Consider the following 222,155-nt stretch of genomic DNA (forward strand, 5'->3'; position numbering starts at 1 on the left):
AAATGTCCTCAATTAAATTCTGAGTTACAGTGTAAAATGGGCATGAAGGTCGTATTCATAGGTACCTCAATTTGGTGCTACGTGTACTTCATTTAATGAGATACACGTAGCACCAAATTGAAATACCTATGAATATGACCTTCATGCCCATTTTACACTGTAACTCAGAATACAATTGAGGACATTTACGGCTCGTTCGTGCTGTACGGTCACATATGTGATGCGATCAAGCAAAATCAGTCGGAACTCGCAAATATTGATTTTGAGATATAGTCAAACAAAGGTAATATTTCCTTTTGTTTCCTATTGTTTTGGAAACTCTTAAATCGCTCATATCTTTGGAACTGGTTGTTCAATTTTATTGGGGTTTTCTGCCGAATGCAGTTTTGTGAATGTTTTTTACTATCCTATAAAAAACTGAAAATTTAATATTTCCGAGTTCCGACTGATTTTGCTTGATCGCATCACATATGACAATGTCAATTACGCAATATCCGCCGCATATGTCGTTATCTTGACCAAGACGCACGTCCGAGCATTGTTTCTCTCCCGTCTTGATTACAGCAATGCCCTCTTGTATGGCGCAAAATCACAAGATCTCATTCGCCTCCAGTCCCTTCAAAACCGAGCGGCAAAACTGATCTTCTCTGCCTCCAGACTCGATAGTCTATCAAACTGCACTAGTAACCGGTCACAAAACGTATTCAATTCATGTTTACAAATGTCTCAATGACTGTGGTCCTGAATATCTTGCCAACTTACTTGCTCACATACGTCGTCCTTCAACGGCTCCGGTTACACGGTCTGCAACAGACAAGACTCTTCTTGCAATACCATTAGTAAGAAATGTATGGGTGAAGAAGCTTTCTCTGCTACAGGCCCATCACTTTTTTAATCTGAATTTGTATTTTTGCTTTGTACTATATTTCTTGTGGTATTGTTTGTTGTATCATTGTATGGCGCAAACTGGATATTGCGCCTTATAAGAAATTGTTGTATGTTGTATGTATAATATGTATTGATATATTGCGTCGTGATCTACTTTTACACAGTTAAAGATCGGATTGTTTTCAAAGTTCTTCTCATCGCATACAAAGCTTTCAATAGCCTGTCTCCCTCATACATTACCGACCTTCTTACAGATTACAAGCTATTACCATGATTACACAGCGCGCCGTACACTTCGTTTTTCTTCGCAATGTCTCCTTTCTCCTCCATCGATTCGCGATGTATCAACCTGCTATTACAGCAATAGAGCTTTCAGCTCAGAGGCTCCCACATTGTGGAATAGCATTCCGATTGAAATTAGGAATGCCAACTCTCTTGCCGAGTTTATTGAATATCCCACTGTATAGTACAATATATTGTGTTGGGTATTGTATTATATTGCATGTCCTTTTATAACCTTGTTATTGATCTGAGCCATTTTATATGTTGTATTTTTATCATTGTACTCGACCGTGTATTATAAACTCTTGTGTCACCTGGTTTTTAACATGTAGTCTGTAATAGGTTATCATTTTAAGTAACGTACTTTTTAAGCTTGTGTATCATTCTGATACCAATTATGCTTGTTTATAATTTGTTATGTCGTATTTTGAATGTACAGCTCTTAGGGGCCTCTGGATATCAAGCGCTTATCAAATGCAGCTTTATTATTGTTATCTTTACTCAATGACAAACACGATTATGTCGGACATTAAGTCCATCAAAAAAAAAATCAAGAAATCTGAAGGCAGCCATAACCGGTGATACTTCAACGAATTTTATTACCAAGTTACATTTGATGGCTACTTTATTAATACATGGACACCCATTAAAGCATCTCGTGAAAATAATTCTTGATTACTCTCATGGTAGACTTCTCCGTAGTCCACTTGCCAATTGTGCACTACTCTGGCTATTACATATAAGCTTAAAACTCTGATTTAATTAATGAGTGCACAATTGATAGATTTTCACAACTGATCTTTTCAGTCACCGTACGCCCTCTGTTTGTTAGCTTCCCAAGTGGACTACTGACTTTGTTTTGAGAGTTAGGCCAATTTCTGGCCTAACTAAAATTGGTGATGATGTAATGCATCTTTAAAAATGAATCTGGCTTGTGATTGGTCGCCCAGATCTCGTTATTGTTTAAATCCTCCCGACGCGTACTGGTACCATTATAACTATACATGGTACACAACTATCTAGGGAATGCGGCGCTTTTGTGCTGGTGGATGAACGTATGCATCTAGCGCGTATTGTACCACCATGCTTAGTCTTGTGGTTAGATTTTATTGATAAACAAGTATGATTGACAGTGTGTGAGTCCCGGGGTAAAGTTCTGCTTTAAAGTGAAAGTCCATAGTCGGTTTTACGGATAATAAACTGACAGATTCTAAAATTAGAATTGTTCAGTATTGAAGTGTCATTATAATTATGCCATTATGATATGTTGCATTCAATAATATAAGCCTACGTAGGGCCTATACTTTACTTTTACTGTCACAAATATAATTATATAGCCTAAACTTTTTCATAACCATTTTATACTAGTATTTTGATGTAGGCCTACTAAATATCAGTATAATTTCGAGTTCAACTGAATGCGTTCATCATGATTAATAACATTTTTATTTATCAAAAATCGACTATGGCATAGTCTACTCTCATGGTGAAACTGAAATGATGTTTGATAATGGGATACGAATACGGTATGATCAATGATAATGGGAAAAACGTTTTGCTAATAATGAGTTACACATTACTTTGCTGGTGATATTATATATAGTTCGTACGCTGCACACAGTCTCAGTTTCAATAATGGGCTTTTAAAGCATTAGAAACAACATTTTACGCAATTAAATATGCATTACTGCGTAAATGGTACTTCCTTTCTGATGAAATCATGTTTCAATAAAATGTCACAATTGTCTGAATCATTGTATAGTTAGAAATTCATTGCACTGTTATCGTTATGGAATCACGGTATTTAACGGCAGTGAAATCTGGAGACACGGATTTAGTTGAGAAGATTTTATCAACCAATGTTCCCCTAGGATTGAATATCGACGCAACAGATGAGAGTGGAAGATCGCCATTGACGATCTCCATTGAAGATGGCAACACTGGTAAGAACTTACGAAGCTTCTTATAAATTCCATTTGTATCATTGATTTTATTTGTCAGAATTGCATAAGACAACTGAGGGTTTTGCTGGGTTCATCTGGAATATATGTGAGGAATAAATGTGTGCAGATATATGTCGTTCATGAAAACCACTATAACTACTCAAACCAAGTAGTCCTATTGTGGGCATTCTGGGTGGACCAACGTAATGAATAAAGCCTATCACTGCAGGCCTGTAATGATGGGCTTGGTATCAGTTTCTAAGTGTAAACTCTACCGTGACGTATCATCACTTTTTTTTATTAACTTGTTTGTTTTGTATCTTTTTGTTGTTTGTTTGCTTCATTGCTGTTTTATAAAGATGAAGGGGTATTATACTCAACAGCTACATCTGCCACAGTTTCTAAGTTAATAATAATAATTAAAAAAAAGGATCTTATCGAATTAATTAATAATTAAATGCTGTTGATATTGTTTTCCAGAAATGCTAAAATTGCTATTGAAACATGAAGTGGATTTTGGAGATGCTCTTCTGCACGCCGTTAACGTAGAATTTGTTGAAGGAGTCCGTATACTCTGTGAAACTGCGATCCTCGCCAAGGTAGTGAATAAATTCAGCCTTTATGTCAGGACATGGAATAAAAATTTCCAATTTCTGATTTCTCGACCCAATGGCTAAGAGCTAAATTGTTTACATGACTTTTGGGACTGACTTTCCTTTTCCTTGCTCCTTTTCTGCTTTTTATAAGCTTTAAAGCTCAACTTGAGCAATTTGCTTGCGTTTAGTCACATTAAGACGGTAGACCCATATCTGGCCGGCCAAATAGCTCACATGGAGAATATAATTATGTTGGTCAAAATGTATTCAACTAGGATAAACAGTCCTTATTTGAATCAGTGTTTCAAGGATAAATCTGATAGAATACTTGTGTTTGAAGATATGATGTTAGGATATGCTTTGAATTTAAAGGTAAGGATTAGGGATAGCGTAATTGCAAATGTTAATGATAGAGTGCAACGGCTACTTGGATGTAAACGCATTGAAAGATCATGCTGAAGTTGCTTGGAAATAACATGAAATGTTTCAAGTAAAATTGTACACATGTATGTTCGTTTTCATTACATTTTATGAACTTAGAGGACACATCTGTGTCTCAGCAATAAAATATCGACTGTAATTCATTCAACAAAATGTTAATTTTTCCAAAGGAATTTGGTACTGACAATGTCAACAAGTTTGCTTGCGAGTCTAATTTTCCTCCATCAAGTACGCCATTAATGCTTGCTGGAGAACGTAACAATCCGGAGATAATACAGGTAAGTTTGCATTACTTAATTTACAGTATTACACAATTCTCATTTTATTTGGCGGAACTTTTATTTGGGGAGGGCGAGTTAGCGCAGCGGTAGTTCCCTCGCTTTGCACTCATGTGCACTTGGTTTATCCCGATTCCATGCTCGCTCTCGCAGGTTTTCTCCGGGTTCTCCGGTTTCCTCCTGTATTGCAAAAATCGGTGATTAGTTGTTTGGTTATCAAAAACATCATTCACCCAATGGAATTTGGGGAGCTGCACAGATAATTGGTGGATGTTACAATCTAAATGCGGATAGGTGTGCGCCGTTCGGCAGCAACCTAGTTGATGCGATCTGATTGTGATGATTCACCATTGCAGCGAAATTACAGCGCTTTGAGTCCTCTAAGATCTGGAGAAAGGCGCTTTATAAATCCAAAATTTATTTTTATTTAACTATGTTCTACATTAGCGGCTGGATGCAGGTTAGTTAAATTGGTATGACTTCAGATGCCATGCTCCAGCAAACATGACAAATTTTTCTGAATGAAAGTTTTAACCAGAAACACCAGTTCAAATGGAACACCAAGATTATACTCTACGTCAACCAAAAACAGGCACCAAACGCATGAGTGTTTTCAAATGTGTGAAACGTTTCAAAAATAATGTCTAACTACCGTATATGTATTTAGATTGTTATTAAGGCCAGAGTAAGGGGAGACACATTCATCAACACCCGAATTTGAGATTTCTTGATATTTATCAACACTAAGATATATTCTTTCACTTGAAACTGATAAAAATACAACTTCCTAATATTTACTTGTATTTTTGCTTGATTTATGTCACTCTTTTTAACTCTAAAAAGTCACATGGCTCAAGACAGCTTAGTAAATTGGCGGGAAATAATGAGCGGCAATGAGCGAATGCGAAATATTGTGATTACGCGCGCGATTCGCGTCGCTTGACGCGGCGCAACTCTTCGCGTATGTCCAACGCAGTCAAGGCGCATTCGGTATGTTGTTAACGCCAGCAAATGTGATGTAAACAAAAGAAAAAATTGCAGTGAAAAAGCCACTTAGATTTTTTAATTATTTTGGATTTAGGCGCACTAAAAACAGAATTTATAGATTCATTGCTGCAAAAAGATGCATATTTAGACCATGCACCAGATACAGCTTTTACAAGCGTGAAAGTCTTGCCGTTTTAAAATATAAGGACGTTTTGTGCATAATTTTGACATTTTTTTACTAAAACGTCGATTTCTCAGAGTTCATTTTTAACAATATTGTACGATTTTTGTGACAAGATAACTCGAAAAATATGCAAGCAAAAGGTAAACCTTTTGCACTATCGTTTAGAGTACATCAAAGTCTAGGGAAGGTTTCCTCATTTTTTTAAAATATTTGTTTTGAACAGAAATATACACCATTATGTGCAATTTTTAGCTTAATAGAGTGACAAAATTGCTTTTTTCACATGTTTTTTGCAATATTTCGAAAAATAATACGAATTTCAAAAAAATAAAAAAACCTTCCCTAAGTTCATGTCTCTTCTCCATAAAAAACTAACTTTTTTTTTTTTACTCCGAACGGATTTTTTTTTAGTGTTGTCACAAAAAAATTGGGGTAAAAAAGTGCATTTTTGTGATTTTGTCAAAAACTCGAGATTTTTGAACAAATCTGACGTCACCATGGGTTTCCTTGACTCATTTCCTTTCCAAAAATGTATAGTTTTATATACTTTGGACATACAATTCAAAAATAATCATGCTCGAAAAGGTCAGTGTTCTCTCCCATTACGCTGCCCTTAACTTGCCATCGTCAAACATCACAGCGCTTTAAAATTAAGTTGGCCAATAAGATATAGTAATTAGCCTATTTGTTAGTTCGGTGTCCCCATATCAAACATAATTTGGTACACGCTAACGACAAGGCGTATATCTCGCGAGTCCATTATATATCTCCTCCCAACGCAAAAATAACTTGATTAATGAGTGCATTGCTAATGTTGAAGTAATGAATACCGCTGTGTAATTTGCAGCAATCCATATATTAATAATAACAATAAGTATTTCTCAGACAGTAGAGAGGCCGTGCGACCTAAAGTGCTCTATTTAAACCATTGGTTACAAAAATGTTGTGATTAACTTCTGTTATCCAACCATTCGCCTCAATAATTTGATATACTTAGACGCATAAATCATTTTTTTAAAAACATTCACAAGTAAAATATTAATAACTAGCGGGAGACCCGCGCTTCGCGCGTATGGGGTTATATCAGATGAGAAATTGTTTTTAGGTACCGCACCGCTCCCCGCAGCCCCGCACCGCTCCCCGCAGCCCCGCACCGCATTCCCGCACAGCAGAGGCTTGGCTATAATAGTCGTCCATTGGCTAATTTTGAAATTTGAAATTTGAAATTTTTTAAATTTAGAAGCCCATTGGGTTAATAGGGTTATGGTTAAAGTTAGTGTTTATTATGAATATTTATAAGTACAGGGTATCCCAAAAATTCCTTTACCATTAAAGTGATCTCTTCTACAAATCATCATGATATGGATGGATTCGTGCAAAGAGGAAACTTGAACAATTGCTTTGATACCTTTACTTGACCAGTTTCCTTGTGAATGTTGAAGCATATCAAATCACGTGTAATGTTTTACTGGTTCTCTCAAACATTTTGGCTTGGCTTCCTCTCCCTTACAATAATAGACTTTGTTTTAATTTAATAGACTGTGTTTTAACAGTGTTGATCACAAAACGATGCATAGGCCTACAATGTTTAAAAATGCGTTACGATATCGACACCTTTTCCTAATTTCATGTTGGTGTTTCTATCGCTGCTGAAGTTCAAGATTGTATAAATTAACAGAGCAGCTTTTCATTGCAGGGAAAAACACAACATAATATCATGAGTAAAATTAAATCATTTACTTTAATAAATTATTATATGCCTTTTCCTTGGTCTCAAATGAAATTGCTTTAAATATAAATGATAAACGCAGTACCTCAACTTTGAAGTGTATGCAGGATGAGGGTTTAACCATGGGGTGTTGTTTGTGGGATTTTTAAAAACCTCCTTTTTCCAACCCCCCCTTCCACACTCCCAGAATAATGAATACATTATGTAGTGTCAAAAATAGCTCTACGATGACCTTGACGGACGGTGTAGGCCTATATAACTTTTAGCGGTGCGGGGCTGCGGTGCGGGGCTGCGGGGAGCGGTGCGGGGCTGCGGTGCGGTACCTAAAAACAATTTCTCATCTGATATAACCCCATACGCGCGGGTCCCCGCTAGTTGAGTAAACGGGAGCGGTTAGTAAACGGGAGTGTTTAGTAAACGGGAGTAAACGGTGATGATAATCATGCTGTCTTGGTGTAGATTATTCATCCAGTAATAATCAGATGTTGATAATCATGTTAGCTCCTGTCAAGTAAGAAGCTAAACTTTTAAAAGTGAATATCCAGATCTGTGATAATGTTGTTATACTCACTCAATCCCTCAGATTTCTTTTGCAAATCTGTAACCCAATGACCCCTTTTTTCACCAGCTTACACCCAATGACCCCCTTTTTTTAAATAGAAATTTACACCAAATCTGCAAATACTTTAGGCGCTTCGCGCGCATTACATTGTGAACAAATTTAATATTTTTGTAGCAATTTCAGTTTCAAAAAGGCAAATTTTCACAAAACGTAGCACAGAAAGTTACATTTACGGTTAATGGCACTGAATTTTAGCGTTCTCACACATCCCCCCACTGAATGACTCCCTTTTGACCATAATCGCCTTCGATAGACCCCTAGTGTCATACTCTGGTAGGACAGGTACGTTACTTTCATATTCGAGTGCCCACCGCACCACCCCCCCGGCGCACCCTCCATCAGACACCCTCCCTCCGCGTATTGATAAGAAGCTTGTTTTGGACATCCGATAACAACTATTATAGTGTCAAAGTGGTCGCGAAATAGCTTCAATTGGGTCTTTATTCCCACATCCCCCCTGGGTATTAAGAAGTGTCCGTTTTTGCTTCTGCTTCGGACAGCTGTACACTTACGTTTTAAACGATGATAACAACATTAGTGTCAAAATGGTGCTTCAATTGGCCTTTATTTTGATTTTTTTTCAAATACTCAGCCCCCCCCCTTGATACCCCCTGCGTATAAAGAAGTGTCCGTTTTGGCTTCTGTTTTGGACACCTGTACACTTTAAAGCAATGACTCAAGTGTTCAATTCTGATTGGACACCACCCCCATCTTCAGACCATCAGACAACCCTCTGCGGCGCGCGACCTATAAACCCAGACGCAGTACGTGTCAGGGTGCGTGACTCGCCACTAATCGCGCGCGTGCATTTGACGCGTTTTTGGTCATGACCTGAGCCGTAAGGTTATTGACCTCAACGGCCTAGCAACCGACCATTTTTTTTGTTATTTCCATAGTGATTGAATAGTTTTGCAAAAATGAGCGTCAGATGGTTTAATGGCAATATGTACCCGATCAATGTACGAATAAATCAGAGCTGAAAGTGAAATCATCTCTGAGTCTATTCGCGAACAAGATTTAGCGACTTCCTTTTATTTATATAGATTTTGGTCAAAATTGGACAAACCTCACTAAAGAATTACATTTTTACCCCTAATTGAATATATTGGATGAACTGATGAGTTTGAGCATAGTTAAAATATCTATGTGTTATGTATTTTACACACCAAAGTATTTACTCCATTTAGTTTTTAAAGAAATAGCTAGTTTAGCATGTGAACTTTTGGGGAAAAAATAGAAATATCTTAAATAGCGTGACTGTTGCCATGGTAATGGAATAGAACACACGTGCTACAAAATTACCAACATAGGAGAAAAGATCCCTCAGACTCTTTTGAACATTTTGATATATAATTTGTTCATTTAAAAACTAAAAACGACACACAAATTTCCTGGCACTGGCCTCCTCTCTGCTGACATGCATTTTCAGTGTTTATTTACATTCGATCATTAGATTCTGCTACAGAATGGAGCCAAGATGCCAGCCCTTGATTACGTAATATCCCAATGCCAGGATACCTTCAGCGCATCATTAGCTCGTATCTCTTGGTACAAAGCCATACATGTGACTCTTATCTGTTACTAGCTTGTGATGATCCTATCAAGGAAGCTTTTGAAATGTCTCACCAAATTGCAAGGGCTTTAATGCAGGTTTGAAGTTCGTAAATACTGTGTTAATTATAATGATGCATATTCATACATAGCGGTAAACGTAAATAGAAGGACCAATCGTGACTTACAATGTTGATTAATCTTGACTAGATTCTGCTTCATCATGGCGCTAAGATGCCCAACCTGGAGGAAGTCACATCGCATTGCTCAGATAGTTTCAGTGCATCCTTAGGTCGTATCTGTTGGTATAAAGCCATTACATGTGACTCATATCTGATACTAGCTTGTGATGATCCTATCAAGAAAGCTTTTGAAATGTCTCACCAAATTACACATGCTTCAAGGTATGTTTTATGACACTTAAGATTCACTTGCCCATCTCATCTAGACAAAGGTTGTTTTAGGTATATATTTATTTTTCTATTAAAACCAACATGTTTTTGATTTCATTGATTAATTAGTTTGTTAATAGTAACAATTTACAAGGTTTCATAAATGCTATACACCGTATCCAATTTTTCTTATATTCTTGACAGTCGATCACCTCAGATGAAACCACAATATGATATCATGTATGAGAAACTTGTTTCCTTTGTGACAAAGATCCTAGATATTACCAGAAATAAAACCGAAATAAGAGCCGTTTTGGGTGAGAAGGAAAATATTCGAACGAAACAGGGATCACTAAACTCAGCGACGGTGGTCATTCCAGACAGACTTAGCTTAGCTTTGAGGATACACTTCAAGAAGGTAACGGGTGATGCAGGTATTTCGTACTTCGCAAAATCTGAACATCAACATCAGGACCAACGGAATAATGCGACGACCGATGACCGAAGAAATCTCATTTCAAATTTGCTATGATTTACGCAATGTCCAAGATTATGCCGGGAGATTATGTTCACGATTCGGTTCCGAATGTGGCAATACGGAGAATAATGGCTCTGTAGATCCTCACTTTGTATGACCTTGAGATGTTGACCAGATTTTGCTTTTTCGTGTCCCAAATGCACAGACTGCTAATCTGGTACACTGTTCGACATCCACCTCTACTTTGGGCACAATCATTTCGTGAATTACTAATACTACATAGAAAAACAGTTTTCCACTTTCTTACACCAACTACTTTTTCAAACCATTCGGTGATTTCCCATAAATGAGCAATTGTTTTGCTTGCATATACAAATAACATGCTTTCGATGAGGTCATGCAGAATCCTGTATACTAGATTGGTCGTATTCATTTTGTATCCATATAAACTCTGAATCAGAATAAAACCACTATGGTAACGATGTATGTTGTAATGACGAATAGCCATTGTTTCTTCATTAATTTGGTATACAAATTAATAATCATACGACATAAATGATTTTCCCACTTCACAGTTTGTCGCGCATCCCACTCTCCAAGAGTCCTTGCTCAGTGATTGGTATTATGGATTGAATAATTGGCATCAGCTTTCAAATACGGCGCTTGTTTTCGTGTCTTTGCTCATCATGGTTTGCTTTCCGTTTCTATCAGTGATGTACATCATAATCCCCAGCGCAACTGTTGTGAAGTTCATGCAAACACCGTAAGTACAAGCTGTATCAAAATGATTGGTACCAATCAGTTATAATGGTTATTGAATAGCACGGGGTCCTCTCGAAATTACCGTAATTTATTGTTATATGACATTAATGAACAAAATATGTGATCCTATGTTGCATTTTGATGTGGCAGTCGTCATGAAACTGATGGGTACCAATCATTTTGATACAGCCTGTATTACTCTGCCATTAATGGGCATGATCTAATTGGTGAGATGGTGTGCGGAGGTGGGACGAGTAGGATGTGTGTTAATAGGCATGATCTAATTGGTGAGATGGTGTGCGGAGGTGGGACGAGTAGGATGTGTGTTAATAGGCATGATCTAATTGGTGAGATGGTGTGCGGAGGTGGGACGAGTAGGATGTGTGTTAATAGGCATGATCTAATTCTCGCTATTCGCAATAAGGGCGCCGCCAGCGGATTTTGCGATGTAATCGTGATGTATCATGGGAAAGGTCGACATCAAGTCCGCGCAATACGAATATTACCATGCTATTACATAGGAACACGTGACAATATTTTATTAGTTTGTCAAAATAAAGGTGTTACACGCGAATCGATACTCAATAATACTTAATAATGTGATTTGAAATGTGCACAATTAATTTTTTCTCTATCGATTTGCGTGTAATACCGTTATATTGACAAACTAAAAATATTGTCACGTGTTCCTATGTAATAGCATGGTAATATTCGTATTGCGCGGACTTGATGTCGACCTTTTCCCATGATACATCACGATTTTCCCATGATACATCACGATTACATCGCAAACCGCTGGCGGCGCCCTTATTGCGAATAGCGAGAATTGGTGAGATGGTGTGCGGAGGTGGGACGAGAAGAATGTGTGTTAATAGGCATGATCTAATTGGTGAGATGGTGTGCGGAGGTGGGACGAGTAGGATGTGTGTTAATGGGCATGATATAATTGGTGAGATGGTGTGCGGAGGTGGGACGAGTAGGATGTGTGTTAATAGGCATGATCTAATTGGTGAGATGGTGTGCGGAGGTGGGACGAGTAGGATGTGTGTTAATAGGCATGATCTAATTGGTGAGATAGTGTGTGGAGGTGTGGCGTGTAGGATGTGTGTTCATGGGCATGATCTAATTGGTGAGATGGTGTGTGGAGGTAGGGCGTGTAGGATGTGTGTTAATGGGCATGATATAATTGGTGAGATGGTGTGTGGAGGTGTGGCGAGTAGGATGTGTGTTAATGGGCATGATCTAATTGGTGAGATTGTGTGTGGAGGTGTGGCGTGTAGGATGTGTGTTAATGGGCATGATATAATTGGTGAGATGGTGTGTGGAGGTAGGGCGTGTAGGATGTGTGTTAATGGGCATGATCTCAGATTTGATGTGAGTTACCAATACAATGCTGGTTTGTTACGACCAATAGGCCTGCTAATATATCTCAGCAACAAAAAATGAATCAGAATCAGTGAGAGTGGGGGAAATAACTGAAGTTTTCATTATTTTTTTTCATTCATTTTCAGTTACATACGATTCCTAATGAACACAGCGTCGAGGATCTTCTTTCTCGGTATCCTAATATGCTCCACAACGACTATCAGCGTTTTCTTGGGATCGGCAACCAGTCCAATTTCTTATGAAAATGACATGCTAGAATTTCTTGCTTACAAGGGACCCCCACCAGATTTGCTTATGCTTGTTGTATATTCGTGGATAGCTGGTAGGAACGACTACAAACTTAAGGTGGCACTACACCCCTTGATACATTTTTGACTATTTTTTCATTGTAAAAAAAAATAATAATACACTGGTAACAAAAGTTGTGTATATTATAGAGGCAAAGAATCCAGTTGCTACACTGGAATTTCAGTGACTCAAGACAAGCGGTACGTTATTTATGAAATGAAAAGAGGTACCGCTAGAATGTACCTCATTTCTTAACATTATATAATGAACCACTTGTCTTGAATCACTGACATTTCAGTGAAGTAATTGGATTCCTTGGCCCTATAATATACATAACTGTTATTGCCAGTGTGTTGTTATTTTTTGAGAAAAATAAAAAATTAGTCACAAAAACTTTTTCAGGGGGTGTAGTACCACCTTAAGATTATATTTGTATTTAAGCGTTATTCGTCAATTGCATTTGAATAGGGAGCCCGTTTAAGCAACTGCATACGTGTTGTCCCGTATTTCGGAAATATTTTTAACAGTGTTGACTAAAATATTCTGACATATGATATCAATTATTTACGCACATTTCATGCAGGAATAATTTGGCAACACGTAAAGCGAGTAAGGCGTCAGGGCTTTCCTTCATACTTGAAAAACAGATGGAATTGGATAGCTTTGGTGCAACTACTTCTCTATGTCATCTATATAGCGATGAATACAGTGGCTTTCTTTGAGGTAACATAAATAAAACACCAATAACATCGTGGAGGTGTATTTAAAGAAGTAGCAATATTTTTTGACAATATTGATATTAATCATAATACATTTGATAAATGTGAAAGTCTAAAAAGTTAACTATCATCGAAACGCGACTATAAGGCATCTGTAGTAACAATATATTAAAACTAATTATATTTGTGCGTAACTTTGGAACAGAACACTTGAGAACAATTTGAGAATTTGTGCTTAATTAAAAGGCTGGAAGCATTTCGTGTTAAAAGTGGTTAAACAAGTTTTTTAACATAATTTGGAGTCTTAGCCCTCAAAATTCAAAAAACAAAATGGCCGCCATTTTCAACATATTTATGATAATAACTTGAATTTTAAACAACATAGGAGGTTAAAAATGGGGCAATATCCATGTTTATGGTACAGAGGAGCCCAAATTGATTGTTACTAAAGTTTTAACTGGTATGGTTTTGCCGCCATGTTGAATTCCAAAATGGCCACCATTTTTATCAAGTTTCTGCATTTGCAGCGCTGCTATAACTTGGATAGTAGGCAACATAGAAGTTTAAAAATGATGGCAGTTCCCATGTTTTTAATACCAAGTATTCCAAATTATCTGTTACCTACTATCTGTTGTAACTAGTTAGGGTTGCCACCATCTAGAATTCCAAGATGGCCGCCATTCATTAGGTATTTTCTGGGGTGTGTTTCAAAAAACAAATTTTCATAAGGGTAGATCGTTGTCATAAGGGTAGATTACTTTCTCTGGCTAAATGCATTTTTTATTTCTTTACAACAAATACAGTGATATTGAATTTGTTTTCCAAGTGCATTTTAAAAGGTTAAAGATTTCAAAATGGCCGCCTTTTAGCTACTAGGCCTATACTTTACACCGTACAACTCATGAAACTGGTAACATTGCCACTTTATGTTACTTACGGCTAATTGTTCCCGTTAGGATCTTGCAACTATTTGATTCTTTCTATTTGACCTTTCACTTTGTAGTACAGTGATTCCTAACTCTGATTAATGTCTTTAGTCTCTTCTGTTTCTGAACTCTCGTTAGCTGTTCAATGTGCTTAGCTTTTCTGCAACTGCAATTGCCACTTATACATGCATGCAACTATCTCGCGACATGCTTTGGGAATTGGAGGTAGTGTCATCAGTTGTGGAACCAATATTCTATCTATGTAGGTCCATCCAATGTCTGTTATTTGTGGTAGAATTGGAGAAATGGTGACTGCTTGTTTCCAAATACAAGCCTGGTAATGTGCATACTTTGTGTGAAGCCTCACTGCATCAGATGTTTGTGGTATAGATTCTCCAGTGGAAAACCCCAGAGCACAGCGTGACGGTGTCTGGGATCACCACTTGTATGCCTTCAGAAGGATGCGATCTTTCTTTTTTTAGGTATATCATACCACTATGCCAGATGGGGTACCACTTATATGGCAGAAATGAACTGCCTTCCACCAGAAGTCATCCTTGAATTACAGGCAGGAAATTTCGTTGTAAAGGAGTCCGGTCGGAAATTCAACCAAGTATCCCCTGATGGTTGAATGGCACTGAGAAGAGGAGCTGTGGGATTGTGGGTATCGCAAGAAGTATCACTACATTAGGCAGATGGGTAAAAAAAAGTCAAGTAAAGGAGTCGATCCTGTATAAACAGTGATCGGAGTGCCCATCTCTCTTTCATTGGCGATTGGGCCAGACTCCTCCATGTAATGTTGCTATAGGGGATCGCTACACCTCCTCTACAGCGAGTCTGTTACCTTCCCAGCATTTAAGAATGCCGGTACCCATTTAAACACCTGGGTGGAGAGGAGTAATCGAGATAAAGTGCCTTACTCAAGGGCACAACACGATGGCGTCGCCGGGGCTCGAACCCGCAACCTTTCGATTATGAGTCAGTGCCCGTTCCGCTAGGCCACCGTGCTCCCTGAGGCAGATGGGTACTCTCTTATAAGTTGAGAACTTATATATCAAGTAAATTAGGCAAGTGCTGATGATGGAACACTCCCAGTTGGAAAGTGTGTATAACGAGATTACACCATCCAGGAAAGAACGTGACAACCTCGATGAGGAGAAAGTCGTGTCAGCTTTCGGACGATTCAATGTTTTCAGCAAGGGAGTACCATCTCCTGTACTGTAGAATATTGCAACCAAAGATTTTGCCAGTAATAGTGCCATAGGGTTTTTTTTGGAAGGGGGGGGGGGGTCGAAAAATATCTTGAAGTATATCTTTTGGCAACAGATTAAGATTATGGTACAATTTTTTCCATATTTAAGCTAAAGTGATGAAATATGGTGTAAAAGTGGAATACATACGCGCAAAAATTTGCACTTTTTAGGCTAAAACAGCCAAATATCATGTTAATTTGGTTGGAAACACACATATACAGGCGTCATCATTGGGAGGGGGATGATTGTATGGATCATCCCCCTGTCAAAATATTGGTGGAATTTATTCTCCTATCCCCCCCCCCATGGATGATTTATGGTCATCCAAGGTCAATTGATGAGGATGTTGCGTGATGACCATTTGACAGATTCACTCTAAAGCCCCGCTCCTGTTGAGGGACGGTTGTTCGGCTCGTACCCACACTGCTTCTTTGACTCCCTGCACTTTGTCAATGTCAAAGCTTAATCGTTGCCACTTGAACTAGCGCGTCTAAGTTGGGATATGCGACTCTGCTTGGATTGGTCGGTATTACCAAAGTAAAGTGCTTGGCACTCCTGGTCTTCAGAGCACTTTACACCGTAAACAACACCACTAATACGGTCCTTAAGGCAGCTAGAAACATTCTACAGCGATTTGTGACAGCCTCTAAAGACAGAACGTACAGATACCTTGGACCAGATTCTGCAGCATGAACGTATGCCTGTTCAAATTTCTCTTGCTGCCATGAATGGGAGTCTGCATATAAGCAGTGGCGGCTGAGTTTGAGAGGATTGACGTAACCTTTGGCAGATACCAGCATGATTCCATCAAGACTGGGCTTTCGACCAGTATGCCGGGTAATAGAAAACCACAACGTTCCACTACCGAATAACTGGACTAACTTTCTCTCACTTGGAGAGAATAAAGCAAATGCTGTATCAATTGCACCCACAACACTTATAGTGGCTGGAGGATTTGAACATATCACAGAAGTTAGATCTTCAGATTCAGGGATGGACACAACACCGGATACTCGCTTTGTACTTCATTGCATTAACACAAATGCTGAGTAGTGGTTTCAAGCCGTGACCCTGCTGCTCATTTTGACAAGATGCTATGCACTCAGCTGTGAGCTGTGGATGAAGGCAGGACTTGTAAGAAGCCCAAATAATCTCAATCCACAAAATCCATCAGGAACTGCTGCCTTGCCAAGTGGAAGCTTTGCTGCTATTTCATAACTGGTTGTGACAGTGTGTCACAGCTTGCTGGCTAAGGAAAAAGACAGCATTGAAGGTGTTTCAAGCAATTGTTGACAGCTCTTGGCACAGTTCATTTGCCGTCTGTATATAAGGTGCATGCCAGATGATGTGGACAGATGCGATAAGGCACGGGTGATACTATTCTCAAAGGGTTGTCCACAGGAGAATCTACCACCAACATGCAAATGTACCAATGGATGTATAAGTGGCAATTGCAGCTGCATGAAAGCTAAGCTAACATGCACAAATGGTTGTGCATGTGCATTTAACAGCCACAAGAGTGCAGAAACAGAAGAGACTTAAGGCATCTATTAAACTTAGGAATCACTGAACTACAAAGTGAAAGGTCAAATAGAAAGAATCAAATAGTTCCAAGATCCTAACGGGAACAATTAGCCGTAAGTAACATTAAGTGCCAATGTTAACAGTTTCATGAGTTGTATGGTGTAAAGTATAATAGCTAATTTGGAAATCTTTAACCTTTTTAAATGCACTTGGAAAACTAATTTAATATTAGGCCTACATTTAAATTAAAAGTGCATTTAGCCAGAGAAACTAATGAACCCTTATGAAAACGATGGCGATTTTGTTTTTTGAAATACACCCAGAAATTACCAAATGAATGGCGGCCATCTTGGAATTCTAAATGGTGGCAACTCTAACTAGTTACAGCAGGTAGTAGGTAACAGATAATTTGGCATCCTTTGTATTAAAAACATGGGTACTGCCATCATTTTAAAACTTCTATTTTGCCTACTATCTAAGTTACAGCAGAAAATGCAGAAACTTAAAGAAAATGGCGGCCATTTTGGAATTCAACATGGCGGCAAAACCATACAAGTTGAAACTTCAGTAACAGTCAAGTTGGGTTCCTCTGCATCATAAACATGAATATTACCACCATTTTTAACCTCCTATGCTGTTTACAATTCAAGTTATTATCAAAAATATGTTGAAAATGGTCGCCATTTTGTTTTTTGAATTTTGAGGGCTAAGACTCCGAAACTGAACCGGTTAAACAGCATTTTCACACTCAGCACCCTTGAATTATCTGAAAAAGCTTGTTTAACCACTTTTAACCTCCAGTAAGCACAAATTCTCAAATTTTGACCTGTCTATAAGTGAACACGTATGTCCATTCAAAGACCGAAGACTAGTTTGCGTCTGGCAGAGCGTCATACGCAAACTAGTCTTTTTAATTCGGTCTTAATATTGTAATGCACATTCGCGTACTGCATTCACGTTCGTTCACCTAGTGTTGATGGCTATTGATTTGTACAAACGAACACACGTATCCCGCATACAAACACACCCCTCCCACCGTGCCCACTCCCCACCCACTCAAAGCACTCATATACGCACATGTAAAAGTAACACAACTTTCCTACGAGGTATTGGTGGTCGAAGCAGCCAAAACAAAAAAATCTATTTTCATTATCTGAATCAATATATTATTGAAAAATAATACTTTGGTGTTTTGCAAAAGTTCATTCCCCAAATCATATACTTTGAAAACTTGCTTAATTTATTGTTGTTAATGAGTCATGTACGTTTTACAAAAGTGTTGTTGTTTCAGCCCTCTTTACAACATAACTCAAGAACCACAGGACCTTCAAAAATATATCTGTGATATTGATGATGACTGGTTTCACAACAAAAATGTTCACTTACGTGAGCTTTCGGCTTGCGGTCGTTAAGCCTTTTTCAAACTGATGTTATTGATCTTGATGAGTGTCACATGATGAGTGTCACATGACGAGTTGTTGTCAACAACGTCATGTGATAGGATGTTACGGTAGACGGGTGCCAGGTCGTGTCGTCCCTTGTCCTTAATTAGGTTGCTGGGGTGTCTGTGGATGTTGATGGCCTCCCTCACTACTCTGTTGTACCATTTGGAAATATATGTGATATTTGAATTCTTCTACACGCTCGCTATGAATTGAGCAATGCAATTTTTGCTAAAGCTCACTACCATTCGCAAGATTTTTTCTGCTGCTTCGACCGACAGTACATCGCATAACCTTAATTGCACGACACGACACTGTAGATATCATGAGATTACTAGGCCTACCCATGCCAACAATTGCAAAGTTTTGGTAAACGTTTTACTTGGTTATAACACAACTCTGGTTATAACAAAAGGACGTTTTATTGCACCATAACTTTGCCAATCTTTTTAATTCTGTAGGCCTGGGAAATGTCACCAGAATATTTGGCTGAAGCGCCCAACTCAACAGCAACTGAAACGTATGTACTATACACTATTGATAATTATTGATAACTCTACAAATTGTATGAGAATTTATAAACCACCTTTATTTCGTGATCATCATCATCATCATCATCATCATCAAAAGCATTTAATAAATTCGTATTCAACTATTTTGTTTACAATTATTGCATCAGCTCGGGTGGTAATGGCGAATCAGTGACAATTCCACGGTTACCCTCTGCTTTACCGATAACCACACCAGATTACCTGCCTGATTACGAGAGGGGACCAGGCAATTCCAAAAGCGATTCCAAATTTATTTTATTCAATCAAGGTCTCCCTGCATCGTACAAGGATGAAGATCGTCTGAGTTGGAGTTGCTGGGATCCTCTGCTCGTCGCAGAGGCATCGTTTGCATTGGCTAATGTGTTCTCTTTCTTGGGGTTAATGCACAATATGGTCTTTTTAGGTACGTCGTTATTTTACTTTTTTCAAACATTTAACGGATTGTACTATCATATCAAACGATCTTAGATGTCACCGGGGAAATAATGACAAATCGCACTCACTCTCTAGTTTTACTCTTATATTCACTGATTTAGCAGAAAATTCTCCTCAATGTACCAATTCGACACACCTTTGCTTTCAATTTAAGACAATTTGGCACACAATTTAGCTTTAGTTTTAAATCATTTACCACAAGTTTTCACTTTCCTCTGTGATTTACGGCAATTTAAAATCATTCATTTACTCCTCCAATAGGTTTTGTTGGCCCACTTCAAATATCTCTTGGCGGGATGCTGACAGACATCTTCAAATTTCTGCTTCTCTTCTCATTGGTGTGGATATCTTTTGCGATCGGATTCACGCAGCTTTATCGGACCTTTGAGGTCTTGGAAATTGAGCTATGTAAACAAAATCCAGAGTTTGAATGTGATGAACCTACATTTGACACGTAAGCCATGACTTACCCTATTCACTTACATAATTATAAGCCCAAAACTCAGCATTAATAATGTTGAAATGTTGATTTTCTACTGAAAGAATTACCTGTGTTTTATTATATTAATTAATTATTATATTAATTGCTCACAGCAAACTCATGTTATACTCATTTGGATACAACCACTCAATTTTGTAGCTGCACACGATTTCACTCCCCAAGATCCTATTAGATTGATTGGTAAGGCGCGATATTCAAATGCAAATAAAGTTACGTGGCAGTTGTGGTTTCGATCAAAAATTCCTAAATTGTTATTTTCAATATGAATTGTACCTCATTACACTACAATGACAAGGGCCAAATGACAACATGGCACCACAATTTATCGCACAGGAGCGCACGTTTCTGTCGACGAAGTATCATGAAACTAAGAATCCCACTGAAGTTCAGCGTCTTTTTCGTCTCCAATTTCCAACAGCTAATCGGTTTCCATGTAAGGGAGCAGTATATAAGAATGTGCATGAGACACTAAGGAACAGACAGTAGGAAGCTTCAGGCAGACCACGAACTGCTAGATCACAAGTGAACATTGTTAGAGTTTACATGCGTTACAGCAACAAGACCCAAAGATCGGCTCAAGACGCAATCCTTTACCCAACATTTCACAATCAACCTTCTGTCGGATCGTTTGTAAAGACTTGAATTGGTATCACTACCAACTACAGTACCGTCATGGACTCCATCCTCAGTTTATATGCATTGTTTGCTGAATATTAATTAAAAGCAAAAGTTGTCGTTTCAACAATATATCCTTGATAAATAAATTGTTGATTCGTCGAATTGAAATGGATGAAAATCAATCAGCCGTGTGCAGCTACAAATTAATGGGTGGTTTTATTCAAATGAATGTAACTACAGTGTGGGCCAAAAACAACTTTACCCAATTTCAGAGGGTGGTTGCTCGAATTGTAGAAGAGCTATTCATGACATTGTTACATATTCTAAATGTATATATTTCTAAAAGTATGTGAGGAAGAAATGAAAGTAAAAGAAGCTAAATTAAGAAAATGGTGCTAGTTTTACGTCCGAGGGTCAAAAATCACTTTGTCCACACGTAATTCAATGGTATGTGTCCGATTGCTAAGAGTACGGCATACATATGCGTTAGGCATACATGTAATTGGTAAACATGTTTGGCTTGTCTTTGAAAAGTGATGATTGTTTTACATGTATGAAAGAAATACAATAGATTTTAACCCCCATTTACTTGTCATGTACTCGAACTTCATTCCTGTCATTGACCAACAATTAGCATAAAAATTACACAATTACAAAGGATTTATCTGGCGCAATTTTTGAATTTTAAATAGGACTTCGTGCATTTCGTGACTGCGTGGCTTATTTCTAAATAGGTTTGCAAGGTGTCAAGATAAGGCAATTCACAACACAAGAGATGACTTTTTATGGCAGAGGTAGGGGCCTATACTTAATTAAGAACAGAAAGCTTTTTGTTAGTATCTGTAGCGTCAATTTCAGATTCGTTTCCCGAACGTAAGACCCCACCGAAACCTACCATAACTTTACATATGAACAACTTTCACAACCTCGGAAGTGTGATGAATAGATGCAAAGCACGGAGTGGACGTCCAAAAACTGGTCGTTCAGCTGCAAATATTGCAGCGGTTCAAAGAGACCTTGCAGCTGACCCCAGAGTCAGTTGTCGACGCAACAATTTGCCGAACATTACCACGAAGGCAATAAGTTTAATAACTTCAAACTTTCTTGTAGATAACATTTCGTAATGACAAAAAAATCAGGTCTGAGGTTACAATTGCTTTGCGCATATTTGAAGGGGATTGTGTTTCTCTTTGCAGCGTCAAAGCTGCGTATCATGACGAAATATCATAGCGTAACATTTATATTGTTCATGTTTGATTTATTTGATTGTGTTATATAAAATTGCTCAACAAATTTGTGCGTATACTTAGTGGTTCTCATTCTTTATCGAACTCACCATTGCAAGTGATGCGAAGCGACAGCTAGTTGGCCTTCGCGTGGACAAAGTTAATTTTGACTCTTTGATTTAAAACTAGCGTCACGTTTTTAATTTAATACATTTTTGGATAGTTTTTTCACCAAATACTCTAAAGAAGATGTTCTTTACGAATATGTGAAAACAATTTCCAGCAGACTTTTCAATTATGAGATATGAACCTTTTAAATTGGGTAGAGTTGTTTTTGGCCCACACTGTATAGTTTGTTGTGAGCAATTGCAACAATTCCTTTTTATATTTAGACGTGTAGAGTTTGCTCTTTGCAATGATATTTTCATTTATAGCAGAATCCTTACAACTCCTCAAACATGCATTTACTTCATTTTGACTCAACTTGTACACCCCCTATGGAAAACTTTAATCTTATACACAGGGAGTGTGAATTTAAATGGGGTTTTAAGATACCTGGGTACCTGGGTAACGCCATCTGAAATATACACCACCTGTGTGTTAAGATCATGTCTTCCATGGTGGATTTCAACTGGAATACGGTATGCCAATAACTCCTGGCCGATACTGATAAACCACACGAGATACAATTTTGTTTTAATCCCGTTGAAAAGGTACTTGTAAAATATCAAGTTTGCTAGACAATTGTATGCAACTTCGGGATTGATAATCTTGAAACGGATCTTTCCTCAGCAGTGGCGTAGCGATAGGGAGTACGAAAGGGCACGTGCCTTCGGCATCGTCTTAGAGGGGCGCCGAATTGATCAAATCACCGCCCCCCCTAGATCGGTTCTGCACCTCTCCCGTGCATTTTAACATAAAAGATCATTTGAAACACTTTTTTAAAACCGAAATTCAACTTGATTATAACCAAATTAGTATTTCTGCGAATTTGCGGGTACTTTGAGTAAGGGTGGGGCATTCTGTATACCGGGCGCCACAAACCTATAGCTACACTGCTACACCACTGCTTCCCTGCGATTTTCCGCTGCAAGGATTGCCATTGTTTTTTCGTCGAAAGCCCGTATGCACCAAATGTTATCAAGCATTCCAAACTTACTGTTTTTCTCAACAGATTTGTTCGTTCGCTAAGTACGCTGTTTTGGTCACTCTTTGGACAAATTCGATTGGATAACATTCGTATAGCACCCTATGTTAAACATCAATTAAGCCTAACAGAGTATGTGGGGTTTGGAATGTATACGGTATATCTAGTGTTGGCCGTTGTTGTTCTCTTGAATGCACTTATTGCCATGATGAGTACCACGTATAGTACGGTAGAGGTAGGTGACACAATTCAACTTTGTTCCTGGAACCATTTGCAAAGAAACCGTGAGTCAATGCGCAGATCGTCATTGCGTCGGGACAAGGCGAACGATAAACCACGCAATGAAGATTATGAGCATTAATGATGTCGAACTTGCGGTAATATTCGCAGAGGCTTTCGTGTATTACCTATTAATGGTATTATATCAAAATAGACACTCAAAATACACTCAGTCTTCCAGAATGATATTGATCAAAACGACATATTTCTCAAGATATTAATGTTAATGATTCATTTAGTTAAAAAGAGCATGCAGCATACCCAAGACGGGACCCAAGTGTCATTCTTTAAGAAGTGAAATGACTCCACATAGTTATTTCATGTAACTCATTGAAATTTGATCTCGTGCGCTAGTTTGTAATGTTTCCATGTTCCAGTGTATGATGCGTAAGCCTCTTCCTCTGTTTGTATGATTATATTCGGCTGGCAGGTATTAAGCGTCATTAATTGATCTCGTACATTGGTATGTAATGTTTGTACTGTTTACCCTGACTGCTCATATCCATAAGTACCAGACTTGAGTCCTGTTTATCAGGGACAGTCTGTGTAGCTCAGTGGTAGAGCCCTCGCTCGACAAGCGAGAGGTCTGGGGTTCAAGTCCCCGCACTGGCACTATGTCCGGAGTATATCTGCCTATGCATGTCATGTTTCCATTTGTAAATTCATGTTTAATTGTGCTAGTGTGCGATGCGTAATATTTCTTTCTCCTGTATAACTCATTGGCCCTTCTGGGTCAAGTACTGCCTCTTGCTATGCGACAACCTGTTTATGCGGTCACGACAGTGTCAAACAGACCCATGTTAATGGGGCTTGGAGAAATGTAAAAATTAATCTGCACATTACGGTACAGTATTTATATTGACTTGTTAATATTGCTTGTGAAACTGCTTTTATCATTTGCATCAAAATACAAATCAATTATCATACCCGAATCAATATGTTTACAGTATTTACCTACTTCCTGACCTACGGTATTGTGTTCATGTTTCGAAATAATCGTAAAATTCATCTTTTTCAGATGCAATAATAACGAAAGGATGTCAAATTGTTTATTTTGTACAGCAAAATTCCATAACTGAGTGGCTAGTCGCACGGACTTCACTAATGACGCTATATATGTGTGAAAGTGTGGGACCCCTTCAACCACCATTCAACCTTATACCATCCATCAATGATGTTGTCTGTCTACTGGTTTACTTTGCAGACTGTCTACAATCTGTAAGTAATTCAATACCATCCATCAATGATGTTGTCTGTTTACTGGTTTACTTTACAGACTGTCTACAATCTGTAAGTAATTCAATACCGTAGTATTCAATCTACAGGCATATATACCTCTAAACGAGCTGGGATTTTTTACGACGAAAGGCAGTCACCCTCCACAGAGGGCTGTACAAACATGTACAGCCTGTCTAAAAAAAACTGTGCAAGTAAAAAGCGCCCTCTTTGGCAATTGGAAAATACCGTTGTGACATGATGCTTACATCAACGTCAAGGGCGCAGTCTGTCTTAGCTCTCAAAGGCCATTTATTCTGTTCAATTTGCTTGTTTTAATCTCAAGATATGTTTAGTTAACAAGGAAAGGGTAAAATCACAATTGTGCCACTTTTACATGTGCAATTTGACAAAGGAGTGAGTACTGGCGCAAATACCTTTGAGTTGAAAGCGCCATTCAAATCTACAAAAACGAAAAACGAAAACGAACCAGTGGTTCAAATCAGCTTTGGAACAACAAGCTTTAAGGGGTTGTCTGGAATGACAGATGAGCATCCTTGTTGTTACTTGCACCAATCACTCATTTCTTCATCGGAAACAATATCCTCAGTTTGTTCCACTTACATTGACATACTTTCATAAATCAGATTTCAGTAAGTCGAAGAAAGATAAAACACAGTGTCTTCTTGCGAAAGATGCAGCACTTTGGAGTACTTCAAATCTCTTTTGTTCTGGCTGGAATAATAAATCTTTGTCTACGTAGAACAATTGACTAGTTTACAAGTGCTCTCAATATTAAGAACGCGTATATAGCTGCAATCTTTTACAGTGCATACTTGGATCACGCTGTCAACATTGTTGCTTTTCTGTCCTTTGTATATTATTGTTGTTTTTCTCTCCTTTAAGCAACAAGCCGGGAATTCCCATGCCTAATTATAGACATGGTTCTTCCATATGATGCAAAACAATGATCACATTGTGTTATCTGGCAATTCCCGAGATAATAATAGATCTGAATATGTTATTATGATTACACGAGAGGGAATTCCCATCTCTTATGAAATACGTTTAAATGTAAACAAAGTAAATGCTGAAATTAAATTTAAAAGAATGATTTGGTCAACCGGAGGGAAAGAATAATTTGAGATCTAACAAGCAACCTGTAGAATTAAACAATAGAAATATCATAAGCGTTTTTACCTTTTAACCAATGCTATATCGAGAAATGGCTTGAAGTATTCTTACATTATAATACTGTGGTATATAGGTAAATGTTTTAATATCATAGCCAGTTTACTGTAACGAGTGTAACTTCACTGATCATCAAATAATCTAACATTCGCATTTTCATGATTTTTATCTTTTGAATTTAAGACACCTCAGAAACAAGAAAAGGGGAAAGAGAAAACATACCAGGAAAAATATGAAGTTAGTATTTTATATAAATTTTACTGATATATGGGTTTATGAGTGCGAGTGTGGGATGGGTTGTGTGTGTGGGGAGGTGAGGGGTACGTGAGTCCGTCATGGGTTGTGCGTGTGGGGAGGTTAGGGGTACGTGAGTGTCCGTCATGGGTTGTGCGTGTGGGGAGGTGAGGGGTACGTGAGTGTCCGTTAATTAACTTTGCATGAAATGGTTTTAATGTTACCATGAATGAAATAGGCTTTATTGAAGATACTCTATAATCGATTCTTGTTTGTATGTTAAATATATACAAACATATCCAAGTCATCAGGATTCGCATATAAATGACCAATGACATTTTTATTTTTTAACCACCCAGACCATTATCAGAACTTTGACTGCGAGATACATGAGGACAAAACAAGCGGAAAATGCTCGAAGGAAATTAATGGATACAACGAGCGAAGAAATTAACAATTTGAAGAGAACCGTGGAGAAAATGAGCAATGGATTTGTTAATAAAGATCATTAACACACTATATAGGGAAACGTCCGTATCATAAAATATCATATTTTTGTGGGTAAGCTGTGAGTTTAGTACTTCTAAGTATTATCATTACTGCCTTTATAGACACTAATAGATTACAGTTTTCTTTGAAAGGACAGTTGGATTTTATTATTTGCACATGTACTTAGTTGATTATTTAAAAGGGAATCAAACACACTGGCGTGAATGTGTCGGGTGGGAGTGGGCATGTGAGTGTTGGTAGGGGGGATGTGGGTGTGTGGGGTGGTGTTTGTCGCCAGTTGCTGATAAAACTGCACTATTATCTATAGCAAGACTAGAATTTTATGTATGGCGCCAGTCAGTGGCAGCAATCACTATTGGCTATCTCAAAATCAGAATTGTGTGTGGGGGTGTGTGTGTCTAGACTCTACACTATTGTCTGTATCAAGACTAGGATTTTATGTGTGGCGCCAGTCACTGGTAACACTACCCTATTGTCTATATGTTGACTAGAATATTATGTGTGGCGCCAGTCGCTGGTAAAACTACACTATTATCTATTTCAAGACTAGCATTTTATGTGTGACGCCAGTCACTGGTAAAGCTACGCTATTATCTACACTGCAAATTTTCCCAAACACATGACGCTTCTCAGACGCGTCCGAGGTGTTCATAATTGTCTCTTTAGAACACTAGTGTTTTTGAAAATATGATAAGCCTTGCACATTAGTGTTCTTTTAGTATAATGTAGAACACACAATGTTGATCAGGCGTGTCACAAGTGTTCTGAATGATTATATTGAATACTGGTATTCAAAAATGGAACGCATGATACCAATGTGGATGAGCAGATAGAGGCGTCGGAGAGCTGCGACGTGTCAGCGAGAAATACACGGTGCTCCTTTGAAGGAGGGATATAAGTAACAACAACAACAATGGCGATGCAACGTGGTTATTCCAAACTGTCTTTTGCAAGACAAATGGGATGATAGTGAGAGTAAAATTCGAAGGATTTAGGGAAGAATGAAATTCAGGGCAACTTTGGGAGCGACTCGGAGCCCGTATATCTGTTGACAGCGATGAACAAGCATCGGAGAGACACAAGAGGGCGAGATGGCCGAGCAGTTTTAACTGCCGAGCAGTTTTAAAAGGCGTTGTGCTCAAGTGTCGGTCGGGAGATACGATCGGCGAGGGTTCGAGCCTTGGGCTTGCCTTAGGTGAAAACTCTAGGATTTCATCGGAGTTCTTCGGAACACTGCCATTATCTTGTTTATATTACCATGCATTTGTTTATTGTCGAGTAATGAGATTTTGAAAATGTATAAATAAAGGTTGAACACCAGCATTCTGAAAATCAATGTTTGAACACGTGTCATGTGTTAAAAAACCGTTACATTTCTTTCATGTGTCCGAGGTGTTCATAGATAGTAATTTTGAACACCAGTGTTTAAAGAATTAGAACACGTTACACTAGTGTTCTGAGGTAATGACACCTGTGTTCTCTACATTAACACTAGTGTTCTCTAAATAAGTTGAACACGTGTCATGTGACGTGTTAAAAAACCGTTACATTAATGAACGCGTTCCATGTGTTCTGGCCAATTTGCAGTGTATATAAAGACTAGAACTTTGTTTGTATCGCCAGTCACTGGTAAAACTACACTATTGTCTATATATGTTGACTAGAATATTATGTGTGGCGCCAGTCACTGGTAAAACTACACTATTGTCTATATCAAGACTCGAATTTTATGTGTGGCGCCAGTCACTGGTAAAACTACGCTATTATCTATATCAAGACTAGAATTTTATGTGTGGCGCCAGTCACTGGTAACACTACCCTATTGTCTATATGTTGACTAGAATAGTATGTGTGGCGCCAGTCGCTGGTAAAACTACACTATTATCTATATCAAGACTAGAATTTTATGTGTGGCGCCAGTCACTGGTAACACTACCCTATTGTCTATAATTATGTTGACTAGAATAGTATGTGTGGCGCCAGTCGCTGGTAAAACTACCCTATTGTCTAGAATAGAATATTATGTATGGCGCCAGTCACTGGTAAAACTACACTATTATCTATATCAAGACTAGAATATTATGTGTGGCGCCAGTCACTGGTAAAACTACCCTATTGTCTAGACTAGAATATTATGTGTGGCGACAGTCACTGGTAACACTACGCTATTGTTTAGAATAGAATATTATGTGTGGCGCCAGTCACTGGTAAAACTACCCTATTGTCTAGAATAGAATATTATGTGTGGCGCCAGTCACTGGTAAAACTACCCTATTGTCTAGAATAGAATATTATGTGTGGCGCCAGTCACTGGTAAACACCCTATTGTCTAGAATAGAATTTTATGTGTGGCGCCAGTCACTGGTAAAACTACACTATTGTCTAGAATAGAATATTGTGTGTGGCGCCAGTCACTGGTAAAACTACACTATTATCTATATCAAGACTAGAACTTTGTGTGTATCGCCAGTCACTGGTAAAACTAAACTATTGGCTATATCAAGACTAGAATCTTGTGTGTTTTAAAACTATAGTATTGTCTAAGTTAAATCGAAGAATGTATAATGTATCTAGTTATCGAATTGTGTGTGGGTGTGTGTCACTCTCCGTGGTCTTTGAAACTATAGATTAAGATTAAGATTTCAGATGTAGATTTATTTATAAAAGATCTCAAGACATGCTAAACCAACTCAACCGATATACGGTAAACATAGCTGATTGAATGATTGAAACCTTGTAAAATTTCTTTGAAGCTTGCCGAAACCATTTCAAAAGAGTGGCATCGATACCATTGGTATTATTCTAGATATATATAAGTGATTAATCGAAATACTTTAAATAAAACACATACAATAAGAATGTGTCTAAATAACATTTTATTTCGTTCTGTGTGAAACATTCATATCCACTGCTATGCCCGGGCTGCTATGCAAGATATTAAGTATATAGATGAACATTTACAAACAAGAGTTGGGATTTTTTTCTTACGGAAAGATCTCTCATCATTTGGAGAAAGCCAGATAAAACCTACCAAATAAGCAGTGATTGAAGCCATTTGGAGAAGCCTCCATCACAAGAATATGAGAACGCTAGTTGATATAGAGCACTGCTGTGTATAATAGATTTTTTCTGTTCCAAACCATTCTTCTGTATAAGTACATCCTCCATCGTCATAATGTCCTAATTTCAGATCGTTAAAAGACGCCTATTACTTGCTCACGTATATAACTAAGAATCATGCCCATTTATTCTACATTTTACAAACGCACTTCATACCTTTTCACAATTCTCAAAACTTGCTTATGCATGGATATAGATATATGACTATTCACGACTTGTTATGCAATTATTTTGTCATATCACTATACTACAAAGCAGAATATATATACAAGTATACAAAGCAATAGCAAAAGTTCAGTTCCCATTAATAAATACATTTTAACGTAGATCAATTTCACTTAGGCCTGGAAATAACATCGCATTGATATTCTTTCTCCTTTTTTTGTTAGAAAATTAAATTCTTTATACCTATGCGCCATGGTCACTTTACTATTACCGTTTTGATTTATCTCCAGTTTTAGTTTATAACCAACAAAAAATGTGTTTAATCAAATCGATACAAAATCAAATCTTTAAAATAGAAAATTAACATTTTCGAAAACAGTAATTGCCTGTATATGAATATTAGTTTGTCACCAGCAGGGTAAATGATTTGTCAAGACAAATTGATTTACAAAATGGATGGTCCACATTTTAATGGACAATGCACAGTTTACATAAAGTGGTGTAACGCGCAATAGGGGCAAACTTGTGAAAGTATCCCACTAACTGTGTGCAAAAATGAACCAAACTACTAAGTTTGGCCTAAAACGGTCCCAGTATTTCGAGTCAGGAGGCACCTTGCCCACCTTGCCCGGCGCGCCGAACTTTACGCTGATGTTCACTTAAAGTATAATGCGCACAAAAAGTATTTTTTAAATTAAAACGAAAGCCAAATCTTAAAGATATACCAAAATTAAATACGAAATAAAGCAGTCAATTAATACATGGAGACTTTTTTACCTAACTTATACCAATTTGAAAGAAAAAATGAGAACATTTCAGAAAATGACAAAATTTACATAGCATTTTCTGTCCGAACACAACACGCTAATTATGAGTACAACGACAGAGCGTTAATCTGTCCCGCTGTGAGCCCGTTACAAAAGGCGGCGGGAATCGTTCTGAAGGAGAAAATTGCAAAAGTTGCCACTTTTAAATGCTCTGTTGGGGTGTTGGGGTTTTTTTTTAAATATTAAAATTGGCATAACGTGAGGGGAATAATTCGTGCCGAATGAGGTATCAAAATATGCAGAACAACATTGCCATAATACTTACTTTACATGGTAATTTAGGTTTATAGTCTTCAAAAAATCATTTTTGTTTTACTTGTAAAATATACTTTTTGTGTGCAGTATACATGTATATTTATTTAAAAGTTGTTTTGAAATAGCTGATTGTTCCTTTGTAATGAAAAGATACACCTGTTACACCTCTATGTTACAGAACCATAATCTAGCTACCATCTTCTGTTTATACAAGAAAAATACATTCGCATTTACTTTTTCCACAGAAATTATTCCTGTGCAAAATTATATCTGATATTCAGCATGATTTTGCTCTGTATAAACATTTTGAAGGAAAACTTAACATATTTCTATTTTAAAAGGAGGCAAAAAACCCCACTAATTGGTGACACTAGTGTACTCGTAGATAGCGATGTGGTAAGATTCTGTTAACCCTTGAATAATAGTCTCTTCTTCCTATCACCAAGGAGAAGTCTGAAAATACAAAGGTAGCAAATAATTATTTTCAAACACACTACAAGTACGCGATGAAATTCGATGAACTGTTGACTACAGTATGTACGTGAATGTTAGATTTAAATTGATGAAATGTTATTTAACATTAAGATACAGCGTGTTACCTATTTCAGATTTACTACTTATAAACATTCCATATCTTCCACGCACATTACTCGAATTTACAAGGCGTACCCTTCAGTTCAACACGCCACTAGTCTGAATATAAAATAAACTGATTCAGTCTGACACGCCGCAATGATTTCCATTTCGGACTAACGCATATTTTTTCGGAGTAGCGCACCTTTTTCAGCCCAACGTACCCCTATTAAGTACATGTATAAGAAATGTTGTCGGGCTATCGTTGTGTCGGACTAGTTGTGCCATGTACCCGAATGTATGATACAATGCTCAGCTGGCACACCGACGTTGTATTAACGTTGAAACAACGTCGAAATTTCGATGTTGCTAAATAGGTTGCGGATTTGTAAGTTTAAATCAACGTTGATACAACATACAACGTCGAAATCATAACCTGTGCCCACTGGTTGGGTTGGTTCAAATCATTCGTAATGAATAACAATGGCTAATCCGAAACATCTCGTTAATGCCTAATGTCAGATTATGACAGCTATTGTTGAGTCACCATGTTTGATTGATGTGCTTATTAACGATTAATTAAACCAAAACAACTAGGTGTTTTGTATTATATCGAATCTTTTGTTTGGGTTACAGAAAACCAAATCAACATTTGAACTGACCCATTGGCTCAGTGCAAGTATTTGGTTTTCGTAAAATTAGTTTCTTCATTAATTGAATCTGTAATCTGCGCTAGCATTATATGATAAAACAATTTAAGGTTTTAAATTCGGGTTCCCAAAAATCTTGCATTTGTTAAGGGGGGGGGGGGGCAAAGATTTTTTGGCACGTCAAAAAAAAAGGGGGGGCAACAGTTTTGGTACGTCAAAAGGGGGGCTAAGCGTTTTTGGTACGGCCGGGGGAGGGCGATTTTTAGCAGACCATTTTCTGAATTTACCAGCCCGTGGATACACATACTTATTGCACAGCCCCTTACAACAACTTTGACCTGAGCAATTATGTTAAAATCGAATTGTTATCATACCTGTACAAAGCCGCTGATATGAGGGCACCAACAACAGGTCCTGCCCAATACACGTAATGATTTGGCCAATATCCAGATACAATTGCAGCACCAAAACTAACGGCTGGGTTGAAAGCACCACCAGAAACGTAATAACTAATAAATAAACAAATCACACGACAAATATTTAGTAGAAAAGGTATTAGACCATTCTAAAAGTAATCCCAAACTTTTAAAATCTAAGAAAAGCTATTTTACTTGTTACTGAAAAATTAATATAAATGCGATAAATTGACACCTTATTTGACGTTAGCTAACCAATCGTTTGGATGCATGTAATAAATCCAAAAGAGACATGGGTTCAGGATTATAACAGGAAATCCAAGCTTATCTAATATGATGGATCTCGAACTCAACATAGGTATAAACGTTACGAAAATCACGTTAAAATCGAATACCTAACTGATTTAGGATTATAACAGCAAATCCAGGTTAGTCCAATATGCTGGGTCTCGAACTCAACAAAACTGTTACCAAAAGCATTTTAAAATCGAATGTCCAGCCGATTGAGGTAAGTTGCATCGCCATTTGATTTATTGATTATAATAAATGTCAGGACTGGTCACCGCATACTGATGAATCCTAAATAACTATAAACCGTTCCCTTTGTATTTAATGACTTCTGACGGCGACGGCGACGACTTTTTGAGCTGCAGAGCCACTGAAGGCACTTCAAAGTTTATGCATTATATGGACGATTTATACCAATCTGGTAGTCAGCCGTATGCGTCAATTAGGCTATTCCAGTTGAAATCCATACACCCCCCAATGGGTACTACACCCCTGACCAATTTTGTGCCTATGTTTGCATTTTTGTCAAAAATTATAGTACATTGGTGACAAGTAAGATATGTATATTATATAGGGGCAAGGACTACAACTACTGTACTGAAAATTCAGCAACTCAAAGCAAGTAGTTATTGATTTATTGATCAAATATTGGTTTTCCCTCATTTTTGAATGTAACTCCACAACTGTTGTATGTGCTGAAATAAAATTTCCAGTGCAGTAGTTCTAGTCCTTGCTCCTATACTATACATATCTTACTTGTCCCCAATGCGCTATAACTTTTGAGAAAAATGCAAAAATAGGCACAAAATTGGGCAGGGGTATAGTACCCCCTTAATCTCCCACACAGTGAGTGTGAATTTCAAATGGGGTTATCTAAATGAGTGACTCCATTTAAATATCTACTATACTCCGCTTTCATGTCTTCCATAGCGGATGTATGGATTTCAACTGGCATAGCTCATTAGGACGAATACTTACGATGCGAGTACTCCAGCAGACACACCAAATCCATAATAGATGGGGTCCTTAACACCAGTTCGGGTGTCCACGTTACTCATGAGATAACTCAAATAGATGAGAGTACACACCAAGATTTCAATAATAATGGCTGATACCACGGAGAATTCCCAACGATTGACCTGAAAATGAAATCAATTGACAATTAAATTTGCAGTAACTTGAATCACGATCTGCTCCCCTATATCTTCATCAGGGGAGTAGATCGAGATGGACGTTATTGCGTTTAATTCACTATTAGGCAATATGGTCTCATTGTCAGTGGCATAGTTTAATAACCCCCATTCACTAATCATAGCTCAGAATTTGACCTCAAGTTGTAGAGTATGAGTTGTTGTACGCAACACATTACACGGTCATTTGGTGAATGTATGTGACATATTGAGGTATTACTGTGTCTTGGTACGTCAGAATGAATTAGATCTATTGATTCAAGTGACCTCGACGGAGATGATCAATGTTACAGTTTTCCTCAATAAGAAGAAAATTGCTTTAAATTCAAAAGTTTTTGAGGAGACATGTAATAAGAAACTTACTATAGCTAAGTAAGTATTATCTGTTTTACTCTTTTAGGCGAATTTCTTAAGAATTTGCACATTATTTCCGTTTGCACGTATTTATGAATGAGGCTTCCAGATTATTATTTTTATTTCAAAACTTTCCATACCATTTCAAAATTTAAAATACAGATTGCAGGTGTGCAAGAAGTTTACCTTATCATATTCATCAAATGGTGTAATACGACGGTTGCCTCGTAGCATGGGTGCACCTCCATCAAACTCATTGTAGGTATCTTCCTGCAGAACGGCCTAAAAATAACGATAAAAGCAATCAAGCCTACATATACTTAACTGTCTTACTTGTTGAACAAAGGAATTGTAACTGTAATTGTCTTCCTAACATAACCCTCGTCCTCGTCTTTCTGGTCTTTGCAGAACCCTTTTTAGTTCTTTGTATAACTATTTAAGGTTCCAGATACAGGATAGCTCACACGGGAACCTTTTTCTTAGAGTGTACAGATGAATTGCATCCATAACGGGCAAATCGTTAAAACATGGATGAGCTGCTTTACCTTCATACAAGAAATTATTTTAAAAAGACAGTTTAATGAAAGAAGCAACTAACATAAATACAAATTTATGAGGATATACTTTTATTATCATACGTCCCTGGGCATGCTGGGCAGGATAACCGCCCTAGCTTTTAACATATTTGGCAATAGGGGACAGTTAGAAAATGGCATGTCAAATTTTATGATATTTTCATTTTTCAGGGGAAATAATAAAAACTGTCTCTTTGAACAGTTGTAAAATGCCATCAAATTGTATTCCCTGTTTGCCAAATAGGATGTTTTTATCTGTCCAGGGACTATTATACACTGTTAGATCACTGGGTAAAAAACCTGTTGGGTAAAACATTTTAACCAACATTTTGCAACCAATGTTGGGTAAAATGTTACCCAACAGAGTACAATTGTACCAAACATTGGGTAAATTACAGAAAATAACCCAATATTAGGTCAAATTTACACAATGTTGGGTAAAATGTTTTAACCAACCGTTTATTTAGCCAATGTTCTAACACAGTGATCAGACATCGACATTATAGGTGTTAGTGTTACCTTGACAAAAGCTGATCCGACAAGTCCGGCAACGATTTGTATTGGTATGTAGATGAGTCCCACAATAGGATGGGTTCCACCAGCAAGAACAGAGGCAAGGGATACAGCAGGATTGAATTGACCACCGCTAAAGGGAGAATAATATTGCAGAAAATAAACTGGCATTTGGTTAAAAGGATATACATAAACAAATTAAACAGGCAAAATTATAGAAGCTGCTTGAAACATTCTGTCTTGGTTATAGACATAAATAAGACATACAGCGCAATTGAGACATGTCTTCAGCAAGTCATGCCAGATCCCTGGTCATAACAAGAAGACACAAAATGAAGGCACGTCTTACATGTTTTACAGTTTGGAGACAAGACTTTACTTTTCGGGGAATTGTCTCAAAAACGGTTACACATGACGTGTCTTAGATTAAACCAATAAGGCCTACTTTCTTATGTTTTCTATTGTTGTAGACATGTCTGATTGCATGACACTTTCGTAAGACCATGGCGTCGATCCGGAGAGATGCCCCCCCCCACATTTTGTCAAAATGAGCCATTTGTTTATTCTTTTCATCCACCGTTTGACAATTCAGGCCAAATGCCCCCAAACGGATTGACGCCATTGGCTAAGACACGGTTAGACACCCGCCCACGATTTCCCAAATACGTACATAGCATGCTGGCTCAGATGGCTAACAAACAAATGAACACAAACGTTGAGATTCTCAGATTATTGGCATGATTGGGTTGTATCAGAGGTTGTATTGACTAAACTTATGCGGCTACTTATACAAATTGAGGCATTTTGTTGCGAAAATTGTTAGGCTATTTTAAAAAGATTCATTAAGTCGTCGTAAAATGCAAACACATTATTTCGTTTTGTTTATCATGAAAAACGGGAACATGTCTCTTTCCACAAAATGGAAAATACTGTCTGTTAGGCCTGTATCAGAACTATATACCTTACGTAAATACTAATAGGAAACACGAAAGCGCGAGATCGCATAAATGGTTGGATAGCGTAGATCATTGTCTTGAAGTACTCAATTGTTGATATTTTCCCAATGTTAATTTTTATCACTTTTTAATTTTTTAATTCAAGTTGACACATACAGTCACAAAACAAATGTTCGTTTACAGTTAGATTTGCTCTGTATTTGAACTGCTCGTATAGCCACAATCACTAATGCGGCCATTGCAGAGTCCAAAGTTCAAAATGAGTAAAATACTACAATCGTTAGGCATTGAGCAAACACAAATTGTCAGGAATATATCCTCCTTTGGAACAGACTACATGTAATTATATTTCTTCAAACCTATTATCAAGTTAATTTATTAATGGACAGCGTCCCAAATATGTCGTTTAAAATAGATTTAGTGGTTTTAAAATGATGACCGTCAACTTGTGTTCATTAATCTTATCAGTGGCATCGTGGGACGGTTAGGCCCTACCTTTGTTTTTCTCTCACAAAATACAAAATATTGTCACCAGTAATCCAAAAAAAGCAAAAAGTGTATATTTGTACCTTATTTCAATAAAGCCAGTACATAGGGCTGCCATAGCAAATCCATGAGCGATACCAATACCAAAGATTCCTGATCCTGTCACAGCCATACATGCTAGAAATGTGTATAAAGCAGTCCCAATAAACTCAGCAAATATAGGTTTGCACAAATTTCTCCCAAGCATTTTGTTCGTCTTCTGATGAGTCCGAACCTCTTCTCCTTTCATCTGCCATTTTGTTGATTAAGTTTTATCCACCAAAGTTAAATTTTACAAACTCCGCCAAAGATCACAAAATGCTTCAGCATCGGTTGATGGAAAAGCAACTAACAGCGCGGCTTCATCCGAAAAGTTAGTCTTCTTTCCCAGTCAACTGATAATATACTTAATTACAATACACATAAGGATAGGCTTGATTGCTGTTATTAAAGAACGACTGATAATTTAGACTAGATTTGTACGAGTCCCTCTATGCGTCACCTAACAAACTTGTACAAACATTCACACCCGCACTGAAAGAAGTACTGGCGCGGTATGCTAGATATATTAATTATTAACTTCAATGTAAATGGTTTTGTTTATATTCGCAATTGCCCTCTAGAAAACACTTCATTTGAATGTTTTGTTGCCAATTATTATTAAATATTAAAAAGTCAATATCTAAAAATTGATCAAACTATTTGTAAGGCACTGAGGGCCTATTGGAAATAGATATACTAAAGCCAAAACTGTATTGTAACAAAATAGATTTGCAATAACAGTAATTTAATTATTATTATCATCTAAATCATTATAGTTTAATATGTCTACAGTGTTTTATCAGAGCGGGGGAATATTATGTGGGTTTGTAGAATTATTTCCAGAACTACAAAATAATTAAAACAAGTCATAAAGACATAACATTAACCATGAAACCAATTTTCATTCAAACTCCACTAACCTTTAGCTTTAGATTAACTATATACTTATAAACCAAAATTAGTTAATCTAGAGCTAAAGGTTAGTGGAGTTTAAATGAAAAATGGTTTCATGGTTATGTCTTTATGACTTCGAATTTGTTATAGTCACGGGATGGTCGCCAAAAAGGTCCACTGTGCGAGCGTAGCGAGCGAAAAAAACACCCAGGTTTTTTATGCTTTTTTGGCCAAAAAGTCAAAAATTTTGGGAAAAGGTACACCTTTGGGGAAAAAAAATCCAAAATCAGCCCCAGAAATCAATACTAGCTACGCCCCTGCCGAAATGCAATTGCTATGGCAAGTGCTGCCACCAATGAGCCATATGAACCTCCATCATTATGACCTGATGAATAACCCAATCATTTCAGAACAAAGTAAATTTTTTAAGTGTATAAAGCAACAAATTTTCTTTATAAGATATTATTAAATTTGAGAAAAGATATTCACACAAAATGTTGGAAAAATTGTATATGAATTATGTTATTAAATTGTAAAAGTTGAGGTGTACCGCAAGGGTAAATTCTTGGACCCCTATTTGGTAGAGCAACGGTCTGGTCGGATCCGAAGGTCCCAGGTTTAAATCCTGGATGGTCTATGAAATTTTTTCACCGGCTGTCATTTATGTTTATGGAGACTTGTGTTAAAAATCCCTTTCTCAAAATTGAGTTAATATTGTTGTGTAAGCAGAGAGAATAAATGGGAACATCGTTGATGTATTTATTACACGTACACCTCAACTTTTTTAAGCCTTAAATTTAATAACATAATTAATATTCATCTACATTTTTTCCAAATGTCGGCCTAATACAATGTATCATGGTATTGGTAAGGACAACTTGTTGAAAGTACACACGTCTGGTTCACTAATAAAATGTTAATCAGAAAACAAATTGGTTTGAGTTATTTGGGTAAACGTAAATTTATTTAATTGACTTGTCATTATTTTTAATTACCTACAGTTCGATGAAAGTACACACCAGGTTCACTAATGTCATGAAGTTTATTGTATGATGTTTAAACAAATTAGTGGAATCGGTAACATCGTGGCTAACAGAATAACTTAAAATTAGTTTCTTTACTAGGTCGGGCTCAAGCGCTAAGCTCAATGAAGTAAATCGTCCAGAAAACAAGTTGGGCCACTTTTGACATTTTTATTCTTGCATCGCGTTAAAAGGGCATTTCGTGATCCACAGCCTCATCCCCCACTTTTCTCAAAAAAAAGTTGAGATTTTTATACCACTGGAAACCTCTGACTACATAATATTCATGTACCAAAAAATTCTTGCAGATTAATTCGTTAAGCAAAAATATTGTCAAATTTGAATTTCGTTCTGGTATACCAGAACGAAATTACAACATTGGCCTATGGAGCAGTGTAATACACATAATCGTACATAACTCGCAAACGCAAAATCGGAATCAACTAAAATTTTGGGAATAAGCTTTTTTTCGTGGATATCTACTGAAAAATGTCATAAAAAGAGGATGCCAGGATCACGAAATACTACTTTAATGGAGCAGATAACAACGTTTGCACAATATTTTTTGTAGGACATGAGAGCAAATCAAACACATCGAATTGCATTCTGAAAACGAGGAATGTCCTGATGATATCAAGTTATTTAGATTTTTTGAAATTTGTGATATCATATAATGCCAATTTTATGGCAAATCATTAAAGGAAGTCTCCGGCAATCACAACATTATGCCTTATATGTAACAAAAATAATTATCAAGCACGAATCACGTGGTTTTATTTAAAACAAACTCATAGTGACCATAAAAACAAATGAAAACATCCGTCTCTCAACAAATAACCATTAAGTCATTACACTTAGACAATTTCGGCGCTGGAGTTTTGAATATCGCGTGGTGAGAGCCGACTGTTTTTTTTTTTTCGTTTTTATGGTCAATATGAGTTTGTTTTAGATAAAACCAAGTGATTTGTGCTTCATAATTATTTTTTAACATATAAGGCATAATGTTATGATTGCAGGAGACGCCCTTTAAAACTTGATATTTTTGATATTTAAAGGAGTATTTCGTGATCCTAGCATCCTCTTTTTATGACATTTTTCAGTACATATCCACGAAAAAAGCCTATTCCCAAAATTTCAGTTGATTCCGATTTTGCGTTTGCGAGTTATGCATGATTATGTGTATTACACTGCTCCATAGACAATGCGTTGTAATTTCGTTTTGGTATACCAGAACGAAATTCAAATTTCACGCTATCTTTGCTAAACGAATTAATCTGCAAGAAATATTTTGTACATAAACATTATGTAGCCAGAGGTTTCCAGTGATATAAAAATCTCAACTTTTTTTTGAGAAAAGTGGGGGATGAGGCTGTGGATCACGAAATGCCCTTTTAAAAGTCCTCAAAGTAAACATTTTTAATCTAATGATATGAACTTAAAAGTGTATGTAGCTGGGAGGAAAAGCCGACCATCGTTTGAAAATGTTGACATTTCGTATTGAAGATGTACATTTTGTTAGGTTTTTTATGCGTTTTTCATTTTCATGATTAACATTTTTAACATAATACCGTTTAACATTTAACTTGATATCAGTAAACCAGCTTTATACTTTCATTTAGTTGTAAAAAATGATCATTTTCATTAAATGGATTGACATTTTATATGAAAACCTACTCTTCTAAGTGAATCCAATCATTTTTTTTTCATGATTTATATTACAAACATTTTACAGATATTGGAATTTCATTAAATTGTATGCACCTGTGTGCATTTTATGTAATTTTGCAGATAGTTTATATTCGTTTTTGCATTCTGATTAACATTGTATTATAACATTACTGCCACGATCTCTTTATTTATTTTTTCAAAAAAGCGAAATTGCAATTGTATAATTTTTATTGTCAAGTCTGTAGAGGATTTTCCGACTCGATCAGTCTTACTCTGGAGAGGAACTACTTTAATGTCCTTGTCATTAGTATAGGAACTTGTATAGTAATATTTTAGCACGGGTTTTTAATTCTAACTGCACAGATTTTTATTTTCACTGCACGGACGTGCTAGGAGGCACGTTAAAATAGCCCTTGCTCATACCCCTGGAATATATAGTTCCTCTGATAACTTCATCAGTGGTAATCATAAGACAAGAATAAAATTGTTCATTGACGCATTTCCCCCTGACCGGGTGCACGTTCCCTCTGACCGGGTGCACTTCCCCCCACTGAATGACAACAGATTTATCACTTGCGTATGCTACTGAACTTCATACCAAACAAAAAGGATACAATAAATCCACTACATGTAAGCATTGTTTCTCCATATTTTATTTTTAATAAGTGCACTTTTCACATTAGAGCACAGAGTTGTAAAGGCCTAGACATTAGAACCAAACAATATCATTAGTTCACATAGATTGAAAATTTATATACAAGACAAACTTTGAAAATGATGTCCAATAATATGTGCAACAAATTGAACATTCTAAATAGCATTATATTTGAGCCGTCCAACCACACCAGACACAAAGTATGTGCTTTATGATGAGGTCATCATCAATAAATATAACATTAATATAGAAATGCTCACTTTATGCACATTATAGTTGGAATCATTTTCACAAATCTGTATGACACAAGATTATATATAACTGAAATAAGAAATTGGATTGATTACAAACCGAACCTTGAATTAGACTACACAGGCTCTTATAAATGCATTACTTGATAACCAACACAATATTCTGTGGGGGAGGCATTGAGGGGATGTTAATTCTGAGATGAGCAAAAAAGAAAAATTGCCACTGATTTGCAATTTGCAAAAAATAGTATTTACTTTCATTTAAAAAAAAAAATTTTATCTGGGAGGAAAAAGCAGAGTTTTGGAGGACCCCGGCCGGCCCTGATTTGGTAAAATGATCTAACTTGAAAATCGCTGTTTCGAGAAAAAGTGCTTTTAAGTTTGAACACTTGACGTTTTTCTTTTTGAATAAAATGAATTACTAAACACATCTAATATCTTAGAAAATATGAACATCTTTTTATTTGTAAAAAATTGGATAATTTGGTTGAGTAATTTTGAAATGGCAACCATTTTTAGGAAGTTAGATTGTTTTACATTGTTTTACCTCATAACAAAAATAAACATAGCGAGACTCATTAATTTGGTAAAATAATCTATCTTGAGATAGGTTGTTTTGCCGTGTTATCATCAATGCGTTAGGGTTTATCTGACGCTCTCTAGGGTCTTGGCTAATGTGGTAAAATGATCTAACTTTGAGATAGCTCATTTTACCACATTAAATACACGTAAAGTGACAAAAAATGTCAAGATAGGTTCTGCTATCTTCAAAATGAAGCACGGTGGTAATTTGAGGATATCACCAATGGAAAGAGCACCCTCACATTACCCAAGATATGAATTTATCTCAAAATGTCCAAATTTCAAGTTAGATCGTTTTACCAAATCAGGGCCGCCCCCTACAACCACTGCTAAATGTCATTTAGTATAATTATGATGAACTCATCTATAGTCACCAGGATAGATAAGCTCGGAATGTTACATCTGAAGTCTTGTCAATCATACCAAATATAATTATACTGTGCAGGTCAGCAACCAATCTCATTATCTGCCTTGAAGTCAGACGCAACATTCCGAGTTGATCTCTGCTGGTGTCTATAACAATGTTTGTTTTTTTATAAAGCTATAAAGAGCTGTTGGAAAACTGACAATGCATAATAAAAGCATGTGTAGTAGAATCCAAGCTGATTTGTGGCCTGAGCTTGCAATCCTATAAGAATATCAAAGGATAATAAAATTGACAGGATCAGAAATTCAAGCCACTCCTAAAACCTTCTGATAATAATGCTGATTCACTTATGCAAGATGAAGTCAAGATTACTCTTAAAATGTAGGCATATGTCAGAAATTTTTAATTACTTTCAGACCAAATAAGACTGAAAAGTTTATGTCACTGTGTAATAAGTCTGAGTATTAGACATGTTCTATGTACAATCTTTTTGAGTAATGAAATGGGTTCAAATGAGATTCGATTTTCAAAATTGATATAATTTAAGAGCAGCAGCAATTTTCAAAACTATGTAATAACTTGTTTTATTACTCAATACCCTAAACTATTCAGTTCTATTTGCTTTGACAATTTTCTGACAGAACAGCTCTTCAGCAACATACATAATATCATACATGATTTTAATGGGTATGAAAAGCTTGAAAGAGTATTGGAAGTTCATGATATCATATCACAAAATACTAACCATGATTTGTTTTTATCAAACACTCTCTAGGTTAAGTTAAGCCTTTGCATTTTATAATACAACCAAGTATGAAAGGAAGATCCACAAGAAATACAAGCTCTAATAAATTAAGTATCAAAAATAGATATTTCATACCTACCTTTGGATGTAAATACTGAACACTGAAAGCTGATGGATTACTATACAAGCTACATACACAATAGAAAAGTTAATATTTTTACCACCATAATTGATTCAAATGTCTTTTATGGCTCATATGAGGCAAGTTCTTGTTTCTGGAACTCAAAGCCGAGAGCAAATTACTTGTTTTGTCTAAGTTAGAATCCCACACCATGTGGGGCATGTGGTAGATTATCCTACACATTAAATTTGCTTGTTTGGTGGTTTTACCAGACCACACAAAAAAAAAACCCAAAACAACACCACATTTGTTCAAAGTCCATTCCAATAGTACAGTGCACATGTCACAACATTCTAAATAAATTTCACATATCCCATTACTTGAGGAACATACAACTGTAAATTCCAGTTGGAAAATTCCAATGTTGTTTGAATTCTAACAGGGAAAGTACCAACAATGCCAGATTTGTCTTTCCTAGAATTTGACTGAAATCTGCAAATAACAGCTGACTATTTGGTCATTATTTGCAATTTGGTCCAGTAGTTTTGGACACCAAATAGGCTATTACAGTTAAAATCCATACACCCCCTATGGACGAATGGCGATATGACCTTAATCTCCCACAAAGGGGGTATATATGTCAAATGGAGTCATCCATTCCGCTCACCCGATTTGAAATCCTTACTCCATATGTGGAAGATTAAGGTAAAGTCTTCCATGGGGGGCATATGGATTTCAACTGTCCAATCATGAATTGCAGAAGGTAAAATCTATGAATTTCAATGCCAATGTAAAGTCCAACTGCATCATACCTTACATTATTCCTGCAGTGGCTTCCAGAGGGAGCTGTGGAATGAATCTACATAGTACAATAATTATGGTTTCAAAATGAAAAACTAACACCAAATACATACTAGCAGATTTATCATGTACAAGGTGGAAGAGATACTAGGTGGGTTTGTCAATATACAAAATAATTACTAGGATTACATGATCCAAGTGTCTGTATAAATACTTGCAAGCATGTACGTGTTCATTATCACACCATTCATACATACTCATGATATAACAACGTTTCTGATTGGATTTGGGCCCTTTTTTGCTGGTCATAAATTCCGTTTATGACCAGTACGCAGGGCATAAACAAGCCGCGCCACGCAGCGTTGGAACCCAATTAACACGATCCACGATTTGCTAGTGTTGCGTACACGCGCATGTCACCACGCCCATCTCACGCGGAGCGCAAAAGATAACGCGTATCACGCGTTGACTCCCAGCCGTTGACCTCATGAGCCGAACTGCTTCCTGCAAGTAGGCCTACTCATTTTCTTCCAATTTATGAAGGAAAACGGTATGGAAATGTTATTTAAACTTGTAAACCCTTATTATTTTCATCTGTATTGAATTGCTAAGAATGTTGGGTATGTATGAACGGGTCACGCCTCGGGCATAAACAGCGATCATGCCCTCAATCCTATGAATGAACCCCTAATTATGTTCCTTTTTGAAGCTATTATAAACTATGTTGTTTGATACAAAGCAAAAACATGATATTTTAAGGTATTAACAGTGTCAGAGACAGTTATTAAGGTACTAATATTATTTTAACATAAGCGAAAGAATAACAGAAATCATATATACAGGCTTTAATTTAGTACATAAAACTGCAACACAAACTTGTATGGATGAAAACACATGATATCTTTTCAGCCTTAGTTATATATTTTAATCTAAGAGCATTTAAGTGAAAAACAATGTTAGTTTTGCCAGTTAAAACTTAAGAAGCACAAAAAATATCTGATACAACAGGATCCAACATGTGAAATGTTAAGTACAAACTCAATAAATATTCATATTTAAAAAAATTGCTCATTGTTATTGAAAATAAATAATCTTTTATAAAAGAGTTGACAATGATCTATTGCAGTCAAAATCCATACACCCTCTATGGAAGACATGATCTTAATCTCCCATACAGTGAGTATTGATTTCAACGGGAGTCACCAATTCAGGTAAACCCATTTGAAATTCACACCCCTTGTGTGGGAGATTACAGTCATGTGTTCCACAGGGGGTATAGATTTCAACTGGAATAGCCCAATATTATTGTCTCTTGACTGAAGAGGTTCATTGTCTCTTGTTCAAAGATGATGAGATGCATAAAATGGAATGACAATATACCATGTGATAGAAACTGTTCCAGAGACATCTGTTTCTATATTAACACTATGGAATATTTCTTCATGAAACACTTACAAATTACTTACATTTGGCAAGATATAATGGCAATTGATTTGAATTTTGGTTGTAAAAATAAATCTTCTAATACACAGGCAATAGCATCTATCCACTAAGAATCATCAACCATTATCCAAAATCAATGTTCTGATGACATTGATAAAGATGTGCAAAAACTTTTTCCTGTTATCTTGCATTCTATAAAAAAATATCAATCTGTGATGCGCAATTTGATCTTAAAGGAGTATTTCGTGATCCTAGCATACTCTTTTTATGACATTTTTAATTAGATATCCACGAAAAAAGCTTCTTCCCAAAATTTCAGTTGATTCCGATTTTGCGTTTCTGAGTTATGCATGATTATGTGCATTACACTACTCCATAGACAATGTGTTGTAATTTCATTCTGGTATACCAGAACAAAATTCAAGTTTCACGATATCTTTGCTAAACGAATTAATCTCCAAGAAATGTTTTGTACATAAACATTATGTAGCCAGAGGTTTCCAGTGATATCAAAATCTCAACTTTTTTTGAGAAAAGTGGGGGGATGATGCTGTGGATCACGAAATGCCCTTTTAAATGTTCCGTCACACATTCTATCAAAATTCATGGCGGACAAAGAAAGCATCTTTAATTTAACACAATGTTATCATTTTGTAATCATCAACATTTTATTGCTTTTATTTTTCAGTCAGAATCATTATATAGTACATTAGAGTGTCTCTAATGATCTTTCAAGTCAAGGGGTTCATATGGGCTAATCCATTTAAAGTATACACTCCCCCTGTGTAAGATTTGGGAAATATCTTCCACAGGTGGAGCATGAATTTCAAATGGAATTAGCACATGTACATTTACTCTACTTGAAACTCACCCTCCCTCTGTAGAAGATTCAGGTTGAATCTAACTCAGAAGGAGTATGAAATTCAAATGGAACTGCCTAATTTGTTCATTCCATTTGAAATTCATACCTGTGAAAGATATTTCCAAAATCCACAGGGGTGGTGTGGATTTTAAATGGAATAGCCCATAGCCCAATGCTATTACACAATGATCCAGCAAAATGCAACATATCGGTGATAGTCTGCCAATTCTCATCAAATTTGCTTATGGGAATGACATTTTACACCTGTGAGTCAGTGACATCACTACAGAATTCAGATTCACTTAAAAATGCATGGGACAGGGTGCATCTAAGTATTGATGTCATTGACTAAAGGAGTTGGAGTTATTACAAAAATGGAAGCACCATTTTTGACCACCTATGCACCTTGAGACGAGATCTGTGTTACTTCCTCTGCTTTAGATAAACCCATCTTGAGAAAATTAGCATAAGCTGTCGCCATTGGATCTTCGAAGATGCTGAAAAGAAAGTGAAAATATTTCAGTTAAACTTAGTTTTAGTAATATTCAAGTAAGCTCAAATTCACAACAATGTCCTAAACTGGCTGTATGTACAAGGCTAAAAGCTACAGGATATGAGGGAGTGAGGGAGAGAGGTAGAGCCTCCAGCAGTGACTTGCATCAGGGTTTACCATAGGATGTGAGGGAAGGAGGTAGCAGCCTCCTGCAGTGACTTGAAGAAGAGTTTACCATAGGATAGGAAGGAAGGAGGGGTAGGGAGGTGGCAGCCTTTCACAGTGACTTGCATCAGGGTTTACCATAGGATAGGAGGGAGGGAGAGGGTAGGGGGTAGCAGCCTCCCACAACGATTTGCATCAGGGTTTACCATAGGATAGGAGGGAGTGGGTAGGGAGGTAGCAGCCTCCCACAGTGATTTGCATCAGGGTTTACTATAGGATAGAAGATAGGGAGGGCATAGGGAGATAGCAGCCTCCTGCAGTGACTTGAATCAGGATTTACCATAGGATAGGAGGGGAGTGGGTAGAGAGGTAGCAGCCTCCCACAGTGATTTGCATCAGGGTTTACCATAGGATAGGAAGGAGTGGGTAGGGAGGTAGCAGCCTCCCACAGTGACTTGAATCAGGGTTTACTATAGGATAGGAGGGAGGGAGAGGGTAGGGAGGTGGCAGTCTTTCACAGTGACTTGCATCAGGGTTTACCATAGGATAGGAGGGAGGGAGAGGGTAGGGAGGTAGCAGCCTCCCACAACGATTTGCATCAGGGTTTACCATAGGATAGGAGGGAGTGGGTAGGGAGGTAGCAGCCTCCCACAGTGATTTGCATCAGGGTTTACTATAGGATAGGAGATAGGGAGGGCATAGGGAGATAGCAGCCTCCTGCAGTGACTTGAATCAGGGTTTACTATAGGATAGAAGATAGGGAGGGCATAGGGAGATAGCAGCCTCCTGCAGTGACTTGAATCAGGATTTACCATAGGATAGGAGGGAGGGAGGGGTAGAGAGGTAGCAGCCTCCCACAGTGATTTGCATCAGGGTTTACCATAGGATAGGAGGGAGTGGGTAGGGAGGTAGCAGCCTCCCACAGTGACTTGAATCAGGGTTTACTATAGGATGGGAGGGAGGGAGAGGGTAGGGAGGTGGCAGCCTTTCACAGTGACTTGCATCAGGGTTTACCATAGGATAGGAGGGAGGGAGAGGGTAGGGAGGTAGCAGCCTCTCACAACGATTTGCATCAGGGTTTACCATAGGATAGGAGGGAGTGGGTAGGGAGGTAGCAGCCTCCCACAGTGATTTGCATCAGGGTTTACTATAGGATAGGAGATAGGGAGGGCATAGGGAGATAGCAGCCTCCTGCAGTGACTTGAATCAGGATTTACCATAGGATAGGAGGGAGGGAGGGGTAGAGAGGTAGCAGCCTCCCACAGTGATTTGCATCAGGGTTTACCATAGGATAGGAAGGAGTGGGTAGGGAGGTAGCAGCCTCCCACAGTGACTTGAATCAGGGTTTACTATAGGATAGGAGGGAGGGAGAGGGTAGGGAGGTGGCAGCCTTTCACAGTGACTTGCATCAGGGTTTACCATAGGATAGGAGGGAGGGAGAGGGTAGAGAGGTAGCAGCCTCCCACAGTGATTTGCATCAGGGTTTACCATAGGATAGGAGGGAGTGGGTAGGGAGGTAGCAGCATCCCACAGTGATTTGCATCAGGGTTTACTATAGGATAGAAGATAGGGAGGGCATAGGGAGATAGCAGCCTCCTGCAGTGACTTGAATCAGGATTTACCATAGGATAGGAGGGAGGGAGGGGTAGAGAGGTAGCAGCCTCCCACAGTGATTTGCATCAGGGTTTACCATAGGATAGGAAGGAGGGGGTAGGGAGGTAGCAGCCTCCCACAGTGACTTGAATCAGGGTTTACTATAGGATAGGAGGGAGGGAGAGGGTAGGGAGGTGGCAGCCTTTCACAGTGACTTGCATCAGGGTTTACCATAGGATAGGAGGGAGGGAGAGGGTAGAGAGGTAGCAGCCTCCCACAGTGATTTGCATCAGGGTTTACCATAGGATAGGAGGGAGTGGGTAGGGAGGTAGCAGCCTCCCACAGTGATTTGCATCAGGGTTTACTATAGGATAGAAGATAGGGAGGGCATAGGGAGATAGCAGCCTCCTGCAGTGACTTGAATCAGGATTTACCATAGGATAGGAGGGAGGGAGGGTAGAGAGGTAGCAGCCTCCCACAGTGATTTGCATCAAAGTTTACCATAGGATAGGAAGGAGTGGGTAGGGAGGTAGCAGCCTCCCACAGTGACTTGAATCAGGGTTTACTATAGGATAGGAGATAGGGAGGGCATAGGGAGATAGCAGCCTCCTGCAGTGACTTGAATCAGGATTTACCATAGGATAGTACGGAGGGAGGGGGGTAGAGAGGTAGCAGCCTCCCACAGTGACTTGAATCAGGGTTTACTATAGGATAGGAGATAGGGAGGGCATAGGGAGATAGCAGCCTCCTGCAGTGACTTGCATCAGGGTTAATATAGGATAGGGGGAGGGAGTTACTGTTACATCAAACTGTTACCTGACTTTACACCAGCAAATAAGCCATGCAGGTATTACAAATGCACACAACCCACCCTCTCCCCCACACAAATCAGCATTAAAATTTACAACAATTTGAGACAGTTTTGGTACACATTGAACTCTGCTTATCAGGAAGTTTGTTTTTTGTGCATACAAAATGTTGTTTAAAATGTTTTACTAGAATAAAAAAATGAAAACACATGATTATCTCACAAATTAATTTCAAATATTTTAATGATAAAATTGTCACAATAATAAATGAATGAATAATAATATTATTAAATTTAATAATTTCCCTGATAGGTCAGAGTTCAATGTGTACCAAAACCGCACCACAATGCTTTTGGAGTTTGTAATGTCAATAGAGACATTGCGATTTTCAAACATAGACATCGGACGTATGTTGATCTATTCAAAACCACTCTCCTGTATCGAAGCGAGGTCACATATTTAGCTATTTGAAGATATTCCACGTGCGAAATAAAAATAAAAATAAATAAATGTAGATATTTATATAGCGCTTTATGCCATAAACAGCCTCAAAGCGCTTTACATTTATTCCGCTGTCATTAGAATATGTCGGAACCACGTTTGCAGCCTACAAGTGGCGCAGAGGGTCCATCAGTACAACGACTGTGACTACCCCTAACAGCTTCCCATTGCACCTGGGTGGGGTGAGGCAAGCGAGGCAAAGCGCCTTGCCCAAGGGCGCTAACATGGTGGTGGGACAGGAATCGAACCCACGCACGCCGAGCAAGCTCTCGGATTATGAGTCCAAGGCTGTAACCACTGAGCCACCGTGCCCTAAAAATCGACGTAGATACATCGACGTAGATACATCGTTGAAAATGTACAAAACATGTCCATTTAACAATATGTTAAAGACAGTCAAAGATAATGAACATACGAAGGAAAGTCTAATTATTATTATGATCCTTTTTGTTTGTAACAATTCATTATAATAAAGGTACAGCGATATGTTAAAAATGGACTAAATTTAAACGCAATATTCATACGCAGTGATTGCCCATTGAAATATGTGTGATACTTCGCATACAAAAAATGACATTGCGATTTCCCATTTTGGATTCCAACGTAGAATAAAACGCAAATGCTACGTTGAAATATGCTGATTTTACCTCATGTCTAAGTCCATACAACGCGCCCAATTTTCAGGATGAAAAAGTCTAATTTTGAAAGTAAAGTCATGATGTATGGATGTAGTGATCTTTAATCTAACAAAATATGTTTTTGGGGAGCACAAAAAAACAATTGAGTTTAATCAGCATGTAGGTCAAAATTTTAGTCAAAATAAAAAGCGGCCTGTTTGAATTAGGCAGAGACTCAGCTTACTGTTATTTTTTCAATCACTATGCCCTCTATCGACCTAGATTAGATTAGATCAAATATTATAGTCTTCATTCCAGCTGACTTGTTCTCCTTCGTGACAAATGAGCACAATCCAGTTTGGAACCGAGACTAGCAATATTTAACACCGTATTAACGTACGTAAAAACGTATGTGAAAACGTATGTTCCACATGCTGCGTTTGGAACATCGCAATCTCTCTAATGTCTCAGATATACTTACCCCATAAATTCTCCTGCAACACCTTCTTGGGAATCCAACAAATCATTAGCATTGACATGGTGCACAACTGTACCATCTGGTAAACTAACCATCATCTCAACTGGAAATCTAAAACAATGAAATGGAACAGGTGTCACTATCAGCTCACTGTATTCCCACAAACTGATAAAAAACTTTAACTTAATTAACATTAACTATGATCCGCCATTTCCACATCATCACAAACATCATAATCTTTTCAAATAATCAAACCTTTGTGTCTATGTGAATTAGACACATAATCTGCAACCAATGACATTTCATAAGGGTAGTGGTTAGTGGAGCACCTCAGGCACCTTACATAATATAAAGAGACTGACTCATGGTTTATACATTGCTTAAACAAAGCGCTGGCTTACACACACATGCGCTTAAAGATGCCGCATAGATATGTGCACAAAACAGCTGCCTTGGCGTGTTGATGTGACTGCCATATCAGGGTGAAAAATAATTTAGAAGAGATATTTAATACTTCCATAATGCATTTCTCCAATTTCAATTTTGTTTATACTGATTTTCTATCGAGTGCATTTTTCTATATAGTGACAAAAAGGATTCTGGGAAGGGTAAGATATTTTCTCTTCTCTGTCTACCACCTATGGGAGTTTAAATTTTATAGGTGAGTGGTCAGATTGTTGTATATTGTGGTTGTTTTTTTACATTAAATTAAGGCTTGTACCAACATAATCTGATTTGGAGTTATATGGCACTAGCAGTTTTGATATTAGAAGTAAAAAGGTGGGTGGTAACATCTAAAAGACATATTTCAGGCTTCATGAGATTATCAGGGATTATGAGAAAAATATGAGTTTTCTTCTGATGCCAAAATCTCTATTTTGATAGGATAAAGTGGGAGAATGAGGCTGTCCTTTAAAACAAGGGTAGCCACTGCACACATATGACTCTCATTCACTAACACTAAAATATATAAGTGCAAAAGCAGTAACTGACAATGAATACATTTGTGGCCATCCAACACAAACGGGCTGTCAATAGAGCTTGGTTTGAGATAAGGGCCATTCCCATAAATAATCGGAAAAAGAACGATTTCTCAACTCTTTATTGATTTTTTTCTACCTTGCAATCAAGCAACAAGGTCATGTAATACATCATTGTAAAGCTTATTTTGGGGAGTATTTGCCTGTCCAATATCTCAAAAATATCTGAAAAGGCCAACATTACAAACATATTTGTGGTGGACGTTCACATTTGTTTTCTACTTACGTATATGCATCTAATATCCTAGTAGCTATATCTTTATGTACAGAGTTAGATGAGTTGGCTTGTATCTCTTTGAGATCTGCCACTAGAGCCCAGCAACTGACAAAGTTTTCTGACAGAAGCTGGATGACGGGCGAACTCTCGAGAGATGTCTCCCGAAGAGTCCGCCCCGAACCTGGAGAGGAAACAGATGAGAAGAGAGATGTGTTACTGATAAGATATAACATACTATTGCTGTAAAGGTTTCCTAAGCCTGTAATAATACAGGAAGTATAAATTCCTAATCTCATTCAAAGCACACTTACCTCAGCATGATTGGTCATCCAGTGCACCCCAAAGTAAGATGTGATGCACCAGCTTGTTTTCTCTCTGAGCCTTGATTCTATATATAGGTAAGACTAAGGAGCCTGAATCTCTTTCCAAGCATACTTACCTCAGCATGATTGGTCATCCAGTGCACCCCAAAGTAAGATGTGATGCACTAGCTTGTTTTCTTTCTGAACCTTGATTCTATAGGTAAGACTAAGGAGCCTGAATCTCTTTCCAAGCATACTTACCTCAGCATGATTGGTCATCCAGTGCACCCCAAAGTAACATGTGAGGCACCAGCTTGTTTTCTTTCTGAGCCTTGATTCTATATATAGGTAAGACTAAGGAGCCTGATTCTCTTTCCAAGCATACTTACCTCAGCATGATTGGTCATCCAGTGCACCCCACAGTAAGATGTGATGCACCAGCTTGTTTTCTTTCTGAGCCTTGATTCTATATATAGGTAAGACTAAGGAGCCTGAATATCTTTCCAAGCATACTTACCTCAGCATGATTGGTCATCCAGTGCACCCCACAGTAATATGTGATGCACCAGCTTGTTTTCTTTCTGAGCCTTGATTCTATATATAGGTAAGACTAAGGAGCCTGAATCTCTTTCCAAGCATACTTACCTCAGCATGATTGGTCATCCAGTGCACCCCAAAGTAAGATGTGATGCACCAGCTTGTTTTCTTTCTCAGCCTTGATTCTATATATAGGTAAGACTAAGGAGCCTGAATATCTTTCCAAGCATACTTACCTCAGCATGATTGGTCATCCAGTGCACCCCAAAGTAAGATGTGATGCACCAGCTTGTTTTCATTCTGAGCCTTGATTCTATATATAGGTAAGACTAAGGAGCCTGAATCTTTTTCCAAGCATGCTTACCTCAGCATGATTGGTCATTCAGTGCACCCCAAAGGAAGATGTGATGCACCAGCTTGTTTTCTTTCTGAGCCTTGATTCTATATATATGCCCATCCACCACAAACTGGTTGTAACGTCGGCATTTTCCATTTTGAGATAAATCAAGAACAGTATATGGATTTCTATGTAAAATATATTAGGGATTTGACCTTTGATGAACCATAACTTCACTTCCAGATGTCCGATAAAGCTGGTTGAGGTGTCATTTTAAAGCTGAAAGTGCTTTCTTTCAACATCTGCAATAAACAGAAAATGACCTAGAGCCGACTTTACTACCTCTTCGTGGTGGACGGTCACATATAGGTACGACTAAGGAGCCTGAATCTCTTTCCAAGCATACTTACCTCAGCATGATTGGTCATCCAGTGCACCCCAAAGTAAGATGTGGTGCACCAGCTTGTTTTCTTTCTGAGCCTTGATTCTTTTAGGTAAGACTAAGGAACCTTAATTTATTTCCAAGCATACTTACCTCAGCATGATTGGTCATCCAGTGCACCCCAAAGTAAGATGTGATGCACCAGCTTGTTTTCTTTCTGAGCCTCTGAGAAAGCATCAGTAAATGATAAATAAGGCACCTGGGAATAAAATAATAGCCATTATTTGGTAAAACACAAATTGATATAATGAGAGCTGAGAATAATGTAGCTGAATACTATATCACCTTATAGGTGCTATTTCCATATTAATTTATTAAACACCTTTGAAATATAATCCCCTTCCCAAAATCCTACCCAACATGACACATCGACTCATTTTTATCAAATGTCACTTATATTCATGTGAATTTTGTTTAACTTTTCTTTCATTCATGACACTTATATTACTTTTTAAATGTTCCCTTTGTTTGTTTTCAAGTTGAGCATAGACTTGCTAATCATGGGTCGATAGTCATAAAATAAACATATTTTTTTTATGCGCTCTGTATAACGTACTATTGAGGCATCTTTCATCACTATCGACCCATGTTGAACTGGATTACAAATCAGTACAGGACATTTAAATGGAAGCAATGCATTGTGGGAATTGTAAGATATCTTCTGTGTTACAATCAGGGTGTAATCTCAGGCTCCCTTTTTCAGCCATTTTGGTTATTCTTAACTTTGTCTGCATAGTAACAAATACTCAGCATGAGCTGTCTTTCAATCACTACACAAATACTTCCAGGATTTTCCAAAATGGTTTTACAATTAACCTCATGGTTCCTGAGATATGACGATTTCCATTTTGCAAACACAAAAGCAGATTAATTTTTTTTATGTCAAGCAAATGTAGGCATTAACACTTGAAATTTAGCACAAAATGCTGACAAAATTTCTGCCAGGCACAAGTGACCTGGTAAAGGGGTCGCCGTAGATAGCCGGTCGGGGCATTTATACAAGACAGGCAAGTGCAGCCAACAATCGAGCTTATTACCATGATCGGAAACAACTTTAACAAGATCTTTTATCATGGTTCATGAGCCATGGGGAGAGCGGAATTTGATTATTTTGTCCTGCTGGGACGTGGAACCCGGAACCTCTCGCACTAAAGCAAAGACCTTAACCAGTGTGCTACACTGCTCCCTAAAGACTCCTTTCAGTCCTTGGCAGTCAAGTTAGCTCAATCGATAAGGCGTTCGACTATGGTGCGAGATTTTGCGGGTTCGAACCCTGGCGGTGCCTAGTATGATCTCGTGGGAAAATGGACAAGGAACTTACTGCTAATTTGTCTCATTGTAACCCGTACGAAACTCGGGGAGCTGATCCTGGTTGCGAAGGTTATTTGTGGAATGTCTAGGGTGTGCGCTCTTGAAGCAGCAAAGTCCCTGAATTGTTGTTTAATGGTTTGTGGAATGATGTGGGCCGTAGTGGTCAGCGACAACCTGTAAAGTGTGCTGAGGCTTGTGGATCAATGTCTAGGCGTTGTGCTGCCTGTGCGTAGCGCACTATAAATCACTGCGCTTTTTTTTTTTTTTCAGCCATAATTTCAAAATCAATATTATTAACAAAAGAATAATTTGGCATGATTATATCACAAATATGAAAAGAAAAGCTTACCTGTTTAAAAGGATACATTTTAGTTTCTAATCTATTTATAGCATCTTCCATTGTAATCTCTTGAGTCCACACAATAGTCCCCACCTCTTCTGTTGAAGGCGGTGGCTCATAGAGTAAATCACCATTTTCTCCATATATCGGTACCTGTGCTGAGGGCATGGTATGGCGTAACTCCATCTGTGGCATATAGCCAATGTCTACCTCCATGTTCTCACCCTCTACAGGTCCATTCATCCATTCCATGTCTGATGAAAAATGAGATGACAAATTGTTGACCTTAAGGGAAGACCCTCATCAAAAACACCCATTTATAGTCATATTTCATTGTCAGTCCAGGTAAAAGAGCAGACTTTTTTCTTTCACATACTTTTTATTCCACAAAAATCGCATTTACCGGTTCCCAAGAAATTGCAACATGAAGTGAAGCATCATTTGTCCAAAATTTTTTTTTAACTTAGGCCTTTTTTGTCCAAAAAAGTGGGGTTTTTTTAGTGTTTTGGGGCTTTTTGCTGTTTTTGGCCAAAATAAAGGTTTAAAAAAAAAACCCCGACTTCAATATTTTTTTTAATATGACTTTTCTTTTTCATCTAAAATAAAAATCAAGTTCCTAGATCATTTCCCTGGGTCCATACACTATTTTGAAATTTGACACCTTCAAATCCAAGATGGCAGCCAATTGAATATGCAAATTAAGTGAAAATCGTTATTTTACCTTTTAATGGCCCAAAGGTCCTACAGACCAAATTTGGTGATCATAGCACCTTTATTAAAGAAAAAGTGATTTTGATGAGGGTCTTCCCTTAACCTATCGCAATTCTCAAGTTTCGGTATCAAAAGAAAAAGAAACTTTTCTAAGAGAGTTTTACATGAAATTGACATTCTCATGACATTCCAATGTCCTGTAAATAGTTTCAAGTGAAGCCACATAAATTGGTTTGTATTATCATCTGAAAGCACCCTGTAAAAGTATTCTTTGATATTAGTACTACACACATTGTAGTATACCTCAAATTATTCTCAACTTCCAAGTCTGAACAAACAAATATCACATACATTCTGCTTAAGTTTTAAAATACATTAAAAGCATTTTGTTGTGACTTACCAACATTGAGAGTTTTATTGGTGGGTACATAGAGATGGAAATGTTCAATATGAGTACAGTCTTTGTTCACAATGAGATTGCCAGTAAACTGAGCTGGTGTGAACCAAAATGGATGTCTAGGTGGCTCATTGAGTTGATACTCTGCATGAATCCTGAAAGGAAAAAACACAATGTTGGCATTATTAAAGAGAATTGTAATATAGTGCAATGTTGATTACGAATTGTGCACACTGGTTTACATGCATTGCAATTATAAATGATGTTATGTGATGCTAGAATGCTGAATATTCTGAACATTCTGACCCCCCTAAAAAAAAAAAAAAAACAACTGCTTGTTTTTAACATCATATCTCTCAGTTCGCATATCTACAAATGTGCTGTATTTACTTTATTAAATGCCCTGGGGTATTGCCTTTTCCCAAAAGGGGGGAGGGGGCATTTTTTACAATGATTTTTTAAGTAAGCTTAAATAAAAAACCCTTTAAAAAGGGATGTACCGGGACAGGAATGATTTCATGTGAAGATTAAATAATCCTTCTGAAAGATGCTTGTAATGTGTAATATTTGACAGGCGAGACATGGTTTTAAAATGACAATTGTGATTCAAGGATGTACATCTAATTGATTGGCCTTGGTTGGATGCTTGCAATTAAACATATGGGGTAATCTCTGATAATTATGTGATATTGTTGGCTGGCAAAATAGGGAGATTTTGGATGGTGGGAAGTACTGGTTGATTGGTGGTAGGGCCTATTGGTGAAAAGGATTAGTTGACGCTAATTCACATGTCCTCCTACTCAAATATTATTATCACCAGGTTTGGATGGCATGAGTAGGAAGCAGACACTGTTAGGGTACAAACACCCCTACACATATACCCCACATACATGGAGTGCTTAATGGTCTTGTGGCCTAAAAAACAACCGACGTTCGCACCTTAGGGCCTATATTATAGATTAATTCATTCATAGCTCTTTTTGTTTTTGAGAATTTAAGCATACAAAGTAACAAGCAAAATTTCGAGAAATATTATTTTTCAAAACTTAACCCAAAAAATAGCACCTTTAAAGCCACACTGTGAATGTAAAAAGTGGTAGGGTATTCTAAAAGATAGCCAATATTCTAAGTAACAAAATTCAATCATTACTTAGGACCTATGCCCTAAGCTTCATTCTAGTTGTGACATATTTGTCATCATAAAAATAGACCCAAATATTTGAAGGTGATGTGTGCATCAATAGCTTTTGGTCATCATCGTGTTACCAGGAAATGTACATATTTCCAATATTCAGTGATCTTGCTTATTTATTAATAGGCCTACAGGTCTTCGATGTGAGGGATTCAACTTTTACCATGTTTACTGCATGTTGCATGGTCAAACATGTTACATGTAGTTGAAAATTATCCAACACATAGGCCTATTAAGATAACAGACCACCACAGACAGAGGAACATGAATAGAGTAAGATGTGTAAATTAAATATGTCATCATAACTCAGCAGGTAGCTCTCACCAGAGATATTGGATCACATACCATACAACACACTGAGATACTGAACTCACACAAAGCATGTATGGTACCCGTGTGTCTGCCCACATGATCCCATAGCCTGCCAAGATAAGTGTTCTAGTGAAGAGAACCAGCAAAACTTCCTAGTCTAGATTCAGAAAAATTATTTTCCTAAAACATATACCTATTTTGCCTTACCATGCAAAATCAACACAATATTTCTGATATCCGTTCAACCACAAGTTATATGTTTACACATTACAAGCATAAAACATCATAAAAACAACTTGATTCAGGTACGTGCTTTCTTTGTGAATTTCTGTTTCATACATAGAAACAGCAATTTTTTATATCCAACTAATAAGTACCGCGGCCAGCTTTGCTGGCCCCGGTACAAAAATGAACATAGGATCAATGGCAATGGTTCAATTCCGGGTTTTGCAATGTCATTTTTGTGTGTAGACTGTGGTAGACTTATTTACACAAGATAGTGATGGAAATTTCAGCATTTTAAAAAAATGGTGGGGCATTTATTGGAGAGGGGTGACTAATAGAGTAAATACCACATCCATTTTCCAATTCTTTTTAAAAATGCATTAACGAAGACTAAAAAAATGTGGCAAAATGCTGGCGAAAATTGTTTAGTTTCTTTGCACGAGCAACAAAACCTCCATAAATCATTAATTACATTTTTTTTAAACACAATCTTTAAAACTGATGCTGTGAAATAAAATATATCCTTTCAAAATATTCCTTTACCATCACAAATGGATATTTATTTATTTTTTCATTCATTTCAACTGATAATAAACATAGTTCCATTCTGAGGTGTGGGAATAAATCTTAGACATGTAAATGGTTATTTCCAATTTTAGGTTCTTTAAGATGTTTCAAATGACTCTAAATTACATGTGCTTAACCCTGATTTCTCTCCCAATGTGCTAATTGACCCACCCTGTATAATTTTGCCCCATAATGTGCCAGAAATGACATGTTATCAAAACCTGCTGGGAGTCAAATTCACTAACCTTTCAATATTTACTTGCCAATTTTATGTTAACTTTCTATATATACCATTACATAGAGATTAGGATTGCTGTCAATTGTAATTACTTCACACAGAGAAATTTTGATTTGAGGTGTGCTTTGGAAATTTGAAGTCTGATCCATCCAGGTCAAAGACGGCACTTTTGACAGGTTATTATCATCATCATCACCTTGCAAAGTTATTGCTGAAAACCTTGCATCCTGTACATACAATGTACTTGGTTGCAGAGTTTTGAGCTTTCATAATGTCAATTTATTATGTATTTTATTATTTTTTGCTACATAAATCATAATACCTATATTTCAATTTAACAATTGCCACCTTTGGACTGAATGGACCAGATAGAGCCTGCCTACATGAAGGCATGATGTAGGGCAGCAAACATTCTCCAGCCTCTAGGCTCAGCACTGCACATATATTCGCACATTCACTACCAGAAGACTGGATTGTGTAAAACCTTTGTATAATTGCATGGATCAGTGAGCTACAAAAGATTCACTGCTGAAGTTCAAACTAAAAATAAACCAAACTTAGGGAAAAGGAAGTGGAATAAGCTACAAAATAAAATTTGATACAAATGAAATATTACGCTTGAAATTAATTTGGACAAATTTCAATGCAAGCATAGATTATGTGCAGACTGAGTCCTACAAATGTAGTATTGAGTGAAAATATTTTCACATTGTATTCATTTAATATTTGGTTATAAAAAGACAAGGTGTATGCATGGAAGCACATTGCAGATGATCATCAATGGGACTTTTTAAAGAGGCATGGTCAGATTTTTAATGTTCTGTTTGCTATCTTAGATTGGGGCCTACCATCAATACAGTATGTTTCCAAATTTTGAATTATATATTGCTCCAATGGTTTTGATTTGAGAAGCTAAAATGTGTATAACAGTGCCCTATATAATTATTTTCACAAAAGAGTAACAACACATTACATACAATCTAGGAAGGAATATTCTACGTATACGTGGCACTTAAAAGTCACAGACACATTGTTAGTTCCAAACCCATTGTAACTCTCCATTATACTCCTTATAACATAAAAAAGGCAAACGATGCGTGGCATGATATAGGTCTACCATACAAATGATAGGCATATACCGTACGGAATAGATACTGTATTAATGGTCACTGGAGTGTGGAGACACAGTCTGCACCTGTGGGCTTGGTTGAGATGATTCCATTTGCCAATGCATGATACTTGAACTTGAAAAATTCAGATTTTTTTAGGCTGGGAGTTTATAATATGTTATTGTTAAGAGTTATGATAGTGGGTTTGGATTTATAATGATTTGAGTAACATCCTACTCACCTAAACACCACATCCAAATACTTGTCATTCTCTGCTCTGATCACTGCCATTGATCCTTGTGGTCCAAACCTTGAATGCACAAATGGTCTGGGATGAAACATACTCAGTAGTTTATGAATAAATACATCTGCTTTGCCATGGACTCTTGGTGGATAGTACCTATTGCTGGATAGTTGGTTGGCAAATTTGTCCAGATTTGTGTTGATTAGTGTGTAGACAGAACCCACTGGTATAGTGTCTTCTGGAAGTAGAGCTTGGAAGTGTCTCACATTATATGGTGCTGATTGCTGGAATATGTCTGTCCATTCTGTGAGTCCTTTTAGGGTTTCACTTGCCTTTATTAACAAAATCAAGAGGGGAATACACATGTTTAGTTGGTATGGGAGGGTCAAGTTACAAGTCGAGAGAAAAGCAACGACAATCTGTTTTAAAACCCATAAGTCAACAAATACATTACTACTTTTGGGCTCTGTTGCTTTAATACTATCCAGAGAAGCAGCAGATCTTGTGCAGGCTGGACTGCCATGTTTGCTCATGGACAGGGGAAATAGGGGAGGCCACTCACCTTGGATTCCTGTCCACTTGTTTGCTGCCAGTTGCATGTGAACACTTTCAATTAAACATGACAATTCAATTTTGAGCCTTCACCAAAAAATAAAAGGAAAATCAATTTGGTCCAAATGCATGATAATCCAATACACTGGCATAAAAAGTAGCATTAGATGTATGTATGTATGCTATCTCAGATCTCACTCTAATCTGTTTACCTCATATCCTATCTTTGTCTTGAGACATGATCTCCTGTCTTGGATCCGTATCTTACCTTATAGAATGTCATGTCCTTGTCTTGAGACATGGTGTGCAGTAGAAGTGGCTGGAAGTGAGCTTCAATGAGCATGATCTCCTGTCTTGGATCCATATCTTACCTTATAGAATGTCCTGTCCTTGTCTTGAGACATGGTGTGCAGTAGAAGTGGCTGGAAGTGAGCTTCAATGAGCATGATCTCCTGCCCTGGATCCATATCTTGTTCTTCAAGGTCAAACTTCACAGGCTGTGTGGAGAAGTTTGGAGAGGGTGTGAATATAGATTTTATATTAATTACATGTATGAGGAGTTGAAAACTAAATCTAAATCTCATTTACATACATGTACAAAGATCTTAAATAGAAATGGATTTGATCAAGTGTTAGTTGATTATTTCAGATTTTTGATCTTTATATAATTAGCAAATTGAAAATACACTGGGTGGGCGCTTATTGGAGCATGGCCGCTTATTGGAACAAATACGGTACAGGATCTGTTAACAATATGATCTTGAGCCGTTCTACAAGAAGCAACATCTACATGTAATACAAGAGGACACAACTCATGCCCTGGCACTAATCTTCCTTTTTGCCTAGAACCACTAGGGACTGGAACAACCTGGAGTTTAACAGTGCTGCGGTCCCATCTCTCGACACCTTCAAATGGGTGAAGGATGTCCTGCAACTAACCTTTCCAGGACCAGTGTTTACTTGCACTTTGTACTTAGAGCACTAGAAGAATGAGACAGAGGCTCGAGACTGAGATAGCAGACGAACAGGCCGGGTTTAGAGCAGGAAGAGGAACCAGGATCAAATTGTCAATATGCGTAATATCATTGAAAAATGAAGAGGACATTCCATTCCACTCTACCTTTGTTGCATCGATTACAGCAAGGCATTTGACTGTGTCAACCATCAAGACCTACACATGTATGGAACATCATGGGGGATATAGAGGCCGTCAGCGTGACGTCATATACCGCCATCTTGTGGGTACACGCTGCGACGGTCGTTCGATCTCCATGCGTGAAAAGCAAAATTACCGCATCGACGCGATATAACAGCTGCGTGGAAAGCTGCGCCCTGCGCGGAAAGCTGCGCCCTGCGCGTAGTGTCCGATGCATGAACACGCAGATCGTTTGTACCCACAAGATGGCGAAAGGCTGACGGCCTCTATTGGATTCCCGGTCACGTGGTGAAGCTCATCAGTACGCTATACCAGGATCAGGAATCTTCAGTCAGGACGAGTAGAGGTGACTCAGAGTGGTTTCAAATTGGCAGAGGTGTGAGACAAGGGTGCATTTTGTCTCCTCAGCTCTTCAACATCTTTGCTGAGAGCATCATGAGAGATGTTTTGGAAGACTTCCGAGGAGGTGTTAATTACCATAGAAGATCACAAGGTCAGCAGATCACAAATCTCAGATATGCAGACGACACAACCCTGGTTTGCAGTAGCAAAGAGGAATTGATGGATCTATTGAAAGCAATAAAATCAGCAAGTGAACAGAGGGGACTGATCTTGAACACAAAGAAGACGAAAGTCATGATTGTAGACGCAGGACGAAATGATACTGACGCAAACTTTTCCTTAGAGGGTGATTTCATTGAAGAGGTGGAAAGCTTTAAATTTCTGGGATCCATCATTAACACCAAAAGTGACTGCACCCAGGAGATAAAACGAAGATTGGCAATAGCTCGAGGTGTAGTCTCAAACCTGACCAAACTGTGGAAAAGTAAACTTCCTTCATCCCTCAAGTTTCGTATGCTAAATAAACAGCATTTGCTGTGGCATCATATGGATCTGAATCCTGGACGATGAAATTATCTGACAGGAAGAGACTGGATTCTTTTGAGCTGTGGTGCTATCGACGAATCCTGAGGATTCCATGGACTGCGAGGAAAACAAATGAGTGGGTTCTTCAAGAGCTTTGAGTTCAGAAGACCTTGCGAGCTGATATCATTTCTAGAAAGTTATCATACTTTGGCCACATCACCAGACATCACTGCCTTCAGAAAACAGTTGTCCAAGGAATGGTTGAGGGAAAACGCAAGAGAGGCAGACCTGCAGCAAGCTGGCTTGACAACATCAAAATTATCACTGGCCTGAGCATCACTGAGGCTACCAGGGCTGCCGCTGACCGCATTCGATGGCATACTCTCATACGAACCACACCTGCATACGTGTATGCAATGTGACCTTAGAGAGAGAGACATAAAAACACATCTATAAGTAGACCAAATTGAAGTTGCCATAAAATATGATTTTCAGATGATTTAAATTGAAGCTTACGTCAAAAAATATTCAAATTATTTTAATTGACAGAAAAGCTGCACCACTCCAACAAAAACCATTGCTTTTAGCAAAGAAAACAATAACAGCAGATTAGAACTGTTTACAATAAAATTTAATGTTTTTTTCATAAAAATGCCCAAAAGACATTTTCAGAAATTTTCTTGGAAAAAGGGTCTAAACTGGAAAGCACTTGGTAATTGAAAACCAAGGAAACTAATTTGAAATAGCTAGTGACAAAAAATGGTTGGGTGTCTTTTTAGTAACTTTCTGCTCTCAAAAGGGACTTACGTACATGTAAAATTCATTTTATACAGATGGTCCCAAGCAGATTCTCATTCTCTGAAAGACCATTATATATATTATAAATTGGATGCTGGGATAAGTTTTAAAAGATAAAACTACATTTTTATAACTGGTTATCTTGATGTTTAGTTTATGTATTTGATGTTGTTTTAGATATAATCTGTTAGCATACAAGTTCATATTAAACACTTGCATATCATGTTAAGAGGGATACACAATTACACACATATTTTCATTTAAATTAGTTACCGTTTCCAGTAACATCAAAAGATATATTGGTTGCTACATTGTATATAGTGGGTCAGCTACAAAATGTACATCAATATTTTTAAAGTGAAAATGAAAGATAAAGCTAAAATTGTACTTTGTTTTTAACAAAAATATAATACAGATGGAATCAAACAAATTAAATGTTTATCCTTCAAATGGCACTGTTCATCAAGTTTCAGAAAAAATGAGAAATACTGTCTATGACATGTAATTATGGTTTACCAGATTTTCTCTAAGTTTAGTGTGCATCACATTTATACACACTGAGCATATAAATTCAGTACCCATTTTTATTTGAGGTGCAAGCCAAAGTTTGTGGTAGTGCATATTGGTTAAAACTAATTCTAAGCAGTAAGCTTTTCTACATCAACAGGAATACTGGAACAGAACCCTCCAATAGGGTTGTACATGTACATTGTATGGTCCATGGTGCAAAGAAAAAGGGCAATATCGCCAGTTATCACATCGTAATGAATCGTGCAGACAATATAATACTTTGGTGTGCAGGATAAAACAACCAGAACAGCAGAAATAATGAGAAGATCACGATGGGCTGCTGCTGTTGACTGTTGAAAGTTATCAACAAGGCACAGGCTACTTATGAAGATAAACTGATGAAAGAATTCAAGGAGAAACCAAAGCAGTTTTACAATTATGTAAGGGCTAAACAGAAAGTTAAAACCGGCATATCAAGGTTGGAAAATGAAGAGGGAGAGTTGACTGAGACAGATGAAGAAGCGGCTAATGTCTTAAACAAATTTTTTGAGACAGTCTTCACACAGGAACCCGATGGTGATATCCCAGAGTTGAACTCCAGGCACAATGGAGTATTTCTGACTGAATGCACGTTCACAGAAGAAGATGTTAAAGAGCAGATGCAGAAACTCAAGCCGGATAAATCACCTGGGCTAGATGGTATTAACCCGCATGTATTGAACAGGTGTGCTGAGGAAATGGCCAAACCCTTGTATATTATATACAGGAAGTCGCTTGAGGAAGGGAAATTACCCGATGATTGGAAATCAGCCAGAGTAGTGCCGATATACAAAAAAGGATCCAAGAAAGCCCCTGGTAATTACAGACCGGTCAGTCTCACCTCCATACCATGCAAGATGATGGAAGCCTTAGAAAGGACCTTCTGCACCATGTAGAGGAGCTGAACCAAATCACAGAGGACCAGCATGGGTTTATCAAGGGCAAGTCATGCCTCACAGATCTTCTTGTAACCCTAGAGGACATCACAAGTATGTTGGATGAAGGAGGAGGAGTGGATATAATATATCTTGATTACTCCAAGGCCTTTGATTCAGTACCCCACCAGAGATTGTTATCTAAGCTGCGCGCCTATAATGGAGTGGGTAGTAAGGTGTTGTAATGGATCCAAGAGTTCCTGATTGGAAGGAAGCAGAAAGTAGCAGTAGGGGACAGCGAGTCAAGTTGGTTGGAAGTATGCAGCGGAGTACCGCAGGGCTCAGTATTAGGGCCAATATTATTTGTGCTCTACATAAATGACCTTCCGGAGAACGTGGAGTCCAGCGTGAAGATGTATGCTGACGATACAAAGTTATATAGGCATATTATGAAGGAAGAAGACAGGCGATATAAAGTGCAGAATGATCTAAATTCTCTCCAGAAGTGGTCAGAGACATGGCTTCTGTGGTTCAACGCAAGCAAATGTAAGAGGATGCATATGGGCAATACCAACAGTGGTTCAGAGTACCAACTTGGAAGCGAGAAGATACCCCATGATAGTGAGGAGAAAGACCTGGGAGTAGTGATCACAGAAGATGGGAAGGCAAGTAAGCAGTGTGCTGCAGCAACCAACAAAGCAATGACCAAGCTAAGAATAATCAAGAGGAGCTTTAAGTATTTCAACAAGGAGAGCTTTAGTCTGCTCTACAAGACGTACATCCGCCCCCACCTACATACATGTAGAGTATTGCGTTCAAGCCTGGTGCCCAAACTACAGGAAGGATATACATATGTAGACATGATTGAGAAAGTACAGCGCAGGGCAACAAAGCTGATTCCAAGTCTGAGATCCAAAGAGTACACCCAAAGGCTGAAAGAGTTGAAGTTGTGCACTGTACAGTCTAGAATGGAGACGACTGAGAGGTGACCTGATTGAGACCTTCAAAATCTTAAACGGTCTGGAAGGCATTCAGGAGCAGACTATGTTCACAAGAGACGAGAATCATCTGCGGGGACACATTGACAAGCTGTTTTAACCAGCACTGAAGAAAGGGCTGAACTGTAGGAGCAAGTTCTTCTCCATAAGAGTTGTCAACGACTGGAACAGTCTCCCAGGAAATGTTGTGATGGCAAAATCTGTAAATGAATTCAAGAATAAGATAGATACCTATTGTATAATATTATATTAAAGTGACCACAATGTGAATATTAATAATTATATGCTTACCTCAATATCCTCAGTACCAAGTTTGGCTGCAAGCGGCTCAAACTCTGCTAGGCTCAGGTACCCATCTCCATCTCGATCATACGTTGAGAATGTCGAATACACCTCAGGACCAAGATTCATTATCATCATTTCTTGTATGATTTTCTTGTGTGTCAAATATTGCAGATAAGCAGCAATACCAACAGCAACCATTGCTACTAAAATTGACAATAACACCACCTTTTTTATGGAGCATTTCCTCTTTGGCCTTGGCAGATCTGTAGGCGACACTTGTACTGCTTGCTCCCGGTGATTTCCGCTGGAGGAATTGCCTTGACTGCCGCGAGAAGTTTTATCGCGAGCTTCCCCACGATCATGGGGCTTTTTCTTGTCCTTTCCACCCGCCATTTTATCTAAATGGCATGTCAAGGGTGGGTTGCACCTATGGTGTCTTTTTCTATCAAACTCTGATGTGTACAACTGAGTTGTACGTGCAGTTCATCAAGGCAAATGCGGAAATGAAAATAACTTTGTTTATGGTTGTGTACTGGAATTTGATTGGCTGAACTTGGTGAACTCGATTGGAATTTTTGTTAAAAAATACTCTAAAAGTCATTTATATAAAAATGTTGAACTGAAATACCAAGAATACTAAAAAACTTAAGTATAATGTCCTATTAGTAGAGACTATGTTATATAAATACTGATTAAACATTTAATTTAAAATGCTAAATAAATTTGCATGTCAAAGGTCAAGTTATCACATGTATTTGTTGACATTTTCACAGGATGAGTTCCTGTGATTCTGCTGAACTGAGTGCTGTGATTGAATGTGTACTTGTCTAATCAACTCTAAAATTGATGAGATTTCAAGTATGCATGAGGGTTAGATTACCCAACTAATTGGAGATGAGTCTCAGGGCTGTGTGGGTTCAGCCTCTTCCTGGTAATGGGCCAGATTCTGTTTTATTTTCAAGGTAAGCTTACGCCTTTAAGTTAAAGTTCAACTTGACTAGTATTAAACATTCTTAAAATGACATGCAACTTTTTTGTCATGCATGTATGCATTCATCATTGCTTTAGCTCACCATGCTTACTAAAAAGTTTTGCCAAAACCTTTTTTATTTTAGTATGCGCGCGATGTTCAGGGTGTGCAAAATAATATACGCTAATTTGTAAAAAGGTTGTAATACTAATATGACTATATCTGTATCTGTATCTGTATCTGTAGCAATACTGCTCAACGCTTCAAGTGAAGCCAGACGAACAGGAATAGTTGTGCGCATGCGGATTGCTGTTTATTGGAGTTGCTTTAGGTAGTTGGTTGCTTGGTTCTTGAAATCTTTGGAGTCTTGTATCGTGGTGATGTGGTAGGGTAGCTTGTTCCAGTCCTGTACTGTCCTTGGCCAGAACAGTACTTATAACAGTCTTTGTTTGCGGTTATGATTTGATATGAGTTCTGGTGAGAGTGCCTAGAAGGACGTTGGACCGGCAGAAGGAGGTCGTCGACCGGCAGGGGCAGGAGACCCTCTCTAGCCTTGTGGAGGATGATTAACCTATTGGCTGTTCTACGATCTTTTAAAGAACACCAATCCAGCTCCTTTAGCATGTTAGTGACGCTACTAGTTCTTTTGTGGTCATTCATAACAAAGGCAAGCTGCTGGGCGCTGCACCATCTCAATTTTGTTACTTAGATCTTTTTGGTGGGGGTCCCACACTGAACTGGCATATTCAATGTGGGGACGCACAAGTGACATGTAGGCATTTTGTTTGATTTGCTTGGTGCAAGAGTACAAGTTTCTTCTAATAAATCCTAATTGTCTGTTTGCAGATGATGTGTTGCGGTGAATGTGATTTGACCATGAAAGATTGTTGGAAATCTCAACTCCTAGGTAGGGATGGCATTTTGTCTCTTCTAAAATGCTGTCTCCCAATTTGTAATCAAACATTTTAGTCGAACGTGCATGGGTGATCCTCATGACGAAACATTTTTGGATATTGAAATGTAGTTGCCAATCATTCTGCCATTTGACAAGTGTGTTTAAGTCATCCTGGAGTTGATCATGGTCATGATTGTGAACTATTTGCCTATAGATAACACAATCATCGGCAAAGAGCCGGACTTCAGATTGTATGTTTTGTGGCAAGTCATTGATATATATGAGGAATAGCAAAGGTCCTAGCACCGTGCCCTGGGGAACGCCAGATAACACATCTGTCCAAGCCAGTGTTCACCCCGACAACGACCCTCTGTTTACGGTGCATAAGGAAATTTGCTATCCATGTGTGGATGTTGTTGCGGATGCCATAGTGTTGTAATTTAAGGAGAAGGCGATTGTGTGGTACCGTATCAAATGCCTTGCTAAAATCCATGATTACAAGATCAGTTTGTTGTCTGTTATTTAGTGAAAGGGCCAGGTCATGTGTTGTTAATAAAAGTTGTGATTCGCATGAGTGGTTGCGTCTGAAGCCATGTTGTTTTGTGGTGAGAACAGAATGTTTATCAAAATGATGCATGATGTGTGAATGGATGACATGTTCTAAGACCTTGCAACATATGGCTGTGAGAGAGACGGGCCTATAGTTCGAGGCAGCTGTTCGGTCTCCTTTCTTGAAAATTGGGCTAATATTGGCACTAAGCCAATCTGATGGTAGTTCGCCAGACTCCAAGGATCTTTCGAAAATCATACATAATGCCGGGCTATCTCCTCGGCTGCAACCTTGAGTATATAGGCAGGAATACCATCAGGCCCTGGGGCTTTGTGAATCTTGATGTTCTGTAAGAGTTTAATGATGCCCTCTTGTGAAATTTGAATGTCTGGTATTGTGGGATAATTGCTAGGTCCTAATGTTGGTAATGTGTCATCTTCATTGGTAAAAACAGATTTGAATTGGTCATTGAGAATGTTAGCCTTAACATGGTTGTCAGATTCCAGAACACCTGAGTTTGATCTCAGGGTAGATATGCCAACAGAGTCGGTCTTCAAATTCTTCATGAAGGACCAGAACTTTTTGCTGGAATCTAGACAAACAGAGTTGATAAACTCTCTGTGAGCCTTCCTCGTAGCTTTCTGAGTGGCCTTGCGCAAATCATGGAAGCGATCAAGAGATTCCTGGTCCCCGACTTTCTGTTTATGGTTAAACGCACGCTGTTTCTTTTTTCAGCTGTCTCTTAATATTCCTCCCTATCCAAGGGGTCAGATTGCGCTTACTGACCATGCGAGTCGGAATGTGGGAATCCATGGAATTCTTGACCGCTTTCTCAAAGTCAACCCATAGGTCACTCACAGAGCACGATGAAGGATCACTAGAAATCAGAGTATCACTAAACTGCTTGAGATCATTTCTGATGGCACTGAGGTCAGCTTTCTGATATAGAAAGACCTTTCTAGGCTTGGTTTTAATCACCTTGGGCCTAGAGCTGACTATGATCATGGGGATACCGTCATGATCACTCAACCCTGGGATAAGTGAAAACCTTTCAACCAGGGTTGGATTGTTGGTGAAAAATAAATCAAGGATGTTTTTGCCTCGAGTAGGTTTAGTGACCATTTGCTCAAGGCCAAAGTCTGCAGCAATCTCAAGCATGTGTTTGGAAAGTCCAACATACTGGGAATTAGGGGTGACACTCTGAGAATCCCAGTCGACTCCGGGTAGATTAAAATCGCCAGCAAGCCAGATATGGCTACGATTAGATCTTTTGATCTTGCTGAGCGAATCCCTAAGTTGGTCCATGTACTCAGTGGTGTTACCAAATTGATGCGATCGATAGAAAGCACCAACAATGATCTGTTTCATCCCTTGGACTGAGATAGAAATCCAGACAACTTCACAGTTTGAATCGAGATCAATTCTGTGAGTGGCGATGAGGTCGTTCTTAACTGCAATCAGAACTCCCCTCTAACAGCAGAACCAAAGTCACGGTCTTTTCTGACTATTTGGTACTGTGGTGGGAACAATTCACTACTATTAATGGAGCAATCCACATGGGTTTCTGTCCCTATGATGACATCAGGGTTATTGGTGTCTATGCAACAAGCCAATTCAGAAATCTTGCCCGTATACCTTGAAAGTTGATGACTAACACTTTCAGGTTACTACGTTTTGGCCGGCCTGTTATTATTGCCAGGAGTAGTACGATTAATATGAACACCACTGGTCGCTCTAGGCGAGGATGCCGCCAGAGGAGGGCTTTTTGGCCCAGAGCTATTACAACTAGCGTGGCTAGTGTTAGTTTCTAAATCAAAATCAGTTGACAAAATTGAATATGAGTTGGACACGGTGACATTAGATGTACTAAAGAATGAGTCAGTAAAGTTTGGCAGTCCACACTTAATACAAATCCAGGAGACGCTGCAATTGGCAAGTGCTTCGTAAGTTGACAGGTCCATGTTCAGGCAATCCGAATGGCACCATTCCATGCACCCGTCGCACCCTAAGCGCATGCTGATTCCATTTAACCGCTTTGCTGCAGATCATACATGGGAATTTTGGTGTGTAGGGACCTGGATTGGGATGTAAGTCACCTGCACGTGCGAGCATCAGTATGGAAATATAACACAAGGTGATCTTCCACGGCCGATTACAACTCGTAATCCTCAAAGATTGGGGTCCTGTGTTGCTTAGGACTCCCAATAGGGCCGGGGAGTGGTCAAAATAATTCTGACTAACTAAACTGATCTCATTTGACATTGAGGGTTGATACTGAAGAGTATCAGGCATATGTTCCATCCAGGTTTGGTGGATCTGTAAGCCAAATCCAACAATGAATAATAAAGAGACCAGAACAATGTCAGGTCTCATGAGTGCGAGCAGGAGTTTTCACAGCAGCACTAGAGAATTAGGCTGATGAAAACTAGCGTCGGGGATAACTACGCTCACGCGATCTTTTAAAGCAGGATTAGAAAAACTTGGCGCAAGCGTGGCCTACCTGACAAACTTTACCCTCGGCTTCGAGCACAAAATATTTTAAAAATAATAAATACACAATATATAATATACAATGGTATGCATAGATAGTAACACAAGAGCCCAAATAAGGCAAGGCAAATCAATCATGCGCGCATGCAATTATCGTACAATAAGAGCGCTTGCAATTATGAAATGCAATGAATGTCACAAGAAATATATGCAATTAGCACTTAATTGAGCAATATAAATATGATACAAAAATATATGGCAATATGACAACGCCGATGGCAATGTATACATGTATGATAATACAGTATACAGAATTTACATGTACAATACAAAACATGTAAGTCTGTCTAGCAAATGACAGGAAGGATTTTAAAATTCAAACAATCCAACTTACAATATCAATCAAATCAATGGAGCACGACTAGCGCAAATTTTGATGCGCATGGCTGCACGCACAGCAATGTATTATGGTACAAAAATATAAATACATATCATTGAACAGTGACAGCGCCAATTGGCGGTGTATACATTATATGAATAAATACAGCAAACGAATATATACATGAGATAACATTAACAAGCAAGCAATTGCCGATGGCAATGTGAGGACAACAATTAATCCAGCTTGCAAGTTACAATAATATTGAGCTAGCACTAACGCAATTGGCGCGCGCACGCTCACAAGAATCAATATACAAAGTAATTATCAATAAATAGAAAAACGATAAATATACAGGTATGTATAATCATGATAATGAAGATGCAAATCATGAAATGTAAACATGGGGTCATACATTCATGCAATCGACAACATGAAGAGGCATGTAAACACAAGCATGAAAATGCTCAAAACAAGGCATATGAGAGGGACAACCTAACCCCACCGGTAGAGTTTCTCACAACCACCGTCCCGCGGTCCAAGGCACTACTGTCTAGCCCGCCATAGCTACGCAATAGGGTTTAGTTGGATGAAGAAAACCCTCGTTGACAGACTGACTGTCACTGACTGTAGGTTGTAACTCAATGTCAAAATGGCCTCTTTTGGGTCAGATGACTACAAAACTTCAACACAGATTTTTGGTGATATAAAAGTCTTAAACTACCAACAAACCACACTACTTGCTCAATAGATGTTAAATGAGCAAATCTGGAGAGAGTTTATGGATGGATGGAAAACATAAACAGGGATTTTGATGGATGTAAAATCCCACGACCTCCAGGTCTGAAAAAAGCAAACCTCCGTCGACGCATGCGCACCAACACCAATCATATGTTTTGCAAAATTACTTTTACAAACTAAACCGTCCCGCATATGTTTGATAGCAATTGCACAAGGTGAGAAGGTCCTATGCAGCATGCGCTTGACATCATGTGTGTATACGCATGGACTAATGCTTAAAGAGTTATAGGACTTTGGCAGAACGTTCTGTAGTACCAGTACTAATTAAACCTGAAAAACAATAGCAACGCACTCTAGCATCGAATGCGTAACTATCGTGTGCAAATTCAAAGCTATAGAGTTCTCAAGTAAGGTTGAATGTCTCTGTTTTAGCTGATAAAATGTGGGATTTTTTGAAGTTCTTTCATCCGATTTAGATATATCCAAGTTATGAATGGATTTGGCAAAACTTAGTAAGAGCTTGTGAATTTACCCGATGTTCACATAATGTGAGGGAGAAAACAACAGTTTTCCTGTGAGCTTTATCAAAGTGCAAAATGTGACCACCTTTAACATCAACGGCGATTATTTCCATATTAATTTTCTCAGTGAAATGATGATTTAGGTACACATAAATACAATAAAATATAGCATCTATAATTCTATATACGAATCCGACTTGACACATTCCTACACCTCACTGGCGGCCATGGCTGGGGCCTTCCATCCATTTTACATGACACCAGTATCACAGGCGTGCAGGGTTTACTGCTCCTGTGACGCAGCGCAAGTGCTATGCGCTTGATGCGCTCGCGATAGTGGGCATCTTGGATCGCAATCCAAACGAACTATGAAAGACGAAGATAAAAAGACTACTTTGCGTCTGACGTCATCTGTCAATCAAAATCCGAGCACAGTTTGTTTACAAGTGTCGTGATGATATGAGTTGCTGAACACGGCGGTAAAACCGGGCGCCTTATTGTTAATTTTGCACCTTCAAACATACAAACCATCTCAAAAGTTAGGTCCTAATAATAGTAGGACACTTTCTTTAGCGAAGGCACCGTGTCAACAATGCCTAGAAAAGTTGCTTTTTTGCCTTGTAAGAGTACGTAATTTTCGCCATTCACTGCTATTCCTTTTCTCCGATCGGCACCAGCCAGATGAATCGACCTTCCTTTTACGCGCTATTAGCCAATCAAGGATCGTAGAGAATTTGATTGACAGTGACGTCAGACGCAAACTAGTCTTTTTATGATTGTCTTTCATTATAAGGTCAAGTTTGGCGTGGATGGCCCCCAGCTATATGGCTGACTTAATCCTGACCATCACTTAGCTCGTCGGATTTGTCTATCTGTAAGCAGTTATACTCAGCATAAAGAGCAACATTGGCTCAAGAAAACTATTTCTCATTTTTTTTATATTTTGGTCTATTTCTGATTTTAGGCATCATTTTGTGCAGATTGGCATTTGTGAATTTTAAGAAGTTCATTTTATATGGTCAATATCTCAAAAACACAATGCCAATATCAACACAAAATAAAAAACCTGTTTTCCTTAATGGAGTCTCAAGATTTAAAAAAAAATTAAAATGTTTGGAAGGAGTGTTTTTTTGTTAAGATTCCTTGATGTCTTGCCTTTAACAAAGTGTATACTTTTATAATAGGTCTTGCATGAATAATTACAAAGTTATGGCTCATGTAGTATGCATGTCTGAGAGTACACAGCTGCAGAGAAATTATCTTCATAAGCCTTTTTGAAGTATGGCGGGCACAAAAGGAGAGGGCATACTTTGGTTTGAGTAAACTTTTGTCAGCTGAGAAAGCATACAAAGGTTTACTCAAACCAAAGTACGCCCTCTCCTTTCATGCCCGCCATACTTCAAAAAGGCTTATGTATTTACATGGGACTTTTTGTCAATACTACTGTTCTTGTTTTTTTGCCAAATTTTTTATTTCAAAACTATCTAATGACAATTTTAATGACTTATCCTTCACTTTTAGGCAATTTATACACAATTTTTATTTTTCATTTCATTTTCATTTCAATTTTATTTATACACGGAAAAGCCCAGATCAGCCCTTGAGCTGGTCTTCCCTGGGGCCGTGTTGCTACATAAATTTACATGTTACATGACATCATTAATCAAGGATATTAAAAGTAAATGGAAATACAAAACAAGTATAAAAACTATATATGACAAAGTGATAAAATATAAATTAAACATACAAAGCAAGTACAATTGACAAAATAATACGGTAACCAAAAGCAAACATTTAGGCAAAGTTCAATTCATAATTACAGTGAAGCAATCTCCTGAACGCAGCAGATCTATCGCACAACTGTGCTTCAGCTGAGAGATCGTTCCATAGATGAGCACCCCTGTACAAAAGACTGCGTTTCTTAAAGTTATTTGAAGGAAAAGGAACATCAACATTATTTGGATTACGCCTGAGATTATAGTTATATTCCTTTTTCTCAAATAACATGCAAATATTATCAGGAAGTATGTTGTTTGTAACCCTGAACATGAACTCTGCCAAATGGATGTTTCTTATTTCAGCAAGTGTCATTTGAAATACTTTTGCTAGGATCACTGAATAAGCCTTTAAATTAATGAAATAATATACTTAAAATGTACAATTTCCCCAGGGTGTTTTCTACTGTGGAAAGACGTGCTAAGATCTACAGTGGTGACATTGAGAATTATGTGAGGGTACCAGAAGAAGGAGTATTATATGATGCTGTCCTGAATGTACTTGGTCTCAAACATCCCTATGAAGTGGTAGGTTGACACAGTATGGGAATATCTAACCTGTCATGTAAGTTATTACATGCAGGTGACACAAAGCAAAAATCCAGTTAAACAATGAAGGTCTTTTGGTACAAATTTGGGTTTATCCCCAAATGATAACAAATCAACCTGCTACAATGAATTTTTTGTCCATATGCTGCATAATCACACAAGTCCAGGCCCATAGCCAGCATTTGGGGGGGGGGAGTGCTAATTTTGATAAAGTGGACTTTTTTCCAAGGGGGGGGGGTAATTCTGTGAAAATTGGACTTTCTTCCCCAAATTTAGACCGTTTTTGACCAAAAAAATCTTAAATAATCAAATTTTTTGGCTCATTAGCTTGCAAATTCTAAAAATTTTGGACTTTTTGTATACTTTTGCAAATTTGGGAGGGGTTGCGTTGCAATGTAGACTTACTCTGGTTTCTTCTTCATGAAGATTTCTACTCTCAAATTTTTACAGTTTTTTCACGTTAGGCTAATACAGGGATTTTTCGATGATAATTTTGACCAAAAAGGCAATTTAATTTTTGGGTACATTTTTTGACAGAAAAGTAAAAGTAGAATCATTTTGGAAAAAACAACAACATTTGGTGCAAATTTGATTTTTCATCACAGGCTATTCGGATTTCAACAATACTTGGTTGAGGGGAAAGTTGAAGATAATAATTAAATTTTCAAAATTGTCTCCTTTGGCCTTGTTACATCAGATTGTGTCACATATAATGATAATAATTTATCTCTTATAGATTAATTTGTTCTTTTCAGTTTATAGAGAAGCGTGATAGTTGTGACAAGGAGCAACAAACACCAATCTTTGAATTGACAACAAAAGAAGGAAAACTGTGGCCGGTTTTCATTATAGAAAAGGTAATTTATTTGATACACAAGTGCCAAAGAGGTAAATAAGGATAGAGCGCCCTGCTTGCTGAACCGATGAGGTTGTATGCTCCAGGTTACTTGCTGCCGTTTTGTTAAAAATCAAACCTTAAATGATATAAAACGCTATACGAAAAACAGCACCAACTATTACTAAATCAGCCAAAAAATCTACTCTTTTATGTATAGATAGACAAAGTTGAACAAATTATGGACTTAAACACATTAAATGTCCTAGTGTACCCTCATTTTATATAATTATTGCTCAATTAAACTAGGAATGGAAACTTGTACATCCTCTAAATTTGGTAGGTTCATCAGTGTTGCCAGAGAAAAGACACCACTTTCGCAACATGGCCGGCTTTGTTCGCCACTGTGATGTCTTTTCTATGGCAACGGGACAAATGTACTAGATTTAGGAATGGGCTTGCCTTTATTATGCAGCAGTACTATGCTAAAACAATGGTACACATTGAAGTTCAGTGCGCTAAAATATATAATCATTTAACTTTATTTATACATACCGGTACTCAAGTAAATTCAGTTACAATTTTAGTAGTATTTAGGGCTATTTTTGTAAGGTCCCTTCATTTCATAATAAGTTGTTCAATGTGGGATTTTCAATGAAATAGCAATGTACTAGCTCAGGCTCAGTGATCTCAGTGATCTTAAAACAAATGTGCAACATGTATCAGCAGGCTTCCCCCAAAGTGACAATAGGGTCTGCTTTGCATTTGCTGTCAAATGTGGATGTGCTAGGAAAAGATTTTCATGAGTAGGCCCCTTTCAAATCATGGATTTGCCCCTGTGATACTAGTACTTAGCCATAATAGGCAATGCTCATAAAGGTTTCTTCATCCATCAAAAGTACTCATGCTATTTGCTCTACCCACAGAAATAGATAAAGGGAAAATCTTGACTTTGTTCTGTCATGCAGGAAAAGTTGCGAGTAAACTTTGCTCAAATGCATTCTGAATGATGCTTGTGTATGACATTCCCAGACCAGGTGTAATGTGAAATGTTTGAAATATTATTACACACTGATTGCATGGAAAGAGTGACACAATAACTTTTCATAACATGGGTGCTTGAAAAGAAATGTTTGGTTGTATTTTCTATTTGAATAGACATAGATCATTTTGATGCAATAAACTTTTGATTTTAAACAATAACAAGTAAAAACACAGGGACTCTTAAAATACTAACATTATACTTTCACATAATCGATATGATAATCTATACTTTTGTATTCTCCTAATAGTTTGGTTTACTTTACTGCTGTTTACCATTAGTAGAACAAGGATGTCAGGCTAGACCACCTCTTATTGAAATGTAAGTTGTTGATAATGTTTATTCATTTATTTCATTAATAGCAAACTTTCATATCTAGTCTGCAAAGATAGACAGGAGCAAAAAGATTAGTAATTTAAACTAATTTTTCATAGTAAAGAAGATAGTATTTCAAGTAGGAAATCACAAAATAAGTGGACATGTACTGCATATAGCTACCCTAGAGGTAAGATTTAAGGGAACATTTTCAAGTTAGCTAAATGATTGCACGAGAGCAAACAGACTGTGCTGGGGCATTCACACCATCAAAATACTAATGCACCAGACTCTAACTTGACTGCAAGTGAAACAAACCAAAAGCTGAAAGATGATTTGTTCCATACGGAAAAGAAAATGTGATGTGATTATTTAAATCAATCTGATGCAGTTTAAAGGATTTGCCCTTTGTGATATTATTTGAATTTGCATTGTTTGATTATGTTTGACAATTTTTTTGTTTTTTATAGCCCTGGGATCTCTGTTGGTTTTTCCCTGCTACTCTGTATGGCAGAATTCCTAGGATCATTACCAAAAGGAGCTGATCAGGTAAATGGAATAAAAAATAAAACACAAGTGTAACAAATACTGCCTGTGAGACAAATCTTCCAGATCCCCACAGCAAACTCTCCATCTAATATGATGGGTAGCCAGGTAGCTTGCTAAGACACTGTGCATCATCATTGTCAGTGTTGCACCATGATTTCATCTGATTCGATTGGTATACATCAGATATATCTTACCTCCCATGATGCATTTCTCCCATTTAAATTTTCTGTAATGATTTGCTATCTAGTGCAACATGAGTTGATATTGATGAAATGTACCTCAATGAACAGAGCACATCCAGATATTGCAAAATATGTTTATTTATTGACTATCAACCCATGTTTAGCCAGTTTATTCTCAAAATGAAAACAAAGGGAACATGTACAAAGTAATGGGAGTGTCATGTGATGGATTGGATAACCTTTGATGTTATATTCTTAATATTTGTATTGGCTAGAATCACCGCAGGCTTCAAGATCTACACACCTACTTGAGTCAAGCAGCTCCATTTGGGACTCCATTAGATATTAATCCAACTACTGTAAGAGCTACTTTGACAAGTAAGCCAAGTGCACAGGTTTCAACACATAACAAGGTAAATTGATTGATTTATTTATTGATTGATTGATTGAGTGAGTGAGTGAGAAAGGGAGGGGCAAATCAGTGAGTGAGTATGTAAGAATGTTGGTGTGTGAGTAGGTGGATTGATGATTGGTGTTTGTTCAGTGTGGGAGGGAGAACTTCAAACTTTCATGCTTGAATAGAATTAAAGTACTTGCTAAAGTACCTCCTGCTACATGAACAAAACATTTCTGGCAAATTAATTCGTTTAGCAAAAATATTGTCAACTTTGAATTATGTTCTGGTATACCAGAACGAAATTTCAACAGTGGCTTATGGAACAGTGTAGTATACATACATAATCATGCATAACTTGCAACTGAAATTTGAGAATAACCTCTTTTTGTAGATATCTACTGAAAAATGTTATAAAAAGAGGGTGCTAGGATCATGTAATGCTCCTAAAAAGAATGTAAAAATTAATTTATTTTTTCCTTTTTATTACTATTTACAAGCAACCAGCCTGGAAACCCAGTACAGTTAAGACCAAACCACAGCTTTATGTGACTGTGTCGGAGCATGCACGTGCAGTTATGTATGGGAATCCTCAGCTACAAGATGTATGCAATGTGTATGGCAGTATATCATGTAAGGTAAGTATGGACACAGGATTAGGGTTAGGGTTATGATCACAGCTGCATGTGACTGTGTCGCAGCATGTTGATGCCGTTATGTATGGGAATCCTCAGCTACAAGATGTATGCAATGTATATTGCAGTATATCATGTAAGGTAAGTAGAGATTCAGGCAGAAGTCATTTTGTAACTACATTCAAAGCTTTCTTATCTGGCAAAGATGGACATTAGTTGGATAAGAGAAATATCTGGATGAATTGTGCATTTTTGCATTGAATGTCCAAAGTGCTGAACTTGGGACAGTTGGGACTGGGAATCCACAAGGTTTTAACCACAGATGATTGTGAGTATCCCCGTTTAGTGTGCGAGGCCATCCAGATCAAGAAGAAATCGCCAATGCTAAATCTCGATCAAGGACTGGAATTGCTGTCCTTATACAAGGCCCTCATTCGACCAAAAATCGCCAATGGTCAACAAAAGGGCAAGTCCATCACAACATCACGGGACTTTTGATGAAGATGTGTGTTACTAACACATCGAAAATTCAAGGTTAGTTGAATTTTTGTGCTGAAAGAAAAAGTTACATTTAAATTTGATCTTTCCCATATGTCTTTTCAGGCTGAACTAGAAGGTATCATTCCAGAGGTAACCCTCAACCTATCTGTACCACAGGACTCCCCACCCATAGACAATCTCATTGTCCACCCTTGTGTCCAGGCTGCTGACACACAATTTGTAAATACAGGCAAGTATTTGGTGGAACTAATTTACAAATATTTAAACACTTTTACTGCAGTTATTCATTCGATGTACTTTTTTGTCTCGCCTGAATGTTCAGGGAGAGACTTAGTAATCACTATGGTGGGGGTGTCCGCGTGCGTGTGTGTGTGGGGGGGTGTGCGTGTGTGTGTGTTAGGAAAAAGCTTGTGAACGCGTTATCTTGAGAACCGTAAGTGCTATGATGATGAAACTTTATAGGGGGTAGCATGACCAAAGGGTGTCGACCTGATTCGATTTTGAGCGCAAAATATGGTAATTAAGTACCTAATTTGCATAATTTATGCGTAATAAGCAAAATACCTTGTGAACAGATTATCTGGAGATCCGTATGGGGTACAGTGACGTAACTTGGTGGGGAGTAAGCGTGGCCAGATGTTCTCGACCTGATTAGATTTTCAGCGCAAAATATGCTAATTAAGTACCTAATTTGCATAATTTATGCGTATTTGATGCGTATCAAGCAAAAAACCCTTGTGAACAGCTTATCTGGAGATCCGTATGGGGTACAGTGACGTAACTTGGTGGGGAGTAGCTTGGCCAGATGTTCTCGACCTGATTAGATTTTCAGCGCAAAATATGCTAATTAAGTACCTAATTTGCATAATTTATGCGTATTTGATGCGTATCAAGCAAAAAACCCTTGTGAACAGCTTATCTGGAGATCCGTATGGGGTACAGTGACGTAACTTGGTGAGGAGTGGCGGGGCCAGAGGTTCTCGACCTGATTAGATTTTGAGCGTAAAATATGGTAATTAAGTACCTAATTTGCATAATATATGCGTAATAAGCAAAATACCTTGTGAACAGATTATCTGGAGATCCGTATGGGGTACAGTGACGTAACTTGGTGGGGAGTTTGCGTGGCCAGAGGTACTCGACCTGATTAGATTTTCATGAGGTCAAAGGTCACATACAAGGTCAAAGGTCAACTGAGGTCACCAAATCTTTTAATAATTAATTTTCAACTGTGCATCACATATCCCAATAACAGCTTGATCGGTCATGTAATTAAGGAAATATGCGACTTTAAGATAGTCGCTTTCTTTGTAAAGTATAGCAAAGTAGCACTTTCAATGAGTGATAACTCGTAAAAAGGAAGCATCTTTCTGTTTTGATTTATTACTTTGATGAAATAGTTCTTTGGTTTTGCCAAATTTTTGGAAGGTCATTACGGGGTCATCCGAGGTCACTCAGGGGTCATCTGAGGTCAAGTTATTAAAAACTCGTATGGGCATGAAACTTGATGGGTACAGTCAACATTTCAAGGCAAATTTTTGGAAGTTCATTTTGGGGTCACCAGGGGTCATCTGAGGTCAAATTAGTAAAAACTGTCGTATGGGCATGAAACTTGGTGGGTACAGACATCATTTAAAGCCAAATTTTTGGAAGGTCATTTCGGGGTCATCTGAGGTCAAATTAGTAAAAACTGTTGGATGGACATGAAACTTGGTGTGTACGGTCAACATTTAAAGCCAAATTTTTGGAAGGTCATTTCGGGGTCACCAGGGGTCATCTGAGGTCAAATTAGTAAGAACTGTCGTATGGTCATGAAACTTGGTGGGTACAGTTACCATCGGCCAGATAATCGTGCCCAGCCGATAACCGCCAAATTCATTTACCTCTCTACCAACAGTTATCGCAAAAGCAGGCGGTCACAAAAGCAGGCGAGACTCGTGGTTCGAGAACCGCCTTGTATCACTTGATCTGGTCAGCTTCATGCATTCAAATACAAAATATTTATCCCAGGGAAAGTTAATTTACTTTTACATTTAAAGTTGATATCAATCAGTCCATTCTACCTTTTTAACAATTACGCTGCAGTTTATTAGATAAATAGCTAAAACTGAAAAACTATGACTCCTGCCATCCTACTCACTGTAAAGTGATACTTGTTCCATTAGCCAGCAGTGTTTAGTTTTTAAACTCTTTGGAAATTTATATATAGAAATTGTTCTGTGTACTGTATTTGATCACTAATATAGAGTGGAAATATATAGATGAGATGATCTTTAGACCTGATGAATCTATTCAGTAATGTGTTCACTATATTTTGAATTCAGGTTATAAATCCAATGCATCATTGACCCAGAGGAAGGTACGGTTTACTCCGCCCTCAGAAATGTTTATCTTATGCCATTATACCATGAGTGATGCAGACACCAATCAGTCTCTACCCATCACTGCATCTTATCAGATGAAAGGCAATGAACAAGAAGCCAACCTGATGATCAAAGTGAAACTCAACAAGCGTGTAAGAAACTGGTTTGAATACTGTGAGGTGCAACTACCATTCTATAACAGGTGAGAATTAAGGGTGGTTTGTAGGGATTGCAATATGGTACATTCAGTGTACTGCATCTCAAATAAACCTGCTGCAATACTATATCAATTTTATTTATTACCATATTTCACCCTGTGGCAGTGAAGTCAGTGTGCAATTTTAAATAGCTAGTGTTCACTCAAAGTCCTGGCATATGCAGGCATATGCTTAAAGATACCGCATATAGATGCACGCCAGAAACAGCTGCCTCAACGCATTGACATCACTGCCACATCAGGGTGAAAAATGGTATAGCTGCGCTACAGTAACTTAATGTACTGTTTTTGACTCACAATATGCCAAGCTGTTGTGTGTATAACACATTATTGTGTATAATGCTATCAATATCAGCAGCTTACTCAGGGTACTCAACTTTTGAGCACAGTAAAACCGTGAGATTTTATTACTTCAGGATTGCTGTCAAAAATCTGCTTCAAAGTAAAGTCACATTTCATTTGTTTGAAAAACTGAAATGAAAGAAAAAGAAAGACGGAGTAGCTTAGCACCTGCCATAGCATGCCATACAGATAGTGGTTTACTTTGCAGCTAAAATGTAAAATGCACCTGTCTTGTGAGTTACTCAGGGTATTCAACTTTTGAGCACAGTAAAAGCATGAGATTTTATTACTTCAGGATCGTTTCAAAGTAAGGACACATTTCATTGGTTTGAAAAACTGAAATGAAAGAAAACAAAAGACGGACTGGATTGGAAGAGGGCTTCAGAGGATAAAATGGCTTAGGTGGGGTGAGGGGATGTGAGTACAGGCTAGTGAGCAGGTAATTTAGCATATTTGAACATTTTTGAACTATCCTATGCTTTTTTAGGAATGAAATGGTGCCCCAATAATATGTGTCAGTGGCGTAGTGTGGGTCATCACATTGGGGGTGGGGCAGTGACCATGATTGGGGGGGCACCGGGTCTGATTGGGGGGCCCCCGTGCCCCTATGATGCTACGCCACTGATAGGTGTGCCAAAATTGCCCCCCCCCAGTAAGTGTTTCTTCTTCTGTGGCTTGCCAAAACATTCAAAGAGATTATATATTATTGTTACGCTTCCTATTAGGAAGGATCAAGCTTTGCCCAGTTTGGTTGAATTAGTCTGATGTTAGCAGCAATGAAATGACACCCGCACTCAAATTTGCTCCTATCACAGACCAACATACTTGTCCTCCAAGTCTGAGTAGTGTATAGAGCTGATGAATAATGATTAGACCAAATGAAGACTTCACAAAAAGTAATGCAGCCATTATAAATATGTCTATAGCTTCATGACTATTAATGGTATTCACAATGTTTTAACATAAAAAGACAGGTGGTTTACAAATGTATGTACGCGTATTTTGATACCCCATTTGTCCAATTTCGTTCAATATTAACAACACAGCAGTATTTTGAAGGACACAACCACAAATTTAAAAGTTGCACATACAGCGATCAATGGTTATTAAACGCAAGCATTGTAAAACCTGCCATAATCTTCGCGCTGGATGCAAATCAATACAATGTACAGCAACTTTTAAATTCAGACTTCTTTTAATAGTTCCGAAGGAATAGACATGTTTGTAATGGCTGTGTTACTTTTCGTGCAATATTTAGTTCAAGGGTATTGTATCTACATGTAGCCTTTGCTTTTGTAAGTGAAAACAATTGTTTGATTTTTACATTTTTTTTACAATTATATAATTATGTGAAAAAAGAAAAATGTGTTATTTGCCCGCAGAGTACTGCTATAATATGGTTATAGTGTTATATGCTCAAGGATATAGCATAAACATTGGGCTATTCCAGTTGAAATCCATACACCCCCTATGGAACACATAACCTAACCTCCTACACAGGAAGTGTAGATTTCAAATGGAGTCACCCATTCAGGTAATCCCATTTGAAATTCACACTCCGTGTTGAAGAATAAGGTCATGTCTTCCATAGGGAGGGGGTGTATGGATATCAACTGGAATATGCTATTGTGTAGCAGGATCTGCCTTGAGAGCTCTTAACATGTTCCATACAATTCTCTTGCAAGTTCCTTTTTTTTTTTTTTTTCCTTGGGGGGAAACAGTGGAACAACGGTCATATTTTTAGAGCATAGATAATTTGAGCTGTAGGGGGAAAATTGCAACTTTTAGTCCAAACTGTAGATTTTTCTATATTGTGTTCAATTGTAATTGTATCATGATCAAGGATGCAGCACACACATTGTGTAGGGACAAAGGATCTCCCTTGAGCATTACATAACATATTCCATACAATTTTCTTGTGATTTTGATTTTATTTTTGTTATGTAATTTTATTTTCCGGGGAGAATGGAATGAACAGCGGTATTTTTTGAGGGGTAAAGAATTTGATATTTGAAAAGAAAATTGCAGGTTTTGCAGGTTTTTACGTTGATGAGGATAATTTATGACCTTCAGAGATAGATGCATATTGGGCTATTCCATGTAAATTCCACACCCCTATGGAGGATTACACTACCATCTCACCTTGTGTTCAATCTAGCTGCAAATGTTTACTTGTTTTATGTCTTCACATGGGTGTCGACTACAGACGACAAGTTACACATTTTATTGAAACTTTTATTTAAAGATTCTACAAATTTTACATTTTCATAACCATATTTGGAGTCAGCATGAAAAATGCATTAAAATGAGTACAAACATGGCCAGCATTTGTTCTGCGTGGAGAGGGTTAAATGTCATAAGAAATTGCAAGTAGCTCATTCTGTAAGTGTTAATGGCTACCCATAGCAACAATGATCCATATTTATGTGTTAACCATGGAATTTAACAGCATCACTTGAGTCAGAATCAGTAGCGGTGTTACGGGGGGAGGGCAAAATATTTTTCTTGCCCCCCCCCCCCCACTTTTGAGGCAACCCCCCCAATTACGTAAATTTCCACTTTTTGCAGCAATTTTGCATAAAATTTGTTGATTTTGACCCCCTGAAATTAACTTTGCCTCCCCCCATGCCTTGAAAAAAAATTCCTTTTTTTTTGTGTGTGTACCTTTATTTTACTTCTATGTTTAATGTCCGATTTGAGATTTTTCACCCATGCCATTTGCTGCTTGTATTCAGGTTTTTCTTAGTTTTTGGGTGTTTTGGTTTAGCAAATCTTTGAGTGTCCCTTTAACACATAGCTTACTGTAAGCATAGGTATGCTGTAAGCTGAATTTACGCTTGGTCAGTGAGCGACTAGCAATTAACTCAGTCAAAATCACTTACTATTGACTTAGATACTGAAGTGTAAATTCAGTTTATGAAACATTTAGTCATATATGTTTGTTAATTGTCAATAAGTTATTAAAAATGTGATGAAATCAAGCAAAGATTCTTTCATCAAAATCAATTTTGAAATATGCCCTTATATGTATGGGCCATTAAAAATGTTCATTGAGCAGAAACGGGTGATTTAATTTGTGATTATCCAACTTATTTTGCTTCCATAAAATGAAACCCATTAAGGTGATAGCTGCATTATTTCCCCTTGTTAAGTGATGTACAGGGTGTTCCAAAAATGATTATTATCCTTTGATTTTAATGTTTTTAATTGATCTCTCCATAAAATTTTAATGATTTTACTTATCTCTCCATAACCTGCCCTGAACTAGATAGATTTATCTATAAGAGATACTTTTATTGATAGTGTGGTAGTCTTTAAAAAGTTGTGCTTTTGGGACACCCAGTATGTGCATATGGAAATACAAGTAGACAAAGAATTACAATATTTGAAGCATGTTGCATTAGTTTCATGTGTTTGAACACATTATTTTTTATCAAATTAATTTGCCATTAGCTGTTGTCCCTTGAGTTTATAGCTGCATTATATCAGGGGACACGGTGACTCGGTGGTTACAGCCTTGGACTCACAATCTGAGAGCTTGCTCGACGTGCGTGGGTTCGAGTTCCCATTCCACCACCATGTTGCGCCCTTGGGCAAGGCACTTTGCCTCACTTGCCTTACCCCACCCAGGTGCAATTGGAAGCTGTTAGGGGTAGTCACAGTTGTTGCACTGATGAACCCTGCGCCATTTGTAGGCTGCAAACGTGGTTCCGACATATTCTAATGACGGCAGAATAAATGTGGTAAAGCACCTTGAGGCTGTTAATGGCATAAAGCTATTTAAAAATATCTACATTTATTTTTTTGTTTTGATTCAATTTCTACCCAGCATGCACTGCAATTTATTGTGCAATCTGATACAGGAGCTAATTTCAACACCTTTTTATCTCGAATATACAGCATAAGAAGAGTACAACATAAAGTTGGTACTTTTGCTTATTTTGGTACCATTGGTTTCACTAACATTCACTCACTCTTTATATGGTGATCATCAGGCATGAGAAGAGTAAATACATTAAAAAAAAATTTATGCCAAGAAATATCAAGGCATTATCAGCTTTAATTGGTAAAGCTGTCGACGGGTTGGCAGCTAGATAGCTGTTACTCTACTTTTTGAAGCGGGCCCACAATTTCTGGAACATAGGCGGGAGTACATTCCATGTCCAGGCTGTAGATGGAATGAAGGACCATTCATGACTAACAATGTTAGATCTTGGAGTTTGAACGGCAAGGTTGTGAGATCTAATGGAGCGGCAAAGATGCAGGTCAGTCTGAAGATGGTCAGGAAGTAGTTGGCACAAAAGCTGTGGAGCATAGCATATTGTATGGTACATAGTAGTAGTGGCACCAAATACTCTACAGTGGACCAAAGGCTCAATTTGGATATTCATCTCATTTGAAATAATAAATGTATATGGATGATTTGATTTCAATTTTGTTTCGGCATATCAACCAAATAATAATTACTTTTGACCAACTTTTAGAAATACTCATCAAAACTGTTGAAATTCGGACCAAAATCATTTATTTATGATTTTTTTTCCGAAAAGCATATTTTCATCCATTTTCCACAAATTGTTTGGTTCATCATGCTGTTTTTATGATTGCTCCAAAAACTGGGCATTTTTACATATATCTGACATCCCAGTTGTACCAGTAGTATTCCCAATTCCAAAAACAAACAAAAAAACAGCACTAATTTTATGAGATTAAAAATATATCCTGTTCCACCAAATGAAATCCTAATCCTAATCCATTATTTAGAACTTACTGCAATCAAAGTCAAATTTTAATATTTGCCCAATTTTTGGAAATAATTAGGGCCAAAACCATGCATTTTAGGTTGTTTCTTTTAACTTAAATAATAATGATAACAATAATGATAAAAAAACCAGTGCTCTATTTCAGCAGTCAGGAGTGATCCTGTTGTTTGAAACTTGTGGATGATGACAGTAATGCATTCTGGGTTAATTACATGTGCATTGGATCCTGAATACCCTACAGAGTGACATAAGTGCTATATTGCAGCTGACACAAATTACATGGCATCCTTGTCACATTTTTAACAAATACTATGTCTGTTCACATGCCCAAACCAAACAATAATTGTGACGGGATTCTCTACATCTGCAATGTAGACAACTCTTTATTTGATTATCATTGACTAAATGACAGAGAAGGAGTTGATGTGTGTGATAAAGTTAGTTTAATAAAAAACTTGTTGTCAATCATGTCAGTTGTAAAACTTGGGGTTGGACACAGGGTTTCAAATATTGGAGAGGTCCAAGTTAAAGGTCCTCTGCCCTCATTTGCAGATCATAATAAGTAGGTAGTGTGTCAGTGTGTAGACAAATATACATGCAATTTTGTAATGTTTCTTTGAAAATTTAAATCACTTCTATCATATGGCCAGACACATCTTGGTCGACCTAAATCTAAATTAAATTTACACTGCCTGATTAATGTCATCACGTAAAGTTAATATCATTAGGAAAATATGCATCTATGGCATATCAAAATGGACATCCTTTGAAATTGAATACTTTATCAAAGAAATTTTATTGTTGTGTTTTTCACATAGGTTTTTGAAACACAAATTCTAAAGGAAATGATACCTAAAAATAGAGTATTGTTTTAAAGCATTGCATAATGTCTGTTTGAACAGAAGCTTTATTTTAAACTATTTGCATATTTGGGTGCAAAATAATAATAAAATAATTACTTTCAAAGATTGCTTTGTAAACCATTCTATTGATATACCTGAGAAAGGAAATGGGCTATGCCATTTAAAACACCCCCTCCACGACAAAGATTCAGGAATTTCAACCAAATTCGACAGTCAAATTAACTATTTCAAATTTAACAATTTTCATCCAAAGATTTGGAATTCCAAACAAAATTTCCCAAAATAGGACCCAAATTAAAATCCAACTGGATTTCATGATTTTCACCAGTTTTCAGGTGGAATTTAAAATAAAATGCACAATAATTCTCACCTGAATTGACCATATAGTTTCAACTTGAAATGAGATAGCAGTGTCATCTTCCACTGTCCACAGAAGGGGTGTGGATATCAAATAGAATAACCCAATGCTACTCTTTTAAGCCACACCTCCTTGTCTTGATTGGCACTGCTTTTTGGGAGTCAAACAAGCAGGGTATTGGTTTGCTAGATAAGTCTTCCTTACTGGTGTTGATGAAGTGTTTGTTATTGCTGTTGCTTGTCTTCAATTATTGTAATGTTTTTGGGTAATTGGTTCCAATCTGCTACAGTTCTTTGTAGAAAAACATTGGACATCCCTATACCCATGGTGCACTTAGAACCCCCCCCCCCCACACATACAAACACACACTGGGATTTTTCCTGATCTTATCATATTTTAAATGTTCCTATAATGATCAAATGTCTTCAAGACGTAACTTTAAAGAAATATTCAGTCATCAACATCCAAAATGTAAGACCAATTTATCAATATTTTGAAATAACAAGTTGTAATACTAAAAAAAGAAAAGAAATGTAACTCTCCTGCTAAATTTGACTAAAATTTGGTTCTTCATATCAATACTGTGAGTAAAATAGAGCACCTTTGAATAAATAACATGTGTGCAGTTTATTCCATCATGTATTTACCATAGGGTTACCATCTTGCCACATTTCTCCTTAAATTGATCTTGTGAAACTTTTGGTGTAGAAAGCTCTTATAAGTTTTAGTTTTCATTAAGGATGTCAACATTGAAAACAACATTGAAATTTATTTTGCTGTCAAAATGACTGTATATTCCTTGAAATCATTTCATTAATATAATTTCTTCATTGATAAGGTTGGTACAACCGAGAGACTTATCCCAAGTTGTGCTAGATAGTATGTAGACATGATGATATAATAGCCATGCGGGACCGGGTAAAGAAACTTGTTGATCGATAAAACCAGGTCCGATACATAGAATACTAAGGCTCCTAGACTTCCGCACAGTTCAGGCCACTTGATATCAGTTAAACTAACCCTAGAAATGGCACCCCAATTCATAACACAAATCAGTAGGGTGTATAGAGCACAGAAAAAGTACAGCTCTCCATGTAACCCAGGTAGCAGGTAGATATAGGTTATGATCCCAACTGGAGCACAAAATAACAGAACTGATAGTTTCAAGTGATTGAATCCAAATGCAATGGTGTACATCATGTGTCCAATAGCGAAGCTAAGAAGTCCTAGTAAGAAATAAATTTTACCAGTATGTCCATATACAAGGAATGCATCACCAAAACAAGAAAATATGAGACCTGCCAGAATGAATTGTGGGTAATTAGTTACTGGGTGGTTTCTTGTATAGGATATTATAAAGCCGCATAAGCACAGGATTGGTAGACATTTGGCAATGACGGAGTGGTAGCTTTCATGGTCATTTGGTGAGCTTCGGTATTTCGGTATCCAATAGAGTAGGTATGTTGCAGTTGTTACTGTAAACGGGACAAGTCGAAGAGGTACAGGAGCCATCTGATGAAGAGAAACAAAGTAGCAAAATTAAGTTTTGAGTAATAACCCATCAAACACAAAAAGTTTTACAGAAAACATTTAAATGTTAAATGGAATATAGATGGTATAAGATGTTTTAATAACATTCAAAAACATTTTGGACAATTTGCTGCAAAATAGTTTGACCAGTGGCGTAGCCAGGATTTTGGTGTGAGGGGGAAAAGCCAAATTTTTGTCCCCATTTAGGGGGAAAGTCCAAATTTTCGTCCCCATTACTGAGTCAAATTTTTGTCCCATTTTTGGTAATTTTAAGGACATTTTGCCCTTAGCCATCCCCATTTTGTCCCTGAAAATTTTATGTGGGAGGGGCACTCTGCCCCCTGGCTACGCCACTGAGTTTGACCAACTTTTTAAAAATATTGTTTGGTGATTTTTGATATAAAATGTTTTAAAATATTTTTATGACCTTTATATCATAATTACTAAATTGACATTAAGTGATTGTAAAAATTGATTGTGTATTGTTGGATTAGAAATTCTTATAGCACCCACATGTCATTACATGTAGGTGTTTTAGCTCTAGAGTTAAACAAAGATGTATCCAAAGGCAGCAAAAACACACACACACAAATGATCCATGCAATAGTTGATGCATGCTCAGAAATGGAACTGTTTAATTGCATTACTTTATTTACTGGAAGACCTGGTGCTATAAAGTAAACAGTGCTGAATGAATGGACTTTGCTTGGTTGTATCTTAATCAATCTGGAAAATGGTACATTAAACCTAAAGTTCATTTGCAGTAATATACAATTTATTTTGTCAGAAAATTAGAGTAATAAGTTATATAAAATGAAAAGCTTATGAAATGTGAAATATTAGAGTACCGTATACAATGTAGTACTTACTGTCATTGCAAGAAAACCATAGACACGTGTGACAGAAGTAGTCAGTTATTTACCGGTTGAGTAGGTAGAACACCCTTGGCTGTTGCTGGATACATGGGCGCTTGCTCAGGAAGAACAATCTATGTTTAATAGTCTGTGACTCTTTTGTAAACTTTACATTGATAGTTCAGGTTGATATGATATGTAGATAAAGAAACACACACATAAATCTGTGCGTAGTGAACTCTCCAAAGTCAACTTGCAGTGTTACCAGAGGATATCCTATACTTCCCACAATGTTCACTACTTGTCCAAAATTTAAAAAATAAAGGGGCATAAAACCATCCCTTTTACTGAACAGCACCACTTGTCAGTAGCACTGCAAATAATATTATGAAACAGACAGCAAAAATTCAAAAAAGAAATTAGAATACTAATAATCATGCACTCAAAAAATCAATCAGGTGAGAAAAACAAGTATAAATGTCCAACTGGGTCAAAAGGGCAAAAAGAAATCTATGGTTGGCCATTCTGGTCAAAACAAGAAAATACAAAAAAGAGAAAATTGTGAAAAGTCAAAGGCCTAACAATACATTAATTTTTATTCCCTGTAATTTTGTACCCAGAGCTTTCGAACAAGAAACTAACACCATGCTTTCAATCGATTAAAACATTAGATACACATTTCGATTTTGTTCTTTCCTGTGGTTTTCGATCATTGTTTCTTTAATTTTCAACCAATGTCAACAAAGCCCAGGCAAAAAAGGAGGTCTCAAATCAAAGCTACAGGGTACAGGCTGCTGGTTTTAATTTTGACACATTTGTCTTTGTTGAGGATAATTATACAGGGGTATAACTGGTACTTCTGTCTGTATAAGCCAGCTAATTAGGATACAATCATACAATTAGCTGGCCAATTAAAATGGCTAAATTCCACTTCCTTAAATAATTGTCACACTGCTATAATAATTGCCTAAGTCATTTTTTGTAATTTTGAGAACAAGTACAAAATATGATTCAAGCATGCATCAGTTTAATGTAATCACCCTTATTATGTTTGGTTGTTCCCTTTAATTTGTCTCATTATCATTTGTTCTTGTGCAAAGATTGGTGAATCTTGAACCATATTATACATGTTCTCAATATTACAAAAATGAATTTGACAGTTTCATGGCTAGTTCCTATTCATTTTGAATAGTTTATGCTTCAATAAAATGTGACCGTCCACGGTGAATGAGCCGTAAATTCCTCCCCCGGTCAATTTTGTTTTATTTCGTGTTTAAAAAAAACACATCATAAACTTAAAATGGTATATCATTTGACTTCAAACGATATCCAGAAGCGGAGTTATGGTTTGTTAAACTTTGCTCCTTCAACAAAATTATAGCTTTTTTCGTTTCTTTGTTTGTCTCTTTTTCCACATTGCTGGCAATAAATATCAAACGGTCATAATTGGCGGTCATTTCAAACCATCCCCAAGTCAACGAGGTTTAAGAAGGTTCTCTCATTGTTAATTGTTGGTTATGCATACCTATACAAATAACCCACCACTTGAAAAGGATTTAGCAAAAGCAAACAAAGACCAGAGTTATTAAAAGTTCTATAGCCATCTAAGGTAGAAGCTTATTATCCACTTCAATAATAGGATTATTGATTGGTGTTGTGACTATCAAAATAAGACAGATGTCGCCGCCAGCTTTAGTGACCGATGAATACGACCTTCGTACACATTTTACACCATAACTCAGAATACAATTTAGGGAATTTACGGCTCGTTTGTGCTGCCGGGTCACAAATAGTAAATGTCTTGATGGCCAATGTGTTTCTCAGTCTGGGGATAAGGCCAAAAAAGAAGAAGAAAGCATAGCTTTTAAATTAGAGAATAAAAGATAGGATTTGTCTTTTGCCTACCGCTCACAAACACTTGTAAGGGGGGGGCCTGATGCAAAAAGGGGGCTCTGAAAATGTTTGACCCTCCTAAGGGGGGGGGGGGCTGAAAAAAATGACCACGATTTTTCCTGGGAAAATTGAGTTTATATGCTTTTCTATGGGGTTTACCGATAATTTTCATGTCGAAAAAGGGGGGCCCTGAAATTTTCGAGGTCTGTAAAGAGGGGGGGCCGAAAAATTTTCGCAATAAAATTTTTTTTGCATCAGGCTCCCCTTACAAGTGTTTGTGAACGGTCCCTAATGGATGGGCTGGCCAATATTTTGAGTAGTGGATGCCGGCGCATCCAAGTTTGCAAGTTTTTGCAAGTTTTTAAGGATTTGAATTATTAAGGGTTTGAATTATTTAGCATATTTTTAGTTATAGGTCAGGGTTTGGCGTTCTTGCTAAAGAACTTGGGGTGGCGTTCTTGCTAAATAAAAAAGCCCCATAAAAAATCGCATAGGACATAGCCTGTTTAAAAAATAATTTAAAAAAACATGTAGCACATAGCTTTTTAACCAAAATATCCTGAGACAAACATTTTGCTTTTGGCCTAATCACACATTATTTAATATATATTAGGGAAGTCCTTAATTTCCATGACTGAGTCAGTGTACATGTCCACACCATGAAGTTGTGTGCAATGGCAGTGTTCCTGTTTCAGGCATAATTAGCCTGAGTGTATGAGTGTGTAACAAGTTTAGCAATGAAGCAAGTTATTTGCCTGTGTCATGCATTGAGCATACAAACAAACTTTCAACCATTGCAAATCATGGTTAGGATCTTAAATGCAGCTATTAACTCTCAAAAATCATGGCAACAGCATCAGACAATCCTGCTGATTTCATTGAAGTGATGGAAGATGATTTATCGTGTAACATTTGCTATAATTTACTGAGACAACCCAAGGATCTGGACTGTCCTCATGTGTTCTGTCTGCAATGTCTGCAGAAATGGGTGAAAAAAGGAAAAACGGTTGAGTGTCCAGAATGTCGCCATATCACTATTGTACCACATGGAGGGCTGGTTAACTTGAAGACTAACTTGCGCTTAAAATCTATGGTGGAGAAGTATTCCGAGCGTGTTGAGCAGCAAAAGAGTGTACCAGTGCCAGTATGCTCAAATCATAAGGGAGAAAAGCAGCATTTCTTTTGTGTTACTTGTGGTGTATCGGTTTGCCGTGATTGCCTTGTGCTGCAGCACCCGATATCCCAACATGAAATAGAAGAGCTGAAAGTTATTACTACAGTCCAAAAAGAAGAAATGAAAGCCGAAATGGGTTATGTTGAGAAAGAAATGAAGAAAATAGAAGATGATGCCAAGATATTGGATGAGATTGAAAGACAATTGCAAGCAGCGACAGAGAATGCTGAAAAAGATGTCAGGAAGCGAGTACAAGAAGCTATATCTGAAGTAGAAAACAAAGGACAGAAATGATTTCATCCATTCATGCTTCATACCAGCAACACATGAAGATACTGAAAGAAAAACAGAATCATACACAAGATATGGTCACTCAATTGCACAATATTCATATGGCCACAGAAAATGGAGGTGATACATCAGCTAAACAGCACTCCTTACTTGCAGATAAAGTGGAGAAAATATTATTAACTATAAACCAACATGAAATGCCCTCTCTGGACTTGGCTACTCTGCAGTTTAATCCAGGATCAGGTCCAGTGAGTTTGTCATGGTTTGGTGACCTGGCTGCTAATAGAAAGTGTGAATTGAAATTTGCTGGTGAATTTGGTGCATTTCAATTTGCCCATGGAATTGCAGTAACCCAAACAGGTTTAGTTGCAGTAGTTGATGCTCGTGTTAATGAAGTTACCATCTATGATAATGCCAATGGTGAATACAAGCCTCAATTCAGTCTTGGCTCCTCAGATGATAGTCCTGATGGGAAAATAGCCAAGCCATTCAATGTAGCTGTAACATCGGATGGTAGATTCTTTGTTACTCATAGTGGCAAGATTGTGAAGGTATTCTCACCAGAAGGCAAATATAAGGAGATGTTGACTGTTGGTGATAGAATTACCACCACCCCCAATGACATGATAGTGATTGGATGCAATGTTAACAGAGTCATCACTGTGCATCAGTCCAGTGGTGAGTTGATCAGGACACATGAAATTGAATATGAATACATTGAAGATATTGCCAGCAATGGGAAGCAGATTGCATTCATCAAGGACAATTCAGTGCATGTGATTGATATAGTAACAGGTGAAGAAGAATGGGCAATGAATATGACACATCCAAGCGGCATATGCTATGAACCAAAATCCAACACCTTACTGGTAGCAAGCTGGAAGACAGCTCATTTTGTGATAGAGCAGTACTGCATTACAACTGGACATCTGATGGCATGTCTTGCAAATAATCTGCGCAATCCATTCTCAATGGTTGCTTCACATGATAGCAAGATATATGTAGCGGATACAAAGTCTGTTAAAGTGTACAGTGTAGAATAGATCCCATTACCATTGTATTTTTTTGAGGCGGGAAGTAGGGGGAGGGGCAAAATGCCCCCTCCCCCTAGTGCCACCACTGGTAAAGACATAATTATTGAAACCTCAAGCTGGTATGTACACAAAACAGGTTTAATTTTATAGAGACAATACTGGAAGTACAGACATTGCAAAAACAGTATGCCTCACGGCGGAGGCATACAGTATGCCTCGCGGTGGAGGCATAACAATTTGGAACAATGAGCTAAGAGTGTTCAGTGATCATAATGTTCTGTAGAAAATAAGCCAAATATAGGCCCATATGCACAAAAGTGGTTAGGTAGACGAAGTGTAACACTAAACTTGACCTAACTGCACTTAAAAGGGCATTTCGTGATCCACAGCCTCATCCCCCCACTTTTCTCAAAAAAAGTTGAGGAGATTTTTATATCACTGGATACATAATGTTTATGTACCAAATATTTTTTGCAGATTAATTTGTTTAGCAAAAATTTGTTTAGCAAAAATATCGCTAAATTTGAATTTTGTTCTGGTATACCAGAACGAAATTACAACAGTGGCCTATGGAACAGTCCATAACTCGCAAACGCAAAATCGGAATCAACTCAAAATTTGAGAATAAGGTTTTTTCATGGATATCTACTGAAAAATGTCATAAAAAGAGGATGCTAGGATCACGAAATCCTCCTTTAAACCTCTTTTGTGCATATTAAAGGGCATTCAGAGATGTTGTATATTTTTATGGGATTATACCATCGAAAATCTTTTTTCATCATATCTGAACTGATAATCCATCTCTACATTACCATGTGTAACCATTGTGTTTGAAATTTCGTATTTCATGAGAAATTTGAGATATTAAAAAGATTATCGGATCCGAGAATTTTACGAGCAAAGCACCATGGGATGAAATCGCATATCGGTAGTCTAGTCTAGTCTAGACCCAGTAACATAACATAATTATGCAAATTAGGCAAACAATTAACAAACATTGAATGTTGTTAAGGTAATTTTTATTCAATCTGTATTTACTGGAAAACTATGTACACTTTATTTTTTAACTAGCATGTATAAGGATTCTTTAAGCTTTCAAAAATTAAATTTTTACTATACTGAAACTTATTATAAGTTATTGTACTTTATTTTTATGGACATGTAACTCAATTAAAGCACAGGTTTTTAATCACATTGCACGTACGTGCCAGGAGGCACATTAAAATAGCCCCTGTTTCACTTCAGAAAGACAAATCCCAAACTGTATACAAATGTAGTACTTTGGCTTTACCCACAAAAATCACATTTTTTACCATGAAAAGATTCTGAAAATATGAGAATGATAAATTTTGATGTTTTTTTTTAACTAATACAAATTTGTTTGGTCTCGTTATGAGTTTTAAAATATTGCAGTCAACTAAGTCTCGTCCAATATTTTAAAATTCATAGCTTGATCAATAAATTTAATTTGTGTATTGGGTTCAAATCATCCAAGGCAATCCATCACTGCACTGAAAAGGACCCTTGTTTAATATCAAAACTGGCAATTTTTATGTTTGTTTAAAGAAATTAAGTAGCAATTCTAGAACATACAACACAAATCTAGGAATTTGATTACACAGATTTGCGATGCATTCAATAGAAATTTGATGCGAGCCTAATTGAGTTTCAAATGAGCCAAAATAATTAGGGACTGTGGAAAAATTATGCATGGAGGTGAATTTTCAAAATTACTTACCCCTTATGAGATGTATTACAAAGCAAAAAATTGAAAAGTGATCATACAGCAAACCCAACATAAAATATACATGACTTAGATAACAACCACAATACAGGGTCAGGTGTCCCAGAAAAAAATACTGTGTGAATAAACTTGAGCCTAAGTCGAGAAATAGACATCAGAATCAAAATATTTAAAATGTAGCGCATAACCTATTTTATTGTGCATCACATATGAAACTTTTATTTGATTCGGTTGACTGGTTGCGAAGAAATTAACGATTATATAATGCGCGCACCATGCAGTTCATTCCAAGTTTGATCAACAGGCGCTTTTTTCATACTCGCTCACCGCTTCTTAAAGTTTGTGTATCTTATTAAATTTAGTCCACATTATCTATTTTATAATCCGACAGTGTTATGTTATTCATGCTTTCACTAAAGATAAATAACAGTTTGTCCGAAAAAACTCTGATTTCTGCAATTGGAAGCTTCTTCAGGTTGTTCAAATACGTTATATTTCAAATTTCCAAAGAACTCAAAGAAATCAAGTGTTTACAGCTTTACATGTGATTTTTGATACCATGTAACATCAATGTTAAAGTTTTAAAACATTTAAACTTTGCATTACAATTTCTTGGAAATATTCCAAAAATATTAATGTGTGGAGAATTTTTAAAGCCAGCTGGAATTCTTTATGCAATAATTCTTTTATGCAACATCTATATCAACATTAACGAAAAGAGATATTTACAAGTACCGAGCATCATCTTACATGTAAGCTTTCATTTTCAATATCGTGCAAATTTTCAAATTTGAACACAACCTAATTAAATGTTTTGCAAAAAACAGATTGTTTAAAAAGAACAAATAGGATTTCACCAAACAAAATATGAAGCCCATTGACAGTTAATCACTAGAGCGCATTGTGTTAAATGATTTTTCTTTCAAACTTGGAATGAAGTGAATTGACACATGCATTATGTAATCGATCATTTCTTCGCAATCAGTCAACCGATTCCTACAAAATTAGGGTATAAGATGCAGAATGACACGGGCTACACACTGATGTTTAGATTTTTGGATTCTGATATCTATTTCTCGACTTACGTCCAAATTCATTCGCCCGGTAATTTTTTATGGGACACCCTGTATATATATATATAAACCAGATTTTAAAACAATGAGTACAAAAAACTTATTCAAGAGAGATATGAATGAACAATGCGGTTACGGAATGCCCATACTCTTAGTATAAAGTGTACAGAGACCTATGGGTAATTGGCATTGTGCACAATAAATACCCAAATTTATTATTCTATACAGCATTTTATTGCTAGTTTGTTTCTAGGTACCTACGCAAAAATGTTTTACTTCCTGCCAAAATTACATAATTATGTATGTGAAATCGTGCAGACTGAATTCAAAGGGGTCTATGAATTCACAGCGCCCCAAACTGACACTGCACACAGAAAACTACAGAAAGAACAAAACCACAACATGCAAAAGTGTTAGGGCACTGAAGTGCCACTGTTTGAAATAAAATGAACTTGAATGCAAGCAAGAGCAGCATGTAAAGGGGGTTCCAGGGGCCCCGGACTCTCTTGGATTTTGGCTTTCTGGAAGGCCTTGGGATAGGGGCTCTCCTAGCATTTTGTACAAGTTTTCAAATTTAAACAGTAATAATTATACTTCAATAATCATCATAAATAAACTCGAAAGAATGTATTACAGGTATTACACTGGTTGCAGAGGGATTGAAATTTTATTAAAATTTTTGAATTTTGATCTTTTTTTTTACATATAATAACAGCTATTTGAGAATACCTGTTGTACAGTATGCATGTTCAGTGGCAACAGCACAGGTTGTTTTCTGGGGGAAAAGGGGTGGATAAGAAAAATGAAAATGCCTAAAATTGTGCATTTCTTATTTTGAATGCAGGGAGGAGAGCAGGTTGGAGGAGGAAGCCAAAGATTGGGCCTTGGGGAAATCCCCCTGGTGCCACCACTGTGTACACAAATTTTATCACAAAAAAATCATACAATTAAGATAAAATACATGAAGGATTGGCATTACATAAACTTGATAAAAATAAGTATACAGGGTGTCCCATAAAAAAGTACCAGGTGAATTAATTTGAACACAAGTTGAGAAATTCACTGATCATTGAATGTGACAATGTGATGATTTTGGTGCGATGCAGGTGCAGAGCTAATAGTCATGGAGTCTCTCAGGATAACTTTTTATCTTTTCATTTATAATTTAAGAGGGTAACAACTGACCCGGTGGGTTCAGTTTGTATTTAAAGGTAGGACGTATAACCGTTCCAGGATTTGAACATTTCATGGGGAATCAAGGACATTTGCGCAATTTTACCCCCTATTTTGTACAAAATCAAGGAAAATTTGCCCCCAAATACGCCCCCTATTTTTATCATTTTGAGAACGCATAAATTCATTTCACCCCCTTATCACAGAGAATCAAGGACATTTTTTTTCCAAAAAAATACCCCTGTTTTTACAATTTCAAGGACGCTTTTCAATTTTTGTCTGGAACTGCTAAAAAAACGGACAGAAAAAATACAAAAAACAAAAACTGTAGCGGTAAAACGCGGACGAAAATCTTAGAAATACACCGTATTTTTCATTTCCATGACAATTTTGCTCCAAAACACCCCTAATTTAGATAATCGCGAACAATTTTGTCCTCGAAAATTCTGCGGATATTTCTTGAAAAGTACCCCTAATTGGAACTATCATGCGTACCCATCATTAGTGAAGACTGAACCCACCGGGACAACTGACAGACTTATCCCAAGCTGCGCTAGGAAATATGTAGACATGATGATATATTTTTCATATGGGACTGCATGACGAAACTTGTTGATCACCAAAACCATGTCTGACACAGAGAACGATATCACTCCAATGCATCCACACCATTCAGGCCATTTGGCATTGGTCACAGTAACCCTGGAAATACCACGCCAGTCCATCACCACAGTGAGCAGAAAGTAGACTGCAGTGGCAAGGGCAATCAATACCCGGATCCATATAGCTTGAGGCAGTGAACATAAACCTGGTAGTAAGTAGATGTAGGCTAGAATCCCAATCGGAGCACAAACTATCAGGACCAGGTTCTCGAATGCAAATGAATGGAGTCCAAATGCAATGATGTACATTATATGTCCGACGGCAAACATAGCAAGTCCTAGAAAGAAAAAAATATCCTTATTTTTTGTTGCATGTATTGCAAGGAGTGTGTCACCAATGCAAGAAAATACCAGACCTACCAAAATGAGTATTGGGTATACCTTGGCTGGGTGGTTTGGTATGTAGGATAGTACAAACACACACAGGAATATGGTTGGTAGACACTTTATAATGACACTAACGGTTAGGAAATTTGATAACCAGGTAGGAGGACACTTGCAAATGCCGGAGTGGCCATCTGTAGCAGCATCTTGTGGTGATTGGCTATCTGCAGCATCTTCTGATGATTTAGAATATTTTGAGTGGATGAAGTATATTACAGTTGTAACAGCAAATGGGAGAAGCAGTAGAAGTAGCAGTGCATTATAAGCCATCTGATATAAAACAAAAAACAATTGAATCATTTAAAAACATGCAGTATTTTTTTATTTTTACATGCAGACCGGGGGGGCCACATAAATGACCATTCGGGTATGTTCCCCCAGAAAGACGCCCTATTTTTGGACCGCGTAGCTCCCAAAGACCCTTGAATATTGACCAAAACAGAGCACTGAAAGCCCCTTGAATTTGGTAATTTCAGTTCTAAAAGACCCCTAAATTACCCATTCCTGACATTTCTGGTTTTTATGCCCCCCCCCGGTTCAGGCGCCTTTACTTCTGCCAACCTCCTTTGTTTTTAAATGGCTATAATACATCACAGACTCAGGGATGAATCATTAGAATGAGCATAATATACAAATATTGAATGTTTATGAGTTCAATGGTAAGAATATTTTCATGAGGTGAAATATGGACTTTTCCATTCAACGAGGCCGAGTTGAATGGAACAGTTCATATTTCACCGAATGGAAATTTCCATCGAATAAATAAAAACGTTCAATATTTGTTTTATATAACTCATAAATAAGTTCACTTGCTTCCACTTAATATCTAAATGCAAAACCCGTACCTATAATTGGTGAGTCGAGGTGGAAACCTCACGCGTCTTTCAGTGTTGCTATGGTAGCTCCGTGTCCGTACAATGGAAAAGTGACCATTGCATGGACGCGTAGTGCAATAGTCCTTTGGTAGCTGGCCGCTAAAAATTGCAGAAATAATCAATAGTAGTTGGCCAATCAAATGACAAGAAACTTTCTATGAGTTATATAACAAAAAACTACAAAAAGCTTTTTTTTTTAAACAGCCAAATACCTATAGTATAAACAAAATAAAAAAATGCCACAACCCCAACTACAGACCCCTCCCTCCGGAAGTCTAATGGTGCATCCTAAACACATAACTAGTAGGTTCCATAATGATACTCACCGCATGTTTCTTCTTGACAGGCTGTCGCTTAATATGTAGGCTAATTATATAGTAATGACCTACATACAGCTAGTTTATACCAACAACAACAGTATATATCCATGAATAACACAACATAGATTGATGTTGTGTGCTAAACAGGCAGGGTTGCATGCTAAACATTTAAAGCCTATGCTGGTCAAATCATTTGTTCTTAACCATTAGTTTCTATAGTACCGGAAACAGTCAAAAGTTGGTGAAAGTCTTCAAAAGTAACCCAATTGTGCTCCAAGACACGGGGTTGGTAACCCTAGTTTGACATTGTATGTTGTATAGAACATTGTTAATGGTACATGAAGTATGACACACTAGGATTCCAAACATCCTCACCTTGCCAGGCCACCATCACACATGCAGGCTACATTTATGTATACCTGAGACCAAGTCAAAATATATGAGGGTTTCTCATCCACTTTTTTTTAGAAATGGGTTTAATATTTTCTATTTTCCTAAGTTGACTATTATTTTCTATGTCAAATTCTCATTGTTAAAGAATTATCTGATAAAAAGGAAGCTCTTAATATTTCCCAATGTATGTGTTTTGTGATAATCATGCACTTATATGAACACTTCTGACTATTAAAATCATTTATGAAATAAAGATAACAAGCCAACATTAAAAAATGTAATATCAGGCGAACAGATTGTCAAATATTGTTTCCATTTTAGTGAATAAAAATTAAAAGTGTAATATCTCTGGTGGGATGAAATAATTAATTTTCATTATAACTTGTAAATTTTCTTTAAATGTAATAAACATTTATTTTATTTTACTTGGCCTAACACCAATTCATGTGATTAGTATTCAATTGCAGTATAGTTCAGTGAGCAGCAACTACAATTGATGAATTTGATTGAAAAAGTTCTGAACCTGATATCACAATGCATTAATCAGTGAAGAAATTCTCTACACTTTTGCTTTTGCTTTCCATTTTATTTTTGGTTTAGTCATTCAGTATGATCATTGAGCAAATCAAACAAACTGTAGAGACCTGTGGTGCCAAGGGGGACATGAGAGGCATAGACTCCTCCTGTCAAAAAAAAGGAAAATTCTACTATGGAAAAAATTAAAATTCAGCTATTTTACAGGATTGTTTTAAAAATCTGTGTTTATGTTTACATATCTACCACTAATATGTCGCCATCTTACATCTCTGATCATCTCATTCCTTGACAATCACATCACAAATTTATGTGCTCTAATGACAAATTTCTTGTATCTGAACCACAGACTGTCAGATTCTAATTGTTTTGATTTTTATTTTAATTAAAAACAATTAAAATTGTTTTTAATCTTTAGAAGGGAGTGTTCAGAAATACTCTGGTGGGGGGGCTGGAAAATATGTAGGGGGGGGGCAAAAATTTAGGAGTTCTCTGAATAGGGGGGGTTAAAAAAGTTTTGGGTGTATGAACAGGGGGGGTTTAAAAGTTTTTCGGTACATAGAGGGGGGTGTAAAAAAATTTCGCGCGCTGCGTGCGCATATGTTTCCATATTAAACCAGAACAAAAGTACATTTGATCCAGTGTTAAAAATTGTCGTCTATAACTTAATTTTGAGGTTTGTGTCAGTTCTTTCTGGTCAGCTCTTTAAATCACTAAAAGCTGCAATATCTTTGCTCTTCTTTAGTGTTGACAATTTTTACAATAATGTTTCATGTAGTACAGATTATTCATTTATTATCACTGATACAACTAAATCATGTTGCATTACAATTATAGGCGGAGGAAGCTTGGAGAACCGGGGTACACGTCCTCCCCCCTAATTTTTTTTCCATGGGGGACATCCCCTAAAAATCCTTAAGGTAGGAGCATCGGATAATAGGCCCATGCAGGAAAATAGCCACTATTTCAAATCAGAATTATGTATCCATTTCAAATATATAACCAATTGAAAATAAGACTTTACTCCACTGATTTTTAATGTTTCATGAAAATTTAAACAATTCTTATGTTTTTCTTTATTTTTGAAAATTCCTAATTTTTTCTACAAATAATTATTGCTAGCCTAGAGGGAATGTGATATGGTTTCCATAGTTTGTGGGGTGGTTAATAAGCCTAATATCTAAATTCTCTCGCCAGATTTTTTTGATAAAGTGTTTATTTTTTGAGAAAAATCATTTTTTCTATTTTTAAATTAGGGAAATCTAGAAACACCCATAACTTAAAATAGAAACACTTTATTAAAAAAAGCTGGCGAGAAAAGTTTCTAAATTTAATAACCTTTCATATGACACCTTGTTTGTTAAAATTGGCCCTATGGTTAGCTCAGACAATAATTATGAAATTGGGTCATTCGGTGTTTCTAGATCAAATCAAGAAAATTTGAGCAAGTACTAACATTACCTTCAAATATCCACTATATTACTGACCAATATATTGGAAAAAAGTCACTAATATTATTTGGTAACATTTTGTAATAAAAAGATCCAAAAAGCAGTTCTATACATGGGATGGAAAGGAGAAAAAATAATATTTAAACATAGTATCCATTTTCAAACTTTTACCAATTTTAGTGAACGAGGCTTAGTGTCAAAACCACTTTATGTACAAAGTCAATGGGGTTTTCTAATGGTAAAAAATGGCATAACTCAAAAACGCTTTGTTGGCAAAAATTAAAACTTGGCAGGCAAGTTTATCTCACCCAACTACACATCCTGTATCATTTTAAACCAATTCTGTGCATGACACCGTAGCCGATGTTTCTACCTTAAAGAAGAAAAAATAAAGCAATAATTGCCATGTGCAACTTTTTTAGCACATCGAAAAGCACCATGTTTTGGGCCCAACTAGGGTAAAATTGCAAAATTTTGCGATTCACGATCATGCGAACTGGCCCGTCAATTTAATAGCAAAACACACCATTTCGGCAGTAGTGTAGACAGGGGGCGAAAGGGCCCTGACAAAAATGAAAGAGAAAAGTGCCCTCTGACAAAAAAATGAAAAAGAAAATCTGGAGGGCAAAGAAAAGGAGCAAGGAGACCGACCCTTTTCCATATAAATTCAACCCGATCATGGGCCAAAATAGTGTAAAATACAAAATGTTTGCACGCTGTGTGCGCACATTGTCACAATAAAGGCATTTTCATCCCATCATGGGCGAAATACACAATTTTTGCACACGTTTTGTCCCAATAAAGCCTTTTTTAAAGCTCAAATACATGTACAGTCTCTCTAAAAAACAAAACCGGTATGTATTTGCAATTGCAATTTATTTTCTCGTCTGTGCCCGTGAAATTTTATTCACCCCCCGACCAAGAAAACTGGCTACGCCCTGTATTTTGGGCTAAAATAGTCTTGTTTTTGCGCGCTTCGCCGCAACAAAAAGTCCCAGTAAACATAGGCGTAGATCCTGGGGGGATGGCACATTCAATCATCCCCCCAATGTTGACGCTTGAATGTGTGTTTCTGACCAAATTAAGCTCATATTTGGCCATTTTAGCCCCCAAAGTACAAATTTTTGCGCGTATGTAATCCACTTTTATATCAAATTTCATTCGTTTAGCTTCCAAATGGCAAAAATTTTAGCGTGCTACTAAAAACATTTCCACAATTCCACATATTTTATATCAATGACATGCGTACAATTTCATTACACTTGAATACAAATTTTAGTATCATTTTAATGCCATTTGAATGGTAGTAGAATTGAATTAGTAGAATGGTACATTATATGATGGCGGGGGGGTCAAAATAGTTTTGAACCTATATGAGGGGGGTTCAAAAAGTTTTAGGTCCATTAAGAGGGGGTCAAAAAAGTTTTGGGTTCACGAGAGAGGGGGGGTTAAAAAAATTTCGACATGAAAAAAAATATTTTCCAGCCCCCACCAAAGTATTTCTGAACACTCCCTAACTTGTTTTCCATTTTTTAAATTGTTTTTTAATCTTCTTTGTTATGACATACAATTTTGTAATTCTGTTTACTACAGATGTTGTATTGTAGTTTTTTAATGTATTTTACATGCATAATTCTGTACAACGATGGGTTTGTCATTTTACATGCATAATTCTGTACAATGATGGGTTTGTCTTTTCTTCAGTCAATATGTTGATTTCCCTTTATGTAAGTGTAAGTAATTTTGAGTTTTAAACATACATTGTTTTGTTGCTGCATTGGAGCATAATGATGATAATGGGTTTTCATTATTCTTATTTTGGGTCAAATTGGCCAAATTCAGCAATCAGCAAATCCAACACTTTACTGGTAGCAAGCTGGAAGACAGCTCATTTTGTGATAGAACAGTACTGCATTACAACTGGACATCTAATTGCATGTCTTGCAAATAATCTGCGCAATCCATTCTCAATGGTTGCTTCACATGATAGCAAGATATATGTAGCTGATACAAAGTCTGTTAAAGTGTACAACAGATCCCATGACCATTACATTTACAAGAACAAGTAAAGAGAAAATTAATTGAAACTGAAACTTCAAGCTGGTATGCACAAAGCAGGTTTAATTTTATATAGACTATACTGGAAGTACGGACATTGCATTTGAAACAATATCAGATACTTTATGAGTGTTAAGTAATGGTAATAAAAAAGTTCTGTAGAAAAGAACACAAAATAGGCCCATGTGCACAAAAATGGTTCAAGTTAGACAAAGTGTACACTGGACTTGGTCTAATTAGACAAAGTGTAACACTGGACTTGGTCTAATTAGACAAAGTGTAACACTGGACTTGGTCTAATTAGACAAAGTGTACACTGGACTTGGTCTAATTAGACAAAGTGTAACACTGGACTTGGTCTAATTAGACAAAGTGTAACACTGGACTTGGTCTAATTAGACAAAGTGTAACACTGGACTTGGTCTAATTAGACAAAGTGTAACACTGGACTTGGTCTAATTAGGCAAAGTGTAACACTGGACTTGGTCTAATTAGACAAAGTGTAACACTGGACTTGGTCTAATTAGACAAAGTGTAACACTGGACTTGGTCTAATTAGAGAAAGTGTAACACTGGACTTGGTCTAATTAGACAAAGTGTAACACTGGACTTGGTCTAATTAGACAAAGTGTAACACTGGACTTGGTCTATTTAGACAAAGTGTAACACTGGACTTGGTCTAATTAGACAAAGTGTAACACTGGACTTGGTCTAATTAGACAAAGTGTAACACTGGACTTGGTCTAATTAGACAAAGTGTAACACTGGACTTGGTCTAATTAGACAAAGTGTACACTGGACTTGGTCTAATTAGACAAAGTGTAACACTGGACTTGGTCTAATTAGACAAAGTGTAACACTGGACTTGGTCTAATTAGACAAAGTGTAACACTGGACTTGGTCTAATTAGACAAAGTGTACACTGGACTTGGTCTAATTAGACAAAGTGTAACACTGGACTTGGTCTAATTAGACAAAGTGTAACACTGGACTTGGTCTAATTAGACAAAGTGTAACACTGGACTTGGTCTAATTAGACAAAGTGTAACACTGGACTTGGTCTAATTAGACAAAGTGTAACACTGGACTTGGTCTAATTAGACAAAGTGTAACACTGGACTTGGTCTAATTAGACAAAGTGTACACTGGACTTGGTCTAATTACACTTAAACCTCTTTTGTGAATATTAAGTTTAGACCTAGTAACATAACATGATTATGTAAATTATGCAAACAATTAACAAACATTAAACGTTTTCAAGGTCACTTTTATTCAATCTATATTTTCTGGAAAAACTATGTACAGGGTGTCCCAGAAAAAATTACTGGGCGAATGAATTTGGACGTAAGTCGAGAAATAGACATCAGAATCCACACATCTAAAAATCAGCGTATAGCCCATTTGATTCTGCATCTTATACGCTAATTTTACTGGAATCGGTTGACTGATTGCGAAGAAATGAGCGATTACATAACACATGCATCAATTCACTTCATTCCAAGGTTGAAAGAAAGATCAGTCAACACAATGCGCACTAGTGGTTAACTGTCAATGGGTTTCATATTTTGTTTGGTGAAATCCTTTTCGTTCTTTTTAAACAATCTGTTTCTTGCAAATCATTAAATTAGGTTTTGTTCAAATTTGAAAATCTGCACGATATTGAAAATGAAAGCTTGCATGTAAGATGATGCTCGGTTCTTGTAAATATCTTTTTTCATTAATATTGATATAAATGTTGAATAAAGAATTATTGCATAAAGATTTCCAGCTGGCTTGAAAAATTTCTCAGACACATTAATGTTTTTGGAATATTTCCAAGATATAATATTTTAAAATTTCAACATTAATGTTACATGGTATCAAAAATCACATGTAAAGCTGTAAGCACTTGATCATTGTCATTCTTGGCTTAAATGTTCTTTGGAAAGTTGCACAACCAAAAGAATGGAAAGCTGGAAGCTTCCAATTGCAGAAATCAAAGTTTTCTTGGACAAACTATTATTCATCTTCAGTGAAAGCATGAATAACATAACAACGTCGAATTATAAAATAGATAATGTGGACTTAATGAGATACACAAACTTTAGGAAGCGGTGAGCGCGTATAAAAAAGCGCCTGTTGATCAAACTTGGAATGAACTGCATTGATGCGTGCATTGTGTAATCGTTAATTTCTTTGCAACCAGTGAACCGAATCAAATAAAATTTTCGTATGTTATGCGCAATAAAATACGCTATGCGCTACATTTTAAAATTTATGATTCTGATGTCTATTTCACGACTTACATTCAATTTTATTCACTCAGTAATTTTTTCTGGGACACCCTGTATACTTTATTTTTAACTAACATGTGTAAGGATTCTTTTAGCTTTCAAAAAATCAATTTTTACTTTACTGAGACATATATTTTAGTATAAGTTATAGTACTAGACTGTGGAATAATTATGCATGGAGGTGAATTTTCAAAATTACTTGCTCCCATTAACCAATATTTACCTCTTCATCTAGCACATGCATGGAAAACCAATGCATCTATAATATGTGATACATGAAGAGGTAAACATTAGTTAATTGCTTGCATATTAAGAAAAACAAACTGTAATTTTTTCTAATTTTTAAAAAAATTAACTGTGAATGATCCTAGCACTTCAGAATAGGTCCAGTGGTTCTCCAAAGTCACCAAAAAAAAATTAAGTTTTTGTTTTTTTACCGGTATCGGATCATATCCAATATCGGCCGATATTACAACATCGATATCGTATCGGTAGACAAATGCCATATCGGTCGAGCCCTAACATGAAGGATTGGCATTAATACACAAACTTGATAAAAATAGCTATACAGGGTGGCCCATAAAAAATTACTGAGTGAATTAATTTGAACACAAGTTGAGAAATTCACTGATCATTGAATGTGACAATGTGATGATTTTGTTGCGATGCAGGTGCAGAGCTATAGCATAGTCATATAGAGATAATAGAGTCATCTCTCAGGATAACTTTTCTTATTATTCAAGGTTTATTACAACAATGCATATGGCAGCCAAAAGGCTGAATTACATACATGAAGGCAAAAGGCTGAATTACATACATGAAGCCAAAAGGCTGAATTTACATATCTTTTCTTTAATATAATATCTTTCTTCATTGATAATTTAAGAGGGTACAACTGACAGACTTATCCCAAGCTGTGCTAGGAAATATGTAGACATGATGATCAAGTTTTCATATGGGACATGGTAACGAAATTTGTTGATCCCCAAAACCATGTCTGACACAGAGAACGATATCACCCCAAGGCATCCACACCACTCAGACCATGTGCTATCGGTCAAACTAGCCCTTGAAATACCACGCCAGTCCATCACCACAGTCAGTAGAATATATAGGGCAGTGTAAAGGGAGAGGTTTCCATGTAAACCTGGTAGTAGGTAGATGTAGCCTAGAGTCCCAATCACAGCAAGAACTAGCAGCACTGGTAACTTGAATGGATGCAATCCAAATGCAATGGTGTACATTATATGTCCGACTGCAAACTTCATAAGACCTAGTAAGAAAGTTTGCTCATATCCATATACAAGGAGTGCATCACCAATGGCAGAAAATACCAGACCTACCAGAATGAGTAGTGGGTATATCTTGGCTGGATGGTTTGGTATGTAGGATAGTACAAATACACAGAGGCATATGGTTGGTAGACACTTTATAATGACGGTTTGGAAGCTGGCAGCATTTGTGGGTGATTGCTGTTTTGAGTAGAGGAAGTATATTACAGTTGTAACAGCAAATGGGAGAAGCTGGAGTACTATAGAAGACATCTGATACAAGAAACAAATAAAAAACAATAACAATTCAATCATTAAAATGTTGCAGTACGTATTTTGTTACTTTTACAAGCAAATGACCTCAGAACATTTGCTTTATTCATCAAATGATTATTATTTTATATTGATTTGTTGGGTGATTTGTATATCTTTATGAATATCTGCCTACATTGTCATTAATCCAATCTTCAGTTTAAACGCAATAACCGATCAACTTCATTATTATGTTTTCAGGGTTATTAGGAGTTAAGAAAACCTAATAATGATAATATTTTATGGCTTATTTCGCATGATACCATAACATATCGGATTCGTCATACAAATATCGAACTCGCCGTTGGCTCATCCGATATTTTTATGACTCATCCGATATGTTATGGTATCATGCTCAGCCATCCAATATTATATCAAACTTGGTATGGTGATAGGATATGGTGGCCTAATCATGCTGTATAGTTTTGTGTCATGTTATTTGCATATTTATGAATATTAATGAGCTTATTTTCATATTTACCTACATTTTCATTAATCCACTCTGCAGGGGGGGCTGCAGCTTAAGGTTATTAATTATTTTAAACTTGTGATTTGGTAGTTCACAGTATCGTATGAATGGTAGTGAGCTTTGGCAAAAACTGCATTGCTCAATTCATAGTGAGCGTGTAGAAGAATTAAAATATCACAGATATACTTTTATAGGTGCTGCGGTTCTTGAGTTACATTTTTTGTAAAACGTACATAACTTATTAACAACAATAAATTAAGCAAGTTTGCAAAGTATATACGATTTGTAGAATGAACTTTTGCAAAACATCAAGGTGTTAATTTTCAATAATATATTGATCTAGATAATGAAAATTGATTTTTAGGTTGCTTCGACCAACAATACCTCGTCTACCCTTAAATGAAATAACCGATCAACTTCAAACTTGGTATGGTGATAGTATATTGTGGCCTGATGTGCAGTATAGTTTTGCGTCATGTTATTTGCATATTTTTAGTTCTAGTTAATATTATTAAATAGTGGTAGCCACATTGATAACTGCATGCTTATAATATAGAGAATTTACCACTTTTTGGTACTTTTTTTAAAGGGCTATGATTAGTCAGGAAGTGCCACTAGGCACTTCCCTGATTAGTCTATAATTACGGACTCAAATGATAAATAAATAACCTGTTTGCTATAATCAGCTCGTAATAGGCAAGCATTATTCGTTTTTGTTACTGCGTGAATCAATAAATAAAAAAAAACCTACGTCTGCATAAATTCAGTTCGCTTAGGTGTAGTGCACAGCTTGCGTTTAGCTGTGGGTACAACATTCTGTATCAATCCTCAATGTTATGAGTCCCGCCTATTACGAGCTGATCAGAGTATAGGTTCTATAATTATGATACTCACTGCTTTTTTCTTCGCTTTTCAGACAGTTAATGCTTAACATTCAATTGAACAGTAATCGCCAACAGCTAGTTTATACATGTACCAACAACAATACACATCCATGAATAACAGGTGGATGTTGAATGCTGTAGAACCAGTGTTGCTGAACATTAAAGCTCAAATTGCATGTCAAATCAGGGAAAAGTCACCCAATTTTTGTTATAACCATTAATTTCTGTAAAACAAGAAACTGCCAAGAATTGGGGTAGTCAGGGGTATTAAAAACTCACCCAATTTTGTTCTTAACCATTGGTTTCTATGGCACAGAAAGGGCCGAATGTTTCAGTGAAATCTTAGTAATTGGCCCAATTGGGCTGATATACCAAATTGTGAGGTTGGTAACCGTAGTTTAATGCTGTATAGAACATTGTATGAACCATGACACCTGCAGGCTGTATTATATTACTGCGCAAGCCAAAAAATAAATAAATATATATATATAAGTTTCTCATCCAGGGGTTTACTTACTATTTTCCTAATGTTTACTATTATTTTCATTGTCAAATTTCCATTATCTTATAAAAAGGACTCTTGTTATTTCCAATTGTATCTATTTTGAGATAATCATGCACTTTTCAACACTTCTTATACATTTACATGTATTAACCTATAATTATGAAACAAAGTTAACAATTCAAATAAAAAAAAACCCACCAGAATTTCAAGAATTTTACAAAAATGAAGAAGACACCAGGCTAATAGATTGTCAAATATTGTTTACAATATTAAAGTAAATACAAAGAACTAGTATGATATCTCTGGGTTGGATCAAATTATTTGTAAATTTTCTATTATGTTAACAGGTATTTATTTACTTGGCCTTACACCACTTCATGTGGATAATAGTCAATTACAGTATAGTTCAGTGAGCAGTAAAATGTAGTCAATAATAAATTACATTATTGATGAATTTGATGGAAAAAGTTCATGACCTGATATCACAATGCATTCTGCAGTGAAGAGTGAAGTCTATACGCTTTCTTCATTCACTTTTTATTTTATTTTTAATTTTGTCTTTCAGCAAATCACACAAACTGTATAGACATGCGGTGCCAAGGGGGGGTATGGGAGGTATTTGTCCCCCCCCCCTGAAATTCTACTATGAAAAAATTATGATTCTGCTATTCTACAGGAATTTTGTTAAAACTCTTGTTTATGTTGTTTATGTTTACAGATAAGCGATTGATATGTCTACATCTTAACATCTCTGATCATCTCATTTCTTGGAAATCACATCACAAATTTGCTCAAATGCCAAATTTCTTGTATCTGATCCACAGACTTACAGGTCTTGGGGAAATGATTGCTTACTTCAGCTGCTCCTTACATATGGAATTGGTTGCGGAACTTCATCATATCGTTATGAATTCAGCAGACGGCTGAATCTGGATTGATCTTTTTGATAAATTCATGTTAAGCATGAATTATTTTGAATTAGAGAACAAGGGATCAAGCAATTTAGCTCTTGATGGCAGCATATCTATTTTTAAACAGTGTTCAGCTTGATAAGTAAGCAAAAGAACACGGCATACATGGTTAGCTAATCATGCTAATTAAAAATTAATATGCTGCCCTCTTGAGCTAAATCATTGATCCCTTGATCGCTAATTCAAAAATAATTCATGCGTAACATGAATTACCAAAATTGACCCACCCTCCCCCGCCCAGGGCTTGTGAACCTCCTTTTAGAGGTCCTGTATCAGACATAGATGCCACTCCTAGTCATGAAGCAGTGATTCTATCAAGTGATCGGAGGACAGTAGGCTGGGACATAGGACAGAGATTCCCATCAGTAATGATCTCTTCATTTTCCTATTTCAATTCCAGAGGTCCTGTACCAGACATAGATGCCACTCCTAGTCATGGTACAGTGATTCTATCGAGTGATCGGAGGAGAGTAGGCTGGGACATAGGACAGAGATTCCCATCAGTAATGCTCTCTTCTTTTTCCTATTTCAATTCCAGAGGTCCTGTATCAGACATAGATGCCACTCCTAGTCATGAAGCAGTGATTCTATCAAGTGATCGGAGGACAGTAGGCTGGGACATAGGACAGAGATTCCCATCAGTAATGCTCACATTATTTCCTATTTCAATTTCAGAGGTCCTGTATCAGACATAGATGCCACTCCTAGTCATGGTACAGTGATTCTATCAAGTGATCGGAGTAGAGTAGGCTGGGACATAGGACAGAGATTCCCATCAGTAATGATCTCTTCATTTTCCTATTTCAATTCCAGAGGTCCTGTATCAGACATAGATGCCACTCCTAGTCATGGTACAGTGATTCTATCAAGTGATCGGAGGAGAGTAGGCTGGGACATAGGACAGAGATTCCCATCAGTAATGCTCTCTTCATTTTCCTACTTCAATTCCAGAGGTCCTGTATCAGACATAGATGCCACTCCTAGTCATGGTACAGTGATTCTATCAAGTGATCGGAGGAGAGTAGGCTGGGACATAGGACAGAGATTCCCATCAGTAATGCTCTCTTCATTTTCCTATTTCAATTCTAGAGGTCCTGTATCAGACATAGATGCCACTCCTAGTCATGGTACAGTGATTCTATCAAGTGATCGGAGGAGAGTAGGCTGGGACATAGGACAGAGATTCCCATCAGTAATGCTCTCTTCATTTTCCTATTTCAATTCCAGAGGTCCTGTATTAGACATAGATGCCACTCCTAGTCATGGTACAGTGATTCTATCGAGTGATCGGAGGAGAGTAGGCTGGGACATAGGACAGAGATTCCCATCAGTAATGCTCTCTTCATTTTCCTATTTCAATTCCAGAGGTCCTGTATTAGACAAAGATGCCACTCCTAGTCATGGTACAGTGATTCTATCAAGTGATCGGAGGAGAGTAGGCTGGGACATAGGACAGAGATTCCCATCAGTAATGCTCTCTTCATTTTCCTATTTCAATTCTAGAGGTCCTGTATCAGACATAGATGCCACTCCTAGTCATGGTACAGTGATTCTATCAAGTGATCGGAAGAGAGTAGGCTGGGACATAGGACAGAGACTCCCATCAGTAATGCTCACGTTATTTCCTATTTCAATTCCAGAGGTCCTGTATCAGACATAGATGCCACTCCTAGTCATGGTACAGTGATTCTATCAAGTGATCGGAAGAGAGTAGGCTGGGACATAGGACAGAGATTCCCATCAGTAATGCTCACGTTATTTCCTATTTCAATTCCAGAGGTCCTGTATCAGACATAGATGCCACTCCTAGTCATGGTACAGTGATTCTTTCAAGTGATCGGAGGAGAGTATGCTGGGACATAGGACAGAGATTCCCATCAGTAATGCTCACATTATTTCCTATTTCAATTTCAGAGGTCCTGTATCAGACATAGATGCCACTCCTAGTCATGGTACAGTGATTCTATCGAGTGATCGGAGGAGAGTAGGCTGGGACATAGGACAGAGATTCCCATCAAAGACATTAGAGGTGACATTACAAGCCAAGATCCGCTTTGCTGAAGCTAACAGGAAACATGATACTAGTGTGTATGAAGACCCATTCTGTCATGGGATTAATGCATATCTTTTGGTAAGTATGAAAAACAAATTGTGCATTTTACATGGCATGTCATCATGTAATGCATTTGTCACCAGAACACATACAAAAAATTGTATTTTTGTCTGTTGGTTGTTATTAGTTGTTGTTGTTTTAGGTTGTTAGTTGGTAAAGTGTTCAACCCTTGGAGGAATAGTGATGGTAAATTATTGCTGTTTCTGCTGTATTGATTTGTAAATAATGTAAATCAATTTGCTTTCTTGCTATGTCAAGGTAATACAATTAAAGCAGGTGATATTTGATTGGTTTCCTATAATTTGTTTATATGTGTGTGTCAAAAATCAAATTAGTTGAAATGTCAATAACCTAATAGCCTGTGTTAATCTAGTAGATTTGCAGTGACTGGATTCAATAAACAGCTATTCACAATTTGACAATTTGGTAGATTTTTGGAATATCTGTAGTATTAAATCTTTTTCCACCCATAGGCTTCAAAATATTTGGGGTTGGGATGCAGAAGTCTGAACTACGGTTGTCGGTAGGGGAACACTAACCAAACAGTCATTTTTCACACACATAGGGGCTGTGCAATAATTATATGTACCCCCGAGGTGGTGAATTCTCAAAGTGGTCTGCCAAAATCGCTTGCCCCCCCCTCTCGACGTGCCAAAAAATCTTTGCCCCCTTTCAACATGCCAAAAACCTTTGCCCCCCCTTCGACGTGCCAAAAAATCTTTGCTCCCCTTTACACAGTAAGATTTTGGGAACCCTAATTTATAACCTTAAATTGTGTTATCATATAATGCGAGCGTAGCGAGCAGGAAGTTTTGCATGTTTTCCTACACCTTTTAGAGCGTAATATGGAAGCGATGCCCAAAATATCTGTGCCAAAATTGCTTCCTTCCCCTTTAGACCTGCCAAAAATCGCTTGCCCCCCCCTTTCGACCTGCCAAAAAATGCTTGCCCCCCCTTTTGGTCTGCCAAAAAATCTTTGCCCCCTCCTATAATTCACCACCCCGGGGTACACATAATTATTGCACCATCCCTTACATTCATACCAACTATGTATTGATTTTGATCCTGTTACATTTTGTACATCAGAGTGTAGTGTTAAAATTAGCTAACAATGACCTTGTCTGTGATAAATATTATAGAAGAATACAATATTATTTGGATTGCTTATTGCCTTTCTTGTCAATTGAGATGCATCACTATAGTAAGGACATGTTTGCTTTGTTCCATCTCAATTTACACAAGTCAATGTAATGAGAATCAATGGTCTCTCAGTTATTTGCTTAAAGCTGTTTCAGAGACTGCAAATTGATTCCAACTAATGCAATTTGGAAGGTGGTTTGTTACCAACAATTTTCTGATCCTTGCTTGATTTAAATTGTTAGTTAAATTAAAGTAGCCAATGCATGAAAGAGATCTGGAAATGCATACAGACCAAGGCTGTTTGTTAGGAACACTTTTTTGATCCTTTGCATAATTTGAATTGTTAGTTGAATTAAAGGAACCAACATCTGAAAGATATTTGAAAATGCATACAGACCAGGGGTGGGCAACCTTTTTCATGCAGTGAATCCAAAATTACCAATGAACTGGCTTTGCATATGCCAGTAGCATATTTTGAAATTTTATCTATTAATCAGCCCATCTCTTTTCCCTTTTCATCTGGGCTAGACTCCTTGAATTGGGGGAGGGGTTGCCACTCCTCCTACACAACAAGTCTGTTTTACCTTCCCAGCACTATATTATACTGATACTCATTTATACATCTGGGTGGAGAGAGACAAGTAGAGGTTAAGGCAAAGCTGCCAACCCTTCTTGATCCTGCAGAAGACTTCCTCATTTGCTGACAATCTTCTGTCTTCTGCAAAACATATTAAATCTTTTGAATTTTCAACCATCTGGCTAAATCTTCTGAATTTTCAGCCATCTGGCTAAATCGTCTGCATTTACAGCCATCTGTTTAAGTGCACAACACAATTATGAGTCAGAGCCCCTACCGCTGCATCACTGTACCTGTACTGTAGTTACCTTAGAAATTCAGGGTTAGCTATATGCAATCACCATAATCTAATCAGTTAATTAATTCAATCAATGCACATGCACAAGCCTTCACCTTAAGAACGATGATGATGATGCAATGATGTTAAGCAGTCCTTACATTGTATGTGACAATTTTTCCCTCGTTATTTTTGTTATTAGATTTACTTTAAGATAGCAGACTACACCCACAGTGGATGCACCATAGACCAAAGATCAGTACAAATACATACAGGAGGAAAAGCTAAAGTGACATCAGGTAGGCCAAAGAGAATCTTGTTATTAGATTTTAAGATTTACTTCAAGATAGCAGACTACACTAACAGTGGATGCACCATAGACCAAAGATCAGTTCAAATACATACAGGAGGGAAAGCTAAAGTGACATCAGGTAGGCCTAAGAGAATCTTGTAATTTGATTTACCTCAAGATAGCAGACTACGCCTAAAGTGGATGTACCATAGACCAAAGACCAGTACAAATACATACATAAGGGAAAGCTAAAGTGACATCAGATAGGCCAAAGAGAATCTTGTTATTAGATTTACTTCAAGATAACAGACTGTGCCTAAAATGGATATGCGCCATAGACCAAAGATCAGTTCAAATACATACAGGAGGGAAAGCTAAAGTGACATCAGGTAGGCCAAAGAGAATCTTGTTGTTAGATTTACTTCAAGATAGCAGATTACGCAAGTGGATGCACCATAGACCAAAGATCAGTACAAATACATACAGGAGGGAAAGCTAAAGTGACATCAGGTAGGCCAAAGAGAATCTTGTTATTAGATTTACTTCAAGATAACAGACTGTGCCTAAAATGGATGCGCCATAGACCAAAGATCAGTTCAAATACATACAGGAGGGAAAGCTAAAGTGACATCAGGTAGGCCAAAGAGAATCTTGTTATTAGATTTACTTCAAGATAGCAGACTACACCAACAGTGGATGCACCATAGACCAAAGATCTGTACAAATGCATACAGGAGGCAAAGCTAAAGTGACATCAGGTAGGCCAAAGAGAATCTTGTTATTAGATTTACTTCAAGATAACAGACTCTGGCTAAAATGGATGCGCCATAGACCAAAGATCAGTTCAAATACATACAGGAGGGAAAGCTAAAGTGACATCAGGTAGGCCAAAGAGAATCTTGTTATTAGATTTACTTCAAGATAGCAGACTATGCCTTAAGTGGATGCACCATAGACCAAAGATCAGTTCAAATACATACAGGAGGGAAAGCTAAAGTGACATCAGGTAGGCCAAAGAGAATCTTGTTATTAGATTTACTTCAAGATAACAGACTGTGCCTAAAATGGATATGCGCCATAGACCAAAGATCAGTTCAAATACATACAGGAGGGAAAGCTAAAGTGACATCAGGTAGGCCAAAGAGAATCTTGTTGTTAGATTTACTTCAAGATAGCAGATTACAAGTGGATGCACCATAGACCAAAGATCAGTACAAATACATACAGGAGGGAAAGCTAAAGTGACATCAGGTAGGCCAAAGAGAATCTTGTTATTAGATTTACTTCAAGATAACAGACTGTGCCTAAAATGGATGCGCCATAGACCAAAGATCAGTTCAAATACATACAGGAGGGAAAGCTAAAGTGACATCAGGTAGGCCAAAGAGAATCTTGTTGTTAGAGTTACTTCAAGATATAAGACTACGCCTTAAGTGGATGCACCATAGACCAAAGATCAGTTCAAATACATACAGGAGGGGAAGCTTAAGTGACATCAGGTAGGCCAAAGAGAATCTTGTTGTTAGATTTACTTCAAGATATAAGACTACGCCTTAAGTGGATGCACCATAGACCAAAGATCAGTTCAAATACATACAGGAGGGGAAGCTTAAGTGACATCAGGTAGGCCAATGGTAATCTTGTTATTAGATTTACTTCAAGATAACAGACTGTGCCTAAAATGGATGCGCCATAGACCAAAGATCAGTTCAAATACATACAGGAGGGAAAGCTAAAGTGACATCAGGTAGGCCAAAGAGAATCTTGTTGTTAGAGTTACTTCAAGATATAAGACTACGCCTTAAGTGGATGCACCATAGACCAAAGATCAGTTCAAATACATACAGGAGGGGAAGCTAAAGTGACATCAGGTAGGCCAAAGAGAATCTTGTTATTAGATTTACTTCAAGATAGCAGACTACACCAACAGTGGATGCACCATAGACCAAAGATCAGTACAAATACATACAGGAGGGAAAGCTAAAGTAACATCAGGTAGGCCAAAGAGAATCTTGTTATTAGATTTACTTCAAGATAGCAGACTACACCAACAGTGGATGCACCGTAGACCAAAGATCAGTACAAATACATACAGGAGGGAAAGCTAAAGTGACATCAGGTAGGCCAAAGAGAATCTTGTTTAGATTTACTTCAAGATAGCAAACTACATCCACAGTGGATGCACCATAGACCAAAGATCAGTACAAATACATACAGGAGAGAAAGTTTAAGTGACATCAGATAGGCCAAGAGAATCTTGTTTAGATTTACTTCAAGATAGCAAACTACATCCACAGTGGATGCACCATAGACCAAAGATCAGTACAAATACATACAGGAGAGAAAGTTTAAGTGACATCAGATAGGCCAAGAGAATCTTGTTTAGATTTACTTCAAGATAGAAGACTACACCCACAGTGGATGCACCATAGACCAAAGATCAGTACAAATACATACAGGAGGAAAAGCTAAAGTGACATCAGGTAGGCCAAAGAGAATCTTGTTATTAGATTTACACCAAGATAGCAAACTACTTCAAGATAGCAGACTACACCCACAGTGGATGCACCATAGACCAAAGATCAGTACAAATACATACAGGAGGGAAAGCTAAAGTAACATCAGGTAGGCTTATGGTAATCTTGTTTAGATTTACTTCAAGATAGCAGACTACACCAACAGTGGATGCACCATAGACCAAAGATCAGTACAAATACATACAGGAGGAAAAGCTAAAGTGACATCAGGTAGGCCAAAGAGAATCTTGTTATTAGATTTTAAGATTTACTTCAAGATAGCAGACTACACCCACAGTGGATGCACCATAGACCAAAGATCTGTACAAATACATACAGGAGGGAAAGCTAAAGTGACATCAGGTAGGCCAGTGAGAATCTTGTTATTAGATTTACTTCAAGATAGCAGACTACGCAAGTGGATGCGCCATAGACCAAAGATCAGTACAAATACATACAGGAGGGAAAGCTAAAGTGACATCAGGTAGGCCTAAGAGAATCTTGTAATTAGATTTACCTCAAGATAGCAGACTACGCCTAAAGTGGATGTACCATAGACCAAAGATCAGTACAAATACATACAGGAGGGAAAGCTAAATTGACATCAGATAGGCCAAAGATAATCTTGTTATTAGATTTATCTCAAGATAGCAGACTACGCCTAAAGTGGATGTACCATAGACCAAAGAGCAGTACAAATACATACATAAGGGAAAGCTAAATTGACATCAGATAGGCCAAAGATAATCTTGTTATTAGATTTATCTCAAGATAGCAGACTCCTGAGATTGCGATGTCATTTTCATTCTTCATGTGTTTATTTGTTCTATTATTTTTTAAATTTTATTTCAGTGAGAGAGTTTGCTTCTTCCGAATACAAAGTATGGAATTCCTATGGTGATGCTCAGGCTGTGTACAAACCTACAACGCATCTGAAGTCATAAATATCAACCATGTGGCCAGGGGTCTAGTTGCCACGCAGCTGTGTACAAACCTACAACTCATCTGAAGACATAAAGTGGCCTACCAACCATGTGGGCAGGGGTGTAGTTGCCACCCAGCTCGAAATACCTGGAGAATATTTGCCAAACTTTGCTGTATGCAGTAGACCTGCTTTATACCAAAACTAAACTCATTTTACCATTGATATTGAACAATTTTGCATGCTGCACAGACTTTGATACCAGTAAATTTATTCTGGGTGCAGATCTGGGAACTTTACTAATTCCCTTTCCCCATTGGATATTGTGCCAAGTGTGCTGCTGTAATGATCATGTAGGCATATGTGCAGTGCTCAGAATTCAGCCAAAATGATCATGTGCCCAAAGTGATCATGGGCCCTTGTCAATTTTGTTACCATGGTTACTGGATTGAAATGTTTAGCTGTGTCTCTGATGTTTTCTTGGAAATGACTACAACACTATGCTATTATTACAAACAGGTGAAAAGTGGTAGTCCAGGATGGCCAACATTGGTTATGACGTCAAACAGCAAATTAATTTGTTGTATATTAATATTACTTTAGTTATAAGAAATTTGTAATAATGTTATCATAAATAACATCATACCAATGTTACTATAACATTGTTAAAGCTAACAATGTTGTAAAAACATTAATGCTAGCAATGTTGTGAAAACAATTTAAATAATAAAAAAGACTTTAAGACAACTTTCCTACACAAGCAACCGGAAATGGACATATGTTAGGGTTTTGTGCAATGAGTTATGAATGATGTTGATGACCTTGTACAAGATGTATGAAACTGACTGTTGAAAAAACACAGAAATCATAAAGGAGAATCAAGACTCCTGCCATCTTTGTTCACACATAGAGGAAAATATTTGGGTATATGTATTTTGTCCAGAATGCATTTGGAATTAATGTAATTGTGCACGACACTCGCAGACAAGGCTCACTGTGCAATGCTTCATGATGCAGCCCTCTTGATTGTATCAAGAAGCATACATTAACTCAATGTTTTCAAAATTCTTGATTTGTGACTCTGCCAAATTCATAACAATATATACCCTGTACTGAAGGTTGTACAGAATAAAGAAAGATTTTAAAAAAATTGTTTTTGAAAATTAAGATTTTAGTATCACAGCAGTGCATACTTGGGCTCCTTTTCCTTTGGGTAAATTTCATGTGCAAATAGAGAGCTCCCTCCTCTAAAATCAAAACAAGAATTACGGTTCTGTGTCCTTATTTACTGGTGGGAATTTTTCGGGAGTGCACCTTTAGGTTGTGGCTAAAAGTAAAATGGCACCTGAATCACATCCAGCCCTCGGCATAATGCTGTGGGTGCCCATTCCCACTGCTGTAATGCCCTCAAAATATGCTGTCAGTGCCCAGCCCTGCCCCTTCATTATAACATCATCTATCAGACTGTTTGTGTGTGTTTTCTTCACTTTTGAGAAATTGCCTTGGTGCCCTTCTCAAATTTTCAACAGTTGCCATGATGCCCTCTTGAAATATTACAAACTGCTGTGCTGCTTTGCCTTTTCAGAGAAAATCCAAGGCAATTATCAACTTGCCCTAAAGAAGTTGCTGTGCCCCTTCAGATCCTTAATTCGAGGGCTGATCACATCTATAGCATTTCTTTACAGTCATTAAGTCATGAGGGGCACACTACACAACACCCCGTAGGCACTAATGGTTGAATTATTATTGGCCTATAAGAACTATTTTGATTAGTTGCAAAGAGACTAAGTACAATATCAATTATCATGTATTGAGTTATTTAGGTAAGAATAGTGTCCAAAGCCAAAAACACCTTTTACCCAAATTCACTTAAGAATGCACAAAAACAAAATTGACTGGTTTACAGGTAACTTTATTTGAAGGCACATAAACTACAAACACATTAGAAAGCCTACAACTTTCATAAACTTTGGCATGAAAATCACTTGTTTCACTGTTTTATACCAAACTACTAACACTGGAAAGTCACAGCAATTAAAAGTTCATTCTGTCACATTCACCTTATTATAGCTACAGGTTTTTCTTCTTTTTTTTTTGTCTTCTTCTTTTTTTTTGGGGGGCTCTGTTGTTGTTGTTGTTCTTTTATTGTTGTTGGTTTTTTTTGGATTTATTTTGGTATTATGCAATGCAATGAACATCCTGTGAGATCTGAGAATTTCCAAATCATAAATTGCTCTAAATTTTTTGTTGAATCAACTTGCTTACATGAGAGGGTATTCCAATCGTTCATGAACTAGCTCTACGTGTAAACAAAGTTAAAAGATCAAATAAAATTACTCAGGACACAATAGGCAGTTTAATTGGGCTTTTAAAAGTACTGAAATCTGAAAGCTTTATCGTGATTGGTTACTTATCATTATAGTCCTGACTAAAATATGTCAGAGTAGTGTGCCGGTCATGAATTTATGATTGCAATGAAATGCCTCAGATGCATGTATTGCAGATGTCATTTTATTCCCGTTTATGGACGTTGCTGTAATACTGAAAATCTAAATTTTTAAATATCCAACATCCGCCTTGTATTACTCAAATATTTCAAAATAATGTTCATAAGTAATTTTTGTAGATATGTCTTGATATTCTTGTTGTATATGAGACTGAGCCAGATTATTAAAAGAATTTTGTAATAAATGCACATGGTTTATGTTATCTTCTCTTTGGCACAAACCAGTGTTGTTTTGTTTTTTTGCATTTTCACCACAAAAATTGGCCCATACTTTGTTATTATTCTTTCTCCAAATGTTTTGGGTCTAAATGTGACACGATCTGGTCCGTGGGGGCCAAAGGCGGCAAATATGAAACTGAGATGCAGTCAAAAATATGGAGTAAAAAACAATAAAATACATAAGAAAATAGACATCACAAAACTTCATAACTTTAGAACCAAGTATGCTAGACCTTTGGTGTTTTCAGTATATGATAGCCTAATGTTGGTATAAGGCAATAACCATAGTAACTCAATTTTCAAAAATGCCTCCTTTGGCCCCCATGGACCAGATCGTGTCACAAATGTTGCTGGGTGCTTCAAATATGTGTTTTTCTATGCAAAAACCATGCCACAACTATTATAACTTTTGACTTTTCTGTGATTGATTTTAATGTTAAATATTGGATTGCTGATTACAGCTGTAGGGAAGCTATTTAAAAATCATTTTGTTTATCACTTGTTTGTCAAAACAGTTCCTGATTAAGGCACATAAAATGTACCGTGTTCATTTGTAATATTGATCTAGACAAAGTAGATAAGAGCAACGGAACTATAAACTGGACCTGATCAAGCAAAACATAATCAGTTTTGTCAGGTGAAAACTAATCAATATTTTCAACCCATATTATCAGTGTAATTATGAAAGAATATGCAGCGAAGGGAAACTTTGATTGCATTTGGTTAGAAGTGCATGATGACCAGTTTGGGTTATTCCTTCATGTAGTTACACACAAAATTAGGGTTGAGGTTAGATATGGTTAGGATTAGCTTACACGAAGTAATTACATGAATGATCAACCAGATTTTGAAAATGAAAGATAGGGTTTGACGAAGTCTTAATCCTAAACCAACCACAAGGGTGTATTGGGTGGAGGTTCCCTTTTGTGTTGCCTAGGTTTTGTTGGATTCAGCAGGGTTAGGGTTAATAGCTGTTAATCAGAATGAATAGGAATATTTGAACTGATTTTGTACCAGTTAGGAATGAATGATGAACATGAAGGAAAATATGTGCGGTAGAAGATATGGCACAAAAAAAAAAAACACTTTGAATTTCCAAAAAATGTCGGTATTAGCAAAATTAACCAAACGGAACCATCTTTTGGAAAGGAAATTTAAAAATTGAACGTGTTTCATATTTCTAGAAAATCTCAACAGTTATCAAAGCCTATAATTATGACCAACACGCAGAGCATTAGGTTAAAATGTTGGTAAAGTGCTTTATAGGCGTGCATACATTCATGCTACAGATTGAAAGATTAGTGAACTTACAACACCAAAGTAAGGTCTGCAAAGGTTGATAGACTTTTGTTTATACAGGTACAGGATGTATCAAAATGATTGGTACCCGTCAGATTTGTCATCTAATGAAACGCCTACTTTTTCCAAATTTAGCATTAGATCCTGTTGAAATGACTTTTTCCTGTTGAAAACGACAATTTATAGCTTTTTGACATATTGAAATATTGCATTTTGTTGTGGCAGTCTTGGCAAAGCGCATTGGATATTAATGGGTACCGATCATTTAATTTAACACCCTGTATGTTCAAGTTAATAAATGTATATCACTTGTTGAGAGAGCAATTGGACTCAATAATGCATGCCCGCTAAGATCTTGATGCGTCCAATGCACGAGCCCCGCAGGGGAGTACATTATCAATATTCAGCGCAAGTGCATGTATCATTGTCAGTGGCGTAACTACCGGGGGGCAGAGGAGGGCAACATGCCCCGGGCGCCACCCTTAGGGGGGCGCCAAATTGACCAATTCAGCATGATTCTGCGCCCCTCCAAGCGATGAAAGTCAAAATTTTCGCCCGCTTCGCGCGCATTTCAGCACAAAATCAATTTAAAGAACATTTTAAGACCGATACTCAACTTCTGTAACCAACATTAATTAGTGTGTAGGCCTTATTTGTCCAAAATTATTTTTTCAAGAATGGGGGGCATTATGTATCCTTAGCCCCTAGCTACGCCATTGCCTGCGTCCAAGATATTCCCCGGGGGGAGGGGAGGGTTGATCATTGTGTTTAACCTCTTGAGTAACAAGGGATCCGCATTTATTAACCTTATTTCATACACAACAAACAACTTTTTCAGTTATTTTTTTATAACAAACAAAATACTAAAAATGTCGGAAAATTTGACCAATATCAATGCACCCACCATGCCCACCTTGCAAGTAAAATGAAACAATCCTGCAAGATGCGAGCGCACAGAGCGTTGGACGCGAAAATACGCATGAGTGCAATTATATAATATTTATGCACTTGAATCGGTGACCTGTTGTTATTGTTAGGCTACTGTTAATCGATCTTGACTTCCATGTAAACTTATTAGCAGATCATGAATTATGTGCATGTTGTTAAAATTTGATTTTAAACTTCTGTTTTACACTGTAACTACATTAACCTTGCATTCGTACCTGCTATTCCGCAAGACCATAATTCAATTACATATTTGTTGTGATAATTCAACCGATAATTCCTCGGAAGTAAGAATACCATAAAACATAGCTTTACAAAGAATAAATATGGATTTTGTTTTATATAAACAAAATAGTTTGCTTGTTAAAAACAGGTCAGAAACGCTATTTAATTAAAATCAGATTTGTAGCAGAGCGGAAAGGCCAAAGCATATTAATTCGATATTCAAACTGAGCTTTTTGTCGCAACATCAGCAATTATTAGAAATTCAAAGAGTTGAACTTTTTGTGTCCCTTTATGTTCACGGATTCTGAATGAACATTTATACCACTCTCGAATAGCTATTGTAGCCCACCAACATGGTTAGATTCTAGGAAATAATTCCTAATATTTCTCATATTATCGTTTGTATGCCTTTATCTAATCCTGCCCCACATGACAATGACTACTTAGCCCATTCAACCTTGCAGTGAGACTATTCAATGTAGGAAATTGATAGCCTTTTCTCTAAATATGTTTGCACTTGGCTTATTGCCCTCACATGCTGACAATAATTATGGTCAGTATAATTTTTTTGCTTAGTGATAAGGCACATCAGCTCTATAGAAAACTATTCAACAAGCCAGGACCTATTTTAAAGAGGAAAGTCATCGCACCCCGTTAAATGGAAAGTTTTAGTTGATACACCAATCCGACTACACCATTACTGTGGTGTCCTCGACGTCAAACTGCGGTGTCCCAAGGTCGGGGGTTCCATCAATTGTTAGTGTGCTATACAGAATTGTGCACAACACCCTCTCTCTCTCTCTGCTCTATTTTCCTTTCTCTCCCCTTCCTTTTTCCTTGTACTAGGTGGCGGGGATCCAAATAGGCAATTTTTGCCAGGGGGCTACGCCACTGGATGCCGCTAATTTGCCCGCTAATTTGAGTCTCAGCCCCCGGTAAATGACAAATCATTTGAGGGGAAATCGCAAGAGAACGGAAAACGCAGCGGGAATACGCATGCACAAACTTCGGACTACTATGCAGTGTACTGACCCCCGGGACTGGCCCCGTGGAATTGTGCGAGATGTCGGGAAAGACGTCCATCAAAATAGTGTATTAGGTTAATTGTAACCACAGACTGTGAAGATTATTAATCCAATTAAATCAAATATCGAAATACCCATTTTAACATGTGCTTCATAACGTTGTGTTCAAAACCATTTAAGTGCGCGCTCTCATTTCAGCTAATTAACGTAAACAGTTATTCGATTTTCAAAGCTTTAATTAGTGTCCTCCGCTGTCAGAATCTTGATTAACACTATAATCTTTTTTCATGCTATTATCTCAATTGATATTCTGATATGGTAGTAAGGTCGTGCCTCTATTATACTAACCTTGCACGTATAATGTCCGTACTATTAATCAACAAGGGAAAATCCATCAGCTATTCATGGGCTCTGCTGATGCAGGTATTGACATTGCCGGAATTCAAGAACATCGTCTAATTACACCAAGCCCAACTGATGAACTTTGGTCAGACGATAGGAACTGGGTTATAGTATACAGTTCTGCTACCAAGCAAAGGCATGGAGGAGTGGTTCTGGTCTTGTCCAAGCATGTTCACAGATGTCTTAAGAGTGTTGAAGCTGTTTCCGAGAGGATACTATTTGTAACATTCCATGGCAACCCTCAGCTTAGCATCACTGTTGTATATGCTCCCACTGAGTGCTCAACATCTTCTGACAAGGAGGATTTCTATTCATCTCTATCTGACCACTTGGATGGTATGAAAAGGCACGACATCCATCTCATCCTCGGTGATTTTAATGCCAGAATAGGAACAGATAGTCATCTTTCCCATCCATGGGTGATTGGTCCATACTGCTACCATGATTCAACCAATGACAATGGTGAGCGTCTGGTCAACATTTGCCAGGAGTACAACCTCAGACCGGCCCAAATGAGATTCCCCCAACCCAGAAATCGTCTCTGGACTTGGACACATCCAGCTGGATCAACCCATGCACAGTTAGACCACATTCTAATAAACAGCAAGTGGGTAAATTCTCTCCGCAACTGTCAAGCATACAATTATTCTGTACGATCATCGTATTGTGAGCGTCCGTCTAGCTGCCAGTTTGCGAACAAGCAAAGGAAAACCTTGCAAGAGACCAAAATTCAATTGGAAGAAGTTGCAAGACCCTGATACAAAAGAGGAATTTCAGCTGGAACTAACAAACAGATTCCAGGTCTTGAGCATGGATGATGCCACACCCATCTCTGATATGTATGAGACCTTTGAGACAGCAGTTCGTGAAGTTGCTGAGAAAGTTATTGGAAAGCAAAAGCCATGCGGCCTGCCAAGTTGGGTATCAGATGCAACCATCAGACTTAAACTTGAAAGGGATGAGGCCAAAAAGCGGTACTCTATTTCAAAGTCTCGTCAATCTAGAGAAAGATGGAGGAACTTGAACACCAGCCTTAACAACTCCTATAACTCTGATGAGCTTGCTACACACAATAAGCAGATGGAAGACCTGAAGCTGGCCGATGAAATGGGGAATTACACCACCACATGGAAAATCATACACTCGCTTTCTGGAAAGAACTCAAGGAAAGGAGTAAAAGTCAAAAAGAGAGATGGATCAGCCCCAACCAATGACCATGAACTGCTTGAGGTATGGAAGGAATATTTCAGCTTACTCCTTAACAATGACAGTGGCACAGCAGCTTCAGAACTTCCTGCACCAGCTGTTGAAGATCTTCCTATTATCACTGAGCCCCCAACTCGTGAAGAAGTAGTCAAAGCAATAGCAGCCATGAAGACCAACAAGGCAGCAGCATTGGACTGTACTATAACTGCTGAAGCACTTCAGGGAGGAGGGGATAGCATGATTGATATGATTCTCAAATTCTGTATGGAAGTATTCTCAACGCTGACACCGCCACGTCAATGGGTTAATGTCATCATTCCTCTACCAAAGAAAGGCGACCTCTCTCTCTCATGACAAACTACCGTGGTATCTCGCTTATGTCCATTGCCGCAAAAGTGTACAACAAGATCCTTCTGAATAGGATTCGACCTCACATTGATCCCTTACTGAGAAGCAACCAGGCTGGCTTTAGATCAGGTCGAAGCTGTGCTCAGCAAATACACATTTTGAGGAGGATCATGGAAGGCTTCAAGGAGTACCAACTTCCCTTGACAGTCACTTTTGTGGACTCCAAAAAAGCCTTCGACTCCATCAACAGGTCCGTCATGTTCTCAGTGCTGCGGCATTATGGAATACCAAAGGTTGTGGTCAATGCCATCCAGGTGCTCTACAAGGACTCCAATAGTGCCGTTATGGTAGATGGAAGTATCTCAGAGCCTTTCCAAGTAACAAATGGAGTGCTTCAGGGTGATGTGTTGGCACCATTCCTGTTCATTATCCTGGTAGACTACCTCCTGAAGAAATCAACTTCTGGAATTGATGCTGGAATTGTTACCTACCCACGTCGGTCAAGCAGGTATCCTGCTAGGATGCTGAATGACCTGGATTTTGCTGATGATATTGCCCTGTTGGAATCTTCTATAACCCGGGCCCAGTCACAACTTACTAGGACTGCAACAGCAGCAGCAGATCTAGGCCTTGTCATCAGCGCACCTAAGACAGAATATATGACTGCAAACTGTAACACTCAGCCAGCACTTGAAGTCTATGGTAGTACCATCAACCATGTCACAGAGTTCAAGTACTTGGGTTCCAAGATGGGCTCTAGTGTTGGAGACCTAAAAAGAAGAAAAGCACTAGCCTGGGCCGCTTTCTGGAAACTGGAACGCCATTGGAGAAGCCCATCCCTGCCAATCGAAACAAAAATCAAGCTGTTTGAGACAACTTGTGTCACTATCCTTCTGTACGGGTGCGAGTCTTGGGTAATCACCAAGGACATGGAAAACAAGATCAATGCCTTTGCAACATCTTGCTACAGAGTCATGTTAAACATCAAGCGTGTGGATCGGATCCCAAATGAAACCATCTACAATCTGACCAACACCACTCCACTGGCTGCCAGAGTCAAGATTCATCAACTCCAATTTCTCGGCCATATACTGCGTCTTGAAGATGATGAGCCTGTGAAAGAATATGCCCTTTATAGTCCACCACATGGGAAGAGGAAACCAGGACGGCCGCGGACACTGTGGACACAGTATGTACAGCACCTCCTGGGAGATACTGAAGGGATGCTGCAGCCAAACAAAATTGTTTCGCTTGCCCAAGATCGCAACAGTTGGAGAAAGCTTGTAGTCGGCTGCTCCGCAGCCGACTGATGATGATGATGCACGTACGATGCTACAAATGTTTTTGTTTACGGTGTTACCTCTGCAAATATACACAACAAACACCCTGATAATTATATAGTTCACAACGAAAGGATTATTTAATGAAAAGTAAAGTATGATTGGACAACACCTACGGATTACATCACTGTTTAGGATCTTAATTACTACAATCTACAGACGAGTTGTCCTCAATGTTTATCAACAAAGGCAAGGGACTGGTATGTCGATATGCTTGAGTGAACCATATGCAACCATTACACTGTTCAATAGCCTTGTTGTGATGTGGAGGGAGTTTTAAAAACACGAGCCCTGAACAAAATATAATGCGCGCGTATACTGCCAGACAAAATACAATGGAAACTGTGTTGATGCGCGCGCATACTGCCAGGCATCTATACATAGTGTATACTCACTCAAAAGGTCTTGGTTCTGATCGGTTTCTCTGAAGTATTATTCAAACGTATGTCCCATGAAGACCACTGTAATGTAATCTTTTGCGTACATAATTCTTGCACAGACGACAACTTCTAAAACAGTGATATTCACAAACAGTGAACATATTCATGATGCAATGCAATGACCACATTGTTATCTGGGGATTTCCCAATTCATAAATAGATTTGACTGACTTTGTTATCGTGAGTATATTAGATGAGATTCCCATCTCTCATGACATTAAAAAAGAAAGAAAAAAAAATGGGGGGGACAAAATACATATAGTAATAATACACTTAAAATATCAGCTATATTAAAGCATTATTACCATAGAGTTACTTAAAATAGTATTCAAATTATGACTAATCAAAGATATTTAAAGAATACCTGCATTAAGGGCTGGGGTATGAACGTTTGGACAGTATTTATTTTGGGACATTAGAGCACATCAGACATATCGAATTGCATTCTGAATACGAAGAATGTCCTTCTGATATCAAATAATTTTGATTTTTGAAATTGCAATTTAATACACATTTTATGGCAAATCATTAAAATTGATATTTTTGATATTTAACAGTACTCGAAGTAAACTTTACAAATCTGATGATTTATACTTAAAGTGTATGTAGGTGGGATGAAAAGCCGACGATCAATTGAAAATTTTGACCTTTCGTATTGGAGATATGGATTTTTTTCCCCAAAATCCATATCTTCAATATGAAAGGTCAAAATTTCCAATTGACCGTCGGCTTTTCCTCCCAGCTACATACACTTTAAGAATATATCATTAGATTTATATAATTTACTTCGAGGACTGTTATATATCAAAAATTTGAAAAATATTAAATTTTATAATTTGTCATAAAATTTGTATTATATTGTGATTTTCAAAAATGAAAATTATTTGATATCAGAAAGACATGCTTCGTATTCAGAATGCAATTCGATAGGTCTGAGGTGCTCTCATGTCCCTCAAAAAATACTGTCGAAACGCAATAAACGCTCATTCTAGATCCCTTAAGGTGTGAATAATATCAAATGAAAAATATAAATGTGACAGTCAAAATAATAAACTCAACAACTTCATAAGATCAATACGGTAATTAGTATTACAGAAATTTTGAATAAGTATTTCTTTAATACAGATTTTATTTTATTTAAAAAAGTTAAAAATAATTATTTCTTACAGAATAATATTTGAAATTGTCATTGTAACAAAATCTTTAAGGTGGTTCAATTTGGGCAGGTAAATACTGCAGTATTCAGAAAGGACTATACCTTTTCTCCATAAGTTAGCAGCAGGAAGTGGTTTATTTACGCTGCACTTCGTACACTCCCTGACAACCTGTTTGTATGTCATGGTTGGCAGAAGATTGATACATGAGTACCTTTCAGTGAATACATCATACTCTGTTTTACCTTGATGCTTTATAGTATCAAGACGGTGATTTTCATCAGCAGATGTACTTTCTTTCTGTACTTTGAATTGTTAATGTCTCGAGATTATAAATCGCATAGTAGGATTTTTGGGCGAGATTCCTACGAGAATATCAAACAGTATGTCCTTAGCTTTATATGATCTATTCATGACACTATTGTATAATTGCATAAAATGTTTGTAATGCCTTTATCTGAAACTACAGTGGTGACATTTAAAGGGAGTCGCTGGCAATCATAACATTATACCTTATTAGAAAAACAATTATCAAGTACGAATCACATGGTTTTATTTAACCCATATTAATTGACCATAAAAACGCATAAAAACAATCGGCTTTCAACACGCGATATTCAAAATTCCCGCGCCGAAATTGTCTAAGTGCAATGACGTGTGCTCAATTGTCGTCAGCCTTCATTGTATTACTGGGACGTCATTGCACTCGACAATTTCGGCGCCCGGGAATTTTGAATATCGCGTGTTGAGAGACGGATGTTTTATTTGTTTTTATGATCAGTAGGAGTTTGTTTTAAGTAAAGCCACGTGATTCGTGCTTGATGATTATTTTTCTTACATATAAGGAATAATGTTGTGATTGCCGGAGTCTTCCTTTAACGATGCAGTTAATATCCACTCACATTGACCCAAAGTTAATACAACATTGCTGAAAAAAGAAGAATTAGGCAAACTGCAAAGTTGAACACTCATCCAATATCCTGTCGTAGAGTGGATTTCACATTACGTACTAGATGATGACAATGTTCTTTGAATGAAATTGCTAAGATCAGTCCAGGGGCGTAGCCAGCTTTCCTGGTCAGGGGGGGGGGGGGGCAAAATAAAACTTTGGGGGCACAGACGAAAAAAATTGCAGTTACATCTGATCATACAATACATAGAGACTGTATGTCTTCGAGCTTCCCGAAAAGGGCCTTATTGGGATGATGTGTGCGCGTAGCGCGAAAAAAAATGGTATTTTACACTATTTTCGCCCATTATCCGGCTAAAAAGGGCTTTATTGTTACAATTTGCGCGCGTAGCGCGGAAAAATTTTGTATTTTACACTATTTTGGCCCTGAATTTTGCTAGAAAAGGGCTCCTTGCCCTTTTTCTTTTCCTTTGCCCTCCTGATTTTCTCTCTCATTTTTTTGTCAGAGGGCACTTTTTCTTTCATTTTTTTGTCAGGGGGCACTCTGCCCCCTGGCTACGCTACTGGATCAGTCTAATCAATGCGATGGAATGTGTCACCTGTTGTAGAGAACACCGTATTACCATCTTATTTAAATTTCTGATCAGGCTGACGTTTTACTACTATAAAATGGTGTGGATGTATCGTTCCCTGTGATTGAGAATTTCCCAGTATCTCCCGTAAAGTTGAAAACACGGTTTCCTTAATCCCTGGTGGTAAGGGTGCTTTACAGAAATCTTTGACATGGGTAAGGAAATCAAGAAGAAGGGGGTCTTCCTCTGAGATGTCCTTGTCAAGGCATCCACTCACGTCTAAGGTAAAGTCACGGATGTGAAGAGCATACGGGATACCTCTGGTATCGAAGTAATCAAGAGCAAACCGAGACGAATTAATAATGAGTTTGCTGTATTGAGAAGAAATGTCCGATTTCATTGGGGAAAGCGGCGTTGTGGAGCAAAATATCTCTATATTTAAGATATATAAAAACCTCATTGATAAACTGCCAAAAATGTCTCCTTTTGACATGACACGTCACATTTGTTTCCTGCTTTTAAGTGACTTAAAAGTGACTTTGTTTTTCTTATATGCATGCCTTGTATTTTCTCATATTTGTAGTGTTTGGTTCTTCATGTTCTGCGCTGCATTCTTTATGAACCACACTGTATAAGCATTTTATATGTATGTATCTAAAAGGGAAATAGAAGAGGCAAGAACAAAATGGACGAAAAGTTCCGGTCAAATAATTTACCATGTTTACTGGATGCGCAGCTGTAATCAATGATATTTAAGGGGTGTGTGCGATTTCCAAAATGTACACATTTTTTTTTTTTTGAAAAAAAATTAGCCTTCGATGTAAAAAAAAGAAGAAAGATTTATATGAATAATATGACCCTAGATGATCCTTTGGTACGTATGTTATGATTGATTGAGACTCCCTTTAAATGTCACCACTGTAGTTTCAGATAAAGGCATTACAAACATTTTATGCAATTATGCAATAGTGTCATGAATAAATCATAAGCTAAGGACATAATGTTCGATATTCTCGTAGGAATCTCCTACGAGAACATCGAACGTCCTACTATGTGATTTATAATCTCGAGACATTAACAATTCAAAGTACAGAAAGAAAGTACATCTGGTGATGAAAATCAACGTCTTGATACTATAAAGCACCAAGGAAACAATTATGATGTTTTCACTTAAACATGTAAAAAGTACTTATGCATCAATCTTCTTCCAACATAGAAACAGGTTGTCAAGGAGTGTACGAAGTACAACGTAAATAAACCAATTCCTGCTTGTCAACTTATGGATGAAACGTATAGACCTTTCTGAATATTGCAGCTTTTACCTGCCCAAATTCAACCACCTTAAAGATTTTGTTACAATGACAATTTCAAACATTATTCTGTAAGAAATTATCTATAACTTTTTTAAATAAAAATAAAATCTGTATTTAAGGAATACTTATTCAAAATTTCTGTTATACTAATTACAGTATTGCTATTGAGTTTATTGTTTGACTGTCAAATTTATATTTTCCATTTGATATTATTCACACCTCAATGCGGGTATTCTTTAAAAGGTGGTGCAATTTTGAGTAACTCTATGGTAATAATGCTTTATATATAGCAAATATTTTAAGTGTTATTTGGTGGAATATTTTAATGAAAAAAGGCGTGTTTTGTTTCAAAACCATGCCCGTACACAGCGGGGGGCAGCAGCCCCCCCCCCCCATGACAAAAGGTTCACTCTTTGGTGATAGGGGTTAGGTCTACTCTTCACACACAAAAATGCGAAAGCGCACTTTTCATTCGAAGAAGGTCCACTTAAAAAAAGTCACCCCCTCCAAATGTAATGTCATGAGATATGGGAATTCCATCTAATATAAGTCAGTCAAATCTATTTATGGATTGGGAAATCCCCAGATAACAATGTGGTCATTGCATTGCATCATGAATAATTATCAAAAAAACCTGTTATAAATGTGAATGTAAGAGAATGGGCTATTGAACTGGGACTTTTCGACAGTTTTATTAGTTTTGTACAGGCCTAAATGATAAAAGGCAAAAGATTTCCGGGCAGAGTATATATGAAAGTGCTGTAGTGCTGTTTAATGTGATTACAGTCTATGTGCATTCAAAGAAAGGTACTTGCGAACCAGTCATATTTTGCACAGCCAATGTGTTAGTAATCCAGTAATAACAAAGATTTGGAGTACGCCAAAGTTCCATATCTTTCATAAAAAGGGAATGTATTTTACTGTCGACTTGTCTGCCTATATAATACCTGTTCCTGCAGAAGTGAGCAAATGGCGAAAGTAGCACCGTTTTGGAAGTTGTTGTCTGTGCAAGGAGTTTGTACGCAAATGATTACACTAGCCTACAGTGGTCTTCCTGGGGCATACGTTTGGATAATAATACTTCAGAGAAACCGATCTTAAATATAGAGATATTTTGCTCCACAACGCCGCTTTCCCCAATGAAATCGGACATTCCCAAGCGAAGATATTGAGTTATTGAGTTAAAAATTATTAAAAACTCTTTTGATTGAGTATACACTACGTATAGATTGTAATAATTAAGGTTAAGATTGTAATCTGTGTGTTTGTTGTGTATATTTGCATGAACTTTAAAAAGGCGATTTTGACCTTGGGTATTTCCTACACCCTAAACAAAAACATTTGTAGCATCGTTCGTTCAAGGTTAGTATAATAGTGGCATGACCTTACTACCATGTCAGAAATGTTTTTATATCAATTGAGATTGAAAGAAGATAATGATGTTAATCAAGATTCTGACAGCGGAAGACACTAATTAAATCTTTGAAAATCAAATAATTGCTTACTTTAATTTAAATGAGAGCGTGCCCTTAAATGGTATTGAACACAGCGTTATGAAGCACAGGTTAAACATGATGCAGTCATGTCTACAGTAGAATTCACCTCGACCTTTGCAGGACTTAAACCCCATTAAAAGCTATTAAACCAAGATAACACTCATTGAAAACAGCTCAACTGATTAAATCATATCGTCTCTGGTTGTGCACATGTGTCTGTTTTATATGTGCGGTATCGCAATGAGCTGGTATTTATAGCTTCAGTTGGGTAACCGATTATAAAGGAAACGCGAGGAAACAATGGTATGTGGACCTTTGTTCACGAAATGAGACAATGGCCTGCTTTTTGTTAACCAGCATTCTTGAAAATGAGCAACATAATGATTGTTGACTTAACACGGTTTGGAAATAATTTCTTCATATTTTTTGTGTTATCTGTCGTTTACATATCCTTCCTAAAACACCAAAGTACGCATATTTCCAAACATCTAAATTAGCTAAAAATTTAGGACATGTTACAAAACTATATTTTCTAGAATCTTAGAGTACTTTTAATATTGGCCGGTTATTTTTCACACAGCGACGTTAACTAGGCAATTACCCATACTTTTAACGTAGGCTATTTGTAGAGGTCACGCGTCAATGGTAAGAGCACTGTGTATTGTGTATAGGAAAACGGACATTAACTGCAGTATGAATGGGTATTTGGGTATTTTATTTAATTGGATTAATAATCTTAGAACTTTAGAAGAGTACTTTTAATATTGGCCGGTTATTTTTCGCACAGCGACGTTAACTAGGCAAATCCCCATACTTTTAACGTAGGCTATTTGTAGAGGTCACGCGTCAATGGTAAGAGCACTGTGTATTGTGTATAGGAAAACGGACAGTAACTGCAGTATGAATGGGTATTTGGGTATTTTATTTAATTGGATTAATAATCTTAACACTCTGTGGTTACAATTAACCTATAATACACTATTTTGATGGACGTCTTTCCCGACATCTCGCACAATTCCACGGGCCAGCACACTGTAGTAGTCCGACGTTTGTGCGTGCGTATTCCATTTCCGTACTCTTGCGATTTCCCCTCAAATGATAATTTGTCATTTACCGGGGCTGAAACTCACATTAGCGGCCAAATTAGCGGAATCCAATGGCGTACTGGCAGGGGGAAGCAATTGCAGTTATGTATATTGTCAGCATGTGATGGCTCTTTTTGGGCGAGAAACGCGCAGCGTTTTGTTGTCCTAAAAAGGTGGGGGTGACATAAAGTAGTCCTGCATGTACAGTCAGTATAGTCCTACAGTGGGATTGTTTTACTGTGTAGTCCTACGAGGAGGTTGGTCAAAAGTTGTTCTACAGTCAGCATAGTCCTACAGTGGAGCCTGGAGGCTATAGCACACAATTCAGTCTTACTATGCAGCAATTTCTTATATCATACGAAAAAAAAAAAAAACACATTTGGATATATTACAATATCATTTTGCAAATTTGATTGCTCTCCTTGGTCTCTCCGTCATTTAGTTAACTTCCAACACCAACCTTCCTAGTTTAATTCTGTCAATCAAAATGTCACTCCTCTGAAATGATGAAATCGAAGTAATACTACATTATCGATATGGAACTACACCTTTATCTTGATAATTCATTTGCTCGCCCTATGCCTTTTTAAAGGAATTTTTATTATTATACTAAGTAGCATCTCCTCAATAAAATGGAGTTATTGTGATTTTTCCCACAGTGGGACCTTTTGCACTTACTTTTTCATTTTTCTTAACAAAGTGATTTTGAGTAATATTTGCGCTATATTATTGTCAAGAATAAGCACTCATACTCAGCACAATGTTATGATGAACATTCATGTAGCAAATTTCATTTAAAAATCCACACATTTCACTTGTACCAATTGTCATACTACTTCTTTGTAGGAAGAAGAAAAGTTTGATGGTTCATAACTTTGTCGTTATTCTATCTAATTCAAATATTCCGAATTATTTGAATGCGTTTACGTTTTTCTGATTCATTTCTGTCGTTGTAATCAAAAGTGTCTTTATAACAACATGTAACCTAACCTTGATGATAATACTGTAGTAATATGGACAGATAATGCATTTGAATTTGAATGCAACAGAGTATTTGCAAAAACAACTAAAATAGCTAAAAACCATCTTGACGACAGATTTGTTATTTGTTCTCATCACACTTTTTCGATTTTTTGATATTTGCTTCTTATCCGCGGATAGTTGCAACTGCAAGATTATAGTTTTATATTTTGCTTGTTAAGTGACTAAATCTTACAGGTTATACACTTTATAAATCGCTATTGTTATGTGGTATGTTATCTCAATGTGATGCGGTATAGTGATGTTGACTTTTGAGAGATATGTCACACAGAACCTCCAACAAATGCGTAAGGAAAGAAAAATATTGGCGTAAAGAGCAGTATTTCTAACAGCTTCTTATGCATGTTATCCTAAGCGAATAATGGTTATATCTGAAACTATCGCTATAAACAGAATAAATGTATGAATCCAGGGGTGTGAATTACCGTAGCAAAGTTGTGTCAAAAGAGATACATTGACGACTTTGATGCTGAAAATGAATACCCTTAGCGCTATAAATACACATTACTTTTTTTAAGCAGATAAAATTCCAAAATAAGCGATCAATTTTTTGATCTAACAAAATGAAACATCACTACATGTGACATTCAAACTTGTTTTTATCCGAAGTTGAGAGACAAAGTAAGACATAATGTATTCATCTACATAAATCATTAAATTGAAGACCGACTTAGAGAGACTAGTTTGCGTCTGACGTCATGATGAAAGCACGGCGTGATTGGTTGCTGACCTGCACAGTATAGCATTTTGGTCTGGTTGCCAGGATGTCATACGCAAACTAGTAATTTTTAACTCGGTCTTCAATTATAGGGGTCAAATCCAAAATGCCTCAACATCTTAAAATAAACTTTGGACCAGATAGGCCTACTTCATGTGTGGAAATTAGCATGCTTTTATCATGTTTAATCACAAAGTCGGGATCTTGGCAGCTAAACTGTCACACCGTAACAAAAGTGGCTCTAAGGGAGCGGAGGGATCGATTCAGCTAATTTGAGCCTCTTATTTGAGCGGAAATCGCAAGAGAGTGGAAAACGCAGGGATATACATACACACGCACAAACTTCGGACTATTTACAGTGTTCTGGTCCCTGGCCCGTGATGTCGGGAAAGATACTGTATTCCCGGGACTGTATTAGGTTAATTGTAACCAGCCACAGTGTGAAGATTATTAATCCAATTAAATCAAACACCAGAATACCTATTTTAACCTGCGCTTCATTCGTTATGAATTCGGCTGAGTGACGAATCGAGAATTTTTAGCAAATTGAGTTTTTTTATGTTTATGATTATGTTTCAGGTTATCTTTTATTTCCACAAAAAATTAATGGTAAAACTTACTCACCAACGTAGTTATTGACATTTTGATTTGGACGAATCGCACTTAAGTGCGATAAATGAATTCGGCAGAGAGACGAATCGTATACTTAGCTGTACAAATCATGTTGATCTATAGTATAATTGTGTAGCGGGAAACCCCGAATTTTCTTTATTACATGTCCTATACTAATATATTTGATACCAACGTATAGCTGTAGGTATCTTCTATCCAGTAATACCAAAATAAGTACAAACATTCCCCACATGATATTGCTGTGGTTTAATAATGTGAGTGCGCGTCCGTGAAATGGGAAAATCCCGGAAAGTCATACGCAAAATAAAGGCCAATATTGTTATTTTTGCTTTAAAATCCTCGAGTTTTTGCTAAATATTACAGGGATGACTACTTATAACTTGTATAGCAAGTTTATAATCCACATAACCTTAGGACAACCAGTAATTTCTACGCAAAAGCCCCAAATCAAGAATGCGTGCTATGATTTACGTATTCGACCTCTCTCTGCGCAGTATTAGAGACATTTTGGATACAGCATAAGCCGAATAGCTGTTAAAACGCGTTTTGAGGGATATATCGATTATTTCAGAACATGCAAGTATTCCCAATAATTCTTGTACCTTCACTTCTACAATATACATTTCAAATGAGTGATCACGAATGTTCTGAATTTTTAGAAGGACCAATGGAATGGTACCAAGACTTTCAAACGCCGTTTACTCAGAACAGCAATTTTGCAGATTCGGCACTCTGCCGTGTTCATAACGATATAAAACGCTATGTTCAATACCGTTTAAGAGCCCGCTCTCATTTCGGTTAATTAAAGTAAACAGTTATTCGATTTTCAAAGACAAAGCTTTAATAGTGTCCGACTACGCTGTCAGAATCTTGATAAACACTATAATCTTCTTTCATGCAAAAATCTCAATTGATATTCTGAAATGGTAGCAAGGTCATGCCACTATTATACTCACCTTTAACGCACGATGCTACAAATTTATTTATTTATTTATTTATTTATTTATTTATTTATTTATTTATTTATTTATTTATTTATTTATTTATTTATTTATTTATTTATTTATTTATTTATTTATTTATTTATTTTTTATTTTTTCAACGGACGCTTTTGAATCAGCGGGACATGTTTTTGTTTAAGGTGTAGGAAATACCCAAGGTCAAAATCGCCTCTTTAAAGTTCGTGCAAATATCCCAGCAAACACAAAAACGTTTTAAAAACGTTTTAAATAAGTTATATTTTGGCTTTTGGTTTAGGTAAAAACGTTTTAATAACATTAAAATGTCGGGTTATATAAAGGTCATGATAACGTTTTAAAACGTTTTGTATGAAAACACACTACAACAATATTCTAAAAATGTTTTCAAAAAAAGTTATCGTAAACTATTTTTGCAAACATTTTTGCCAAATATTGTGTCAATACTTAAATAACATTATGTTAAAATATTTGACCCCAGCAAACACAAAAACGTTCTTAAAATGTTTTTTCAAAACCTTTTAATAACATTTAAATGTCGGGTTATATAAAGGTCATGAAAACGTTTTTAAAACGTTATTCAACCCCAAAATAACATTCTGCTTAGAATGTTTTGTATCAAGAATGTTTTTGGAATGTTATTAAAACGTTTTATACCCTTTATATAACCCGACATTTAAACGTTTTCTGTAAAACATTTTTGTTTGCTGAGCAGTAGATTCTCAAAAAATGTTTTTCAAGGTTATGAAAACGTTTTATACTCTTAATATACCCTTTATATAACCCGACTAAACGTTTTCTGACAACCTTTTATAACCTTTTGCGAATGATGTCGAAAACGTTTTGTGTTTGCTGGGATACACAACAAACACAATGATTACAATCTTAATCTTAATTACTACAATCTATACGTAGTATATACTCAATCAAAAGTACTTGGTGCTGATCGGTTTCTCTGAAGTATTGTTATCCAAACGTATGTACCATGACGATTATTTACGTACAAAATCCTTGCACAGACGGCAATGGTGCTGCTTTCACCATTCGCTCACTTCTGCAGGAATAGGTATACATCCGCTCTGTTCCACATATATTGTCAGACGTGTTGTTTCATAAACCAGACTTCGGCGAGTCGACAGAAGAGTACATTCCCTTTTTGAGAAAGATTCGCACTTTGGCGTACTCTAAATCTTCGTTATTTAGATTAGTATATTGGGTATGCAAAATATGACTGGTTCGCAAGTACCTTTCTTTAAATGCACATAGACTGTAATCATATTAAACAGCATATATACATCTGGTCCGAAATCTTTTGCTTTTATCATTTAGGCCTATACCAAACTAATAAAACTGGAAGTCCCAGTTCAATTAATAGCCCATTCTCTTACATTCACATTAATTTTATAACAGTTTTTTTTCATATTCATGATGCAATACAATGACCACGTTGTTATCTGGCGATTTCCCAATCCATAAATAGATTTGACTGACCTTGTTATCGTGATGGAATTCCCATCTCTCATGACATTAAATTGTGTGGTTTTTTTTGTGGGGTGACTTTTTAAAAAAAGTGGACCTTCTCCGAATGAAAAGTGCGCTTGCGCAGATTTTTTGTAAAGAGTGGACATTTTGTCAATTTTCTCCACTTTTGGACCTTTTTATTAAAAAAAAAAGTCAATGTGGACCTTGTGGATTTTTTTGGGGGGGGGGCTGCTGTGCCCCGCTTTTACGGGCATGGTTTTGAAACAAAACACGCCTTTAAGGTAGTTCAATTTGGACAGGTTAAAGCTGCAATATTCAGAAAGGTCTATACCTTTCCTCGATAGGTTATCAAGCAGGAAGTGGTTTATTTACGTTGTACTTCGTACACTCCCTGACAACCTGTTTGTATGTTGGTAGAAGATTGATGCATGAGTACTTTTTAGTGAATACATTATACTCGGTTTTTCCTCTATTGTATTGCATAAAATGTTTGTAATGCCTTCATCTGAAACCACAGTGGTGATATTTAACGATGCAGTTGATATCTACTCACATTGACCCAAACTTATTGCAACATTGCTGAAAAAAGAAGAATTAGGCAAACTGTAAAGTTGAACACTCATCCAATATCCTGTCGTAGAGTTGATTTCACATTACGTAGTAGATGATGACAATGTTCTTTTAATGAAATTGCTAAGATCAGTCTAATCAATGCGATGGAATATGTGTCACCTGTTGTAGAGAACACCGTATGACCATCTTATTTTAATTTCTGATCATGTTGACGTTTTACTACTATAAAATGGTGTGGATGTATCGTTTCCTGTGATTGTGAATTTCCCAGCATTTCACGTAAAGTTGAAAACACGGTGTCCTTAATCCCTGGTGGTAAGGGTGCTTTACAGAAATCTTTGACATGGGTAAGGAAATCAAGAAGTAGGGAGGCTTCCTCTGAGATGTCTTTATCAAGGCATCCACTTACGTCTAAGGTAAAGTCACGGATGTGAAGAGCATACGGTATACCTCTGGTATCGAAGTAGTCAAGAGCAAATCGAGACGAATTAATAACTTGTTTGCTGTATTGAGAAGGTATCCCAGGTCCAATGCGACCAGAGGTACTCTTTTCTGAAAGAAATATGAAATTCAAGAAAAATTGAAAAAGTTTCGAGTTTCAAGCTTTGAGCACTTACCCAGCAAACACAAAACGTTTTCGACATCATTCGCAAAAGGTTATAAAAGGTTGTCAGAAAACGTTTAAATGTCGGGTTATATAAAGGGTACATTAATGGTATAAAACGTTTTCATAACATTAAATAACATTTGTTGGTAATTTACTGCATAGCAAACACAAATGTTTTACAGAAACATTTAAATGTCGGGTTATATAAAGGGTATAAAAACGTATTAATAACATTCCAAAAACATTTTTGAAAACTTGGTACAAATCATTCTAAACAGAATGTTATTTTGGGGTTGAAATAATATTTTGCAAAAACTTGTTTGCCCAAAATATTTACGATTACGTTTTGAAAATGTTTTCACGACCTTTATTTTTTTTCACGACCTTAAATTTATTTATTTATTATTATATATTATTTATATAACCCGACATTTAAATGTTATTAAAACGTTTTGTAAAAAACATTTTAAGAACATTTCTGTGTTTGCTGGATGCAAATATTTTAACATGTTATTTAAGTATCGACAAAATATTTGGCCAAAAATGTTTGCAAAAATAATTTACAATGACATTTCGAAAACATTTTAAAAATATTGTTGTAGTGTGTTTTCATACAAAACGTTTTAAAACGATTTGATGACCTTTATGTAACCCAACATTTTAATGTTATTAAAACGTTTTTACCTAAACCAAAACCCAAAATATAACTTATTTAAAACGTTTTAAAAACGTTTTTGTGTTTGCTGGGTATAAAGTAGATTAATACGTACCTGTTGAAACTGCATTAATTTGACACGAACAACGACGAAAAGAACCGCCCGGTTCCTATTGTTCTAAACAATGGAAACCGGACGGAAACGGGCGGAACCGGCGGTCAACCGCCGATCAAGTTTGATGTCATCCCTTGATACACTTTCAACCATACCGTATACAAATTCTATATGAATTTAGGGATATTCCAGTTGAAATCCACACACCCCTATAGATGACATGACCTTAACCCCCCACAAAGGAAGTGTAGATTTCAAATGCAGTTACCTGAATGAGTGATTCCATTTGAAATCTATACCCACTGTGGGAGATTAAGGTAATGTCTTCCATAGGGATGTACATGAATTTCAAATGGAATAGCCCAACGTTAATACATTGAATTTTGTTGCTGATATGTTTACCTGACGCCAACGCAAATAAAAGAATCCCATTTTCTTCGAGTTGATCGTACAAAAATTCAAGTGACTCCTCTGGATTAGTCATATGATACAGGCTGTGAATAGCGCTGATAAAGTGGTATTTCACACCTTTCTCCAACTCTTTCACACCCTCCATATATTCTTCTAATGTCTGCTCTCTCCAGTCGTATATAACCTCCTTCCAATTAGTTTGTTGTATGTTCTTCTTATGCTGTTCTGCTAAGAGTTTGTTTGGTTCAATCAAGCATTGGTGAATTTGTGCAAAATGATCTTTGAAGTGAGAAAGAAAGTAATCTTCTGTTCGCCCTGTGAAAAAAAGTCCATGGAAAGGTCATGAGACTTGATGGTAAACTGAGTGATGTCATTGGCCTTATTTATTTCCCGGGGGGGCACTCCAACTTTGGAGGTGACGCGTATGTAGGGCTTTTAAGACCCCCTTTTTCAGCATCGCTGTCACCCAAAGACCCCATATTTTTTTACGAACACAGTGCTCTGTAGCTCTCTGTCACCCGAAGACCCCATATTTTTCCATTTGATCTGTCACCCAAAGACCCTTACAAGTTCAATTTGAACAGCAAATTTCATTTATCACTGATTTTGTTACTTATTTTGAAAAAAACAAAGAAATGTGAAGCCATTTAGTACTAGAAATTCGATTTTCGAGGTTTCTGTGGCGCTGTTTCGGTTCTCACCCAAAGATTCCATTAAAAAAAAAGTCAAGTTCTCACCCAATGACCCCATATTTTTTACATTTTGCTCTCACCGAATGCCAAAAATCATGCTCTCACCCAATGACCCCATATTTTGTACATTTTGCTCTCACCGAATGCCCCTTAGTGCGAAAGTGCCAGCCCTACACCTATATCCATTTCAAATTGAAGTGCCCCCGGGATTTATTTGCGCATCAATTAGCCTACATCTGCTATGAAAAAGTAGTGTTTGCATATAGTCACAGACAATGTCATTGCCGGAAGTCATTGTTTGCCAGCGGTGATCTGTATTCAGGTGTGTGTCGGGGTTGGGGTTGGGGCTGGGTCTTCATTTTAGAAGCATTTTGTGAAACAAGACATCAAATTATACATACCATCCCCACTTCCTACACCCAAAGCTTTCAGTGTTACTTTGGTAGACTGACCAACGCTGTGACAAACCTTCGGTCCTATATCAGTAAAAATAACATCCAACCAATCGTCATTCGTCATGTCTCTCTCATTAATTCTTTTTCGGAATACACCGAAACATTTCGAGAAGTGATCTTCATCATCCAGAATACTAACTATCGGTAAAGAATCAGCAGTATCCATTGCCATGATTTACAACAACTGATTAACTGGCTATTGTATTTGCTATTCACCCTCATGTCAAAACCTTGATCACAACCTTTGCAATATTGACCCTGGATCTATTTTTTCCAATAGGTTTGACCTTTGCCAAACCGGTTCGTCGCGTCAGACTGAGAGTGTAATACAATATTTTATTCCGCTCCGTTCAGGCAGAACTCACCCATTTATATTGTTGTACAAATTTCACTCAGTCATTTAATGAGGCAATGCAAACGATCGAATTTGGTGTTGAAATGAGCAAAATTTTGAATAAAATTTATTTTCTCGACCAAATAAAAAGCAATAATTTTCATTTTTACCATCATGGCTCATGACCTTTCCATGGACTTTTTTCACAGGGCGAACAGATGATTACTTTCTTTTTCACTTTAAAGATCATTTTTTTAAAATTCACCAATGCTTGATTAAACCAAACAAACTCTTAGCAGAACAGCGTAAGAAGAATACACTACAAACTAATTGGAAGGAGCTATATACGACTGGAGAGAGCCGATATTAGAAGAATATATGGAGGGTGTGAAAAAATTGGGAAAAGGTGTAAAATACCACTTTATCAGCGCTATTCACAGCCTGTATCATATGACTAATCCAGAGGAGTCACTTGGAATTGTGTACGATCAACTCGAAGGAAATGGGATTCTTTTATTTGCGCTGGCGTCAGGTAAACATATCTATGTATTATGGGCTAGTCCAGTTTCAATTTCAACTGGAATCACCCAATCATTCAGGTAACTCCATTTGAAATTCACACTCCCTGTGTGGAAGATTAACGGTCATGCCTTCCATAGGTCCCTAAGCGGTGAATGGATTTCAACTGGAATAGCCCTACTAATTCTTACAGCTTCTTACATAATGATCTGGGTTAAAGGGGTATCGAAGATATAAGATTTTAACGAACACATTTAGCTTATATAAGTGATTTCATGACATAAATTCTTATGAAAGTCTTGTCTTCATCAGGAATTGTAACAATTGACATCACAAGTGATTTGAAAAGATTGTAGACTACGCTTTTGTAAAAATACTTATTCTAAGTTCTTTGCGTCATTTGGTTTGAACAAGATTAACGAGGAAGTTGTACTAGTGCTAGTGCTCACATGTCATTACGCCTCCCGTTTTCAGTCAACTCTGAACCAGCCCTCCTCCCCCGCATCCGCCCCCTCCCAAACTCCTGGGTAGCGACAAGAAAAACACAGGTACAACTGCAATCGATGGAGACAAAACTTTTGTTTTGACTATAGCACGTCATGGTTCGTAATATTTTGTTTGCTTGTTTTTGCAACCATTGGGAAGGACTGAAATACAATTTTTTTTAAAGCGATAGTCAAAATCAGGCATGCTGAATTAAAGTAGATAAGACCTGGGCATTATGCTCTAGACTGTTGATAAATAAATGTACGGGCGTAAGGAGTACGGCGTAGTAGTAGTAGTAGTAGTAGTAAAACTTTATTTATTCAGGGTAAACTCAATTCAGTAATACAATACTGGTCTCCCATGAGACCCTAATACAAAACAACTTTAACAAAAAAAAACTTTTTACAAATATGATTTTATAATTACATTTTACTGTAACTACAAAGCAATCTAGTATTATACACTAAGCCAAAAAAGAAACATATAATATTTCACAAGGTCATATCTTAAAATCCTGTCCATCAAAATTAACCAAAATTACACACAGGATTGCCTCAATACTCTACTCTAAACACATGTTAGTAACCAATCAGTTGGCCAACTGACACAACCGCAAAATGCACTGATATGGAACAACTTCCTAGACCACATTCGCAGCCCTATTGCCATCCAGCAAAAGAAATCTGTGAGAATGGCATCTTGAATCACAGGTCACAGCCAACAATTAAGTTAAAAACATTAAAGAGAGTCAAAACAAACTTACCAGGATCATCATGTCACATGTCCAAACAAATAATGAAGTCCTTTAGTAACGGGAAGTATGGGGCAATCTTCCCCAGGATATCATCAGGAACTTGGTTGGAAGCATGAGAAGCAGGTGCACAGCATGCGTGCAAGCGCACGGTGGACACGGTGGACCGTTACTAAAGGACTTCATTATTTGTTTGGACATGTGACATAATGATCCTGGTAAGTTTGTGATCTGTTTGTATCGGTTAATAAGTTTGTGACCTGTGATTCAAGATGCCATTCTCACAGATTTCATTTGCTAGGTGTCAATAGGGCTGTGAATGTATACTAGGAAGCTGTTCCATATCAGCGCATTTTGCTATTGTGTCAGTTGGACAACTGCTTGGTTACTGACATGTGTTTAGAGTAGAGTATTGAGGCAATCCTGTGTGTAATTTTCGTTAATTTTGATCGACAGGATTTTAAGATACGACCTTGTGAAAAATTATAAGTTTCTTTTTTGGCTTAGTGTATTTAATACTGTACATTATGATTCACATTGCTATTACATTGATATGATGTTAGCTTTAAACTGAAATAAACTTAAAGTTGGCAAACTAATGCGTATATCAGATGAAAGTTTGTTCCATACTGTAGCACCTCTATAATGGAATTGACGCTTCCCAGGATTTATACTCCAAGAAGGAATAGCACGAGTATTGCATGATTGCCTGCGAGTTCTCTGAGAGTGAACATCATGAGTAAAGATGAACTGAGAATGCAGGTTTTAAAAATCATGAGAAGGAGATGGTTTGTCCACCTTTTATTCAGTTTATTCCAGTTGAGGGCATTCATTAAATCACTTATTGGGGTTCTGATATCAGCAGATAAGAGCACTCGAGCAAGTTTATTTTGGAGGATTTGGAGAGTATAACAGTTTTCAGCATTGCAATTTGACCAAACAGGACTACAGTAATCAAAGTGAGGAAATATCAGTGCTTGGGCTAACATTTTCAAAACATCTGTTGGTAAATAAAATTTAACTCTACGTATTACTCCAATACGTTTAGAAATTAAAGAAGAAATGTAATCAACATGTTTACTCCAAGATAGATGTGGATCAAAGATGACACCCAGGTATTTGAATTCATCTACTCTTTCAATAACATTGTTTTTGTAAGTAAGAGAGATATCAGAAAAGTTATTTAAACTATGTTTGGTCCCAAATACCATAAATTTAGTTTTCTTTGTATTTAAAGTTAATTGATTTGATTGAAACCAGTGAGCTAATTTTAACATGTTACAATGCATTTGAGAAGTTAGGTCAATTGGATCTGCGGAACTGAGAAGAAGGGTGGTGTCATCAGCATACATTACACATTTACAATTTACTATACAATCAGGTAAGGTATTTACATAGATAATAAACAAAAGAGGTCCTAAGATTGATCCTTGTGGAACCCCGATGTTAATTGCATTAAAGTTTGATAGTATTGAACTTACATTTACAGCTTGAATGGAACATGATGACCTCTCTAATCTCTTACACAAGTCGTACTCCAAGCTTGATCTTGCAGTTCATGTAGAGCTTTTAAAAGTGATGGTTATTATTGTTCTGGCTTAATTTGTACATTCCAGCCAGCTTGTCCAACTACAGTGACCACCATTGGTCTAGTTATTTATGTAATTATAATGTCTATTAGTTTCAATAGATAAGTATTAATATATAAAAAAAAAATTTCCTCATAAACAACGTATTGTGATAATGTTTTCAATAACGTCTTTAATTTCACATTTCTTTAGAAAATACTGTAGTACCTCTGGTCGCATTGCACCTGGGATACCTTCTCAATATAGCAAAGTCATAGTTAAGTCTTCACGGTTTGCTCTTGACTACTTCGATACCAGAGGTATCCCGTATACTCCTCACATCCGTGACTTTACCTTAGACGTGAGTGGATGCCTTGACAAAGACATCTCCGAGGAAGACTCCCTACTTCTTGATTTCCTTACCCACGTCAAAGATTTCTGTAAAGCACCCGTACCACCAGGGAATAACTTTACGGGAGATGCTGGGAAATGTATCCAAATCACCACAGTCGCAGGAAACGATACAGCCACACAATTTTATGGTAGTACAACGCCAGCATGATCAGAAACTACAACAAGATGATCATTCGGTATTTTCTACCTTTAGAAGCAATTCTTTTTCTTATCATAGATTTGGACAAATTCTTTACTCTGTCATCATGGCCATATATACATATAGACTATATTATAGTACATTCTGCATGTTTCTACTGGGTAAAGGTTGCCACGGAATGTGGATTAGTGTTGGAGTGATACCGCCATGTGTTACCGGTGATCGTACTCAGTAGAAACATATCAGTTTGGAGTGGTGCGGTGTGGCCACCCAGCAACCGTTAACCACTGACATTTGGTATAATTGCCAATATACGGCGTAATTGTCTATTTGTCTTGTGTAATTGTAACGCTTTGGGTTGCTAAACTGTTCTTTCTTTCTCATTAATTATATTCAGTTTCCTCTTGTAGCGAGAAATCGTTCGCTATTGTGTTTACTTGTTCTTATGCAGGATGCGTAGCTCCATTACCACTATTGCCTACTTAACTAAAAACAATTAAGTATAATATTGATTAAATCATAATAATTTTCTTCCACTCATGCAACCCATTAGACGGGGTCTTCTCCTTGCCTCTCCCTGATAACTCGCATTCTTGAAGTTGCCTGATCCCAGTCGATGTATCCCGATTCCATGTGCCTACTTTTACCAGCCTCAGCTATCTTGTAAGCTGTGCGTCCATGGGCAAGACGCTGGTTGTCGAAACAGGCAATCTCACCTACGATAAAAGTAAACACAATGACTTAAAAGGTAATTGTTGAAGCAGAACACGTTTGATGAGTTTGCCATATAAAGTATCAAATTTGGCCTAGAAATAATCATCGGAAACATGAAAGTCATAGTACATCTTAAAGGGAAAGATTTATGCATTATTATTTTCCGATTGCTATTTTTATGGCCTTAATCAGATTTAGAGTGTATGATTTGGGTCATCGGTTTTGGCACATGCTATTTTTGACCAGTGATGTCATGTACATAATTTGCGCTTATTTCTGTACTAATTGTACCCATATGTCACCTGGTCACACATTCCAGAATTACATTCTTACTTCTCAGGAAAGGAAGCATCTGGCGGAATGGGGTTTTTGGTACATCAATTTATAGCAAGATATTGAAGCCACACCAGAATCGAGGAGTGTATGACTTGGCTCATTGTTATCCATTGTGAAAATGCATTATGACCGATTTTTCATCACTTACCAGAATCAAGTTTTACTTGTATCATGTTTTCTGGGCTGTTCATGAGAGCATTCAATGATGTATAAGCCTTGTACCACAGCTGAACTTGATCTACTGGAACTCTGAAGTAAGGAGCTCGTGTTAAGTCACTGTGGTTAATTGCCTTCAACCGCCCATCTGGCAACAATCTGGAAATTATCAAAGCAAAGTAGATCAGCTTATCAAGTGATAGCAAACCAACCAGAGCTCCAGAATTCATTTAGAATCACACACTGCAAATATTTCTACATAATTTATAACATGTGGACAGTTGGAATCGTGTTATTCTATATCCTATTATTATATCTCATGTTATTCTATATCTTTTTCAATTTTGCTGTTGTTTTGAAGTTATGTGTTTAAAAAAAGAACAATGCATTGGGAACCTATATACGTAACCGAATTTCTCTCCCTTTCTCCTCTCTTTCCCAATGCGACTATCAAAAGACAAAGAATCATCATGAACATATTAATAGCTTCTTTTTCTGATCTCTTTAAATTTCATTTGCAAACACATGGCTTCCTTTGGAAAATGCGCCATGAAATGTACCATCTGGATCTGGAGCTCTGCAAAATAATGTTGTGAGTTTTCTGGAACACGATGTTTATCAGCAACTAAACAAAGTTACCCAACCAGACACTCTGAAAGCATGGATGGCCTGGTGAATGTTTTTAATGAACACTAGATTTCTTGTTGTACTCACTCAAGAGTCGGTTTTCTGGATCTGAAATGATGGTCATCATAGTTGTGGGTTACCTTATCTTTGTCTTTTGGTACACCCCAGTCCGTGAAATCAACCAATAACATCGTTAGGATTTTGTAATATTCTGGGTGGCTTTGTTTCAGTTTTTCAGCGCAGTTGAAGACATCTGTGAATTGATTGTCACCACCTATTGCACTTTGTTGGACGCAGTGCAGGAGTTCGATCTATATTGAAAAGTTTTGAAATCATGATACACGTTAGAGTCTGGTGCATATAAAAAGTACATCATATGCATATGCCGTGATCATCATCATCATGATTCATCATCAACATCATCATCATCATCATTACCACTACAACCATACCATCAGAAATCATATACTCATCAGAAAAATAAAATGTTAAAAAAGCAAAATTATTGTTTTATTACTACTCGCACAGTATGCAACAACAACATCAACTGCTAGATTACGGGCTACCATTTACAGGATCAAAGTTATAAGAGAGGAGGTACAAGTTATTGAATGCCCCTCGTATAAACCTACCCCTGGTGAGTGTTCCATATACGGCATATCTGCGTGCAGAACAAGAGATTTATTTGTGAATCCGAGGCTGGTATAGTCGGCCTGAGAGATCACCTGAGAAACCTTGCTGAAATTAACAACAAACAAGAGCAAATCAAATGAAGTCATCTAAACAGTTATCACAGAGCTTAGCAAATGTTATGCTATTAATCTTGACCTTTTATCGAGGAAACTCACCGTTGTTTTCGACCATAATGACTTTATTTTGAAGTTCGATGTGTGTGGTGATGATCTGCAATTACATCCCTATGATGATTGGATTACGGTCAGAGTTCTCAGGGTTTTCATGCGAATATTATTTTATTTTTATTGGTGTTATTATTATTATTATTATTATTATTATTATTATTATTATTATTATTATTATTATTATTATTATTATTATTATTATTATTATTATTATTATTATTATTACTTAAAATAATTCTCAGGTTACCTACCCATAATGTGTTTGTTTGAGGAAGAACACCCGATTACCCAGCTTGTCGATGGTATTGCATTCAGTAGGTGCTTTCTTGATGATTGAAAACCCGTAAGTTACCATTGCTTGCAACCAATCATACAAGGTCTGATCGGAATTCAGAATATCATCATATTGGAAGGTTGGAATCATATCCTTCATCTCGGCTCCCCATAGATGTTTAGGGTATCTAAACGGGTCAATCCACTCTGGGGCGCTTTCGGAGAACTTCATCTGGACCAACCAAGACACTGGAAAACAACTGGTATGCAGTTCAGGCCATTTTATTTGCAGCGTTTTCCCGTCATTGGCGATCTCCTCTGATACTGGTATAATATCAGCATCGAGTTTAATCACACGACAGGTCCTGTATCTAGAACTCGGATCAAAGCAATCAGCACACCGACAATTGTCTCGAAGCCATACGTATGGAAATCTAAGAACAGATTTGTCACTTAGCGTAATGTGGTACATACGACTAGTTTCATTGCGGTCGATGGAAGCAAGCACTATGGCCATTTTAGTTCCTGTTCAGAAAACTTTAAAAGTGGCCGATTAGAATAATAATATGTGCTCCCCCATACAATATTCCACAATCGAGATAAGGTTTAACTGTTTACAACAGTATTGGAAATTAATAAAGTTGTCAAGTTGTCAAGTTGTCAGGACGACGACGAATCTCAAAATACTAGTAGCTAAATCCCGAGCTAGATCAATGATAATAACAGTATTTCAAGCTAACGAAAGCAATATCAGTGTTACCATAAATAATCATTGAATGCATGTAGTTAGTAGCATTTCCCTGATACATAGCACTGTGTTGAGTCATGAAGGTGAGAGTGCATTAAAAGGGCAATGTCGGGTGAGCGGTCACAAACAAAACTTAAAATACAGTTCAGTTCAGTTTAGTTTAGTTTATTGTGCTACGAGTCGTATCATGGTATGACTCAAGGCCAGGCCCGTACGCAGGGGGGGGGCGGGGGGTGCGACCGCACCTCCCCAAAATTGCAAAAGTATACAAAAAGTCCCAAAATATGAAGAATGTGCGAGCGTAGCGAGCAAAAAAATCAGGGATTTTACTCTTTTTGGCCAAAAAAGGTCCACATTTGTGAGGAAAAGTCCACTTTTGACAAAATCCCCCCCCCCCCTTGGAAAAAAAGGTCCACTTTTTCAAAATCAGCACCCCCCCAAAAAAAATCCTGCGTACGGGCCTGCTCAAGGCCAAAATCACCTTTTACCCGAATTCACACGAATGCACAACAAAAATACACTGTTTGGTTTAGTTAAGATAACATTTCTTCCACCACCCTCATATGATCATAATATGCTGTATTCTCCGTAGAAGTGACGTAATACTCGGATTAATTACCATAGCAATAGATGAATACAAATTTTGAATAGATCGCCATGTTTGATAGTTTCCAGAGAGAATCTCTTACACAAGTCGTGGCCTACGCTTGATCATGCAGTTTATGCAGAGTTTTTACATCGTATAAAAGTGGTGGTTATTATTGTTCTGGCTTAATTAGTATATATACATTCCTCCAGCCAGCTTGTCCTACTATCAGAGGATGTTTTAAGGAAGCCCCATCATGCACTGCGAAAGTGTTATCACTAGAGTTTCAACTGCCACTTTACTTTTCAAATCCCATTGAACTCTGTGCAAAAGATGTTGTTTTAGAATTGTGTGTGTGTCATTATTACTTAATTTCAGAACAAAATTGATATGTGTTTAAAGGATAATATTCACACCTTCTGTAGATAACATTTTTTATTTACTGGAAAGAAAAAAAGCAAGGTACACCAACTTGACGTGGGGGAACAAGTAAAATACAGACTAGGCAGTACGAAGTGGGGGAACAAAATAGGCATTAGAAGAAAAAGTGTACTAGAACAAAGCACCTAAGTAGACAAAAACCAAACAACCAATATAGGCCTAAAACAGGCAAAGTTCGGTGCCGAGTGCCAAAGTTATATGGCCAAAAATTGCCAATTCCAGAACCCACGGAGGTGTCAGGAAAACAGTACAAAAGTACACTGGAGTGATGAAAATCACTGTGTACAAAGTAGACAAACAAAACCTAACAGACAAAAAATCAACCGACGTTTCGAGCAGATAAACTGCTCTTCTTCAGGGACAGACGACAAAATATTAAATTAAACAACAAAAACTACATGGTGTAGTTTAAAACCAAATACAAGACAAAAACTGAAGGCAAGTGAAAGGTAGCAAACAAGACAAGCCCAGAGCAACCAGCAACTATAAGCTATGTCTTTACTGTAAGCATGGAGGTATATAAATAAATGGAGAATGATCGCCAGAATTCTAATCTCCTAAGTGGAGATTATCCCGTTACCTCTATTCAATGAGTCACCAAACTTGAATTGACCAGCCACTTCAGCCAAGCTATTGATATCCACGATGGTTATGAGCCTCTACCATGGTTCATTGATTGTCACTCCCAAAATTTCCTCATAGGAATTGACCCTACATTGACCCGTACCGGAAGCCTTGTAAAAGAGACTGTATAATGACGTCAGCTAGTCAATCAGCTAGTTCAAAGTCACAAGTTTTGATAGCTTATAGTTTCAATGTATGATCGTGCGAAAACCCGAAGAAATTCGGATGTTCTGTTCTCAAGTTATGAAACTGTTTTCTACACTAGTTGTGCCGTAACTTGACAAATATACTTAGTTTTCATGTTCATATATCAAGCTTTTAAGGGGTCTGAGGGAGTTCAAATATAGTGCAAATGAAAGCAAAACGTTTTTACCTTCCGATTGTGAAACAATTATGTTGGGCCAATTTGGGCCATTTGAGTTACGAGCGAGCAAAATTTACCGGAAGTACTTCGGAATTCAAGCAAAAGTGATGATCAGACAATCTTTTCTACAGAGAAATTGATTTACGGAATGTATAGGCCCTATATACTTTGTTTAAACAGTTTCTCATAGTTTAGTGTATGATAATCGTGATTTTGGTTGAAGCTTCGGGTCAAATTGATTGAGTGCCATGACGGATATGTCATGTTATTGAACTTAAACTTTTAATTCTGTAGGCCTATTGTCATGAAATCGTATAGGCCGCCTAAATCATCATCATTAAACTTCTCATTGTATAATAAATAATTATCAGTATTTAGGCCTAAATGATTATTAATATTATTAGGAGGCTATCATTTTCTTTGGAGGAGGGTTCCAAATATACGGGGGTCATAACTTTTGGAAAAAAAAGTCATAATTCAATTTTTCATGACCAAAATGTAGGGAGTCACAAGATGACAACAGATAAGGTGTTTCTTTTTTTCAAAAGACTGATTTCTTGATGCAATTTAAGCACTCAATTTTTGGCGAAAATGAGATTTTGATATCAAAATTTTATGAAACATGAGCACTTAATTTCCAATAAGTATAAACTTCATTTTACCCCATTGAAATCAATGGCCAGTGAAACAGACTTCACAATGTAATCAGCTTAGCATAATCAATATAAACCTGAAATTGCCTATTCAACAATAATTGGTCATAACCAACGTAGTACAAAAGAGGCTTGGCTGGATCATTCTCCATTTATTTATATACCTCCATGCTGTAAGAGTGCATGTTCACTACTAAGTGCTGTGAAGCAATATGCAAATAGACAACTCCAGAGGACAATAGGGTATTGTCCTAATTGACAGGATGTAAATGTCAAGAGGGGTCGCAATCAATAGAAGAGAAAGAGATTGAAAAGAGGATATTGGACTAAATAGGAAAAAGTGTCACTCAAACATATAATAAGAAACCGCATCATCAGTTCCTATCCTGAGGCGCTTCAGAAGAGAAAAGATGAAGCGGATTCAACATGGTTAAGACAAGACGGATTTGGGGATATAGACGAGAGACAAACAAGGGGGGTCCTAGGTCCGGAACCATGACGGCTGCAGGGGATCACCAGCAAAATCAGACAAAGTAGGTAATGGTGAATCCAACGGACGAGGACACAAAACACATCAAGGATCAATAAATGATACAAGAGGATACCTTGAATATATGAACAACTGGAAAGAAAAAAAGCAAGGTACACCAACTTGACGTGGGGAACAAGTAAAATACAGACTAGGCAGTACGAAGTGGGGGAACAAAATAGGCATTAGAAGAAAAAGTGTACTAGAACAAGTGATGAAAATCACTGAGCACATAAGTAGACAAAAACCAAACAACCAATATAGGCCTAAAAACAGGCAAAGTTCGGTGCCGAAAGAATCTTTTCTCTTCTGAAGCGCCTCAGGATAGGAACTGATGATGCTGATGATTTTCATCACTCCAGTGTACTTTTGTACTGTTTTCCTGACACCTCCGTGGGTTCTGGAATTGGCAATTTTTGGCCATAATACTTTGGCACTCGGCACCGAACTTTGCCTGTTTTAGGCCTATATTGGTTGTTTGGTTTTGTCTACTTATGTGCTCAGTGATTTTCATCACTTGTTCTAGTACACTTGTTCATATATTCAAGGTATCCTCTTGTATCATTTATTGATCCTTGATGTGTTTTGTGTCCTCGTCCGTTGGATTCACCATTACCTATTTTTTATTTATTTATTTATTTATTTATACCATTCTAGTCCAGGAGCAAGATCCCACAGGAGGCCTAAATAAGGACTTGGTTCACCCCCCACTACATACAAGGTTTGACACCATAGGTAGTTAGTATGGACCCTCTAGATCAATGTTAGGTAGGTAGTGGACTCAAATTGTGGTATCACTTTTTTTTTACAGGTCATTTTATGTATGGACGTATAATCGCATAAATTCACCAAAAATAGGACAAAATTAAGGGGTAGGGGAAATATTAACTCCAATAACTCAACTTGTACTCATAATAATGAATTTATTTTGGTATGAATTTGTAGCTAATTGATTGTCCTAACTGCCTAGTATTATTTGAAAGCAAACCTAGGTTTCATTTGATCATGATTTGAAGTGGCCAGTCCATACACTTGTGAAAAATCAGATTTTTCACAACAATGCGTAGGGTGGGTGTTTTTGTGACATTGGCTTCAAATTTTACTATTGTGCCATTTTCTATTTTCAAATTTAATTAAGTTTCCATTTTTTTTTTTTTTTTTTAATATCAAGCATATCTAGGCAAACTTTGATGTTCTGGTTCAAATATTTATGTATGTGCATGTTTGCTTGCATGTTGGTTTGTGTTGTGTGGGTTTGGGGTAGGTGGGGGTGGGTATGTGGGGTGGGTGCGGGGTGTGTATAGGGTTCAGGGTTGGGGTGTTTTACATGTGTTAATATGTCACTCGGCTGAACTAAATAAGTTCTACTAACAAAATTTGTTTGGTAAGTTGCCATTCATGTAATATTTTGAATATTTATATGTGTGGCGTGAGATCAACCGCTGTTTGTCAGGAAAATAGACTGAAAATGTAAAAAAATAGTTACTTTTCCACATATAGCAGCGTGTGTAACAATATTAAGGGGTAGGGGAAATATAAACCATCATAACTCAACTTCAACTCATGATAATGAATTCCTTTTGGAATTAATATGTAGCTAATTGATTGTTCAAACGTGTTAGTATTATTTTAAAGCAAAGCAAGCATTAATTGTCAGGTAGATAGCCATAAAATGTGAGTAAAGGTTACTTTTCTATGTACAACCATGTCAAATATGGCATTATTAAGGGTAGGGGTGAATAAAAACCATCATAACTCAACCTTTACTCATAATAATGAATTCATTTTGGTATCAATATGTAGCTAATTGATTGCGCTAACTTTCCAGTATTATTTTTAACAGAAAAACCATAAGATAAACATAAAATATGATCAAAATGTTAATTTTCCAATGTGTAACAGCGTAAAATTGGACAATATTAAAGGTTAGGGGACGTACAAACCAACATAACTCGACATTTATTCATTATAATTCATTCATTTTGGCATTAATATATAGCTATTTGGTTGTTGTAATCTTTTAAAGCAAAATAACCATTAATTATTAGCTGGAAAGACATAAAATGTTTAAAAAATGTCAATTTTTCATGTGTAGTAGTACCGTAAAATATGACAATATTAAGGTGTAGGGGACATTCAAATCACCAAAACTCAAGTTTTACTGATGAAAATGAATTCATTTTGGTATCAACATGTAGCTATTTGATAGTTCTAACTTTCTAGTATTATTTTAAAAGCAATTACACCATTAGTTGTCAGGTAGTTAAACATACAATATGAGAAAAATGTTGATATTCCATGTCTAACAGCGTAAAATATGACAATATTAAGGGTAGGGGAATCACCCAAACTCAAGTTTTACTGATGAAAATGAATTCATTTTGTTATCAATATGTAGCTATTTGATAGTTCTAACTTTCTAGTATTATTTTAAAAGCAATTAAGCCATTAGTTGCCCGGTAGATAGACATAAAATGCATGAAAATGTTAATATTCCATGTCTAACAGCGTAAAATATGACAATATTAAGGGTAGGGGCATACAAATCACCCAAACTCAAGTTTTACTGATGAAAGTGAATTCCATTTTGGTATCAATATGTAGCTATTATATTTGATTGTTCTCATTTTCTGGCATTATTTTAAAAGCAATTAAGTTTCCCACGAGGGGTTGAAGGTCATAATGGGGCCAATACTAACAGTTGAGTTATGGCAGTTACAAATTTCCCTACCCTTAATATTGTCATTTTACGCTGTTAGACATAGAAAATTTACCTTTTCCTCACAGTTTCTGTATATCTGACTGACAAATAATGGTCGCTTTGCTTTATAATAATACTAGAAAGTTAGAACAACCAATTAGATACATTTTGATACCAAGATGAATTTACTCATTCTCATGAGTAAATGTTGAGTTATGGCAGTTTATATGTCCTCTACCCCTTAATATTGTCATATTTAAGCTGTTAGACATAGAATATTTACCTTTTCCTCACAGTTACTGTGTATCTACCTGACAACTAATAATCGCTTTGCTTTGAAATAATACTAGAAAGTTAGAACAATCACTTAAATACATTTTGATACCAAGATGAATTTATTTTCATGAGTAAAAGTTGAGTTGTGGCAGTTTATATTTCCCCTACCCCTTAATATTGTCATATTTATTTATGCTGTTAGACATAGAATAGTTACCTTTTCCTCACAAAATACTGTGTATCTACCTGACAAATAATGGTCGTTTTGCTTTAAACTAATACTAGAAAGTTAGAGCAATCACTTAGATACATTTTGATACCAAGATGAATTCATTTTCATGAGTAAAAGTTGAGTTATGGCAGTTACAAATTTCCACTACCCCTTAATATTGTCATTTTACGCTGTTAGACATAGAAAATTTACCTTTTCCTCATAGTTTCTGTATATCTGCCTGACAAATAATGGTCGCTTTGCTTTAAAATAATACTAGAAAGCTAGACCAATAACTTGGATATATTTTGATACCAAGATGAATTCAATTTCATGAGTAAAAGTTGAGTTATGACAGTTTACATTTCCCCTACCCCTTAATATTGTCATTTTACGCTGTTAGACATAGAAAATTTACCTTTTCCTCACAGTTTCTGTATATCTGCCTGACAAATAATGGTCGCTTTGCTTTAAATAATACTAGAAAGTTAGACCAATAACTTGGATATATTTTGATACCAAGATGAATTCAATTTCATGAGTAAAAGTTAAGTTATGACAGTTTACATGTCCCCTACCCCGTAATATTGTCATCTTCACGCTGTTAGACATAGAAAAGTTACCTTATCCTCACAGTTTCTGTATATCTGTCTGACAACTAATGGTTACTTTGCTTTAAAATGATACTAGAAAGTTAGAACAATCACTTAGATACATTTTGATACCAACATGAATTCATTTTCATGAGTAAAAGTTGAGTTATGGCAGTTTATATTTCCCCTACCCCTTAATATTGTCATATTTACGCTGTTAGACATAGAAAACGTACCCTTTTCTCACAGTTTCTGTGTATCTACCTGACAATTAATGGTCGCTTTGCTTTAAAATAATACTAAAAAGTTAGAACAATCAATTAGATATACATATTGAATTGTAAGTAAAAGAGTCCTAGAGCAGAAATATTTGGTGTCAAACCACATTTGTATAAATTTATTTGCGTAAAATTAAACACAATTTTCGGTCATAGACCTTTGTCCGAAAATTCGTGTTTAATTTTGACTACGCAAATAAATTTATAAATGTGGTTTGACACCAAATATTTCTGCTCTTGGACTCTTTTACTTATCATTATTCAAACCTACGCAGCCACTACATTTTTACTTTTTTACATATTGAATTGAATTGAATAGAACTAATACCAAGATGAAGTCAATATCATGAGTAAAATATTGAGTTCTGATGATTTATTTTCCCCTACCCCTTAATATTTGTCTATGTTATGCTGATATACGAGGGAAATCAACATAATTTTTTTTTTTTTTTTTTTAATTGTCGTCATTTTCCCAGTGGTTACTCGTCGTCCTACACATAAATATTCAAAAATTACATCAATGGAAACTTAACGGATTTTGTAAATAGAAGTTGGTGCAGTGAAGTGACATATTCATGCACACACATTCATCCCCTCACCCCCACACATACCCTATGTACTGTACACGGTGACATCCCGCTATCTCTAAGGTCCGCTATCTCTAAGGTTCGCTATCTCTAAGGTTCGCTATCACTAACGTGTAAAGTCTATGGAGATCAGAATCCCGCTATCTCTAATAGAGAAAAGGGTTCGCTATACCTAAAAAAGGTCCGCTAGTTCTAAGGTTCGATATCACTAATTTAGAATAAGGTTCGCTAGTTCTAAGGTTCGATATCACTAATTTAAAATAAGGTTCGCTATCACTAATTTAAAATAAGGTTCGCTATCACTAATTTTGAATAAGGTCCGCTATCACTAATTTATTGAAGGTTCGCTATCTCTAAGGTTCGCTATCACTAATTACAATAAAGGTCCGCTATACCTAAGGTTCGCTATCACTAATTTTGTTTAAGGTTCGCTATCCCTAATTAATCAAAGTTCGCTATCTCTAAGGTTCGCTATCACTAATTTCGATTAAGGTTCGCTATACCTAAGGTTCGTTATCACTAATCTTAAATAAGGTCCACTATCTCTAATTTTAGATAAGGTCCGCTATCTCTAATTTCAAATAAGGTGCGCTATCTCTAATTTTAAATAAGGACCGCTATAGCGAAGCTCATTTGAAATTAGAGATAGCGAACCTTATTTAAAATTAGAGATAGCGGACCTTATTAAAATTAGAGATAGTGAACCTTATTTAAAATTAGAGATAGCGAATCTTATTTAAAATTAGTGATAGCGAACCTTAGAGATAGCGAACCTTAGAGATAGCGAACCTTAGAGATAGCGGACCTTATTTAAAATTAGATATAGCGAACCTTACGGATACCGGGATTGTTAAAATTAGAGATAGCGGACCTTATTTTAAATTAGTGATAGCGAACCTTAGAGATAGCGAACCTTCAATAAATTAGTGATAGCGGACCTTTTTAAAATTAGAGATAGCGAACCTTATTTAAAATTAGTGATATCGAACCTTAGAAATACCGAACCTTTTACAAAATTAGTGATATCGAACCTTAGGTATAGCGGACCTTTTTCGTAATTAGTGATAACGAACCTTAGAGATAGCGAACCTTAGAGATAGCGAACCTTAGAGATAGCGAACCGTAACCATGTACACCACAATGTTTCCCTTGATATGCTTAACATTAAAAACAAAATAAAACATTAAAATTTAAATTAAAAAATTAAAAATGGAAACTGAATCAATTTTGAAAATATAAAGTGGTATAGTTGTGAGATTTGAGGCCAATGTCAAACTTTACTCATATGGTTTTAAAAAAATCAGATTACCACTCATTTATGGACTATATACTTCCAAATATGCTCAAATGAAACCTGTTTTTGTTTTAAAATAATACTAGAAAGTTAGGAAAATCATTTAGCTACATATTGATACCAAAATGAATTCAAAATCACGAGTAAAATTTGAGTTATTGGAGTTTATATCACCCCTACCCCTTAATTTTGTCCTATTTTTTGTGATTTTATGCGATTATACGTCCATACATAAAATGACCTGTAAAAAAAAAAATACCACAATTGGAGTCCACTACCTACCTAGCAGTGATCTAGAGGGTCCATACTAACTACCTATGGTGTCAAACCTTGTATGTAGTGGGGGGGGGGGGTGAACGAAGTCATTTTTTTGAGGTTGCTGCTCCTGTACTATTCGGCCCGTGGGCCTGGCACAACCCAATATTGCAAAAGCAATAAATTAAAGGGAGGCCAAAACATCAAAACAACCAAAATAAATAGAAGGAATACAGCGATTTACATTCGATAATGTCCTCAGGGAGGTAGTTCTAGATTGTCGGAGCATAAGGGTAAAAGGATTTTTGGCACAAGGTCAGACGACGGAAAGGAGGAACGATGGCTTGGGAGTTCAGGTTACGGAGTGAAGGCCGGGGGTGAGGGTTGTAAGGGTTAGGAGAGGAGGAAAGATGATGGAGGATCTTATACAGGTGACAGAGAGTAGCATAGTCCCTGCGTTTGGAGAGCAAGGGAAGGTCAGACTTCAGGAGAAGGTCCTCGTGGCTGAGATTCCAGGACTGCAAAATAAACCCTGGCGGCGAAACGCTGACAAGCCTCAAGGCGATTGGTCAGGGTAGTGTTTAAAGGATGCCATGTGACACTACCATATTCCAAGATTGGGCGAACAATCGCAAGATAAAGGATGCGACGGGTGCAGATGGGAGCACTGGAGAATACTCTATGGATAAAACCAATTGTGCGACGAGCTTTCTTACATATATGGTCGATGTAAAGAGACCAGGAGAGGCTGTCAGAAATCAAAATACCAAGAAATTTCGCTGAGGACACCCTCTCAATAACTTGGTTGTCGAGGTAAAGTTGCATGTCCGGGTAGGGGTTCTTTTTGGTGGTGATAACCATGGCCTTTGTCTTGGAAGCATTGGCAGAGAGATGGTTGTTAATGAACCAGCCGTGGATGGTGTTGATATCAGCTTGGAAGTCAGACAGGTCAGAAGAATGAGAAAGAGGCTTATAGAGAGTGGTATCATCAGCGTGTAGGACCAGAGAGCTATTGGAAGAAAAGTTAGTAATACAAAGATCATTGATATAGACTAGAAAGAGTAGAGGCCCAAGGACAGAGCCTTGGGGCAGACCAAAAATAACATGGACAGGGTCAGAGTCAACGCTATGCACAGCAACCAGCTGGGACCTATTAGAGAGATATGATTTGAGCCAGGAGAGAATAGGACCTGTTAACCCAACAGCACCAAGTTTCCGAAGTAGTGGGTGGTGGGGAACACGATCAAAGGCCTTTGATAGGTCGAAAAGGGCCATAACAATACTCTTCCTGTCTTCAATAGAACCATACCAATCATGAAGGGCAGTGATTAGGGCATCGGATGTTGATGATTTGGGAAGTAACCCGAACTGGCGTTTGGTGAGGATGTCATTGCTGGCAAGATGATCCAAGATGTTACGGTGGATGATTTTTTCCAGCAGTTTAGCACAGATTGGTTGGATAGATATTGGTCTGTAGTTGGTGACAGCATGGGGGTCACCGGCCTTAAAGATGGGAATAACACGGGAGACCTTCCAGGCATCAGGGACTCTACCGGTGATGAGCGACAGATTAAAAAGTCTGCAGAGGATGGGGCAAATAGAAGGAGCTGTGTTTTTCAGCATACGACTAGTGATACCGTCCATCCCAGCAGCAGAATTGTTGTTAAGCTTTTGGATGAGAGAGAGAACATCAGAACTAGAGCAGGAAAAACAGGAAAGAGTGGAACTGAAGTTGTACTGGGGAATGGGAGTATTGGAGGCATCAGCACGGTTGAAACACTCAGCGAAAAACTGACTAAAGGTATTGGCTATGTCAGTCGGAGAGCTAGCACAAACACCATTGTAATGGATGGAGTCAGGAATGGTTGCTTGACCAGAACGAGTTTTATAGTAACCCCAAAAACGCTTACTTGGGGATTCATTTTCGAGAAGGCTAGCAAAAAAGTTGTGCTTGGCATACTTAAGTCTGTTGTTTAACTTATTTCTAATTGCTTTGTACTTAGTGTAATCACTAGATTTTTGAGATTTTTTCCATTTTCGAAAAAGACTATGCTTTTTTCTACAGAGTTTACGTAACTCTTCATTGAGCCAGGGAGGCTCTTTTGCCTTACACTTGAAGAGTTTGAGAGGGATACATTGGTTCACAACTTCGCTATACCTTAAAATGTATGAAAATGATAGTATAGTTGATGTCATTACCGTCCTGAGTATGATAATCACTGAGTTGCCTATTGGCATCAACCCAATCGGCCATAAAATGTGAAATCGACCAGCATGTTCACAGCGTTTTTGTATGTAAATATAACTCTACAAATTCAAATTTAACCACGGCACTTCTATGCTGTAGCAAAGCAGTGGTATCATGTTACTCAGACTGCTCGCCTGCTGCACAGTAAACCCAATGGGGTGTTGGATAGTACTTAAATCATCCTCTGTCCAACTATACAATGGCCACCATTGGTCTAGATATTTATGTAATTATAATAGTACCTCTGGTCGCATTGCACCTTCTCAATACAGCAAAGTCTTAGTTATGCCTTCACAGTTTGCTCTTGACTACTTCGATACCAGAGGTATCCCGTATGCTCTTCACATCCGTGACTTTACCTTAGACGTGAGTGGATGCCTTGACAAGGACATCTCAGAGGAAGCCTCCCTACTTCTTGATTTCCTTACCCATGTCAAAGATTTCTGTAAAGCACCCTTACCACCAGGGATTAAGGAAACCGTGTTTTCAACTTTACGAGGAAACGACACCCATATCAAGGGGGAGGGTAAAGGTTTTTTTGGAACGTAGAAGGGGGTGTTAAAACTTTAGCAAAATTAATCCTGAAATACAAAATAGCCTAAAAAGCACCATGTTTTTTGGCCCAAATATGGTAAAATTTCATAATTTTGCGCAGGGCCGACACAGACCTCTCCGGAGCTTCCCAGCAAACACAAAACGTGTTTAAAACGTTTTAAACAGGTTATATTTTGGATTTTTGGTTTGGTAAAAACGTTTTAATAACATTATTATGTCGGTTTATATAAAGGTCATGAAAACGTTTTAAAACGTTTTGTATGAAAACACACTACAAAAATATTTATTAAATGTTATTGTAAAAAAAATGCCAAATATTTTGTCAACACTTAAATAACATTTTTTAGAATATTTGCATTTAGGTACGAAAAAAAGGTTTTTGAATGTTATGAAAACGTTTTATACCCTTTATATACCATATAACCGGACATTTTAACATTTTCTGGCAAGAAAGAAAAAGAGCTAGGTACACCAACTTGATGTGGGGATTAAACAAGTATGATACAGGACATGCAGGATAGACAGTATGCATGGGGACAAAACAGCAAATGTAAGCATTAGAAGTAGGCAAAGTAGTAATATAAACATTGGTACTCGAGAAGCGACCTTCTCTGCCATTGGATAATCTCGTTTGTAACGTCATAATGATGCCGATGATCTTAATTCTGCGCATACAAACTCGCAGCAATTCATAGAAGGAAGCATTCATGCTGTGTTGGTTGAGATATAAACACGATTGCATGCGTGAATGCGTGAGGTGAGAGAGTACTAGGTGATCATGCTGATGGACAATACTCGCGTATAAGCCAAAATTGTATTGATTGAGATAACTCTTCCCCCTCTTCTAATAAATAGCAATAAACTTGACATTTATCTTCACTTTGATATTTAATTCAAGGAGCAGAGAGAAATGTATATCAAAAAGAAATTAAGTTAAATATCGGGCTTAAATATCGGGCATAGTAATACTTTACACGCTTGGTAATTTGTTTCATGTATGTAAAACAATAACAATGAATGACTCGGACTTAAATGCTACTATTTCACCAACTACGAAAACAGACATTGATGATGGCAATCGTCCCGCTAGTGGCTGGAGTAATAGTGACTCACCATTCGATAATCAAGTATTTATCAAATTGATATTTGGTCTTATTGCTGTAACTGGTATCATTGGAAACTTTCTGGTGGTGTTTACTGTGATTCGAGTGCCTAAGTTTCGTACCATTACCAATGTATTCATTACTTCATTGGCTTCGTGTGACTTTGTCTCTTCAATCTTTATTCTGGTGTTGCACATTGGTAAGTATCAAACTAAATTATATAATCAGTGATCACTTTGTTTAAGGTGGGTGACCCCAAAGAGCTTTTAAATAGAAATAGAGTCGCAATAGATTATATAATCTTTTGTTCGTTTGATGCCGATTAGAAGTTGCGACAGGCTATTCATAAAAGTGGTACCATTGTTTCGAATAAAGGGGTTCCGCCATTAAATTGGTCACTGATCCGGCATCATATTAACGCTCTACACAACAGGCGAGTATCAATAAGTGACCACACTACAGTCATGTGTAAGGGCAGTCATGTGTAAAGTGGTACCATTGTACTCACGTATCCCAAATGTGTGCTTGTGTGGGTCTGAATTCTGTAAGGAGGCTTTAGCTGTCGATGCAATCATCTTTACCACCCACCTGACGTTAGGCGTTTCATTTAAATAAATTGAAAGCTCTTGCTGATCGATATTATTAGAATGTATGAAGGCTGCCATGTCCAGTCCATATATCTATATTATACTATATATAATGGTAATCGCTATACGTACTATACATAAGTATAAGTATAGGCCTATAAAGGTTGTTTTAAAGAAATTTCCATTTACTTTGATTTTAAGAAGGAGATTGGTATAGAAATAGTGGCGTACCCAAAGAGGGGAGGGGGTTGGGGAGGGGCAGATTCACCTCTGTGAGAAGTCTGGGGAGGGGAGGAGGGAGGAAGAGGGGGGAGGGGATATGGAGAATGAGAGAGGGCTGGAGGAAGGAGAAATAAAAAGATATATAAAAGACAAGTAGTTAAATAGAAATATAAGGAAAATGATGGAAATGAGAGAGGGAGGGTGAGAGGGGACAATGAGAGCGAGGGAGTGATAAAGTGTAGGCCTAGGAAAGAATAAGTACAAAGAAGGGAAATGAAAGGAATGACGAATACATTTAATAATAGTTATTAGGCCTATATAATAACTAAACACATAACAACACTGGGCAGCCATTCGATGATGTCAATGCCTTTATTCGTTACGTACTTAAAACGCCCAGTCAGATGTATTTCACACCTACCAAACACAACTCACCCAATTTCGCAAACTGGACGTTGAATGTACACTCTCATGAATATTGATTGGCAAAAAAAAAAAAAAAAGCGCTCTAATCGGAAACAATAGAACAATAGACCCTGCAGAGCGTTGGGTGACCCACTTAACAGCTTCATAGGAATAGGAGCTAAGTGCAACTTTCAAAATCTGACTTGAAGCCACTCAAGCGCCCATAACTCGACCAAAATAATGATATCGTAGAGCAACAAAAGAGGTATGAAAATGCGCAGGAGAAAACTGCGCTTTATATACATTAAATAAGCTTTTGCTATATATTTCAGTTCCCGATATATCTGACCATCTATAATCATGATAATCGTTTCGATACTTTCTGGGTTGAGTTTATGTTTCGTTTTGACGGTATGAACTAAAACATGGTAGTTTGGTGGTATACCTTCTGTTCAGGGTTGATAATCTACCAAAAGTAATTACCCCTTTAAATAATGGATCATACCCCCTTTAAATAATGGCCATTGTTCCTAAACCGTTGTATGCCAAATTCGGAATATGCAATCGAAGAAGAATTTATTTCTGCGCATTATCACACCTCATTTGTTCCAATGGTCCCAATAGTGATCTCCGTGGGATGCTCGTCGCAGATTTGAGACCTTTTTGTACTTTTTAGCCATTTTTCTACCATTTTCGTCAAGGGTGCTCCTTAAAAGGTGTCTTGCCCTTTGTCCCTTTTTGCTCAACGTCTGACAAAGTGCTGGCTATGCCACTAGTATAAACGTGCTGGCTGTTTGTGGGTTGTCTTGTCATACGATATGCTGGGCAACAATAGTATGCAGAATAATGGGTCTCAGTTTTGGCCAACCTCCCTGCATAAATCTATTTGAGAATTCTTTAAATAAAAGCAAATTGAAAAACGATGTCAGGTATCTGAACTTGATTTTTTTAGTGCTTTTGGACATGTCAATGTTATATTATACTTGTCAATATTTTCTCGGCTGCGGGGCAGGCGACCATCCATGTACATCGTTCTTTGGCAAGTGCTGTTCTGTTTGAATCGTGCCCTAGCAGACGTTAAACTATCCAAATGAGATATTAGGAAACAAGTATCCTCTGCAATACCGCATTTCTTTAGTTATTGTAGTCCGAAACACCGTGAATCCGAAGCACCGCCAGTCTGAAAATCTAACTGAAGTTAGGATTAGGGCTAGGGTTAGGGTTGACGTCTTTCCAATTAGATTTTCGGACTGACGGGACTCACATTGACGGTGTTTCGGACTGACGCGGTATACCCCAAACCGGCTGGGACCGGGACTAGTCTAGAGCTGGTAGAGAACATTATCTTCTAGCTTGCTCCTTCTCCGTTAGACGTCGGGTGTGCCCCATAAATGTCAGTTGGCGATTCCTTGCGCAGTGGATAAGGGGCTCAGTGTTGGTCATGTCATATATGTGACCATCCATCTCAAACCTCTCGTAAAGTCGGCAAATTGAATTTCGAGTTACAGTCCAAAATGTGCATAAAGCTTGTATTCATAATGTACCTAATAATTGTCCTACAAGTTTCTCATTTCAGTCCAGTCATATACCAATCTTTAATCCTATTGTTGAAGAGGATAATAAGCTTATACTTATAGTAAATAGCTTTAGTCTTTGTTTGCTTTGGCTAAATCCTGTTCAAGTGGTGGGTTAACCAACAATTAACAATGAGAGGACATTCCTGAACCTCGTTGACTTGGGGATGATTTGAAGTGACCGCCAATTATGACCATTTGATATTTAATACCAGCAATGTAGAAAAAGAGATATATTGTAGCACCAAAATAATGTACCTTTTTACTGAAGGAGCAAAGTTTAACAAGCCATAACTCCACTTCTGGATATCTTTTGAAGTCAAATGATATATCATTGTAAATCTTATGATATATATTTTCTAAACATGGAAAAAAACAAAATTGTCTAGGGGCCGACTTTACGAGCGTTTCGATGTGGATGGTCACATATGCTGGTGTTTGAGACACAATCTCTTCGTTTAAGGGGTACTACATCCATTGTATTTTTTGCGGTTTTTTTTTTCATTTTGTGAAGAAATAAGAAAAAGATTAACAAAGTGGAATGCAAAATGAAGGAACGAATCTTCTCGTTCTATTGGTGGCATCGGTATCAATGTAGCTTACATGCTTTAAAAGGTAGAAGCAAAAAGGTGGTACATCACTGATGTTTTTAATTCATTTCATTTTGGAAAGCTTACTATCAATGGAAATCGTTAAAATTTTGGATTGGTAACGCATTAGAGAAATAATGTTGATATATAAAATGGGAATAAGTGGTTTCTGATTTGTTTTATGACTTAATGAACTTGGTGATTTTCAGTGCTCCACACCTATCAAAAACGAACTGGTTAAAATGCTTCTATTTTCAATGTCGATTTATATTTTGTATTTTTATTAAACTAGCGACATTATTTCACTGAAACTTAAGCCATAGGTAACAGGTTACCACAACCATACTACAGCAATGTTGGAAAAAATTTCTCGTCACCTATACCACTATATTAGGTAGTTTTTTGTAAGCTTCACTTTTGTGATTTTGGTAAACTAGTTTACCTTTGTTTATCCAATCCATTTCAACTAGGTAATCCAAATTGTACTCACCATTTACATCCCAAGGTATGTCCATTATATCCACCACATGGCTTTTCAATATATATCCAGTAAAAGACAAACTAGACAAAATATCAAAATTGATGCCTCATTATGATATCACAGAGTATCACATGTATTTCAAAATAAATGCCTAAATTTGACCTGAACCAAGTGACCTATAACCTGACCTATGATGACCTATATCCTTTGAAATCTCTTTTCCTAACAACACATGATAGAAGATATATAGTATTAAATTGGCTAGCATCCACTGTGGAAGAGCTGATTTAATGTATTTTAGCGCGGCTGAGTACAGTTTCTATAGATAGTATAACACAAGATTTAATGTATTCTATTCAAGTACTCTACTTGAATAGAATAAATTATGTTTTGTTATGAAACACACATCTGAGTTACTAGGATACAGTAAACAAAAATATATAGGGCCAAAATGATATACTAAAATGGTTTTAAAACACTTTGTATGTAGAGATATTTTACAAGTTCAGGACATGAGGTGATGAACGTATTTATGTACTTCATAAATTTGCAAGAAAAAAAAGAGGGGTACTAATGAAAATCATGATATTACATACCCTTAATATTTAACATAATCCTAAAGCAGGCGGTAGCAATTATTGCTTGTTGCATTTAGTTAATAACCAGTTATTTCAATAAATATGAAATGAAATGAAAATTCATTGCTGTGTATTTGGACAAATTCATTTTACAGAATTGCATTGACACAATGGTCTAAACAATCTTTGACGAATTGTACCGTGTAAGTACAACTATGTAATAAAGGTTAATTTTGAAGCTTTACGTCTATATCAAAATCTCACGAATTAAATTATATTCAAGGTTATGTGGGAAGGTGTTACATATCCAATACTTGTGGTTATGTTGATATGACATACAAAGATGTTAAAGAAAACAATACATAGGAATCGACTCAAGAATATGAAGCCGCGTATTGTTCATGCGCGTATTTTTTGTGGGGGGGAGGGCTTTGGAGGCGCAAGCCCCCGGGGTCAAAGCAGGGGGCGGCCAAAACGAAGGGCGGCAAAAACAGGGGCGGCTAAAACGAAGGGGCGGCTAAACAAATTAGCAAAGAAAAAAGGGCGGAAAAATTGAAAAAGCGCCTAAAATCCTTTTTTTTTTGCTCTTCACTTTTCAAACCACCGAAAAAAATTGGGTCAACCTTTTCGGGCTGTTGGGGAAGGGGCCGCAAAATTGAATTTTCTTCAGCCCCCCCCCCCCCCTCCCCCCGGGGATAGGAGCGGCCACGGTACGCCACTGTTGTTAACGGCTACTTTAAACATAACTGAAAATGCCCCATTGGCTATTTATCTGAGACATCATAAATATTATATATTTTTGAATTATAAGGAAATATATGCTTTGACGTAGCGCAATGTTTTTGCAAAAATATTGGACTCTGTTTAAATAAAAAAGGAAAAGAATAAAGATAAATATTATGCATACATCGATATTGATATTCTGTTGTCTTTAATTAAAAAATAATAGCGCGCAAACTCAAGGCTGACTTTATATAAACATCGGTACTAGAGAAGCGATCCTAATCTGCCATTGGATAACTCGTTTGCAACGTCATAATTATGCAGATGAACTTAATTTTACGCATGCAGACTCGCAGCAATTCAAAAGGAGGAAGCATTTCATCTCGTTTTGTTGATTGAGATACCACGATAGCATTGCGTGCGTGAGAGAGTACTAACTGATGGACAATACTCGCGTATAAGCCAAAATTGCATCGATTGAGATAACTCGTCTAATAAATAGCAATAAACTTGACATTTATCTTCAGTTTGATATTTAATTCAAGGAGCAGAGAGAAATGTATATCAAAAGGAAATTAAGTTGAATATCGGGCATAGTAAGATTTTAAACGCTTGGTAATTTGTTTCATGTATTTAAAACAATAACAATGAATGACTCGGACTTTAATGCTACTATTTCACCAACTACGAAAACAGACATTGATGATGACAATCGCCCCGCTAGTGGCTGGAGTGACAGGGACTCGCCATTTGATAATCAAGTCTTTATCAAATTGATATTTGGTCTAATTGCTGTAACTGGTATCATTGGAAACTTTCTGGTGGTTTTTACGGTGATTCGAGTGCCTAAGTTTCGTACCATTACCAATGTATTCATTACTTCGTTGGCTTCGTGTGACTTTGTCTCCTCAGTCTTTATTCTGGTGTTGCACATTGGTAAGTATCAAACTAAATTGTATCATCAGTGATGATTTTATTGAAGGCGGTGACCCACTTGACAGCCTCATCTTCCATCTTGGTATAAGATGAAAGCTATTTCTTAGAAAATCCCCAGTGACATTTTAGGCTTCAAGTATGCTGGGCAAGTATGTTTCGTTTTGGCGGTATGAACAAAAACATGGTTGTTTGGTGGTATACCTTCTGTTCAGGGCTGATAATAAACATCTACCAAAAGTAATTACCCCCTTTAATTAATGGATCATACCCCCTTTAAAAATAATGGCCATTATTTCTAAACCGTTGCATGCCATGCCATGGGGGGGTGGATTAGAAAAGAGTTCTTGAAGTATAGGGGGCATCCAGCCCCTTTTGGCGACAGCATTAGTTTATGGTACAAATGCGCGCGAAGCTCGCGAAAAATTTGCTATATTGCAGTTAAACTGGTGAAATATCGTGCAAAATGGGAATAAATTCGCGCGAAGTGGTCAAAAATTGGCACTGTTCGGGCTAAAATGGCCAAATATGAGGATAATTTGGTCAGTATTAATTCCCCCATCCCCTCCCCGGATCTACGTTGATGAGTTTTCTTTTGCCTAGCAATATATGTATTGTGAACAGGAAATTGTATTTTTATAATAAGAAATAGTTTGATAAATTCTACTGGCACTTTTCTTATCGATCTCTGCATGAAGAAATTTACGTAAATCGCCAAACATGTGCCCTTATAACACGTTCATGTGGAAAAGGTCGATTTTAATTTGAAAGACAACAATGCAGATTGTGTCAGCAACAAAATCATTTCTTCCTACGCGCATTTATGAGTATTGTCCTCACTTGTACAGATACCTGCACATGTTGATATTAAATTAATGTAATTTTGTGTTTTGTTGTTGTTTTCATTTTTGTGTATTCATGTCTGTTGTCAATTCAAGAACTGTTTGACAAGAATTGAGCATAAAGAGTAAAATGCAAAGAAGTGGGATATTGATTGGAAGAATCACATTGCAATGCAGCTAATGCTGATTGTTTGTGTAGCTGGAAATTGAGTGGAGGTTGTCTTGCCATTGATAAAGTGGATACTGTCGTTGATGACTTTATTGACCCAGAATGTAATGCTCTGCTGTGCACATGGACTTTTTATGTTGAAACCTATGTGCCGGCCCTATGTGGCTAGCATGGACTCAGGACATGAGTTGATGAACATATTTATGTACATAAATTTGCAAGAAAAAGAAGAAGAGGGGCACTGATGAAAATCATGATATTACTTAGTACCTTTAAACAAAGATACTTGTTCAACCTTGTCATTTGGTAGCATAAGTCGTAAACTTTATCTTTATTCGTATCAAGAGGAATTATATTAGCGGAACTACTTTGGATGGAAACTGTCGGATTTCTCCACTGTAGAAGACGTCGTTATTTTTATATATTAGACGAAATGATAATATAGATACGACTTTTAACCAGTGTCCTCCTTGTCCACGTATTGGCTCTGTGAAATCGCGTGTTATAAATCATGGTTTCTTAAATATGTCCAAATCATTAAAATTAATACATCTATCAGTACATCTATAAACGACGGTAAATGGTAAAATTACTATTTAATATAATGGTAAAATTACTATTTAATATTTTCAACGATTAGGCCATTGAGACGACTATCAAATTAAGATGGCCTTATCAACTGACGTGTTATCTAGCATATAGACGCATAAACAATTACATTCGAAATAATGTAAAATGTCACAAACAAGTTGGTTCTCTTCATCAAAAATCGCTTCTTTTAAACAAATTAATCAAAGATTTAATATTTTCAACGATCAGGCCATTGAGACGACTATCAAATTAAGATGGCCTTATCAACTGATGTGTTATCTAGCCTATAGACGCATAAACAAATTAAACAATTACATTCGAAATAATCATAGTAAAATGTCACAAACAAGTTGGTTCTCTTCATCAAAAATCGCTTCCTTTAAGCAAATCAAGGATAGATGAAAAAGAACACTGTATGTTTATTCATTAGCCGCAAAGTTAAGTTTTACTGCACCTTGAATATTAACATGGCGAAGCGAACAAAAGTACTAGTTTTGAAAAAACCTGTACCCCTGGGACTTTTCCGAATAGTATAGCTGGCATATTATAAAGCCTTCATCCAATTTTCTGGTTATTTTAAAATAAAAATTACTTTTGCGATGTAAAGTAGTATCGCGAGATGGGGTCAGAAATCATCATCATTCTTCGGCTGCGGCGTAGGCGACCACAAGTTTCCTCCAGCCATATCGGTCTTAAGCTGTTGCTGATACTTGACCTTGACTCAGCATACTGTCCATATCCCCCAAAAGCCACAAAGTTCGTTGCCGTGCAAATTTCCTCTTGCCATGAGTTGGAACATACAATGCATACTATCCGGTGACATCCCGCTATCTCTAAGGTCCGCTATCTCTAAGGTTCGCTATCTCTAAGGTTCGCTATCACTAACGTGTAAAGTCTATGGAGATCAGAATCCCGCTATACCTAAAAAAAGGTCCGCTACTTCTAAGGTTCGATATCACTAATTTAGAATAAGGTTCGCTAGTTCTAAGGTTCGATATCACTAATTATAAATAAGGTTCGCTATCACTAATTTAAAATAAGGTTCGCTATCACTAATTTTGAATAAGGTCCGCTATCACTAATTTATTGAAGGTTCGCTATCTCTAAGGTTCGTTATCACTAATTCCAATAAAGGTCCGCTATACTTAAGGTTCGCTATCACTAATTTTGTTTCAGGTTCGCTATCCCTAATTAATTAAGGTTCGCTATCTCTAAGGTTCGTTATCACTAATTTCGATTAAGGTTCGCTATACCGAAGGTTCGTTATCACTAATCTTAAATAAGGTCCACTATCTCTAATTTTAAATAAGGTCCGCTATCTCTAATTTCAAATAAGGTCCGCTATCTCTAATTTTAAATAAGGACCGCTATAGCGAACCTTATTTGAAATTAGAGATAGCGAACCTTATTTGAAATTAGAGATAGCGAACCTTATTTAAAATTAGAGATAACGAACCTTATTTGAAATTAGTGATAGTGAACCTTAGAGATAGCGAACCTTAGAGATAGCGAACCTTAGAGATAGCGGACTTTATTTAAAATTAGAGATAGCGAACCTTAGGGATACCGGGATTGTTAAAATTAGAGATAGCGGACCTTATTTTAAATTAGTGATAGCGAACCTTAGAGATAGCGAACCTTCAATAAATTAGTGATAGCGGACCTTATTTAATATTAGAGATAGCGAACCTTATTTAAAATTAGTGATATCGAGCCTTAGAAATACCGAACCTTTTTCAAAATTAGTGATATCGAACCTTAGGTATAGCGAACCTTTTTCGTAATGAGTGATAACGAACCTTAGAGATAGCGAACCTTAGAGATAGCGAACCTTAGAGATAGCGAACCGTAAAGGCAAGCGGAGTATATGCCCTACTCGGTTGACGAGTTCTGACTCTCTCAACAAGGGGTGCTGTCTCTGTCAGATTGTAGATGGTAGCATTTGGCACTCTGTCTACTCTCTTGATCTTCAGTATAATACGGTAGTAGGATGTGCCAAATGAGTTAATTTTATTTTCCATATCTGTAGAGATAACCCATGACGCAGATTGTGTGAAACAGTTTAACCTTGGTGCAAATTGAGATTTTAGATATTTTCTACAGGTGCTGTCCAGAAGGTTGTCCAAGCAAGAGCTTTTCGTGTCTTCAGGTCGCTAGCACTGGACCCGAGGCCAGAAATAATATATGCAAATAAAAATGTACGGGATTTTCAGAGAACCAATATTTTTTTCGGAATTCGCTTTAAAATGGTTGATACCCGGAAACCATTTTCTTTTCAGAAAATATGAAACAGTAAATTAAATGTTAAGTCCGTAATTGAGGTCACATCCTATTGGGTTTGACATGAAATTCCTTATTCCCGAATAATGCCCTGAAATCTCCCATATTTTCATTCATTTGTGACCAACATTACCATGATTACAGGACAAATAAAGATGATGTTGAATCTGAGCGAAATGTCAACGTTTATAATTTAACCTTCACCTCGAGTAATCATTAAGAAAATAATATACGGAAATAGAGTCAATATATATTAGGTCAGTTGAAACAGCATAATAATTTAAAGATATCCCAGTTTGTCTTAAACTATCAAAATAATTTGAAAACACATATTATAGGAAGGCCCGAATATCTCTTTTGGATCCTGCATTCATATATTACAGGAAAATAACGGCGATGCGATCTTCATTGTCTAAATCAATATAATTGAAAAATAACACTTTGATGTTTTACCAAAGTTCATTCTACCAATCATATACTTTGAAATCTTGCTTGATTTTTTGAGTTATGTATGTTTTACAAAAGTGTTGTTGTTTCAGCCCTCTTTACAACATAACTCAAGAACCACAGGACTTACAAAAGTATATCTGTGATATTTGAATTCTTCTACACGCTCGCTATGAAATGATCAATGCAATTTATGCCAAAGCTCAATACCATTCGCAAGATGCTGTAAACTACCAAATCGCAACAGTTTAAAATAGAGTAGTTGCTAACCTTAAACCATGCAGTTCTATACCAATCACATTACGTTTTTGTATATATGTAAACTAAATTGAGCAAATCTTCATGTTGGTCATTGAACGTCTCAAATGTCCATTATTGGCAATTACAATCAATCAACCTTTTCCTATTGAAATAATACGTGCTTACTTACGGTTGTTTGTTTAGTTAAAATAAATTAGTGCTACGTTTGCATGTAACAGGGTTTGAAACGAAAACAATTTCTGCCGGAATATTGTTCCATTCAACTTGGCTTAAAACGCCGGGCTTAAAACAACAATTATCGTTCAAAGCAATTATTATATAACGGCTTGTAAAAGCAAAACGAACCATTATCAAAACCTCTGTTCATTGTTAAATTGTTTATAAAGATAATTGTAACACAACTACGAAAAGATATGTTCCAAGCATTTTGAGAGCGAGAACTAATAAATAATGTGTGTGTAATTGATGCGCAATTATGTTTTCGTTAATGTTTAATTTGTCTGTATATTTGGTATTGTCTTGGTTTGGCCAGATGTGTTCTTTTATTAAGTTCGTTCCATCAAGCACAAACACAACTGCTACCATAACGCCGTAACCCGTACAGCCAGCGACGCGCATAGAGGAAGGCTACTTCACAAGCAGTCGATGCTGAATATTGCATAAAGAGCATGGTATTTCATGGCATTTGATAGGTTAGGGTTAATACTGGTAGCTATTGGTCTCTCAAGAGCACATGCATGCGTCTTTATTGCTGCCATCTAAGAGCATCGTTTGATAATATCATCCCCCACCGTGGACGACTTATGGTCAGATGATAAGAACTGGGTATTCATCTACAGATCAGCCACCGACCCGAGACATGCCTTGCCATTGCGTAGCATAGATCGTAATCTTTGTCGTTCATTATTTCATCCTTCGGTTTAAATTCCTTAGAGACCTGAGCGGAAATAAATCACCTTCTAATAACTTAGGGCCGAAATACGCCACTGTTTGATGATTTCCCCCACGTCGTTTTTGACATTTAACCGGACTGAATGATAATGAAGATGTGACTTGTAACCAGTGTCCTCCTTTTCCATGCATTGACTTTGTAAATTGCATGTTACGATTTCTGAAATACAGATATAGAATCATTAAGAATATATCTGTAAACGACGTAATTTTGACATTGGGCATTTTGAATTACTATTTAATATCAGAGGATGATTTAAGGAAGCCCCATCATGCACTGTAAAAGTGTTATCAATAGAGTTTCAACTGCCACTTTACTTTTCAAATCCCATTGAATTCTGTGCAAAAGATGTTGTTTTAGAATTGTGTGTGTGTCATTATTACTTGGTCGATTTCATCTTTAAAATTGCATTCCTACTGAGTGTTATTTTTTTTTTTTATCAAAGGTGGACTTAGGGTAAATGGCCCTGTCAGCAAAGTATTGTTGTACGTAATAGAAAATGTTTTTAGACTTTGGTTCCTTTTAAAGTGCAAAGCATGCAGGTACGTATCCATCAAATGCCTACACAAATTGTCATGTGAGAATGACATTGAAATGGGTTTAAAAAAACCATCTGGAAAATATAATATTATATTCTCTGTGTGAATTTGAAAACAAATTTATCATTATTTTATAGAACTCTATAATCTTTAATCTCAATGCACTTAAAAAGGAACCAAACTCTAAAAGCATTTTCTATTACGTACAACAATACTTTGCTGACAGCGCCACTTACATTAAGTCCACCTTTGATAAAAATTAAAACTCAATAGGAGATTGATATTGAAATGCGTTTTTTCATATTTTTACATAATATAAGCTTAGAAACCAACTGGGAAATATTTAATATTCTCCTTGACCATGATATTTTTTATGTGTACTATCATTATATTACAGAACTCTATAATATTTTAGCTCGATAAATTTTAAAAGCGAATAACTGATTGTTCAATATCGTGTTATATCGTAACAACAACAGGTACCGAATCCTGAAATAAGTTGCAGCCAAAATTATAAAATAATAAAAAAGATACATGAAATATTTTCTAATCTAAAATTTTAAAATCAAAACCACTTTTAAGTGGTTTTGATTTTCAAATCAAAATTTTAAAAGACATTTTATAAAAAACATTACACACAAAATTATGACATCTTATCCGCTTGCTCTCATGCCATTCTGCCATGGGTAAGGTTGCTGGTCAGAATAATGGTTCACTTTTGTATTCAAGTTCAATGACTGGACACACTCTAAAATGGGATGGTCCATATATCCCAATAAAAGTAGGAGGGGTTTGGGTGTTCATACTAGAGAGCTTGCGACCCTTGCGATTTCCAAACGTACGTACGCCAATGCCGTACATCTATTCAGAATCCCGTCACCTGTGATTGATTTTGAATAGATTCACGGGCGTATGATACGTATGTTTTGAAATCGCAAACTCTCTATTAAATAGATAATGAGGCCAGAGACTGTTCTACTTGTTTGTAATCTTCAGTTTATTTCCCGAGGCCAAAAAATATATACCTCCGCCGTATATTTTATTTACACTTCGGACCCTACACACAAACTATTGTGTACATTCTACATCTTCTGGGGCCAAAATACTAGACCCAAATGTTATTTTCCTGATGTTAGGTCCTCCGGTTGGGCCCCATTTGCACCCATGCATAGGTTCAAATGTCTAAATTAACAGATGATAATACAACTGGGCAGCACAATGTCAATATCTTGTTTAGTGTTGTTTTGAACACAGCCGGGAAAACACAGACCCTAGCAACTAGGATATGTGGCTACAATGTTCTAAGCGAAATGATTGTGTCCGTCAGCAACTGCTGAATAGCTGACAGCTAAAATCCGATACTGTTCCTTATGCCCGAATAATGGCCCCAAAACGCCCTTATCATCATTCATTTGTGATCAATATAACTCGGTCAGATAACACTGGATATAGAATCTGAGCGAAATGGCAAATGTTTGTAATTTAACCATTCAAAAAAGCAGTCAATTAGGTCAGTTGAAATAGCGTAATAATTTAAAGATACCACAATGCACCTCTAAATAATTTTGTCTTAAATAAATAAAATAACGACGATTCTTTTTAAGCCATGACGTTATCACATTACTTTTTTGAATGTATACGCTCGTACAAAATTGAATAAATCTTCATACAAGTCATTGGACGTCGCCAATGTCCATTGGCAATTTCAATCAATCAACTTTCCCTATTGGAAGAAAACGTGCTTACTTACGGTTTTTTGTTTATTTAAAATAAATTGGTGCTACGTTTGCATGTAACAGGGTTTTAAACGAAAAAATATCCGCCGGAATATTGTCCAATTGAACTTGACCTAAACCGCGGGCTTAAAACAACAAAGCAATTATTACATAACGGCCTGTAAAAGCAAAACGAACCATTATCAAAACCTCTTTTTATTGCTGAATAATGTTTCAATGCTAAATTGTTTATAAAGATAATTGTAACAATATACGAAAAGATTTATGCAAACATTTTGAGTACGAGAACTAATAAAAAATGTGTGTGTATTTGATACGCAATTATGTTTTGGTTGATGTTTAATTTGTATGTACGTATATTTGGTATTGTGTTGGTCTGGCCAGTTATTTTCTTTTATTAAGTTAAGTAAGTTCGTTCCAACGCACTACAGGGTTAATTGTTCTATTGTGTCTATTGAAAATGTTGCCAATCAATGTGCGTACCTTATACAGGAAGTGTAATCTCATCAAATATGGGCTCAATAATCATGATAATGCAGGCGTCAACATTGTTGGCATCCAAGAGCATGAAACCATCATCCCCTGGGTACTCAGCCACAGACTCGACAAATGATTTCCATCAGCCTGAGAATAGCAATGGCTACATTCTATTAGGCATGTCCACTAAAAATTGAAGTACTTTTAAATTGATTCAGACCTAACTTATTGGCTGGGAATTGATGAAAGCCTGAACATTTTGGCGTTTAAATAATCTTAATCGGACGTTTCATTCCAGAGATATGGCCTTTTGAGTGTCACGGTTTTATATAGGGCTGCTAGAACATGTTAAAAAGTTAAAGTCCAAAAAGGAATACTAACAGAAAGTGCAACTTTAAGGTACTTTTTCTTAATGTATTTAGTAACTAGCTTATCTGGAATATTATATTTGCTTATAACAACATGAAAATAAGATCATCCTGAAAATTTAATCGATTTTGTTGACATACAACAAAAAATATAAGACCTCAAAACCCATGGTTTGTTTGGTGAAACCTCAAGCATGATCATAGATGGCCGCCATGGAAAATATCTCCATAGAGGAGATGAACAATAAGTGCATTATTTCAAATGAAAAGCGGTAGTCTTAAACATTGTTCAATCTTTTAAGGTCAGCACATTTTATCTTCAAAAATTATTATATTTCATCATGGCATAAGTTTGGTAACATTAATCACTACCAATTTTGAGAAATTTGCTCCAACTCAAAGGTTATCTTTACTACATTGAGCAATACACTGTGTGTGCATGGAAGCCATGATGGATAGCATATGAAATGGACATGGTAGTGAGAAGTGCACGGGGAAGTGCATGATTTGAGATGGGCCGCGGTAGGCTTAAACATTCTTAAATTTCTTAACATCCTACACATTTTGTCTTCAAAAATAGTTAAATTTTATGAGTATGTAAGTTTGCTTGTCTGATTCACTCCAAATTCGGAGATAATTGCGTTTGAACACATGATGCACGGAATGGTGTCACTTCAACCTGTTGTAGTTCTCATCTCATTAAATTTTTCAATAAAAAAAGTTGATCTCTTCATGAAGGAAGGTCCTCTCTATTTACTGACCAAACAGGAAAAAGTTTGGTTAATGTTTTCTGGTGGAATCAGGAATTTCTTGAAACACCCTGATATAGGCCTACATTTGGATCAAAACAAGTCATGTACGCCATTTTACAGGCCTGGGATTTCTTGTATCGATCAGTTTCTCCATAGACAATACGTGTGTGAGTCCACGCACACAGTGAATGAAAAATCGTTCTAGTGGAAACTGTATTGACCAACGCTCTGCAGGGTCTATTGTTCTATTGTTTCCGATTAGAGCGCTGACATATTGGAAAATGTTGCCAATCAATATTCATGAGAGTGTACATTCAACGTCCAGTTTGCGAAATTGGGTGAGTTGTGTTTGGTAGGTGTGAAATACACCTGACTGGGCGTTTTAATTACGTAACTAATAAAGGCATTGACATCGTCGAATGGCTGCCCAGTGCTGTTATGTGTTTAGTTATTATATAGGCCTAATAATTATTATTAAATGTATTCATCATTCCTTTCTTTTCCCTTCTCTATATTTATTCTTTCCTAGGCCTACACTTTATCACTCCCTCGCTCTCATTGTCCCCTCTCACCCTCCCTCTCTCATTCCCATAATTTTCCTTATATTTCTATTTAGCTAGGCCTATTTGTCTTTATTATATCTTTTTATTTATCCCTTCCTCCAGCCCTCTCTCATTCTCCATATCCCCTCCTCCCCTCTTCCTCCCTCCTCCCCTCCCAAGACTTCTCACAGAGGTGAATCTGCCCCTCCCCAACCCCCTCCCCTCTTTGGGTTCGCCACTATTTCTATACCTATCTCCTTCTTAAAATAAAATTAAATGGAAATTTCTTAAAAACAACCTTTATAGGCCTATACTTAACTTACATGTATACGTATAGCGATTACCATTAAAGACTAATATAGATATATGGACTGGACATGGCAGCCTTCATACATTCTAGTGTGTAATCAATCACCAAGAGCATTCAATTGATTTAAATGAAACGCCTATCGTCAGGTGGGTGGTAAAGATGATTGCATCGACAGCTAAAGCCTCCTCATAGTCTTCAGACCCACACAAGCACACATTTCGGATACATGAGTACAATGGTACCACTTTACACATGACTGCCCTTACACATGACTGTAGTGTGGTCACTTATTGATACTCGCTTGTTGTGTAGAGCGTTAATATGATGCCGGATCAGTGACTAATTTAATGGCGGAACCCTTTCTTCGAAACAATGGTACCACTTTTATGAATAGCCTGTCGCAACTTCTAATCGGCATCAAAAGAACAAAAGATTATATAATCTATTGCGACTCTATTTCTATTAAAAGCTCTTTGGTATTGACAGTGGGCATCCCTAAATGCAATCCCCGGTTAACTGTTACAATGGATGCACCAACGGAGTCCAGCAGAACAGGATTTTTATGGCTTCGTCACAGATCATCTGGAAAAGGCAAAGAAATATAACAAACATGCAGATATTGCTGACCCAATGGTAATTGGACCCCATTATTGCTAAACAAACGAGAATTGGACGAGTTTGGTGATCTTGGCCAAATCTAAGTTTCGACCAGCACAAACATGAATTCCGCAGCCTAGAAATTGCCTTTGGACCTGGATGCATCCTTGAGACTCACACACCAGTTAGATCATATCCTTATCAGCAGTAAAGTGGGTGAACTCCCCTAGGAATTATAGTGGAGCCGGGCGATTATGATCATCGCATAGTCGATGTAATGCTTTCCATCAGTCTCCGAACCACCAAAGGGCAGTGGCGGATTTAAGATGTTAGCAAGTCAGCAGTTACCGACAGGGCCCCTTGCTATCTTCGCCTACGAACCATCTTGCATTTTTTTGGCTTCAAGCAAGACTCGCGCAAGAGCATAGTCGTTTCACTGACAACTTTCTAGCTCTAAAAACAATCAAACATAACCTATGTACTAAAAATACCAAGCATGAAACCACACTAAACAAGATATTGGCATCCGGAATGGACATTTGTTATTTAGTTGTATATTATTATTATCTGTAGTCTGTTACAAATACTACTCACGATCGAGATGGGGATGAACGGTGAAGCCGCGACATCAAGCCGCGAAGCGGCTAGTCGCGATCGATGGGCGGATAAGCTGCGAGCTGAGCGCCAAACCCATAATAGTAACCTTTGATCTGGATCATCACTCGATATAAACAACTCTTTAGAAACGTACGACGTATTACCGAGTTATTCCGCCGTCATTCTTGAAAAGAACTTTCCATATTGAGTAAGCTTAAGTACCTTTACTGCTAAAGCAAGGAAAGACTGTAAAATTGACTTTACACAAGAAATAGACTTACGAACTTTTTATGCTAATTTGACTTCTGAACTTTTTGTGTTAAGCCAGCATAAATTTTTGTCAGTCTAAAATTACTTTAATTTCATTTCAAGTTTCAAAATAAAGAAAATGAATATTGAGAAATCCAGAACCAATGCCTTATTAAAAGTTGTTTAATTAATTATTGTAAGTTCCCAATTAAAATATTTGTGGTATGATCGGAAAACATTTAGCACAAAGCTAGTTTTCTAATTGACCCTAATTACCTGCCAGATGTAAACCAGTTTATTATTGAATTGAACTTCATATGAATCGACACTGACACTTTCAAGCACATATTCACTATTTATGTTGTTTGCAGGTGTAAACAATTTTATTGAGAACGTACCAATTATCTTATTTACATGTCATTCTCACATGTCATTCATTCATACATTACTTCATACATATCATGCTCCATTCATATTCATACATGATGTAATTCGTCCATACAGATCATTGTCATCTTCATGATAAGTAAATTAATTTGTATGATATAAACACCTTCGTTGATCATAATTTATTAGAAGCAGTATTTATTTCTGCGCATTATGACACCTCATTTGTTGCAATGGTCCCATTCCCAATATTGATGTCTCAGCGTACAATAATAAGAGACGCACCATTAGATTCTCAGGGTGGGGGTTAGACTACCCCGTAGTCCACTTGCCCATTGTGCATACTCTGGATATTGTATTTAAGCTTAAAACTCTGATTTAATTAATGTGTGCACAATTGATAGATTTTCACATCTGATCAGTCACTCTACTCCCTCTGTTTGTTAGCTTCTCAATAAACTGGTAGATTCCAAAATCAGAATTGTTCAGTATTAAAGTGAGCCGTTATAATTATGCAAGATAATGTTGCATTCAATTACTTTTATTTTCACTAATCGTCTGATATTTTTAACTCTTTATGACCATTTTACTATTGAATACTTTAATTTTAATAAACATCAGTATAATTTTGAGTTCAACGAAATGGGTTCATCAGGACTAACAATAACATATTTTTAATAAAATTCGACTAATTATCGGGGTTCGCTATCAATAAACTGGTAGATTCCAAAATCAGAATTGTTCAGTATTAAAGTGAGCCGTTATAATTATGCAAGATAATGTTGCATTCAATTACTTTTATTTTCACTAATCGTCTGATATTTTTAACTATTTATGACCATTTTACTATTGAATACTTTAATTTTAATAAACATCAGTATAATTTTGAGTTCAACGAAATGGGTTCATCAGGACTAACAATAACATATTTTTAATAAAATTCGACTATGGCATAGTCTAGGTGGGGGTAGGAAGTTTAAAAAAACCAACTTCGCCCACTACATGAGCAAAAAAAAGCTTTCCCCACCAACACTAAAAAAAAACCCTTTCCCCACCTAACCATGCTAACTGTGTATAAATGCATGAAATTTAAAAAAAAATTGCCGCCTTCGGCGGAAAAAAAAAAAACTTCGCCGCCTTTGGCGGGGAAAAAAAATTCTTTCCCCGACCCCAACTTCCTACCCCCCCCCTGAGTATCTAATGGTGCGTCCCTAAATGAAAGTAACCCACGATCTGAAAATTGTGGCAAAATCATATTCCTTGCATTTAGTTTCCATGGAAGGATATGTTGTTGGCTCTTGTTGGATTATTCTTCTTGTTTCGTGAGGTCAGAAAATGTGATAACAACACAAATATCATTATTCTCATCAAGCGAAGTGGAAGACCAAGGGTTACATCTGTTGGTTTGGCATTTTGACTTATTATGATTATGTGTAACGAGTCTGTATACGTGGTATGGTGGGCGAGATGGCCGAGCGGATAATACGATCTGCGTGGGTTCGAGCCTTGGGCTTGCCTTTGGTGAGAATTCATTAACCTATCCCAAATTGTTCCTAGAAGGTCGGGAATCCAGCAATTATGTTCAGTTACTGTGAGGTTAGTGTATCAGAGATATTTTCGAAGCAGTAGGCCTACTAGAATATAATTGTAGAATTCCTTCGGCCCCCATACACTACGTAGCACATGCAGATATTCACTCTGTCGGACATCCGGGAACATTGTCCCCTTCGTCGGCCTTCGTCCCCTTTGCACAAGCGCGCGCATAGCAACCAGCTCGAGAAAGGGGAACTGCACATGCGAACACTGGTTTTACAAGGCTATTTCCCCTTTGTGACGTCAGCCCGACCAAGAGAATACGTAGTGTATGAACGGTGTCTCGTGGTTCGGAAAGTCACGTAGAGCTGGTGGTCCCGTGTACAGGAAGAGTCCAATCCTGTGCACGTCAAGTGTCAGAGCTATTCGAAAAGAGAAGGGGGACCATCCCCGGTTCAGATATCTGTATAATCACTTCCTCTAAGTTCCAGAGGACTTCCCGTTTAGCTCAAATGAGCTGCTATAGGAAGTATAAGAAAGGAAAGGAAAGGAAAGGAAAGGAAAGGTATAAGATGTTTTGCCAAATCTTTATGCTGTTGCCAATGTTTAAAAAGGAAAAGTTTTAAAAGGAAAAGCTTTTGCTTGTGTTAATTTACCCCATTGGACATGTTGGATGTTATATCACATTGCTTTTCATTTTAATTTCTTTACTGGTTACCAAGGTAATACACATGTAATATTTTAAATTTTAAACCCAACCTCAATCTGTGTTGTTAATTTCAGGTATTGAGATCCCGATTCCATCTGGTATTGGTGGTAAAGTGATGTGCGCACTTCTGCTCTCCAAATGGCCACTCTGGTCCAGTTTCATCGTGTCCAGCCTAAACCTTACCTGTGTCACGTTCGAAAGATACTTCAGCATCTGTCGCCCGTTGCAGTACAACTCATTTTTCACTCATCAGAAAGCTATTCTAATGTCAATTGGAGCGTGGATTTTAGGGTATCTAATCAAATCATACCAAACATGGGTGGTTAAATATGACGGTACATCGTGTCCTGTATACTGGTCTTCAGTGGCATACAAGACAAGCATGGGAATCCTCAACACCTTTAGTTTATATGTGATACCACTTACCACCATGGCAATAACGTATGGTCTCATTATGAAGTCTCTCAAACAATCTGCAAAAAGTGTGAGTGCAAGTTCAGGGAAAGCATCGCAAGCCTCGTTGGAACTGTTGAAAGCAAGGAAGAAAGTCATCAAAATGTTGGTTATTGTAGTGTTTGTATTTGCTCTCTGCTGGGCTCCAAACCAAACCATTTTCATGTCGTATACATTTGGTGTGAATGTTGACTTCAGCAGTTGGTATTACCACACCAGCGTCATAATCGCATTCTGTAATAGCTGCTTGAACCCTTTGATATATGCCTTTAAGATGAAAAGTTACAGAAAGTCGTTGAAGATTGCAATCTGTGGGGCCAATTTCGTCGGGCCTTCCGATGATGACACTATCGCAACAGTTGATGTACACGATTAAGATCAATGTTATCGACGAGCGATTTACGGTTTGACCAATGACAACATTTTTCTTTCTAAAGCAAAAAGGTACAATCGATCTCATTGGTCAAATTTCAATATCAATTCAGCTGAAAAGATGCAGAGTAGTGACATTTCCAAGAACCGGAGTGCCACATTAGCCTCGTACAGCCAATGTTTACGAGAATTAATTGAAATCTAATTGTTGACAACATCAACATAAAATACATTAAAATGCAAGCGACAAAATGACTTCATTGAAACGAAACGTAATGGGCTGGGGGTTTAAGTATACGATATCCTATCAAATGAAGCAATACAATGTTTTAAAGGTGATAAATAATAATAATATTTTATATTTTGTACGACACATAAGGCATAAACTTAATTTCACAATGGTCAATTCCAGTTGAATCCACACACCCACTATGGTAAACATGGCATTAATCTTTCACACAGGGAGTGTGAATTTCAAATGGAATTACCTGAGTGGGTAACCCCATTTGAAATATATACCCCCTGGGTGGGAGATTGGGGTTATGTCTTCCAGAGGGGGAGTATGGATATCACCCTGAATAGCCCATATTGTTGTGATCATCGCATAGTGACGAATAGCAGGCAACTATAAACCGCTCGCGTCCTTTGTATTATTCCGACTACAGAGGGCGATCTCACCTACTTTGTTAGAGTGTAACGCCGTTATCGCTACACGCGCTCGGCGAATCGCGGGTTAAACAGGGACAGTTTACAGAAATCTGTTATTAGGAATTGTGACGAAATCACAACGAGATTATACAAAAGATAACATCAAAATCATTAGAAACAATGAACAGAAGACTTGTTGAGGTTAATTTAAACTGGCCACACAACTAAGAAAAAATTTGACTTACTCCAATTTTCGTCCGTCATCCGACGAGACTTTTTCAAGAGTGGTTGATTGCAGCGGGAACAGAAGACTATTATGAGGAAAAGGGTAGAATTCCAGGAGATAGCCGATAACTTAAACGACACGGGACGCGGATGCTCTAAAAAGAGAACCTTATTTAAACCTTTTGCTTCAATTGATTGAGTGTTGTGCTGGTTTCAAGTTCATTGAAACGTTGTGAATGTGTGTACAGAGGTCACTGTAATCTTTCAGGAATTTACAATACCTTATAGACTTGCGGTGATTTTACAAAACAATGATGCACGTAAATGTAAAGCTTTAGTTTCTTCACAAACCTTCCCTTTTTATTTCACTTATTATACGTCTTTTAATAATTATGTCACAAAGATACGCACAAAATATAAAGAAAGCATAAATACATGCATACTATGCAAAGACGGTTCAAGTTGAAAAGTCGTTTGGGACTTTGGACACTGAATAATCATATATTATTCTTTCTCTCAAGAACTGAATGAGTAAGACAATACGAGTGGTTTCATTTCTTTACTCGATTCTGTCAATATCAAAATAACTCTAGTGTTTCGTTTAAGAGGACCCAATCTGCAATAGCAATGGCAGTAATAAAATTTGCACATTTGCCGATAGTGTCATTGCAATCGGGTCATTAATAATTAATAAGAACAAAAAACATTGTAAACATTCATCAATCATGACATGTCTGCAAAATAGTAAACTTGGGACAAATAGCACTAGCGTTACATCATGGGCGTTATTCCCAAAACAATGAAAATTGTACGCAAGGAAGAATAATAAACGGGCTCACCATTTCCGTAATCGAATTTCGTATATTCTTAATATTTTGAGAATTGTGGTACAACCTCACAGAGGGACATTTTGTTTTTGGATACCCTATAGACGAATCCAACAAGACAAGTGATGGTCAGAAATTAGTCGGCCATGACTCGGTCCCCAGCGTACCAAACTGGTGTTGTGACTGTCCAATTGGGTGGATTAAAGCCGCTAAAAATCGATGCTATGTTGTATTGTGTCGTAAACTTTCATCATTCTATTGTCTACGTTTAAAATCCCGGCCAAGGACGCATCATTTCATACGGGGACCCAGCTATGGCTGCCATTGAGGTGTAGGAATGCGTGAAATTGGATTTGTCTATAGACATTGATAGTTTCTGCAATCTGTATTGTTTATCGTACACATACCGTAAATAATTGTAAATTAGCACGTGTGCCTATTAAAGAACGAGCTGCTCGGACAAGAACGAATGTTTACGATAGTTTGTTAAACTTTTTCATTTTTTACAAATATCTTTAATACAGATATTTGTAAATAGTATTGTCCGAGCGCATCGTCTATAGGTACGTATGCTTATTAACGTTTTTTTACGGTATGACATATGTCAGGTATTGCAGTCTGCAGTTGGGACCTTCATGCACTAAACCCTCGAATATGGTCATGATCGCTATGGTAACTATGTCTTCTATCCTTTCAAATGGCTACTATAGTTTATACAACAAGAAGTTCTTAACGCGGTTGTGTACTCTAGACGTCTTGAAATTGAACTTTTTTTTGATATGTATGTACTTGGTTATGTTTGTTTTGTGCAAATAGGCATTTGTGAATTTTTAAAAGTTCATTTTGATGCATTAAAGGTCAATATCTCCAAAAATAGAGGCCAATATCATTTTTGTTCTGATGTACCAAAAAAAAATTCACCTTTATGTGATTTTCTTCATAATTGTTGTTTTTACACCAAATCTGTATTTATATTAAGATTCATTGATGTCTTGCATTAGTAAAAATGTATACTTCTATATAAGTTATGGCACTTTTACTACATGCATGTCTGAGAGTACACAGCTGCCTTAAAGGCCCAAACCTTCATGTTTGTGAGAACACTGCCCCTATTAAAGGGGAGTGTAACAAAACGAACACGCCCCAAGTAGTCCGGTATATACGGGAATTTAATGATGACCTCCACAGGACTCTACCAAACCAACCTTTTAAGCTTTCTTTTATATTCCTATAACACATTCAAGATGTTAACTAAAAATAATTCCCGGCACTCAGCTCCAGTGCTTGTACTCTCCTTTTCAGCTCTGCTGTCAGTGTCCACGATTCGCAAGCATACAGGAAGATGGATATGGCGAGGGTGCGCATTAGTTTGATTTTTGATTCCAGAGAGATGTTCTTGTCTGGAGAGCACTTCAGGTTTTGACCCTTCATCTGATATCATTGCACCAAGATATTTGGTCTTACAAATACACCAAATTATTAAATGAAGCCAAATACCATACCATACTTTAGTACATTGGGTGATGACTGATCAAGTATGGGTATTAAGTCGGTAAGGTTTTACACTTGTACGATTAAGACAAGAGTGGTGAAGGGCTTCACAGATACGTTACTACAGATACGTTACCCCCAATACGTACAAGTAATATTGCTCAAAAATGAAGTGTTGTTGAAAAATCACCCATGCATTGTTTCGTGTTCTGAAAGTTTACAATTCTGAATGAGATTCATGAATTCTTCGTGGTTTGCATTGTGTCATTCCTGAGACCAAACTTGAACACTTTATCGGAGAATGGGCCTATACCAATCAACACACTACCATGATCATGACTACACAGCATATTCCTTCTAGATTTCGTACAAAAGCGCCACAAACATGAGTTTTGAATCACCCTGTACTCCTTTTCAATTTTGAAGTAGCCAAACCTCATCCGTGGACAGAGTGAAAAACGGATACATTTCTTAAAAAGAGCATATCTTCAAAAGTTGTGAGCCGATTGAACTATTTGTTTCGGTTTATTAAATCTAACGATTCAATTTTTTTTTAACAGGAGGAAAAGGGGCACATTGAGGGTTCTGTTTTTGGGACACCCTGTAGAATTTAGGCTTTGCAGCACAACACCGCTACTATCGGCAAACTCAGTGTGCCATCGATGTGTGTATTTGACGGCGCTGTACACTGTATACGTGCTTTATTATTTTCTCAATAGGGCGGTGTAAAAGAGTAAGAAATGGCTATAAATAGACAAAAATCCAAACCAAAATATATTTTCACCCACACACACAATTATTATTATTATTATTGGAAATTTAAACTTATGATCTCAACACAAAATTAAGACGTACCTCAAATTTTCGGTCACAACTTTGACCTTCATCTGGAGACTGGCAACCCAAGTTTGGGATCAGTGACCTTTTGGACACTTGACCCCAAAACCCGGTCGTACACTCTTGGTAACTTGTATCGGCCCCCGTCGCGGTTGAGAGATGGTTGGTTGGCTCTGATGTAAATTGACTCCTTCACACCCCTTTCAAAGTATCCGGCGTCCCGGTCAAGGATTTTGACCTCATCCAAATCAACTTTTGGCCGGGAGATTCAATGTGGATGTGCTGGGAGACTTCCGACGAGGTAGTACTCGGACGACGGTGTTCTGAGAATGTGGTTTTCAATGATCTTTCAGTCTCACCAATGTATGATTCTGAACACTGGCCCTTCAGGGTTTTCCCCTGACAGGGGATGTAATAAATTGGTCCGGTAATGTCTTTCTTCTCAGTTTTGTCTTTAGGCGAGACAAGTAGCTGCCTCAGAACGGAAGAGTGTGATAAAATACACAGAAAAAAGGGAATAATATCGCCTCGGAGTGTATCAGTAAATGGGTAAAGAACTGCTCAGACAGACTGTTAAACGTAATCGTTTCATCTACCGAATCGGCATGTCGGGAGGCTGGCGAACTGAGAGCTAAAGTAGTCAACCTTGTCAGTCGCCCGAACTGTAAAAAGATCAGCCCAGCAAACACAAAAACGTTTTAAAAACGTTTTAAATAAGTTATATTTTGGCTTTTGGTTTAGGTAAAACGTTTTAATAACATTAAAATGTCGGGTTATATAAAGGTCATGATAACGTTTTAAAACGTTTTGTATGAAAACACACTGTAACAATATTTTTAAATGTTATCAAAAAATGTTATTGTAAACTATTTTTGCAAACATTTTGGCCAAATATTGTGTCAATACTTAAATAACATTATGTCATTTTTCTTTTCTTTTCTTTTCTTTTCTTTTCTTTTCTTTTCTTTTCTTTTCTTTTCTTTTCTTTTCTTTTCTTTTCTTTTCTTTTCTTTTCTTTTCTTTTCTTTTCTTTTCTTTTCTTTTCTTTTCTTTTCTTTTGAAAGATGTGCTATCCACTGTCATAATTGCATGACATTTATCTATTTTAGGTGCTCTCGGTTATATGACAACCAGTTGCTTTAGAGGACAATCATGTTTGACTGGCAATTATGGCTTCATGGACCAGCTCGCTGCTATGCAGTTTCTCCATGAGAATATTGCAGCATTCGGGGGAGATCCAAACAAGGTGATGCTCAAGGATGTTTTATAAATGGATAGACAGTTGATACTGACTTTTTTGTTTGGTCTTTGCTGATTTATAAAATGGAAGTTGGATATATTATGAGTGCAAAACCATGTAAACAGTGGCTATTTACCCAGCAAACACAAAAACGTTTTAAAAACGTTTTAAATTAGTTATATTTTGGCTTTTGGTTTAGGTAATAACGTTTTAATAACATTAAAATGTCGGGTTATATAAAGGTCATGATAACGTTTTAAAACGTTTTGTATGAAAACACACTACAACAATATTTTTAAATGTTTTCAAAAAATGTTATTGTAAACTATTTTTGCAAACGTTTTTGCCAAATATTGTGTCAATAATTAAATAACATGTTAAAATATTTGAAACCAGCAAACACAGCAATGTTCTTAAAATGTTTTTTCATAACCTTTTAATAACATTTAAATGTCGGGTTATATAAAGGTCATGAAAACGTTTTTAAAACGTTATTGAAAATATTTTGGCCAAACATTATTCACAAAATATTTTTTGACCCCAAAATAACATTCTGTTTAGAATGTTTTGTGTCAAGTTTTCAAGAATGTTTTTGGAATGTTATTAAAACGTTTGTATACCCTTTATATAACCCGACATTTAAACGTTTTATGCAAAACATTTTTGTTTGCTGAGCAATAGATTATCAAAAAATGTTATTTAATGTTATAAAAACGTTTTATACCATTAATGTACCCTTTATATAACCCGACATTTAAACGTTTTCTGACAACCTTTTATAACCTTTTGCGAATGATGTCGAAAACGTTTTGTGTTTGCTGGGAGTCAATCCAAATTTTACCAGCCGATAAGGGAAGATTAGTGGTCATCTTGAATAGTGAGGAATACAATCGCAAGTGTGAGAAACTTCTTAGTGACACTAATACCTACAAGAACTTAGGTAAAAAGGATCCAACCAGTAAGTACAAGAAACAATTAACATCTGTGCTTCTTGAAATCGAGAAAGAGGGTGGTATCAACAGAGTTGAGTATAGACAGTTGTACCCCACCACCGAAACTCCACCCAAATTTTACGGGTTGCCTAAAATTCATAAGAAAGACACTCCACTTAGACCCATTGTGCGTAGCGTCGGGTCAATCACATACAGTAGTGCTAAATTGGTTGCTGACATTATAGCCCCTCTTGTTGGTAAGACAGTACATCACGTTGCCAATTCCCAGATTTTCGCCGAGCGAATTAAGAACAAAACTGTAGAGGAGGACGAAGAATTAAGATCTTATGATGTTACTGCTCTTTTTACCTCTGTACCCGTTGATAAAGCTTTAAGAATTATTCAAACTCGTCTGGAACAGGATAACACACTTAGTGATCGGACCCGCCTGTCTGCTGCGCATGTGATAAAAGTTCTTGAAGTGTGTTTGAATTGTTTTTACTTTGTTTATAATGGAAATTACTATCAGCAAATCCATGGCGCGGCTATGGGGTCACCTGTATCCCCGATCGTCTGCAACTTATATATGGAACAATTAGAACAGGAAGCTATAAGATCAGCCCCCCCCCCTTTGTGGTGGTTCCGTTATGTGGACGATACCCATACAAAGTTAAAGATACAATACGCGGAGGAGTTTACGAATCACTTGAACTCAATCGATCCGGACATCAAGTTTACGACAGAAGGCGAGGAAAATAGGTCACTCGCTTCGGACACTCATACAGTCATCCAAGACGGCCTCCTTGCTAACCAAGCTGCCCATTCTTGTGATGAAAAATGCCATGATGCAACTCAAAATACCCTTGTGTGTATGTGTGCGAATGTATGCGAGAAATGAACAAAAATGCAAACGGGACTCCAAATAACATAAAAATGATTGACCGAAAGGATTCTTCCACCATGTATTATGAATTTTAATTGGGGAACTAGTCCAAGGGGAAAGTAGAGCGAGGTACCAGATTTGGAGTCCCAAGGGATGAAGGAATGAACGGGAACAGGAATGACTAACAGGAAATGAACCAGATGAAACAGAAATTAAGTATAACAATTTATTAGGAATTTACATTATCAGATAAACTGATCAAAATAATATAATGTATGTATTAATATAAAATCTTACCAGAGTTACATTGCAATAAGTATAATTGAATATGATTCACGTGCAAGACATGATGACATTATAATCGTCATCATGTTTAATACCAATCTAACTTATCATCATGAACGAAAGTAGAGTACATCTTCATCTGCCGCAAGATTAGCAAGGAGTGAAGTCTTTATTAACTGAGAAACAAATCCTTGCTTCACTCAGTGCAATTGATGCACGGAATCGGATATAAAAACGTTCACTTGATGAATGGTTATCATGTCTTACTGCACTTTGATCAATAATCAATTATTGACTGAATTATCGTCACAACAGGACGGTACGCTCAAAATTAAAATCTATAGGAAACCGACCCACACGGATCAGTAATTGAACTTTGATTCAAATCATCCTGTCCAGCATAAACTGGGTGTAATCCAGACTCTTCACCACAGAGCGGACAGTATCATATCTGAATAAGAGGACATAGCGGAGGAGAAATCGCACATTAACAGTGCATTAAAGAAGTGCGGTTATCCAAACTGGTCCTTTACAAAGCTAAGAAAGCAAAAGAAGTGAAATCTAAGAACAGTGACCAGAAGAATACAAACGTTGAGACAAAAGGACAAGTAGTTCTGCCCTATGTTAAAGGAACTTCCGAAGCCCTGAGAAGAATTTTCGGCACCTACGGTATCAGAGTTTGCTTTAAACCCACTCAAACTCTGAGGCAGCTACTTGTCTCGCCTAAAGACAAAACTGAGAAGAAAGACATTACCGGACCAATTTATTACATCCCCTGTCAGGGGAAAACCCTGAAGGGCCAGTGTTCAGAATCATACATTGGTGAGACTGAAAGATCGTTGAAAACCAGATTATTAGAACACCGTCGTCCGAGTACTACCTCGTCGGAAGTCTCCCAGCACATCCACATTGAATCTTCCGGCCACCAAGTTGATTTGGATGAGGTCAAAATCCTTGACCGGGACGCTAGATACTTAGAAAGGGGTGCGAAGGAGTCAATTTACATCAGAGTCAACCAACCATCTCTCAACCGCGACGGGGGCCGATACAAGTTACCAAGAGTGTACGACCGGGTTTTGGGGTCAAGTGTCCAAAAGGTCACTGATCCCAAACTTGGGTTGCCAGTCTCCAGATGAAGGTCAAAGTTGTGACCGAAAATTTGAGGTACGTCTTAATTTTGTGTTGAGATCATAAGTTTAAATTTCCAATTATGAAGTTTACAGATGAACTTTCATGCTATTATTATTATTATTATTAATATTTATTATTATTATTATTATTATTATTATTATTATTATTATTATTATTATTATTATTATTATTATTATTATTATTATTATTATTATCACACACGCTGGATATTGTGTTTCAGCCTAGACACAACTCTTAGCAATATCATTGTTTAAGGCCCTTACCTTTCGGTGACAAGCATATGCAGTGAAATAAAAGTGAACGTTTTAAAGGGACACTATTAAATGCTATAAGATATAAAGATACTATTTATTATGCATTTTAAAACACATTATAAGAAAAAATAATTGTTTTGGCAGCTACAGATCATATTTTTATTGAAAATCCCGCTTAGTTTTGTGATCACAGTTACAATGACCACATGATTATTATACACGCGTATTATTTTTATTTGAGCCTATACAAAGGTCCGGTCATCATGGTCATGACTGGTCATCACCAGTCCAGATTTTCCCGATTTAATATACCATTTTCAATCGCATAATTTAATATTACCTCCATACGTGGCTTTTAATTAAAAGTGATTTGCTAATAGTTTTCATTAATAACAAGAAATGTCTTTAAAAAGACAACGCCATGGATGAAGATCATGTTTCATAATTTTGCATTGCAAGTACTTGGAAAGCTAGTAAATTTTAATGTTTGGCACAACTAACTGGGTGCGAAATATTGGCATTTATTGGTAAATACCACCAATGACATACTAGGAAATACTCAAAATGTTCATGTCGAAAGCTGAATTGGAAAATGTGTGCTAAATTGGTCTACATTTAATTCATACTTGTAACAAACGGCTCAATTGAAATCACATCCTCTGAGTTTTACAACAATCCAACAATCTACAACCTCAAAATTGATAACCTGCCCAAAAGTGTCTCCTTTTGACATGACACGTCACATATATACTTAGTCGACCTCAAATGACCTTTAACAATTTTGGGCAGAATTGTTATCCACAATCTGACAATCTATACTCAATTCACCTCGGGTGACTTTGACCTGTATGACCTTCAACATGTTCCGCTTACTAACCCACCATGTCCATAACAATCTAACTCCTTCGAATTCCTCTCAAATGTTTTCGCCAGCCCATCGGGCTGGTACCTATTTCTGGGATGGTGCTTGTATGCTCAAGAGATTAATTTTTATTGGTATTGGAATGACTTTTGTTTAAAACTTTTTGTGGTTGAATTTTTTTAAAAATATTTTAATTCGATTTGTAAGGAAAAGTAAGTATGTTTTGCCGTTTCAACGAACGAAAACGAGTGAGTATTACCAAAGTTATGTCTGAACTAATTATGACTTTAAAAGTTCTAGGTATAGGCCTAAATGTAACAATAATAGTTAATATATAGCATCATATGGTCAGCAGAAGAAAATCTGACATCACCTATGATGTCATATCAGTAATCCTTGACCGGGGTCCTTACTCCTTGACCACTGAACAGCGTGATATCATGTTGATAACAGATCTATAGAATCAAAATCTTCATCATATCCCCAGATCATATCACAGATTCTCAACAATCTGTGATCATATGGACCATATTGATGTGAAAGTAGTTATCTATCATATCCTGTGTCGTTTTATGGATAAAAATGACTCAAAATGTTATTGATGAAATGGTTGCTATCATAAACATCAGTTTTGTCTTTTCAACAGGAAAATCCGATGCAAAATAAAGTTTTTAGGGCCTAGCTATAATATGGGCATAATTTATGCATGTAGGCCTATAGTATTGAACAATGTACCCCATTTGACATGCACTTATAGATAAATAAATTGTCTTACTTTATTAATTTAATAACTTCTTTATTATAAATAAAATGACACATAACTATTTGATTCATAAAATTACATTCAACAAAATGATTGAAGAGAAACACACAAGGCACTAGGCAGACTGTTATAGAATGGAGTATGTAAGATGCCATGTCCATAGCTTCGCAGGAGTTTCCGACTAGCAATCAACATGCATGATCAGCACATTCAGAAAAACACAGTTTAAGAGTGAAGATTGTAGTGAGTAACCAGTCCTTTATAAATGTGCTGGCCACTATCTATTATAATATAGTAGGCTTAAACTATACATTGCGAATTAATTAAGTTATTTTAAAATAAAATGTACATGTAAGTTAACTCAAACCGGCAGTGTATTTGTGAAGTGGTATATCGAAAGCAGTGAAATCGGACATTCCTAAGCGAAGATATTGAGTTCGTAAGTTCTGGTATTACAAAATTGGAAATTGAGATATCGTGGGTAAAAAGCTGAAAAGACAAAAAAAAAAAAAAAACAACAACAACAACAACAACAACAACAAAAAACCCAGACCAGAACAATTTGGAGTAATGAATTAAAAGAGTTGACATGAGATTAGGAATTAATGTTTTCTGCTGTTTCAGTGTGCATGTTCTCATCGTTGATGGTTTGGTGGACTGTCATGTAGATGTAAGCGTGATCCTAAAAATGCCTTTCACATTGACCAAAACTAATTACAAGACCTCTTCTACATTGAGGCTGGCTTTCCCTTTTAAAGGGAATTTTTATATTCATCTAAACTCCAAATTTCTGTCCTTTATTACCTTTTCTGTGTTTTACTATTTACCAATATTTAGTATAAAATCCATTAAAAGCATGGTAATTAATTTTAGATATATTTATTCACAATGTATAGTTTACTGGTAGTTACAATCACATTATAAGGCCACTAACAGTCAATTTTGAGTTTCCCGTCACATAATTTCTGAAAACAAGTGAGGTAACTGTTTCATTATTCATTCTTTTTCTGCCTTTCATTATATGACCAACACGTATTTGAAATGTGTTGTTATTTGCCACTCATTCACTTGAAGATGGATGTTTAGCAGTATATTAAAAATAGTCACCACAATAATGAATTCAAGTGAGGGTCAGAAAATGAAGTGAGGGAGGTGACGGGAAACTCAAAATCGGGCTCAAAATCGACTTTCATTGGCCTAATCAAAAAGACTGATTACTCAATCCCAGGGATTCCCGGTTGCTCTACATGTACCAAAAATGTATAAAACCAAAGCCACTATTATCTACCCCAATTACTGGTATCCCCCCCCCCCTCGACGACTAGTGTCACTCCCAACATCAATTAGTGTTGGTAGTAGGCACCTGCACTATTTATACCCAGCTCTGGTCAGATCAGGGAATGGTCAGATAATGCTCATTATTATTGTTTAATTAGTGGTCACACTTTACTTGTCAATGCTTGTTGACAGCTTATCAGTAGTCGGATCAGCAGGGGTGCAATTGTATCCTTTTTCATGTATAAAACCAAAGCCACTATTATCTACCCCAATTACTGGTATCCCCCCCTCGACGACTAGTGTCACTCCCAACATCAATTAGTGTTGGTAGTAGGCACCTGCACTATTTATACCCAGCTCTGGTCAGATCAGGGAATGGTCAGATAATGCTCATTATTATTGTTTAATTAGTGGTCACACTTTACTTGTCAATGCTTGTTGACAGCTTATCAGTAGTCGGATCAGCAGGGGTGCAATTGTATCCTTTTTCATAGAGCAAAATTGTTCAAAATGTTTATTGTCGAATGGTTCCAAAAAACCTTATTTCTGAACGGATTTCCGTCGTTAACAAAGCAAAATGTATGTTTAATATATTAATTATTTCATTAATAGCAATTTCCTAAGTTTCCATCCATAAATAACCACAGCGCATTATCTGTTTACAAAATAAGTGTTTATTTTCAATTAGCCATCTTATCAGTAAAACTGATAGGAGGCCAAATTATAGTCAAAAAACAGATTCTTTGTCTGGTAGTCCCGGCAACCCAGTCTGTATGTTGCTCAGTTGTAAACATACACAACAGAAACCGACTGCGAAGGAGCCTATATGCACGTAAACAACTTTCTAGTACATGTTTAATAAAATCCGTTTTTGAGTATAATAAAGAAAGTCATGCATTGGCAACATGAAGGAAATACATATTGCTAACTTGATAAAATGCATACTCGTAGCCCAATCCTGTACATCATAGCACCCAGTTTGGGTTTGTAGTTTCGAAATGTTGCAATTAAACATTAGTTCTTTCAAATATGAAATGCTAAAACACAAATCTAGAACAAACAATCATTATATTTAGAAAGATATAGCAAACTTTCCATGCTAGAGATTGGACCCAAGACAAAGTACACCCAAATTAGGTGACAATTCTGAATTAAGCCATGGCTGGAAAAAAAACCCATAAGAAATACAATCATTGTCTGAACCTGTAGATGGTTTTTAAATGCTTCCTCAGTATTATCAGACTCAACGTCACGTCTCTAGTTCGCCTTAATTATACTTGTGGAGTATGCGTCACAGGTCAATCTATTGTGTATGGGCATAAGCATATCATTATTATTATTACAATGACAACGGCTATTTATTATTCAGACAACTTTAATGGCAGTTGTACCACAAACCTGAAAGCTCCTGAAACTTCTTAAACCTGTATTCGGTGGTCACTGATTTCATTTCTGTAACCGTCTGTACGGTCAACCGTCACACTTTTTATTCTATTAGTTCTATAGACGTAAATAAACTGAAAGATATTACTAAACTGTAAACCTTTAATTATTTTAATTACAAATTAAAAAAAAGATCCACAGTGTCCACATTATATGACTATACTAGCACATTGCATGTGCAGTGGCCTACGAAGGCTTCGAGCATAGATTTTTAACGCGTATGCGTAACCATGACAAAAGTGTTTAATTTGTCAGAAAACTGCGTAGGAAGTTGCCGTGCCTGAAGCTCAACGTGAGCCTTTTACTTCACAGATTTCATTTCCGTAATTTCCCTTCTGAAAGGTTAACACACTTTTTCTATTCTATCAGTTCTATAGCGGAAATAATATGATACTCCGAAAGATGTTGCTAACAGTGCTTTTACTGGCAATCACAAACTAATATACTATATAGCAAAAAGACTCCATAATCTTCACACGTACATTGGCAAAGTAACTCTTAAGTAAGTGCATACTCAAAACTCAGATTGTATTCGATATGTTTTTGTTGGGAAGTCTAACTTTCCTAGCGCTACACGTACTTGTGTTATGCCAAAATAAATCAGCTTTGTCTTCGTCGCTTCTCTCTACTGATAAGCCAGTTCCGATACCAACCAAACCTACGGAAGGACAACCATTGGTTAATACCACTTATGGTATCGTACAGGGCGTGATTCTTAACAACGGTGCTAGGGGGTTTCTAGGAGTGCCTTATGCAGCACCTCCTGTTGGTCCACTCCGATGGCAACCACCACAGAGACCAGCGAATTGGGATATGTACAACGCAACTCATCAACCACCAGGCTGCCCGCAGATATGCAATGATCCTATAGATACGTGTCCGCTGTTTGTAAGTATGATACACAACACGTAGAGAAGAGAAGAGAAGAGAAGAGAAGAGAAGAGAAGAGAAGAGAAGAGAAGAGAAGAGAAGAGAGAAGAGAAGAGAAGAGAAGAGAAGAGAAGAGAAGAAAGAAGAGAAGAGAAGAGAAGAGAAGAGAAGAGAAGAGAAGAGAGAGAGGAGAGGAGAGGAGAGGAGAAGAGAAGAGAAGAGAAGAGAGGAGAGGAGGAGAGGAGGGAGAGGGGAGGGAGAGGAGAGGAGAGGAGAGGAGAGGAGAGGAGAGAGAGGAGAGGAGAGGAGAGGAGAGAGAGGGGTTTGAGATAACGAAATGAAAAAAAAAATATTTCAATAACATTACCGCATAACTTTACCGTATTGTATTTCCCATTATATGCAGTACCAGGAAGACTGCTTATACCTGAACATCTTCACGCCTCCCAAGATCAATGAATTTTCCAATCTTCCTGTCATGATATTCTTACATGGAGGAAATTTCCTCAGTGGTGGCATCCCTTCCATTCTCTGTGATGGTCGCCTCTTAACGCTGTTGACTAACACTGTGGTTGTGACGACAAACTACAGATTAGGTGAGATTATCTTGATGAACACTTCCGAATAATGGCTTACCGTATTTCACTACCATCTTTTCCGTCCTTAGCTTTTCTCATTTATTTAGTTGCTGCAAATGTTTTCTCTTCTTTCTTATTATTATATTCTTCTTTTCAAATTGGCCATCTTCCTCCCCAATTTTCATTAATTCCTGATTTCTCCTTACTACTTGTTTATTATTTAAATCGTATGCCTGTGCATATTTTTTTGGAATTGTATGGGGTTTCGGGTAGAAGACAGATAACCTCAAGTGTATTACGTATTCCGATCAATAAATCATGTTCTTAAATCAGGTGATTTTGACCAAATATTTTGCTTTATTCTTTGGCAAATTATGTAAACATAGAATAAAGCAAAAATTTAAATAAATAATGTACGAGTTGCTATATAATCATGCATTATTTCCTGGTTATTTCCTTACTAGAGCCATCGTGTTAATTAATTAAATAAGTTTGACGGTATTTAGCCTCAGACACTTTCGCAATACTTTTCGCAATAAATGTATTATATTCTTTGTCATTAATGCATTACATTCTTCTCTATCATAGGTGCTCTCGGTTATATGACAACAAGTTGCTTCAGAGGACAATCATGTTTGACTGGTAATTATGGTTTCATGGACCAGCTTGCTGTTATGCAGTTTGTCCATGAGAATATTGCAGCATTCGGGGGAGATCCAAACAAGGTAATTCTTAAGAATTTACTATATGGATATGAACTTGGTTTAGAAACTCTTTCCTTCGACATGTGTACATATATTGTGTAAAGATACTAATTAGATTTGACGTAAATAGGACATGTTATGTGCCCTAAACAATATTGACTAATATCTCTCCGAGAAACAAGTTTATCACCGAAATTACACTTGCATTGTACATGCATGCACTCGAGTGGGTAGACATGTATTTTTCTGTGCGATTTAGTGAAGCATGTAAAGATAACGCTTTATAAGCATGCCAAGGCCGGAAGGCCCACAAATTATGATATTTCACGGATTTTTAAGTCTAATTTCTTAAGCTTAATTAAGGTCGGTGTTATGGTGATGTTAACCATGGAATTATGGCCACTTTTGGATCTCATTATTGCTAATTAAATTGTTGGTCTCGTTGGTCGAAACTATATTTAGAATGACACAAATTTGACGAATCCAAATATGATGACAGATTTATGTAAAATGCTGTTTTGGAGAAAACAAAAAGAATGATATTACGTAAAACATAAAATAATCAATAAAAATTGGCTTCTTTTGAATTTTCAAACTAGATATGAAGACTTAGGGAAGCATTTTGAATATTTTTGAATTTTGACCAACTTTTAGAAATATTCACCAAATTGGTTGAAAAATGCTCCATTTTAGACAAAATCATAAAAAAGCATGTTTTTTCCCGAAATATTAACGCAAATAGGAAATAATTTTTCACATATTCTGTGTTATCCTGCAGGTAACATTATTTGGTCAGAGTGCTGGAGCACAGGCAGTATCTCTGCATCTTACAAACAGCAAGAGTGATCGGTATTTTCAACAAGCCATGATAGAAAGCAGTCCATTTACAATACCCTATCGTCATCGCACGAGCTCCGCTCTTCAAGGTGATCTAACCACTGCATTACTGAATTGTCTACCAGGTGATCTAAATTGCCTTCGTAAAAGATCGGCTAAAGACGTCACAGCTGCCGGTACTAAAGCAGGGAACACCATTGCCTTAGATCTATTTGGACCTTTACAGCTATTTCAACCCTGGGGTCCTGTCATCGATGGCAGCATAATCACAACACATCCTTTGACTGCTTTCCGTGATGGTCAATTCCAACGCAAACCATTATTAATCGGTACGGTAACCGAAGAGGGTCGAATATATAGCTGGGAACTTTTCCCCAAGAAACCAACACTTTTCAAAGTCAATCTTTATTTATCGTTGCTTTTTGGAATACGCCAAACGCTTGAAATTTCTCGGGAATATAACTTTACGGAATTTGATGATTTGCGTGAGCCAGTGTCAACAGTTGTAACAGACTTTATATTTGCATGTTCTACATTCAATGGAAGTCGATATATTTCATTGTATAATGAGTCTCAAGTATTTCATTACATCTATGATCATGCATTTTCTTTTACTTCCGTCTGGGGCCCAAACTACACTGAATGTTACGGCCATGTTTGTCACGGATCAGAGCTACCGCTCTTGTGGCGCTCTCAGTCGTTGCGTGGTTTCAACTTCACAGAAGAAGAACGGCAACTTGCTGATGCTATGAACAACTACTGGAGCAATTTTGTACATACAGGGAATCCAAACGACAACAGTTGGAAAACTAAATCTAAGATAAGCGATTTCATGAGGACTAGTGACCCTAATAAAAATGAACGGAATATCAAGTCTAAGAATAGAGACAAGTTTTTGACATGGCCGCCGTATAAGGTTGATAATGGATGGCAAAGTATATTGTTTCAAACTTCTGGAAACAAATTACTAATTAATTGGCGGGGAATGTTTTGTAAATTTTTCGATGACATAGGTTATATTTCAAAATAATAATTGGATCGAAACCAAGATAGCTCAGGAAATGAGCTGTGTATAATTATAAAGTGGACTCTTCGCCAGTAGAAATGAACGGTAAATTCTAAGAACTGGTGGTAAGATATGGGGAGCTGAAAATGTTGGTATTTTCATGTTAGAATTATGCATTTGGCAACATCCTCATTTTGTAATTGTCTTTTAGCATATTCAGTACACGAGACGACATGTAAAAACCAATGTATAAAATTTAGGTTAAACCACCAAATGCACACTTAAATGCAAGCCACAAAAGTATGAATATATCGCGGAGCCAGCATTTCGGTATTTTAGACTATAGTTATGTTTTCAAAAAGCTACGTTTTTGATATTTTTGAGTTAAAGTTATCAACCGCGCTGTTTATTTGGTGACATCCCGCTATCTCTAAGGTCCGCTATCTCTAAGGTTCGCTATCTCTAAGGTTCGCTATCACTAACGTGTAAAGTCTATGGAGATCAGAATCCCGCTATCTCTAATAGAGAAAAGGGTTCGCTATACCTAAAAAAAGGTCCGCTAATTCTAAGGTTCGATATCACTAATTTAGAATAAGGTTCGCTAGTTCTAAGGTTCGATATCACTAAATATAAATAAGGTTCGCTATCGCTAATTTAAAATAAGGTTCGCTATCACTAATTTTGAATAAGGTCCGCTATCACTAATTTATTGAAGGTTTGCTATCTCTAAGGTTCGTTATCACTAATTCCAATAAAGGTCCGCTATACCTAAGGTTCGCTATCACTAATTTTGTTTCTATAATTTTATTTTCTAAATCACGATCTCTTTGGCATTGTTTGATATGTTATCTTCCGGGCCAGCTCATAATCATTGGTGACTAAATTGTTTCGACGTAACAGTATTGCCTTACGCTACAGTCTTAATTTACCAACATTTTAGCTGAAAAGGGGGTAAATACTCATTCAACCATGTGTATAAAATTCCAACGTTACACTTGTTAAAACATTTAACAACTGCTTCATGTGCCAACCCACACGCACAATTATTATCATTATTATATTTATTATTATTATTATATTTATTATTATTATTATATTTAGTAGTAGTAGTAGTAGTAGTAGTAGTAGTAGTAGTAGTAGTAGTAGTAGTAGTAGTAGTAGTGGTAGTGGTAGTGGGGATAGTGGTAGTGGTAGTGGTAGTGGTAGTGGTAGTGAAAGTGGTAGTGGTAGTGGTAGTGGTAGTGGTGGTAGTACGGTAGTAGTAGTAGTAGTAGTAGTAGTAGTAGTAGTAGTAGTAGTAGTAGTAGTAGTAGTAGTAGTAGTAGTAGTAGTAATAGTAGTAGTAGTAGATCATATTTTAAAAATTGCCGCTCAGTTTTGTGATCACAATAAATTACAATGACCACATGATTAGTGCATACCTAGTATTCTTATTTGACCCTATACAAAGGTCCGGAGTCCCGATTGTCCCCGATTATATACCATTTTCAATCGCATAATTTAATATTACCTCCATTCGTGTCTCTTACTTAATAGTGATTTGATATAGTCTTCATTAATAAAAAAACCCATAAGAAATAGAATCATTGTCTGAAAACATAATCTACGACAAGTCCTCTGATTCCTCTGAACCTGTAGATGGTTTTCAGATGCTTTCTCAGTATTACCAGACTCAACGTCGCGTTTCCCAATTTGGTTAGACATGATTTCGATAAAGATATAGAGTCTACTTGTCATAAATACCAAGATACAAATTTTCCAGAACAAGTTTCTCAACAAAATTGTGGGTTTTTTTGTACATATTGTACTAAAACCAATACATTTTTTATAACGCGAATACGCATAACAATGACAACAGTGTTTCATTTGTCAGAAAGCTGTAAAGGACGTCGAACCGTGCCTGAACCTCAATGCGAACCTTTTCTGTCAGTGTCACAGATTTCACTTCCATTCTGAAAAGTCAACACACATTTTTATTCTATCAGTTCAATAGCGGAAATAATAATAGCCGTTGCTAGACTTTGATAAAACCTTTTAAAGAACTTGGCAATCAACTATGCTAGTACAGTACCTTTATAATGATTCGATAACATGCACACATACGGCTGTATTCGTTTTAAAAGTATTAACTCTTGCTGAAGTGCGTACCCAAAACTCAGATTGTATTCGATATGTTTTTGTTGGAAAATCTAACTTTCCTAGCTCTACACGCACTTGTGATATGGCCAATTAAATCAGCTTCGTCTTCATTTCGTCACCCTAGTGATACGCCAGTTTCTACACCAACTACACCTACGGAGGGACAACCATTGGTTAATACCACTTATGGTATCGTACAGGGCGTGATTCTTGACAACGGTGCTAGGGGGTTTCTAGGAGTGCCTTATGCAGCACCTCCTGTTGGTCCACTCCGATGGCAACCGCCACAGAGACCAGCGAAATGGGATATGTACAACGCAACTCATCAACCACCAGGCTGTCCGCAGATATGCAATGATCCGGTAGATACGTGTCCGCTGTTTGTAAGTATGATACGATACGATATCTTAGAGAAGAGACGAGACGAGAAGAGACGAGACGAGACGAGACGAGACGAGACGAGACGAGACGAGAGAGAAGAGAAGAGAAGAGAAGAGAAGAGAAGAGAAGAGAGAGAGAGAGAGGAGAGAGGAGAGGAGAGGAGAGGAGAGGAGGAGAGGAGAGGAGAGAGAGGAGAGGAGAGGAGAGGAGAGGAGAGGAGAGAAGAGAAGAGAAGAGGTGAGAAGAGAAGAAGAGAAGAGAAGAGAAGAGAAGAGAAGAGAAGAGAAGAGAAGAGAAGAGAAGAGAAGAGAAGAGAAGTGAAGTGGATTGGAGAGGAAAGGAGAGGAGAAGAGAAGCGGATTGGAGAGGAAAGGAGAGGAGGGACAAGGAGAGGAAAGACGAGGAAAGGAGAGGGGGAGAGAAGGTAATGATGGAGATAGCGATAGAGATAAAAGGAGAAAGCATACAGATACACAGACAGACTGAGCGCTGATGAGCAAAAAATGCAGACAAACATATGGATAGCCAGGAATAATATAACATTCAAAAGAACAACACAGTTGACGTGATGTTGAAAACATAATATTAAAATATTTATTACATTATTGCATTTTCCCAGTATCTGGAAGACTGCCTATACTTGGACATTTACACACCTCCCAATGTCAATGGATCTTCCAATCTTCCAGTTATGATGTTCTTCCATGGGGGAAATTTCCGTAATGGCGGTATCGCCTCCATTCTCTTTGATGGTCGCCTCTTAACGCTGTTGACTAACACTGTGGTGGTGACGACGAACTACAGATTAGGTGAGATTATCATGATAATCATAAGCACATCATTATATCACTATCATATTTTGCGTCCTTTGTCTTTCTCCTCTGCTTCTTATTGCCTTTCTTTCTCTCTTCCTCTAGTTGTGTCGGCTCCTTCTTCCTCTTTTTATCATTATTATCTCGTGCTTCTGTTCTTCTCTTTTAATTTTATATTTTTTTCTCTTCTCTTCTCTTCTCTTCTCTCTTCTCTTCTCTTCTCTCTTCTCTTCTCTTTTCTCTTCTCTTTTCTTTTCTTTTCTTTTCTTTTCTTTTCTTTTCTTTTCTTTTCTTTTCTTTTCTTTTCTTTTTTCTTTTCTTTTCTTTTCCTTTGAAAGATGTGCTCTATCCTTTGTCATTATTGCATGACATTTTTCTATTTTAGGTGCTCTCGGTTATATGACAACAAGTTGCTTCAGAGGACAATCATGCTTGACTGGTAATTATGGTTTCATGGACCAGCTTGCTGCTATGCAGTTTGTCCATGAGAATATTGCAGCATTCGGGGGAGATCCAAACAAGGTAATAGAGCTGGTAATGCTCAAGGATGTTTTATAAATGGATAGACAGTTGGTATTAACTTTTTTGTTTGGTCTTTGCTGATTTATGAAATGGAAGTAGGATATATTATATGCCCTAAACCATTAAACGGTGGCTATTTATTGACTAATATTCCTTCGGAACCTATGTAAGCACCCAAATTACACTGACATCTTATAATTTCATCGGAATGAATACACACATATTTTTTCCAGTCAATTTAATGAGGTATGTGAGGATACGGATAGCCATATTGACGGTTGCCTTTGTGTGACAACAATAACTGAGTTAATCGTATTAATGACATTAAACCTCATAAAGTCATTAAAAGAAGTTCAATATACATTCACTGTGCGGCTGTTGAATCTAAGAAGGTCTACAAATTGACTAGGTTGTGTCACGTTTTTGTTTGTAAGTTAGTCTAATTATAGACTATGCCATAGTCGAATTTTATTAAAAATATGTTATTATTATTCATGATGAACCCATTTCGTTGAACTCAAAATTATACTGATGTTTATTAAAATTAAAGTATTCAATAGTAAAATGGTCATAAAGAATTAAGAATATCAGATGATTAGTGACAATAAAATTAATTGAATGCAACATTATCTTGCATAATTATAATGGCGCACTTTAATACTGAACAATTCTGAATTTGAAATCTACCAGTTTATTGATAGCGAACCACGCACTTGGGAAGCTAACAAACAGAGGGAGTGCGGTGACTGAAAAGATCAGATACAGATTTGAAAACTATCAGTTGCACACAAATCAATATAAATCTGAGTTTTGTGCTTAAAGGTAATAGCCAGAGTATGCAAAATGGGCAAATGGACTACGGAGAAGTCTAGTCTAATTATAGCTAATGCTCTGATTGAACAGCTAGAATGTGCTTTTCAAAAATTCCTAGAAGTTACCCTCCGCTCACAAAACACCAAACACCTAAGTGCTCTAAAACTCTCAAAACGCTTTAAGGCTAATAAAAGGTCTTGCATTTGGGTTTTTTTAAGGAAAGAACGAAAAAAGAAAATAATTTTTCACATTTATCTGTATTATCCTGCAGGTAACATTATTTGGTCAGAGTGCTGGAGCTCAGTTAGTATCTCTGCATCTTACAAACAGCAAGAGTGATCGGTATTTTCAACAAGCCATAATAGAAAGCAGTCCATTTACAATACCATATCGTCATCGCACGAGCTCCGCTCTTCAAGGTGATCTAACCACTGCATTACTGAATTGTCTACCAGGTGATCTAAATTGCCTTCGTAAAAGATCTGCTAAAGACGTCATAGCTGCCGGTACCTAAGCAGGGAATACCGTTGCCTTAGATCTATTTGAACCGTTACAGCTATTTGAGCCCTGGGGTCCTGTCATCGATGGCAGCCTAATCGCAACACACCCGTTGAATGCATTCCGCGATGGTCAATTCCAACGCAAACCATTATTAATCGGTACGGTAACCGAAGAGGGTCGAAATTATATCTGGGAAAGTTTTCCCAAGAAACCTACCCATTTACAAGTCAATGAATATTTATTTTTAATTTTTGGAATACGGAAAACGCTTGAAATTTCTCGGGAATATAACTTTACGGAATTTGAGGATTTGCGTGAGCCAATGTCAACAGTTGCAACAGACTTTATATTTGCATGTTCTACATTCAATGGAAGTCGATATATTTCATTGTATAATGAATCTCAAGTATTTCATTATATATTTGACCATGCATTTTCTTTTACTTCCGTCTGGGGCCCAAACTACACCGAATGTTACGGCCATGTTTGTCACGGGTCAGAGCTACCGCTCTTGTGGCGCTCTCAGTCGTTGCGTGGTTTCAACTTCACAGAAGAAGAACAGCAACTTGCTGATGCTATGAACAACTACTGGAGCAATTTCGTACATACAGGGAATCCAAACGACAACAGTTGGAAAACTAAATCTAAGATAAGCGATTTCATGAAGACTAGTGACTCTAATAAAAATCAAAATGAACGGAATACCAAGTCTAAGAATACAGACAAGTTTTTGACATGGCCGCCGTATAAGGTTGACAATGGATGGCAAAGTATATTGTTTCAAACTTCTGGAAACAAATTACTAAGTAAATGGCGGGAAAAGTTTTGTAAATTTTTCGATGACATAGGTTATACTTCAAAATAATAATTGGATCGAAGCCAAGATAGCTAAGGAAATGAACTATGTATAAACTAGGCTATTTTCCAGTAGAAACGAACGGTAAAGTCTAAGATAAGATATGGGGCCCTGAAAACATGGCAAATGTTTGTATTTTTGTGCTAAAATTATACATATGGCAGCCTCCACTCCAGGGGCTATTTTAACGTGCCTCACTGTCACGTACGTGACGAGATAAAATATTCGTGCAGTGACAATTAACAATCCGAGTAGATATGCTTTAATAGTAGACAATGGTAGAGCCTTTCTTATGGTCACATTCAGGTAAAAATGTCAATTTTTGAAACGCACTCTACTTCATCAACACTTTCATCTCCTTGCACGATCGTGACAGTGAGGCACGTTAAAATAACCCCTGCTCCACTCATTTTTAGTATTCAGTCTATTCAGTACACGAGACGACACGTAAAAACAAATACATACAAAATAGGTTAGACCACCAAATACACACTTTATTTCAAGCCACAGTGTATCAAAAGTATGAAAATATCGCGAAGCCAGTATTTCGGTATTTTAGACTATAGTTATGTTTCCGAAAGGCTACGTTTTTGATATTTTTGAGTAAAAGTTATCAACCTAAAGTCTCGATTTTTGCAGGGCATGTTAGTTTAATCAAGTTTATTACAATCGTGTAAAAAACAGAATTTTAAAAAATATTGAGGGCGTCCTCCTCAGCAAATGTTATAATGTGGCTTTAAGTAATAGTTCAGATCTGTCAATCGATCAAGCTGATGAAAAACATTATCAATATTCCAGCTTGAGTGCTAAGTCTCCATTACCTTATTAACAGTTATGAGTAACCTTATTTGTTTTACAAATCTGGACCAATTTGTAGTGTCACACATCATTGCGTTCGGTCACAATGATTCATTTTGTAAAAAAGAGGCAGTTTGAAAAGTTGCACCTTGGTCCATAGGAGTCCATTTTCAAACAAGTATGTCAGGTCTGTTCATGTGTTTGTAATGGAATAAAACTTAAAGTCCAGTAGGTAATGTGTCCTCCTACACTGTTAACAAGTGCATTACAACGTCGGCGCATGCTGTTTATTACAGTCCGGATCCGTTGCTGGTTTCAGCCAAATTCACTATTGACATGTCCTGACGAACAGACGTGACATGTCCACGAGGTGCTCTCGGCTAATTTTTCACTTCTCCTTTCACCTAAAATTGTGTTCTCAATTTTCGAATCGCATTGGGCGCAACTCCTACACGACGAGCAATTTCTTTCACTGGAACATTTTCTTCCAGCAAACCTATTGGTCGACCGCGAAGGAAATCGGGCAAACGTGTCATTTTTAAAATTACTTTTCACATGTGGTGAACTACTGGCGATGTATGGTCTATTCTCACCGCAGTACATATCCCGCCCAACTCAGCCATTTGTCGTATAGAGAAAAGAATTAAACACCTGCTTTGCTTTTGGAAAAGAAGAAAAACAAAGATTAAGTTTTCTTTAACAAACACATGAATATTCCTGGCCTACTGTATTGTTTTAGAGTTGCCTCCTATGGACTCAGATGCAACTTTTAACACTGTTAAAAACGGTCTCTTTTGTTTACATAATGAACCATTGTGACCAAACGCAATAACGCGTGACGCTATAATTTGGTCCATAATTTTTATGTGTAAAACAAAAGAGGCTACCCATACCAATTTACACGTTTGCATTTCGTCAAATATTTTTCGATTTATTTCAAAAAGTATTTAGGCATGTTAGGGAGAACTTATAAGTTGTGGACCCTTTATTTCTTTTGCAAGTAACTGATCTTGATCAAACGTTGTAATATCTTTGTGAACAGATTGGTCGATAGATTTTTTAGATCGTTTGGAATATTTCACAGTAGAGGGGTATCAATTGTCTATAGGAAAGACTTGGACGTAAAAATGGAAAATAGCCATGTTGCTGACGACGCGACGGTAGAATTTTGTTGTTGAATATGCTAATCCGTAATAAACATTGCACTTTGATCAATTTATACATAGCCGCTTTCGCCAAACGTTTGACAAACATTTAGCGATCATAAACGTTAGCAAACGTTAACGAAAATGTTTAACACACGTTTGGCTCCTTATCCGTTTATAAACCGTTTGACAAACATTGTGATCGGCAATTGTTTGACAAACGTTTTATTAGCTATGAATTAAATATATGTTTAACAAACAATTAATAAATACATTTATCGTTTTGTCAAGAATATCATCAAATTGATGTTTGCAAATTTTCATGAAATAAACATTTTCACCAAAAATCACATGTTTGACCAAAAGTCACATTTTGGACTAAAAATCACATTTTGAGTTGGACTAAAAATAGCATTTTTGCGCCACAAACATGAGTTTATTTTAAATCACCCTGTACTCCTTTTCAATCTTTGAAGTAGCCAAACCTCATCCGTGGACAGAGTGAAAACGGGTAGGCCTACATTTCTTAAAAAGAGCATATCTTCAAAAGTTGTGAGCCGATTGAAATATTTGTTTTGGTTTATTAAAACTAATGATTCAAGGTTTCTTTTCATAACAAAATATATTTGATCAACTTTTCTAAAAAAGGAGAAAAAAGGGGCACAATGATGGTTCTGTTTTGGGACACCCTGTAGATTTTAGGCTTTACAGCACAACGCCGCCACTATCGGCAAACTCAGTGTGCCATCGATGTGTGTATTTGACGGCGCTGTACACTGTATACTTCCTTCATTATTTTCTCAATACTGCGGTGTAAGAAGAGTAAGAAGTGGCTAGAAAATAGACACAAATCCAAACCAAAATATATTATCATCCACACACACAATTATTGGGAAATATATCTTGAACTGCATATCTCCTTGTCTTGGGTAGGCATCAATCAATTCTCTGAGGTCTCTGGACTTAGGACTCTGGTGGGTTAAACCTGTTTTAGGGGGCCCCAACCGTCACGCTTCCCTCAGAGATAGATTTAATTAAATCATCATCAGAGATTAGGCATTCCATCCTACTTTCAGGCTAGGAACAGCTGGTATGAGTGGCGTACACCAGCGTGCTAAGTCAATGCCCCCCTTGAGCTAGAGTCAGCTGAGCAGAGCTTACACTGCTGGAACTGGGATGTGCAATGTCATTACGGACAATGACTGGTCACAGGAACCTAGTCTTACTATCAGTTGGAGGGGTAGATTAGCACTCCTGGCGTAGTTCTCTCTTGGAAGATGACAAAATTGTTGCAGTTTAACTAACAAACGTGCCACACCGTTGCAACGGTCCACCCGGGATGATGTAAGGCAGCAGGCAGGACTAGTGTATAGCTATGAAAAGTGTTGTTGAGGAATATTTATAAGTGTCACTTGGCATATTTAGGTCTGAGTGTCTTGTGCTGGTTCGTCTTCTTTATCTTCACATGGAGACGGTTTCCAGCTTTGAATCAGGTCTATCTGTCGTAATGCTTTGCTTTGACGCAGGGCCTAACGCACCCTGAGGAAGGTATGTGGACTCAAGTGGCCAAGTTTTTAGTTTCTACTACGATATTTGCGCGTGAAGCGCGCGAAAGATTTCAATTTTAGACTAAATTGAAGCTGGATTTTGCTATATAACAGGCAAAATGTTGCAATTTTTGACCTTATTTTGACCCAAAATATGGTGTTTTTCGGCTAAAATGGAAGATGCACACTGCAAAGGGCATTCCGGTAGGTTACACCATCTGCATTGCGGAATTTGATAGTATAGTAGTCATATAGTTGGTATCTTCTGGAGGGGTGTACGACTTCTGATTTGCCTCTTTAATGAAGGGCATTATGCCATTTGCTACAGCTTTCAGTGTCTGATCATATCTCCAGTTGTATCTACCGCTCTGCAGAGAATAGTTGCATCCATTTCAGATATGGAATGGAGTGCAGTTATTATGATGACATACATGGCAGGATCCAAGGTTGGTCTTTCCCCAGAGTTAGCTGGTGATGGAAGTTGGTCGTGGATGGCATTGACATGGAAAGATAGGAGCTATGGTGTCCATACATAAAGGTGCTTCTTCCAAGATGTATCTACTTGCATGACAGCGTGCCATCTGAGCCATTGTCCTTGTTTGGCGCAGCCATAAAGGTACACAAAACATGTCATCTTCATCTACGTATTTTACCAGACTAGTGAGGCATTTCCTGTGTTCTTGGGGTTTCATGCCTCTTAACAGTTTCTGGTTCTTTTTGAAACCAAGATCTGCTCTGTCTGTTTGACCTCTGCACATCTCATTCAGTATCAGATGTCGCTCTCTTTGTTCAAGTTTTCTGACTCCATTCCACCTTGATTGTTTTGCTTTTCTTTGTAGGCAGACTTTGTAGAGAGTCTGTGTTTTCCATCTATAGAATACTTGTTGAGATGGTGCTTGGTGCCGGTGACTTGCATGAATTTTACAGAAGTGGTGAGTCTTTTAAGGTGAAGCCCATACTTCTTCATGCTTCTGTATAGAGCACTGTTGGTGGCACATCTGCTTATTCCTGCCCATCGTTTCAAGTATTTGGTGCAGGTAGCTTCCAAGCCCTCGATGTATGTAATTGGGAAGTTGTAGATGTAAAACTCCCATGTCATTTAGGGTAGGATTGCATTATTATATATCCACATCTTCATGATTCCATTGCGTAGGATTTTGTCTGTCTTTTTCAGCTCAGCATGTCTGTTAGTTTCTGCTTTACAGACTCTCTGATTTCCTTATCTTTCAGATCTTTGAAGATAAGGTTGCCGAGAAATCGCATGGGTTGGTCGTGGATATACGCAATCTCTTCTCCATCTATTGTCAACTTTGGATCGTATGCCACATATTGGGTTTTATGTCCCTCTTGCTTTTGTTTCTTATTTGGGACAAATCTCTTCATGGCATGGGATCGACATTTGCTTGGCTTTGCCTTCATTGATCGAGTCCACCTCAGGAAGTCATTAACGACGTTGACCAGTTTCTGACAGTCTTCTGGGTTTCTTGCAGTTAGAGTAAGGTCATCAGCATAAGCTTTGACTGAAGATTTGATGGATGAATCCTCCATGCAGTACCCCAGATGGCTGTGTTGGTCAAGAAGATCAAGGCAAAGATTGAATACTGCCAGGAATAGGATGCAAGATATTGGGCATCCCTGGAATACTCCTATGCTGCAGTGTATCCAATCATTATTAATCCATTATTATTATTATTATTATTATTATTATTATTATTATTATTATTATTATTATTATTATTATTATTATCATCATCATCATCATCATCATCATCATCATCATCATCATCATCATCATCATCATCATCATCATCATCATCATCATCATCATCATCATCATCATCATCATCATCATCATCATCATCATCATCGTTGTTATTATTATTATTATTATTATTATTATTATTATTATTATTATCCACACACGCTGGATATTGTGTTTCAGCCTAGACACAACTCTTAGCAATATCATTGTTTAAGGCCCTTACCTTTCGGTGGCAAGCATATGCAGTGAAATAAAAGTGAACGTTTTAACCCTAACAGAACTAGGACTCACTAAAGCTCACTATTAAAAACGCTCTGCGTGCATGCATTCCACGGGACTTGATGACGCAATCAGACCAAGTCATATATACCCAGGGAATCGTTGGCCGGGCCAACGTCACCTGTGTAGCTACATGCTGGGGATCTTCTGCGTGGCATGCGAGGGGTCCCAGGTTCGAATCCCGGGGGTGCCAAGTGACTTTCTTCTTCATCTTCTCTCCTTTTTCGTTCCTTCTTTCCCTTCCGATAGCACAAAAACCTCGGGTAGGGTTAGGGTTAAAGGGAAACTATAAAATGCTATAAGATACTATTTATTATGCATTTTAAAACACATTATAAGAAAAAATAATTGTTTTGGCAGCTACAGATCATATTTTTATTGAAAATCCCGCTTAGTTTTGTGATCACAGTTACAATGACCACATGATTATTATACGTACACGCGTATTATTTTTATTTGAGCCTATACAAAGGTCCGGTCATGACTGGTCATCACCAGTCCAGATTTTCCTGATTATATACCATTTTCAATCGCATAATTTAATATTACCTCCATACGTGTCTTTTACTTAAAAGTGATTTGCTAATAGTCTTCATTAATTAAAAAAAACCATAAGAAATACAATCATTGTCTGAACCTGTAGATGGTTTTTAAATGCTTCCTCAGTATTATTAGACTCAACGTCACGTCTCTAGTTCGCCTTAATTATACTTGTGGAGTATGCGTCACAGGTCAATGTATTGTGTATGGGCATATAAGCATATCATTATTATTATTACAATGACAACGGCTATTTATTATTCAGACAACTTTAATGGCAGTTGTACCACAAACCTGAAACTTAACCTGTATTCGGTGGTCACTGATTTCATTTCTGTAACCTTCTGTACGGTCAACCGTCACACTTTTTATTCTATTAGTTCTATAGACGAAAATAAACTGAAAGATATTACTAAACTGTAAACCTTTAATTATTTTAATTACAAATTAAAAAAAAAAAAAAAAAAAGATCCAGTGTCCACATTATATGACTATACTAGCACATTGCATGTGCAGTGGCCTACGAAGGCTTCGAGCATAGATTTTTAACGCGTACGCGTAACCATGACAAGTGTTTCATTTGTCAGAAAACTGTGTAGGAAGTTGCTGTGCCTGAAGCTCAACGTGAGCCTTTTTCTTCACAGATTTCATTTCCGTAATTTCCCTTCTGAAAGGTTAACACACTTTTTCTATTCTATCAGTTCTATAGCGGAAATAATATGATACTCCGAAAGCTGTTGCTAACAGTGCTTTTACTGGCAATCACATACTAATATACTATATAGCAAAAAGATTCCATAATCTTCACACGTACATTGGCAAAGTAACTATTAAGTAAGTGCATACTCAAAACTCAGATTGTATTCGATATGTTTTTGTTGGGAAGTCTAACCTTCCTAGCGCTACACGTACTTGTGTTATGCCAAAATAAATCAGCTTTGTCTTCGTCGCTTCTCTCTACTGATAAGCCAGTTCCGATACCAACCAAACCTACGGAAGGACAACCATTGGCTAATACCACTTATGGTATCGTACAGGGCGTGATTCTTAACAACGGTGCAAGGGGGTTTCTAGGAGTGCCTTATGCAGCACCTCCTGTTGGTCCACTCCGATGGCAACCACCACAGAGACCAGCGAATTGGGATATGTACAACGCAACTCATCAACCACCAGGCTGCCCGCAGATATGCAATGATCCTATAGATACGTGTCCGCTGTTTGTAAGTATGATACGATATCATAAAATGTTATATACACAACACGTAGAGCAGAGCAGAGCAGAGCAGAGAAGAGAAGAGAAGAGAAGAGAAGAGAAGAGAAGAGAAGAGAAGAGAAGAGAAGAGAAGAGAAGAGAAGAGAAGAGAAGAGAAGAGAAGAGAAGAGAAGAGAAGAGAAGAGAAGAGAAGAGAAGAGAAGTGAAGAGAAGAGAAGAGAAGAGAAGAGAAGAGAAGAGGAGAGAGGAGAGGAGAGGAGAGGAGAGGAGAGGAGAGAGAGGAGGGAGGGAGGGGGAGGGAGAGGAGAGGAGAGGAGAGAGGAGAGGAGAGGAGAGGAGAGGAGAGGAGGGGGGAGGAGGGGAGGGGAGGGGGGGGGAGAGGAGAGGAGAGGAGGGGAGGGGAGGGGAGGGGGAGGAGGAGGGAAGGAAGGAAGGGGAGGGAAGGGAAGGGAAGGGAAGAGAAGAGAAGAGAAGAAGGGTTTGAGATAACGAAATGAAAAAAAAATATTTCAATAACTTTACCGTATTGTATTTCCCATTATATCCAGTACCAGGAAGACTGCTTATACCTGAACATCTTCACGCCTCCCAAGATCAATGAATTTTCCAATCTTCCTGTCATGATATTCTTACATGGAGGAGATTTCCTCAGTGGTGGCATCCCTTCCATTCTCTGTGATGGTCGCCTCTTAACGCTGTTGACTAACACTGTGGTTGTGACTACAAACTACAGATTAGGTGAGATTATCTTGATGAACACTTCCGAATAATGGCTTACCGTATTTCACTACCATCTTTTCCGTCCTTAGCTTTTCTCATTTATTTAGTTGCTGCAAATGTTTTCTCTTCTTTCTTCTTATCATATTCTTCTTTTCAATTGGCCATCTTCGTCCCCAATTTTCATTAATTCCCGATTCCTCCTTACTACTTGTTTATTATTTAAATCGTATGCCTGCGCATATTATTTTGGAATTGTATGGGGTTTCGGGTAGTAGTCAGATAACCTCAAGTGTATTACTTATTCCGATCAATAAATCATGTTCTTAAATCAGGTGATTTTGACCAAAAATTTTGCTTTATTCTTTGGCAAATTTTCGCTATTCACAATAAGGGCGCCGCCAGCGGTTTGCGATGTAATCGTGATGTATCATGGGAAAAGGTCGACATCCAAGTCCGCGTAATACGAATATTACCATGCTATTACATAGGAACACGTGACAATATTTTTTCAGTTTGTCAAAATAAAGGCGTTACACGCGAATCGATACTCAATAATACTTAATAATGTGATTTGAAATGTGCACAATTAATTTTTTCTCTATCGATTTGCGTGTAATACCGTTATATTGACAAACTAAAAATATTGTCACGTGTTCCTATGTAATAGCATGGTAATATTCGTATTGCGCGGACTTGATGTCGACCATTTCCCATGATGCATCACGATTACATCGCAAACCGCTGGCGGCGCCCTTATTGTGAATAGCGAGAATTATGTAAACATAGAATAAAGCAAAAATTTAAATAAATAATGTACGGGTTGCTATATAATCATGCATTATTTCCTGGTTATTTCCTTACTAGAGCCATCGTGTTATTTAATTAAATAAGTTTGACGGTATTTAGCCTCAGACACTTTCGCAATACTTTTCGCAATAAATGTATTATATCCTTTGTCATTATTGCGTTATATTTATATTCTTCTCTATCATAGGTGCTCTCGGTTATATGACAACAAGTTGCTTTAGAGGACAATCATGTTTGACTGGCAATTATGGTTTCATGGACCAGCTTGCTGCTATGCAGTTTGTCCATGAGAATATCGTAGCATTCGGGGGAGATCCAAACAAGGTAGTGCTTACGAATCCTTTATATGGATATGGACTTGGTCTAGAAACTCTTTCGTTTGACATGTGTGCATATAATGTGTAATGATACTAATTAGATTTGGCGTAAATAGGACATGTTATGTGCCCTAAACAATATTGAGTAATATCTCTCCGAGATTACACTGGCATTGTACATGCATGCACTCGAGTGGGTAGAGACATGTATTATTCTATGCGATTTAGTGAAGCATGTAAAGATAACTCTTTATAAGCATGCCAAGGCCCACAAATTATGATATTATATATTTCACGGGTTTTTAAATCTAATTTCGTAAGCCTATTAAGGTCGGTGTTATGGTGATGTTACCCATGGAATTATGGCCACTTTTGGATCTCATTATTGCTAATTAAATTGTTGGTCTCGTTGGTCGAAACTATATTTAGAATGACACAAATTTGACGAATCCAAATATGACGACAGATTTATGTAAAATGCTGTTTTGGAGAAAACAAAAAGCATGATATTACGTAAAAAATAAGATAATCAATAAAAATTGGCTTCTTTTGAATTTTCAAACTAGATATGAAGACTTAGGGAAGCATTTTGAATATTTTTGAATTTTGACCAACTTTTAGAAATATTCACCAAAATGGTTGAAAAATGCTCCATTTTAGACAAAATCATAAAAAAGCATGGTTTTTCTCCGAAATATTAATGCAAATAGGAAATATTTTTCACATTTATCTGTATTATCCTGCAGGTAACATTATTTGGTCAGAGTGCTGGAGCACAGGCAGTATCTCTGCATCTTACAAACAGCAAGAGTGATCGGTATTTTCAACAAGCCATAATAGAAAGCAGTCCATTTACGATACCATATCGTCATCGCACGAGCTCCGCTCTTCAAGGTGATCTAACCACTGCATTACTGAATTGTCTACCAGGTGATCTAAATTGCCTTCGTAAAAGATCTGCTAAAGACGTCATAGCTGCCGGTACTAAAGCAGGGAATACCGTTGCTTTAGATCTATTTGGACCTTTACAGCTATTTCAACCCTGGGGTCCTGTCATCGATGGCAGCATAATCACAACACATCCTTTGACTGCTTTCCGTGATGGCCAATTCCAACGCAAACCATTATTAATCGGGACGGTAACCGAAGAGGGTCGAATATATAGCTGGGAACTTTTCCCCAAGAAACCAACACTTTTCAAAGTCAATGTTTATTTATCGTTGCTTTTTGGAATACGCCAAACGCTTGAAATTTCTCGGGAATATAACTTTACGGAATTTGATGATTTGCGCGAGCCAGTGTCAACAGTTGTAACAGACTTTATATTTGCATGTTCTACATTCAATGGAAGTCGATATATTTCATTGTATAATGAATCTCAAGTATTTCATTACATATATGATCATGCATTTTCTTTTACTTCTGTCTGGGGCCCAAACTACACCGAATGTTACGGCCATGTTTGTCACGGATCAGAGCTACCGCTCTTGTGGCGCTCTCAGTCGTTGCGTGGTTTCAACTTCACAGAAGAAGAACAGCAACTTGCTGATGCTATGAACAACTACTGGAGCAATTTTGTACATACAGGGAATCCAAACGACAACAGTTGGAAAACTAAATCTAAGATAAGCGATTTCATGAGGACTAGTGACCCTAATAAAAATGACTGGAATAC

The 222,155-nt window shown here is 37.1% G+C and overlaps 14 protein-coding genes across 16 annotated transcripts in view; 8 read left to right on the forward strand and 6 right to left on the reverse strand.

Moving 5' to 3' along the window:
- Positions 1 to 2,959: 2,959 nt before the first annotated feature.
- Positions 2,960 to 9,535, forward strand: LOC140151725 (transient-receptor-potential-like protein). The gene is made up of 4 exons (XM_072174062.1): positions 2,960 to 3,113; positions 3,594 to 3,712; positions 4,321 to 4,428; positions 9,404 to 9,535. The coding sequence occupies exons 1-4, from the start codon at positions 2,960 to 2,962 to the stop codon at positions 9,533 to 9,535; spliced, it is 513 nt and encodes a 170-aa protein (XP_072030163.1).
- Positions 9,536 to 10,953: 1,418 nt separating this feature from the next.
- On the forward strand, positions 10,954 to 26,620 carry LOC140151726 (transient-receptor-potential-like protein). Its single transcript, XM_072174063.1, has 10 exons — positions 10,954 to 11,134; positions 12,645 to 12,841; positions 13,391 to 13,530; positions 19,133 to 19,191; positions 19,351 to 19,625; positions 19,919 to 20,111; positions 23,178 to 23,385; positions 24,492 to 24,647; positions 26,019 to 26,072; positions 26,429 to 26,620. Exons 1-10 carry the CDS (start codon positions 11,058 to 11,060, stop codon positions 26,579 to 26,581), a joined length of 1,512 nt encoding a protein of 503 aa, XP_072030164.1. The 5' UTR covers positions 10,954 to 11,057; the 3' UTR covers positions 26,582 to 26,620.
- A 2,848-nt stretch (positions 26,621 to 29,468) lies between these two features.
- Positions 29,469 to 37,371, reverse strand: LOC140152437 (aquaporin-8-like). Its single transcript, XM_072174753.1, is given in 7 exon segments — positions 29,469 to 31,399; positions 32,544 to 32,678; positions 33,852 to 34,012; positions 34,604 to 34,699; positions 35,512 to 35,638; positions 37,031 to 37,170; positions 37,172 to 37,371. Coding segments are annotated over 7 exon segments (777 nt in total). The 5' UTR covers positions 37,244 to 37,371; the 3' UTR covers positions 29,469 to 31,353.
- A 5,782-nt stretch (positions 37,372 to 43,153) lies between these two features.
- Positions 43,154 to 67,152, reverse strand: LOC140152438 (selenoprotein N-like). Its single transcript, XM_072174754.1, has 9 exons — positions 66,703 to 67,152; positions 61,540 to 61,665; positions 60,614 to 60,948; positions 56,733 to 56,884; positions 55,631 to 55,875; positions 54,064 to 54,169; positions 52,362 to 52,533; positions 51,099 to 51,206; positions 43,154 to 46,936 (listed from the first exon to the last, which is right to left on the reverse strand). Exons 1-9 carry the CDS (start codon positions 67,087 to 67,089, stop codon positions 46,837 to 46,839), a joined length of 1,731 nt encoding a protein of 576 aa, XP_072030855.1. The 5' UTR covers positions 67,090 to 67,152; the 3' UTR covers positions 43,154 to 46,836.
- A 313-nt stretch (positions 67,153 to 67,465) lies between these two features.
- LOC140152439 (AP-5 complex subunit mu-1-like) lies at positions 67,466 to 122,720 on the forward strand. Of its 2 annotated transcripts, XM_072174755.1 has the most exons (12): positions 67,466 to 67,658; positions 75,413 to 75,545; positions 76,322 to 76,423; positions 77,694 to 77,764; positions 78,229 to 78,307; positions 78,765 to 78,902; positions 79,384 to 79,521; positions 80,122 to 80,248; positions 82,344 to 82,584; positions 114,968 to 115,184; positions 120,235 to 120,331; positions 120,821 to 122,720. In XM_072174755.1, the coding sequence occupies exons 1-12, from the start codon at positions 67,591 to 67,593 to the stop codon at positions 120,910 to 120,912; spliced, it is 1,503 nt and encodes a 500-aa protein (XP_072030856.1). In that variant the 5' UTR covers positions 67,466 to 67,590; the 3' UTR covers positions 120,913 to 122,720. The 2 variants fall into 2 exon arrangements, with proteins under 2 accessions (XP_072030856.1, XP_072030857.1); XM_072174756.1 differs by lacking the exons at positions 120,235 to 120,331; positions 120,821 to 122,720 and adding an exon at positions 119,475 to 119,627.
- On the reverse strand, positions 89,545 to 91,644 carry LOC140152440 (lysoplasmalogenase TMEM86A-like). 2 transcript variants are annotated; one of them, XM_072174757.1, is made up of 2 exons: positions 91,378 to 91,644; positions 89,545 to 90,437 (listed from the first exon to the last, which is right to left on the reverse strand). In XM_072174757.1, the coding sequence occupies exons 1-2, from the start codon at positions 91,417 to 91,419 to the stop codon at positions 89,739 to 89,741; spliced, it is 741 nt and encodes a 246-aa protein (XP_072030858.1). In that variant the 5' UTR covers positions 91,420 to 91,644; the 3' UTR covers positions 89,545 to 89,738. The 2 variants fall into 2 exon arrangements, with proteins under 2 accessions (XP_072030858.1, XP_072030859.1); XM_072174758.1 differs by having other exon boundaries at positions 91,325 to 91,644.
- LOC140152441 (tripartite motif-containing protein 3-like) lies at positions 93,867 to 95,725 on the forward strand. Its single transcript, XM_072174759.1, has one exon. It carries the CDS (start codon positions 94,047 to 94,049, stop codon positions 94,668 to 94,670), a length of 624 nt encoding a protein of 207 aa, XP_072030860.1. The 5' UTR covers positions 93,867 to 94,046; the 3' UTR covers positions 94,671 to 95,725.
- Positions 98,090 to 102,071, reverse strand: LOC140152442 (lysoplasmalogenase TMEM86A-like). The gene is made up of 2 exons (XM_072174760.1): positions 101,939 to 102,071; positions 98,090 to 101,007 (listed from the first exon to the last, which is right to left on the reverse strand). Exon 2 carries the CDS (start codon positions 101,005 to 101,007, stop codon positions 100,177 to 100,179), a length of 831 nt encoding a protein of 276 aa, XP_072030861.1. The 5' UTR covers positions 101,939 to 102,071; the 3' UTR covers positions 98,090 to 100,176.
- A 19,981-nt stretch (positions 122,721 to 142,701) lies between the features above and the next one.
- Positions 142,702 to 146,033, reverse strand: LOC140151778 (histamine N-methyltransferase-like). The gene is made up of 3 exons (XM_072174114.1): positions 145,681 to 146,033; positions 144,579 to 144,902; positions 142,702 to 143,351 (listed from the first exon to the last, which is right to left on the reverse strand). Exons 1-3 carry the CDS (start codon positions 145,904 to 145,906, stop codon positions 142,987 to 142,989), a joined length of 915 nt encoding a protein of 304 aa, XP_072030215.1. The 5' UTR covers positions 145,907 to 146,033; the 3' UTR covers positions 142,702 to 142,986.
- Positions 146,034 to 147,366: 1,333 nt separating this feature from the next.
- On the reverse strand, positions 147,367 to 153,701 carry LOC140152443 (gamma-butyrobetaine dioxygenase-like). The gene is made up of 5 exons (XM_072174762.1): positions 152,890 to 153,701; positions 152,411 to 152,516; positions 151,866 to 152,089; positions 151,144 to 151,310; positions 147,367 to 150,661 (listed from the first exon to the last, which is right to left on the reverse strand). The coding sequence occupies exons 1-5, from the start codon at positions 153,426 to 153,428 to the stop codon at positions 150,495 to 150,497; spliced, it is 1,203 nt and encodes a 400-aa protein (XP_072030863.1). The 5' UTR covers positions 153,429 to 153,701; the 3' UTR covers positions 147,367 to 150,494.
- An 18,909-nt stretch (positions 153,702 to 172,610) lies between these two features.
- On the forward strand, positions 172,611 to 189,609 carry LOC140152444 (somatostatin receptor type 4-like). The gene is made up of 2 exons (XM_072174763.1): positions 172,611 to 173,053; positions 187,463 to 189,609. The coding sequence occupies exons 1-2, from the start codon at positions 172,765 to 172,767 to the stop codon at positions 188,215 to 188,217; spliced, it is 1,044 nt and encodes a 347-aa protein (XP_072030864.1). The 5' UTR covers positions 172,611 to 172,764; the 3' UTR covers positions 188,218 to 189,609.
- An 11,897-nt stretch (positions 189,610 to 201,506) lies between these two features.
- LOC140152445 (cAMP-regulated D2 protein-like) lies at positions 201,507 to 206,100 on the forward strand. The gene is made up of 4 exons (XM_072174764.1): positions 201,507 to 202,221; positions 202,610 to 202,799; positions 203,370 to 203,506; positions 204,264 to 206,100. Exons 1-4 carry the CDS (start codon positions 201,871 to 201,873, stop codon positions 205,350 to 205,352), a joined length of 1,767 nt encoding a protein of 588 aa, XP_072030865.1. The 5' UTR covers positions 201,507 to 201,870; the 3' UTR covers positions 205,353 to 206,100.
- A 1,399-nt stretch (positions 206,101 to 207,499) lies between these two features.
- LOC140151727 (crystal protein-like) lies at positions 207,500 to 211,519 on the forward strand. The gene is made up of 4 exons (XM_072174064.1): positions 207,500 to 207,850; positions 208,468 to 208,657; positions 209,046 to 209,182; positions 210,267 to 211,519. The coding sequence occupies exons 1-4, from the start codon at positions 207,500 to 207,502 to the stop codon at positions 210,507 to 210,509; spliced, it is 921 nt and encodes a 306-aa protein (XP_072030165.1). The 3' UTR covers positions 210,510 to 211,519.
- A 6,588-nt stretch (positions 211,520 to 218,107) lies between these two features.
- LOC140152446 (cAMP-regulated D2 protein-like) overlaps positions 218,108 to 222,155 on the forward strand; it is a 4,673-nt gene continuing 625 nt past the window's right edge. The window contains exons 1-4 of the mRNA XM_072174765.1: positions 218,108 to 218,643; positions 219,185 to 219,374; positions 220,351 to 220,487; positions 221,227 to 222,155. The exon at positions 221,227 to 222,155 is cut by the window's right edge and continues 625 nt beyond it. Of these exons, the coding sequence (XP_072030866.1) occupies positions 218,293 to 218,643; positions 219,185 to 219,374; positions 220,351 to 220,487; positions 221,227 to 222,155 (1,607 nt within the window). The 5' untranslated portion in view covers positions 218,108 to 218,292. The remainder of the gene's footprint in view (positions 218,644 to 219,184; positions 219,375 to 220,350; positions 220,488 to 221,226) is intronic.

The sequence above is a fragment of the Amphiura filiformis genome, chromosome 5 (assembly GCF_039555335.1).
Source record: "Amphiura filiformis chromosome 5, Afil_fr2py, whole genome shotgun sequence".
NCBI classification, from domain to species: Eukaryota; Metazoa; Echinodermata; class Ophiuroidea; order Amphilepidida; family Amphiuridae; genus Amphiura; species Amphiura filiformis.

Excerpts from the sequence above, each read along its gene's own strand:
- LOC140152445 (XM_072174764.1), top strand. The coding sequence starts at position 201,871 with ATGTTTTTGTTGGGAAGTCTAACTTTCCTAGCGCTACACGTACTTGTG. Across the intron at positions 202,222-202,609 it reads TAGATACGTGTCCGCTGTTT|TACCAGGAAGACTGCTTATA; the intron begins GTAAGTATGATA and ends CATTATATGCAG. Across the intron at positions 202,800-203,369 it reads GACGACAAACTACAGATTAG|GTGCTCTCGGTTATATGACA; the intron begins GTGAGATTATCT and ends TCTCTATCATAG.
- LOC140151778 (XM_072174114.1), bottom strand. The coding sequence starts at position 145,906 with ATGGCAATGGATACTGCTGATTCTTTACCGATAGTTAGTATTCTGGAT. Across the intron at positions 144,903-145,680 it reads GGGTGTAGGAAGTGGGGATG|GGCGAACAGAAGATTACTTT; the intron begins GTATGTATAATT and ends TTTTTTTCACAG. Across the intron at positions 143,352-144,578 it reads TTTATTTGCGTTGGCGTCAG|AAAAGAGTACCTCTGGTCGC; the intron begins GTAAACATATCA and ends TATTTCTTTCAG.
- LOC140152442 (XM_072174760.1), bottom strand. The coding sequence starts at position 101,007 with ATGGCTTATAATGCACTGCTACTTCTACTGCTTCTCCCATTTGCTGTT.
- LOC140152444 (XM_072174763.1), top strand. The coding sequence starts at position 172,765 with ATGAATGACTCGGACTTTAATGCTACTATTTCACCAACTACGAAAACA. Across the intron at positions 173,054-187,462 it reads TATTCTGGTGTTGCACATTG|GTATTGAGATCCCGATTCCA; the intron begins GTAAGTATCAAA and ends TGTTAATTTCAG.
- LOC140151726 (XM_072174063.1), top strand. The coding sequence starts at position 11,058 with ATGGTTTGCTTTCCGTTTCTATCAGTGATGTACATCATAATCCCCAGC. Across the intron at positions 13,531-19,132 it reads ATACAGTGGCTTTCTTTGAG|GCCTGGGAAATGTCACCAGA; the intron begins GTAACATAAATA and ends TTAATTCTGTAG. Across the intron at positions 26,073-26,428 it reads CATACCAGGAAAAATATGAA|ACCATTATCAGAACTTTGAC; the intron begins GTTAGTATTTTA and ends TTAACCACCCAG.
- LOC140151727 (XM_072174064.1), top strand. The coding sequence starts at position 207,500 with ATGTTTTTGTTGGAAAATCTAACTTTCCTAGCTCTACACGCACTTGTG. Across the intron at positions 208,658-209,045 it reads GACGACGAACTACAGATTAG|GTGCTCTCGGTTATATGACA; the intron begins GTGAGATTATCA and ends TTTCTATTTTAG. Across the intron at positions 209,183-210,266 it reads TCGGGGGAGATCCAAACAAG|GTAACATTATTTGGTCAGAG; the intron begins GTAATAGAGCTG and ends ATTATCCTGCAG.
- LOC140152441 (XM_072174759.1), top strand. The coding sequence starts at position 94,047 with ATGGCAACAGCATCAGACAATCCTGCTGATTTCATTGAAGTGATGGAA.
- LOC140152439 (XM_072174755.1), top strand. The coding sequence starts at position 67,591 with ATGAGTCTCAGGGCTGTGTGGGTTCAGCCTCTTCCTGGTAATGGGCCA. Across the intron at positions 80,249-82,343 it reads CACACAATTTGTAAATACAG|GTTATAAATCCAATGCATCA; the intron begins GCAAGTATTTGG and ends TTTTGAATTCAG. Across the intron at positions 120,332-120,820 it reads GAAAGCTAAAGTGACATCAG|TGAGAGAGTTTGCTTCTTCC; the intron begins GTAGGCCAGTGA and ends ATTTTATTTCAG.
- LOC140151725 (XM_072174062.1), top strand. The coding sequence starts at position 2,960 with ATGGAATCACGGTATTTAACGGCAGTGAAATCTGGAGACACGGATTTA. Across the intron at positions 3,114-3,593 it reads CATTGAAGATGGCAACACTG|AAATGCTAAAATTGCTATTG; the intron begins GTAAGAACTTAC and ends ATTGTTTTCCAG. Across the intron at positions 4,429-9,403 it reads ACAATCCGGAGATAATACAG|ATTCTGCTACAGAATGGAGC; the intron begins GTAAGTTTGCAT and ends TTCGATCATTAG.
- LOC140152443 (XM_072174762.1), bottom strand. The coding sequence starts at position 153,428 with ATGGCCATAGTGCTTGCTTCCATCGACCGCAATGAAACTAGTCGTATG. Across the intron at positions 152,090-152,410 it reads ATATGGAACACTCACCAGGG|ATCGAACTCCTGCACTGCGT; the intron begins GTAGGTTTATAC and ends TTTTCAATATAG. Across the intron at positions 151,311-151,865 it reads TCCAGAAAACCGACTCTTGA|ATTGTTGCCAGATGGGCGGT; the intron begins GTGAGTACAACA and ends GATAATTTCCAG.
- LOC140152440 (XM_072174757.1), bottom strand. The coding sequence starts at position 91,419 with ATGTATCCAGCAACAGCCAAGGGTGTTCTACCTACTCAACCG. Across the intron at positions 90,438-91,377 it reads GTGTTCTACCTACTCAACCG|ATGGCTCCTGTACCTCTTCG; the intron begins GTAAATAACTGA and ends TCTCTTCATCAG.